We start from the raw sequence: 284215 nt of genomic DNA on the forward strand, positions 1-284215 counted from the left end.
TTCCATAACCGAAATCAAAAGTCACAAATCCTAATCAATTGTGAATCTCTCAAGTCCGGTAGGCGGTTGATCACCGCTCATCGGTATGCGGCGCACGGCGCGCACGTACGGCGCTCGGCGCTCATCAGTATGCGCCGTGCGCGCCGCTTGGCAGTCGCGAAACGTAGCAGCGCTACGTCATTGCTGTGCGGAGCGTGTCGGAGGCAGGAGCGGATTTGGACTAGTGGTGGTTTTAGTTTTGGCATAACGACTAAAGAGAGAAAAGAGGAAGAGAAAGCAGCCAAGAAGAGTTAAAAGAAAATGTCACGCCGTAGTCGTAGCCGCATAGTGATGGGCTGCGGAAACATTCCCGCTACCAGTAAGTTTCCATTTGGGAATATTACTAGTAAGTTACCAATGTTACCAGTAACATTCCCAAAAGGTGGTAACATACGAAACTGATGATAGTAATGATTTCTATGAGATAAAATAAGGTTAAAAAGTTATTATCATAGTACAACGAGTTATGTAGGTACATAAATATGTCTTTCTCTTTCACACTTGGCATCTGTTTTCTCTTTCACTCAATCTGTTTCTTATCTCAATTGTTACCTGGACCCCTAGTCAGGGGGTTAGTCTTATCTAGAACACGGGTTAGAGTGAACGTATTATTTGTGGTAAGGTGATAACTAGTGGATGGAGGACTGGATATGTTACAATGAAGCCGAAAAGTCAAGTGTATAGTCATTTTACCCAAAATACTATAAACAATAAAAAAAGTTTCACTTGCAACTTTTGCAGTGTTGTGTACAACTTTCGAAACGCAACAAAATTTGCATGTCATATTCTGAAATGTAAAAAGAGTCCCCAAGATGTAAAGGAGAGTTTTAGACAATATGACAAAAAATCAACAACATTATGTGACACTCAACTATCAAGTGACAGTGACCGTGCCTCTACATCGCAACATACAAGAGATGTAAGACCAGCATTGATGGACAAAGATGAGCAGGTATAGTACATTATTGTCGAGGTTCGGAAGTAGCTACTTGCAGGCTGAGGATTCGTTTTAAACGGACGACCTTGGGAGTCCGTTTAATTGAATCCGAAGCCAGCAAGTAGCCTTCCAGCCGAGTCATATATAGTGCTTTTCTCAAAAATGGTGCAAGAAATATAAATATCATAGAAATATTTTACAAAAGCAACGTTCTTACGTATATATTTTCACAGAAAAAAGTAGAAACAATTGAAAAAATTAGCTTTGCCGCCTTTTTATTTTTTTAATAAAAAAATAGAAGTGTATTTTTCTGCCGAAAATACGCCAACCTATTTGAGACAGCTAAATAGTCGCGGTACTAATCATCTGTTTGGCTGTTTAATGGGCCTGTGCCTTCATTTGATATGGCCATTTCAACTTTTAAAAAGTTTGGAACTCGACAAATAATGGAATTTGTATGCAACATTGCAGTCCCAAAATCGAGACTGCAATGTTTTTAACTTTTTAATTTTTGACTGACCATAAACTACGCGCTTCGCAACGTATTTTTTAAACAACAAAGTCGACTTTGCCGTCCATTTTTGAGAAAAATATATTTTTATCTTAATATGGATCGTACCATAAAAAACTGACTCTCTTTTCATAAATTCCATATCAATGGTTTTGCTAGAAACGATAGACTACTCATACTGAATAATTGCATTATATTTCTATCATTTACATTTTATTTTTTTATTTTATATAAACAAAATAAGTTAATGGCCATGTGCAAATAAATACCACGACTCTTTCACTGTTATGAAGTGGTCATTGTCTAAAGGCGTGGTGATTCTTTTTAAATATGACTAGCTACAGCGCAGACATAGCGTAACAATGGCCAGGACAGCGTGGTATTTATTTATTGCGAATATAACCACTAGTACTCTTAATGTACAGGGCGTTTATTATATTTTTGACGCTTATTGTTTCAGATGAATATACATAAAGCTGTTGCAAGAGCAATGTATGTAACTGGCACACCTTTCTCTCATTTCGAGCATCCGCTATGCAGAAGCATTTCATTTGATGAACCCTTCATACGGTCTGCCTTCGAGAAAGAGATTGGCTACATCGCTATTAGATGAAGAATATTCAGAAGTTCAGAGTGACATAGTGAGCAAAATCAATCAAGCCAGTGTTATTCACTTATCCATTGATGGATGGTCTAACCTAAGAAAAGAATCTATTTTAAATGTGATTCTTTATGCTCCGAAACCATACTTTTACAAATTTATAGAAACAAAGGAACAAAGACATACAGCCGAATATTTATGTGAAGAAGTCACAAACATAATCGAAGAGTTTCACCCGTCAAAGTTCGTTGCAGTTGTCACAGACAATGCTGCAAACATGGTCAGATTTGGGAAGCTCTTGCACGACAAATATGAACAAACTATATGGACAGGATGTTTGGCTCATACCCTACATTTATTTGTTGGAGACTTATTAAAAATCATGAAAATACGTCGGATATTTGCATTTACAGTGAGAGTTATAAAAACAGTTACACGATCTCATATTCTTGGAGCAGAATTCCGAAGACTTGCGGAAGAAAAATGTATCAATACATCTCTTCAGTTACCAGTTAGAACAAGATGGGGCAGTTATTTAGCATGCCTTCAAAGCTTTATAAAATCAAAAATTGTTTTACAAAATATCACAATAAATGAATCCACAACATCTTTAAGACCATACAAAAATAAAATATTAAACGAAGACACATGGACAGAGCTTCGCAGCCTGGAATGGTTTTTAGACCCCATAGTCCAATGGATATTCATTCTAGAAGGGGACTATTTCGCAGTACACTTAGTTTACAAAGCATTTAAAGAATTAGATGCATTGCTTAACAATTATCAAACGACAAATCTTCTTGAAAATAATTTAACAGATTTAAAAGCGAAATTTGAAGAACGAAAGGCAAATGCTCTGAAACCTATCCATTTTGCAGCGACAATACTGGACCCGAAGAATCAAGGAGGACAATTAACAGATCAAGAAAATGTTGATGGATGCGAAATCATATTTAATTTTGGGAATGAAGCAACTAATATATTAATGGAATTATCTGACTACAAGACTCACAAAAACATCTGGGCAAAGGATTTTGTGTGGAAAATGGCAGCGACTACAGAGCCAGTCACATGGTGGGAAACATTATTTTCCCATACAGCTTTAGGTAAAATTGCTGTTAAAATACTAACCATGCCTGCCACCTCTGCAGCGGTAGAGAGGTCCTTCTCTACATTTTCCAACATTCATACGAAACGAAGGAATCGGTTGAAGACAAACAGAGCGGGAAAATTGACATATATATCCCATAACTGGAAATTGTCTCATCAATCAGCATCACAAAAACCTATAGACCGAAGTATTACGACCAATGAGGATATTCCAGATGCTGATACTTCTGAATCTGAAGATGATTTTTCAGACGTTGAAGATGTGGAAGATTTAGATTCAAGTACATCTAATGACGTTTTATCTGCAGATTGAATATTAATATTTTAATAACAATATACAATATTTTAGTGATGTAAATTATACTAAATAACCTGTTGTGTAAGTTTATAGTTGTTGATTTGTGTCCCTATTTTAATATGATAGTAAAATATTTTTATTAATGTAAATTATAGTAAATAAGCTCTTTTGTAACTTTTTAGTTGTTGATTTGTGTACCTGATCATGATCTGTATTATTATAAAAAATGTACAAAGCTCATTTTATTTTAAATAATTTAATTAATATTTTACATAAAACTGTAATCATTATTATACAAAATGTTGATTGTTATATTTTAATAATTAAACTGATTTATACACATATTTTCTTTAATTTTACACAGTTAAGCATTACTTTATCGTTATTTCCAGATAGTATTATTCCCAGTAACTATGGAAAAAACCTGGTAATATTGGGAATATTACCGGTAACATTGGGAATTTACTCTCTCAGAGAATCCTTGACTGTTATATGACTGTAAATAATAGCATTGTTATTTATTTAAGTATTTAACACGAAAAAAGATATACAAATCTAATAATTTTTCCAAAGTTTCTCAATGTTACCGATCGGGGGTAATGTTACTGGTAGCATTACCGGGAATATTCCCACTTTGAGTAAGTTACTGGTAACGACCCATCACTATAGCCGCAGCATAAAGATAAATGGAAATCGCAGCACCGACAAGAGCCTTGCTCTTAAATACTTGATGACGATGAAACTTTTATTTAACTTGCAGTGGCATTGAAATAACGCGATGTAGCGCCGACAAAGTTGTAAAGATGAATATGAAAAGAAAGTCAACTGGCGTCAATTGGCAAAGACATCGAAACCAAGAACTTCTGGGCAAGCCAACGTAGGTAGATAGCGGAATGTTTTGTAGGGTTTTATTAATAAATCTACGCTACTGAAACATACGCCTATAAATACCCAAGAAAAAACATAAATAACGTTTGCTGTTTATAATAACTATTAAACCTTTAAAGAAGATTCAGCAACAGTTATATAGGTACATGTAATCGTAAAAGCACAAAAAAGGTTGTGAAAGCAAGTTTAAACACTATCCGTAGTAATTGACCAGTCATCAGTCATCACATTTCAGCAAAAACAAATTTGCAAAAGATGTTCGGCTAGTTCGCGGCGACCCGCTAAAAAGTGGCAACGCGTAACAACTGACGCAAATCGTTTCTTGGCAACATTTGCTTTGCTAATATTATAGGTAGTAAACACGGTTGCAGATCTATGCCTGAGCAAACTAGTGGCCAATTAACGTATGTGTTAAATGACAGCAGCCGATGACATGTGATTGAATGACGAATTTTCGATAGCGATTTTTAATTAACAAGTTTTTGATGGCAGAGGTGACATATCCGGACACTTTTATAGTTCAGGGAAAGTCCCGCTGAGCTGAATCAAGTCTAACTAGAATAGCAAGAATTTTGCGACTATTTGCAGGATTATTTCAAAATACAGGGCCTGTTGTAAGCGTGATATTATGGGATTGGGAACGTATTCTGGATGTTGATTAATCCGCAGACCATATTTTATATGAAACGGATATTCTAAAAATACATATACAACACAAACATTACTGTCTAATCAGCAGTGATCGTACATTTTCCAGCATTTTTGGTGAAGCAGAATGGTGTTAACGGAATTGGTATAGATAATTACAACTGAAATGGTAAAGTAAGGTTAATATTAACGTAATTAACGCTAATTAATCATTAGGGTTGAAATTATTTATACCAATTCCGTTAACACCACTCCGCTGCACCAAATCGATTCGCGTGGTGTTAACGGAATTGGTATAGATAATTTCAACTGAAATGGTAAATTAAGGTTAATATCAACGTAATAAACGCTAATTCATCATTAGGGTTGAAATTATTTATACCAATTCCGTTAACAACACTTCGTGCACCAAAAATGCTGGAAAATGTACGATCCCTGCTAATCAGTATAGCTCAAACGAAATATGTTGGATGGTGACGGGTATGAAAATATTAAACTGCAGCAACGAACCGTTGGAAAATTCTTATCATTCCTTAAAAAGATTGCCATTTCCTTAGGAAAAGTTCATAATTCATTATTTCACCCAATCTCCGGCCAATACCTCCTTCGTTTAATGTGAAATTCGCTTGTTTTCGTCTGGCACGCAATCTAAGAATCTCTTGACATATTTTATGCGTCTATTTTTAAGTTTGGGTATAATAATAGAAGTGGCAAACAGCGTCTGGCGTATTGAGATGAAATAGAATTAAAAATAAATGCTATCCAGATCGTTGCGAAATCGGCATGAAACATTTTTAAAACTTTCTTAAGTATATGATTCAAGGTTGTCTCGTAGTTGCAACTAATCTGTCTGAAATATAAATGTAATGTCTTTTATCTGTCTGTAGGGCAAATTTTACATTGTTATGATATTAATGGGCTGATGGTTTCTCAGTTAGAGTAATATCACAAAGTCATTAATTGCCATGACATGGCACAGTACACATATGGGTTTAATGGGTATAAAGGCATTCCAGAAGCACTCAGCTCGTTTATTTGTAAATTGTTTACATAGCTTGAAATCTAAAGATTGTTTTGTGTGTTACTAACCTATAAATATCCCTATATATGTGTCGTCGCAATAAACTGTCGCTGCCACTGTCTTCGTCTGTCGGAGTTTACCCGACATCTGAACACCACACCGCCGTGCTATTATCACCGGACGAACGTGGGCGCATTGTCGACGATACGGAAACCTGCGTACACGCACAACGACGTAACCGAACAAGAACAGTGAACAAAACTCCGCCATTTTGAATTGCGGTGTTTACACGACTGCTGAATGGAGCTTTTATTGGATGTTTTATGAGCTAGAAGTTCATTAAGCGGGTTACGAGAGCCACGTGAAGTAACAAAATTAAATGAATTAAACCGCGTGATTTGTTCGCGGCTGATTACAGTACAGAACAATACTTGTTATCATCCAGTATTCAATAGTACATGTACAGAATACAGATACGAATAGGTAGGTACATGCATGTGTAGATTAGTTCGTTGAAAATAAGGTCTTAGATTCAATAAATAATTGATATTCTTTTGTCTGTTACCTATTTTTTATGCCACGAATAAACTATTTCTATTCTATTCTATTCTTCTAAACGGCTATCCAGATTTTTCATAAATGATAGCTCAGATATAAACTCTACCTTATAAATCAAATCAAAATGTCGGTTTATCTGATTTAAGTAAAGGTTTCAATTGCTGGATTCAGCGCACGCTTTTAACATTAAAATATTGTCATCCTCGTCCTGGCTTATTTGCACAGTCATCACCAATATCACTATCAATATTTACCTAAGACCTATGTGGTGGAGTAATCGCCACTTCTTTATTCTTCGCCAATCTCTTGACTTCCTAGAACTTGGCTGCAACTTTATCCTTCACCTCTCTGATGTATGTTTTGTTATGTGCCCAAAAATCATGCCTCTTCTATTCTGTATTTGCACAGTAATAATTGTATATTTTGTTTCAGTCCGTCCCTGTGGCCCTTGGTACCGGTATTCCAAGCGCGTCGCCCGAAGGCCGCGCGGGCAGATGCGCCGGGGAACAAGCAGAGCCTTCACTTTAAACCACTTGCAATATACATATATAGTCTGACAAACCAATTTGGACAGTAACACTAGAATAAAAATAAATTCAGCTTAACCTCTTAACCCCTACATTTCCCCCTACAATAGGAAATACTGTTGGTGTACTACTTCAAACGGGCTCTGAAAAAAACGCGCAATTAACCGATTTGCAAAACCGAAGAGATCCCACAAGTCCTCCGTGGCTCTGTGAACAAACATTTGGGACCCAGAAAAGGGAAACTCCAATCAAAATCAGCTATACGAGTATGTAATGGTTGTCTTAGTTCAAAATAAGGAAATATTACAGTTACAGTCTTACTCGGCGCATTGCAAACTTTATACTTCCCAGTTCTCATTAGTTCTAAACTATTATTTTCTTCCGAACTTTGTTATCTTGAACATACACTGCTCTACAAACTCATATCCACCCGTACAGTTAGTGCACTTGCTGTGATATTGTGTCGCACTAGCTAGTACCCTCCCCCTCCCCCCACATTCACACGTTACTCTTCACAGGACAGCACTTACCGGGAGGAAATTATACCCCGCACTATTTTCCCGAATTCGGGATGCCAGAGTTGCCAGACACATGCGGAATGGTGCGGAGAAGGACGGTAAATAATGTTTCTGTTTGTACGCTACACACACCAGTGAGGTAAAAAATAAACATTCGTCGAGTAGTTCAGACGTACGAAAACTGGAGGTTGTATGTTCGAAATTTCGAATCTTTGCTTGCAAATACAAGTTAATCAGAACATTTGAGTCTCTTCTTTATAAAAGCCCCAGAACTATAATTTTAAGGACAGCTACTAGCTAGGTATCTGACTAACGACACAGAATAAATAATAGTACTAGGTACAGAAGACTATCAAAACGCGTCTGTTACGATCAGGACAGATATGGCCGCTAGGTGGCGACAGCGCCACGCGCGGCTTATGGCTAGCCACCAAAATTGGTGTGGAACGGACCTGTAGCAAAGCGACGAAATCGCGGACGGAGTGAGCCACGCCTGCTAACGAGCTCGAGTTTTTTGACTGGCGTTTCCTTCTAAAAATATTCACTATTGTAGTGAAATGAAACCTATTCATCTAACATTGTGGTTTCAAGAGCCAATCGGTGACTAGCCGATCTGGGACCGAGACAAAAACTCAATTCCTCGAGGCAAGGAAAGGCGCTATAAAGGCGTTTCCCCACGTCGCGCGCCAATGACTCTCGGTCAGTGGCGTGCGCGCGTCACGCTCCGTCCGAGCGACACGACGCGCTTTCTAGACACGCTCGACATACGCTCGTCTGCGTTACGCTTTATTAACAAAAGGTTTTAGAACGCTACTCAACAGTATAAAGATAGGACCTTGTGTTTCTAAAGGATGCAAACGCGCGATAATTGGTTATGTCAAGGAAACCATAGAATTGCATGTGAATTGTGTAACTATTGCTATTTTGAGAATTGCTTTGCATGTTGCAGTGAGAAACGCTAAGTGTAGTTAATTTGGAAATATTGATGGGTCACCTTTCGCACTTAGCATATACTTACATTACATATAAACTTTTTATAACTAAGGGCGAGTTCCATCTTGCGTCATCCTCAATTGACAAACTAATTAACGTTAAATATGGCGCCGGAGCTGTTGTTACATAAAGACCTGACAGACATTACATAAAAGGGGTTTTAATTAACTATTACAAATACGATTACAGACGGTTTGGTGCCACTGCTACCGGCCCTAAGGCCTCTAAACTATTCTTAAACTTATTGTAGTTCATTGCCTTTATATTTTGTATTATTATTTTCAGTCTTCACGCGAAGTATGAACACGGAATCAAAGCAAAAACTGGCATGCTTGCAGTGCAACAAAACCAGGGTATCTAGCTAATCTATCACTGTTTGGCATCACCAGTAGGTATATTTATCATAGATCATAAGCAACAACGCAGCGGAACAAAGACGTTTCGAAAGACAAACGGACCGTGGGATATAATGTATTCTATTCCTTCACACGCGGGTCACGCTCGATACCCGCCGTAATTACGTCTAATTAGCAATTTCGTATTAGAACCTTTCGTTTCGTATTCCTTATGCTAATGCGTGCAAATCATAAGTGTGAAGTTGTGAATGCAATTGAACAGCGGCAGCGTGCAATGTTGTTTAATCTCTCGTGTGCCGTGATTATTTTTTTCTAATATTTTCCTCGTACGCGGATCCGTACGAGACCTTAATGATAACTTACATTTATTTATTTATCAGAAATAAAATCATTTTATTTTATAATTCACACAACGTTTCTTAATTTATTAAATAGATAACACTATACGCTTTTCAACAAAAACGTAGTTCAGTTCAGTTGCAAGTTCAAATCAAAACCAAGATAAAAACAGAAAGCGTGGTACAATGTAGCTACATTGTGCGAAACAATGCAAAAACCGAGCTTGCGGATTTAAAAAGCGAGATGTAGGTACGACCGTAATAACGCCGGCGTAAAAAATGACCAAGAAACGAATGGGAGTCATCGTGCCGGCGAGCGGCGGCGGCCGAGCGTGACGCGCGCGTCATGGAACGTGACGCCCGCGATGCTCCGCCGCACTCGTGTGAACGGGCCTTTACATTTGCATAAGATGGATACGATTGGAATGTTTTCGTTGAAGTTATTACTTGATGATGATTAGATAACTGTAGAGCATCACATGTTACAGTCATACAATATGTTATATTAAATCGAAATTGACTGTTCCCAGTTATTAGTAAACGGCCAATATAAGTCAATTCATTACCGATAAGTGGGTACATTATCCAAACAAACAAGACATCTGGCCATGCTATGCCTAGCATGTCTTACAGTTTGTGTGATTTTGGTACGGTACGCTACATACGAAAAAATCTTATAAAACCAAAACATTAACAAACTTCAGATTTTTTATTACATTACATTAACAAATTTACAACCTGAATTTGGATATAGGATGGGCCACTTTTTATCCCAAGAAGCAACGCCTGCCTGAGGGATGTCATGGGGATAAAGTTATCCGGGAAGTATTAACACTATTAACAGAATACGAAAGGGGGGGGGGGGTCATATATACCGGAGCAGCCAAGGAGCTCACAAATATCTGACACCCCTCTATTGTCAAAGCGCTAGAGTGCGTGTTCGGATACTTTTGAGCACATATCGGCCGTTCCGACTTCCGACTGTGATGGCGACTGTACAATAATTTTTACACGGACGAAGTCGCGGGCAGAGTCTAGTTATTAATATAATAACAACCCAATGGTACTGAGTAAAACTTGATGTAGTCACTGGAATTCGCAAAGCAAATATTAGTCTTCGTCAAACATTACTACTGCTGATAAAATATAATCAAGCGTTTTTATTCGCACTTCACACTCAGTTGAATATCGTCGATTTAGTCCCTTTAAATACGGGTATTGATTGTACTCGTAAAATTGAAAGAATTCTAACAAATTTATCCGAGAATTGTTGAATATAACATTTAAGATAAGGCATACAATATTATGATATAACTTTGGCTGCCCCTAGGGTTGCCATACGTGAGGATAAAATCGTCCTGGAAACGACAAGATTTTCGGGCTGATATCCGGATTGTCAGGATATTTCATTTTTAAGGTTCTGTACCAAAAAGTTACAAATGGAGGGTTCGTTTCCGATGGTGCGACTCTGTCTGTCCGTCTGTCTGTCTGTCACATCGCTAAATATCTCGAGAACTACTAAAGCTATCGACTTGAAATTTGGAATAGTCATGAACAACGCTAACCCACACAGCATAGATTATTTTGAACACCTCGGCCGCTCAGCTAATTTTGCTGAGCACTTGAGCTGCTTCTCTGTACAGATATTTATATTTGTCTTCTCGCGTGCATCGCGGCGCGTGGCGCTGGCGTCGCATCTGGGTCGATGAACGGTGCGCCTGACTTTCATCGCCCACCTTGTTGCCAATCAGGAGGTTTGACGTTTCAGACTTAATCTGCTAACTTTTTCCTCTCAAACCAAAGCGTTTTAAAGAATAGTCATGGTTATATTACTGTTTATTATAAATAAAAACTTATACAAACAGGTAAGTCACAAAATCCACTGCTATAGGTGTTTTCTAGTCGCTACGGTTTTTGTATTAGGTACTTTGAAGGCAAAAGACCAATAGCACCAACCACAATTGATGGACTGAATGAGGAGTAAACTATCTCCACCTCTGTTTTAGCCAATGTTGTTTAAGTCAAGGTAGGAATAAGTAAATTCTAAATGCAGCTCACATTGCCATCAGGACGAGTTCTACAGTTCTACCTGAGTTCTACGGTAGGTTTTTTAAACACTGTGGTATAAAATCCCATTAGCGCACTACTTATAGTAAAATACTAACAAGCTTCCAATAGTTCCAATAGGTACCTAACGTGAAACTTCACAATTCCCTCGTCTCAATTCGTGGAACAGTTCGCCGTGAAATAGTTAGTCATTCCGTCTAAAGTTAGAACCCATTGAGACGGAACGGCGGCCTGGAACGCAGTTAAACCTAATTGAAAATGTTCCACTCGAAACGGGTAAAAATAGGCGAGGTAACAGACAGTGAGAGCGGTTTGGGCGTTTTGAGAATAAAAAATAAAACTGGAGCAGAAATACATGGAACTCATCAGTGCTTTAGGCTCAATGTCCACTATGATCACCTGAATCGATCACCCAGGTGATTATTTACATTGGAGATTGGACGAGTGTTCCCTTCCCGAGCTGATAAATTTGAGTTCCTACAGGTGATTTATTTAAAGTACTGTCTACTTCTTCACTCACATTACTGCCTATGACATTTCCTAGGTGACTCAGAGGAACGTAGTGGATATTGGACACTGATGTGGACAGATCCATTAATTTTTTTACAGAAATTAAAGTGGGTTAATGTGTTCACTAAAGTCACCCAGGGGATCACCCGAATCAGTCACCCGAAGTTCCTTATCGGACAGTTGCTAGGATGCGGATGAGAGTTAGGCGAAAAGTAAAGTAGCTAAGACCGCTCATGTCAGATTAAAACTAAGAATTGCGAGTCCATGCCCCTTGCGAGAGACAGGAGCATGTTTCACCTACTCCTCAAGAGGACATGTCACGACCTTCAGCATTAAGGGAACAACTAATGATGATGGCAGTGAAGAGTGACTAAGACCGCTCATGTCAGATAGAAACTAAGAATCGTGACGAAGTCGCATGACGCGCGTGACGTGGCTCGGTCACGTACGCGTCCTCGTTTACTAATGCGATCTACGTTTATAGAACACACTTTATATAGAACTTAACAAGGAAAAGATAAACAAGATAAAGACTGTTCTTGCATATTATATCCAATTTAATTTGAGACCTGCCTTAGAATTCTTCGATCTCAATATGGAAAATAACGTTGATCTGTAAGGCGCGAGTTGTCAACATTTTTATCCTGCCGATAAATCTGGCCCCTCAATTTCACCAACTTCTAATAGACCTTCAAATCCGTAACATAGTACCTGTGTTTTCATAGTTGCATAAACACTAACATGACATAAAGATGAAGGAAAAATGATCCCAAATCACTAGAACGTGCCGTCAAACTAAATATTTATTCTGATCCTAATGACGGTCGATTCATTTTAAGCTACTGGTCCTACATTCAAATTATATTTCCTTGAACAAATAAAACGCAATTTCCACGCTATTCCTGTAATTAATCTTCCAAAACAGAATTAATAAAAGGCTTTTAGTAGGTACTTACTTCTTACTTCAGAATCTATTTTCAATTACAAGCTATGCCGATTTCTAGGTAACATCGAAATTAGAAATAAATCATCACGCGATAGATAATAAACCACGAAATAGGTTGTAGGTGTCTAAAAATAATACATTTCGTCAGAAACGTGACGAGCAAATACGATTTCATAGTTTTTAATGCGATAAGGGCGTAGCAACAATAACCAGCGACAGACGGACGGATTGAGCAATAATAGATAAGGTTAAAATTGTACCAAAACAAACAAGTCCATCCGGGAGCAACGGCCCGCTTCGACGCAAGCCACCAGTATAGGTAAACACATGACTATATTCTTATTGCATCGGGAGAGGGTTGATAATAGTTTGGATTGCAGGTACGGTGGACGGACAGTGCGGTCTTAACCAAAATGCCGCTGCGCTGACGTTGTCGTTAGAAAGTTGCTGCTTACGTCACGGCGCATCGGGTCGATGGCCTCGCGAGTAGGGTTGTCGCTTCAAAGTTAAAGCGACCAGCGACGACAGAATGTGCTTTGATCCGGAGCTTTCACTGATGGCACGAATGTCAAATAAATAATATACCTAGGTAATGGTGTCAGCAAACATGCATGTTGGTAAAATCCGAGAATAATCATTTAATAAATGCAAAATTAAAAAGTTCTCCTACAACATTACGGACTTGCAGAGACCATCTAAAGAAGAACATTACACAGGTTTGAGAAAATAAATCATTTGTCAGAATCTCACATATTATTGGTGTTTTACGTAACCTTTAACGGCAGGTTAGCAGTCGTCACAAATTGACGATCTATGACAATTAGACGTAACATAAATATTTAAAAGTCAAAATGAAAATGCCCACGTTTGGCAGCCCTAACGCCGCGGCCCCGTTCTCGACACGTTCGCCGACGTAACCAGCTGTTTCACCTTACCTCATTGCCCGAAACAGGACGCATAATGCTTACGCTCACTTACAACGGGCGGCGACGCGAACCTTGCTGACACCTTTCTGTTTAAGGCAAGTTTAACCAGGTTGGAATAACTGAGATTAAACTTAACTCTTAGAATAAAGTTCAACAATTTCAGGCAGGACAAAGGCTTTGGTTCTATAAAATCTACCTAGTCTGTAAAAACTACATTGGTAAATCTTTACTATTCAGCATGCCAAAATAGCTTAGTTCATGTCTTGTCTAAAAGAACCGGTGAAAGTATTTCGTTTCGGCTGTAAGCTGTACCAACAGTGTCTCTCATCAAATCATCATAATTATAAATTATAATGTTTAAAAATGTCAGTGTAGGTGGTCGTATTTTTGGGGTTAGTGATGTCATGTAGGTCTTTTTTGTAATTGCTGCCTGCTACATATAAATAGCTCCATAAATAAACAAGTCCACATAAAGAAAATTATTAAAGTTGTAGTGTCTCAATCTCAAAGCAGTACAGGATGATGCAACCCAGCGTGAACAGCTAAGTGATGAATATATTCATGGCACTTAGCCGCGTCACGAAAACAAAAGGATTCACGACAGCTTCTCGGAAACCGCTAAGTGCTAGACCAGACGGCACAGCTGAAACGAATTAGATGTCCATCTTATATTTACCGGATGCAATATGAATCTTCAAACGGAGGCAGTAAAATCGGTATTTGAATGTTCGGAGTTCGGCCACCACAACTGTAGTTTCGAAAGACTGGTCAATAAAATTTGCATAAATGTGCATTCGCATAAATGGACAATATGGTTCTAACGGAGTTGTCTGCTTTAGAACATTCAATTCAAGGCTCGATGGGCTATCCCATTTGAATTTTAAAAGTTTACAACTTCTCGAATCGACACGGGATGTCGTACGCGATATGTAAGTGCTGGCACTTCCTTGTCAAAAGTTAAATTTACTCATGGACGTAAATCTTTATTTACGCCTATTTGCCTCATTTTTTTTATTTAGCGTAATCTCTTTAGACCGGACTCTGCTTCATACAGTACTTTTAGTTCATTTACAGTCAAAACGAAATACTTGTGATCTGATTATTTTATTTCGCCGTCCTAACTAAAAAGCTGGCTATTTTTCCATGTTTTCCTGTTTCATCTTTCTCCTTCGAGTGAAAAAAAAAACAGAAACTGAAGCGCTTGTTTCACAAATACTATCAAGTTAGTGGCTGGCCTGAAATTGCCAATTTCCTTAACGGAACGGAACACCCATCGATGACGCTAAGCTCCTAATTAGTTTCCAAAACAAACGTTACGATCAGCTCAACGTGTCCGACCGCTTTCCTTTCTCTTTTGCTGGTTCCTTTCACGGCACGCACTTTAAAAACACCAGTCACTCCTCGAGACCAAATTAATGAGACACGTACGGCGGTGTACGCTTAGGTGAAGTATGAGTGCTTGTGGAGTTATGTGGTGGTTTGGAGGTCTATAGTGATTGGTGGGGTTGGCCTGAGCGGTCGTCGGCCGGCCTTAGCCCACTTGAGTGACATGACGTGAAGGGGCCCAGGCTCCCCTCTAAACAACGATCAACGCCCGACGCTAGTTCAATGAAATAAGGTCACTCGTATCGTACGCGGGAAACGAATGCGTTGAGTAATCGATGACACGGTAAATGATTATCCGTAGCTATTGATTGATGAGCTGTCACGAACTTCAGCGGGCCGTATATCATAGCATCAACTAACAAGTATGTGAGAAAATACGTATGCTGTTGGTATTTTTATTTATTTAAACTTTATTGCATAAAAGACAAACTTGTGAGTGAATGAGGCATTCTTTACCAGTAAACCTTACGGCAAAGCAGAAAAGATTGTAGGCGTATTGATAGACAAGAAAACCGTAATGATCGATCTAGATCAAAATGGATTGGATTACTTCTGTATATCGAAGAAAACCCCAATACACAATCGACTAATGCAAATTAACTTTGAAATATGTACACGTAGCCGCCATATGTTTAAAATAAAAATATAAAAACAACCTATTGGTATTCAGCGCAAGTTTTACTTGGCAATTACTGGTGCCTTACAGATAAAACAGCCTTCACAAATGGCTCTTTGTTTTATTTTCCTCCTGCTTACGATGTGCTCGCACGCAATTTACATACAGAGCGCTCAGTGTACTATTTACATCGTCAATGTTAATATGTTCCAATAAATAAAGGTTGAATTCGCGTGTTTCTGGTTTTGCTGGTGGTATTCATAAATTTGCGGCGACTCTTGATATAAAAGTATGGGCCCATGAGTCACACCTGCGTGACCTTGGCCAAGACAAAGAAGCTAGCATTGTGAGACGAACAATACCGTGATGGTGATAAAAGCATAACTAAATAAGCCACGAGCATGCGTTGAGAATCACAAATAATAGTTAGAAAACACATGTGGAATACTAATATGATGAGCGATAGCTGTTCGCCGAAAACGTGAAGCCACAGACAGGACATTGTTTATTCACGTCCTCAGGAGTTAGTGTGTATGTTAATTACATGAATTCCGATAAAAACTTATACGAAGCATTCTGTTCTGGTATCTACAGCATTAATCACAGAAAACATTAAACTTGGCAGACATGATGTAACTTTCGAATAAGATAGAGATGAGTCATAATATGTTATTTGTATTGTATTGTATTACTATATGTATATATTGTATTATTATATATGTTATTTTTACACACCTCTATAAATTTACTCGAAAATACTTAAAAGATCACGAGCTCTTAGGGAAGGAGAGGCAGACAACAAGAGGTTTTATCGTTAAGAAGCGAGTGTATACTACAACAATACACATTACACACACACACACATACAAACACACATTGCAGACGATAATCGGAAACACGTAACATAACATAACAAACCCATCCCACCAATCGGTGGGATCAATCGATTCATTAGAATGTGTTATGGCAATGGTTCTTAGCCTTCCACCAATTATTTGGAAGTTACATAATACCTACTTGTTGAATAAAGTCAACAAAATGTTGCTCTGATTGCAATTTCGTGGACCACTTCAAGTGCTTCCAGGTATCACTAATGGTGGCCCGGATTCAGAACTACTATGTTATGCACAAGAAATTTCTAGCTCCGTCAAAGATACGCGTTTTAATAGCAGCTGGCACGTGGATACATGATCTATGATAACGTCGAATGGAATTTAGCTTTATAGACGGTAAAATAACACGTGGTTGTGGTGCAGCAAGTACGGATGCACTTTATTTTCAGACCAGACGGGAACACTTGATGAAATCCACTTCATATGTTGTAAATGTTATGTAAGATGATGCCAATGTATTTAATAGTGTAGGAAATTATTCAGAAATAAATTCTGTTCATTAAGTTACTGTATGGGAAGGAAGAACGTAGTCAATTTTCTCGCTCGCTAACACTATGACCATTTTAAAGTGTTCTTCTTGCTTCGGTGTTCGCCTTACTCCATATCACCTTAGGTATATGTTGTATGAAACCTTTTCCAGTGTGCAAATATTAACTTGAACACACACGCACACGCAGCAATAGGTCACACTTTTTAAATTTCTTAGAAGAGAATGTACAAGGAAAGAATTGGTTCTTTCCTTATCTAGTTATCGTCTTGATGTATTCGGTTGTCAAATAGAACAGCCAGGAGCCAGGACAGAAAATCTCTATGGTAAATGGGAGGTTTTGGGACTGGGCGGAAAATCATGGACTATGTAATAGGTATCACAGAACTTTCGATGCGTATGAACGATTCGCACTTGACCGGTATCGTTATCTAAGTGACTAATAGCATGTTTCCGTCGAGCGAGTTATGTATGCAAATAAATTCTAACATTTTACTTACCACTAAGTAATTCTACCTATTCATTTAGGTATGATTACATGAAGTAGCTCAGTTTATTATTCAGAACAAGTTTCAAGGGGAAGAGATAACCAGCAAAAAGACATGTAGTTCATGGTATGGTAAAAGTCTTTAGGCATAGTTCAATCTTAACACAAAAGATAAAGATATAATATGTAGTAGCACACCCTGAAGTTTCTTCTTCCACTGAGGCACCAGCAAACAATAACGACAGTTTGCATAAACTTTTTGGTCTTCAAAATGAATCCCCTTATTTATAAAATTGAAAATACATCTGGTAAGTCTGGTTCTGATAGTTGAATTGGGTTGTAGCTCTTTCAAACTAAGACAAATATAAAAGTGAATAGTGTTTATTAGCATGGTGATAAGCGTATGTATGAATAACAGCTTAAGACATTCCAATAAAATAACGCAAATTAGTATAGGAAATCGCGCATTGAGGAGAAGGAAAATTACCGAGAACATTAGCGACGTAAACAAATAAAAGTGTTTGCAACAGTTGTTAAACGATAATGCATATTTTATTTATTTTTTGCTACGCAATAGGCAATGGCGTCGTATTAGTCTTGTCGAGAGTTCGAGAATTAACGAAGTTAGAAATATTCCGCTTGATCATATTAGATTTGGAGCAATATTTTGACTTTGTTTTTAGACAAATCGCAAATGTTGTAACAGGGCGATGATCGACATTTCGAATGCCAGTAGTTGAGTTGAACTAGAGACTTCACAGGCTTTTTTACGAAATAGCTAAAGTCATCTCCATCAAGCCAAGAGCTATCAAATCCAACAAGTTGAGCACGTCCGTGCCTTTCCTGATGTCAATCGGATGCGATATGCCTTGCCGCTGCTGGAGAAAAGAAGACAAAGTAAAAGTTGGAACATGGGAGCCCCCAATCTAAACAAATATTGTAGCAAGGTAGAATGATTAGAACAAATATTATGCTGGGGACTGGGGATCCATCATGCAGGCCACGTCTGAGGGGCTACCGCGAAAACCGAAATTTCCAATTGCGAGGATTTTTCTCTTTTATTCCAATGAAGGCGTAATTAAAGTGACAGAGAAAGATGCCCGCAATTTGTGAACTTTGATTTTAGCGGATATAGCCCTGCTGATTCTACCAAATATGTAATGTAGAAGACATTATTTGAATCAGACGTGCCCATACCTCTATTACCGTATGTTCTGCCTGAAATCTAGGTACCCATCGAACACATTCACACACATCTATGTACATTAGACTTTGAGTTTGTTATTCCACCTGTGTCATTGTCAAGGTCGGCGATAAGACGGTCGCGCAGAAATTGTATCGCATTCCTGCGATAAGGTTACATCACCATCGCCACGTGATTGCTTGGCTGTGATGAATGCTCAGTTTATGGCCTGGCTTGAACGAATGAGATATAACGAATGGTTTGAAGTTTTCCTTGTCTGGATCTCTTTAGAATGTATGTTATACACAGATTAAATATATACATTTAGGGCCTACCGGCGAAAAACGAACGTTCGTTATCGCTCTTGCAAATTCGAGTGATAGAGTGGCAGATAACGAAATTTCAATTTTCGATTTGGTGGTACGCTCTCAGTCACTAGTCACTACCGATGATGTCAAAGATGACTAACATGCCTAAACAAATATAGAATGACTGTAAGACTAATAAGTATAGGTGCTTACTCCTTAAACATTCTGGAAAACCAATAGTAGTGGACTAATAAAAATAATATAACTGATTTATTTAACCGCAACCATGTCAAATTCTACCAGGAAACAGCTGCATATAAACATCATGCCTATCGTTTTAATAGATTAATCGCATTAAATTTATTACTTTCCTATAAACAATACGTACCTAGAAACAGAAGGAAAGTCACCTTGGGATATTATGTGACACGTTCCGATTTGGTTGGCCGCTCCTTTCTTCGACTTGATATGAAAATGAAGTCATAACTAAATTTTATTACCTTTTCAGAACCTGCCTGTAAATGAGCAAAACCTAGCTACATATTACATTTTAAAAGTGAGCATTGATCCCGAGTACATATACCTACATACATTAAGTAACCTATTCAGATTTACTTATTTCGTACACGTATAAATTAAGGGTGGTTTCTACCTAATAAATACATTATTTGTCCTCAGGTTTTACTACGACACTATGTATCTCAGTGTTAAGGGGCCCACTGATTATCAGTCCGCCGGACGATATCGGCCTGTCAGTTAATAGAAAAATTTGACAGCTCCAAACAACTGACAGGCTGATATCGTCCGGCGAACTGGTAATCTGAAACCCTTTAGAAACTTCGACAATAACAATCGAGATTATCTGACACAACACACTACCAATAGGTAAGACTCCCAATATTTAATAGGACAACATTTCTATATTCTAATCCAGTGTCCACTCGCACTGTGGGCATTTCCAGAAGCAATTACGGATCCTCGGAAGTGTGTCCCGCTCGAGCATAGCAATGGGCATCCTTTGCGCAACCTTCTGCGCCTGTGGCATCCTAATGTGGACATCGGACATGTAGATCCACCAGTTCAATCTAGCTAGGCATACTCGTATACGTATGTATATGTGTGTGATAGACTTGTTAGAACCATTTAATGTTTAGGGAATACCAGCAAGGGACTATAGATTCCGATAATACATGTTTTGACAAATTAAAATTACGAATTCGCTATGGCTGGACCTATGGCCCTTGTCAGCAAGTACATCAAGTTTTTGCCTATAGTACAATAAAAGCGACAACGCGACACGATATGGCGACAGCTACCACAAAGGCAGATTGTCTTTATACGGCAAAGTCACAAGATGTTGTTCTTCGGTTTGAATTAGAGACTTGCAATTTCGCTAAGTTTGAGTTATGAGTTGAAAAGACGTATCGTCTGCAAGGAAAGTTATGGGACTTTCACGAGACTGTAAACACTCGCAACTTGTTGTCTTGTTGACGGATGTATTTAAACATCGCAAACTTTACGATGTGGAAACTTTATTTTATGAAGCAGCTAGAATAGATTACTCCGTAACAAACTTGAACATGCATCATAACATAAGTTTAAAACGCATAAAATTGGTTACCTATACCATATAGAAAGTTAAAGTATATGTATATACAAAATACTTAGATAGCACATAGAATCAGAAATAGCGTAAAAACCCAAAGTACATTCATGTCTGCTGCAGTGTTTAAAATGTATACTTATTATAATTAAACACTAAGTATTCTCGGCGGGTACGCATGCAGGCGCCGGGACAATAGTGGCGAACCACACTATCCTTCAAGGACCGGCTTTTGGCAGCTGTGCCAAGTCCGGGCCCGATGCAGACAGGCGCAAAAAACATGCAAAAATTGCACGAAATTTATATTATGTTGGAATAATGCTATTTTCCGGACAGACCAATTACGTAGGCAACTTCGGAAGCTATCACATTAAGGAAATTGCAACAGTACGTGACAATACTTTCGATTGGTAGCTGCACATCCGCATTGAGCAATAACAACCTTCTCTACCCTGTGTGTTATCGGTACATATTACCTACTTATATAGACGAGCGTTGGAGAAACAGTTAACAAGTGATCCCGAGATATATGACAACTACATGCTATCGCAGCTTTCTTAAAATGGTTTGCCCGACGGACGACTCAGCTATTCTGAGTAGGTAAATTAGTAAAACACCCCAGCGGTCGTCCTCAGCCCTCATCGGCAGTCTAAAGACACCCAGCCTACGTGTCGTCGGTACAAACTCTCCACTTCAGTGGCCATTTGTTGAACGTATTCCTTGAATGTATAAGACATAAGACCTTGTAGGTACTGCTATGGAACCGTCCATTGGTATTCCCCCAACTACATCAGATTGTCTGCAAACATGACGCTTTCAGACTCATGATTGCGACTTCACCTCTACTTAAAGGACAATATCGTAGCTCAAGAAATATCGCAAAAACTGCGCAGAAATTCTACGTCGTATTAAAAGTACATATGTATAATGAAACGTCTTTCTTTTACACTGAAAAAGTAATTATTAACTGCGTTTTGAAAACAAAGCGGAAGGATTGCGTAACGACTTGTGATACTGTAGCATCGCTTGTAATATTTCTTACTTCAGAAATGTCAATAGTAGGTACAAACAACTGACTGACAGCATAGCAGTTGCCTGAAAGTTGAATAATGATGGTTTCTATTTAGATATTTTCATCTAGTACACTACACATAACACACCCTCAATTTTTGTATGAATGACAAGAAACGTAAGTATTATATTATTTTATTGCTATCATTTAAAGATGATAATGACACGATTTCCCCATTATATTCTGATGGAACCGCTTCTGCAAACTTACTCTAATGACATTTATTGGCTTAGACAAAAGAAGAGGCGAAAACAAATTATTTGGGATATAACTACCGTAATTTTCAATCCATTTATGTCCTATTATTATTCATATATAGTACCTACTTTCCGTTAAAAACTATAAGAAGAAATTGAATGCAGGTCGATTAACAAAGATGAACTGGCAATTTCTATGCTATTGAGTTTCGATCGGTGAACAATAGTTGACATTGAACCTCCATGGGAAGTCATTGATCACGTTTTTACCGATAAGCCCGGAATGAGAGATTGGTCACAGCGCAGGTTTGCATGCAAGTAATGCCAAAGTCAAGGTCTGGCGGGCAATAATATGTACATATAACGATACGCAATGCGCGCGTGTAAGTATTGTTCACTGAATCTGGTTATGTAATAATAATGTTCTAATGCTTATGAAGTTGCCTCGCAATTGGAAAAATCTTATAAGTATCCGTTCTAATGAAAAAGTCTATTAGGTTTCTAAAACTTCTTTAGTCTTTTTATCTTTAGCAGGTATTAAGTACTTTAGTTGTGGTACAGTTGCTGAAATGTCCATCTGTAAGGAAAAGCATCTAATTATTGTGCTAGTTTGTAAAGCAACTTCCTTTTCTTTTCCATTGAGGAGTCACCAAAAATGTAGAGTTAGACCAAGAAAAGTTTTCAGCGATTTCGATAGCCCACGCAGTGCAAGTGTTATTTATACGTCAAATTTGATAAAAGTTTGACGTTTAAAATAACACTTGTACTGCTGCGTGGGCTATCAAAATCGCTGCTGACTTTTCTTGGTCTAACTCTGCCTATATTAACAAGTAATGGAACCGAAGTTTCGACATTTGTTAAAGATGCTTTTGGGAGCAATACCAGTTCTAACTAATCCTGATGGGTTATTCCCACTAGTTACCACCAAGTTCTTACCAGTGGTAACTACTGGGAATTTGTTCCCACCTTTTACTGGGGAAAAAAAATCCCATTAGTTACCACCAACTCGGCTTGGTAAGATAAATTTAATCCGGATAATAAGTTAATTTCTACTTAACTAGAATGAGATTCTTCTATTCTAGTTTTTACACTTATACCGGTAAAACTGTTTTAATATTTTTGTTCACTTTTAAAGCAGTTTACTGAATCACTTAACTGACACATAATTATTTATTACAGCACGCTACATTTATACTATACTATTCATACTGTTTTTATTAGTATTGAATTCTAACAATATTTTGGTGGTAACTACTGGGAAAAAATATTCCCACCTTTTACCGCCGAGTAAACACAAGCCGAGTTGGTGGTAACTAGTGGGATTTTTTTTCCCAGTAGTTACCAGTGATAAAAGGTGGGAAAAAAATTCCCAGTAGTTCCTACTGGTAAGAACTTGGTGGTAACTAGTGGGAATAACCCATCCTGATTCACTGCTGTAATAATCCACTTAAAGCGCCGAGCGTTTTCCCAAAACATACATAAACTTGTCATAGCCTAATTTAATCTAATGGTTATTTTCGTGGCCCTAGCGGAATAGTTTCAGTTTATATCTTGCCAGTCCCAAATTTTCAATCACACTGGGTTGCCGGTGAAATAACTAACTGAACAGTACGTGAGGTAGAAACTGCTTTGAGTTCAGGGGCCTTACCACGATGTCCTTATTGCGATTCTGTTTAGAACCTAAACTCAATCGCTAAAGGACGGAGCTATATAACTTATATAGCTCCGTCCTTTAGCGATTCAGTTATTGCGATTTAGTTTAGGACCTCAACTGAATCGCAATAAGGACATCATGGTAAGGCCCCTGATGTAAATATTCGTCTTGGTGTAACTAACAGGGAATTTAACAAAATAATTTGATTTGTTCCCTAGATGTATTCAGTACTACTAGGTAATTACATCTAGATTTGATCTTTAAATCCAGAAAATATTACTTACAATCCTTGCACTGTCAAACTTTAGCAAACTGTCTTTGTTAAATTTGTCACAACAGCAAAAAGAGAAAGGCGCTACAGCGTATTATGCTACTTTTAAATTATAAGCTACTGGCCTGAAGATTATTGACAACGCCAACGGTAAGTTGTGATAGGTTTTTTCTGAAAACATAGGCATGGAATTTTAGAAAACGTAGGTAGCTAGTAGCTACAAATTTTGGCCTTTTAACGCAACACTCGAGCAATTATAATTGGCATCATTTCGACGGAAATTGGCCACGTACCAGAAGCGCTATCGGTTAATTATTTCCATTTTTTTACTAGTTCATTAATTAGTTCGATTTCATGTATTTCCTTCCCGTACTTAGCAGTAGTACGCCGGAAGTTGGCGAGACGGCAGCCTTGGCTTTGGCTCACATTTTAACACTTCAGAGGAAAAAGGAACTGTTCTTGTACAAAAATAGTTTCTACTTATTGCTTTTTGCTTTAAAGGCGTTTTGCTTTGATAACAATGACTGTAGCTGTGGGTGCCTCGTGTTTAAATTTGCGATAACATAACTTCCGTTAGAAACTTTAAAAAAACCTGTTTTTTTTAGGAATATAAATAGCCGGTAAATTTATCCTAGAATTAGACCAAGATAATTCCGTAACGATTTTAATAGCACCCGAAGTGCAACTGTTATTAATATGTCACAATTTTTATATATTTTCTTCTAAGGGGCCTACAGATTACCAGTTCAGCCTGTCAGTTGTTCGGAGCTGTCAAATTTTGCTTCTAACAGGCTGATATCGTCCGGCGAACTGGTAATCAGTGGGCCCCTTTACAAAAACAAATACCAAAAAGTAACTACTAACTACTTATAAACCAATACCTGTTTTATTAGAAAAACCAGGCAGTTGAGCCAAGAGAAAGGCAGCATTCCTGGTCGTGACCTCCCCATTGTAGTTATCTAACCCGCCACGATTATGATTTACGATGCATTCGGTAATGACACTGTCACGGAGCAGGGCATTCCCACCGCTCAGCTTCTGGGCCAATATAAGTGTGACTTCGAGATTTAATTTTGTATAAAACAGAAACATCTGTCAGAGTGAATTGCAAAAAATTTGGACATACGAGTAGTTAAGCACCTGTAATTAGTCTAAAGTTAATTCATCCCATTGTGTTACGACAGTTAAGCCATTTATATTTAAGTTAGATGCATGAAAGTGTGTTAGCGTATGCTATATGTGTGCGAATTAAGTACAAAAACTACAATACAATACAATTTAGGTACATAGTTAATTTTCGTAACACAAATGAATCAATTAAGTTAAGACTAATCACAGCTTTTAACTGCGGTTAGTTACGTACAATTTTTTTGCAATTCACTCGTAAGCGAGACCGGAAAAGTGAAAAAATTCAGCCTCGGGCGAGACTCGAACCCGGGATACCAGCCCGCCGCTTCACGCAGCACTGCAGGGGTATTTTACCAGAATCTCTATTATTTTCTTTTGATTTTTCTGAGAATGCTAGAAAGCAGTGTTGGTATGGATCATCATATCATCATCACCTATTATTTACTTTCTGTCCTGTCCTGACCACTTCCCCTTTTACCTGTGTATTGTGTTCATAACATTTCTCATTTGTGAAGCTCGTGATGCGTTTATTGCTTTATTCAGAGTACGAATCTAAGAGCTCAAAATATAGTAGGGGTAGGGACGAGCCCGGAGAAGTAAAAAAGATACTGTGGATGGGAATAGAGGAGATAGGCAAGGAACCGTCATGCAGGCGCGGTGGGAACTCTGATGGAAAGATAAAGTTCAGATCAAGTCCGACAACGCATATCGCACAGATCTAATTTAGTGTATTTTAGATTTGCTTCTGCATGAGTGATGGGTTCATAACATAACTGAATTGGCGGCGTGTGGAAAGCCTGGCTAAAGTCTCATTGGTTTAGAAAAATGTCGATATACTTGTATGTATTGTAAAATTTGGAATTTCATTGTCCGCATTCTTAATCTCACAGTGAATCACACAGTGATTATTTTAATTGCTAGGTGTAGGGCTGTAGGGTGCACTGCCGGTAGTGGTTTTCTATACAAAATCAGTCCCGGTACCGCGAAATTTGCGGCTCCAGTCACTGTTCCTGGAGCATTATAATTATGCTATTAGTATTACATGTAAAAGTTCTAAAAAGTCTATAAAATAAAGATTTGAGCAGACTATCGCAATTGGAGCTTTGTAAACGCGCCATCAACACATATTGCGTACAAATGCAGTCACTTTAACTCAGTCCGATCACATCCAGCGAAAGAAATTAAGGGACTAATCAAACTTCGCCCATCTTCAGTCACCGCACGCCGGAGCCGTTCACTAATCTACATAATAAAGGCGTAACCACCAACAAACTGTAAACAGATCCGACCTTTTTCTACTAAACACTGGTTGCCAGGGCAGTTTTCAGAGCACGTGGCCCTACGTGAGAGGACTTCTGGAAAGTTCGCCCGAATTGTGTTGCAGTGCAAGCCAAAAAAGTCTCATATCGCAATAAACTAGGGACTTTAAGGTCGTTTTGGCTCAAAGCAGCCACGGTACCATTCCCGAAGCTGCACCGTAAATAGAATTAGAATAACGTGACGGGATCCCGTACGGATCACTCGGATCAGGCTTTAAATAGCCCTCGTTTAACCATCTTTTCGAAGCCGTTGGATTTTTCTTCGGGAGCGAAATAATTGACTGAAAACTTTTGGCGCGGAAAACTAGATAGACGAATTTGTAGTTAGTAGATAAACACGCTCTAATGTCTGTAACACGTCCTGCGGGCTCAGCACGGTTCCATTTTTATCGACTATCACTATGCGCGTCCCTTTCGCACTTACATACTTGTTAGAACGTATGACAGGCATGGTGACAAGGGATAAAAACGCGACCGTGCTAAGCCGCCTGATATCGAAACTGCAAATTCGATGGATACGTGGAATGCTGATCAAACTGTAACAGCAATCAAATTACAGTCTAATTAGAGGAGTTACTGGAGTGAAAGTTAGATATAACTAATCAGATTCGTACTGCTTTTTGTCATTAAGAATATTCATTAAGGAAAATCGGTATATATGACGAACCCTCTGTTAATTTTAGCTTTGGTAAATCTTATTTTTCGATGTGTAACGTGCTATAATGATCTAATAAGAGGACAACGCCTTCTTCGCAAAGTATATTATATTCCAAGAAGTAGATTTTTAGACTGAAAGCCCACAAGGCCCTACAAGGTAGACACAACAAGAAAAAGCCCAGCCTGCAGAGGCCGGCGACCCGGTCAGTGACCGCGCCCTTCGCTATTGTTGCTCACGCGCACCCTGCTCCGCTGCGCCTGTATTCCCGAGGTTACTGCGTAGGTGACTCTAACGCTGCAAACCAGTGTAATTTTTGAAGTGAAAACTTCTTTAGCGGTGCTGAGCACTTTTTGTGATGGGGAAAAATTTTTAAACTCGCGAGAGCGTAAGACGTAACCCTCTCTTTCTACCGCGCGGCGAAAATGTATGTCTGAGCCTGCTGTATCGTTTAGGTGGCGCAGGGCGCTTGCGTGACGTCACGTGTGACGGACACTGTTACAATATCATTGGGTTTTTTTTTATTTAAATGCCATCTAGTGAGTTTCCCTCAAACTCACAGTGGTGTGCTTAGGGGTTTCAAGTAATGCGACGAAATAACGCTAGATGGCGTTAACCTCAATTATACATAGTGCTGCAGACATTTTGCACTAGATGGCGCTGTTATTCATATTTTGAGTTACAATGTCATTGAGTTTTCACTTCAGCCGGCACTCCCGGAGTGCAAGCCGTTGTTTTTTTTATGATATAGAAGGCAAAGAGCAGACTGAAGGTAAGCAATCACCCAATAAACTGTAGATCCGATGTCACAGGCTCGTCAATAATCTGAAGACCGCAACTAGCGGAGAAATATTTTCCAAAGCTTCAGTCGACATTGATCGTTTCTATCTAGCGAGCGACAATATACTGGTTTGCCTTCACATGTGACTAGCCTGTTAGCTGTCGGAACATCACCCATGACCGGTCCTGCGCACTATGCTTTATATTCCCATTACGTAAGGAATGCCTAAGGCTAACTAAAAGTGATCTCCGATTCTACTAGGTTTTGCGGATCTCCACGGCAAACATATGCCGGTTAGCCTCAGGCGAAGCATCTCAATATTCTCGAAACACATAGTGAATAATCCCGCGTAATATGCTGTCGGAAACTGACTCCTGCGGTTGAAGAGAGCTTAAAAAAACTAATCGAGATATGCATGTTAGGTATTACTTAGCCATTTGTCGTCTCATATATGATAGTGTCAGCCATCTGCAAGGATACTTATATGAATATATGACGGCAAATAGCCAAGTGACAGCAATTTATTCCACAATAATTCTTCCATAGTAGGCAAGGACCATTAACTCAGTGACGTTCAAGAGTACGTGAGCGCTTGTTCAAGTAATTAAGATTACACAGACTTAGACAGGTGGCCGGCGAGGAACCTGATTAACTGGTAACACTATGTTGTATATCTGGTTATAAAACGGATGCTGGTATTAAGACTGCATTTTATGCTGCTGGTATTAACAATGCAGTTTTGTTGAGAAACCTGAACAGTGAGGGGTTCACAGAACTTTATTACATTACTACCAGTACCACTTTGCATGTTAGAAGTAGTTGATCGATCTTACCCCTGCTGTAGAGGGTGCAAAAGAAAAGACATTTTAGATACCTACTATAACGATTCGGAAACTGCAGTACTTTGGTCATGTTTTACGAAATGGCAAATACCACCTCCTCCAGCTGATAATACAGGGGAAATTTTAAGGCAAACGAAAATGTGGAAGAAGACGTACCTCGTGGCTCAAAAACCTCAGGTGCTGGTTCAAGATGAGCACCAGATCACTGTTTCGAGCTGCAGCGTCAAAAATGAAAGAAAATAGCCCTAATAGCGGCGCCAGTTGTCAATCCACAGATTTTATCAGGCTTTTCATATACCCAAACAAATTATATTAATAATGAAGGCGTAAAAAATTGTTTGCTGCCGCCGGCTCTTAGTGCATAGATAAGATAGATTCAAGCCAAAGCAGTAGCAAAGAGAATAGATAGTATAGAGGGGTCCTGTCATAGTAAATTTTGTAGTCACAGTAAATTTACTGCCATCTATCGACACACGACTAAAACTCAAAATGAAAACGCCATAAAATTATGAAAAAAATGTATATACATGGATAAATGATTTTATTATTTTTATATCATTTTGACCCATGTTCATTCACTGATATCTATGTGTTAAAATTGTTAGATATGAAACGGTGTCGTCACGCCATCTAGCCGAGCATAGGCCAAAGGTGTGTGCGCCATCTATCCGAGAATGAAGTTTTCTTGATTTCCGAGGCACGTTTTTTCCTTAGACTTTATTCATCTTATGGCTCCTCTACACGATGGGCCAACGTCGGCCAATCCAAGGGACGCAGCTATGCGGTAGAATGAGATAGCAATATCACTTGCTCCCTCTAACGCATAAATGCGTCCCTTGGATTGGCCGACGTGGGTAAGTAATAGAATGTATACAAACGACAAGAACATGAATCAAAACTAGCTATGGAACAGAGAAAGATGGAACGTAGTATGCTAGGAATTAGAATATCAGACCGAGTAAGAAACGATTATATAAGAAAGAAAACTAAAGTAACTGACATCATAGAGAGAATACGAAGATTGAAATGGAAGTGGGCTGGATATATTAGTAGAATAAACGATAATAGATGGACAAGGAAAATCATAGAATGGACCCCACCAAAAGAAAAAGGAACACGAAAGCAAGGTCACCCAAAGACACGATGGGCAGACATATTCAAAAAACGTTGTGGAACAGTATGGAGAAGACTAGCTCAAGATAGAGACACATGGAGAACACTGGGGGAGGCCTACGCCAAAGAGGCGACTTCCATAATTAATGAAGGATAGTTAAATTAAGTATTTGAAATTAATGTTAAATAGGTACTGTTAATTAATAAATTTATACTAATATTAATATGATATATTTGATAGATATAATAGTAAAAATGGCTTTAAATGTAAATGACTGTGATAAAAATAGATAATGGAAATGGAATCGAAATTGAAGGTCAAATTGAATCTTTTATATTTTATGAATAATACCTATACTAGTATCTTATACAATTCTATATTTTAAATACAACAAAATAAAATAATATATGCAACTAAAAAATGTAATTATGCATGCAAAGGAAATGTAAAAAAATGTAATTATGGTGGAATAAAGGCTATTTTTATTTTATTTTATTTTATTTTTATTTATACAAACCTATAATATATTGCTCAGAATATATAAATTCAATTAGTATAATTTTGAATGGCATAACGTGCAATAAGTATAACGTGCGATACGTATAACAATGAATTCTATAATTTTATAATGTATAATGAACTTTACATATAATATCGTTTATGATAAGTATAAAAAGGTATAACGTTGAAATAATATAATATACAAAACAAATACCACGCAATAAACCTAACCTTTTAATTTTCTGGGGGGTAACAGTTCTAACCTAACCTAATACTTTTCTGGTAGCAGTTTCTTTATCTGAGGGGTCACAGTTCTAACCTAACCTAACCTACTTTTCTGGTAGCAGTTTTTTCTGTGGGGGGTCACAGTTCTAACCTAACCAAACCTATTTTTATGGTAGTAGTTTCTTTTTCTGTGGGGTAACAGTTCTAACCTAACCTAACCTACTTTTCTGGAAGTAGTTTCTTTCTCGGAGGGGTCACAGTTCTAACCTAACCTAACCTACTTTTGTGGTAGCAGTTTCGTTCTCTGAGGAGTCACAGTTCTAACCTAACCTAATCTACTTTTCTGGTAGCAGTTTCTTTCTCTTAGGGGTCACAGTTCTAACCTAACCTAACCTACTTTTCAGGTAGCAGTTTCTTTTTCTGGGGAGTCACAGTTCTAATCTAATCTAACCTACTTTTCTGGTAGCGGTTTCTTTTTCTGCGGAGTCACAGTTCTATCCTTACCTAACCTACTTTTCTGGTAGCAGTTTCTTTTTCTGGGGAGTCACAGTTCTAACCTAACCTAACCTACTTTTCTGGTAGCAGTTTCTTTCTCTGAGAGGTCACAGTTCTAACCTAACCTAACCTACTTTTCTGGTAGCGGTTTCTTTTTCTGGGGAGTCACGGTTCTAACCTAACCTAACCTCCTTTTCTGGTAGCAGTTTTTTTTTTTGGGGAGTCACAGTCCTAACCTAACCTACATTTCTGACAGTAATTAGTTTCGATGACCTATGAAATACTGAGCTATCCAAATAATTTTACTGATGTTTTGTTCAGATACTTATATGAGATGTTATTCATTATTTTAATGTATATGCATAATGAATGTTATATTAAATGTAATTAGTTTATTTGTATGTTATACCAAATAGACATATGCGCCGCGCCGCCGCGCCGCCGCCGCCGACGAATTTTCCACGCCGCCGCCGCCGACAAATTTGACCGGCGTATAATCGGCGTGGGAAATTTTGATACCTATCGTGTCTTCTTCCATGTTGCGTAGTGAGTAGATAGTGTCAGAGGTATAATTTAAAGATCCTTATGCTTTTTCGCTTATTATTTGCCAGTGAACCAAATTAGCATCATTTTTGTCTTTGCAGTGTCTAGCCGTGATAACGATTTAGCGTTAATTTAAACAAGATCTAGTTTCTGGATCTCAGGTTATTATTTGATATTTTATCGCACAGCTTTTTTGTAGAACGCATTTTGTTTTACATCAATAGTCTCTTGATTGTCAATTTAATCAGTGAACTAAAGTCAAGAAAATAACAGGTTCATATCCTAGGACATAAACATGCTATTTTCTTTTTAGAATCTCCAGCAAGCTGTCACCACGATTATAATTGCGTATTTTATGATTTCTCTTGTGATGCTGGTGACACGCATAAGGGTCATCATTTGATAGATATGATTTGATTTATTTATCACATAATATACAATTTCATTTAAAATTACACACGATCAATTCTTAGCGCCACTTGCACCATCCCACTAACCCGGGGTTAACCGGTTAAACCGTTAACCCAGTGTCTAATTGTACTGGTAAGGTTTCAGCTAGTTAATTCGCAGGAAATTGAAAAAATCATAGACCACTTAAACTGTCGGAAAGCTCCGGGGTTAGACGACATTAGAGTTTGTGACCTAAAATATGTGAAAAACAAAATAAGCCCAGTGCTAGCTAAATTTATAAACATGTGTGCCAAACAGGGTGTATACCCAGATTACTTAAAAAAGGCTATTATACGTCCGATTTTCAAACAAGGCAGTCACTGTGACTATTCTAATTATAGGCCTATCGCTATCCTATCCACAATAAATAAGATAACAGAAAAAGTAATAGTAGGCAGACTAAATACCTTCTTAGAAAATAATAACGTCTTATCAGACACACAACATGGATTTAGAAGGTCACACAGTACATCTACTGCTTTAGCGCAATTTGTGGACGATGTAAATGATAAATTGGATAAAAAAATGTATGTAGCTGTATTATATATTGACTTCAAAAAAGCTTTTGACACTTTGGACCACACATTGCTACTCAAAGCTATGCAAGAGTGCGGCATCTGTGGTCCAATTAGTCTGTGGTTTCAGAGCTACTTACATAACCGGTCGCTTCGCACGAAGATAATAGATGAAACGGGAGAAGAAGCCAATATAAAATACGGCGTACCGACTGGGTCAGTGTACGGCCCGGTCGGGTACATCATGCACGTGAACAGCATTAGCAACGTCGTGGAGCACTGCTCCACCTACATGTACGCGGACGACACGTGCCTGGTGTACGCCGACCGGGACGTCGCGCTCATGCGGGACAGGCTGCAGGCAGACTTTAACAACATTCTGAGGTGGGCACACGATAACGGTATTATACTGAATGTAGCAAAGACCAAGTGTATGTTGATAAAGTCTCCGTACCTCAAAATTCCCTGTGAACAATTCGGAATAGTAGGGCACACATATGAATGTTTGCACAATGACATGGTGTCGTGTAAGTGCAGTCGCCTTGAAATGGTCACTAACTATAAGTACTTGGGTTTAAATGTCGATAGTTGTTTTAACTGGAACCTCCATGTGGAGTTGGTGTGTAAAAAGTTAAGGTCTATATTATGCAAATTTATCAATTTAAAACCTATAGCAAATAAGGCGGTTCTATTTACACTGTACCACGCATTAGCAGATTCTGTGATAAGTTATGGATTAGTGGCATACGGTCGCACATTTAAAACTCAACTTGATAAGATCCTTAACTTACAACTTAGACTTGTTAAGATATTAGTAGATAAGAAAACTAAAGAAAAATGTAACAAGCACTATAACCAACTTTTTCAGAGCTGTAACATTTTACCTGTTCACGAAAAACTTAAATATCTGTTAGCTGTCGAACAGTATATGTGTCCTAAATTTAAGATAGTAAAAATATACAACAGAAGTCTAAGAGAATCTACACGAAAACGATATGTCGAGCCACAAGCCTCCAATTATTACGGCCGAAGAACAAGGCAGTACCTAATACCGCGTATTTTTAATGTCATACCCCCCGAGCAAAATTTTTCAACAAAAACAATATTTAAGAAAAAAATTAGAAGTCTGTTATTAAATAGTTACGCTAATGCAAGTTAGTCATATTTAGTTTAGTAATTAGCATAGTATTAAGCATGAAGGTATAAACATTTAGGTATAATTGGGTGTATTTCATTCGCCAACAAACTGTTTCGCAGTTTGGCGAAGTTTTGTAATAGTTTTAAGTGTTTTTTGTTTATTAGCAATAAATTAAAAAAAAAAAAAAAAAAAAAAAACCATGGTAACTTCGGGTTTAAACGGTTAACGCCGGGTTAGTGGGTTGGTGCAAGTGGCGCTTTGTCATTTTATGGTGATTATCAGCTTCTTTTATTTAACAATATGTATTTCAATCAAAATTATAAAAGTCAGGCTAAAGCTACGTATTGAGCTATACCTAAACATTTAAACAATTATACTTACCTACTTATAGGAACTTAAATCACCAAGTATCATCACTAAGCTAGCAGTAAAGAAAACAAAGTTGACCTTAATATTCCATAAAACGGGACACTTCAAAGACATTCTGTTGAGCGAATCAACCTGCCAGAGACGTTTACTTTCGAAAACGATGACATCTTTATTCTAACATACATTTCTGTTAAACTGCAGTTGAGACAAATGTAAAGTATGTAGTTCATCATTATTTCGTAACAAATCCTAGGTGAGGCGACAGCGGCTGGGAAAAGTCAATATCGATTTAAGACTTAACATATAAAGATTTTTTGTGTGTTTTATTTGTATTCCGCTTACAAAGTAAGTAAAAATACTGCCTAAAATGTAGTGTTTTAAAGTATCCTTCTTATTTTAATATTTAAACATACCGTTGGTAACCGTTCGGTTGGTATTGGTAATAAATAGGTAGTTGCCAAGTGACATGATGGGTAATTATTTTCGGCAATAATTTAGAAAACACACATAATATGTTTTGGATAGCCTAGTAAATACTCACAAGGCTTTAATGTAGAGTTTCTACAGCCACGTTCTCATCCAGTATCAAAAATTATGCCACGCCGATTTCACGCCGATCACGCCGCCGCTGCCGGTCATAAAATCATCGGACGCCGCCGCCGATGATTTTGCCATCGGCGCACATCTCTAATACCAAACAGCGGTATGTATATTGTATGTTATATTATTTTTATGTTATACTAATTGAAAATATAGATTTAGTGCATTATACATAAGATTAGTATACGTTTTGAACGTTTGTAAACTGAAATTATACCAAAAGTTCGTATTCATTATGATACGCACCCGGCCGACGTTGGCCCATCGTGTAGAGGAGCCATTATACGGAGTTACATATGTCTTTGCTCATACTATTGTCGCTGTGACAAGGAACAAAATGGGTCATAAATTAAAACTTAAGCGCTTCACTATTTCTTTATTCAGTCTCGATATTTAAGTATATATTTAGAAGGGATACTAATAAGCAGAATATATGTATCCACATTATACTAGCGTCATACATAATTCATAGGTAAGCTGGATTGCCTCAGCCTTACCTAACACATCCAACATTACCTCCCATTCTATTTCACAAACAACTCATGTCCTGCAAAACTACCTATTTCTCAGGTCCTTTTAAAACCAAAACACAGAATAATGTGGACATTTATGTTCATTTTCTATGACGTGGTAAGTGGTCTATTATGCGTTTATAAATAGACTGGTTTATATGGCGTACGTATGAGTGATATAGAGGGTAAACGTTCATGAGATGTACATGGATATGTCAATTCGTCATTAGCATTGCTTAACGAGTAAAATTCTAAGAATCCTAAGGCTTATTAATTGCGTACATGATATCTTTTTAATCTTTTTTATATCAGATGAAGCCACATTTTATTGCTGTGAGTTTAGGTGCTCTATCTAAAACTGTCGTTACATAAATTATAGTAGAGTTTTACATATTTACTAACAGCTTCTGCCCGCAAATTCGTCTGCGAGAGATGATGATGATGGATAAAAACTCTCCTATGTCCTTCAAACAAACTCAAACTATTTCCATACCAAATTTTATCTAAATCGGTACAGAGAGGTTTAAGCGTGAAGAGGTAACAGACAGACACACTTTACCTAAGCCTCTACCATCAGTTTTAACATTGACATAACGCTCACGTCTACGTAATTTACTTTCTGTACATCTCGCTTGCACTATTGCTCGCATATGCGAGTACGAGCGAGATGCATAGAAAGTAAGTTACGTAAACGTGAGCGTTATGTCAATGTCAAAACTGGTGGTAGCCGTACTAGGCTCTCCGAAACAAGTCGCGCGAGTGACTAAAAACAAGTGAGTCTAAACCGTAAAAATTATTCAATGTTAGTACCTATGTCTCACAACAGTTTAAACTCGAACATTATATTTTTTTTGCATCTATGTGTTTCAAAAAGCCGAATTCATTACATTGATTCACAATATAGGTAACAACAAAATATGTAACTAGTAAACATATGTATTATGTAACTACTAAACACCGACATAGGTTTCTTTTTATATTCTCAAGAATCTACGCCGCGGACATGGAATCGTATTTCCAAACAAAAATTCAATAATAATACTATTCGAGATATCAGTGCATTGCGCTCCCACATATATGAAAGTGCTTTAGAGCAAGCGAGATCACGTGACCAATACCGATATCGTTTTGAGATGCACATTCGCAAATAGACCGACTGAGTCATCATCCAAATATATAGCGGCATTTCCTCGCCAAATTCCCTCTTTCTCTAACACGAATACTAGACAGAGATAGAGCACAAATAGTTAATATTTACGCTCAGAATGACGTCAAGCTCATCAATGAATGTTCTAATATGGTAAGTAGTAAGAGTTGGCAATGGGACGCTAGTAAAGGGCGCCATGGGTCTACTACGCATACAGGGTATTATAAAGGAAGAATATAGGGCCCGATTTTATAAAGCTACACGTTACAGAAAAACAGAAAACTGAAACATTTTGCCCTGAACAGTTTTCTGTACTGGAATATTCGCGATAAAATTGTACTTATGTACCCATGTGATAAAATACACATGCAATACGACTAAATAAAATGACAATGTGTTTCGAAAAAAGCACTTGACAAATCGACGTCATTGGAAAAAATCACGAGCACATGCCATGTGGCGAGTTGTAATTAAAGAAGTCGAATTTGGCAGGCTGGACGCGCGCCAGCGGGAAACGGAAATGACGCCAGACGCCATTAATCTCGCTACTGTTGTTTTGTGCAATCGCAGTGTAAGTATTTTAGCTAACAGTACAATAAGTTGAAGCAAGGGGTGATAGGCCCTGGGTTGTCAGGATATTCATTTTTTATGGCTACTTTAGCCGCGGGGGCAGCTCCGGTTTAGCTCTCAAGGTAGTCAGCTTTGTATTAAAATAGTTTCACTACTACAGTGCCTTAGGGTTTGATTGATTTAGCTCCGGCAAAGAGAATTTAGAACAGAGGAATATTGTCAAAGTAAATTATGTAGTCAGTACATTTACTGCCATCTTTCGACACAAATGATTAACACTTTTAGAACACCATTTGACTTTGATCCTTATTTTTTCACTGATATGTGTTAAATTTGTTAAGGGGCCGGTATATGACGTTTTCGATTTAGACCTCACTTTGTAACCATAATTTGTTCAATAAATGTTTGATAATTGCATTAAATTACACGTAAATTTATTCACGAAGAAACCGTGTACCGACTCTTTATGCCATTATATTTTTAATTTGCTGTTATTCTCTACAAACCGACACTAAAAGTATCAAAAAATCAAAATATGGAGTTCCGTTTGAGACAGAAGCAAAACAATTTTGTCTTTGACAGTAATTGAATTATTGTATGATTTTGGAAGCTAGATAATTCAGCTACCAATTTATTATCGATTTATATTTTTACTCACAAAGACAACACAGAAATTCAATCTCAAATGTAAACTTTCGAACAATTTCCATACATTGACGACATCACTCAAAATTCTTCTTCAAGTCAGATGCCCGTTGGGGCTACACCGGAGCACACGTGTACTTCTTCAAATGAAAATGACAGCTTGATTTTCTTGCTTTTGACAATTATATTGACATTAAATCATATACGCACACGAGAAAGCATACCAGTAGATAAAATGTATTTCAAAAAATAGGGTACATAAATATCAGCTCGCGTCTCATTTAAATTTCATTTGCTGTTATTTACGGGTCATTATTGTTGAAAACCGCAGTAAACTATCTTAAAATAATACGATTACAGCCGAATTTAAGTATTATCTTCCTTCAAAACTCGCTTAAAATGAAAAAAGTTTAAAGACTCATCTTTACTGATTGGGATCAATTTTTATTATGCTGGTATCATTTTGCGTCATTTTAAAAACGTATTTGACTTCTGTATGTCAATGAATTTTGATGACAACTGTAATCTTGTATTATATTATAGAACTTTTATATTAAAATATTGCCTATTAACAGGAAGAGTTATGTAATTCGTATAAGTAATACCTGAAAGTCTTGTAACTAAATCTGTAATACCATGGATTGCGACGAATAAATTATTATGATTATGCCGTTCGTTCCGTCTATATGTATAATGCGTGTACGTGCTGTTCTCTGAAAATCTTCAAGAAAAAATAAAGGCTAGACCAGCACTAAGTACTAGCAAGTTTTTGCGGCTTTGGAGACCGAGATGAAGCTTACAGGCCAATAGCGTTGTGGCCTGGTTATTGTTATGTATACCTATGTATCGAATGTTTTATAAATTTACTATAAAAAGCAATGTTTTATTTCGATTAGGTCTACATTTTGTGCATATTGCATATCTGAAGTATTTTCGTACTAAACTAGAAACTTTCGTTGAAACTAAATAAAATAATTATTCCAAATGTACAGTCACCTGCAATTTATGTTACACAACGAAGGCCGCAAAAATATCTGACACGATCTTATTTGTAGAACCATAAGAGCATGTCACATATTTTTGCGACCTTCGAAGAGTAGGTACCGTCATTACTCATTATCATCAACTTTGCCCGCTTTTTTTTTTAAACACGAATTTCTCAAAAAAAATCACATCATATGACTTTTTTTTGCTCAGCACGTCCATTGTGATCAAACGCATCAGTTTATGTGAAGAAAACATTTTTTTTATCGTGTTTTTACCCATTTTTTTGCGTTTTAGAGGGCGGGCAAATAAAAAAATATCCGGGGTTTTCGCCAACATTGCCCACGTCAATTTGGTATTCAAATACAGCTCGTATATATGATGATGATGTCTAAGGATCACTTAAAGGTTTTGGGCAATCCTACCATTCCCTGTTAATAATTTAGCGATAAGTGTAAAAACTTTTAAATAAATTTGCTGGGCAATGTTGCCTACCCGTTTTTGCCCATTTCCAAATAAGGCTCGCCTAAGCATTTTACAAAGGCTAGGGTTGTCACTTTTGAGAAAATCTGTTACAATAGTTTAATGACCAAAAATATGATTTTTGTTGTATTTTCATTCGTTAACGGGATAAAACATCTAAATAAAGGATAATAAGACAAATTTAATACAGTATATATTTATAAACTTATTTTAGTGTACAAACAGAACCTTCTTTTACTTGCGAAGTTGGGTAAATTAGATGAAAGTGACAACCCTAATCCGTTTTTGGTGGTGGGCAATGTTGGTATGGATGCCAAATTACCGGATTACTTTGCCCACCGCTAAAACTTTTGTGTATTTAGGCCTTATTAGTTTAAATCTCAATAGACATAATCTATGCTTCATGTGTTATAACTGAAACCCGGAAATATTTGTCAAAGGGTTCTCAATTTTTTCTACTTGCATTCATTATTTATCAATTTTTTGCCCGCCGAAATATACCCTATATTAGACAACTCGCTCAAACTCAAAATTCCCAAGTCAAGTTATGCACAAGTTTGGCATATACTTTGTCAGAAATATAACCAATTTTCTACTAAAAACAGCAGGGTGGCCATAACTATTATCAATTTTTCTACATTAACGAATTTGTTTAAAATTGTCGTTTTGGGCAAAGTTTCCCTGGAGGCAAAGTTGGCGCTAATGACGTAACATATTATTGCAGGTGACTGTACATAAATGTTTCGGTGATTTTGAGATTATTTTCCAGGTTAGTTTACTAACAATCAAGTTATGCAGATACCGATTTCGTGAACGTATAAGTAGTAAGGTACCGCTATTGTTTAGCGATACCGATTATTTTTGAAGGTAAAACTATACCGGTTGAAATATAAAGATATTAAAATTACAGCAGGGACAATCATTTTTTATAGGTGTACCTAAACCATCATTGGCCGAGCGTTAGCAAAGGTCTCCGTTTCAGCTTGGGCAAAAATGCTTTTGTATGTTCTCCTTTGCAGATCACATTTCTCAACTGATTCTCGTGAAAATTTGTAAGCAGGTTCGATAGAACTATTCTGTTTCGCTTTATCCGCCAAAATGGAATTGCCACCCTGCTGAAACTTTATTTATTTAAATTCCTATTGAATGGATTTTGCACCTTATGAAAAACCGTATAGAGTAGTAAATAACATTTTACATCTGACTTAATGACATCTTGTTTTATTCGCTTTAATTGTACAAAACGCGTATCTCGACAAAGCAATAGTAGGTAGTAAAACAGTCAACAATCAAATGAATTAAATAGGTACGTCACGTGTGACATGAACAGACAAGGAAAGCAAGATTAAATGCATTGTTTCTCTTTCATCTTTAAATGGAATGCTTTTACCCTCAAAGGAGGCTAGTGGTCAATACTAAACTAAAAGTCCAATCTTAAAAAAACATGATGGGTCACTGACCTGTCCCAGTAAAGTGAGGTAGTGTGCGTGAAGTGCGCTTGTGTGTGAAATGGGGTAAATTGACAGAATCTGATATTTTACCCACCGCTACCGTCGCCTTAAATGTCAAAAAGTATCGCCACCTACTCGAAAATAAGGATCAAAGTCAAATGGTGTTCGTTCCTATATTTCAAATACTCTTTGGCTCGGTTGGTTTAGCTTTCAACGTCCGTATTAAAATACTGCTTATATTTAAAATAGTATTTATATTGTGTCAGCGCCGTTTTTGGCCCGACTCTGACCGTTGATGTGATGTTGAGTTTGACTACTACAGGGCCTTGGGGCTTGATTGATTTAGCTCCGGTTTAGCTTTCAACATTCGTATCTACATACTTAAACGAAAAATATCTAGAGATTTTAGATATTCTTCCACAGTCATTCAACATTTTAGAAATAGTTTAGTTTTTCTTTAGTTCATGAACATACCCGTATTACAGGATAAAACTGCGGAAATTCATAATACTTAATTGAAACAAACTTATTACATTCCTAACTTTAAAAAAAAAATGCGCCTGCATGTTATACTCGCACAACGGAAAACCAACCGTTTGGGGTAACCATTGAATAAATATGAGCGATAATTGTGGCTCCTGCCGAAACTAACGGTCGCGTTCAGGTAAAGTAACGGGAGTACCTGTACATGTACAGTTACCCTTGTGGGGGCCGGTTCCAAAACGGGTAAACAAACAACTAAACAGTGAGATAAGTGTACAAGTTATGAAATAATAATAAAAAACCGGATAAGTGCGAGTCGGGCTTGCCCACCGAGAGTTCCGTACTTTTTAGTAATTGTTGTTATAGCGACAACGGAATTACATCATCTGTGAAAATTTCAACTGTCTAGCTATCACGGTTCATGAGATACAGCCTGGAGACAGAGGGACAGTGGAGTCTTAGTAATAGGGTCCCGTTTTTACCCTTTGGGTACGGAACCCTAAAAAGGCAGGCTAGATGTAAACGCGCGTTTTGTGAGTTACAATTTATTTTTAAAATCAATAATTTATAACACCGATTCATTCAGTAACGACACCAAGTTTGACATTTTTATCCGTTTTAAATGACACTTTTTTTAACTTGGTGCATTTTGTAAAGAGTGGCGGGAGTGTGCATCGGATAGGACCAAATGGCGGGAAAGAGAGGAGGCCTTTGCCCAGCAGTGGGACCCTCCTATAGGCTAATAAAATAAAAAAACATTAAATAAAAATCGTGCAAGTGTTAATCGAACATAAGAAAAAATCGGAATGTTATCAAAAAGTGTAATTGTTTGATACAGAACCCTTCGTACGCTTGTCCGACCCGTACTAATAACCGATTTTTTAAATACAATTTTATATCTCTCTATTCATTAAATAATTAACAAATAATGAATTCAAGCATCAAGTGCATCGCACCTTTAAAAAAAATGGCTACACGGTACTACTAAAAATGTAAACATTTATAAATAAACTACTACTACTAAGTATTTAAAATATTTCTAGCTTATGAGAACTAATAAAAAAAGCAAAAAGAATATAACTCACGATGCCTCCTGTGAGGATTGAACTCACGACCCCTGGTTTACGAGACCAGTGCTCTACCACTGAGCTAAAGAGGCGATGATTAGCGCCGCCAAATACACGGTCCCATTCTATAAGCTCATCCGATAACGTAGAACGACAAATATTACGAAGTTCATTCTTATTTCACAAAAAATAAAAACAAAGTAGCGAGTGAATTAATTGGAAAAACCGCAAGAGTGAAAGAGCGCGCGATAGTGCGCCTTGCCAGTTGCCCAGTTGATATATACGTATAGAATATAAATATTTATTTTTATTATTTGAGACTTTTGAGGGACGTCGGATATTTAAGAAGATTGGGCCCGCGAAAATTTCATTTCCGTGAAATTTTCACTTCGAGCGCAATTTGTTTCTTCCTGTAAACACTTCGCTCATACGTGAGAGATACAGACGTGAGAAAAAAAACTTACCTTGATGATGTAATTTCCTTTTCTGAAACAAAAAATAATAAATAAATATTCAGGAAGAAGTTAAACAAACAAAAACTACAAAAATATGCAAAAAAGATTGCCGAAACCAGGGATCGAACCAGGGACCTTTAGATCTTCAGTCTAACGCTCTCCCAACTGAGCTATTTCGGCCAGTTGATGGACGGCCGGAAATTACGATCAGAATCCACAGCCCCACACTTACCAATACGGTTCTTTAGTTTTTTAATTAAACTAGGTGTATTACAAGTTCTAACACCAACTAGAACTAGAATAAAGCATTCTTTAACAGTTAACTGTAATATACGTAACAAAATCAGTGTTGTTCAAATCACTGAAAAGTTGACAATGATACTAGAGGCGCCATCTACCTGTTAGCAGTGGAACCGCCAGTACAAGCAGTGAGCTACTAACAATGGTTTTTGAAAGATTTCATTTTTTTTACATTGGACTGATGAAAAAAGGGTTGTTTATTGAATGAAAAAATTCTACAATGTATTTTAATTTAAATAATTTGATAAAGTTACAGTTACAGTTCATAATTATACAGTTTATAATTGTACAATGCATGTAAACAAGTTTTTTGTTAAAAAAATATATGTTGGTACCTTATTCCTACATCTATTGTACCTGCACGCAAAATAGAGTTAGACCAAGAAAAGTCTGCAGCGATTTTGATACCATACGCAGTGCAACTGTCATTTATACGTCATAATTTCATAGAAGTTTGATGTTTAAAATAACACTTGCACTGCGTGTGCTATCAAAGTCGCTGCAGACTTCTCTTGGTCTAACTCTAAATATCTTTATCATTATTGCTGATGTTGACTGTTTTTTTTTCAACAGTCAACATTTCTAACAAACAATCACAATGAGGTTGCATTGTTTTATCACAGAAATCCTGTGTTCACCTACAGTTTCATTGCATTTAACAATTAGTTATCAATATCATACATACTTCTAGGAGGGCAACTACACCCAAATGTCGCAACATACATTACATGTGGACATGTGGTCCTACTGCCCTTGTCCTACCGAGCGGACCACATGAACTTTTTTTTTCAAGTGGGCAGGAGGACAAGTTTTTACCAGGGGGCCAAATCAAACATGACCATGACCCCATGGGCACAACAGGGTAATATGGGGGTTATGCATGGAAACAAAACATATTCGCCTAGTCCAGGGGTCACCAATTAGTTTCTTCAGGGGTGTGGTTCTTAAAATAAAATGACCATCGCGGTCCATGTGTACTTGAGTTTATTAAAAAAGGCACCACTTTTCGAGTGACGAAATTGAGCGCTCGAAATTCATAAATAGCCCCCAGCATAACTAACTAGGGATTTACCTGGTTCGGGGTCAGCCTGGACCGCCTTGTTTTGAGCGACGTTCCCAACATCATCGAGCACCACTCCGCAGCTCTTATAAAGGTGACTGCGTATCTTCAACAGCTTATCTGTCTCACGGAAAGCTTTTATTTCATCCTGCAATACAAAATTGTCCTATAAACAGTACTGAAGGTTTACTAGTGGTATGCTAATCTTTATAATTGTAAATAGATATAATATTGTTAGGTAAAATTATAAATAACTAGTTAATTTATTGAACCTTTAGCTGGCATATAAAATTCTAAAGATGTCCTGTTCTGCAGGAGAACAAGGTAATTTGAGGAGAATACTATGAGAATGCAGTCGGGACAGTAACCTGCAACTCCTACAGGGAATTGGGCTGAATGAAGGCAATAACTAGTTGAAACTACATCAACATCTAGCTGGCATACAATACATCATTTTATTATTGTTATTGGAATTTTAATATCAATTTCGCATTTCCGCTGCAGGAGTTTGAAATTAGATTGGTTTAAATGTTTTTAATTATGCAGTTGCAAATAACGCTGGAATAAATCTACTCAAAATAAACCCTGTTTTGGTACCACAATTGAATTTATGGAAGCCAGCATACACCCAATGACATATCCTCACCTTCAATTCCTTCAGTCTGGTATGAGACCTGCTACTATAGCATTGTCGAACGTGAGACTCTGACCACTGCTCTTCGTTATTACTCAACACCGTAGGCACCGAGCTACGAGCCCTAATATTACTAACATTGCCACTTCCGCGCGCTCGAGACGGCCTCGAAGGAGACTTAGCTTTACCAGGGTCCAGAGACTTTAAAGTCCTTCTAGGCCTTACTAACGGCCTTTTAACTACTTTTTCTACACGCACTTCGGGCACATAGTCATTTAACACCGTCGGAAGTTCACTAAAAACACTAGAACTCACGGCCGAAACAGACGGTTTCGCGCCAACGCGCACTGATGATGGTACTTCGTGTCGTGTCACATTTGAAGTGGATCTTAGACTAGCATGTGACCGGTTAAACACGCGAGACATCACTCTGTCGTAGTTAGCTTTGGTTTTCTTTTGAAAATCCATAAAAAGAGCGTCTAGTACCACTGTTTTATGGATTTCAAAATAGAAGTTGTTGTGACAGCCGACAGCCGTGATTGTGGAATAGGTGCTGTCAAGCGTGAAATACAGATAACAAAAAGCAGAAACTAAACGTTTATTTAACTAAAAACTAGAAATTATAGCTTGTCAAGCCATTTGTCTGTAGAAAAAAGCGCCAAATTTAAAAAATGTAGGGGGAAGGGTAATTCAGGGTAATTGTCCCATAGCAAATTATAATTTCGCGTTGTTACTGCTGACAAAGTTGTTTGACCGGCTAATATACAACAGCAATACCACAGGATTAAATTAAAACATGAAATAAATAATAATATAATTTGTAATAAAATCAATACAGTTATTCAAGTTTTGTTCAAGTTTCTTTGTGATATAAAATCAGTTATCTGTATAAATTTGTCGAGGTAGGTAAATAAAGTTGGTCAAGCAGATTTCGTCAGTAGAAAAAGGCGGCAAATTTGAAAAATATAGGTGCGAAGGGATATTGTCTCATAGAAAATTTGAATTTCGCGCCTTTTTCTACTGATATGATTTGCTTGACCATCTATATTTTAATTTTTCATTTTCATTCGCCATGGACAATTCCGTCCGAAAGTCCGTTACGTTACGACTTGCCATTTTGGGAGATCTTGGGTGGACGAAAGGGATAAAGCGTACTTCTATGAAATGATGACGTTTAAAATAACACTTGCACAGTGTTTTCTATCAAAATCGTTGCCGAATTAGATTATTGGTCTGACTTTAACAACAAAGTAACTTATTTTAAACTTGTGCTCATCTGACTTCTCTGACATCTCATTAGCTTATTAATCGCTTACTCAGTACCTATGAATGCTTCATGAGAATTGCATTAAGAAAGTTTTCCTCCGATTCTGATTCATACAACTTAGCCGAAATCCTGAAGTGATTTTTTATATTTTTCCCTAGTTCAGGAAATACAAGAACAGAGCAATTTGAACTGTGATTAAAAACATCCTGCACGCATATAGACGTGTCTATTTTAAGCGGCTCACACAATTTAAATCTCAGATTGCCTTCATACGTTGCAAAATGTTTCGGAATACTAGAAACTTTTCTAAAACGTTTCTGTGGAATGGAACACCCTACAAAAGGAGAAATTACGTTATCTTCAAAGTTGTAATAGCTGAAGAACTTAAAGAAGCCCCCCAATAAATGTTTGAGGGACGACTGATTGTTATTTGGATATTTGAGCTCTTGAAACGCTACATTCCAGACTCGCCAGGAAACATAAGGAACATTTCTTTGCAGGACATGTATGGTTGGTAACATCCTTAATTGCTGTAGGTAAAAAACTACCATCAGCAGCAATGCATAAGTTCTCAGCATGTACGGCCCAATGAAGTTGTGAATTTTTGCCCAGTATTTAACAAGAATTGCTAGATCCATCGCTCTTTGGTCTAAGTGGAATAAATACCACAATTATTTACTATTACTGCCTCCAGGCGGGCAATCAAAGGTCAAATCACATTCTCTGCTAGTTGGCATATGGAAAAATTTCACAATGGGCACTGGTACATTTGTTGCGGCGTATATTTGTGCAAATAAATCAGAACGGCGGCTTAGAATATCCCTGGCTGTGAGCATGACTGTGTCTTCGGCGGTCTTGTGCAGCATCGGGATTTGGATGAAGCAGTCCACATCGCTGGTCTTGAATACCGTGCCTTGTTATAGAGCACATCCTGGAATGAATATGATAACATGGACTTAAAATAATATTCCAGATATGTCTGTATGTTTTTCAGCAGGATTGTAGGTATGTCATGACTGGCAAGTTTGATGTCCCTACTAGGCTTGGTTAATATCGGCGTGTATAGTTACTGTTGCTGGGTTTTGACATAGGTACAAATTGCATTAGGTAATTGAGAGTTTATTGGGTAGGTATAATAGAGTCGGACCTAGAAAAGTCTGCAGCAATATTGATAGCCCACGCGGTGCAAGTGTTATTTATACGTCATAATTTCATAGAAGTTTTACGTTTAAAATGACACTTGCACTGAGTGGGTTAACAAAATCGCTGCAGGCTTTTCTTCGTCTAACTTTATCTGACCTAGCTGCCACCCATAACAACTGTAACAACCATTGAAAAACGTATTTAACCACCTAATTATACTGAAACACACCCAACATGTCAGTAGAAAAAGGCGCGAAATTCAAATTTTCTATGGGACATCAACTCTTCGTGCTTACATTTTTTTAAATTTGCCGCCCTTTTCTACTGAAAAGGTCACTGTGCCAGAGTCATCGACGGCCAGAGTACATTTAGACTATTTAGAGCATTATATTGTTTCGTTAGTTATATCTGGAGCCACGGATTTTGACTTAACTAATAACTTGCTAGTTGCTACCTATATAATTGTGCTAAAAAGTAAGTAAACATTACCTACCTGGCCAATAGGTCCTCAACATGTTTTTCACATCCCAGAACAGCCGAAGCAGTTCTTCCTCTAATTCATCCCTGGTCACACTGGTCAGTGTTACATGGTAAAACAACTTCACGACTTGCTCGTCAAAATAAATGTTCCCTCCAGTTGCATCCACGACGGATCCAGTATGTCATGTGTTGTGCTCATTTTGTAAGAGTCATGGTCTAATAAAACATGGTCTTCTATTCCCAGAGTGACACAGGCCTACGTCACAATAACATTGCCACTTTATTTCAACATAACATGTTACATGGGTACGTTATACCTATGGTTAATAAGTTAAAATATTTCTTTATAATTTTATTATTTTCATTTATATGTATTTTATCTTAAATTTTACAATAACACGTCATTTTTAATTATTCGTTAGCAATATCTTCCGATTCACGAAAGAAATTTCAGACGTTCGGGTAATTCTGTTTACACTACTGGCAACACAGGATAGCGCTGTCACATTTGACAATTTGGATCTAGATAACTTCATGCCCTGACCGTCATCCTTGTCGAATGCGTGTTAATTGTTATTTCCTTCTCGCTCAGTGTCAGCAGTCGCAGTGTTTTCCAAACTTTTCACGTCGTAAGCTTGGTAATTAATGTGTAACGGTGAATTAGTTTTTCAAACGTTTGTCTTGTATAGATAAATAAAGTTTAATTTAATACATTAGATTTGTTTTATTTTACTATGTTTCTCCATGAATAACTTAAAATTAATGCCGTTAAAATAATTTTCACCGTTGGTTAAACTTCTCCCACATTTTAAAGTTTGAGAACCTGTAAACAGCATGATGACGTAGGCCTGTGTCAGTTAGGTCATTCGCGAACATAGAGGTACAATAATTTCGACGACCGGTCTGGCCTAGTGGGTAGTGACCCTGCCTATGAAGCCGATGGTCCCGGGTTCGAATCCTGGTAAGGGCATTTATTTGTATGATGATACAGATATTTGTTCCTGAGTCATGGTTGTTTTCTCTATGTATTTAAGTATTTATATATTATATATATCGTTGTCTGCGTACCCACAACACAAGCCTTCTTGAGCTTACCGTGGGGCTTAGTCAATTTGTGTAAGAATGTCTCTATAATATTTATTTATTTATTTATTTATTTATAATAATATAGAGAAGACACGGGGGAGGGGCCAAATGACCGAACGAGATACACTTATAGAACTTTCAGTAGGAGTAGCAGAGAAAGCGGTACTATTGCTTGTCCTTGTCACAGTCTCACTTTTTGTTTGTTCCCCACCTTTTTGATAGTATGGGCTATGGTGGGCAACAAATAACCCGACCGAATTACGTAGATTGTTTTTGGTATATTGTCAGGAATGTTAAAACGTGTTTTTAATATTGTCGCATTGCGTATGTTTTGTCCCTCACGGAGGCACGCGCACACCACTTCTATGGGATGCTACTTCTAGTATATTATTATACCATGGTAAGAGTATTCTTCTGGGGTTATTGAAACTGGCTAGTAGTTGAAACAAAAAAAAAATAAAGACAACTCGTTTGTGTCTTTACACTCATTTTTGATTTTATTTATTTTGTCAATACAAAGTGAATGAGGAGTATAGATTAGTAATTAATAGATAACATTCAAACCAAGGCCTATTGACTTCCTTGAAACGATGTGACCCTTCAAAATTGTACATGTGTTGTCCGTTCCCAGACGAGATTGCCAGTAATTAACATCAAAATATTTTACTACAGCAACATTGCTAGAACTGGCTTTGTCTATAGATACGATTTCTAGGAACAAATCAAATTATTTTATCAAATATATTTTGATTTGTATTTTATGAAGTAGTCATATGTAAATTATTATTTATTTTTTATATATGTATATTATTATCTATTATATTTCAGTTTGTCTTTGTCTATGTTCATAAAATCTACGAAGGGTAGACGTGCCTCTACCCTCCTTGATAAAATAAAAAAAAATCTTTGTCAATTGGCCTCTTTGATAGGCCTTGATTTGGGTCTGGCCGGTAAGAACATAGACAAGATAAAAGTCTGTAATGTCAATGCTGTCATTTAAGTCATTTAATGCAAAAATATCAATTTTCATATAAAACGATTTATTCACTTGAAATATATTTATTTACCTATTAATTTTAAAAATAAAAACTATTCATATGTGACATGGAACGCATCTTTAAGGGATCTATATCTGAATCCCTAAAGTCTTTTCTCCTATCTTTGCATTCCCTAATATTGTTTGTCATAATGATCAGTTGTCCTAACACTCGTATACTCTAATTTTGGTTTCCCTATTATCGAATGGCCGATTTTTTTTTGTCCTAATATGTTTTTACCTAATGGCACTTTCCATATTGAGTATTTATCCTAATGTTATGTAGCATAATTCTTTTTTTGCCTAATTATTGTTAGGCCTAACAATTATATATCCTAACCATCATGTTACCTAATTTTACTTAGCCTATCGTTGCTTGACCTAACACTCGTATGCCCTAATTTTGATTTCCCTATTTCGTTTCGTTTTTACAATGGTCGCAGTTCTAACCTAACCTAACCCACTTTTGTGGCAGCAGTTCGTTTTTGCGAAGATCACAAGTTCTAACTTAACCTAACCCACTTTTGTGGCAACAGTTCGTTTTTGCAAGGATCGCAGTTCTAACCTAACCTAACCCACTTTTGTGGCAGCAGTTCGTTTTTGCGAGGATCACAGTTCTAACCTAACCTAACCCACTTTTGTGGCAACAGTTCGTTTTTGCAAGGATCGCAGTTCTAACCTAACCTAACCCACTTTTGTGGCAGCAGTTCGTTTTTGCGAGGGTCACAGTTCTAACCTAACCTAACCCATTTTTGTGGCAACAGTTCGTTACCATTCATTATGGAAAGTAATTTTTATGATAATTGATCAATAGGAAAAGTAACTGTTATGACAATTGATCATTAGGGCAATAGCCATTAGGTCAAAACAGTTAGAGCATGTTATTTTATGCCAAACATTGTTAGGGATTTCGAAGAATATGGTAAAAAACATTAGGGATCTTGATAGTTATGGTACAAATGCTTAGGACAAATGAGTCTTAGGTTAACCATTACATTATGGAAAATAATCGTTATGACAATTGATCGTTAGAGCATGTGCCCATTAGGACAAACCAGTTAGGGCAAGTGACTTTAGGACAAACGTTGTTAGGGATTCAGAATGACACCCATCTTTAAGTGGCTCCCGCTGCCGCCGCCGGCTGGAGGCCTCCCGCGCTGCAGCTGTCACTGTCATTACACATTATATATAAACTTAGCGTCGTGCAAGTAAAAAGTATGAAGCAGGCTCCTACTGTAGATGCGGTTACCTGGAACAATAAAAACACAAATATTAAGAAAAAAGAAGACAATATCAATATGAATAATAAGAAAAAAGAAGATAAAAGTGAAGAGACATTTCATTGTGGTAGATGTGACACTATACATGCCCGAAGAAACTGTCCTGCTTTTAAGAAAATATGCCTGAGATGTAACCGAAGAAACCATCTTACCAAATGTTGTAAAATAAAAACGGTGGACTCACTTCTCCAGAATGATGAATATGATAGTGAAGATGGATTCATGGTGTCATCTATAGATACTGATGATGATGATGTTGGTAAAGAAGACTGGTATGAGCCATTAACCTTACCTAATAGAGTCACAGTGATGTTCAAACTTGATTCAGGCAGTCGGTGCAATATTATTAGCCGAGAAATAATGGATAGAACAAAATCACATCTCAGTCCATCAACAACCAGATACCTGACATCCTTTTCAAAGCATAAGATGCAAGTCATAGGTGAAGCAAAACTGATGACTATTAGTAAAGGACAGCAAAACCTGATTAAATACTATGTTGTTGATGAAAAAGTGACACCAATTCTTGGAAAGAAAACATGTGAAAAGTTAAATTTAGTAAAGAGAATTGATGCTATTACAATAAATGATGACTTGTTTGAAGGAATTGGTTGCCTGAAACAATACAAATATGATATTGATTTAGTAGACAATCCAAAGTTACCTATATGCCCGGCACGTAAAATTCCCCACACCATAAGAAAAAAAGTAAAAGATGAGTTGGATAGCATGGTCAAACAGAAAATAATTAAACCTGTGACAAAGCCTACACCAGCCGTTTCACCTATGGTTGTGGTGAAGAAAAATGACAAAATAAGACTGTGCTTAGATCCCTCAGACATAAACAAAAATTTAAAAAGAAGACATTACCCACTTAATACTCTTGAAGAAATTGCTGCCAGAATTCATGGCTCGAAATGGTTCACACTGCTAGACTGCAGAAAAGGATTTTGGCAACTGCAAGTGACTCACCGCACATCAGAATATCTCACGTTTAGTACACCCTTTGGAAGATATTCTTGCTTAAGAATGCCCTTCGGCTTAGCATCAGCTCCAGAAGTCTTCCAGCAAGTTATGAGCTCACTCTTAGCGGACCTGGAAAATACAGAAGTGTCAATGGATGATGTACTTCTACATGCTGCCAGTAAAGACGAATTAGAGAAGACTACACAAAAAGTACTGGAAAAGTTTAGAAATGCAGGTCTTAAACTTAATAAAGAAAAGTGTGTATTCAGTACACAAGAAGTCAAATTTCTGGGCCACATAGTAACTAGTGAAGGCTTAAAGCCCGACCCAGTAAAAATAGAAACCATCACAAAAATTAAGAGACCAGAAAATATAAAAGAACTGCAACGGTTTCTAGGGTTAATTACCTACTTGTCAAAATTCATAAAAAATATGGCAGATATTACTAGCCCCCTGAGACTATTATTACACAAAGATGTAGAATGGGTTTGGGATCAACCACAAGAAGAAGCGTTCACCAAATTAAAAGAGCTGCTAAAAAACCCACCTGTTCTGGGATTTTATGATCCTCAAGCACCAATTTTGCTCTCAGTTGATGCTAGTAGTTATGCCTGTGGTGGTGTAATGATCCAAAAAGAAAAACCTATTGCTTACTGTGCTAAATCTTTCACTAAAACTGAGCAGGGCTACAGTCAATTGGAAAAAGAGGCCAATGCAATCTTAGTGGCTTGTAAAAAATTTCATAACTATATCTGGGGTTGCAAGGACTTAACAATAGAATCTGATCATAAACCTTTAGAAACAATTTTCAAAAAACCACTTACCAGTGCACCACCAAGACTGCAAAGAATGTTATACCAGATTTTGCCATATAATCCCAAAGTGACATATAAAAAAGGTTCAGAGATGTATGTAGCTGATACTTTGAGTCGAGATTGTGAGAAGCTAAACTGCGAAGATGTTAACTCTGAAAACTTGCAAATATGTGCTATTGTGCCATTTTCAAAAAACCGCAGAGAAGAAATCAAACAAGAAATTGAGAATAGCAGTGAGTTGAGAAACTTGAACCAAATTATACAAGATGGCTGGCCTGAAAAAATGGGGCAATTACCAGATAACTTAAAAAAATACTGGCACTATAGAGAAACGCTCAGTGTATATAACGACCTCATTTTCAAAAACGACAGGGTACTAGTACCCATATCAATGGTATCACTAGTGATGAAACAATGCCACCTGGGTCATAAAGGTATTCAAGGCACAATACGGCTCGCCCGCGACAACGTATTTTGGCCAGGTATGACTACGGATTTAGTCAATTACACGAAATCTTGTACAACATGTGCAAAAGTACAAAAAGATAATCCAATGGAGCCTATTGTTGTACAAACAGCACCAGAACGCCCTTGGAGTCTCGTGGCAACGGATTTATTTCATTTGAAAGGCAAAGACTATATAGTGATAGCAGATGGCTACTCAGGTTTCTTTGACCTTAAGGAACTGAAAAGAGTTACCAGCCTTGACATAATTGACAATCTGAAATCTTGGTTTGCGACATTTGGAATTCCAGATATACTATTGACTGATGGTGGTAAACAATATGACTGCCAAGAGTTTAGACAATTCAGAAAGGAATGGAACTTTGAACACAGAATATCAAGTCCACACTTTCCTCGCTCCAACGGATTAGCGGAACGCTATGTCCAAGAAGCTAAAAATTTAATGAAAAAATGTATGGAAGACAATACAGATTTACAATTAGCGTTACTGCATCACAGGAACACACCCCGACTAGATCTTGGGTCACCAGCACAAAGGATGTTTAATAGAAGGACTAAAACCTTACTTCCTACAAACAGTAAACTCTTTATACCAAAAATAATTAGAAATGTCACTAAACAATTACAAAAAATTAAAGAAGAAGAAAAGACATATGCAGACAGAGGAAAAAAGGTAAATAAAAAGTTTGTTAGTAATGAAAACGTGATGCTACGAAAAGGTCATCAAAACTGGGTTCCAGCAAAAATAGTGACAGAAGAAGGTCACCGAACCTACAAAGTAGAGACTGATGATGGTGCAATTTATAAAAGAAACTCCTGGCACCTTAAACCAACAGCTAATTACACAGAACTGGCCACAGAAGCTCCAGAGCCAGGAACAGAAGATCCAGACACTGTTGGACAGCCATTACCTACAGACCAGTCACCAGTCCCTGTAGTGCAGCCGTCACCTATATCACCAGCAAAACCCACACTAACTGTGCAGAGTCCAGAACCACAGCCGCTGGTGACAGCTCCTCAACCTAGAAGTACCCGCAGTGGGCGGATAGTGATCCAGCCTGCTAGGTATCACTGAAAAGGAAGGATGACATGGAACGCATCTTTAAGTGGCTCCCGCTGCCGCCGCCGGCTGGAGGCCTCCCGCGCTGCAGCTGTCACTGTCATTACACATTATATATAAACTTAGCGTCGTGCATGTAAAATGTTAATCATTACAATAAAGTAATACCTAGTTATTCAGTTAGCATTATTATTTAATGTTACAATATGTACGAGCAACATATCTAAATGCGTCTTCGCACAGACTTAGTTAAATTTAAACCGTTGTCTCTCTTCCTTCCTTGCTGTATGTATCCGGCAATGGCGACTTTATCAACAATTCTTATCCGGATTATGGAAAGCCCTAATGTGTGTGTGGAAACCGTTGTAGTAAATCAGAAACAGCGATAATTTCAAGGTAAGATATATATTAATCTTTAAATAAAAATGAGCGTGCTAATTACCAAATTCAAATATAATAATTTAATCTTACTATCCCCGTAAGTCCCGCGGACGCTATATCGCGTCCGAAATTATAATCAAAATTCAACATAGATGTAAAACCCCGCATTGTTTAAGCTGGTAACCCTAGGAATTAGCGACGTTAGTAATTAGGAAGATAGATTATATTGTTTAATTTTTTGACTATTTTGTTTTAGAAAGTGAATCAGCAGATGGCTTGAGCGTGAGATAATAATATAATCCTGGGCCGTCATATGATTTCTTGGAAAAAGCTCAGAAGGGCACGTATCTGCCGCATATCCAAACTAGTTTCCCGGTGACCAAGAACGCTGCGCGGAGCTGTGAAGCAGAAAATGTCCGATAACCGGATAGATGTAATAACAACTTGTAACCATTTGCCATATCAGTGTATGTATTCATATGTATTATGAAAATATTTATATCTTAATAATACGTAACTTTTTGTTACCTTTTATATTTCACGAATTTCTGAATATAGTACCTAATCATTATCTTTTAACGTATTTTTTTACTTATTTGTGAAATGCTAATTTAAGAGCCCAACAACGTGCACACTAGCGCCACTGCTAAATAATCGTGATTATTTAAATTTAACGACATGTATTTAAAAAAGGGGCCGCTACGGACTGTATTGTGTATTTAGGTACCTTTTGAATACATCAAACTAGATTTTATGTTGCTGGATTCGTCGATCTATGAGCTCAAAACAAAAACGGCCGTTTTAACTTTGGACGGGTAGATTGACGAATCCAATAACATAAAAACTAGTTTAATGTATTCAGCAGTGGCGCTAGTGTGCACGTTGATGGGCTCTTAAAAACCTGATCCCAACAAAAAAGAAAAAAATACAAAAAGAAATTCCCTCTCTGGGATTCGAACCCAGGACCATTAGCTTCCTGAACTGGATTACTGCCAATACCCGCTAGGCTAAACGGGTTGTCAATTCTAATTACAATGGTATCCTACCAGAGCGCTAGTAGTATAAACGAACTTTTGAAAGGGACATTTTTTTGTATGGAGTTATCGTTCTTCTCCTAGTGAGTATTATATTCTTTGATTCAAACTCTACTTAATAAGTATCTTCTTGTGTAATATGGTAACTCCGGATACACCGTAGCGGGAAATTACCAGCATTTGTTGCGGACATTTTTTTTTATTTAGACAGCCATATCAAGGGTTTCCCCAAGATTTTTTTTTAGTTTGAACCTCATTTCAATAGAATAAAATTATCACACTATGCTTACTGACTACTGACTTTGTCTTAGTGAACGGTTTTTAAATTGGTCCTACTTTTAATCGTTGTTTGTGATGTGATGGCTCCTCTACACGATGGGCCAACGCCGGCACTCCAAGGGACGCAGCCATGCGGTAGAATGAGATAGCAATATCACTTGCTCCCTCTAACGCATAAATGTGTGCCTTGGAGTGGCCGGCATTGGCCCATCGTGTAGAGGAGCAATGAACTTATTTTGTTGGTGGCTTTCTATCCGTGGCTAACACATTTCTAAAAGCCGTAACAGACTACCGCACCGAACCGCGACCTTGGTGCGGTGAAAATATCTCTTTCTCGCTCTAACTTGCGGTGCGGTAGTCTGTTACGGCACCGATCTCAGAACTGTAAAGAAACTTATATGGAATAAATTGGTGTTAGACATAAGAATTAAATATTATGATAAATTAATACATAGTGATATGGCGCAGGTATATTCGTAAAACGTAACTTTTATATCAATTATAAGTGACTTATTTCATAGTACAGTGGATTGTACCTCTCAACTGGTTGAAGGCTTAAATTTCCCCATTAAATTTCAACCCTAAATGACTTGACAGAGAGCTGTTATTTCAACAACAACATGAAATATGGATATGGCAGCTGAAGAGTGGAGTGGGTAAACAACATGTAGCCCATTCTAAGATGTTATATATTAGATCTATCCTGTCCCCAGAGGCCCAGACATATTGTGCTATATTGTGCTTAAGAGTGACAGGGAAATAACATAATACCTATCTCTGTCCCTCTCAGCAGAAAGGTCCCAGTAACCAAATAGATGTAATAACCCTGTATACCCTTATATGTAACCCTTTTACATAAGGGTTTGCAACCACAAAAATCTGTTCAAATTCAACTAACAAATAACCATTCATCTACAAATCAACAACTGATTAAACTGATGAATTTATATAAACAACAGCTTATTTTTTTTTTATATAAATAAAATAAGGTAAGTATTGTTAACCTCTTTATTTATTTTTCATCTCAAGTTAGGTTATTTATAATATGAATATAAAAGTAAAATATAAAAACACTTACAAAACGATAAAAAATACATATAAACACATTATAAAAAACCTAACCTAGGGTGCCGCCAGCAGCGGGGCAAGGCCCAAGCCACCGGTGGTCAGGGCCGCAGAGAGAGGAACCGGCGGACTATCCGCGCCGTGTCCAAGATCACCGCCTTCTGCATCTGACCCTTGATCCAACCACCTAGCGAGAGTCTCTCAAGATGTTGGTCGAGACTCTTCGCTATTAGACCGTTCACTGAAACGACTATCGGGACAATGATCGTCAAATCAACATCCCACATGGCGGTTATCTCGTGAGCCAAGTCTAGGTACTTACTGGACTTGTCCTTCTCGGCCTTCACGAGATTCTCACCTAAGTATTGTTATTGTTAATGTGTATTGCAAACTAATAAAACAAATTTAAATTAACATAAATTTATTTATTTACAAGGACAAATGTTTCTCTTTAAACTACGAAATATATGCTATAAATTTTTTTTGCACCACTTCACTTTTCACCAAGTAGCTCTTTTACCTTGACATCATAGATACCCTTAGCTTCCATATGAAAAGTCTCACACAACGCCGTTATTTGTTTAGTCACACTAAAAACCAGATCTTCAGAGACTCCGGTTTGCTTCTTGGCCTTTTTAATAAAGTCATTTTGAACATCTTTGATGGCATCTCTACATTCTATGAACAGAGCTTTGGCATTCTTGGCTAGCTGTTCCCGATGCTCTTTAGTCACCTTCGGCACTGGCACAAACAACGTTGTACCATCTTGCTGAGGATTCAAATTCAAACCGGATGATTGTATGGCTTTTAAAGCATCTGGGATTGCTTGGGGAAATGAAGCAAAGTTTATTACTATAGTTTTAGGATTTTTTCTCACTATCTGCGCCAATTCCTGAAGCTCATATTCTTTGCCATCGAACTTCACAGGCAGAGAATCTATGGAGCCGGTCGTAGAGCGAAGTGATAGGTTTTTCGTAAAGTCCTCTTTCATATTTTCAATAGCTGATTTACATCTGTCTTTAAGCTTGTCCACTGCAACCAATTCTGACATCATAAGTGGGTTGATGTCCACTTTGCCTCCTTTACCTTTCTTATCCTTTCCTTTATCTTTTCCTTTGGCATAATTTCGAATTGGCGTAAAATTATAAGTGTTCGCCGTGATAACTCTTTCATTTAGGTTAGGGAAATATTTAAATGAATTTACATAAACGGGTATGATCAATCGTTGTAAAATCCGCGCGTTCATTATATATGCAATCTTCAGCACCTCCCGTTACTTATTTAGTCAGATTTTTATTTTTATTTATATTACAACCGACTAGTTAACCTCTAAATCGTATTTTGGAATAACAAGCGAACAAAACGCCGTGACGTTTTGTAGAAATAATATTTTGGAAAAAATATACTTACTTTTTCTGATGTGATACCCGTGATTTACAATCGATTATTTTATAAATTAAAGAGTTTTAATGAAGTAAAGCCCTTCATTTTATAAACATTCATTAGTCAGTTATATTTAACATTTTTTCATGAAACCAGAGGATTGATCAAACTAATTAACAAAACGCATTTGACAGTAACGCTCGGAAACCAAGTTCATTTAATTATTTTCTCTGCTTCAGATATCTTAAATGGAATGATTGTATTTTTATCAGAACAAGTCAACTTTTTAAAACAATGACATATTAAATTAACCGTAATTATTTGTTTATTTATCACGAGAACGTGCTAACAGTAACACTTTAAAGTCCAGTCTGAGGTTTATCTGATTTGACATTTCGCCAACTAACGTTCGGAACGAACGATCTTACGAGTAGTTCAAATGGCCAATTAGATTTTTTTTCCAAAAATGTCTGTGTTATTTCAAACAGTTATAAATACAGGAAGACTGTGTTCATACAGAAATTTGAAAAAATCTGTGTCCTTGTGCAGATGTTTAGCCATAAGAAAACTATCAGGTATCTCCTGCGGCGGGAAGTGTAAATATTTTGTTATGAATGTTGCGTTAAGGTTATGTGTACTTTTTAGATGTTCCGCGAAAGTTTATTAACTTTGAGGAGGTTGTGGCGTCCCGTCGAGCAGAGGCACGGCGTAGTGTAGTAGTGCAAGTCAACTCAGAGGCATCCTTTAGTGAACTACACACCTATTGTTCGAAATATGCAGACGTCAAGGGAATTCATCACTATCGGAACTCAAGTGGAGAGGTATTTAACCTAATTAACATCGTTTTGGCACTGAAATATATCTTATTTCAGCTAGAGCTTTGCATAAAATTTTAAAGGAATATACACTCATGTTTTAAATTGTTTTTGTTTCAGCACTTTATGCTTATTGAATTTAGCACAGAAGATAATCTCAAAGATGTATTAGGGAGTTGTAGCTCACACCAAAAAGACATTGATGTCATGTCCCTTCGGTCCCCATTCCTTTGGTTCCGTGCTGCTTCTGGGAAAAAGGAGAAGACTGAGCCATGTCTTAGTTCTCTTAATACAAAGGATGGCAGCTCGGACCTCAGCGAAGACATTTTGTTTCAAGAGCTGATGAGTGCCCAAACAGTGTCTGATCAGATACAGCTTTTGTATGATAGGACTATATTGAATGACCTTGGTGTTCGGTTACGATTTATAGTAGCCAGAGAGGTATGTATGTACTTGTTCATGTAAATAAAGTTATATAGTTTTTATTAATTCTTCAATTTCATTGTATGAGTTCAGTTAACCCCACAAATCAATATTTTCTTTTGGGGTTTCATACAGTTTTGAATTACTGGTTCAGCTGTTGATGTATTTTGGCTGCTATGCTGATGAACATTATCTATATATTCCATGCTTAAATATATTATAAACAAAATTTTGTTTAAGGTTTCATTCCTGCATTCAAATTTTTATTTCTGTATATACAGAAATATAAATGCCAGAAATGCTCAATCAAATTCTGGATCACCTTTTTATTTGAATTATATCTAACATATGAATGTTGAATTTTCAGCTAGAAGTGATGTTAGAAAGCTTGTATGCAAATATTGAGGTTCATCCCTTCGGGTCTTCAGTGAATGGGTTTGGCCGGATGGGTTGTGACCTGGACTTAGTACTTACTAATACACTTACTAATGATATGGTAAGCAAAAATGATTAAAGCATATTACAGAAATAGGCAGAAGTTTGTTATTATTTCAGAGAGAAAGCATTTTATATAAAATGAAACTCAGTAGAGTTTTATTGTTCAAAAAATTTAATTTCTTAGAACAAAAGCCTAGACCCTGTTTTATACATAAAAAAATACTTTTAAGTTGTTTGTCTTTAAGGAAAGCAAAGCAAAGCATTGTTATAGCAAAGAATTGAAAGAATAAAATACTTCATGAAAAATTGGGCAACCCAATTTATTGTAGGATTTTAATTAGGAGTTGTCTGTATAAGAACATTTTTCAGATGGATCCATCAAAGCGTCTAGTATACCAAGAGAAGCGTAGCGAGTCCCGACCAGCGCGGCAGCTGGAGCTGCTAGCAGAGCTACTGGACATGCGCGCGGTCGGCGTGGCGCGCGTGCAGCGCATCCTGCACGCGCGCGTGCCCATCGTCAAGTTCGCGCACCACATCACCGACGTAGACTGCGACCTGTGCTACAGCAACATGTGAGTGCAATTCTCAAAATTATAAGGAAATCTGGTAACAAAAAAGGAATGTTTCCAAATGTGTAAGGAAATCTGGTACCAAAAAAGGAATGTTTCTTAGAAAGTATTTGGGACATTTTGGGAAATATGGTGGAAGTTGTTCAGCTTCATGTACTTTACCAGCATACCAATTTTTATAGAAATCTAAGATGTGATCGAAATGTACAAACTTTTTGAGAATTGCTCAAGTGTGCAGCAGTGAAGGTTCCGTCACACAAGCGCGTTTTCCGGGCGGGGCGTGAGCGTTTTATATGTAAAAGCGGCGCGCCCCGCTCATGCGCCGCCCGCAAAACGCGCCTGTGTGACGGAGCCTTGACGGATTTGCAGTCTTTGCCGCCCTAGGCCCCAGGTCCTGAAGCCGCCCCTTTCTCAGCACCTATATTGACTACGTTTTGAGTTATTTCTTGTTATCATCATTGAATTTTTTGTCACAATGTGCCGCCCCTAATATCTTGCCGCCCTAGGCCCGGGCCTACTTGGCCTTAGGGCAAATCTGCCACTGGGGTGCAGTAAGAGTCTACCAGCTCCGCTAATTGCTATTGTAATGACCAGTGATCGTTAATTTTCCAGCAATTTTGGTGCAGCATTGTTGGTTAAAAGCATCTGTATGCCCTACTCTAGGTGGAATAGATAATTAGGGTTAATAACAGTAATATTAACCTTAACCAATCCTCTCCCTAGAAAAAAAATTAAGAAAGGCCACAAACACCTGCGATCTGGAGCATTTACGAATTTACCTCCCTAGGTATGTAATGTACTATTATTGACTTGTGCAAGAGGACTCTTGTATTTTGTTGAATGTTTTATTATCATAGAGATTTTTTGATTTTTACAAAACAATTTAATTAATCTATTTTTTTCACCACCAGGTCCGGGGTATACATGTCAGAACTCCTGCACCTGCTAGGCTCCCTGGACCCCCGCGTCAGGCCGCTGACTCTAGCAGTCCGCCGCTGGGCCGCAGCAGCCCAGCTGACGGCAACAGCACCTGGGCGCTGGATCACCAACTTCCCGCTGACGCTGCTCGTGCTGCACTTTCTGCAGCAGGCCAAGGTGCTGCCAAGCGTAAAGCTCCTTGTCAGCAAGGCTGGTGAGTTGGAACTCCTTTCTAAACTGGGTCGGGGGTATACATATCCGAACCCCATCTTCTATGCCAGGGGTCTCCAAACTTTTTTACCTGAGGCCGGGCCATATTGCGCCTCAGAATTTTCGCGCGGGCCACCGTCGGCGCCGAGGGGAGGTGGGTGTATCTGGGGTTGCTGCTGTTAGGGCTGAATACCTGGAGCCTGGCTCCCGCGGGCCGGATTGGACCGCTGTCGGCGGGCCGGATTGGAACGCTTCGCGGGCCGGATTTGGCCCGCGGGCCGGGGTTTGGAGAGCCCTGTTCTATGCTACTATGCCTGATTTAAATTGGCTGACAACAACCAAACTGGAGGTTTTTATAGAATAGGATTTTGATTATCTTTCCTGACCCGATATCGCGTTCGATAAGCGATCGATAATAAAATCGATAGAGTAGTAATTGGCAATTTTAATCCTTTCTTTTTCGGATTCCGTACCCAAAGGGTAAAAACGGGACCCTATTACTAAGACTCCACTGTCTGTCTGCTCGTCTGTTGAAATTTTCACAGATGATGTATTTCTGTTGCCGCTATAACAACAAATACTAAAAAGTACGGGACCCTCGGTGGGAGAGTCCGACTCACACTTGTCCGGTTTGTTTTTTTGTTTAAAGCTATAAAAGCAATATGTATGCCATGTTTCATAGTATATTTTTTGCACTTTCAGAAAGAGAAGACATCCGTATAGCAGAAGACAACCTCAACTGCACGTTCCTCCGCGACGCGAACAAGCTCCCACCCACCAGCTACTCGCAAAATGACTCCTCGCTCGAGACGCTACTGCTGCACTTCTTCGAGTTCTACGCGCAGTTCGACTTTGCTGACAAAGCTATTTCTTTAAACGAGGGCGTTGCCGTGAGAAAACCAAATGCGCTGCCGCTGTACATCGTCAATCCTTTGGAGCAGGTTGGTTACTCGTCACTTTATACAAGCTTTTATTTACTTTCACCTCTACTGTCTACTGTGTGTCGGTATGTAATCAAATGTTGCAAGTTAAATTTGACCCACTTTCCGGTTTCTGATGATGCTGAAAATTTGTATACATATATAAGTCGGGTGACAATGCAATATTATGGTACCATCAAGCTGATCTGATGATGGAATCAGGAGGTGGCCATAGGAACTCTGTGATAAAACAACGCAACCAAATTTTGTTTGGGGTTGTTAGAATTGTTTCAATGAGTATTAGTTGCATGTGGAAAGAAAAGTACAGTCAGCGATAAGAGTTTGTATCAAAAATGAAAATTTTGACAAAAAACTTATTACGTTTGTAAATTAAATTCTTTCGTTCCAGGCGTTGAACGTCAGCAGAAACGTGAGCTACGAGGAATGCGAACGTCTGAAAATGGAAGTCCGCAACGCCGCGTGGCAGCTCGAAGCCGGCCTCGAAGGGGACAAAACAGACGACTGGGGCCTACTAGGCCTCATCGAGAAGAAGTCCACTAGAGGCCTAAAGAAACTGCTCAGAGTTGGCAACTCACAGCGACTAGTGTCAGTTAAAGATTTATTCACTAGTGAAGAAGACAATCAGCCTGTTAGTAATGATATTAAAGATAAGTTGGACAGACTGGCAAGGAAGGGGACGAATGAGAAGGATAAGAGTAAAGTGAAGTTTAAGAATAGTCAGGTCGCTAGCGAAGTGTACAGGATACGGCGGGATAAGTTGTTATGAGAGTTTGATGAGTAGTGGCATAGAGAGAAGTACATAGAGTGCTCACTCCATACATCAGTTTTGGTACCAAAACGACTATTATTTTCGTAGTCGACACTAGCATCGAGTAGCGGAATTGTCAGTACTGCTACTTGACAATAGATGTTGCAGCGACCGAAAAGTCTAATGCTCAACTATTTTCAGCTAATATTATAACCGGATTAATCGGAACACTATTTTCAACTCCTGCTTCTAATATTAGTTGTAAATTGTTGTTCAATACAATTTTCGAGAGTCGCCATACGAGAGACATCTAGTATCGAGTAGCGTTACTGATAATTCCGCTAGTTACTCGATGCTAGATGTCGACTACGAAAATAATAGTCGTTTGGGTACCAAAACTGATGTATGGAGTGAGCATTCTATTCTAACTTCTTACTATATTTCTCTATGGTAGTGGATAGTTTTAAAGTGTTGGCTTCGTATTGGCTTATGAGAACGTCAAATCACATTAAGGCGGTCCTCACATTGGATGCGGATCCACACGCCGCCCCTGTGTACAGTTTGACATTAGATACATCGGAGCGGCCGAGGTGCCCAAAAATATCTGAACACGCCTCTATTGTCAAGACGTTAGAGTGCGTGTTTAAATATTTGTGAGCGGTTTTTTTATTTTACACATCGGGGTCATTACAAACAAATTAATTCATTCGTGCGTTCTATTAAGGTTTCCTTTTGGTATCATTTGGCGTACGAAAGCTTAAAACAGAAGTCAACGCTTTTATAACTGCAAAGTGTGACGTGTGATCGTTGAAATTATGTATTAACATAAATTGGTTAAGTTTAGTAGTTGTTCCTTAATGAGTGGTAACATTTGATTTGAACATTGTATACAGGATGACATTTGAGTCGTGATCAGTAATATATTTTTCTAACTCCATAAACAACGAGTAATTTAATGCCCCTACTCTTAATAAAATCAGACAAGATTTTTTTTTATTTTTTGTCATCTAATTTATTTTTACAAGTGAAAATGTGGTATTTAAACAGCTTTGTAAGATATTTCAAATGAAAAATTAAGTAAATTTTATTTCTAACTGGGAGAAATGACAAAATAGTTGTCAATGACAGTTCCGATTCAAAGAGGCGATTCAATTTACTAATTTAAATATCTTAATAAGCCGTTGTAATATCCTAAATCCACTTATAAAAGTAAAATAAATGACAAAATATAAACAAAAAAATAAAAAAAATCTTGTCTGATTTTAGTAAGAGTAGGGGCATTTAATTGCTCGTTGTTGATGGAGTTAGAAAAACATATTACTGATCACGACTCAAATGTCACCCTGTATGAGAAGTGAATTCGAATATTATAAATGAGAAGTGATTGTTCAAAGGAGTTATAGCACAGAATAAGTAATTGTACTACCGTACAGAAAGGACACTTCCTATAAAACCGAACTTTGACAGCGATTCAGGGTCGAATCATGCTATGCCTTTCTAACTTATGGCACTATCCCTTTCTGCTATTTAGGGTTGTCAAAATTCAAGTCATTATCTTATCTGTGGTCGTGCACGCAAAAGGACGTCAAGTGGTGCCAACCCTAATAATTGCTCGGAGCAATGCTGAGCCGAACGGAGTCGAGTTTGCCCGAAGGGAGGAGTGTCTCCCCACTGGTTATAGTTAAAAGTGTTATAACATGATTCAACTTATGTTTTGATTCAATACATTTCTAGGCTGTCATATCCTTTTTGCCATTTCTACTGAATATAATAAGTTGAATCTTACAACCATTACAACTATAACTTTTGGTTAACCAATAATTGTTTTGACATGACTGTAAATAAAACTGAATGTTACCGTTTCTTATGTTTTATTCATATAAAATCTTTAGAAATAAATTAATTTTAGGATTATTCGTCTTCATTCGGCCTGTCAAATATTCAGCTACATTATCTATACAGAGTTTCCTTATAGTTTCCTTGTAGTCTGGATTTGTTAGAAGATTTTGTAGGTATTCTTCTATTGTGGCGTTGGTGTCTGTTTGTCTGTATATCCGCTTTAGCTCGAGAGCGCAGTCTCTGGTCCATATAAACTCCTCGAGATACACGTTGTGAGTTTCGTTTTGATCGAAGACTCGACACTGAAATTGTAGAAAATAAATTATAGTTAAAGTATATAGTTTAGGACAAAGTGATTGCTACTGGTAGTAATAAAATGTACTCTTCTTCTTCGCGTTGTCCCGGTGGGGTCCGCTTGGCAACTAATACCAGGAATTGGCGTAGGCACTAGTTTTTACGAAAGCGACTGCTATCTGACCTTCCAACCTAGAGTGTAAATTAGGGCTTATTGGGATTAGCCCGGTTTCCTCACGATGTTTTCCTTCACCGAAAAGCGACTGGTAAATATTTTGATATTTCGTACATAAGTTCCGAAAAACTCATTGGTACGAGCCGGGTTTGAACCCGCGACCTCCGGATTACAAGTCGCACGCTCTTACCGCTAGGCCACCCGCGTTTCAGTAATAACATGTACTATTAAATGCTAACACCGTGTCCTGAAAAGTGATACATTTTAGCGAAGCTACATTGGTTGTCGCCTTTGTATTGCAGGCTTAGGCTAGTATTAGATATGACATACCTCGATGTCATTTCATTTAAAGTTCTACACAGAACACATCACTTTTATTTAACTTCCAATGTAAGAGCTCGTGAAGAGAGTAGAAAAACATAATATAAACATTTTGAAGTTAAATAAAAGTGATGTGTTCTGTGGTAGAACTTTAAATGAAATGACAACGATAATCATTTCAAACCAGTCCCGGAACCGGGAATTCCAGGTTTTCGCCATGCCATACAAATAGGGGATATTACTGCAATGTTCTGCCTGGCGGCAGAACAGTGCAGCACTACCGACTCTAGTAAATTCATAGACTAACTTATACATACTGTGCCTTAAACTGTTTTTTGACAAGTTTTCACAGACAATAAAATATGACATTGATGCATCAAGGCGGTTTGTTAACCCATTCAGGGCCAGCGACTCAGCGTATGGGTCATGCTCAAACAGTTCCGCAGGGCCAGTGACTCACATGTGAGTCCTGAATAAATTCTGATTTAAACTTAAACGAAACGTAATTTGATGTAATAACGTAAGTAACATATAAGCTAACAATCATTTCTATAAGGCATATTAGGATAAAAAAATATAAACACGTTTTTTTTAATGAAAACAGGGTCTCGAATATTCAAGTTTGGTTTACTATCAGTGCAATATAGTAAATATTCTGAAATTCTAGATACATAATGCGATGGAACAGAAAAATCTATATTGAAAAAATACAAAAAATATATACAATATTTCAGAAGTTATTGACAGGGCTCAAGGTATGGGTCACCGTGGCCTGGCGCTACTTGTAAAAATTGCTAATGTTTCCGTAGCAGGCTAAAATAAACTTTATTGGCTGGTTTTAAAGCTTATTTCATGTTGAAGCTGTTTGATATTGTACCATTTTACAACTGATTACTGTTTGGATGATGGTAAGCAACAATTTGTAGGAACCAAGCGGTAGTATAATAATATTTTGTTTTGTATGAGGGGTAAGGCAACGAGGATTTTTTCCCACTGTACTTTTATGTCATAATATTTGGTGATCGTTGTATTGTATCTTAGGCAATTACCTACTAACAATGATGTTAAAGTTAATTTTTTTTCGTTTCAATATAGAACAAGGCGGTTGAAACAGTCACCACTAACTAATATGTATTGTATAACAAATCGTTTGTGACAAATATTTACAAGTTTTTTCAAACATCGTGGTTTCTACGGCAGATTAGAAAGTAAGTACTATAATACATTTTAAGTTCTCTATTGTTACTAATATAATGGCGTTTACCAAAACAAAGATAATGACCGACCAGGTGTAAGCTTATCGGACACACTTGGACAATAAACAAGGAATGCATCCGAACGGCGGCGGCGGTATTATCTTTCATGTGGTATTTGTCACAAGAGTTCAAGATGTGATTCATCCCATCCCCCTATTAGAGATGTATTTTGGAGTAACGACGGTGAGTGGCAAGATTACACGACCAGGCAAAATACTGTAAAATCTAAGCCTAACGTGGTTTTGCAATATAATAAATATATGGGGGGAGTCGACAGATATGACCAAATGATGTCATATTACAGTCCTGAGCATAAGACTGTTAGATGGTACAAAAAGTTGGGCATCCATATTTTTAGCACAATGTTGTGTAATGCACACAATTTATACAATAGATTTGGCGAGAAACCTATGTGCCTATATGATTTCAGGCAAACTATTATAGGTGTACTGGTTAAAAGCGGCACAGCCAATAGTTTGCCAAGGCCTGTAATTTCGCCCAGCCTCCGTCACGCCTCTTTTAAATTACCGCGTGACGGCAAAAATAGAGTTAAGAGAAAAAGATGCGTCATGTGCTACATGAATAATAAAAAAAGGGTTAATACTACACAGTATTGCCCTAAATGCCCAAATGAACCAGGTCTACGCCCAGGAAAATGTTTTGTCGATTACCACGATAAACTCGAGGGAAAAGTAGTTTAAGTCAGTATTTAAGACTTACAATAAGTCACAAGTACCTACTTTATTAACTAAGACGAAAGTGGACGACCGCCCCGAATCGCCTTTACATACCTACCTACTAATAGAAACGTAATTCCCAATTCCGTTTCTGGAATTACAATGCAATGGGAGCGGTCGTCTCCTTTCATAATAAATTTGTAAATATTGTACTATGTAAATTATTGTACTCTAATTTTACTGTTTATAATAAATGTTATCATTTCACAATATGTTTGTAAATTTATACCTATTATGTAAATGATTGTACAATATTTCTTTAAACTGTTTCTAATAAATGTTACCATTTCAAACAACTTGTTTCATTTCATGTTTTATCGCTGACTGTAGGTACTTTGTTTTCCACATGCAACTTGTACTTATCGTAACAATTGTAACAACCCACACAACACAATTAGTTTGCGTTGTTTTATCACAGAGTTCCCATAGCCATCTCCTGTTTTCATCATCAGATCAGCTCCATGTCATCATAATATTGCATTGTTATTCGATTTACATACGTATGCAAAATTTCATCTAAATCGGGAAACGGTTCTAATTTAACTTCCAAGATTTGCCCCAAAAAACAACAACAAAAAACACGGCAAGTTAAATAGAATCAGACTAAGCTAAGTTGGCAGCGATTTTGATAGCACAGGCTGAGTACCTAAGTGTAATTTAAATGTCATACTTATATGAAATTATGACGTTTAAATTAACACTTGCACAGGCTGGGCTATAAAATTTGCTACCAACTTAGCTTGGTCAGACATTAAACGCTTGTAGAAAGTAAAAATATTCACTCCTACAAACTGCAATAATTAGTTTCTTTTTTGATAGGCACAGAAAATCGGTGGTTAGTAAAAATGTTGCATAATGCTGTCCAACTGGCCGGCTTCATAAGCGGCGATTTATTTACCGTTCGCGCCAGGCTCGAGACCCATAAGCTGAGTCATGCGTTTTAGCTAAAAACGATTTGTATGGTGGCCTGGCGTATTGTGTACGCTCGGCGGTTCGTGGCCATGAATGGGTTAACAAGGGCCTACCGGTAATTAACGCGAAAATAGAAATTTAGTTATCTGCCTCTTTATCGCTCGAATATGCAAGAGTGACAGAGAGGCAGAAACCGAACTTTCGATTGTCGTGTTTCACGGTAGGCCATGTGATTGACGTAGTGACGATGTGCTAGTAGTGCCACCTACGCAGAGCTTTGCCTAATATTCCCTATTGAGTCCCGCGAACATTCGCTAATTTTGACACAAATGTCAAAAATATCTGTTAAAAAGATATAACATTCAAATTTTCACATTAGGGTCTGTTAAAAAGATATAAAATTCGTCAGAGATTTGCTAAGTTTTATTAAGGGGATCATACGGTACCTCTTCCCCTAGTTCGTCGCCGGTGTCCACGTCAGCGCAGAAGTCCAGAGCGGCCAGCACCAGCAGCAGCGCCGGCCCGTCGCCGTCGGCCGCCGCACAGCGCCGCCACTGTTGCGATGCGAACGTGGATATCGAGTGTTGGGACGCTTCTGTGGACGAAACAGGCAGGAGTTTTAAAGTCAGTGAGGGCAGCTACCAGATGCCAAATACAGAGACGCATAATAGTTATTTGTACAACAAGAGATCAAAGTTTGATATTTCTTCGAGTGCTTATTTTGAGTCCCGTGCAAGCGAAAGATTCTATAATAGATTCACGAGCGTAGCGAGTGAATCTAATTTAGAATCTTGAGCGTAGTAAGGGATTCAAAAGCGCACGAGATGTAAATAACTTTGATCTCGTGTAGTACACAAAATTTTTCACCCTAAGCAGTGAGAACATACCTAGAGGGACAGAGATAATAGAACCCAAGTATATCGAACTTGTATTAGACCCCGCATGTTGAAATGACTATAAAGGTCACTTGAATGTCATTTTGTCTCACTCAGTGAGTAAAATCGCATTTTGCTCACTGAGTGAGACACTATCAGTGAGCAAAATGCGATTTTGCTCACTGAGTGAGACAAAATGACTCAGTGAGCAAAATCGCATTTTGCTCACTGTTTTTAAGAAGCAAAGTACCCTTGTTCATGCTGCTGAGGTGAAAAATGTATTACTACTGCTTATTTTAATTAACTAGTATTTCGCCCCGAACTGAGAACTCGCGGTTTGCCAATAATTATATAGAGCGATTGACTTTGTTGCACCTACTTACTCGTATAGTTCGACATAAAATAGTAGAAAATAATTTTCAAGAAAAAAAAACCGACTTCTATGATGCACTATTTAGAAAAGGAGGTAAAACCACCCACTTTTCTAGTAGGTAGCATTTCGTTTCTGTAAGGATCGCAGTTTTAGCCTCACGAACCCACTTCTCTCATAGCAGTTCGGTTCTGTGAGGATTGCAGTTCGAACCTAACCAAAACCACTTTTCTAGTAGCATTTCGTTTCTGTAATGCTCGCAGTTCTAAACTAACCTAACCCACTTTTTTTCGGTTCTGTGAGGATCGCAGTTCCAACCTAACCTAACCCACTTAACGGCGCGTGCGGTGCGGTGTACGGGGGTTTGAGCGGGAGGGGCTAGTAAGTTTGGCATCACTATACTTTATACCTACACTTTATGGTAGGTAATCATAGTGGTTTATTTAGCTTAGGTATCAGTAGTTTTCCAGGTCACCAGGTCCAGGACCAGGTCCAGGTCTTGGTCCAGGTCCAAGTCCGGGTTCAGGTCCAGATAAGAGCCCGGATCCGGGTCAGCTCTGGCAGGCGCGAAGGGTTATCGTCCCATAGAAAATTTGAATATCGCGCCCTTTTCTACTGACAAACGTGTTTGACCGACTATAGTATGGAAATTGTAGAGTTCCATTTTATTTTATTTCTACTATTTTATGTCCCACTATAGGCGGCAATGGATCAAAAATCGCGTGGATATATTACAAGGTCTGTGGAGCCCTTAACTGATACTGTATCTGTGGTAAGCCGAAATATTTCATGTCAAATGTCAAATACCTATATTATGTTTATTTTTATCTTGCTAATTATTTCAAAATGGTAAATTTAAAAACGATATTATAAAAGTGCAAGCCGAGCACTTTCATTTGATACCAAACTCGACCATACTTTCTTGCAAAAAGATGACCAGAATAGCAAGACCCCTCACAAATAGCTTTTTAGCCTTCTAAGCTCTTCTAGCTCAATAACCCCTTGACCGAGCCTGCTCATAATTTAATGACTAAAATATAATGCCCTCGACTACACGTTTACCCAATTTCATTTAAATTAGAACAAATATACTTAAATTCTTGAGTATCAAACTATCCTCTGATAGTTCAGCTTAAAAACATCGAAATGCCGGGACGTGTCCCTAGCCAGCCGCGTGTCCCAAGTCGAATGTAAGAACTTCGTTCGCTTCGCTCGCTCGTTCGATTACATATTACTGCTGAATATACAATATGGAGTATTACTGCAAAGTTCTGCCGACAGAGTGCAGCAATAATGTGTTTAGTAATCCATAGAGTAACTTATACATACTAGGCCTACATACTGCAGTTTTTTGACAAGTTTTCACTATGACATTGATGCACCAAGGCGGTTTGTTTACAGGTGGCTTACCGCGAAACGCGAAAATCTAAATTTCTTTATCTGCCTCTCTATCGATCGAATAAGCAAGAGTGATAGAGAGGCAGAAACCGAACTTTCGATTGTCGTGTTTCACGGTAGGTCATGTGATTGACCTAGTGACGCATGATGTGTCATTGATGATGTCAATTAGGTTTAATTGTTTACTGTATGTGCTATTGGTGCCACCTACGCAGAGCCTAATATTCCCTATTGTACATACTTCAAGTGGGCTAAGATGGTCGCCTCCAGTCGCTTCTTTATCGTCTGTCACGTTTTAACAAGTCTGTTAGTGCGAAAGTGACGCATGACACGACGGGAGACAAAAACGCGACCACGCTAACGCCGCAGGTCTGAGGTTTTAGAAAGCTCATTAGCACCCGCGGACCCAGAATGGCGCCCGTTTAAAAATATTCCAATAACAAATCAAATTACCAAAGCTAATATGTTCAAGTCCTAGTATTAGAATAACACACGATTGTGACCTGTATGGTGTAGAGATGTGAGCACGGCGTCGGCGGCGCGTTGCCGCACGACGGGGGAATCGTCTTCCAACAAGATTGCAGCCGTCGCAAGTAGTATGGCCGACCACTCGACTGTAGGAATAAATAAAATTATATATCGATTAAATAATGATCAACGTTAAATATATGCATATACATGTCTTGTATTAGCACGGGATCTACATCTACGAATACATTTATTGCGCATGAAAATAGTCTATAGATATGTAGACGCTTTCTCGCTGCCGGTTAGCTGACATAGATTCAACAAGAATTACAATTACACCAGATAGTAATTTTATCTAAAGTTATTAGCTGTGTGCACGATCCGTGCAGAAATATGACAAACAGTAAGTATAAACGAAAAGGTTGACTGGGAACTTCGGTATATATAGTTTCTTGAATAATCCTTTATTAAAAATTAAATACTTACACATTTCCGCTTTTTTCGCACTCGTTTTTGCCTTCATCAGCGTCACCAAATGCTTTTCCAAATATCCCACCACTATTTCTCTAGTATTCTCCTCGTTGCCTGCCGAGCTACACTCATATAATACTCTCACTACCTCCAAAACTGGCTTTGATACGAAACTCAACAAACTAAGCAAGTAAATAGAGCTCAAACTCGCATGGCCATTTCTAATTGAATCTATCAACTCCAATATCACAGTTTCATCAGTTAACTCTACGGTATTCCCTAGCTTTAACTTTACTATTTCTCTTTGCGTGTCTTTAGTTAACGCTAAAACTTTTAATGCTTTCTGTTTACACTCTAAATACCCATTTTTCGTGACTTCACACAGAATTCTAACGTAATTTGTATCATATTCTAACTCCTTTAGAGTTTCTCTATTTAAGATTATAGATAAGTGGTCTAGAAATGGGCAGGAATCTTCTTTATAACCATGTAGGATGAGTAAATAGTTGAGTGCAGCTAAGTTGACTTCGTAGGCGGTATGTTGGAGGCACCGTTTTGTCAGTAAGGCGGGTGCAGTGTTGATGATAAGGGACAGGTGTGTGGCGTTGGTGAGGAAAGCTTCTCGGCCGCTGGTGACGGCGGGGGCGGGGCGGAACATGATGGATTCGAGAAGAGATGACATTGATAGAAGGTCGTCGTCTAGAAGGTTTGGGAACCTGGAAAAAAATGTATTGTATAGTAAAACTTTTGTAGTAAATTAATAAATGACTGGGCTTTTGCTTTTGCTTAAATGAGTTAGAAAGAACCCAAAAACACACAATTTTAATTGTTTTAAGGATAAGGGCGGAACCGAAGTGTAACTATGTTACATTTGGTTGACTTGTCTTAACATTTGGTAGCTTGCTTAAGAATCATCGCTGGTGTATCACTAACACTTTTTCTTTTAAAGAAAATTCAATTACATATCTGTTCTTCAAATACTTAAGTAACGTTCCATGAACGGCTGTCAGGAGCGCTTCTGGAGTCTTCCTCGATTTTAAACCTTACTGCATTGCATTATAGTCAACCAATACTCAGGTACCAAGAGTACAAGTTGAAAAGTTTGAGACACTCTTCGGCGATAAGGAAGAACGGTGCGTCGCGCGCATTCAGTTAAGATTGGACCTTAACTCAATGCGGTACGGTTCAAAATGGTCAGTCCAGTGTTAGTATTAAATAGTACCTTAGTAGGACCAAGTTGATAAACTTGAGCCACTCGTCAGCCACTAAAAAGCATGGCGCATCGCCCGCCAAGTGTGCGGGGATCCAGAACGTTCCACGAACAACTGTTAGGAGCGTGAGGCTGGAACCTTCGTCGATCGTCACATCGGGTTTAAGCTCCATTAGGACAGTCAACTAAAACATATTAGACAAGTTAACTTTTTGACGGTTACAGTATTGACCACTTAAGAGGGGGCAAAAATTATTTTGAATTTTCACACGTTGTAATGAAGAGCAAATGCAATGAAAAAAATCATATAGAAACTAGACTATATTTTCGAGAGCAGACTGCATGCAAAATCTTAAAAGGTTAAAGTTGGCTCGATAGAAAAAAATCAGAAATACATGTCTAATTATTTTCATTTATTTTAATTGTATATAATTACCCTGCATTCCATAGCAGTACCTATAATATTAGTATAACATAGTAGGTAGTGATATAGCCGAGGGATTTGTGCAGCGAAATTTTAATCAGAAGTATAATTTCAGAGTTATTGAGGAAAAACGTTAAAACCCGCGCCATCGGCAAATCTTCCGTTGCAAGTTTCGCACGGCTCGCCGTATTTTTTGTTCCTTTCTAATTTGCTGGGTTTATGCGCCCTCTGCAGGTCGGATGATAGATACATACCTGACACAGAAGTCCGTGGCAGAGATTCCTTTTGATCTTAGGATCGGCGAGTGTCGTGAGCAATGACTGCATGTGAGCTACACATCTGTAATTAAATATTTTATTGTAACGTAACTGGCAATAGTCCGTTCTACCCTGGACACCCAACTGCACGTCGCGTTCACGATGTCAAAAACAGGCACAGATGGCGGGACACCGTCATAGGTTATTTATTCCATGGGGATTTCACGACCCTCAGCAATGAGGAACACGACGCGAGGACTACACATCTATGAAGATCCATATGTGAAGTCCCCAATCCGCATTGGGCTAGCGTGGGGACTATAGTCCAAGCCCTCTCGCGTCGTATTATTTCATAAACGATAGTTTTATTATTTTATAACAGTTTATTATCGCAAATAATGAATCTCAAGCAGTTTTATCTCTTACGATACCGACGTTCTTTGAGGGGTGAGTCTTCGTACTAAATGTATGGGAGGGTTTGAAGTTAATATTTGGGATATTTCTGATTTTATTTAAAATTACATTAAAGTTATTAATGTAATTTTACTTATTGGGTAACGCACTTTCGATATCAATTTGAAGTTTTCTGATATCTGTTATATTTACGGAATTATCGCCTGGCTACACTTAACGATTACACCCTGTATAGCTGGTTTGTTACTGCACACCGTTGTATGGGGACCTTGCACTTTGAGACTATGCGCTGAAACTTGGCACAGTTGATTCTTAGCTGGTCTTGAGCAGATACAGACCGGGAGCCGTCGAGAGCCACCTCTCATTTAGTGGGGGGGGGGGGGGGGGGGAAGTTCGACGCTGCCGCGCTTCACTTGGAGCAACATTTCTCTTGCTCCAAGTGAATACTTACTATGGCATGTAATATATCATTTTCGGATAAATTAAGGATGAGGAATCTAGTTTTGGAACAAAAACAATGCACTTTCTAACAAAAAAAAAGCATAAAGTAGAAAAGACTAAAAAACGTATTTTTGATTTTTTCATAATTACCAATTTTTTTTAAAGTGTAGCAGGAATCTGAAAACAAAAAATACAGTCGTAAAGCTACACTTATTACGTTTAAGAAAATATATAGGTTAACATACAAAACTGTTGATAAATGGGAGATAAAAAATAATATTAAGCGTGGGTCAGAGTGATCTCAATACAAAATACGCTTAATATTATTTTTTATCTCCCATGTAACAACAGTTTTGTATAATAAACTATATATTTTCTTAAACGTAAGAAGTGTAGCTTTACAACTATATTTTTTGTTTTCAGATTCCTACTACACTTTAAAAAAAAATTGGTAATTATGAAAAAATCCAAGATACGTTTTTTTGTCTTTTCTACTTTATGTTTTTTTTTGTTAGAAAGTGCATTGTTTTGGTTCCAAAAAAAAATTCCTCATCCTTAATTTATCCGAAAATGATATATCACATGCCCTAATAGGTACAGTTTTAGAGAAATGTTGCTCCAAGTGAAGCGCGGCGGCGTCGAATTTCCCCCCTCCCCCCACTAAATGAGACGTGGCTCTCGAGGTCTCCCGGTCTGTATCTGCTCATGACCAGCTAAGAATCAACTGTGCCAAGTTTCAGCGCATAGTCACAAAGTGCAAGGTGTCGTGCACTAACAAACTAGCTAGTATACTAAATTTTCTTTGACATTAGTACATACACGAAAAGTGAAACGAGTAGTTTTGATGTACGGCATCGGCACTGAAGTAATGGTCGGTGTACACTACAGCATACACATATGGCGTTATTCATAAACGCGATACTGGCCTCGAATTATCTATGAATCGTTTGTGTTTATCTGTCGTTTATTTGTAAGAAAGGGATAAAACATAATTGAACTAAATGATGCCCGTAAAGTATTCTGAATAAGGGAGATAGTACATACTTGTGTGGAGGCACTTGCGGCGCGGCGGCGCGCGCGGCCAGGCGGCGCGTGCCGGCGTCGCGCGCGCCGCCCAGCGCCACCAGGTGCGGCAGGAAGCGCTCCAGCTGCAATACCAGTACAGTCAGCAGCAATAGTTGCTAAGCGGGCGAGGTGTTCAAAATTACCTCGACGCGCTCTTATTCTCTTAACAATAAAGTCGCGTCAAGATCATTCTGAACACCTGGCCCGCTTAGCAATCTGCAGCTGACTGTACAATGTCACCATCTGCCCTACACGTATTACCTATAACTTGTCTAAAATCAACGATTATTTAAGGTGCGTTGGTATAAAATGAAATGGTTTGCTGATAAAATGAAGTGTTGCATTGGCACTACCATTAAAACAAAATACAAAGCTAAAAATATACAAAGCACAAAAGCTACAAATATGAAAATTGGTCACAAAATGCGCAATTTACCCGTGATTCCGGGCACGCACAGCAATCTCCCTCATGCTTACGCTCAGCGAGAATGAGAGAAGAATTTCCCACGGAGCTTTATTAAATAAAAATAACCTTCAAATTGGACACAGTTCCCTCGAGCGCGGAGGGATAGAGACGGGCCAGCAGTAATAATGTAGGAAACAAGGACGGCCGCAGTGTCGACTCCGGAGACACCGATTTTAACTGATCCTGAAACAAAATAGTAGATTCTTAACCAAGGGTTGAAAGGCACCCATTCCTGTCGAAGTAGTTTGGCGCTCGAACGCAGTGAGAGCGCCAATAGTCTGAGACGGAAATGGTGCCTTTCACCCGAGTTAAACACTCTACTTTTCATATAGAATGCGAGGAAACCAAACAAGACAAGGCAATTCCGCAAATCAGTAATTGAAGTACCTAATAGACCTACGGCCATGATTTTTTTCCTTAGGACTTACTTGCAATCGGAGACTTTACATGTGTGAAGATTAATAACCCCTAGCGAAAATCATTTAGATTGCAATATTTACGAAAACACACATTTTTTAACAAACTGCAGTAATTTTAAAATTATTTGTTCATTATAGTATGAAAATCAGCGGGATTGCCTCTTACTTTTTAATTTTATACTTTTTCGTTCTAAAAGCCGCAACAGACTACCGGACCGCACCGCGACCTTGGTGCGCCACACCACGTAATAACATAATAAAAGTATTTTAAATATGAAATAACAATTTAATTAATAATATCAGAAATTTTTATCTTGTATTTTATTTTATTTTCATGAATATAGTGCTAACCGCTCGTATTGCTACTATTGATACCCGAGCAAGCGAAAGATTCCAAAATTGAACCACGAGCGTAGAGAGTGGTTCAAAAAATGGAATCTTGAGCGTTGCGAGGGGTTCAAAGCACGAGGATTAAATAAATTATGCCCTCAAGAGAAACACAAAATTTTTCACCACACCCAAGGAAAATACTAACTGTAAAATATCAAATAAAATCAAAGCAAATCGATTCAAAATGAATGTTATTAAATATTTATTAATTAAAAACATCATTTAAAAGTCAATTCTACCAGCAAACATAACAAAACAATTCAAAATTTGTATTTGTAAATAAGAAAATTCGTACTAAAGTGTCCCGTTTTTAATTGCACTTTAGTGTATTTAGGGTATTGTAGAGAGCATTATCATCTACTTCCGCGGAAATCTCTAACAAATTCCTAAGAACTTTCCGCATAATGCAAAAGAACTTAAGGAACCCAATCCACCGATAGTATCTGTCAGATAAGGGCCCCATCCATCACCGCGGATCCCTAAAACAGACAGATCGAGCCTCTGATGACGCTTATTAACTGAAGGAACAGGATTCGACGTGTTTGGATTACAGCTCGTGACATTACTAATATGATCTGAGTAATATATCACGTCGGGTCGGTGGCAAACAAGCATACTGTCTGATGTTAAGCGGTCACCGTAGCATATGGACGCCTGCAACTCCAGGGGGTTTACGTGCGCGTTTCCGATCATTTAACAACAATAAGTGACATTGGCAAATCAGTTTGAATTTGGACTTTATTGCCAGAGCTTAAAGTACAAAATTGAGTGTGGTTTCGAATGTCACTTAAGCGATGTAATATATGACATTTACATAAAGCTTACTTACATAAGAACTGGATTACATTAACTGTAAATTTGTGTGTTCTTTATGTAATAAAATAAACAAAACAGCCAAATAAGTTAAAACCAATTTAATATCTTACAAACGTTTAGGCTGAATAAGATTCTGCCTTTGCTTATTTACGCAAGTGTAAGGTATAAAAAATATTTTTGGTGTATTCCTTTTGGTTCCCGCCTTATGAAATCGAGTAAATAGAATTCAACGAAAGAAATCAAGAATAATTTATTTTTAACAATTTTCTTACATCATTTTTTATAAAAAAAGGATCAACGTGGGATTAGTAAAATTAAACAATTACCAATTGTTCCAGGCGAGGAAATAAAGACACTATTTTTCCATTTTGTTTCCACCCAGTTGTACGTACCTCATGACATGAACCGTGATAGCTAGACTGTTGAAATTTTTACAGATGATGTATTTCTGTTGCCGGTATAACAACAAATACTAAAAACAGAATAACATAAATATTTAAGTGGGGTTCCATACAACAATCGTGATTTTTTTGCTGTTTTTTGCGTAATGGTATGGAACCCTTCCTGCGCGAGTCCGACTCGCACTTGGCCGGTTTTTATAGCTTGTGCCCGTTCGAACAGGCTAGAGGAAAGTCACTATGAACAATTTTGTCATAAATCATCATAGACTTTACTATTCTTACCAGTAGAAAATCGTAGAGCTGCGGGTAACGCAGGAAGAATATCCGGCCCGTCATAGTGTTACGCGCGGATAGCTTGTGCCCGCTCGAACGTGCTACGCCAAACACGCGCACAGTCAGTGCGCTGAACAGGAGAGTCGATGAGTTTCGCTCCTAGAAATAAAGTCAATTACGTTAATTGTGTAAAATTTCTTGTCTACTTACTTACAAGTAATATTCCGCTGGCCTAATATTCCGGGGTTCTATGTTTCACTTTTATCGAACTGAAATTTGAACATTGTCATAGTGACATTAAGTCATAGAAGGTAGCATCCTATAGAAGCGGTATATGCGTGCCTCCGTGAGGGACAAAACATACGCAATGCGACACTATGATTGGTCGAATTTATTTGTTGCCCACCATCATCCATACTAAATTTAAGGTGGGGAACAAAAAATATGTGAGATTGTGACAAGGACAAACAATAATAGCGCTTTAGCTGCTACTCCTACTGAAATATACATAAGACTATCCCGTTCTGTCAGTTATCCCCACCACTCATGCCCAATCCAGTTTAATACTAGATTCATACATTAAGTCTAATTTCAACTATCTTGAAAATGTTACAGAATTTTGTAATATTGAGCCAGCGAAGTCTTAACCTTCTTTCTCGTCGTTAACTCCAGAGATGTCATATGCGCATTGTCGGCCCAATAAAGTCTTGATCACTCCTTTTTTTGAAGAATGTCATAGTATAATTATTCGAGAGAACCTAGGCAGGGAGTTCATTCCATCGCCAAAGAGTTGGCGAAAATAAAATATTTCGAAACCGCACAGCCCGCTACTATGTAAGCTCAAAGCTGTGTAAGGAAGCCACGCTTATCGTGTGACAAGTTTGACAACGGGCTGTGGCCGCGAGCGTCAGATGACGGCTTTGGAGCTCAGAGTTTAATCGTGTAGTTACTCACTGACAGTTTCGAATGATTCACGTTCGGTTAGTTTCACCGGGATATGAACCGTGATTACCTTTTGTATTGTTTTCGAGTTCCCGATATTTCGACGCAGTTACATGCATCTTGTTCACGGGTAACAAAAGCAATAATACAAAAGGTAATCACGGTTCATATCCCGGCCGATATAAGTCTAGTAGTTACTCACTGTCCACGTGTCGGCCTCGAACCCTCGCACCGCCACCATGATGGCCTCGGCCGTGTGTGCCGCCGGCGGTGTGGTGTGCCTGTATAGAGCCCGCAGCACCAGGTGTGCGCGCGCCGCGGCGGCGGGGCCGGGCGGGGCGCGCGCCGCGGCGAGGCAGAGCTCGAGGCAGCGGTGCAGCAGGCGGCCAAGGGGCAAGGTGGACTCCGCCGCTAGCTCCGTTGTTACTAACGCCTGAATAATAAAACACACGGGTATTGGAATGCCTCCAGATCTGACGACTATGCTCTTCCGCGTCTATATTCACAAATCACTCACGCCCTGGACGTTGCTTTCCAGTTAGCGAGACTTTTGTGAATAGGCGCATTTCTGACACATCCGATATATATGGATGTACCTTTACAGAAATGTATAATCATATAAAAAATGCTTTTATTTCTGACCAAGTTTTGTTTAATATATTTTTTTTGTATATACAGAGATTTATTATTTAAAAAACTCGATAAATGTAGTCATCCCTATAACGTAGCGCTTGATATTTTTAAATGGTCTAAGGATTCAACTAGTGATAGAAGTAAAATCATCAGCATAGAATACGAAACAGGTGATGCAAGGCGCTCTTACATTTTTATCATAAAACGTAATCTACACCTATGATATCTATCTATTGGTGACCTGAATCATGAAGGGCAGAATCTGGCCGGCTCCACGTCGGGTCGCGCAGTATTCGGTAGAACCATCGGCGGGTATCACATGGGATTATTTGTGAGGTCTAGCAAACTTCTAAAGTTATTCTAGTTTGTTATTTAGGAGCAAAAACCTACACCAGAGAGAATGCTTCCTTCCCACCTGAATCATGAAGGGCAGACCGGCCCCGCGTCGAGTAGCGCAGTACTCGGTAGAACCGTCGGCGGGTATCACGAAGCCTCGCTCTATAGATGAGAACCACTGTAAAGGTAGCTGATGCAGGGCGCTCTTGCATTTCCATAATCTGGAAAATTATTAAAAAATAACTATGTGAACATGAAAGTTTTACCAGAAGCCTTATTAGACACTCTCGCCACAGAATAAATAATAGTACTAGCAGAGATATATATAACTCCGTATAAGATAAATAAAGTCTAAGAAAAAAACGTGCCTCGAACGGCCAAGGAAAAGTCATTCTCGAATAGATGGCGCCATTACCTTTGGCCTATTCTCGGCTAGATGGCGTTAGCGACACCGTTTGGTATTTAACAATTTTAACACATATCAGTGAAAGAACATGGGTCACTATGGAACAATAAAAATTAAGAATCATTTATCCGTAAACATATTTTGATTATTTTATACATTTTCAATTTTATTTTAAGTTTTAATCGTGTGTCGATAGATGGCAGTAAATGTACCGTGACTACAAAATTGTCAATGACAGGACCCCTCTATACTATCTATTCTTTTTGGTACTAGGTACTAGACGTGCGCGCCGACCTAAAATTTGCCGGCGGCGGCGCGCCGGCATTTTTGATCGGCGCGGCGCGGTGGCGCCGGCGCACATAGGGGTATTTCACTAAAAAAGCTGGCCATTAGTAGAATGTATCAAAACGTAGAATACCGGGAAAAGGGTAGCCGAATTCCTTAGTCATATAATTCATAGATACTAGAACAATATTTATTTTTCGCTGCGTGTGGTGGGTATTTGTCAAATCGGTGTCATTTAACCGCTCTTACTAAAAGACATCTACGAAAGCGGAAATTCGATAATAAATATTACAATTGTTATGCGTTGTTTAGACAACAAATAAGGTGATATTATAAAATGTCTGTTCGGGAAATGGATTCACCAGGTATGCTTAATTTAATTTGTTTATTATTATTTTCTTACTAAGGGTTATATACATTTAATATCAAATTTCAGTAAGTACTCTCTTGCACTATGAATTTACGAATTTGACTTGAACTCAAAAGGCCGAAAGTTGTTCTATTGGGCTATATTGGGCTAAATTTGTAGTTCTATTCGACAGGACATTTAATTCTCTAGCAATTTTATTTAAAATAAGGGTGCCCAGAAGTGCCCATTAACGAATTACGAGAATTTTTACACTGAGGGATATTACCAAACAAAGTTTCTTTTTGCGGTCGGGAAAAATAATTTTCTGATTTATCATGGCAGGTCCTTCTGGCGTGAGAGTAGTGACCAGAGAATACATTTTTCGTATGATGAAAAACTGTAACGAACCCCAATTTCTACAAAAACTTGATGCAGTCATGAATAAAATTACTAGTTCTGCCACATTCCCACAAAACCAGAAAGATAAGTTTCTCCTCAAGTTTGCGAATGTTCATACATGTTACCAATCAAAAAATATCAACAGACGTTAACAAAAGCAGAAAAAGATATTATGAATACCAGGAAACTAAAAATACAGAAAGAATTTAGAGAACAATTGGGACTCGTAGTTGATATTCCTAAACAGGGCTTTGGAACCAGCAACGACGGGAACACCAGCAGACGATTTTTTTTAAATGCAGAGATTTCTTCCAACATCACGGAGATCGATTTAAACTTGATACAGAAGTTTGCTACAATTCTCGAAGTAATATCGAGTCGCCAAAAAATAGATTTAAATAAATTTTTACTATGACGAGGATCGCCATATGTAATGGGGTTTTCTTGGAAAACCGTGTATTGTTTTTACATATTTTTTGCTCATTTCATTGAAAGTTTTTGTTTTTTTATTATACTAGTTGATTGATAAACAAGCATGCGGGGCTGCGTGATGGTAAACAGTCACCGCAGCCTATAGACGGATGTAACAACTCATGGTTATCACGTAATACGCGTTACCGACCATGTGACGTAAAGATCTTATGCCACAATACCCAGTAATTGCACTGCCATGTCTCACCCTTCAAACCGGAACACCGCCATGAAAACATAACTGCTTAGGGACAGAAAAAAACCCCATACATAGGGCGATTCTCGTCATATTAAAAAATCATCAGTTTGCCAAGATCTATTAAATGAGACATGTTTCATTTCTGTTGGTGGGTGGGGACAGTGCCCATACAAATTTGCCCATGGTCCAAATGAGACATATTGCGACGACACGGCCAAGCTCTATGTCCAATTGTATCCTTGGAAGCCAATGACCCCAACCGTGCACAAAATTTTAAGTTGCATGGTCCTGTTGTAATGAAACATGCCCTTCTCCCTATAGGAAATTTGTCCGAAGAGGCAGCCGAGGCCAGAAATAAGCACTTCCGAGAATTTAGGAAGAGCTTTTCAAGGAAGTTCTCGAGAGAGCAGTGCAATTTGGACGTCTTAAATCGGCTGCTACTTACGTCAGATCCGTTTTTGAGCAGCATTAGGCCTAAGCCTCTAAAATCAGCGAAACCATTTAGCCTTGCTGCTAGGGACATGATGCTTGGCCCAAACATAGACGCAAACGCGATGTCAGATGACTTATCATCAGATTCAACAGGTGAAAGTGATGAAGGGTCGTCTGATTGATCAGATAGTAGCTGTTTATCAAATAATTAAAACTTGAAGAATGTTTTATTCTGCTATTGACCGGTATATAAACGATACAACACTACACCAACCGGCAAATGTATAAAAGTTGTATAAAATAAATTAAAATAGCATATTTGGATTCACACAATAGAACTCCTGATACAAATGTACATAAATCATTTTGGCCAGCTTTTCTAGTGAAATACCCCTATGTGCGGCGTGTAGCAAATTTTTTCATTTAGGTATTACCTACTAAAAACTGCAAAAATTAACTATTTATAATTTATAGTTTTTCACTAGCATTATGCTCACGCACACGCTGTTCTTGTTCATATCCCCGATTCGAACATAATTTTTTTTTAAAACAAAAGGGGGTGGCTGTCTTCACGCTAGCCACCCCAAACCACTTTTTGTAAGTTTTTTTGGTCTAGATAGCAAGATATTCGTTAGTTCATGATTGTTCAGGCATTAAAATCGTTAGGACCCGATTCCTTCATTGAGTCTTAGTCGTCAATGAGATCGGACGTGTTTATTTAAATAATTAATTATTCGCGTGCACAATTCGCGATTGTCTGCATTTCGAATCGTGCATTATCTAGGTCATTAGTCATCTATCGCGACCTACGGCTATAGTATAATGTATAAGTGGAGTAAACAACTGTAATCGAAAAATGTCGGGGAATAGTCCATTTAACCGGAGTGGACGTCCACGCCGCAGCCCGCCCTCAACGCCCACGCCGCAGCCCGGCCGCCCGGCCGCCCGGCCCGCCCGGGCCCGCACCAGCAAACATGCAGCAGGAAGAAGAGCCCCCGAAAGTAATTCCCACAAGTGACATCCAAACATGGCTCAAAAAGATTGAACTAAACCTGCAAGACGTCTGCTCTACATCTGCTGAAGGTAAACTTAACACTGACCAGAAGATCAAGATTAACAACATGTGTCGCAGCGTGGGCCACTTAGCCTCACAAATGGCTATCGAATACCAATCCCTAAAAAAATCACGCAATCCAAGCATATCAGGCCAAGCTCACCAAGAAAAAATGGACCTCGTACAACGTATCCAAGACCTAAAGCAGTCGATTGAGGAATCCCGCCGACAAGTTACCGGACCTGCTTCGTTTGCCGACGCCCTTAGGAATAATGGAACGAGGTACGTCCAGCCCTCTAACGTTAGCTCAGTCGCAATCTACCCGGTCGACAAGTTGAAATCGAGTGAGGAAACCAAATCTCTCGTTCAAAAGATTATCCGGCCCGACGAAATGAAGCTACACGTGAGAGGGTTACGCAAGATCAAAAATGGCGGTGTAGTGATAAGCACTGACTCAAAAGAAGACGTAATAAAACTCAAGCAATCAGAGCAGCTTACGACCTCTGGACTCACCGTTGACGAGCCACAAAAACGCAAGCCCAGAATTGTAGTCATCGGAGTTCCCGCGGATATGCAGGAACCTGAAGTCCTGAAGTGCATATACCATCAAAACTTAGCCGATAAATTACAAGATTGGTCGCTCGAAAAATTTATGGCTTCCACTAAGCTAAGTCACAAATCCGGAAAAAAGGACGCCGAGACCTGTAATGATATAATTGAAGTTTCTGGAGTAATACGCAAGGCCCTAATTACGAACGACAGAGTTTTTGTGAATTGGTCATCGTGTCCTGTTAGGGATTTCTCCTTGGTTACGCGCTGTTTCAAATGTCAGCTATACAATCATGCAGCGAAGACCTGCAAAATGGATATTAACATCTGCGGCCACTGCGGCGAAGCGGGTCACTCATTCAAGGAATGCACAAAAAAGGACGAAGCCCCAAAATGTGCAACATGCTCGCACTACAAAAAACAATGCAACCACCAAACCGGCGACGCCGCATGCCCAGCTAGACAAATGGCCGAAAAAAGGTATCTAAACTCCATAGATTACGAAGGCGCCTAGGAGCGCCAACTTTTCACATATTTTTTATAGCACTTCTTGTTTGATTAGTTTAACTATACTTATGAATAATAGCATATTCTCTGGCCTAGATAGTTTCTCTGTATCAGAGTCTAAAGCATACCACAGAGCTGCCCTACTAACCCTCTATCGTAAATCACGTAATACATGCACGCACGCGTAATTTGTCAATAAATTAAATATAAACAAACTTGGAGATAATTTACGCAATATTGACTTTGGCCCCGTTTATAATTCTGCTGATGCAGAAAATATATGCTGTACTTGATTAAAAATGCCCAACAAGAAATCTTACTTAACACCAATAAGACACGTCTAAATAGTAAGAATTACATGTATTCAAACAGTACAAAAAAAAATTTTTTTTCATCTAGATTATTTGTCCTTTTGGGCCCATTTTTGTACATCAGGTTAAATGCAATACTAGACTTATACCCACTTAGCTATCTTTGTTGTAAGAACACTCTTCGACGCGCCCGTCAAAGAATGACGTACGATAATACAGAGAACCTACTAATAGTCGTAAAATGATTACCTACTGCACTGTGATATTTAATACTTAAGAACCTACTTCTTTGTTACGGTGATTACAGTTATATTGTGTAACACATGTAGTTTATAAGTGAATAATTAAAAATTGATTAATATTGTCCTTCACTGCCTGAAACACAGGGAATCCTAGTTTAGGCATTTGTAAACCACTTGTCTCTATATAAATTCTTAGTCTTTAAGAACAACCACTGTACTATACTTTTCTCAATAAATTATTTGTATTTGTATTATTTTTTATTTTTTCAAAGCGGGGTGGCTGTTTTCATGCTAACCACCCCACCCCGAAATCAGCCAAACTAACTATGTAAAGTCATCAGGCGACGTTAGTTCATGTTTGTTCAGGCATTAAAATCGTTAGGATCTCATTAGATTTGCCATAAAAAGAAAATCGAAAAATTCATATAATATGGCCTTGCACTTGCACCGGCGCGCCGAGTGGACAAGCCGGCGGCGGCGCCGGCGCGGCGCGCAAGTCTACTAGGTACAGAAGACTCACTCTCTAACAAAACGCGTCTGTTACTATCAGCACAGATATGGCCGCTAGGTGGCGACAGCGCCACGCGCGGCTCATGGCAAACCCCAAAATTGGGGCCGAACGGATGTACTTTTAGCTACCTGAAGCAAAGCGACGAAATCACGGAGTGAGCCACGCCTGCTCTCGCCCAAAAAGTAATTGTTATTGATTGTAAAATAATTGTATAGATAAAATCTAAGAAAATATAGTCACAAGGGGGCTTCGTCCCCCATACAGGGGACACTAACCTGCCCAGGAGTAGTGTGAAGCCAACATAAGCTTGTTCAAAAGCCCCTCGATGCTTCACTGTGGACAGAAGCATGATGAGATGTTCGCCGATATCTTCAACTTGCTTCGCACTCAGCGTCCACGAGGGGGCTTCGCCATCGAGACACAAGCGAGACACGATGGAGCCAAGGAGGAGAGACGTCTGTGAATGCACAGAAATCGTAAGGTTCTTCGCCTGCTACAAACCTGCTACTTTCAAACGTGCAGATTGACATATAAAATTAGAATTCATTTTTAGGGTTCCGTACCCAAAGGGTAAAACGGGACCCTATTACTAAGACTTCGCTGTCCGTATATCCTATCTGTATGGCGATTTTGGGGCCTTAGTGGTTTTGTATGAAATTCGTGGAGTAGCCAACGGAATTGAAGTTTTTTTACATATATATATATATATATAAAAGATTTTTTTACTGTTGTCATATGAATATTTAGGAATGTCGAAATCTGCCGATATGCAACTTTTTTGGCAGTCTTTTTAATTAACAGCACAAATGCGATTTTAATTTTTGACGTCGCTTTGGAATGACATGCTTCTTTAAGATCACCCATGGGATAAAATGAAAGTGACTTTCATATTTAATTTTAACTGCAAACGAGCGTACGATGAACTCTAGTTCATAAAAAAATAACAGAAGCCCATTGTAACTTTTATTTGTTCGCTGAGGGCATATTGAAAACCGTTTAAAAATATGATCCGAAAAATCACTTGGCCAAAAATTCAAATAATGTTCGACATACAATTTTCAAATTGCCAGTAATTCTTAAATACAAATGACAACCAAATGGAATATACCTTAAAAGTTTTATAAAGAGTTACATTTTTATAAATTATATGCCTGTTTCTATTATGTTATTTCTAAGTGTCCCATTCCCGAATATTTCAGTGCGACCCTCGTAAAGATAGCTCCGATGTTGGGGTTGAGAGGTACTTAGCAGGTGAGTGGTTTGTCGTCCTTGGCGGCACGACGACTGGTACAAGACGAGGGATCGTGCGTCCAAGGATAACTCCCCTAAACTCTAAAACCATACTAATTCCTATATCCCAATATCGCTCTGAGACTGAGCACAGCTTCGATCGCACCGCACATACATCACGCACTAACAGACTCAAACATTCATCGCCCATGCAAAAAATAATAACGAAACAGTTTTTACTGTTCGCCACATTCCGAACAAAATTCGTGAATTAAATATTTACCGAATATTTAACACTACTAACGATCTCAACTGTTTTTTTGTTATGTTATGAGAGGTAGGTGATAGTGGTTGTCAACTCTGGCGGCAAGACGACAAGCCAAAGTGACTCGGGGTCTTGCGTCCAGAGATAACTTCCACCTCGAAACCTAACTTCCATTTCCTACTTAAAATCTTTAATATGCCACGACCCAATTGGGTGACCATCCAGCCTTTCAAGCTCATAAACCAAAGGAGATAAAACCTTTTTAACCCTGCACGGTTCATACTTAGGTGCGAGTTTTGACATAACAAACTTAGAGGCGTCACTTTGCGTGTAAGTACGCTTGTGAACAATATCCCCTACTGAAACCTTCGCCTCTCGGCGTCTCAAATTATAATATTTGGCATTTGTTGCATGTGCTTGCAGCATACGTAACCTAACCTGCTCAAAAATCTCTCTCATACAACCAAACTCGCCTGCATACTCCTCTCTAGGCATACCCACAGCATACTGCTTATCAGTATCTTTATAAAACGAGCCGTTAATGACGGGTTCCCTAGCGTGCACTAAAAAGAAAGGAGAATACCCGGTGGTCTCACTTACTGCACTGTTTATCGCAAACCTGATTTGGTGCAGCTTTTCGTCCCATGTACGGTGATTGTCCTTTACGTAAGACGCTACGGCGGTCATTACTACTTTATTATAACGCTCGACTAAATTTACCTGCGGAGTATAGCGCGGGCCATAAAAAATGTTAGGTACGTTGTAGCGTTTCAATAACTGCTTAAACTCTGATCCCGTGAATTGCGTTCCATTGTCTGCAATCACGGTTTCAGGAACGCCATGTTCCAAAATGACATGGTTTTCAAAATGCTTCGCCACCAAAGCGCTAGTAGCGCGGCGAAGTGGAAATAGCAGTGTGTGTTTCGAAAAGCAACATGTAACAACAAATAAAAATGTATAACCTGCGCGAGAGCGCGGCAGTGGACCGACAAGATCTATGCTAACTACCAACCATGGTCGTCGACATACTTTTGGCTGTCCCATGAGGCCTGCAGTCGGTTTTTGCGAATGCTTGTACGCTGCACAGACATCGCACGCTTTTACGAACTCGACTACATCCTTGTACATACCAGGCCAAAAGTAGGTCAACGCCAACCGGCGATGAGTTTTAAAAACACCTAAATGCGCAGCGGTTGCTTCGCAATGATTTTGCTGCAAAACTCTCTTACGATCACACTTCTTCACCACTTCCTTCCAATCGAACTCTCGCAACAGATTGTACTTTGATTTAGAAAGTCTAAAAAGTTTCCCGTCCTTTAAACAAAAATTTGGAAAATTCGCGGGAAAAGATCTACAACCATTGAAGATCTTATCATACCACTCATCTGGCTCAGCGTTATCATTCGTCACGTTTATTGCGTCTACTTGCATAAGTCTTGATAGTGCGTCAGGCACAACGTTAAGCGATCCCTTTCTGTGCTCAATCTCAAAGTCGAATTGAGACAGTCTGCAACCCCAACGAGCTAACCTCCCTGACGGGTTTTCAAGATTCATGAACCATTTGAGTGACGCGTGATCCGTGATCACTTTAAACTTACGTGAGCCTAAATACGCCTGAAATTTCTCCACTGAAAATATAACCGCAAGAGCCTCCCTTTCCGTGGCGCTGTAATTGCGCTCACTTTTGTTTAGGGCGCGGCTAACGTATGCGATCGGATGCTCAACACCCTCGATGGTCTGAGAAAGCATTCCACCAATTCCGTACGAAGAGGCATCACAATGTACAGAAAATTCTTTTTTAAAATCCGGTACCGCCAAAATGGGTGCCGTTACTAGAGCGTTCTTCAAAATTTTAAATGCTTCCTCTGCTTCTGCAGACCATTCGAAAGGTGGCGCCTTCTTGCCCTGTGACGTAAGTTTATTCAAAGGAGCGGCTATAGATGCGAAATTTCGGATAAACCGTCGATACCAAGAACACGTTCCTAAGAATGCCCTTACGTCACGTGCGTTCGTCGGTGTGGGGAAGTTTAGAACGGCAGAAACCTTATCAGGATCAGTACGCAACCCGAACTCGTCCACGACGTAACCGAGGTATTTAATGGACTGCCTGAAAAACTTAGATTTCTCGAAATTAATTGTTAAATTCGCCTTTTCTAACTTCGCCAACACACGATTTAACAAAAGCAAGTGCGTCTGAAAATCTGATGAGCAAATAACGATGTCATCGATGTAACAAAATGCTAAACCGGTTTCGATGTCACCTGTCAAATTGTGATCAATAAGGCTGTCCATCAGCCTCTGCTGACGCGCTGACGCGCCGCAGAGACCAAAAGGCATGACCTTGAACTTAAACATTCCACGACCGGGCACGCAAAAACTTGTTTTCTCCTGTGAGGTTTCAGCTAACGGGATTTGCCAGAATGAGGAACTTAAATCGATCGATGTCAGGTATTTCGCTTCCTTCAAACTATCCAAAATCTGGGGTATATACGGAATGGAATACGAATCTCCCTTTGTGACCGCATTTAACTTCCTACAATCCAAACAAAATCGCCAATCACCGTTAGGCTTCCTAACTAACAGAGCCGGGTTATTCCACGGACTCTCACAGGGTGTAACTACGTCCAATTTTAACATGCGGTCTAACTCGGAGGCTAAAGCAGCGCGCTTTTCCGGCGACAACGGGTACTGTTTCGTTTTGATGGGCGTGGCATCGCCAGTCTCGATGACATGCTCGGTTAAGCTGGTTCTGCCAAGCCCCTTCTCCTCGAACGAAATGTTTTTAAATTTCCCTACGACGGTATCCGCGAGTTCCCTCTCGGCCGCAGTTAAATGCTCGTAAGACCGAATCGTGTGTACCTGTTCTGCACTTAAACCGTTGCAACTAAAATATTTTTCAGGTGGAGTCATGTGTTCCGCATTTCTTAAACATTTAGGCAATAAATTAAAAGCTTTCCAAAAATCATACCCTAAAATCACGTAATTTACGATCGAGGGTACTACTACAAACTTTATGACTTTCGTAGTATTTTCAAACGTAACCGGGACAAAAATGTACCCAATCGACTCGCAATTTACTCCATTTGCGACCCTACACGAACTAGAGTACGCTTCCTGAAATGTAAAACCAAATTTGACAAAATCTAAATGTGCATTGTTCCCTAAAACTGACAATGCTGAACCGCTATCGGCCAATCCATAAATCTCGAAATCATTCGCCTTAAATTTCAAATACGGTCTAATATCGTCTTTATTTGGAGCAAACAGAATCGTAGCAATCGAACTAGCATTTTTATTTTGTTCAATCGATTTAAAGTTTAATCGATTCGATTGACACTTGCTACGATTCAACCTTAGGCGTTTTTTGACTGTGGTTGCATTGGTTTCTGAACGCTACCCTTTTGACAGATTTCACATTCCGATCGAATTGTATTTGCTTTTCCACAACCAAAACAGCTATACGAATTTAATTTAGGCTTTTCCTTACACAATTTAAAGTTATGATCCGGTTTTCCGCATTTGTAACACACTCCACGATGTGGTTTCGAAAATTTCGCGTCCGAAAACCTTGGTTGCTGTTTCCGCTGTGAAAAGGAACTATCCGACTTGGTCGCGAAGCCTGAGCTTTGTTTTACAGCGATGGCATTCACATGAGGTTGCTTGGCACTGGAGCCTTTATAAACGTGATCACGACAAAGTGTATGCTCGCTGACCTTGGGCGGTTCTACAAATAACTTCGCCCTTTGCTGTGAAAACTCAACCTTGCGACAATAAGCCTTCAGTTCGGCGACCGACTTAATATCCACCAATGCCAACTGCTGAGTAAAATGTGGGCGAATGTTGTGCAACAAGATGTCCAGCTTCGCCTCCTCCGGTAAGTCTGATTTTAATCTTGCAAACATTCCTGACATTACCGCAAAATATAAATGGATGGGTTCGTTTTCCCCCTGTGTTCTAGCTTGAATTTCCTGTCTCAGCCTAAAATCATAGTCTCCGGGGACAAACTCATCTAATAAAAGTGACTTTAAATCCTGCCAACTTGAAACCGAACCCTTGACACCTCTGAACCACAACAATGCCGAGTCTCCAAATAAATGTGGTGCCGCCCTAAATAGTTTGGCATCTGAAACCCCATTTGCTTCCTTTAACTCCTCCACGCGCTCCAAAAATGAGCGCGGGTCTGTCATACCATTAAATTTAACCTGCCATTTTGAAATATTCAAATCACTTGAGCACTGAACCTGCATTTCCCTAATACCGCTTGTTAACATTTCAGAACTACTTCCTGAGACCAAAGGATTTGGATTTAAAACCTCCGCGCTGCCACTGGGTGCTGCTGGACCTGAACCTGGACCCTCAATCTTCGCCAATAAAGTCTCAAGCTTGGATTGCAAACTAGTCTTCAGTTCTAACAATGTCTGGTTGCGTTCCGGCTGAACCCTGGCCAGACGGTGATAAATATGGTACCCAAGGGCTTTAGCGCGACTTAAAGAATATCTCTCCTTTGTCTCACAATATTTGTCAACAATGGAAGCCAAATCAATCACTTTCTCCGAGACAATGCCTAGCTCCGACTCCGCTGACAGTTCAGTTTCCACTATGTCCTCGCTAGGAGCTTCTAAAATAAGAGACCTAAGTTGCTTTCTCAAAGCGTCAACTGTGGTTGCAGGAGTTTCTGACCGAATTTGAACCTCATAAATCAACTCATCCTTCAAAAGACTGTGAAATTGAATGCTGCGCTCCATTTTTAACTATTTTATCAACTGTTGTATTGAAAATTCTGGTATTAACAATGTGTTTTGTATGTATGATTGTATCACTTATGTTGTTTTTATAAAGAATAAATACTACTAAATAGTGTACTATTTTCTTTAAACCAATCTTAATCTACAAATAATGTAACTGTAATCCTTAATGAGTAAAGTATTTTTACTACCGAAAATGATTTCTAACTGACAGGTGTGCACTTTCAAACGTCAACTTTCTTTTTAAATTTGCAAAGTGAAAGCTACTATCAAATTGGTTCCAAACAATACCACAAAAATCCAAGAATGTAATATTTCCAACAAAATCCAATGCTTTTCACTTTAAATATGTAATAATGAGCTGACAGTATAAATGTAAGCAAATACTCTTAAAATAATTGTGTGTACTGAAATTGGAATATCTTTGTAATAAGTCCGTACCGACAAAAGAATGCACAAAAACCTTTTAAATTGCAATTTTATGCTTAAAAACGACACAAATTCACATCAAATGTTGAAATCAAAACTTAGTATATAAAATCAGTGAAATTTCAAAACATATACTTGGTGCAAAGTGCAAAACCACGTTATTTTTTACGGTTGGCAATATAACCTCAAAAAGTCAAAAAGTGTGTGTCACTTTCTCTTCCAAAAAACAACAAATAAATGTGTAGCAAAACAGCAGAATTGCAATCAAATCTTCAAATTATGATATCTAAAAACTATTCAATGTATAAAGAGCAACCAACACTAAACAAAAGGTGAGTAACACAGTAAATATTTCACAACTTTCCTGGTACATGAAATTTCCCCTATTTCCTACAGCAAGCTTACTCCCAGGGCGCCAGTGAAACGTTCTTTTTTAAAAGGTAAGTAAGATTACAAAGCTCCGGCTTGTTCAATAAAGCATAGCACGTTAGCACAGAAAATAAAATTAACTTAATTAGTAAAAATGTGGTGTCAAAAATTGCTTGCTGGAGGAACCTATTTTGGGAGATAAAAAGCGAACAAATTTATATTTAAGGAACTTTATTTATTACTAAAATCTTGCCTATGCAATGTTAGTGGCTTAACCTAAACTTATGACCTCTGTGTGAACCTCTAACTTGATTTGACGACACCTAATGGTAGAACTTAGCTCAGTGGACGGCGGGGCCGCTTAATAGGTCCAGAATAAAGCTTCACACAGAATTCTACTTATTTAAGAACTAAATTATCGTAACTCTAAATTCGATGTACCAGGATTTTCAAATGTCTTTATGCTACTTTAATGGTTGCTCATAGTTTTAAATTTACTCTACACTTTACAGCTGGTGCTGATGCCCTACAAAATTAAGACATGGAAAGGACCGACCTCAGGATGAAAACCTTCCTCAGACGCTGCGGAGTGTCAGGCTGGTTTCCCCGAGAAGGCTAGAAGCTGAGCGGAGATGTAGAGCTCAGGGGCCGCGCACGTGGTACCAAGACGACGTGGCAGAGGCAGATGGGATGTTTAATTCCTCAATCCAGGAGGTCTCCCAGGCAATATTCATAAATTGACTTCCAAGCTTTTGAAATGATGAAATAAATTTAATTTAAATTTAATTTAAATTCACTTTAAATTCCCGGCTCCTGTAAACCGAGAAAAGGTTATATTAGCCGATGCCCTTTATGGCCGCTAGAGAAGAAACGAAACAATTGTAAATTTAGCTCACCGCACTGAAAGCTGCTAAGACTTCTGGCGGAGCGCTCCCTTCCCTCGAGCAGGAGTCACTCTGCAAAGAACCAAAACCTGGTTAAGAACAAACCCACAACGTTTCGCGCCATTGTGGAGTTGATCACCACGAAATTTAATTTGTACTCACTCAGTGGAGCTTCCGAAGGACTCAAGCCGTTTCCATCTTTCAGACCACCATGTCGAAAGTGTGGTCTTCCCATAAATTGTGCTCTTGCGAGCGAGTGTCCCCAGAGGGGTTCCCAAATCAAATGTGCAAATCATTCTCGAATGAACTCCTCCAATAAGGAGGTCCCTGAGGGCCTAACAAAAGTAGGGTGGCAGTCCCTTGAAGACACAAATCCTTCGAAAATTCTATCTGAATTGTTTAGACAATTTCACTCCTGAGCCTAAGAAATATATTTTTATCATTAAATCTAATATTGTTTCATTCCAGAGCCACTTTGTAAGTCTGTAATTTCTATGTTTTGTTTTATATCAAAATTATTTTTTACCTGAAAAAACATACCTAAATCATACAAAGTTTTCCTGGAGTGACAATATAAATATCTCAAGTTTTATTTATTTTTACTCGTATGACAACCCCGACAACAGATAAGCATCTAGAGGTGCATCTGAATGCAACAGATTATGCAAAGAAGTGCAATTAATACAGTTCGTTTCGGACACTGTTAAAAACGTTGAAATAAGAAAAAGTATTTTTCTTTTGATTATGAATCATCTCAATAATACTTAATATAAATTTAGAAAAATGTACTACGTTACACGTCCTTCCGTCCGTCCGTCCTTCCGTCCGTCCGTCCGTCCGTCCGTCCGTCCGTCCGTCCGTCCGTCCGTCCGTCCGTCTGTCTGTCACCAGGCTGTATCTCACGAACCGTGATAGCTAGACAGTTGAAATTTTCACAGATGATGTATTTCTGTTACCGCTATAACAACAAATACTAAAAACAGAATAAAATAAAGATTTAAGTGGGGCTCCCATACAACAAACGTGATTTTTGACCGAAGTTAAGCAACGTCGGGCGGGGTCAGTACTTGGATGGGTGACCGTTTTTTTTTTTGCCGTTTTTTGCATTATGGTACGGAACCCTTCGTGCGCGAGTCCGACTCGCACTTGCCCGGTTTTTTATTTAAAATATTAGTGATACCTCTTTGACGGACCGCCAGGCGCACAGCAGCAGCATTTGCGCGGTCACCGCGCGCCCGTCCGCCAGCCGCGCGCCACTGACCATAAAAAAAAAATGATCAAGCTGATTTAAATATTGTGAGATGGTGTCGAACGTTAGGGTAGGTATAGTCTGACAAAAAAGAGTAGAAATTAAAAAATGGCAATACTGTAGTGTTGTCTCTTTCAAATCAATTTATATAAAAAACGGGACGATCCTACAGTATTGCCACTTTTTAATTTCTACTCTTTTTTGTCTGACTGTATTCCATTCACATTTTGCTTAATAAGAGAGTGAGACGCAATGCACATTGGACCAAGAAATTGAACAGGTGGAATACCAACCTTAGAAGCGCGAGTCCTACTCAAACTTGACTGCTGGAGCTTTTATATTCTAATAATGGCAATTGTTTAATTTCGGAAATCCGCTCCTCTAAGTATATTTGTAAGCTTTACCCGCTGCTGTCGGAGCTGGTGTCTTCGGGCAGCAGACCCTCGGGGCTGGCGGCCGTCACCACGGCTGAGACACGGCTGTTGACGCTTTCACATGTAGTGATGATGTCTGCAATCAAGGCAGACCACCGGCCGTTGTTGGCTATGGCACTGGGAAGGACGAATGTAGTTGTTGTAGCTCCTATAAGTATATTTGTAAGCTTTACCCGCTGCTGTCGGAGCTGGTATCTTCGGGCAGCAGACCCTCGGGGCTGGCGGCCGTCACCACGGCTGAGACCCGGCTGTTGACCACCTCGCATGTCGCGATGATGTCAGCGATCAGGGCAGACCACCGGTAGTTGTTGGCTATGGCACTGGGAAGAACGAATGTAGTTGTTGTAGCTCCTCTAAGTATATTTGTAAGCTGTACCCGCTGCTGTCGGAGCTGGTGTCTTCGGGCAGAAGATCCTCGGGGCTGGCGGACGTCACCACGGCTGAGACACGGCTGTTGACGCTTTCACATGTAGTGATGATGTCTGCGATCAAGGCAGACCACCGATCGTTGTTGGCTATGGCACTGGGAAGGACGAATGTAGTTGTTGTAGCTCCTATAAGTATATTTGTAAGCTTTACCCGCTGCTGTCGGAGCTGGTATCTTCGGGCAGCAGACCCTCGGGGCTGGCGGCCGTCACCACGGCTGAGACCCGGCTGTTGACCACCTCGCATGTCGCGATGATGTCAGCGATCAGGGCAGACCACCGGTAGTTGTTGGCTATGGCACTGGGAAGAAGGAATGTAGTTGTTGAACATTTTTCTCATTACAATTTTACTTACGACTATAGTTTCAGACAACGCACAAGTGAAGTCGAATGTATGACGTACATTCAGCGTCATGAAGTTAGGTAGCATCGAAAGTATTCAACTAGTTCGATACGCGGGAAAAGGGAAGGCGACACGCGGGCCACAACTGGTTCCAGAATAGGGTTACCAGATACGAATTCGGGATTTCCTGACAAAATTCCTGATTTGCGAATATTTTTCCTGACGCTCATATCAGCGACTCGGGGGAGGGGGTTTAGCCGTGAGCGATATCTATGCTTGATACATTGTTTACATTAATTTAATTTGGTTTGGATTTATCTAAGTAAATTTGAATAATGTACCTTTTTAGGTACATAATAGAAAACTCTGCTAATTCACTAAAATTCCTGATATTTTCGGATTCCGGCCGCATTCCTGACAAACGGCCAAAATTTCTGACATGTCATGAAAATTCCTGACATCTGGTAACCCGATTCCAGGAGGGATAGAAAGTATTGCGCGTGTCCAGAAACGGGCAAACTAAATGCTGCAATAAATAGATTTAGGAACTAGAGCTCACCTAGCGTCGAGGCCACCTATAAGCCTAGCGAGGCAGTGTACGAGTCCGTACATAGGCGCGTCGCGGGCCGCGCGGAGTATGTCCAGCGCACGGGTCGTTTGTTCTTTGAGCGAGCTTAGAATCTTGTGTAGGAGGCCGAAATATGCCGGCGAGGGCACGTCACTGAAATCACAACAATACGGCTATTTCTCTCTAAATAATAAAAGTGGTATTACACCAGTGTAAAGTAACATAATGTAAGACTTACTGAGCTTTATAATAAGGTTGAAATTCCGCTGGCAAAGACAGCATTAGCAGCTGTTTGTAAGAAGCGGCCACACAGTCCGTCGACCGCACCGATGAAGCTTGGGCTATCAACTTCCTTTAACCCTTTACCAGGCTAAGGGATATATATTTCCCACATACGGCACTTCAAACATGTGTTATATTTTCGATGAGTAAGACTGACATTCGATTGTCATTTTTGAACTGTCCGACTGGTAAAGAGCTAACTACACTCGTAAGAAGTCACATAAGACTTACTGTTCATTATGATAAGGTTGAAACTCCGCTGGCAGAGACAGCATTAGCAGCAGTTTGTAAGAGGCGGCCACACAGTCCGTCGGCCGCACCGATGAAGCTTCAGCTATCTAGTTTCTTTAACTTTACTCGTAAGAACCCACATAAGACTTACTGTTCATTATGATAAGGTTGAAACTTCGCTGGCAGAGACAGCAGTAGCAGCAGTTTGTAAGAGGCGGCCACGCAGTCCGTCGGCCGCACCGATGAAGCTTCAGCTATCAAGTTTCTTTAACTATACTCGTAAGAAGTCACATAAGACTTACTGTTCATTATGATAAGGTTGAAACTCCGCTGGCAGAGACAGCAGTAGCAGCAGTTTGTAAGAGGCGGCCACACAGTCCGTCGGCCGCACCGATGAAGCTTGAGCTATCGCGTCCGCGACGTAGTCTGGTGACCGTACAGGCTGAAAACAAGTATTTGTCAAAAATAGGGAAAATATTAGTTAAACGACTAAGGGTGAGTTGAGAATAATGTTCGTGATTGGTAAAATTATGTTTTTTTTTTTAAGTGATGAGTGAAGTGATGTAATCAGTGATGACTACTTGGATATATTGATCAACCCTGTACGAAAGCAATATTCAAAAATATCAGTTGATCTATTTAATATTACATACTGATACGACATGACGAATTTATCAAAAACATCATAGAAGGGAAAGTTGAAGCAAACAGGAAGAAGGGAAGACCAAGGAGTGCGTACATGGATCAAATAAAGGAAAAGATCAACGTCGTGTCGTATCAGGTTGTCAAAGAGAAGGCCGAGGACCGCCAAATATGGAAATTGCTCCACCGACAAGAGTCACTCTTAAATATATGATGATGACAGATAGACAGACAGACGCGGCGGGGGACTTTGTTTTATAATATGTAGTGTTATATTAATCTTCAATGCAACATTACCTTTATCAACTCCGCTGGGCAATTCTTTAGCACCTCTAGGGCGAGAACTTTGTTGTTCTCATAGCTATCTTCTAGAAGATTGTACAATATTTCAGCCTGCTCCTCCGTGCATCGCCTAAAAGAAAAACAAAATCATCACACCTTAGACTTTAGAGTTTCCATTCAATATTGACTTTTCGAACACTTCCACCACCATTCACTAACCCTGTGTTAACCGGTTAAAGATGGAGTTACCATGGTTACTACTACAATTTGACACTCGGTTACCGGTTTAACCGGTTGACCCCGAGTTAGTGGGATGGTACAAGTGGCCCTTATTGGATCGCTTTAGTAGACATTTGAGTCCTGTGAGGTAGCATTCTGTCCGTCAGAGGCTGTCAAGAAAGAATACGCTTTTTGTGTCTGTGGCTTATACTGGTACGAAGCTCGGAGGCGACATACAAACTTCATGTAGTAGGCTATATTTATACTCTGCTGATTTCCTACGCTATGAATAATGTACCATATTATTATATACTTTTACTGTCTATGTCTAAAGCTCGAAGTCAGAATACTTTTAGTCTGTCTCGGAGACCACATACAAGGTTTAAGTAGTAGACTATATTTATACTCTGCTGGTTTGCTATGACTAATATTTGTATACTTTTCCTGTCTGTGCCTGAACATACCTATCTTCTGCAAGATGTAGATGTCCCAGCCAGCTAAGGAGCTGGAGCGCGATATAACGCCGTCCGTAGCTAGCGCCACCTGCCGATAGACTGGCGAAGCAGGAAGGAGGCCACATGCATAGTTTAAGTAGTAGGCTATATTTATACTCTGCTGTTTTCCCATGACTAATAAAGAATACTCTTACAGTCTGTGTCTCGGAGTCCACATACAAAGTTTAAGTAGTAGACTATATTTATACTCTGCTGGTTTTCTATGACTAATATTTGTATACTTTTCCTGTCTGTGCCTGAACATACCTATCTTCTGCAAGATGTAGATGTCCCAGCCAGCTAAGTAACTGGAGCGCGATATAACGCCGTCCGTAGCTAGCGCCCCCTGCCGAGAGACTGGCGAAGCTTGAAGCTCGGAGTTCCGATATAAATTTTAGGTAGTAGGCTATTTCTTTTGAGTGTTCAGTCGGTTTTCTCTTTAGCACTTTGTAGCTGTCCTCGAGACGTTTTAATATCTGGAATTTGAATAAAAAAAAATATTTTATTTAGGAAACAAACAGTCACATACAAATATGTTTAAACTTGTAGATATTACAATAAGACCTATAGTTCCATTAAATATAAAATAATGATATTGGTAATAATAATAAGTACAAACAGGGCTAGTTCGGTTCTGCCTATAAATAGGAAGATACACAGAAGTAACAATTAAATACAAAACTTATAAAGTACCTAACATGCTTACAAACATACCTACATTGCATAAGACTGTAAAACAATGACTTTTTTTTTACAAAATAAGTAAGTAGTAACTTTACACTGCTATGGAAATATTTGGCTCCGCTTGGCATATGGAAATATGACATTAAATAAAGAAAACTGGCGAAAAAATTAGCTCATGAGATGAGATTTGGCTTGACTTCTTTATACCTTTCTACCTACTACCTTTAAACCTTTACCAGGCTGACAGTTCAAAAATGACAATCGAATGCCAGTGCAATCGAAAATATAACACATGTTTGAAGTGCCGTTATGTGGGAAATACGAGTATATATCCCGTCCCGTTAGCCTGGTAAAGGATTAACAATATATTGATATTGTGGATAGCGATGGGCGAGTCGAGTTATCTGATTCGAATAATCCGAATCAACCTACAGATGAGTTGATTCGAATCAAGACTATTGGCAATTCGAATCAACTCGGCCACTAAACTAACTGGTAACTTGGTATCCGATGCGCTAACTCGGCGAATGAATCGCCAACTCTCCGAGCCGAGTCAACGCTATCACACATCACACTGCTACTAAGGCCATTCAAAAATAAACCTTAATTCGGTAGCCCGAAGGTTCTTTTTACAACAACTGCCGCTTGATTAGCCGTCTCAATTCGAGTTGACTGGTACTATGACCATTCAAAAATAAACCTTCATTCCATGGCCCGAAGGTTCTTTTTACAACAACTGCCGCTTGATTCGCCATCTCAATTCGAGTTGACTGGTACTATGACCATTCAAAAATAAACCTTAATTCCATGGCCCGAAGGTTCTTTTTACAACAACTGCCGCTTGACTCGCCGTCTCAACTCAAGTTTGCGGCTTCGCGGCCCGTGACCTTGTTGCGAACCGTCGAGTCGAGTCAACTCGAATCAGAGGCCGAATCAATTCGAATGATTCGAATTAAAAAAAGTGGACTCGTCACATCGCTAATTGTGGAGAGCAAAAATATGCACTCCACGTACAAAAATTAATATATAAATAAATTTAATAAACACGATAACTAAACGAAAGAAACTTCAGTATGCTGCGGGATCATACCGTTAGCTAGTTTGCGGTAAGCAGGGCGACATCTAGCGGGGCATTTGAGAAATACGCAAAAGGTTAGGTATATTGCATTCTTCGGTTATTTGTTAGTGACCCATTTCAATAAAAAAACAGGGGGTTAAATATGTGTGTAAGTATCCTTTTTTAAGATGACTGTATCTTCCTTAATTGTACATGCTTGCACTGAGTGAATGAATACCTTCTTCAAGTTTGCTATCACATAGTATTTTTCAAACTCGATGGGTCCTAAACCTAGTCCCACAGTAAACTCAATAAGGCTTATGTTGTGGGTACTAGTGGTACTGGACTACGATATAGTTACAACACACAGTGTGGAAAGAAAGTCGGGCCCTGGAGGGAAACTACCTCAAATCCTTAAGCTGGCTCATTTTACTTAAAGGAGACATTCCTTTAGATTCTGCTGGCTCATAAGCTGGCTCATTTTACTTAAAGGAGACATTCCTGTTATCATTAACATTAACTGTATCGACTAGTAGAGTAAAATTGCGAGTGATAATTTTTTGGAATTTTTAGTCGGTTCGAGTCCCGGGCGAGGCAAGCGAGTTTAAAAAAATCTTTAAATGCAGTTTTGTTTCTTTAAAAAAAAAAGGAATGTCTCCTTTAAGTAAAATGAGCCAGCTTAAGGATTTAAGGTAGTTTCCCTCCAGGGTCCGACTTATCTTTCCACACTGTATATAAACACTTATATAGATAGAAATCATCCCTAACTCAGGTACAAATATTTGTGATAAACACACAAATAAATGCCCTTACCAGGATTCGAACCCGGGACCTCCTGCTTCGTAGGCAGGGTCACTACCGACACAATAAATAATAGTACTACCGTACAGATAGGACACTTCCTACAAAACCGAAGTTTGAGACCGATTCAGGGACGAATCATGCTATACCTTTCCGCTATATAGGGTTGTCAAAATTCAAGTGATTATCTTATCTGTGGTCGTGCACGCAAAAGGACGTCAAGTGGTGCTAACCCTAATAATTGCTCGGAGCAATGCTGAACCGAACGGAGCCGAGTTTGCCCGATGTCAGGAGTGTCTCCCCACTGCTACCGACTAGGCTAGGAAACCGTTAAGGGGCCAACTGATTAACAATCCGCCGGACGGTATCGGCTTGTCAGTTAGAACAAAATTTTGACAGTTCCGAACAACTGACAGGCCGATACCGTCCGGCGGACTGTTAGAGCGGTTTCGCACTACGTCCGATCCGAATCCGATCCGAACCCGTGAAAATATGTTCCGTAGTAGCCGTAGAACTATTTCTATGGTAAGTTACGCACTAGATCCGATCTCCGTCATCCGATTTCTTTCCGTCATTCAACGTGTGCGGTGCGTAACTTACCATATAAATAGTTCTACGGCTACAACGGACCATATTTTCACGTGTTCGGATCGGATTCGGACCGGACGTAGTGCGAAACCGCTCTTAATCAGTGGGCCCCTTTAAGAATGAAAGTATGAGATACCTACCTTCTTCATGTTAGCCAGCACCAGTTGCCTGAAGCTTGGAGACTGCGCGTTGATATTATACTGGAGGAAATGCAGTACGAAGGTGAGCTCGTCCTCCGTTAAAGGCTGTGTTGAGCGAGGAGACTCCGATACTAGCGAGAGACTTAACACACGGGTCTGTGGACAGTCAAAATAAGTTTTTATACAAGCTTTTATCGCTGACTGTACTTTTCTTTTAACCTGTTGGACGCCAATGACCGATATATCCGCACCGCAGGTTCAACGCCAAAGACTGATTAATCGGTCATAGACCACAGAGCAAAATAGACCTACGTGCATATGATAGATAGATTAGATTAGATAGATTCATTTATTTCTTGTTGTAAATATACATTAAATTTCACACGTCAAAATAGAATGCATTTCACAAAAAGATCGTCACAACAAAAAATATCAATAATAATAATCTAAAAACAATAAAATAACAGTAATACAATATAAAACGACTTTCTATAAAATAGAAAAGAGTAGATAAAATGTAAAAATCAGTCAAATTATAAAGAATATAAAAAATAAAAATGTCCAAAAATAATAATAAAAATATTTAAAATATACGACTAGCCTAGGTAATGTCTAAAGGTCAAAATTAATATATTACAATAATAGGAAATGTATGTCAATTGTTACTAATTTATAAAAATTAAAATATACTTATTAAAAAAAATGCATAAAGTTCAATTTCAGTTTTGACACTTTGGTGACGTGGCGTCCGGGTGACTGCTTTTGTGTTTGACACGGCGTCGAAAAGGTTAACAGGTAACTAATACTATAGGGTATTTGACTGTATTTAAAATAAATTATTTTACACCATGCATGAAATAGAGAAAGATAGGCAGCAGTTATTTTTAGACAAAATTTCTATTTTAAAACCCGTAAAAATTATAAAGAGTAGGTAATTTAATTGTGACGTCACATGCTAGTGTTTCATATAAATTCCATGGTAGCAAAATCGTTTTGACAGTGCAAAAAAAGAAACTGATTTGACTAGTAGTCCTAATAACCCCAAACACAATCACAGAGTTCCTATGGCCACCTCCTGTGTCCATCATCAGATCAGCTCGATGGTAACATAATATTGCACCCAACTATGTGAAGTCTCGGCTCAATCAAATACTGGGAAGTGGGTCTAATTTAGCTCGTAAGATTTGACCGGACATACATTACATACATTAGAAGTTAAATAAAGCTTGTAATAACAGGGATGATATTGTAGGTAAGGGGCTATTCATAAATTACGTCATTTCAAATTAGGGGGGGGGGTCTGGACATCGGATGACGGTAGCATGAAGTAGGAGGAAATGGGGTCATTTGAAGCATGATTTTTGGATGATTATAGGGGGGGGGGGGTCAAAAATCGTCAAAAATCGATGACGTAATTTATGGACAGCCCCTAAGTAACAAATTTAATTTTACAACAATGGGATTATTGGTAATAATACTTATGTATTTATTACTAGGCTAAATTGAAATGAATAATTGTGTCGCTTAACTTCGAACTCGGGTAAATCCATTCGACCCTCTCAGCAAATATCTACCCTATTTCCTTTTCTTAGTACCAAAATCGCATAATCTGACAGATGGATTTACCCGAGTTTGAAGTTAAGCGACTCAATTATTCGATACTATATATTTTTATAAAAAATAAATTGTATGTCAAGTTAACATAAATGTACCTATTATTACAAAATGTACTTTATCAAAATAGCAATAAGTGATACATTACCTCATCATCAGCATCATAGGCGCAGTGCCTGAGATCGTCGAACGTAACTCCCTTGTAAGCAACACCGGATTTTCGAACTACGCCCAGTACTAATAAGATGCATTTTAGATCGCTCCCCTGGTATGAGCTTAGTGCGCGCTGCTCGGGCAAGCTGAAAAAAAAAGTTTTTTTTTTAATCTTTATTGCTAAACCTTACATTACGAAAGACATTTCAAAATCGAAACAGGATAAAAAGGATCCCTAACAACAAGGACAAATATTACCGCTCATCAGACAAACAAAGATTCCAACCTTAGGAACTCCAGCTCCGTAAATAGATTCACTACCTACTAAGTTCTATCATAATCATAATATCTTCTACTAGCGACCCGCCCCGACTTCGTACGGGGTTATGCTCGTAAATGACGTAACTGCGGCATCCCGTGAATTAGAATACGTAATTTATGCTGATGATACTTGCATAATAGTAGTAGCTGAAAATTATAATTGCCTTGAATCTAAAGTTAATATAGCAATGGTTGAAATCAACAAACTTTTAAATTTAGAAAAAACTAACATTATTCACTTTCAGTTACGTAACATCAAAAAAACCCCCCTAAATATTAAAGTAAATAATATTCTAGTTCCACAAGTGGATCAAACTAAGTACTTGGGATATGTCATTGACTCAGGGTTAACGTGGTCCTCACACATAGACCATGTTTGTGACTCACTCTCGTCAGCATGTTTCGCCCTGTCAAGACTCGCTCCAAGCCTATCTACAAGTAACCTGAAAAAGGCCTATTACGGATACTTCCACTCCATCCTTATCCGAGGCGTTGATATGTGGGGTCTGGCTGCAAACCGCGACAAGGTTTTCAAAATACAGAAACGAGCTCTGCGCATAATTTCCAACAAACCGTTTGATCACCCTGCCAAAGAACTATTTAAGACCCATAAAATACTAACACTACCAGCCGTTTATATATTAGAAGCATGTAGATACGTTAGGGCAAACCTTGAAACATACACAAAAACCTGTACCCGCGACGCAAACAGCCGCAGATTGCCCATGCTAGTCGCTCCTACGCAACGACTCGCGAAGGCCCGAAAGTCTCTCAGTATTATCGGGCCTAAAATATATAACAAAATTCCTAATGACATACTAATATTTACAGATAGCGACTCAATATTCAATAAAAAACTCAAATGTTTACTTCTAGACCAAGCATGTTATTCTGTTGATGACTTTATGAAATAAATTATTATAAAATTTACTATATTAACAATTATTGCACGATCATTATTATCATATTTAGAGATTTGTAAACTTTGACTGATGTAGTATTTTTTATCTAGAATAAAATATTTTTACCAATAAAGTAACTGAACTGAACACAAAACCTTAACAAATTTAAACCTTCCTCAAGAATCACTCTATTGAAAAGTCAAACCGCATGAAAATCCGTTCAGTAGTTTTTGAGTTTATCGCGATACACATACATACACAACACACAAACAGACAAACGATACACACACACAGACAGACGCGGCGGGGGACTTCGTTTTATAAGGTGTAGTGGGGCCATTTTATTTAAAGTTGTCCCCTACACTTTTATTTCAAAATTGGAATTTTTTTATGTTATTTCTACTCAGAATCATGAGCTCTTTTGATCCTAATAGGAGAAAAAAAGTGTCCCAAGATTTCCATACATTTTTCGATCTTTCCATTCCGAAACCGCCAAACAAAGTCTATGAAAAAATGGTAACGGAATGGGAAAAAAGCCTTGGGACACTTTTTTTCTCCTATTAGGATAGAATTTAATAATATTAACATCAATAAATTGCTCTGATAATTAGATTAAGATTAATTACGATTCATAAGAGCTTGTTGCTAGGCCTACATGAATAAAGTATATTTTGATTGATTGATTGATTGATTGAAAGAGCTCGTGATTCTGAGTAGAAATAACATAATAAATCCCAATTTTGAAAAAAAAGTGTAGGGGACAACTTTAAATAAAATGGCCCAGTGATACTAAATCATCATGCTTGTGTACCTACAGTCGCCATTACATATATCGGAGCGGCTAAGGTGCTTACAAATATCTGAACACGCCTCTATTGTTAAGGCTTTAGAGTCGTGTTCAGATATTTTTGAGCACCTCGGCTGCTCCGATATATCTGATGGCGACTGTACCAGTTTTGTAAAAAGACAAATCGGTTTGACGATTAAGCCGCGGACTCACATATATCGTAGTACCCCGCTATCCCACTGCACCGCTTTAGTCAGGATTCTCTCCAGTATACCAAGCACCGCCGGGTCCGACTCGCACTTGACCGTTTCCAGGATCACGATGATCCACTGTTGGTAGATGGTCTCCGGGTCTGCTTGTTGCATGTGCTTCTTTAGAAGGGTTTCTAGGAATGTTGTGGCCTGAAAAACATATATAATAAAAAAAGTTCTTAAAGTAAAACTGAAAAATGAAAACGTTCTTCAAAAACTATACTTATACAAGAAAATCTTCCGATTGTGTTTTTTTGCCCTTAATCCATACTAATATTATAGATGCGAAAATATGTCTGTCTGTCTGTCTGTTACCTCTTCACGCTTAACCCGCTGAACCGATTTAGTTGAAATTTGGTATAGAGATAGTTCGAGTCACGGGGAAGGACATAGGATAGTTTTTATGTCGGGAATCATCCCTAAAGAGAGTGAAAAGGGGGATAGAATTGAGAGAGTTAATGAATTGCCTATCATTAATGTAAGCAATTAAACGAATGCTTAAATTGAATGATTGCAATTACACATTATTCAGACGCTATACTTACACTAGCTGCTGTTACTGATTCCACGCAGACGAAGTTGCGGGCAAAAGCTAGTACCTTCATAAAGGGCTCATAATTACAAGTGAAGAATGAAGAGATAAGGCCAATGACAAATACAGCCAATATCAATAAACAATCCCAATAAAAACTTCGTTAGCGCGATGTAGAAATCGCCGCACTCGGTACAGGGCTATCTAGTGTGATATTGGGATAAGCTTTTTATATGAAAGTACTGTACATACTCAAACAGAGTGCGAGGCCCGGTAATGGACAATTTGGCTTGAAGGCGTGCTCCGAACGTCGGGCCGATTTTTATACTGTTAGGGCGCCGCACAGGGCCAATATTTAGCACTGGAGCGAGCAGCAATACGGTGGCCAAGTACAAAGAGCAATAAGGTGGTCTAGTACTCACGCAAGCCTGCACCGCCTGCGTACTCAGCGCGTGTATGACGTCACGGATGACGCCCGGTCGCCGGGCCAGCACCGCAGCCCCCATGGCCTCCGCCAGTGCCGTTAGAACCACATAGAAGGTTTTGCGGGAACTGTCCACTGTAGAGAGCGATGCGAAGAGGTGTTCTAGGGTTGAAGGATCGCCTGCAACAGAAAGTTATAACTTATTCGGCATCCCTTATGAGTTAACACCTTAACACATTCACTGCCAAGAACATGCTAATTGTGTTCATTCTGTATTGGAATTAGGGCGCTTGCCACTGAAAGTGTTAAGTGTGAAATATGGCAGCGGAGGATTCGGAAATCAAACTTAGGCTCCTAAGAGTTTGATTCTAATCTTCCCAGTCACCACTCGCGCTGTCAAGTGCGCAGCCAGATGCCACACACTCACATGTGGTGCTCCGCGTGCGCCCAGCACCACCGCGCAAGCAGCGCCGCGACCGCGCTTAGACTCTGGCTGACTGAGCCAGATATAGGATTCCTAAGAGTTTAATTCTAACCTTCCTTCTGCAACTGTACAGCAGCGGCCACCACCCGGGCCGTGAGCTGCGCGGCCAGATGCCGCACGCTGTCCATGTGGTGCTCCGCGTGCGCCCAGCACCAGCGCGCCAGCAGCGCCGCCAGCGCCGCGTCCGCGCCTAGACTCCGGCCGATTGAGCTCGATATAGGACTCCTAGGAGTTTGATGCTAACCTTCCTTCTGCAACTGTACAGCAGCGGCCACAACCCGGGCCGTGAGCTGCGCGGCCAGATGCCGCACGCTGTCCATGTGGTGCTCCGCGTGCGCCCAGCACCAGCGCGCCAGCAGCGCCGCCAGCGCCGCGCCCGCGCCTAGACTCCGGCTGATTGAGAGTAGGGTGCGCGCTACGGCTAGGGTGTGGCTGGGGTCTGATGAGTACCTGCGGAGTTTAATGTCAGACTTTGGTCCTATCTGATAGGCTTTAGAAATGGGAATAAGGGTAATTCCCTACGTCGTTAACGCATCCGGTAATACCAAACCTTTAAGAGCTACCTTTATAAACTGTGAATATTTAACCCTATATCTTGATCAAGCAGTATCGAGTGGAATTTCATAAAATTGTTGCGTAGATGTTACAATTACCCAGACTTCGCTCCAGGCAACGATGCAGATGGCCTAAGATCGAGAGGCCTGGAGAGCAGTGATAGGAAGAATACTCCATAGGAGTCACGTCCCTCAGACATGAGGTCACGACCAAGAACAAGAATTACAATTCTTGAGTGCCATAGACATAGGTAATAATATCTTACCCCTTAGCTGATATTGTGTTATGACGTTTTATATGTATGTATCACCTGTCTCCTAGGGTCAGGATCTTTTCAGTCAGATCTAGCACAGCTAGCTGACCTTTGACCTTTACGACTGCCAGCTCAGACGGAGGCACAACTGTTGCCACGGCGGAGTAGATTGATAGATTGACTGTACCGTTTTCTGCACTACGATCTTCTTCTAATACCTGTGCAAAGGGAACTACAATTAAAAGGAAATTAGACACGAATAAAGTTGAAAAGATATAAGTTGAGTACCTATTCAAATTGTACACCTCAGATAAGTAAGTGGCTGGTAGGGGTATGATGGTTGCCCTTTCGCTATTGTCTTTCATAATTATTGGATGACAGACGACAAAAGCCTTATGCAGGTGATATATTTGTGAGAAAATTGAAATCTCTACCTAACGAGTTTCTACAAAAAAAGTGTGCAAGATAATATCAAAAATACCGTTACAATATTTCATATAGGTACGTATGACCGTATGTTGTACCTACGACGGTAACGCAATTGGAGGTACGAAAATTATACCCATACATATGTAAAGTGTCATTCTATGGAACTTGCTAACTATGTAAACAAACCGCGGATTAGCCGCCATATTGAAATTGTCTCTATATGGTGAATTTACTAGTGACTTTTGTTTACATAGTTAGCAAGTTCTATAGAATGACACTTTACCTATATCGATTTTAGGATTCTTTTGAAAAGAGCTCCCGATTTATGTGTGAATGTGATACATGTTTTATGTTCAATAATAAGAAGTACTTCATAGAACTTACCGTAATCCAAGAGTCAGGTCCATTCTCAAATAAATGCAATGTCAAATATATTATCCCACTCACAGACTTCGTATCCATGGGCACTTCTTTGCCCAACATGAGTGCAAAAATAATGGACCTTATCCTCTGGAACATAGAGCTCAGTTTGCTTCTGTTCTCGTCTGTCACTTTCTGTATCATGTAGAGGAGAAGTCTTAGAGTCAGGTGGACCAGGTCATATATTTTGTTTATTTCTGTAGGAGCGAGAGGCTCAGATTTTACTTCGGCGCTGGAAAAATATTACTATAAAAATACCCTTTCAATAGAAATTGATTTTATTAATTAATAAAGACTAATCAGTAAAGGCCATAGTCGGTTTTCCATAGTAAGTTGGCCCTTAAATCAATTTGATTCAGGTTTTTTTTTGTGAGTACCTCTTATGGTGAAGGATATTTTTGCTGAGTATCAACATCCTACTATAGTAACAGTTTTTGACTTATGATTTTATAATTGTTTTTCGGGATGTATTCAAGCGATTTGCTTAATTTTTTTTAATAGTGTTCTTTATTTAGGTATGCATCGATACTCAAAAAACAAATACCAGTTGTCATATAAAAAAAAGAAAAATGAAGTAAAAAATAAATAAAACATTTTTTTAATGTCGTTGCGAAGTAGTGACACCTCTAATTTTTTTTCTAGTTGTAGGCCAGACATTGGCCTACTACTTGCCTAAATATCAAAATTTTCCAAACGGTACTTCCTGTCAAAAATTAGCAATATGTATGGTCAAGTCCTGTACTCAATCGGTGTTTTTCAATGTAGTATACAAACATTAAGTTGTCATTGGCATTTTACTCTTAAATACGACAACCTGATAAGAAAAGGCAAACATAATCGAATAGTTTATATACTACATTGAAAAACACCGATTGAGTACAGGACTTGACCACACACATTGGTAATTTTTGACAGGAAGTACCGTTTGGAAAATTTTGATATTTAGGCAAGTAGTAGGCCAATGTCTGGCCTACAACTAGAAAAAAAATTAGAGGTGTCACTACTTCACAACAAAATGTTTTATTTATTTTTTACTTCATTTTTCTTTTTTTTATATGACAACTGGTATTCGTTTTTTGAGTATCGATGCATACCTAAATAAAGAACACTATTTAAAAAAATTAAGCTAATTGCTTGAATACATCCCAAAAAACAATACATTAAAGAAAAAAAATAATAAAATCATAAGTCAAAAACTGTCACTAGTAGGATGATGATACTCAGCAAAAATATCCTTCACCATAAGAGGTACTCATAAAAAAAACCCGAATCAAATTGATTTATGGGCCAACTTACTATGGAAAACTGACTATGGCCTTTGAGCAAAGAGCTTGAGCACTTTTATTCATGTTACTTGTATTTATTTTCAGAAACAATAAAGTAATCTGAGAGTTTAAATAGCAATTTTAATCATTAATTTAATTATAACATTTAAAACATTCGCGTTTTGAATACATATGAACTTAAATTTACAACCAGCTCTATCGCGAACTTATTTTATTACCTTTATTTACAACCACTAATTTATTTTTTATTTTTCTTTCCCACCACGACCATACCTAAGCCGGACTAGCACATGGTTGGTGCTACAGTATCTCGCCCGCGAGATAGAGTACCCGTCTTTATTTAACCGTATTAATTAAAAAGGGACAGGTCTATTTCACTGGCGAGATACTGTAGCACCAATCATGTGCTAGCCCGGCTGGTCTACACGAAAGTGTTTTCAGTATATGATAAACTTACCCAACATTTTCTCCTGCAGTATTCTGTAACTTGAGTGTTTCCACACAGGTCTCCAAACACCTTACATAGTAAGCAGTAACAGCAATCTCTAATCGACTCACAGCCTCAGCACCAGGTGGAAACTTATCTATAGTGGCATCCAGCCGAGTTACGGTGTCTATATAACCCCCATACGGGAGGGTAGTTAAGTTGTCAGTCTCTGAGATAATTATTGAGGTTAAGGTTTCAGTGAACGGTTGGCGGAGTGTTCTGGAGTCAGTTATGTGCCTGGAATAATCACACTCAAGTCAATGATCTTTACCTTTTTTTTTTATTGAAATCAAAAGATGCTTTGTCAAGCTGTGGCAATAGCAGTGAGTTGGTGAGATCATTTATATTGTTTATCTTAGGCTATGTAGTTATATTTACTATGTTGATTCAATATAGTTTGTGAATACAACTAGCTTCATCAAACAATGGCAATACTTGGGTGTTAATACAAACATAATAGCTCTTAAATAAAAAAACTTAGTATGAGATTTAATTCAAAATTACTCTAGTTTCCAACATTCTTTTTGATTTAAAGTTTTTATTTGGGATCTGGGCTGTATATAACTGTAAACTTGGCCCCATGAATAATTTGGCTTTGCCAACCATATCAGAGCTCACACTCGTAATTAGCTAGTGTTGCCATTCTCCAAATTGAATTTAGTTCCACCAGATGTTTCCATACTTACTTTTTTAAGAACCCCTTAACAGGATGTTTTGCATCTGCATGCCAGAAAAGCAAAACTAGAAATTTGACTGTTTCCTGGTCAAACTTATCTCCGTGGCTGTTTAGATACTGCTTTAGTAACTTTAGCTGGTTATCGGCACTGTTGCAATTTAAGAAGTTATTGAAAAATTCACTAGGAACACCTAAAACAACAATAGTAATCAATTAGTCATTAATGTACAATTTCTAAGAAATGGTTTTAAATTTATTATAATTACAATATGTACAACCTAGTGTACCTAATTACTGAGTGTATATCATAGTTTCGGACACGTACTCTCGGAGTATCCTGCTGTCGAATGTTCGTTGATTCGACTGTCGCTGGATCGAATGTTCGCTGGGTCGAAAAGCGTAGAATTTTTTTTTTTAATTTATCTGACAAAAAATAAGCTGTCAAACACATGTTGGGCCATGCCAGACGAGATGATGAGCTTTACAACAATACATACATACAATTCTAGATTACGATTTTTCGATTATGCATAATTCGGCCACAAGTATTTCGACCCAGCGAACATTCGATCCAGCAACATTCGAATCAACGAACATTCGATACACAACAAATCGAACCCATAAAATACTAGATTACGATTTTTCGATTACGCATAATTCGGCCACAAGTATTTCGACCCAGCGAGCGAACATTCGATCCAGCAACATTCGAATCAACGAACATTCGACAGCAGGATACTCCGAGAGTACGTGTCCGAAACTATGATATACACTCCTAATTACTACCTATGTATATTTACTGCACACCACACAGGTGAAATAGCAGGTCCTTACAAAAAATAAAACAAAGAAAAAAACAGGAAGAGGTGTTAGCTAAAGAGTGATTACTGGGTCATATTTAATTGTATTATTGAATAAAATATTACAAAATCAGAAATTAATTACAGTTTAAAACTAGAAGTACATAAGCTTTACAAACCAGTATTCCAATAAGGAATAGATAACGGCGCAGCGGGTTTTTTGACCTTTTCGCCTATCCCTCCGCTAACTCTCAAGTTTAGATCATTCATAATAAATATAATTTCAGTTCATAAACTGTTTATTTAAAGAGAAAACGTGAACGTTTCAACAATAACATAACCTCAATGTTTAGACAACAAATTTTTTTTTTTTTTTTTTTAACAATTATGGCCTGGATGCTAGACAACAAAACATCAAAACGACCGCAGACAATATTGATTGACAGTGACAGACAGATAATAAAATTATGGTGTGTGTTATATTATGAAAATATTTTTTGATATTGTTTCTAAAAAACTTACTTATTAAAACAAAAAACAAGCCGAAAGCCGAAAATTTTATTTATTTACTTATTTTTTTATTTTATTACAACTAGAAATTAAAATAAAATGTAACCGTATCATAGATAAAGTATTAAAAGTTTATCGATTTCCGGCTTTCATTTTAAAGAATTTTCAAAAGTGTCTTACTATTTAAACGATAAATTAATAGATTAAATTATTCGTTACTAATCAGCGCTTAAATAATTAGAAATGAAATATATTCTCAGTCTCAATGCACTGAAACGAGAAGTAATTTTCTCTGTTGCAAGTTTAAAAAATGTTTATTTCCGGTGTGATTCAGTTCTAGAAACATAAGAAAGTGTACATTTTCATTTATTTTCTGTCGTCAATTTTAGCCACGGTAACGTGTAAGCGATTGTTGAAAATTAATTTTACTTTATGTTCGTTCGGAGCCGGTCGTAAACCGCGTTCTAATTGCGTACGATCTCCTTTTGGAGAGGTTTCACGAGGTGCTTCGTCATAGATAGTGGAAGGTACGTAAAATCGAATTCGCACACCATGTTGCTATGGTAGATTATTTATGTAGGTATTCTAGATCCGTAGACCACGTTTTTGCCAGCTGGTGCGTACGTTGCGGGAGTAGAAATTGGTTAGAATAATAGTTTATAGTGTTAAGAATGCTAAAATTGAGTCATTGAGTGTTATAAAGTGTTTACTGTGGCTGTTATAGTGATTTTGTGTGCACTGCGGCAGGTTTGCGCGGCCGGCGACTGCGGAGCCGTGTTTTCCTGGTGCCAGCTTCAGTGAAGCCAGGATCAACGATTCATCCAGTCTGTCAGCTCTCGTCCAGTGGGGCGTTACCGTTTTATATGACTTTAGCAAGATATATAGGTGAGTACAACCTTTATTAATTAGTATTCGCTTATTGGAAATCGTATACGAATTGTTGTTGCCAATTTTATCAGTCGCGAGTCGTGCAGTAATGATACTGCAGTTTCACCATTGTTTTGTTTATGGGTGTTTATTAATCATAGATATCTATGCTCTAATCCAAGAACAAAAACATAGGTAAATTTTAAATTATGGAAATGTTAAGCTCAACTATGGAAAACTATGAAAAACTTAAGACAGTTTCAAAAGGCATTAATTTTCCATCATATAATTTTTCTATTCAATTACATATTTGTATTAAATTAAAATCATGGTGAATACCTTTAAAATTTAAATCTTTAATTTTACTCAAGTTAAAATAACTTGATGAATTGAATATAAGTATGGGTACTAGGGAGTGCTCCCAGTACTGGTTTTCTATACAAATACAGTACCGGGACCGGGAATTCCCAGTTCTCGCTATACAAACTCAGTACCGGGAGCATTCCCTAATTGGTACCTATTGTGCATAAATATTAGAACTATAATTTTCAGTGTGTTAAAATAGTGTAAGCATTATCAAACATTTTGAGTGAACCGGAGTGGATACTTCTATAATGTGAGGTGCAACTAGAAAGTAACAGGGTCTTTTCAAAATATTATTTCATAACAAAATGACCACCCATGATTTTTTTTTTATTATAATGGTTTCCATGAAAAGAATTAATTTTTCATATAGGGTAATTCACCAGTAACTGGCCACTGTCAGTAATTGGCCACCCTAAACTAAAAATGAATTCTATTCACCTATAAACAGAATTCATTTTACTATAAGGTGGCTAGTTATTAAAGGCTGGCCAGTTATTGAAACCTTATACTAAAATTAATTCTGTTTATAGGTGAATAGAATTCATTTTAGTTTAAGGTGGCCAATTACTAACAGTGGCCGGTTACTGGCGAAATTACCCTACTTATTATGAATAAATAACTTTGATTGTAAGTTAGCACACTTATCACAACCAATATGAGGTTCCAGTATGTTACAAACTTTACACACATTTCAATGGTGTGTTCTGTGCAAATTGGTATTTATTCCATGAAAAGTATTATCATCAGTCGTTTTTCGTTTATTTCTCATTTCATATCATTCTGTATTCATCACTCATTCTTTATTTGTCTTGTTTGTTTTTTGTTACTATCTTCTTTGGTCAAAGTCTGTAACTTGTCTCTCTTAATGTCTTATTAGATTTTGGTCATGGTCTTCCATGGTTTAGTATTTATATATTTAAACTTTATTGCACAAACAAAGAAAAATGTACAAAAGGCGGACTTAATGCCAAAAGTCATTCTCTACTAGTCAACCATTGGGTCAAACAGAGCCAATTGGGTCAGAGAGAGCAGAGAACCGAAAAGTCACATCAAGTCATTTATATACATAATTAATTACAATAAAACATTAATATCCATTTTGGTAAAGCTGGTGGATTGCCTCATTACATATTCCATACATGTTCATTAGCATACCCCGCGGGAACACGGGCTTGGAAAATGTATATTTATGGGATCATGCTAATTTCCCTCTCACCAGTCACTGAGATATCTAATTTAATTTTATAAAAAAATTAAAAAAGCCTAAAATGCCTACATTCTATTCTGAGTCGTGTACAGGGGCGTATTTTGAAATTTGGCGCCCCGGACCAATACGTTTTGCCGCCCCAGAAGTCAAGGAAGAAAAACAAAATGCAATCCGGCATGCCGCCCCTGGGGGTTGGCATATGCCGCCCCTGGGGGTTGGCATATGCCGCCCCTGGAGGTTGGCGCCCCGGGCCATGGCCCGGATGGCCCTAGGGTAAATACGCCCCTGGTCGTGTAATATTACATAGCTGTGTTAATATATCTGGTGTATATGAATTAGGTAATTCCAAACGCTTCAGAATGTCAGGTAATCAAAATTTAAACAAAAACTGGACAAGTGCGAGTCAGACTCGCCTGTCAAATGTTGATAATTGTTTGTCCCTATCCATCATTTTGACATTTCTGTTAAGACAAAATGTAACAGGTTTGTAAGATTGCAAAGTTTTATACATAAGGGTATGAGTAGTACTTTGTATGGAGACGGCCGCTAAATGACGGCACCGCTATCCTAAGAAACCATCTAGAGCTTAACATTGTGGATTTGTTGGCAGACTTCTTAAAAAAATAGTTATTTGTACAACAAGAGATCAAAGTTTGATATTTCTTCGAGTGCTTATTTTGAGTCCCGTGCAAGCGAAAGATTCTATAATAGATTCACGAGCGTAGCGAGTGAATCTAATTTAGAATCTTGAGCGTAGTAAGGGATTCAAAAGCGCACGAGATGTAAATAACTTTGATCTCGTGTAGTACACAAAATTTTTCACCCTAAGCAGTGAGAACATACCTAGAGGGACAGAGATAATAGAACCCAAGTATATCGAACTTGTATTAGACCCCGCATGTTGAAATGACATTTGACTATAAAGGTCACTTGAATGTCATTTTGTCAGACAAAATGCGATTTTGCTCACTGTTTTTAAGAAGCAAAGTACCCTTGTTCGAGCTGCTGAGGTGAAAAATCTTTTTGTATGGTGGTATTTGCTCCTTTTTGTAACCAAGGCCATTGATAATTAATTAATACCTAATGAGTTAACGGGCGATAAGGCAGAGATGTTAATTGAATCTCGTGATCATTCTAGGTGTCATTCTAGATTCTAGATCATTGTTGATATAAAAGTACATTCTAGTAGGTTATTATTTGTTTCTCCATTTTGGAATTCACGGGTCTACAAATCCCGGTCTTTTGATAGGCTCAGGACCGCTTCGGCCTCAGTTTCATTTCGGCAACTTCTTAAGTAGTTCTCATTCGCATTTGGTCTACTGTTCCGATTCGCCAGCATTCCTATATCGTCACTTTCTTATCTCGCCCGCTTTCTTACGTGGGCCACTGTAGTAACTTGGTTATATTCCTAATTAGACTACAGTGCCGATTCGTCAACACTCCTAATTCGTCCATAGTGCTTACTCGTCAACATTCCTATTTAGACCACAGTGCCAACTCGTCAACTACATAGCAGCCCTAATAGTACATCATCATTATCATCAAAGTTATCTTTATGGTTAAGGACAAGTGTGACAACAGCAAATACTAATTGTAACTGCCGCATACTAGCTGGAAAATAGCACTTAAGAAGATATGAAGTGCACATTGAGCTAGAAAAAATATTTTATTTGAATAAAATGTGTGCTGCTTCTGACAGTTTAAGTGACAATCAGTATTAAGGCGCGGTGTGTAGTAAAATGCACTTTTTTGTCACCATATTTACAGACTTTTACAAGGATTTCATGCATTATTTTCTAGTATGTATAACTTCAGTCCTTGAACTACGTTATTGCTTGTCAGAAACACGACGGCTCATTATTTTCTCGATAGAATCTTAAGTTGAAAACATGCCTAACACTGTCTTTATTACCTTATGTTAGAAGTACTAGGACGAAAATGTATATGAAACTTACTGCAGTCGATAGCTTTTAAGTAAATCTTCATCATTGCTTGTCCTTTTATCGATACGTTAATTTTTTCATTCATCATTTGATGAATTCAACATTTTGCCTACTAAATTACACCCTACGCGGCAATACCTTGCGCCTATTCCTCACGCCAGTACGCCCGTGACCACTGTCAGCGTCGGACCTGTGCTAGTTTAGCGGACGTTTCATAAAATGGGTAATCACAGTATAAATATGCAAATATGTTATACACACAATGTTTTTCAACATACTTGCGAAGAAAAGCAAAATAATTCTTAAATACGGTGACATTTCAGACATTCGTCCGTCATATTGTCATTTTATAACAAGTTAGGCAGCAAAGGCACACACCCATCTAACCAATCCGGAATTCAGTCACGATTGATAAATTGTGTAAACATATTTTAAAAGGCTATAAAATTAATCAAATTGAATAATTTAGACTGGTCACATTTTTGTAAAAATCGATTTCTTTTGGCAAAACATATTACTTTTTGGCAACCAGGTTTTTTAACCTAATTAGACCCCGCTGAATCCGAATTTGCCGGTTGCTTGATCGAATTCTTGACTGGAAGTGAGATATTTGATATTAAAGGTCCCTTTTTTAGTTTTTCGTAAATAACTCGTAAACGGTGGCCAATATAAAAAAAATGTTGTAAACATTAATAATATACACAAAATTTTCAATAAAAAAGATTCAGTACATTTTTAGCAAGGATCAATATTTAAAAAGATAATAAAGAGGGAAAGTTAATTATAATAAATTCTAAGGTTCCTTGTTTTTATTTTTCCGTTAATAATTTGAAAAGTATGACTCATAGCAAAAACAAATCTTACACATAAATGATAAACATAAAATTTCCTACAAAAAACATGTAGAACAGTTTTCGCTAGGATCAATATTTAAAAAGACAAAGCAGCCGGTAAGTTAATTACAATCAATTTTAAAGTCCCTTATTAGTTTTTTGTAAATAACTCGTAAACGGTGTCCCATAGCAAAATAGGTTTTTATTAATAAATAATCTACATAAAATTTCCTGCAAAAAACATCTGAACACTTTTCTCTAGGATCAATATTTAAAACGATATTAAAGGAAAAAAGTTCATTACAATCAACTCACATGTCACTTTTTTTAGTTTTTAGGGTCCCGTACCTTAAAAGGAAAAAACGAAACCCTTATAGGATCACTCGTGCGACTGTCTGTCTGTCTGTCCGTCTGTCACAGCCCATTTTCTTCAAAAGTACTGGACCAATTAAGTTGAAATTTGGTACACACATGTAAATTCGTGACCCAAAGACGGACATCTTACGTAAACAAATGAATTTTAAACATGGAGGCCACTTTTTAGCCAAGGGGGGTTAATTAACATTAAGAACCTATTTTGCTATGGGCCACCGTTTACGAGTCATTTACGAAAAACTTAAAATAGGGACCTGGAAATTGATTATAATTAACTTACCCCCTTATAACCTCATTAAATATTGATCGTAGCGAAAAAGTGTACAAAACCTTTTTTGTGGACAATTTTATGTTCAATATTTATGTATAATATTTTTTACGAGTTATTTACGAAAAAAAAGCGACCTGTGACTGTGGATTGTGATTAACTTCCTTCCTTTAATATCGTTTTAAATATTGATCCTAGAGAAAAGTGTTCAGATGTTTTTTGCAGAAAATTTTATGGAGATTATTTATTCATAAAAACCTATTTTGCTATGGGACACCGTTTACGAGTTATTTACAAAAAACTAAAAAGGGACTTTAAAATTGATTATAATTGACTTACCGGATGCTTTGTCTTTTTAAATATTAATCCTAGCGAAAAGTGTTCTACATGTTTCTTGTAGGAAATTTTATGTTTATTATTTGTGTAAAATTTGTTTTTGCTATGAGTCATACTTTTCAAATTATTAACGTAAAAATAAAAACAAGGAACCTTAGAATTTATTATAATTAACTTTCCCTCTTTATTATCTTTTTAAATATTGATCCCTGCTAAAAATGTACTAAATCTTTTTTTATTGAAAATGTTGTGTAGATTATTAACGTTTAACAATTTTTTTTTTAATTGGCCACCGTTTACGAGTTATTTACGAAAAACTAAAAAAAGAGACCTTAGAAGTGACTATAATTAACTTTCCCGCCTTAATATCTCTTTGAATATTGATCCTAGCGAAAAATTTTACGGAATCTTTCTTGTAGCCAATTTTATGCAGATTACTTATGTTTAAGAATTTCTTTGCCATGCGCCACCGTTATTTACGAAAAACTAAAAAAAGGGACCTTTAATATCAACTATCTCACTTCCAGTCAAGAATTCGATCAAGCAACCGGCAATGTCGGATTCAGCGGGGTCTAATTAGGTTAAAAAACCCGGTTGCCAAAAAATAATATGTTTCGCCAGTCGAAATCGATTTTTACAAAAACATGATCAGTCAAGTATAAGTACACTCATATTGTATATAATTAATAATTATTTAGGTACACTCACCGTCTTACCTACCATTTTTAGGGTTCCCTACCCAAAGGGTAAAACGGAACCCTATTAGTAAGACTCCGCTGTCCGTCCGTCCGTCCGTACGTCCGTCTGTCACCAGGCTGTATCTCACGAACCGTGATAGCTAATAGACAGTTGAAATTTTCACAGATGATGTATTTCTGTTGCCGCTATAACAACAAATACTAAAAGGTACGGAACCCTCGGCGGGCTCGGTGGGCGAGTCCGACTCGCACTTGTCCGGTTTTTAATTTCATTAAGTACTCATCAAAATTTGAATTTACTAATAAATCTTATTCAATATTAATTGCCGAACTAAAAATCCCGGAACTGACAATTCAGAATACCGATGTCGTCAGAATAAGGACGTAGACGTGTTGCGCGGGAATGGTGCGGTGCGCCGCGCGGGGCGCCCGCCTGCCCGCTCTACCACGCGTCTGCTTCACCCCCTTGAAAACGTAAAACTCGAGTATAAGAGCGCCTTAATTCTACATTCTCAATTCAAATAAAAGAACGCGGACGAGTTGGCACTTTGGTCGAAATAGGAACGTAGACAAAAATGGTATATTGACGATATCAGATATTGGACGAGTTGGCACTATGGTCAAAATAGGAATTTAGACAAAATGGGGTATTGACGATATCAGAAAGTAGGCAAGTTAGGAAGGTGACGATTTAGGAATTGTAGGCTGACGACATGGCACTGTGGACGATTTATGGAGATGACGAAATGAAACTGAGGCCGAAGCGGTCCTGAGCCTTTTGATAGGCTTGCGTGGGGATATAGATCCAACACGTAGAGGCCCCTTGGTTATTATTATTAAGCTTCCTACCGTTATTTGAAGCCTATTTAATTTTGAGGGAGCAATGCTGTTTGACAGATGACATATTCAGATGAAGTATTTTATCTAAAAATATGGATTTACCTCTTCACAATTCTGCTGGACTGGAACAGAAACAAATATTATTTGCATACATCGGATTCTAGGGGGCAAATTGTATGACGGGATCCCTATCCGTCATACAATTTGCCCCCTAGAATCCGATGTATGAATTTATTAGCTATTATGTATGTATATAGAAATAAATATTTAGTTTTAGTTCTCTCCACCTGACATCACGTTTCTCAAAGTAACCCTTTATTTCTGAGAACCTAATTCTTTTTCCCCCCAACGATGCCTTTTATCGGGCATTTGTGTCAAAGGCACTCACTGAGCCGTGTATAATAAAATCATGCCACTTGGGATGCCACTGCGTATTTGCGAGAAAAATACGATATTGAATTACTGTTGCCAATCGGTGATAACATTTCCCGTACCGTCGAGAATTTATTACATGTGATATTATATGCATTGTATAATCCTATCAGAAGATGTGACAACTTGAGGGTGGTATTCCACCTGTCCAATGTCATTACGTCTCACTCTCTCATTAAAGCAAAATGAGAGACGCAATACACATTGGAATACCACAGTAAGGTACGTTTGTTCTCCGTTGATTTCGAATTAAGAGTTATACGAACCCGCTGCCAAAAAGTATGACGGCGGCTAAGTTCTTTTAATTCTTAAATCGAAAACTAAATGTGACATTGACACTTCGTGGCAATATACACGAAGCCTTAGGGCTGATTTAGAAGGCGCGCGGACTCGCATGCGATTTTAGTTACATTGCGGACTGATGGTTACGTTCAATTCCACCGACCGATCAAAAACCGCAATGTAATGAAACTCGCATCGTCTAAATGAGCCCTTATGCCCCCTACAGTGCCACGCACGGTATGTTGGCTGGGCCTAGACAGGCCTGGATGTCACGTATGCGTCGCGTATCGATCGGCGCAAGGATGCACCCTCCGCTTGACACTGCTATGTTTCATTTAGCTTTGGTCCCCAACGCACTACGCAATATTTTAGCTTTTCATGAACATTGGAGGTTTTGGTCACAGAGAAAGTTGCATTTGCTGAATGGTCCTTCCATATTACAACTTAATGTATTAAATACAAAACGTAGGTGGGTAGGTATTTACATTGTACAGAATATTATGACATGTAACAAAGAAACGCATCCAATGAAACTTGAACGTTAGGTATCCTGTTAAAAAGTCTCTTCCTCGTTTTCACTCTTGATGGAGTGACAAACATTGTATCAGATACCTAGTTGTATCAACTTTCTGATATTGAACAAAGGGACATTTCTTTCCTACAAAACTGAATACAGTTGACGGCAGGGGTAATTTTGTAAACTTATTAAAACAATGCTAACTAAACTGCATTATGTGATGTCTAAAGCTGCCCCTTATCCTATATTCATTACTGCAAAAAATATCCTGCTTCTCTCAATTTCTTAGTTAGGGACTTCCGTAGCTCAGTATTTTTTCCCTAGCCCGCATGTTATGACACTTATGACTAACATTTCGTAGAATTTGTCTAAATTAGTACAAACAGCGACACTCTTAACTGTCCATTGGTGGACCTTATTACAAAAGGCATAAAGGGGCCCACTGATTAACAGTCCGCCGGATGGTATCGGCCTGTCAGTTAGAAAAAAATTTGACAGTTCCGAACAACTGACAGGCCGATACCGTCCGGTGGACTGTTAATCAGTGGGCCCCTTAAGATCCACCGATGGACAGTTAAGAGTGTGGACGATGATACGCTTGATAAACTAATAGCCACAACCGAATACCGAACCTCCTTCTTCGAATTGAAGTCGGTTAAAAATGCAGATGCTGGGTGCTACTTGTGCAAGGCGTACCTGAGTCTAACTAAAAAATCTAGCTTTTCGCTGACTTTCCCAAAATTCGTACAATGTTAATCGATCATTTCCACTTCAAGCACACGTAACGAGGCATGTGTGTCACTTGTTATGTAACTTGCAAGGCGGCAGACATCCCTGAACCACAAAAAAAATCTTCGCCGCGACAAAAAAAAATTCGCTGTGTTAATGTTAATTGATCATGTTCTCTTGAAGCAGACGCAATGAGGCCTGTGTGCCACTTGCTAGGACGCTAGACGAGAAAGGCAGGTCGTTGACCGCCGTGACATAACAGCGATTCGGCGACTGTAACATTTTGTAGGTCCATCTAGTTCATGCCGAATTTGAACCTTATTGATTGCTGTTTAAGGTTCATAGTCCGGCGTTGAACTCGCTGAACTGATTCTAGGAGGCATTCGGCAAACTTACTTGATTTGTTTTAACCGAATGGCGAGAACAAGTAGAGTTAAACCAAGAAAAGTCTGCAGCGCTTTTGATAGCCCGCGCAGTGCAAGTGTTATTTATACGTCATCATTTCATAGAAGTTTGACGTTTAAAATAACCCTTGCACTGCGTGGGCTATCAAAATCGCTGCAGACTTTTCTTAGTCTAACTTTATCACTTTCGTTCCTACACTGCACTGCACGGGTGTCTTTGTAAAGTTCATGACGATTTTATGTATACAGACCTATTTATATTGAGTATGGTAAATAAAGTATAGGTAAACTGTTTCCCCGCCCTTTATTATATTGGGTACAGTCAGCATCAAATGCAACTGCTCATGAAGACCAGAATGGAACTCCTCGACGGCAAGCATTTTACGCCTGGGAGCTACTTGTAATAAAATTGTTATGAGATGCAATATGGTTGTAAAAATGTAATTCAAATGGCATTTCAAACTGTTATGTGATGTCAGTTTTTTTCTATTAAAGATCTTTAACATATTTAAAAAGCTAATATTATTATTATTACTCTGGACGTCTGGGGGGTGTGATACGTTACATTACAGCATATCTGTGTCATTGACAGAGTGAAAAGTGTATGTATGTTTATGACCGTGACTGTAGCCACTGCCGTGCCATTGTCGCCATTGTTGTTTGTGACAATAGTCTTTGGTAATATTTGGTTTCCAGTGTCAGTTTTGCTTGGTGCTGTGGTAAGGGATATATGCTTTCAATTCTATTTTGTTGCCAGAAAGAAGACCCGCAGCGGCTTCGCACGGGTAAACCTTAACAAATTATGTACTTAAACCTTCCTCAAGAATCATCATATTGATAGGTGAAAACCACATGAAAATCTGTTCTGTAAGTAGTTTTTGAGGTTATCGCGAACATACAAACAGACACGCGGCGGGGGACTTTGTTTTATAAGATGTAGTGATACCTATTTCGTATAATACTTACATACTCGTCTCCGTCAATTGACAGGTTTAAGATTGCGTCACACAGGTGCGTTTTCCGGGCGGGGCGTGAGCGCGGCGTGAGCGTTTTATATGTAAAAGCGGCGCCCCCCGTTCACGCGCCGCCCGCAAACGAGCCTTTAGATAAACGTGCCACAATAAAGGTGTAACGTAATTGTCCCCTACGTGTTAGGTTGCATGTTTCGCTTCATTGACAATCGCGGTGATTAGCTAATAGGTAAAGAATATGGTATCGTCTTGGGTCGTCCCATTCGTTTTTCGTCAAGTTCTTAAATTAGTCCTATTCTGCTTTCGTCACTCATTCTACATTTAAAGCCACCGACGATTGTGACGAATGTAGAATGAGTGACGAAAGCAGAATAGGAGTAATTTAAGAACTTGACGAAAAACGAATGGGACGACCCAAGACGATACCAAGAATATACATTAGTAGGTAGGATAGTGTAGTGCAGTTCAGTCACATACAGAGGCTCCAGATACATTTTATCTCTATCTGGAGTAGCCCGACCAGGCTTCCTCTTCTAGAAGACCACTAGTATATGTAAGCGGTGAGGGACCTGCATTATTCCCTTAACACTTTGAATCCTCGACATCATCGTATAACTAACGTTTAGAGCCGATACAGACGGACTGCAACCTGACTGCAATTTCTTTGGGAACTACACGCTGACTGCACGCCAACTGCAACGTTCCCATACAAGTTGCAGTTGGGTTGCATTTCGTCTATACCGGCCCGTAGTTGGCTACACGCTTGGTTGTCACCGTAGTTGCAAAAAAACGTGTAATCATCAACAAAACTTTATCATAAACTAGAGATAATTATTATGTGATGCTAACGTAACCTAAAGATAACAGTTGAGATTATGAAATCGAATTATAAGTTGACTTGATTGATTAGTTGACAGGTGACTCTTGAAAAAATATCCGGTTAAACAAAGTCATTAACTAGACACTTAAATGTCAGTTATGCAAGTGGATGCTTGGCTGATTCAGCCTCGATGGAGCACCAGAGTGTCATTTACGAACGATACTCTTTAAAGTTTTTTTTCTGTAAATGCTAGCTTTATTATAATAGGTAAAGGACATACAATTACAGAAGCTATTTAATATCTTCACCCCAAAAATTGGCTTAGTAGCCAAAACATTTAATTAGGGTCAGACCAAAGTTTTAGCTGCGGCTTCTGCATAAAAATCATGTTTCGGCCGGACACTACATTTAATATTATGGTCTCAAAAATTGCAGTTATATCTTGTCTTGAATCAGTCTTGAACGGGAGTTCAAATCAATTCGATCTCTCGGAAGACTGCATAAGACATACACGCCATCGGAATTCTGGTAAAAAACTTAAATAGTCCACGGAATTTCAAACAAGTTTAAGCTCCTGAAAAACGGCCGTAATGTTTGGTAAATTGCAGACCTTGATACGCTAGTTTTGCGAATTGTCCCATTACAATTCCTTTGGACAATGACAATGACCCAATCGCCGAAATAAATTGCAACCAGGCCCCAATTTCACCACGGTGACAGGTGCGACAATTGTAAAATCACTGTTGCTGACGTCACAGGCATCCATGGGCTACGGTTACCACTTACCATCGGGCGGGCCGTATTCCTGTTTGCCACCATCATTGTATTATTAAAAAAAACTTTATTATATCGGAAAAAAAACAGATATTTCTTTTGCAAAGTTTCTGACAATTGTCAAGATTTAGAAGAATTGTAGGTAATTCTTGACAGGTAATGAGTTATATGTCGGAATTTCGTGACAATTGTAGTGTTTCTTGTGACAATTGTCATAAACTTAGGAAGAGAAATATCTGTTTTTTTTCCTGCCAACCTGTCACCGTGGTGAAATTGGAGCCAGTTCCCAACCCGAGAACTTTTCGGATTATATCTGATTGAAACTGACGAATTCCAGTTTTTGTATGGTGAGATTTGTGAGATTCTTACTCTGTCGTCATACAGATACAGTCCTGCCTAGTACTGAAAACGCGAGTATTGGAGAATGTTTTTGTTTTGAATTTAATTAAGTCAATAAATAAACATTAAATTGTACAAAACAAGAATAAGTAATAGCAGATATACATTAGGAAGTACAAAGGCGACCTTATGAGGGATCTCTTCCGGCTAACCTCATACCTAATTTCATCATAATATATGTAATTTACCTTATGCAGTACGGAGTGCATTCCGATTTCCGTAGCTGCAGTTTCCTAGAGTACCTACACTGTTTTTAGTTTTTGGCTCACATTTGACTCTTTCAAAAAATACTACGAAATGTTACCCAAATTTTGCAGTTCTGCAACATATCAAGAATGTTTTAAATGTCAAGGTCTTGCCTTCAAGGGTTTAGGCTGTCTGTATCTGAGCAACGCAATTGTTTTATAGCGGAGGATATAACGTCGCTATCGTCTTATTTCGTCATGCCTACATTTAAAGGTCTCGTTCGCTCCAACTTCTATATAGCGGTTTTGAGTTTGACCTAATGATTCGAGTGCAACGCAATATGCCTAACTAAAGGCATACTACGTTTGTTTTGTTAAGAAATTGAAATATGAGCCATAGAAACAGTATGTAGTAATCTTCCACCTGTTATTAACATGGTGGATTTAAGTACGAATGTACGGAACGGTATTAACAAAATTCATTTGTTGCCCACCAAAATCCATACTAAAAAAACGGGGGGGAACAAATACAATGTGAGACTGTGACAAGGACAAACAATAATAGCTCTTTCGCTGCTACTCCTACTGAAAGATACATAAGACTATCCTGTTCGGTCACTTCTCCCCACCCTCATGCCAGATCCAGTTTTAATTTCATGACCTTTTAATTTTTTTTAGCCTGTTCGGTCACTTCTCCCCACCCTCATGCCAGATCCAGTTTTAATTTCATGACCTTTTAATTTTTTTTAGTAATTGAAGAATTTTAAGTCCATTATAGTCGGAAACATGAGTGTTATCGATTGCGATAGGAGAAAAAAAGTGTCCAAAATAAACGAAACTGAGAATCATCAGTTTCGTTACGTTTGTATTGAAAACGTAACGAAACTGAGGTATAAAAATGGCTACAAATATAATGACCACCAAAAAATACTTTGGTACCCTAAATAAAAAAATCATGCTTACCAAAAAAAATTACTGAACACCAAAAAAATAAGGCCTAAAAATACAAAAGTACCACCATTTTAATTACGACTGCACTTCAAATTGTATTCAAATACCAAATATATTGAATGATCACCAAAAATCATTAATGATCACCAAATCTTGAAGACCAAATTAATGCGATATTTTCACCTAAATAAACCACTATGATTACCAAAAAAATTATACATATTACCAAATAAAGTAAACTGATGCCAAAATTACTAGCCCCTCCCGCTCAACCCCCCGTACCCCGCACCGCATACCTACCTTACCTAATCTACTTTTCTAGTAGCATTTCGTTATGCTACTAGAAAAGTAAGTCAAACTGCTATCAGTTAAGTGGGTTAGGTTAGCACTGCGACCCTTACAGAAACGAAATGGTACTAGAAAAGTAGGTTAGGTTAGGTTTGAACTGCGACCTTTACAGAAACGAAATGCTACTATAAAAGTGGGTTAGGTTAGGTTAGAACTGCGATCCTCACAGAACCGAAATGCTACTAAAAAGTGGGCTAGGTTAAGTTTCACCTGCTACCCATACATATACGAAATGCTACTAGAAAAGTGGGTTAGGTTAGGTTTGAACTGCGACCCATACAGAAACGAAATGCTATCAGAAAAGTGGGTTAGGTTAGGTTTGAACTGCGACCCTTACAGAAACCAAATGCTACTAGAAAAATGGGTTAGGTTAGGTTTGAACTGCGACCCTTACAGAAAAGAAAAGTGGGTTAGGTTAGGTTTGAACTGCGACCCTTACAGAAAAGAAAAGTGGGTTAGGTTAGGTTTGAACTGCGACCCTTACAGAAAATAAATGCTACTAGAGAAGTGGGTTAGGTTAGGTTTGAACTGTGACCCTTGCAGAAAAGAAATGCTACTAGAAAAGTGGGTTAGGTTAGGTTTGAACTGCAACCCTTACAAAAAAGAAATGCTACTAGAAAAGTGGGTTAGGTTAGGTCTGAACTGCGACCCTTACAGAAAAAAAATGCTACTAGAGAAGTGGGTTAGGTTAGGTTTGAACTGCGACCCATACAGAAACGAAATGCTACTAGAATAGTGGGTTAGGTTAGGTTTGAACTGCGAACCTTGCAGAAAAGAAATGCTACTAGAAAAGTGGGTTAGGTTAGGTTTGAACTGCGACCCTTGCAGAAAAGAAATGCTACTAGAAAAGTGAGTTCGGTTAGGTTAGGTTTGAACTGCGACCCTTACAGAAACGAAATGCTACTAGAAAAGTGGGTTAGGTTAGGTTAGAACTGCGACTGTTACAGAAATAAAATGCTACTAGAAAAAGGTGACGAAGTGGATTAATTAATTTAATAGGATAACGGTAATTATATTAAATATTTGCACATTTTTAATTAAAATGTGGTTACAATTTTGGTGGTCATTTACAATTTTTGGGTTTACAATGATTATTTTGGAGTCATTTGCTTTAATATGATATCAAGATTTAAACATTTGGTTATAATTTTACATTAAAATGGAGTTCCAATTTTGGTGGTCATTTACTATTTTTGGGTTTACAATGATTATTTTAGTGTCATTTTCTTTAATAGGATAGCAAGATGTAAAAATTTGGTTATCATTTCACATTAAAATGGGGTTTGAAATTTGGTAATCATTTAGTATTTTTGGGTTAATAATGATTAGTTTGGTGTCATTTCCTTTAAAAGGATAGTAAAGTGTAATAAAATTGGTAATCATTTCACATTAAAATGGTGTTATAATTTTGGTGATCATTCATTATTTTAGGGTGGTAAAATAGTTTTTTTTGGTATTAAATTTTACTAAATCTGGTGATCAGTTAAATAGCAGCCTATAAAAATTAGGACATTTAGGACACTTTTTTTTTTCTCCTATCGCAATCGATAACGCTCATGTTTCTGATTATAATGGACTTAAAATTGTTCAATTACCAAAAAAATTTAAAAGGTAAATTTTTTCTTAAAACAACCCAACAACAATAAGATTAAGATTTTGTTCCAATTGCCGACGTTACGCTCATGGAAATACGAACCGTTGAAAAAACCAAATCTATCCATCCATCCAGTAAGTCGAATGTTGATCTGACTTATACGATATATCTATCGTGGTGTCCAAAAGTCAGATCAACATTCGACTTACTACTAGCATTACGTAAGCAATACCTGTGGAATATTTCTGGGGCGGTTAGAAATCAAGACTAGGCTTACATCTCCAAAATGTACAAAATTTGTGAGCCCACAATGTGATCGATATGGGTTCCTCTCTTCTGGCATAATATTGTTTGTCAGAAATACACTTCGCATAACATGTATCGCAGAAACACTTGTAGTAGAATGTTAATTAGGCATAAATATTACTTTGCATTATTATTACTAAGCATACAATACATTTTGCAGCATATTATTTAGCAGAAGATTACTTTTGCAGACTTTGGTTTAGTATAATTTTATGTACCATAATCATCCTGCAGCATACTTTCATTATGGCATAATGTTTTTCTACTTGCAGAAGAGTGGATTACGTTAAATAAGAACTGTGACCCCAAAACAAAATTGAACCTGTGCCAGATAAGAAGATTATGTTAGGTTGTAACTGCGGCCTCCTGTATAAAACGAACGGCTCCCAGAAAAGTGGGTTAGGTTAGGTTAGAACTGCGACCTCATACAAAACGAACGGCCACCAGAAAAGTGGTTTATGTTAGGTTGTAACTGCGGCCTCCTGTATAAGACGAACGGCTTCCAGAAAAGTGGGTTAGGTTAGGTTAGAACTGCGACCTCATACAAAACGAACGGCCACCAGACAAGTGGGTTAGATTAGGTTAGAACTGCGACCTCATACAAAACGAACGGCCACCAGAAAAGTGGGTTAGGTTAGGTTATCTGATTAACTTTAATGCATCTTATTATATAACTTTATGCTACCTAAATATTATGCAATACATTTATCTGCGAAATTAATACTCGTTTAATAGACTATTATGATCATCAACAGTATGCCAAAATATGTGACGTCCCACGGGTAAAGGTACCTTATGGCGTTTGGCGCTTACGCTATTATTAACGCCACTCCAATATTATTGCGGCGCTATGCGACGTAAGCGCCAGCCGCCATAAGGTACCTTTTACCGTAGAACGTCACATATGGTTCTGGATTTTAAAACTCTGCGAAATGATTGTATGCTAAATTATATATGGGAAAGGTAATTCTGCCAAACGACATTTCTGCCAAGTAACATTATGCAATACAAAAATATGTCAAAAATCTTTCTGCAACACATTAGTAAACCGATCGATATTGGGCATATTAATCCGTGTTTCCAACCCATTTGTAATTGGATTTAGAGTAACGCGTCCAATTTCACGCACCGCTTGCTGGCAGAATGGATTCAGTATAAAGGTCACCCTGCACAAGGATGGTATTCCAATCGCTGCTATAACTCATCGCCCCCAAGTCCGTACCTCTAGACCAGGGGGTCCCAACCAGAGTTGGGCAAAAGTTAACTTGAATAAGAATAAGAATAAAAACAGAAATTTTATTTTTATTCAAATCAATTTGAATTAGAATAATTCTTGCACTAGTTATTTTAGAATAAAATTAAGGTGAATAAATCATGTGACTTTTATTTTAAATGCGGAATAAAAAACAGAATAATTATTCTAGAAGTGAGGCTATTCTAACTAAGGTTTTATTCAATTTAAATGTTATTTAGAATTAAGTTAATTTTTGTAGTACAATTGGTTAAATTTTGTAAGTTGATTTTCACCCTTCTATTTAAAAGTCGGATTGATTTGATATTTGTTACTTTAGTTTAGGTATAGGTACTCATTGAAGAGTTCCGCTATACGCTATCTAGTTCTATCATCCGATCAGGGTGCTTAGCCAACATGCCAAACGTTGACGCTCCGTAGAGTTGCGCATAGTCTCTCTCTATCACTCTTACATATTAGTGCGATACAGAGACAGATAGCATTTCGTTGTCGTAGCACTCGTAGCGCAAACGATTGGGTGCCTAGCTAAGATGCCAATTTTTGTTTTTAATTTAATAACCAAATCATAAGGTACAATTTAGCTGTTTTTAGCGCTTTCTGTCTCTATCGCTCTTACATATTAGTGCAATAGAGAGACAGAGATAGCGTTTCGTTGTCGTAGCGCAAACGATTGGCATGTTGGCTACGCACCCAAGGTGCTAAGCAAAGATGACAATTTTTGTTTTTAATTTCATAACCAAATCATTAAGTAAGTTTAGCTTTTCTGGGGGCCTAGCCAAGATGCCAATCGCTTGTGCTCCGACAACGAAGCACTTTCTGTCTCTATCACTCTTACATATTAGTGCGATAGAGGGACAGAGATACCGTTTCGTTCTCGTAGCGCAAACGATTGGCATATTGGCTACGCACCCAAGGTGCCAAGCCAAGATGTCAATTTTTGTTTTTAATTTAATAACCAAATCTTTGGGTACAATTTAGCTGTTCAGGGGGCCTAGCCAATATGCCAATCGCTTGCGCTCCGCCAACGAAGCGCTTTCTGTCTCTATCACTCTTACATATTAGTGCGATAGATAGATATATAGCGTTTTGTTGTCGTGGCGCAAACGTTTGGCATGTTGGCTACGCTTCCATGTGCCTTGCCAAGATGCCAATTTTTGTTTTTAATTTAATAACCAAATTAGGTAAATTTAGCTGTTCTGGGGGCCTAGCCAACATGCCAATCGCTTGCGCTCCAACAACGAAGCGCTTTCTGTCTCTATCACTCTTATATATAAGTGCGATAGAGAGACAGAGAGAGCGCTTCGTTCTCGGAGTGCAAACTATTGGCATAATGGCTAGGCCCCCAGAACAGCTAAATTGTATCCAAAGATTTGGTTATTAAATTAAAAACAAAAATTGTCATCTTGGCTAGGCACTTTGGGTTCGTAGCCAGTATGCCAATCGTTTGCGCTACGACAACTAAACGCTATCTCTGTCTCTCTATCGCACTAATATGTAGGAGTGATAGACAGAAAGCGCTTCGTTGTTGGAGCGCAAGCGATTGGCATGTTGACTAGGCCCCCAGAACGGTTAAATTTACCTGATGATTTGATTATTAAATTAAAAACAAAAATTGACATCTTGGCTAGGCATCTTGGGTGCATAGCCAACATGCCAATCGTTTGCGCTACGACAACGAAACGCTATCTCTGTCTCTCTATCGCACTAATATGTAAGAGTGATAGAGACAGAAAGCGCTTCGTTGTTGGAGCGCAAGCGATTGGCATGTTGGCTAGGCCCCCAGAACAGCTATACCTAATGTATGGTTATTAAAATAAAAACAAAAAATTGGCATCTTAGCTAGGCACATTGGGAGCGTAGCCAATATGCCAATCGTTTGCGCTACGACAACAAAACTCTATCTCTGTCTCTCTATCGCACTAATATGTAAGAGTGATAGAGACAGAAAGCGCTTCGTTGTTGGAGCGCAAGCGATTGGCATGTTGGCTAGGTCTCCAGTACAGCTAAATTTACGTAATGATTTGGTTATTAAATTAAAAACAAAAATTGTCATCTTGGCTAGGTTCCTTGGGTTCGTAGCCAATATGCCAATCGTTTGCGCTACGACAACAAAACTCTATCTCTGTCTCTCTATCGCACTAATATGTAAGAGTGATAGAAACAGAAAGCGCTTTGTTGTTGGAGCACAAGCGATTGGCATGTTGACTAGGCCCCCAGAACGGTTAAATTTACCTAATGATTTGATTATTAAATTAAAAACAAAAATTGGCATCTTGGTTAGGCACCTTGAGTGCGTAGCCAACATGCCAATGGGTTGCGCTACTTCAACGAAAGTAACGAAACGCTACCTCCGTCTCTCTATCGCACTAATATGTAAGAGTGATAGAGACAAAGCGCTTCGTTGTCGGAGCGCAAACGATTGGCATCTTGGCTAGGCCCCTAGACCAGTTAAATTGAACCTAATGATTTGATTAGTAAATTAAAAATAATACGGTTACTGAAACTATGCGTTATGCGACAGTCAATTTGTAAGATTTTATTCCATAAAATAGGTATAAATTAGACAAGAGACTAACTACTATTACATCTACCTAACTATACGTAATTAGTACCTATACGGTACCCGAACTACATTTTTATTCGTGGAATATTATTTCAATTAAAAATCATGATTATATTTATTTGATTAAGAATAAGTTATTCTCATTCGATTTTCTCTCATACGAATTATTCCCGACCAAAATTATTTGAATATTTTTGACGGGAATAAAATCGAGATGATTTTATTCCTACGAATTCTTATTCAAATAATGATTTTATTCTTGAATGCCCAACACTGGTCCCAACTAGATGCCTCTACAGCACACTCGCTAGTCTTCTACAACGGACTCTTAACTACGGCCCGAGAGCACTTTCAAGGCCTTGCCGAAAGGAAGCAGAAGAAACTAAAGAGTGATTGTAACAGCAGCAGAGAAAACCTATTTTTGACTCGCACGAATTTATCTAAGTACAGGACAGTTCCTACGGCCAAAAAGTTTGCAGTCAAAAACTGTGCAAGATGGCACGAATAAAGATAAATGTCTTGTCATCAACAAACGTTAAAAACTTTTCCTGACTCCCGCATATTTTGGTATCGAACTTACTGGCATAAACACTAGTAAAATTTAAAGCCAAAAAACCAATTGACCAAAATCGGCTCAGTAGTTTTGAGGCTTTGGCGAAGAACAATACACATATAGGCCTACAATCATCAGGCTTTTAGACTGTGAAACTGATAAATGTGAATTGAAATCCTAATCTCCCATTTTCTCTTTAGATCAGCGGTTCTCAATCTTTTTTTTTGACGGAACCCTTTTGGAAAGCGAAATACTCGATGGAACCCTACAATGGCGGCATCGGCATAGTAAAATTTTTCGAGGCGACTAAAGCATAGTGTTCTAAATTCTTGCGGAACCCTGCAGGGGTGTCGCGGAACACACTTAGAGTATGGCTGCTTTAGATATTTGACATAAAATCATGTTAAAATAAGTGAGTGAAGATATGACATATCATGGGCAAAAAAGGAAGAGAAACTTTGAGTTGAATCGTGTACTGCTTTATTTAAGTATCCTTGCGTGCTACTGACACTTTAACAGTGTAAATAGCGCTCCCAAATAAACGCGACCTACGTTAGTCTTATGCGGAACAAATTCAAGCGTAGCACATACTCGTAAAACTAGCACCTAGTGGCACATGGCACTAACACGGTTATTTCCACTATTTCTACCTGCTCCCAGAGACTTCGTTACCAGTTGTAAAAATTTCCAGCTACTGTAACTAAAATGAATTTAGGCTTAATGATAAATACTAACTAGGTCGAAGACTAACTGACATGGGGGATTAACCTAACATGGCGCATTCGATATTCGATTCGAGCGCAGTAGCAACTTGATGGAGATTGAAAACGGCAGAAATATCCTATAACTGTCGACCGTAATAATCTCAGGGGCTGTCCCGGGACGTAAATCCCAGATTTTACTGACTTCGACCCCCTGACAACGCACATGCCAGTGCGAACTCACCCTACATATTATGGGAGGCATCGATTATAATGTGGGAATTGCTTGCATTTATCCCTCGAGAGAAATAGAGCAGAACACTAAAGAATGATCCGCACACTGCTCGGCTGTTCCTTATGCTTTATAAGTTTTTACTGTTGCGCCAGCTTACCGACTACTATATAGTAGAATTACGTGGCTCGAGTTTTTGGAGTCTAACCCCCTATTCATAAACGCGCTATTTATCGTTATCTGTCATTTTGACTTATGTATTTGTAAGAAAGGGATAAAACATAGGTAATTTTGTAATTTAACTAAATCAGGCCCGTAAAGTTTTATGAATAAGGAGGTACATCTTTAAGTCGCCACTCAGTTTTTGACACAGTTATTAAGTCAAAGCTTGTGTCCTTTACTTGTCAGAGACAGAAAAGTTGTCTGTATAGACTTCGTCTTGTCAGGAGTCCCAAAATTTTTACAACAATTGTCTTGTCAAGGCCCTAAAGAAAATTTTCTCGACTTGAGGCTCGAATTTCTTATTTAAGCTCGGAAAACTCAGCCGAGTTCTTCAAATTCACTCTTAAAAGATTAGAGTTATTAACCATCTTCAGTGACTTATTAGTCTGCTGTTTTCTAATCTTGGGGGTTTTGAGGTCTGACAAAAACGCCGAAAATTTTGTAAGCAATGGAGCGGAATATCTCTTGTCTTTCCCTATTGTGAGCCGTTCGGGCTCAGCCATAAGGATATCCGGGCTTATGCGATTAATCTTATAGCTCCATTATTTTGAGGCTTGCATTTTGGTAATCGCATAAACGTTGTAGAGCTTATCATTTAGAAATTCATTCTTTAAGGCTCGGTTACTCTGTCGGCCATTGCTAATGCTTTTTATCCATTCGAGCTCTGGTTTATGTCGACGTTTCGATTAGCCAACCTAACCACTCGATCTTCCGGCTTTTGTACCAATTTTTACACGACTGCCCAAACAAAAAGAGTGTATTGTTTTCAGCGTTCATGTTTTTATGTAAATATTTATGTACTGCTTTGAATGAATGTCAAACAATTTGGAGCAATCGAACTGTCATCATCAGGGATATAACAACAAGCTTTAGCCTAAGGGCAACGCACCAGCAATGGATAAGGATACAATGATGGACATAAATTGTTTATTTGATCATGCTATTTATAGCTGTATGATATTTAAATTAAGAATGGAGCGTCCATCATTATTGAATCTCAACTTAAAGTTTCCAAAACTCGCGCCATCAGTTAACAGTCCAAAGGCAGTCGAGTGTAAATGCGCCCTCTGTATTTTCAGGGCTTGGAACTTGTTACGTTTTATTCCGTTTCGGTGAATTTTAATTAAAATTTTTCTAGTATTATGTGAGGTTTGTTTCTCTTGAATCCGTGTTGGAATGGAGGCACTGACCTGGTTTTACCCCTGACTTAATTAAATCTAATTTTAAAGTCTATTTCTGGCAACATGGCCCATATTACATATACCTAATAGACTAACATGCATATAAATTTCATAAATATTAAACTAAACCCTATTTTCATGACAGAACAGCGATTTGAACATACCATTTTTCTTTGGTATTCTTGAGAAGGGTTTTTGCTGCTCTTATATTAGTATTTGTGGTCACAAACAGTCGTATGAATTGACAGATTAATATTGTATATAAATGAAACAACTTAGTCATTATTTCAGAATGTTTAGCACATCTTACTGCGTTAAGCACAACTTGGTCATAGCCAATAAAGGTCATAGTCGGGTGTGCTAGACGTGCTAAATTATTATTATATTTTACTTGCTATAAACAACGGTCTTGCAAAACTTGTGAAATAGTTTTATCGCACTCGCAACAATTTTGACTGAACTTTGCCCCCTTTGTTAATTTACATTAACTTTTTCCACGTGAATCCCGTAATTTCTTCATTCAATTAAGTTTTCCTGTTGTAACTAGATATAGGTCAAGTCAGTGCCGTTTACGAGGACGTTATTTTTTTTAAAGTCTGCGACGGAGTAGCGTGCAGCGTCAATCGATAGTTCCCACCGCGCATGCTCCCCGCTCTGGGCCTAAGGCGTCCTAGCGTTGCGATCCGTTTACAGGCTTTCTACTGCATACTCGATCAAGCCAATGTAACTGGGACCTAGGGCTCATTTTATAAACCTCAAATTTACAAGTATACTAGAGTTAGACCAAGAAAAGTCTGTAACGTTTTTGATAGCACACGCAGTGCAAGTGTTATTTATACGTCATAATCAAGTCACCTGCTTTGTCCGAAGGTTGACTGGTAGAGAATGCCTTGTAGCATTAAGTCCGCCTTTTTACGTTTGTATTTTCCTTGTGCAACTGTCACTGAATGATGATTTCAATATGGCGGTTTATTTACATAGTTAGCAAGTTCAATAGAATGACACTTTACATAGCCAATGTGACTGTCACCACGCTGACAATTGACATGGACAATTTTCTGTTATCTCCGGGTCGATAAGTAAGGACAGTACGTAGCGTCAATACATATTTACTGGAAACTTTATTTGATTTGGAAAAGTATAATTGGTGAAGGAAATGTCTCCTCTCTGTTACAGATGTAGTGCCTCCCTAATTATTTTCCATCGTATTTTCACGGAAACGCACCAAAGTGTTTTTCACCTCAGCAGCTCGAACAAGGGTACTTTGCTTCGTAAAAGCAGTGAGCAAAATGCGATTTTGCTCACTGAGTGAGACAAAATGACATTCAAGTGACCTTTATAGTCAAATGTCATTTCAACATGCGGGGTCTAATACAAGATTGAAATACTTGGGTTCTATTATCTCTATCCCTTTCACACTGTTAGCAAAAAGAAACAGACAAAAAAAAGTTAAAACGACATTCAACGCTATATTGACGGTTTATAATAGAACCCCGAAAAACTTCAGACCGCATCGTTCCAAACCACGTACGACTTACGAGTATGAATTCTTAGTATATATATATAAAATTAATAAAAATAAAGTTGTAGATTTGATAAAAACTAATACAATACTATATTTTAGGTATTTTATTGTACAGTTAAAATAATTAACTCAAAAAATACACAGACTATCATGCAAAATTAATTATTTTACTTTTAAGAATTTCTACCATAGTTGACAAATAGTACGTATCCGCAATTCGGACCGTATCATACAAAGTTTTTTTTTTACAAAAAAAAGTTGTCGATTGAAGTGTCAGTTGGTGTCCGTTATTTCCATATTATTTTACTGAAATTTATTATTAAGTTTTGTTTTTGTGTTCGATTGCGGTAATTAAACTTAATTGTTTATATATCTTGAGAAAACATGAGTGCAGGTATTAAGTGATGAAGAAGGATTACATTTTTCAAGTTGCCTAATAGGTATGTTCTCTCTGCTTAGATGAAAAATTTTGTGTACTACACGAGATCAAAGTTATTTACATCTCGTGCGCTTTTGAGTCCCTTACTACGCTCAAGATTCTAAATTAGATTCACTCGCTACGCTCGTGAATCTACTATAGAATCTTTCGCTTGCACGGGACTCGAAATAAGCACTCGAAGAAATATCAAACTTTGATCTCTTGTTGTACAAATAACTATTGCTATAATACGAACGATTCCGAGAAAATAGAAAATACGACGGAAAACAATTATGCACACTGTTGTGCGTATTTAGAGATCATAAATATTAAATAAATTGGTTTGCTCTAAGCGAAAACTCTGTTACCTTTTGGAATGCCTAGCCTGAGTCCTTCCAGGCCCCAGAGGCTTCAAGAATCATTTCAAGTGTCCATTGTTCGCTTATGAATATCCCCTTTTCCAGTAAAAGGATTGCGGTTTTGCTTACTGGGCTTTACAAACGTTTTCTATTGTACAAAAGCAACACTCCTAACTGTACATCGGTGGACCTTATTACAACAGGCATAAGGTCCAACGATGTACAGTTAACAGTGTGGGCGATGGTTGTTACTTGACCGTATTTCTTCAAGACAGTTGAATGGTTTCGTCTGTCCTAATGCTTTCGGTTTTGTTGTCGTCATTACTTTTATGAAAACTTTTAGTGCATGTACCTAGTGAAATATCAAATAAGTGATCGGTTATTTTTTACAAAAAAGTCAAGCACTTTTTGAATTGACATAATCTTTTAACATGCTAAAGTTAACATCATACAGACAGAAAATTAGGTATCTCGAATAAATAAAGGCGAAAAATTACGGCCTAACCTAAAAGCGAGGTTTATGTAGACTAGCAAGAACTTGCGTGCAATTTTCATTAAATTGCGTTATCTGATAAACATTTGAACGCAGTTCCTTATTAGTTAGTAGTCGGCAGTGTAACGTAAATCGCATTCTTGCAGTTCTTGCTAGTCTAAACGTCGCTTAGCCCCAATGCTTTTCGTCCTATTCTTAAGATTTAAAAGTTTTATGTAAAAATGTGAATTAGTTTCCTCCGTGACATAGCAACGGCAACGGTGATAATCAACTACTAATGCAACCGGCCTTGACTGGAAGAGTCATACATAGCGATGTTGACCGACTTGTTAATTTGATTGACCGATCGTTGACACGTTCTCTCATCGACATCACCGGTACTGTAAGGTATGTTGGGGTAATATCGGATGCGGGGGAAGAACGTAGGAAATTCATTTCCGCCAAAATAGGCTTTATTTCTTAATTTTGACAACAATGTGCAAGACGCTATTTCATTGCGCTTCGGACACCAGTGTCCCTTCGCCGCTCAGTGATATCGGATGTGTTCTACGCGCCTTTAAAGGGAGCAAGGTAATTTTGGTCATTTTTCTGGCCATCCGATCTTCGCCCTGTAATTTATGTCGAGTATTGTGATAAAACTGTGGTTGTTATTGTGATTCAGTTGATGTCAAATTTCGTTTTGAAGGTTTATCTTTAAATTAATCCAATCAAAACAGACCTAGGACTGCTGTAGACCGATTTCCGATCTTTACCCTTGCAGGTAAAGATCGGATAGCAACAATCCGACCTTTACCCATTTCAAATTCAGCAGTGATTGTCAAACTTTGTTTTTTTATGACTGCAATAACTCTGTTTTTATCGTAATTATTTCGTTCCTTTATTTTTATTCGAGGACGGTAATTCAAAAGGAAGATATATTAGCAGTGTACGTTGCTATATATGTATGAATGTATTACTTAGGAAATTGTTTCTATTGACATATCACACTTTGAGAGCCACAGATTTACCAAATTTTCGTATATGGGTCAAGATCGGATGCAAAAATGCAAAGTTTTAAACATTTGAGGAGAACTTTTAAGTTTCCAGCTATTCGTGGCTGAAATTCATATACGTTGGAGGAGGTTAAACATCGGATATACTCTTTTAGATACGTTATTATCTGAGCATTAGAACCGGTTTTTTTTCGCCATCCGATGTTCCCCCGGGATGACAAATTCATCGTTACCCTCGAATAAAAATATGTCTCATCTTTACACTCGTATAAAACTGAAACCGTTGAACATTGAAGGTTGGCAATATTCAGGCTTAAAGTTCGGTTATTATTTAACGATTTGCACCATATTTCTAGAAGCTGACACGTACTGAGCTCGAGAAAAAAAAATATTTCGCGAGGTCTCCCAATTAGTCCCAAATCCGTCCGATATTACCCCAACATACCTGTATACATGCCACTGCAGGGCAGCGACCTAGTCAAAGGTTTGCTCTGTAAGCCTCCATTGACGATGTTCTAATCCTATCAAAATATGTTTTCTAATATTCTTAATATACCTAATAATATTTATATATTTTATGATAGATAGACTAGAAGTTTCATAATAACCTGCTTAGTCAAACAACTCAAACGGCTCAAAGTTAAATTTACCTAAAACCCTGACTAAGTTAGAACGATTTGTCAACTTGTCAACCGATAAAATTGTCTTGTTGTTAAACTTGTTAGATACACTTTCATCCTTGTAACCTTATTGCTGAAGCGCCAGCTACTCGAAAACTTCAACAAACCGGTATATGAAGTCTTTCTCATTAGTCTCATTACATATACAACCAAAGTGTAATATGCAATTATGCAGTGTATTATGCACTTTTTACCGTATTTAAATAAATTATCTGGACTTTGGCTTTACAAATAATGTTTGTTAATCACAATGGTTTGGCTATGTTTTCGTCTCATGCGATACAATACCGGGCATTAACCGGATTTGTCCACCACTTAAGCGCAAGCCTCGGCTAAGTGCTCCCGCCCGCCCTGTCAATATTAATACGACCGGCAAGATGCTTACGATATTATTATACCTAAGAAGAGATGCTCTAACATATACTACCTATCGTCTACACACTGTTAAGAGGGAGCAAAGCCAAGAACAAACAAAGAAACAAAAGAAGAAGAAGAAGGGGAGAAAGAAATGGCCATGGCGCGGGATTTTACTTTTTATCTCAAATACTCTGAAAAATCTACTTCAGTTTATATTTTGTATCAATATATACTGCTGTGCTGTGGTATGAAGTAGGTAACGAACGATATACCTACAACTGAAAATAAAGAAAAATTAGGCATGTTTTCAATCAAGGCAAGCATCAAAATTCGAACATTGATCTGCCTCTTTTTTCTAAATGGAGAATGAAGGTAGACAGACGGTCTCTGATTTCCCATTACGTTCCTCTGGGTCCCATTACGCCGGTCCACCCGCGCTCGACTCGATGTGCATTGACAATAGCAGCCCTGATGAGTTTCATGTCGTCAACGCGGTATCAGTATCCGGCGGGTGTCAAAACATCGATATTACCTGTCAAGTTGTCAACAGCCTATTCCTGCACCTTATTCCACCGACTTAAGGCTTACCAATGATCAGTAGTGTGTGTGTTGTTAGTGTTAGCTTCCGGACGGCACACCAAGCGACCATCTTCAGTCCGCTCGATTACTGATCATGTGTCGAATTGGCAGGAAATATCAGAAACATGATGCGTGGAAACGCTACCAATGTATTGTGATAAAAAAAACATGACATGTTTTAAGACCAAGGGCTGATTTAGACGAACTTGTATGCGATTTTAGTTACATTGAGGACTATTGGTTTCATCTAATTCAGCCGACCAATCAAATACCGCAATGTAATGAAACTCACATGCGAGTTCTCGCACCGTCTAAATGAGCCTTAAGTCTTACTGACAAATAGGGGGTTGCACTTTCAACTTTTTATGTTCAACAAGGCTGGATTGCATTTTGGTCCGTTAAAGGATTGAAGCTTCTTGGGCAATCTATATTGTGCGATCCGATTTGTAAAATGAGACGCTTAGTTATTCTCTTCACATGTAAAACATAAAAATCTTATCAAAGTTATTTATCACGTTTGTTACGTGACTTTTTTTACTAAGTATTATCTGATTTATGCTCAAAGAGACGAGTCATATCGAGCAGCGAGCTTACGCGGGGCGAATACTTGCTACATGTTTTATTTAAGGGGCATGTCCCAGTGGGACGTCTTGTCGAGCTTTGACATGGGCAGAACATGCCAGTAATATTACAAATGAAAATAAATACATATGTATTACTTTATGATGTCACATCAGGCAGATATCAGTCAAATACGTCAGAAAACAGTAATATTACTTATTTAAGTTCCTCAATTCTTTTTATAAACATACACGAAATGTTCTTCAGGACCTTTATAATATATAAATATTCAACCTAATTGACCAGAAATCTCTCACAATGCACAATGTAAACTACCTACATCTATTCCTGACCGATGGAAACCTAAGACGGGATTTGCAAATGGATTATCGATTATGTCAATCCATTACGCCTTAATGGAGAGGAGAGTCCATTAGGTTCTGTTGTGAACAAGTTTATTATTTGCTTGTGACTGGCAACGTCAGTATTACACTAATCGGGTGGGGTTGGATCTATTTATTGTTGCTTATAAGTATGTAAGTTATGTATAGTTGCCAACACATTGTTTTTTTACAAGCTTTTATTTACTTTCACCTGTCCGTTGTCTGTCTGTCTGTCGGTCTGTAATCAAATCTTGCAAGTTAAATTTGATCCACTTCCCGGTTTCAGATTGAGCTGAAATTTTGCATGCATGTATAAATCGGATGACAATGCAATATTATGGTACCATCGAGCTGATCTGATTATGGAGACAGGAGGTGGCCATAGGAACTCGGTGATGAAACAACGCAACCTAATTGTGTTAGGGGTTTTTAGAATTGTCTCGATGAGTATTAGTTGTCTGTCGTAAGAAAAGTACAGTCAGTGATAAAAGCTTGTACCAAAAATGAAATTTTTGCCAAAAACTTATGATGAACTTATGATTTATGATACAATCTTAGTCCATAACGTTTTTAAACTGGGCATCCTTCCTTCCTTTAGTTCCTGTGAGGTGTAATTAAGAAGTATTTTTCCATAGAAACCGTGAATACTCTTCATTAGACGGTTCTCCACGTCCATTGAGCGGTGTTCCACTTTGTTCCATCTTGGGATGTCCTTCTAATCGCTAACCGAGCTCGGGCGAATCAAAGGCTCACGAGCCTGTATAAAAAGGTTTAACTTTACGTACCTATACTTGTCCAATTGTTGTCTTGTTGCTGTCGGGCGTCCTAGGTATCGCTGGGGCGATGAGGTTGAAGCGGACTTGCGCGATCTTCAAGCCGATAACTGATTGCGCAGGATCGAGACAGCTTGCGTTTACTCGTGTCGGAGGCCAATACTCATTTTGGGTCGCTGCGACATTAAGTATGTATGTATACTTGTTACGGATCTCAAAGAAAAGGTATAAGGTCAAGACGGGTAAGAGAGAAGCCACTAAACGCAAGTAGCAAATGTGCGAACTCGCAACTCGCAATAAGCACGGATCAATGTGTAAACAGGCCCCAATGTGCAGCCCAGCCACACTTAACCGTATTGACCTTACTGGATTTGGTGGTAATTCTTAAAGCCTTATTTAAAATTACAAGGAGAACTCATTCCAGCTCTACAAGACTCAACACCAATGCCCTGTTTATCAAAAGCTTGTAACTTGTAATACAAGTGGAAGTCCCTTTTTGACAGCTTTTAGGGACTTCCACTTGTATTACAAGTTACAAGATTTTGATAAACAGGGCACAGGGGCCTATTGCATAATAAAATACAAGCTAAATTCTATTAGTGATTTTGTATGTACAATCACTAATAATATTAGCGTGTATTTTATTGTGCAATAGGCCCCTGTAGGACGGTCTTTTCAGGCTTCGGACAAGTCCTTTTAGACTGTGTGACTCAATTCAATTGTGATTAAAATTTGATGCAAACATTTGGAGTATTGTTGAGAATTTATCGAATTTCATCGGGAGACCAAGTTTCTAGCAAGTTTGAACTCGAGTTTCAAAACTGAGTCTATTCCTAAATATGGACTCCATAGGCCTTTTCAAAATATCACTGGTTTGCCCAACAGTCGTCTCGTGCATCCAACAAGAATCTACATACTGCCTGTGCGCCGCAGTGCGGCTGCTTAGTTGCTCCAGCTAATTGGACTGCGCTCGGCTCTTTGCTTTGCTCCGTCCAAAATAGAGCCGTTGAAAGATGATATTGACAAACATGCCTAATAAGAGTTGTGGTTTCTCGTGTCCCTTTATTGTTGCGTTAAATAGAAAAAAAAAGACGGTCAACAATCAAGTGTCAGTCAAATGGACGTTGGAGAAATTGGACATTCGAGGAAAATGCACATTCGAGGCCATAATCGTCTACCGTATAATCACGAGGGGAAATTAGTAACCTGAATATCTATTATGAATGCCCTTTACTCCTGAAACCCCTCAAAAGTAGGGGAAACTAGGAACCTGAATATCTATTATGAATGCCCTTTACTCCTGAAACCCCTCAAAAGAAAGTTAAACTTGATTAGGTACATTAGATGCTCGTAATCTTTGGCCTTGACTGTAAAGCCAATATTCGTACGAATAATTTACTTTAAAACTGTTCGGCTCCGATATTTTCAAACCATACACTTCAAAAATTATTTTAAAGCAGCAGAAGCTTAAATAAGAAATGTAGCTGAATTATCTACGCAAACACACATTGCAAATACCTAGTCTTTTCTTTTCATGTTCACCACGTGACCCATGCATGACGTCACATATTCACGTATCTCTCCTGTGTCTGTTTTGTCATCTGCAATTAACTTTCCGTGTGACGTACCACCTACAATGGCATACATTATAATTTCTCTGCTGTAGTATTTGTTCAGCTGACACGCGTGATGTGTAAACACCGTAACGTAGATTCATAACATAACAATGATACAGGGTTTATTCTCTGTATGTAATATGTATCTAAACACGACTTTGGCAAGGCTATAGAGTGCTTGTAAAGATGTTTTTAAACACCATTAATATACAACACTATGTTATAGAAAGTTGTCCACACCGCTTTTCATTTTAATTCGGGTTTTTTTGTTATTTATTTATATTCGGAATCAAGAGCTTTGAAAATCCTTATAAACGTCACAGGTTCCGTTAGCATTTTTCATAGGCGGTAATGGAATGGACGGTACGAACATTTTATGGAAATCTTAGGACATTTTTCCTTCTGTAAAGATCGAAACACCAACGGCTCGTGATTAATTATAAACTTTCCTAATGAATTTTATTATTACCTATCAATTAATTGTCAAGTTATTTTATATTTTACCAGTTATCAAATGCTCAGTTAAATTTAATTGTAATGTCTAGTCATGAATCTTTATGTTATACCTATACCTAATTTTATTTATTTTGAATTTTTATCGTAAATGTATAGGTACCTATGGATCGATGTTGTCTGGAATAAATGATTTTTTCTTTATTTATTTTAATTCTTAGGTTAGGTGATTTATAATATGAATATAAAAGTAAAATAAAAAAACACTTTAAAACAATAATGAGCCCACATTTTTGATGGATACTATAAGTACCTACTATACTAACAGCAAGATACTAGTTGCGCCACAGTTAAACAATTATCGCATCGCCATAAAACGCGTGAATTTCCTGCGTATCAAAACGCATGCACTTTAAACAGCGCGCCGCCCAATCACGAGCCTCCCACCAAGGCCGCCGCGCGATAGCGACGTTTGACAACACTTTTTAATTTAAACAACCACTTGCTACTCACAAGTACGGCTATACCACCTTTGTGTTGTTTTTAAACTGCTTTTTTAATCCTTCCTGGATTTCAACTTGTGAAATCTGGCCGTTAATGGTCTACATATTCTACATGAAGGTTATATAGCCGGTACTGTATAGCCTCCAGTAGCTAATTAATCAATACTTACACTTTTATTTATAATATACTTACTTTAATAGTAAATGACTTGTTAGCTACTGGAGACTAGTTTTTGGTTGTAATCCGAACCTTGATACCTTTCGCCGAGTTGACGTCAGTAGTGACATTATCAGATTATATGGAAGCTCTATTCATTATCAGGTCTGTCAACATTTGCTTACACCTACTTACTGGCTTGTGCAGATTTTTACTTGCCTCAACGTTTACGTAGTTGCTACCGAAATGTTTATCTGGATTAACCATGTTTTTAGTATCACTCGTTGCCATGGTTACGGTTAGTTGTCTAGGGGAACAAGAACTCTTTAAATTCTGATTTTATGGTATATGGTACAGCATTTTTGTGGTACTTATAAGCTCTTTCCACGATGGGCTACGTTAGTTAAACAGTTAGCGACTTCGTACGCACAAAACGATAATAACTGTGATAAAATGTATTCTATCTCCTTTCCCGGGACTCAAATTTCATACAATATTCCGTCTAAATCGGTTCAGCGGCTTAAATGATAATAAGAGTTAACTGACAAAAATGCAGACTGAGATACTTTAGCATTTAGGTTTAATATTATGTCAGTAGCGATATATCACACAACCAATGTTACTTATATATTATTTTGAAGAAATTGTACATATACATATTTGTTGCTTATCAGTGGTTTGCAATGAATAGTCATGATACTCATGATATATGTTATACATATTTATAAGTTATAACTCGTTCGATGAAATTGAACTAGAACGTAGATAGATAACGTAATCTCGTAACAAGTACAAAGGATGGATGCAGTGACCCAATGACTGTCCAGTGTCAAGTCATTAAAATAATTGTTTATAGATTATACTATGTATCGTTTGTCTTTGTACTTTGTAAGTAGAATAAAAAACATTCTACACTATTTTGTTCGACTTATTCGGCCAACAAGTTTTCTACTGAATTTATCTATTTCTGCAATCACCGTAAATGTCAACTGTTTTCACCTGGGTAGTAGGGTACAGTCAGCATTAACAGCAAAAAAAAGTAACGGATCTACCATTCTATAAAAACTTAACAATGAGATATGTCTCATAAATTTAATTACTGTCAAATATGTGATTTTAGAAATCGAGTAGTACATCGTTTACACTTTGCGGCAACATTTCGGACAGTGTGTAAATGACACGTATACGAATGGTGATATTTCTGGCCATTTCTTTCATCAGAAATATGTATAGGACTCTTAGCAGGGACATACAGCACCACTACCTTTTTTTTTTAGCTATTTTGAAGGGAACAGAAATTTACAAGTTCCGATTCATTATTTGAGAGTTATCTGAAGTTTTGCTTAATGTTCGTCTTGCATTTGTTACAGAGACATCAGTACAGTGCGAGGAGAGCGGTCGGTGCGGCGCGACGAGGAGAGCGGCCGGCTGCCGTCGAGCGTGCATGACTCACACAACACTTAGCACTACTGCTCGCAGGTACAGTTACTGTCCGACCCGCGTCTGGGACTATAGCGCGACAGAGACATCAGTACAGTGCGAGGAGAGCGGTCGGTGCGGCGCGACGAGGAGAGCGGCCGGCTGCCGTCGAGCGTGCATGACTCACACAATACTTAGCACTACTGCTCGCAGGTACAGTTACTGTCCGACCCGCGTCTGGGACTATAGCGCGACAGAGACATCAGTACAGTGCGAGGAGAGCGGTCGGTGCGGCGCGACGAGGAGAGCGGCCGGCTGCCGTCGAGCGTGCATGACTCACACAACACTTAGCACTACTGCTCGCAGGTACAGTTACTGTCCGACCCGCGTCTGGGACTATAGCGCGACAGAGACATCAGTACAGTGCGAGGAGAGCGGTCGGTGCGGCGCGACGAGGAGAGCGGCCGGCTGCCGTCGAGCGTGCATGACTCACACAACACTTAGCACTACTGCTCGCAGGTACAGTTACTGTCCGACCCTCGCCTGTTACTGTAGCGCGACAGAGACATCAGTACAGTGCGAGGAGAGCGGTCGGTGCGGCGCGACGAGGAGAGCGACCGGCTGCCGTCGAGCGTGCATGACTCACACAACACTTAGCACTACTGCTCGCAGGTACAGTTACTGTCCGACCCGCGTCTGGGACTATAGCGCGACAGAGACATCAGTACAGTGCGAGGAGAGCGGTCGGTGCGGCGCGACGAGGAGAGCGGCCGGCTGCCGTCGAGCGTGCATGACTCACACAACACTTAGCACTACTGCTCGCAGGCACTGTTACTGACCGACCCGCGCCTGGGACTATAGCGCGACAGAGACAGCAGTACCTCCACTATCCATCGAACTAAAAATTGCCAGAAATTTGTTGCGACAAAACACAAAACAGTCTCTATGCGCAGCCCCCAGTATCGGGTCGCATAGCCGTCGAAGGGGTTGGTATAGATCGGTGTTGGAGATCCGAATAACTCACTGTTTCTCTTTGTTGCATAAGCCACTATGGATGCGTTTTGGCGAAAGTTGAACAACGTCCAATAATGCTTAACCCTCATTCGGCCTGACATTTCAAAAATGACAATCAATTCTCAGTCTTACTTATTAATAGGTATAGAATACAATAAATGTTAGTTTAATCGCTAAATCGCCTCTGCTATGATAAGGGCTAAAGTACCTACCTTAAGCTCCTGCCTCGATTTGGAAAAATCAACAAAAGGCCATTCTCGTCCGCCTCATATAGATGTTGAATTACGTTTCGCGCTTAGAGAATTCATTGCACAGAATCCAATCCAGCCCGCAATACTTTTACCGGCTAGGTTTCATTGCGAGCGCTTCAGCCGCAAGCTTCAATTTTAGAAAAGGGGTAATTTAATGAGTCGACTACAGCGCTGTGGATAGGCATTCTAAATAACGACCCAGGCAAATGATAATATCCCAAGTTCTACAGAATACAATTTATTTTCTCTGCTGAACTGAGGTTTGCGTGCATAAATAAAATAATGAAATAAGGTCATTGATATGGTGTGATGATGAGAAAGGAAGGTATATAACCTTCCTTCTTTGAGCATGTTAAAAGTACCAAATTATGTTTTTATTTGTTTGTATGTAATAATCATAGCTGATGCTTATCCAAGTATACGTAACACAATGGGGTTATGATTGGGGTAATGACCCCAATAACTAAAAGGATAAGTTAAATGTCGAAACAAAAGCTTGTCAAGACTCGTTTGTCATTGATGTAATATCATATCAGACGCCACACCCCGACCTTGGCCCGGTCGCCGTGCGTCCAGTAGCCGTTGGAAGCACCGTTGGTGCGTGTTCTGTTTCAGAAGATCAAAATTTTGCAGTAACCGCCATCGGAAGCTGCTGCCGCTGCGGCAGACGTGACTGCAGCCCGCTGTCGCGCGTCGCGCCACATGCCCCGCTAGCACTCCCAGCCCGGAACAAGGTATCTCACATACCTACTTATGGCGTTATTCTTAAACGCGTAAAGATCGGTTTTCCTAGGATAGCGGTGCCGTCATATAGCGGCCGTCTCCATACTAAATAATACGGCTAAATATGGATGTCGTAGTATTTGTATGGAGACGGCCGCTTTATGACGGCACCGCTATCCTAGGAAACCAGAGCATTACTGGCCTGAATTAGCTATGAATCGTTTGTCTTTATTTATCTGTTATTTTGACTTATGTATTTCTAAGAAAGGGATAAAACATAATTTAACTAAATCAGGCCCGTAAAGTTTTATGAATAAGGGGGTTACTGTACACAATCCATTTTTAAACTTACTTTTAGGTCAGAGGTCGGCAAATCGCAGTTCGCCACTCGCATGCTGCTTCTTTGTAGGAACAATTACGGCTCTTCAAGCCACCCGGAATACAGCATTTACGGCTCTTTGAGATACCTACCAAAAGCTGATACCTATTGCGATTGGCTCTACTCAAAAGTTTTCGGACCCTTGTTTTTGGTAACTACTACAATGTCAAAGGAATAAGCCAAGATATACGTTATAAATCCGATTTACATTATAAATCCGAAATAATGACATCAGCACAGCATAGAAATTACATGATTTGTTGGATTCCAAACTTTGATTAGGGTACTGAATATAAATAAAGATTAATTGACACTGATTTGCACTGTTGTCCATTTCAGAAGCAGTGGGTAGCCCGGTTTAGTTAGTTAGTTGTATTCATAAGCATCAACCATGGGTTCGCTCAACGTGAACCGCAATGTCGCCGACGCCTTCTACCGCTACAAGATGCCGCGCATCTGCGCCAAGGTCGAGGGCAAGGGCAACGGGATCAAGACCGTCATCGTCAACATGCCCGAGGTCGCCAAGGCTCTTGGCCGGCCAGCTACATGTGAGTTTCACTGCCCTTGTTGTACTATAATACCTATGCTAAGTTCTAGGGCATAGCATCTAGGTCATCATCAACATGCCCTTGATTGTTCAGGCTCTTGGCCGTCCAGCTACATGTGAGTTTCACTGCCCTCGTTGTACTATAATACCTATGTTAAGTTCAAGGGCATGGCATCAAGGGGTCATCCATTAATTACGTCACACGAATTTCTAGGATTTTTTACCCCCCCCCCCCCCCCCCCCCCTCCTTGTCACACTTGGTCACATTTGGCAAACCCCGCCCCCCCGGTGTGACGTCACATTTCTTCAACGAAATCGGCAAATATTTATTTAATATTTTATCAAAATATTTTTGACAAGAGTAATATTAGTAATTTTATAACCCAAAACTGATTAAGAAATAAAATTAAACGAATAAAAACGATTATCGTTTCAAAACCTTATTATTTAAATGATAATTAGCGTATAAAATAATTTAAATACATTTTAGGTTACTGATGAAGTTAAAGTGACGTCACAAAGTTTATGACTCCCCCCTCCCCCTTGTCACAACATGTCACATTTTCTTGACCCCTCCCTCCCCCTAAACGTGTGATGTAATTAATGGATGACCCCCAAGGTCATCATCAACATGCCCTTGATTGTTAAGGCTCTTGGCCGGCCAGCTACATGAGTTTCACTGCCCTGTTTGTACATATGCCAAGGTCAAAGGCACGCCATTAAGGTCATCATCAATATGCCCGAGGTCGCTAAGGCTCTTGGCCGGCCAGCTACATGTGAGTTTCACTGCCTTCGTTGTACATATGCCAAGGTCAAGGGCACGGCATCGGCATCAAGGTCATTATCAATATGCCCGAGGTCGCGCAGGCTCTTGGCCGGCCAGCTACATGTGAGTTTATTTTCTTTGCGCCCGTTGTACTACAAGATGCCAAGGTCAAGAGCATGGTCAGCATGCCCGATGTCACCAAAGCATTCTGTCGCCATGCTACATCTTTTACAAAATTCTCGTCAGTGGACGGTATAAATGACGCGTGAATCTTCCATTAGGCTGTAGATTTAAATTTTCATAGGAAATAAGATTTTTTTTTGAACTCCAGACCCGACGAAATACTTCGGGTGCGAGCTGGGCGCGCAGACGCAGTTCGACTACAAGAACGAGCGCTTCATCGTCAACGGTTCCCACGACTCGGCCAAGCTGCAGGACCTGCTGGACGGGTACGTGTCACAAATATTACTTTTCTTGTCCTTGCCCATATTCCCAGTTCATCTGTGGCCGGGCCTCCTTGTGCAGCGGCGCCTGGACCTTCTGTCCCGGGTTGTCATTGGCGAAATGTCTTGGACCTTTAGATCCCTCTCGACAGTTGACCAACCACGTGGCAGGTGGCCTGCCTCTTCCCCTGGGCTGTGTTTTGATGTTGAGCACAGTCTTTACAGTGATGTTGAGCACAGTCTCAAATATTACTAACAACAGCATTTTCATGTGCAGTGGGTTCAGCCATCAGCAGTTTTTGAAAAATCGTAGCGCTATTTTATAACAATCTTGTGGCCTTTCTCTAGTAACTTCATCGATTCGAAACCTGACTAAGCAACTTTCGCTCGACGGAAAAAAACCGGACAAGTGCGAGTCGTACTCGCCCACCGAGGGTTCCGTACTTTTTAGTATTTGTTGTTATAGCGGCAACAGAAATACATCGTCTGTGAAAATTTCAACTGTCTAGCTATCACGGTTCACGAGATACAGCCTGGTGATAGACAGACGGACAGTAGAGTCTTAGTAATAGGGTCCCGTTTTTACCCTTTGGGTACGGAACCCTAAAAACGAAGAAGTGAAACATGTTGTTTGTATCAGGTTCATCCGCAAGTTCGTCCTCTGCCCCGAGTGCGACAACCCGGAGACTGAGCTGATCGTGTCCACCAAGCGGAACACCATCTCGCAGGGCTGCAAGGCTTGCGGCTACCACGGAACCCTCGACTTCTCCCACAAGCTCAACACCTTCATACTCAAGAACCCGCCCACCAAGGACCCCAGCACTGAGGTATTGTAACTTGGGGTTGCGGAACACCATCTCGCAGGGCTGCAAGGCTTGCGGCTACCACGGAACCCTCGACTTCTCCCACAAGCTCAACACCTTCATACTCAAGAACCCGCCCACCAAGGACCCCAGCACTGAGGTATTGTAACTTGGGGTTGCGGAACACCATCTCGCAGGGCTGCAAGGCTTGCGGCTACCACGGCACCCTCGACTTCTCCCACAAGCTCAACACCTTCATACTCAAGAACCCGCCCACCAAGGACCCCAGCACTGAGGAATTGTAACTTGGGGTTGCGGAACACCATCTCGCAGGGCTGCAAGGCTTGCGGCTACCACGGCACCCTCGACTTCTCCCACAAGCTCAACACCTTCATACTCAAGAACCCGCCCACCAAGGACCCCAGCACTGAGGTATTGTAACTTGGGGTTGCGGAACACCATCTCGCAGGGCTGCAAGGCTTGCGGCTACCACGGAACCCTCGACTTCTCCCACAAGCTCAACACCTTCATACTCAAGAACCCGCCCACCAAGGACCCCAGCACTGAGGTATTGTAACTTGGGGTTGCGGAACACCATCTCGCAGGGCTGCAAGGCTTGCGGCTACCACGGCACCCTCGACTTCTCCCACAAGCTCAACACCTTCATACTCAAGAACCCGCCCACCAAGGACCCCAGCACTGAGGTATTGTAACTTGGGGTTGCGGAACACCATCTCGCAGGGCTGCAAGGCTTGCGGCTACCACGGAACCTTTGACTTCTCCCACAAGCTCAACACCTTCATACTCAAGAACCCGCCCACCAAGGACCCCAGCACTGAGGTATTGTAACTTGGGGTTGCGGAACACCATCTCGCAGGGCTGCAAGGCTTGCGGCTACCACGGAACCTTTGACTTCTCCCACAAGCTCAACACCTTCATACTCAAGAACCCGCCCACCAAGGACCCCAGCACTGAGGTATTTAATCAATCAATCAATACTTGGTACAGATACGACTTGACGACCGGTCTGGCCTAAGTGGGTGGGACCTTGCCTGTGAAGCCGATTTCTTATATTAATAGTTGATTGACGCTTGTAGCGCGTTTGTGAATGCCATTAAGGCCTGTGCACACCGGCTGCGTGTGCGTGACGTACACGTGCGCGTGCGGCGTTGTAGTATACAGATCCTTATGAGAGACGGCACATCGCTTGCGTGATGTGTGCGTGTGCGGCTCCAACATTTTAGTGCACGCAAGCCGGTGCGCACAGGCCTTTAGGCTTTCTGTGTGACGTTGAATAATGTGTGTATGTGTGTGTTTGTGCAGGGCTCGTCGCTGACGGAGGGCAACCGCGGCAAGCGCTCCAAGCGCTCCGGGCCCGGCGCCGCCAACGGCAACCACGACGCCGACAACAACGACGCCAAGCCTGTGAGTGTAACAACAAACTGTAAACTGGGGTTACTTTGAATCGCGAATAAAATCTGGCGTCTCGTCATCATCATAGGCCTTTTTGTCTATTGCACACGATTTATGGTGTAACACCCGAGAAACACCGTTTTTGGTGGCTGAATAGACCGATGCGAGACCGACATGGTCTAGCAAGAGAAGTTTGCGGAAACCGGTACTGAGACACCTTGTCGTCGTTTTTGCCTCTTGTCAGCGAGTGCGGCGAACCAGGTCTCATCACAAAACTTGCGACCCTCCACAACACGTTTGTGCCATTTCGTCCGCTGTTCTGCGAGCCTCTCCCAGTCTCGGTGGTCGATATGGAAGGCAATCATACATGTAGGGAAATCAGAGTCCACGTTTTCTATAGAACAGCAGAATTTTCGCGATTGCGGGGTTGGCCCCATAGTAAAAGTTATTCAGTATGACCTACATATCCACCCCTCAGTGTATGGTCAGAGAACAATTTCACCCTGTAAATCACGTAAAATAAATGTAAATGTTACGTAAATCACGTAAATGTTCATGCCAAGTGTACACGTACAGCGCCTACTGTTAATAACGACGCTCCAATACGATGCGATGTAAACGCCATCCGCTATAAGGTACCTTTACCTGTGGAACAGCACATTTGGATAAACAACAGGATTTTATAAGTTGCCATGTGAGGATGTACCACGAAACTAAGGAGTGTAATGTCGCTGGCCCAATATTACAGGGTTCTATGTTTCACTTTTATCGAACTGAAATTTGAACATTGTCATACATTGACATTAAGTCGAATTTCAACTGTCTTGAAAATGTAACATAGAACCCTGTAATATTGGGCCAGCGATGTATGATATTAATATAATTGATATTGATATTACAGGAAAGCGATACGCCAGCCACCCCCGTGGCGCCGACGCCGAAGAGCAAGAGGGAGCACAAGCATAAGCACGATGACGATGATGACGACGGCACCTGGACCGTCGACGTCAGCGACGCGGCCGTGCGGGCCCGCATGCAAGGTACGTCCGTCCCACTCACACTACACCTGTTACCATGATTCACTAGCCAGCATGAGCAGGATAGACGGCAACAATGAAACTTAACGGTGTAACGGGTGTACGAGCCCGCATGCAAGGTACACCTGTCTCACTCCCACACTATACCCGTCTCACTCGCACATTACTCGACACACTCTATCTCGCGCGCGTATGCAAGACCATTTATAAATGTACTAATATGTGTTTTCAGATCTAACGGAGGGCGCCAAGTCGATGACCCTGAGCGAGGACAGCGAGAAGAACGAGAAGCAGCGCATGGACCTGTTCTACGCGTACCTCAAGCAGAAGGCCGCGGCCGGAGACGTGACCTCCACCAAGGCCTGCACCGACTTGCTGCATGAGGCCGAAAGGTCAGTATTGTGTGTGCTCTGATCCGATAGTCACAGGAACGAGAAGCAGCGCATGGACCTGTTCTACGCGTACCTCAAGCAGAAGGCCGCGGCCGGAGACGTGACCTCCACCAAGGCCTGCACCGACTTGCTGCACGAGGCCGAACGGTCAGTATTGTGTGTGCTCTGATCCGATAGTCACAGGAACGAGAAGCAGCGCATGGACCTGTTCTACGCGTACCTCAAGCAGAAGGCCCCGGCCGGAGACGTGACCTCCACCAAGGCCTGCACCGACTTGCTGCACGAGGCCGAAAGGTCAGTATTGTGTGTGCTCTGATCCGATAGTCACAGGAACGAGAAGCAGCGCATGGACCTGTTCTACGCGTACCTCAAGCAGAAGGCCGCGGCCGGAGACGTGACCTCCGCCAAGGCCTGCACCGACTTGCTGCACGAGGCCGAACGGTCAGTATTGTGTGTGCTCTGATCCGATAGTCACAGGAACGAGAAGCAGCAGTGGGACACCAACGTAGGCTAATAAAAAAATAAAAAATAATAGTAGATTGTACAACAAGGGCATAAAGTGACCCATTTTTTTTAAGACTAAAATAGTAGATGAGGGTAAAAATGGACATTTATGCCCTTGTTGTACATTCTGCTTTTCACTTCGATTGCGAGGAAAATATACAAAAAATCAAATGTTTTAGGTTATTTTAACGTATTTATTCAAGACTAAGGGCCAGTTGCACCAACCACATTTGACAGACTGATCAACGTCAGCCGGCGCGCCCCGGCACCTTACTATGAAACTTTCCATACATAAAAATTTAGCGGACTCTTTAACGATACGAACAGTTTGGTGCAACCGACCCTAAAGAAAATTGTTCTTGGGCCGGTCGGGGGCGCGGGGCACGCCGATCGGGAGAGCGCCGGTCGGGGGCGCGCCGGCAGGGCTGGCAGTTTGTATGGCAGAATTTGGACTTTATTGCTAAGTCAATAAGGGTCGTAATAGATGATTTTACTTTATGCTCTAGAGCATAAAATGCGATTTTATTGCACACATAAAATTTTTGAGCATGAGAAGTTAAAAGACATTTTCACCACACCAGCTCGGAAAGCCTTACTTTGCACTTCAAAAACTGATAGTAAAGTTGCATTTTATTCACATGTGAGGCAAAGTAATCAAATGCAAATTTTGAGTTGTTTTCTTATGTTTGCTGGTAGAATTGACTTTTAAATGATGATTTTGGATGATAAATATTTAATAACATTAATTTGGATTTGATTTGGTTTGATTTTGTTTGATATTTTACATTTAATATTTGCTTCGGGTTGGTGTGGTGAAAAATTTTGTGTTTCACTCGGGGGCAAATTTTGTTTAACCCTCGTGCTTTGAAACCCTCGCAACGCTCAAGATTCCAATTCCGAACCACTCGCTACGCTCGTGGTTTAATTTTGGAATCTTTCGCTTGCTTGGGTATCAATATTAGCACGAGCGGTTAAACAACAACTTTGCCCCCTTGTAAAACAAATAACTATTTAAGTACCTATATATGGTAAGTTAAATCATTATCGGTGTAAAATTGCTCATTTCGTTTACTCATTCGACCCATAAATGAATGAAATCGTTTTTGCATGTTTTATAAAACTTGGTGTTTGTATTGCAGGTTGGAGGTGAAGTCTAAGGCGCCGCTGGTGCTGTTCGAGGTGCTGGTCCGCCCCGCCGCGCTGGCGGGCGACGTGCGCAAGCACCGCGCCTTGCTGCTGCGCTTCACGCACGGCGACGCGCGCGCGCAGCGGGCAGCGCTGTCCGCCGTGGACGTGCTGTGCGCGCTGCATCCCGGCCTCGTGCCCAAGGTGGCCGGCGCGCTCAAGGTACACCGTCCACCCTACACTCTACACGATATGCCACACGACAACCCACACCGCGATGCACGACTTTCGCGTTCACATTTCAAGTGTTCACGAACCGACTTAATAAAATGTTCATGCATGCGGCATGGGGTGGCGCATCGGGTGGAATACCACCTATCCAATTTATTTGTCCAATGTCATTGCATCTCACTCTCTCGTTAAGCAAAATGTGAGACGCAAATACACATTGGACCGAGAAATTGGACAGGTGGAATACCACCCTAACGTAGATGATACCATCGTCTTGCTCGCGTTATCCCGGCATTTTGCCACGGCTCATGAGAGCCTGGGGTCCGCTTGGCAACTGATCCCGAGAATAGACGTAGGCCCTAGTTTTTACGAATGCGACTGCCATCTGACTTATCAACCCGGAGGGTAAACTAGGCCTTATTTTATTTATTGGGATTAGTCCGGTTTCCTCACGATGTTTTCCTTCACCGAAAAGCGACTAGTAAATATCAAATGACATTTCGTACATAAGTTCCGAAAAACTCATTGGTACGAGCCAGGGGTCGAACCCGCAACCTCCGGATTGAAAGTCGCACGATCTTACCACCAGTAGACGTGGCTCACTCCGCGATTTCGTCGCTTTGCTACAGATAGCTAAAAGTACATCCTGTCCACACCAATTTTGGTGGCTAGCCATAGGCCGCGCGTGGCGCTGTCGCCACCTAGCGGCCATATCTGTCCTGTACGTATCGTTAGAGAGTGAGTCTTCTATACCTAGTACTATTATTTATTCTGTGCCACCAGGCCACCAGCGCTTCCCTAACGTCGATGATATATTGCCAACAAATGGTGAACACGGGTATATTTGAACAGTTGCTGTACGACCTGGACATCGTGGAGGAGAAGGCGATCGTGGAGTGGTTCAACAAGCCGTCGCGCAAGGCGCTGAGCAAGGAGGTGGCGGCGGAGGTGCGGCGCCGCGCGCAGCCCTTCCTCGACTGGCTGCAGCAGGCCGAGGAGGACTCCGACGAGGACGACGACGAGGAGGGCGAGCTCGAGGTGAGCCCAACGTGCTTGGCCGCGATCATGCTCGAAAGCCTCTAGTCTAGAGATCGCATATACGGTCCCGCCACCACAGTCCTCGGTCACTTTTTCTTTCGTATGTGATATCTTTTTAAATTTCTCTACGAGATGATCGCCCCCGGTTGACAAAACTTCAAAAAAACTTCAACATTTATTCAGCATAGGCCACAAGGGGGGTACTTATACACGTCAACATTGAATTTACATACAAGCAATAGTACATTATTGTCGAGGCTCGGAAGTAGCTACTTGCAGGCTGAGGATTCGTTTTAAACGGACGACCTTGGGAGTCCGTTTAATTGAATCCGAAGCCAGCAAGTAGCCTTCCAGCCGAGTCATATATAGTGCTTTTCTCAAAAATGGTGCAAGAAATATAAATATCATAGAAATATTTTACAAAAGCAACTTTCTTAAGTATATATTTTCACAGAAAAAAGTAGAAACAATTGAAAAAATTAGCTTTGCCGCCTTTTTATTAAATAGAAGTGTATTTTTCTGCCAAAAATACGCCAACCTATTTGAGACAGCTAAATAGTCGCGGTACTAATCATCTGTTTGGCTGTTTAATGGGCCTGTGCCTTCATTTGATATGGCCATTTCAACTTTTAAAAAGTTGGGAACTCGACAAATAATGGAATTTGTATGCAACATTGCAGTCCCAAAATCGAGACTGCAATGTTTTTAACTTTTTAATTTTTGACTGACCATAAACTACGCGCTTCGCAACCTATTTTTTAAACGGCAACGTCGACTTTGCCGTCCATTTTTGAGAAAAAATAATAACAATACATCAACAATTTTATAAAATACAACTAACTGCAACTACCAATTCAAACTAACGTATTACAATTACTTAGAGATGTATATACATCTCTATCTCGGTCTCTTAATGTCGAATTACATAAAAAAAACTATAATAATATAAAAAAATACAAATACAAAAACACAAAAAAAGAAATCTAATATTTATAGGTGTAAATGTCTCTAGGTGTCAGAACTATAAGATTATATAGTTTATACACATATGTATCCTATAATCAATATCGATCCCTTCATCAATAATGCTCTGCGCGACCCTCGTTAATACCGTCGTGTATGTTTTCAGATCGAGTACAATGACCGCGCCGCGGCGACGCCGATGAAGGCGCAGGCCGCCGCCGCCGCCAAGCCGGCGCCGCGCGACGACGACGACAACGACCTCGACATCGACGCCATCTAACCTGCACCCTCCACCCCCACCACCACCACCACCACACACACAAGCGAGCCCGCCGTCGGTCGGCAAACAACTGCTGTCTCTAGGGTTGCCAGTTTCACGGCATTCGAAAGGCGAGATTCAAAAATGCAACCTTATGTCGACATCAATAACGGTAGCGTTCTCAAATATATTATATGCGGCGCCTGGTAATTTGGATGAATGAATGGATCCTATTTGACTCCATTTGGTTTACTGACCGGTGGGACGCTCTGAAACGTCGCAATAGAAATACGAGTATATCGCTTTTATAAAATATTGAGCATTTTACTCCGTCTTAATCGAGTTATTAGCAGATTTTTAATTTCTCGTAATGTGCAGCTGCCGTTTCGTTTGGTTTGATTGTTCCAATAAAAACGTAAACCTCGTTAAAATATCACAATAATCAAATAACTTTAGATAGTTCGTCACGCGAATCCCGTGCATTTACTTATCTGGGATTTCCGTTGTATGACATATTTCCAATTTCAAAAACATTCATGTGATATAAAGTTTTCGACCCAAATTACACATTTGGTAAGGAAAAATAAATACTATTTTATTATATATTTTTAAATAATATTTTATTGAAGCGATATACAAGTACCCATGTGAATAAATGTTCACACACAAGAACTGTTTAATTTTGACTTATTTTTAAAATTTATTGACAAATACCTAACGAAAATATAATAGGATAAAAGACCCGGGACTATACGTGAATCAGACTAAATAAGCCCCAACTTTCCAGGTTAAATAATGTACACGAGGCTAACATGGATATTTAGCTCGGTTATGTATAGATCGGGTCTTTTGAACGCTCGAATCATCAATTCATTCAGTTTTCGTTGAGTACGACCATACAATCATCTACTACACCCGTAACTATAATACCAAGTCGAACCAAGTAGTTCGACTACAGATTGCCCCACCTGTGGCTGATTGTTTGATCTCGTCACATTTAAAACAAGATCGTTTAGAAATTATTTATTCGCTTGGATTGCCGAACTGTATTCAAATCCATATTTTTTACCTACAATTTATTTCTATGCAATGAATCGTTTCATTTTTGATGATATTCTTGTAAAAATATAATTATGAGAGTCGAATTATGTTATTAAACCGTCGATATGGATGTACGTGTGCGTCTCGTGGAGCATTTTGAGGAGTGCGCGCACTCGCGCAGGCGCGACGCTAGGCTAGTCTGTAGGTAGAACCTAGTACCCGGCTTGTACCTAGCTAGGCTTAGATCGCTACCATTTTCTATTACCGAAACCTCGTTCCTGTATCTATGTAGATAATTTTATTTGATATATTTAATATTATATTCTGATTTATACACGCGGATTGTCACAAAATTAATGCAAATAAAATGGGATCGAGCCTTTTTATGGAATATGTAGAATTGATAGACATTTGTTTAGAGTTATTGTACAGGGAATGGCGCGCGGGGTTCGGCGAGGAAACTAACGGAATTGTCATTGTTTGGAAAATGGACTTAGTTTACTGTACAATAAGGTGCATTACAGTTTCTTTTCCTAATAATCAAATACATAAATTACATAATATATAGTCGCTGGCAGCTAAGAAGTTAATCGTAACATCTGTAATTTTAAAACATTTTACCACCTAAACGGACGTAACTGTGTCGAAATGATATTTCAGCGTCTGCGACATGTCATGAAAAACATTTATAAATTTCAACAAATTTTAAGCAGAAGCGTTTAAGATCTGATGTTATACTTCAAGTAAATGTAACTCTAATGTTGGTATCGCAATATAGTTTCCTGGACACCGCTCGCGCTTTAGCACATGTAACTTAGGTTAGTTTATTTCCTATCAAGCCTCAAGTACTGCGTTATTCGGTAAAATATCAACCTTATTATCTAAGTAATAAGACCCGAATTGTAATGAAAGTGATGTTCATCTCATGTAATTAGAAATATACCGAGTAACGCAGCATTGTAAGTTTCGTGAAGCGGCCGTGCGTAGCCTGCCTCTACTATCTAAATTGCCACCTGACAACTAAGCGTTTGTTTTGTATTCAATACATTTTTGGATTCTGAATATTGGAGTTTTATTTGTTATTATTAAATCCCAAATTATCCCTGTCTCCATATAGACATAATAAACCTCGGGCCGGGCGCATGTTACGTTGATCATCGCATCCCGGGCGATAACTCTGGCGCGTATGTGGTCGATAAATCGTGCTATGCCTGGAAAAGGGTTAAGTGGTTATGTGTAACCCTCGCGGACGTCAGCTGCCGCTCCGTTGGTGTGTAGAGGAACGGTAGCCAGAGCCACACATACGTGTAAAAAAAATGTCATCGCATTCCGATTGATATTCTACTGTCGCCGAAAAAAAAAATATCGGCCGGTTTGTATCGTGGTGGAAAAACCGTCAGCTGATGCTTAGACATGTTTTTTATACTTAGAGAATATAAAGTTTTTATACGTTTAATTTTCACAAGCACAAACTAACTTTGAAATAACTACTAAAGTAATCTTTTTTTGACACTTGATGTTCAGCAATAGTGTGTTGGAGCGGCCGTAATCTGTTATGATAATTCAAAATCATGTTTAGGTGACTGTATTTGAATTATCTCAGAAAGTATGCTCACCACAGCTCGCCCGCTAATAGCCTACCTAACCCTAAAGTCCGTCGTAGCTACAACTAATACTTACCATCATACTTAAAACAAAAACGCATCTCTACTATAAGAATTACGGTTCGAAATCGATTGACTAGAAAGGAATGTCAAATGGATTTTAGTACCGTGAACTGGTACAACGTTAGAAAGAATCATAGTCTAATAAAACATGGTCTCCTCTTCCCAGAGTGACACAGGCCTACGTCACACTAACATGGCCGCTATATATCATATATCGCATATTATCATATAGCGCTGTCGCATGATGACGTAGGCTTGTGTCAGTCAGGTGACCTAGAAAAGACGGGAAGAGAGTACCAGGCGGAGTATAATTATTATTATACCATGGAAAGAATATGGTAATTACTATGGTTGAGTAAAGCACCCATAAAAGCTGCAATCAGTCTAATTGTTTTAAGTTTAAATACTATAATGAACAAATGCAAATTCTGAAACGCTGATAAGCGGCATGCTAGGTTACTATTTTTAGTACAGTCGACGTCAAGATATATGTTTACACTTTTGCACCATACTCCTTTTTTAATAAGGCGAAAAATGAAAACATATCTTTGACGTCGTCTGTTTTCAACCTTGCGATTTTTTATATTAACAAATATGTCGCGCACACGCCATCATGATCGGTATTGAAGTTAACATCGCTATAAAAGCTCGCTCACACACCGGAGCGGCGTGAGTTGACTAACGACGTAACAACAATAAAATTGGCCCTTCGAGCCGTATTCCAATTATAACGATAATTCGTACCTACTTATATTATTAATAACACAGATTCCACTATGTTATATTTACTCGTATCTACCTATTTTAACTAATCGTTTAAAATATGTATTAGTCGTCAACTAACTATGCGTTAATATGCACAATTACTCGCATACTTAATGAGTTAGTACGCATATTATACTCAGTACTCGAATTAATCAAGAATCATTAAATGATATAACACGCGTGAGTTATTTTTAGCGATCATCTCACTAAATCAATGGAATTAAATTATCTTGTCTGTCATCTTAGCTCAAAGTCAACGCCCTTACAGTGTGGGAGTAAAGCTCATTATCGCTTAAAGTGTTTCTTAACAGTAACCCGTCCATACGCAGTGGCGGATTTCCCATAAGGCACAGTAGGCCCGGGCCTAGGGCGGCAAGATATTAGGGGCGGCAAATTGTGACAAAAATTCGCTGATGATAACAAAAAATAACTCAAAATTAGGCCAGGCAACGAATTCTCAAAAAAAGGTACCTATAGATGGAAATGCTTGAAACACAACTTTTGACTTCGTACCTAACTTTATTTGGACTATCTAGGAGGTGAACATATCAAAAGTGTCTTATCTTAAGACGGGGGAAGTGAGGGGTTTGTAGGTCACATTTTTCGGTTTTTCGCTTATATCTCGGAAACTATGCGTTCTAACGACATGATCATTATCATTATACAAAATGAAAGGTGGTTAAATTTGCTACAAGTTTTTCGATATCTTGAGGGCCCTCCATACTTGTGCGCGAATCGCGGCGCGAAGCCGCGAACGCGAGTGTGGCGTCGATTTCGCAGATTGTTGACGCCTTCGCGCCTTGTTCCCCGTTTTTAGGGTTCCGTACCTCAAAAGGAAAAAAACGGAACCCTTATAGGATCACTCGTGCGTCTGGCTGTCCGTCTGTCACAGCCTATTTTCTCCGAAACTACTGGACCAATTAAGTTGAAATTTGCCACACATATGTAAGTTTGTGACCCAAAGATGGACGTGTAACGTAAATAAATGAATTTTAAATATGGAGGCCATTTTTTGGGGGAAATAAGAAAATAATTTTTTTTTTTTTTTATAATTTTAGGATAAATAGTTCAAGAAAATAGGCAAAAAAATTACCATTCCCCCCCTTATTTCCGAAACTATCGGTGTAAAATTTTGAAAAAAAAATACACAAAATAGTTCTTTACCCATAGATAGTAGGAAAACCTATTAGAAATGTGCATGTGTTCGCTCCGCGAAGTCGCGCAGCGAATGCAATGCGATTCATGCACATAGTCTGGAGGTGGGCTTGTAAAGTTTTCGAGATATCCGCTCTTGAAAAACTGTAATTTTGCATTAAATTTCCTTCAATAATATTTTCACGGTGCTCACGAGGAAAGGAGCCCGAAAGATTTTAACAGTTGATCATATTTAAATACCTACTAATTTGTCCTTTAAACTTCTCTGGAATTCGCTGGAGGCCAAAATAAGGAAAAAAAATGCTATATGAGTGTTTATAGGTATAGCAAAAAAAATGTTTTTGTTATATTTCTTTTTTAGATTTTTTGAATGTTTTACAAATACATGGTACATAAAAAGTCAATGTTATTGGTAAAACTGTCACTTAAAATGAATAAGTATTTGCGGACTTTTGATATGTTCACCTCCTAGGTAACGAGTCCAAATAAAGTTACTAAGTTAAAAATGTGTCCCAAGCATTTCCCTCTATACCTTTTCGTTGCCTGACCTAAATGTAGTCAATATGATGGGTGCTGATGCTGAGAAAGGGGCGGCTACAAGGCCTGGGGCCTAGGGCGGCAAAGACTGCAAATCCGCCACTGTCCATACGTTATGTTATGTAGGTATCTTAATCGTTTTAAACTGAAAACTGGATAATCAACAACAGTTTGAACCAGTACCTAATGAGTTCGTGTTTTTATTACGCTTATTATCTATAAAGGGTCATTATTACACAAATACACAGATAATTTCTGGTTGTGACTTTATATCGGTCAGAACTTAGAACCAGAAACCAGTCCCGTCGTCGTATTTTGGGCCTGTGACAAAATTAAGACATGCTTCACTATTGAATCAATCTTTTGGCAATAGAAAAGTAACAGCAATAAAATAAAATTAGAGCCTTGTCTCTAAGTCTGCGGCCCGCCGTTTCGCTAACCTAAGACACTTTTGTTACTGTATAACTATGACTCATATTTTGTTCCGAATCTCGAAGTCACCGATACACTGGTTGCATTGAGCGTAGGTACGACTCTGTAAGCGATGAGAACCCGCAACGGTCAGCATCCAACGTTGCGGTGGTCATCAAATTAAAAACAAAACTTAAAAGTTAACTGCAGTGTTGCTACAACATCCGTGCGAAGCGCACGCCTCGCGCTCCAAAATTCACGCGATCTAAACTGTAAATAAATAAAAACTTATTGACATACATTATTGGTGTTAGTGAATAATATGGCTACGGAAACCAAGTTGGATATAATTTCGGAGTCTCCGAAGCGGTCGCCGAAGTTAGTGAGCCCGTTGGACCATGAGGCCGTGGAGATGGTTTTTGGGAAGCCGACCTCGCCGAAAGTAGAGCCGGAGTTGCATGCTAAGGGTGAAAAAGATAAGGATCCGGTAAGTTGTCCGGTAATTATTATATTTATTACTAACTTTTATTTAAGTTGCAATTTTCGCATGTAAGTTGTCTTCAAATATTGCAAACCAACATTCGACCACTTGGTATTTAATTAAGTTGATATTTGGCATTGTAAACCCAGTGTCAATGCAATACGGTGGAACCTCGATAATAGAAATAATCCTCGTTAACACGAGATAAAATAGGTACTATTATGCTGCCTAATTAAAGCTTTAATACGTAACTATCTAATTTAATTTATCCATAGTTTTTATATGCTATAGATACCTACCTAGCTAAAGTACCTGCTAACGATAAACCACCACAATATTTTAAACGTTGGAAATAAAGCAAAATGGGAAAATTTGCAGTTTCGTGGGAGTCGAGAGTTCGAGTGTCGCCCGAGACAGTGTTTTTTTTCTATTTTCCTTTATTTCAAATATTGAGGTAGTTAGTTCACTAGTGGCTCGAATAAAAGAAATACTTTGAATAATTGAATATATAGGTATTCACCTAAACTTTGTCTGATTTGGCTCAAAACCGCAAAATTTGATTTTCTCTATCTGCAGGTCCATGTAAAGTTCTTTCTGAGTTAGGTACATACGCTATTAACTGTACTTACCTAATAATAAAAACTTAGCTTTTAAAATGAAACGTCATTCCTCTCAGTCTTGAGAGAACGGATGTAGAGCCGAAAATACTCAGTGTGTTAATTTTTATACATTGCGGGAGAGTTTGACCTAGGTATACTTTTGGCAATAGGTAAATTTCATGTGTCTGTCAGATATATAAGTCATCATAATCTTTACCGACCTTAACCTTTACCGATTCGCTGAAATCTGACCAGTAAAAATATCCTCTATGATTCCACAAAGTTAAAGAACTTCTTGACTTTAACGAATCTCGAGAATCTTTAATGGCTCTATGCGAGGAAAACTGAAAAAAAGGGACTGAAATAGCACAGTTTCAAAGGTAGAGTGCATAAACTTACTCAATATTACGTCTGTTTGTCATTAATGTGAATTGCGAAACCAAAATAATAATACAATTGCAAAGGTAAACAGTCTGAATTAAATGAGGTACATTTGGATTACATTTAAACAAAATGCGGGGCCTAAGCCAAATGGCTTAATTAGGTATATTATATTATTGGGAGCCTATAATGTCCCACTGCTGGGCACAGGCCTCCCCTTACTTTTTCCAGTCTTCCCGATCCGTGCCCGATCTGGCCATTCCCTTAAAAATGAGGCCTTTTAAAGGTATATTTATGTAAACATATAAATAAGTAGATACATATAATTTCTACAGATTTCAGTATCTATTAGTACTTAAACTAATAACATCCTACAAAACATCTTCATTCGTCTGTGTAGCAACATAATTATATCAGATCAGCTCCAATTCCAGATATAGGTATCTGTGCCTGTGGTTTCTCAGGTTAAATTTATGTGTAGGTATACCAGTTAATGGTTCAGGCACTTGAGAATCGATGTGAATCGTAAATGATTTGTATTCATTCAAATTACTATAACCACAGAATAACTAATTCTTTGCTGCCAAACAGAAAAAATAGCAATAGTTAGTAGTGCAAGAACTAAATTAATGAGTAAACTATGTATGTCTTTTTTATGCAAGTAGTTAAGTGGAGCGTTCTTCGTTGTCTAAAATTTTGGTTCTGTAACATTTTGGTTTGGCACCGCCTTCAAAAACTAAGTTATTACCCGGATGGTTATTAATTTGCTTATTATTAGGTATTAATTACTTTTTGGCAGAATTTTGCTTTAGGACGGGATAAGGAATGGATAAGGATAGGGGTGGGGTATATTAAAATTATTTAATACTTTTCAGTGGGTTGGTTTTTGAAGGCGGTTACCTTTTTTTAAAAAAGAAATAAAATTAAGCTATTTTGGTTTTGTTTTTGTTTTTTATTCGTTTTTTTATTTTATTTTTTACTTTTTTGGTGGGTGCTAATGCTAGATTTAAAGCTAGTTATTAATTTCGTTTAGTAGTACGCCACGGTATAAATATTGTATGTAAATAAATGATTAAAAAAAAATGCTATTGTTGACTGTACCAAAATACTTAAGCCCACTTGCACCATCCCACTACTGACCCGGGGTTAAGCGGTTAAACCGTTAACCCAGTGTCAAATTGTACTGGTAACCATGGTAACACCAGGTTTAACCGGTTAACCCCGGGTTAGTGGAATGGAGCAAGTGGCGTTTAAGTAAGGTGTTAGTCAAAAATCCTCATGCTTTCTTCTGCGAAGTTCTTTCTAGTACCAAAAACATTTAACTGATTTGCAAGACCGAAGTGATCCCATAAGTGTATCGCGAACAAAGTTTTGTGCGGACATGAATGATGAATGAATGAATGAATTTTCTCAGGTGATTTTTTCGGGCTCGGACCCTAATCTGTTAAACAAAAGGTATTGTTTCCTTTATGCAGTGGTTACACTACTTACTGCTAATAGCCCCGACATAAGTAACGGGAACAAGCCCGTTTAAAAAGCAAACTTACCATTCTATTTATATGGTTCAAATTCATAAAACAGCCCATAACGGAGATAACACGTTTTGTTATCTCCAAAAACAAGACCACCCTGATTGTTCTCCGAACGAGCAGTCCCATGAATTGCTATTTAAACGAAATGGTTGCTTTGGCGCGTGCTGTAGAGCGCTCTTAAAAAAACAAAGGCTTTTCTTTAACGGATTAGCACCCGGACCCGAAAAATTCATCTGAGATAATTTATACTATACACTAAATATGTGCGGTACGCGGTATAACGCCATACTAATAAGCTTCATCATAACGGTCGAGTAAGTTTTGGATATATGTACATTAATTAGGATAATAATTGAAGTCATGATTCACCGACCGCTATCCTTGGACCCTCGAGTTCATGACTAACCATGTTGTCCCTTCAAGCTCGTATTTAAGGCGGTGCTGAAATGAATTGTTTGACATGCTGGTTTAATGAGGTTTATGACTCTGGTGGGAGTGTTATAGCTTGCGTCTCTGTACTTTTTGACCGTTGCAAGTTTAGCAACTTTTGTATAGCCTGGCCGAAATGAGATACGCATATGAGGGTGCGTGCAGTAATTCGCGCGTCGTGTGTGCGTGCCCATACTGGCCATTTCTCCGCGCATATGCACGATATCGAGAGAGTGGTAAATTGCAACCGAGAAATCGGCGCTCGATGAGTCGAGGAAGATTTATTCCACCACGGTAAAATGAGAATGCACAACATTACAGTTACTTTAAGTCACGGTTCGGCAAAGTTTTGAGGAGAAATGTAGCTAAAATCAGCAGTTTCAGCAATCTCAAAGAGTCATTATTTTTTACTAGTGACTTGAAGAACAGGAAACTTTTTTTTACCTATCTATTGTTTTAAAAAATATGGTTGTCTGTAAAGTCGGTTTACGGACGATAATTTTGCGTGATAACGTCATAACTGTCATAAGATAACATTTACCATTACATTACGTAACGTTACCATGCAGATCTGTCCACAACGTTACCATGGAGATCCGTCCACAACCCACAACGCGACACTTTTTTTTTCGTGCATGCTATCGGTGTTCATCGATTTATAAGACGTCGTTATCACGTCAAAAACAATGTAATAAAAACAATTTCTATAGAAGATGTACGGTCAAGGAATTTAATTTCAGTACCATTTCGTACCTTTTCACAGTCACAATAGTACGAGGTCCCTAGCGACTTTCATATTGATTGTCACTGTGACAAGATACATTGGTACCATTTCGTAAAATGATGATAATTTTGATATTTTCGGAAAATCTTCTAGATTGGCACTACTTGGAAAAGCGGCAAAGTTCCTCTATAAAGGCCAGGTCATCTGGAAACTAATTAAATTATATTGAAAATTGAACAGTAACTAATATTTTCCATAGCCACTTCTCAGACCACTACCTTGAGCCTTGGAGGCTTCCAAGAGATCCACGACCACTAACCAGTCATCTTACAGGACACAATGACTCAACATCGCGAAGCCAAGGATATGCACTTTGCTAGTCTACTTGTATTACAACTTTAATTATTCAGAAATAAGGGCTAGTCCTTTGGTAGCAAACAGACTATGACGTACATCAATATTAATTAGAAATACCTACGTTATTGTAATAAAATTGTAGTTCGTCCTAATTAGATAACTTGAGGTAAACTTTTTACACGTCATAATTATCCTTAATTAAGCGTTTTACATATAAAACGCTCACGTCCCGCCCGGAAAACGCGACTGTCGTGTGACGGAACCTTTAAATAGGTTGGTAATTAAAACATTTAAAACGAATTAGGTATGTAATAATTAATAAAATGTACGATTAGGTACATCATAATACTTACTGTACAGAGCTTTTGGCACAGCACGAACGGAACTATAGTCGCACTTGTGGTAGGCAATCTTTTATATTGTAGATTTGTGGTCCAGATTGGTCTGAAACTAGAAGAATTTAAGTAAGTAGGTAACTATATAAGTTCTTTAGTAATTCTCACGTCATAACGCCTTCAATGTTATCAGTTCCCAATAACAAGAAGCTTCCAGTAAGGAAGTATATCCCCCATTGGATGAGTTGGCAACTCGTTGATATGATTCATTAAGTTGAATGGAACAATAAACATTGTGTTGGTTTGGTTGATGGAAGCCGACTGATAGGTGAGGTGACCTGCGGTCAATATCTTTATTTTTCTTTATTGAAGTAACTACTAACTAGAGTTACCTCGTTTACCTCGATTTGAATTTGACTCCATAGTCATAAAAGTGGCTCGTGGTGGTATATTGATATCCAGGGGGCCTATTTGACTAGAGAATGTAATGGAAAGTGGACAACTACTTTCGTGATAAAAAGCGATGGCTGAAATGTATCCCAGTACCTGTTTAGCCACTTTCTGTCACTGTCGAGGTAAATTTAATAATAATAATTTGAGTTTAACCTCAATGTCAACTTACTTGTTAGTTAATTAAAACCGAGATATTTCGCAAAACCGCGATAAAAGTTATATATATGTTCCAACTTCCAAGCACACAAATAAATAACGACACAGCGTCCTAAGAATCCTGTTGTTAAATACCACGTTGTTAAGTATGTGTGCGTGATGTAGTGTCCCGAACCGGACCAATGCCAACCGGTTGCCAATAATTGTATCATTGCCCTCGCGTCATCTCTCGTTCGCAGCCTTTTGCGGTGACTTTAGATCCCTGTGACGCGGGGGTCGGGTGAAACCTCGTCAATAATTCAATCAAACATCAAATAAGTATTTGCTATGGTGACTCGGCGACTATTCCTACGATACCCAAATATTTAAAAATGATAATCTAATAACTACAGCTGGTCAAACCAATTTTTCAGTCAGTAAGAACCAGGAAAACTATATACTCATCCTTTTCTTTTGGGTGCTAGTACTAGTGTAAGACAAAGATAGTATGATTCTCTCTGTCTGTGATTGAAATGAGACAGTCCTTTGACAAACTATATTTGGGTTTTTTAAGGCCGTTCCCTAAGCCAGAAATGTAAAAATACCCCAATAATTATCCTATTTTTCTAAGAAACGGTGATATTTGTAGACGTGGGAAAAATAAATATAATTCTTGATTATATTATCTTTAATAACACAGCTTTCGATACACGATTCATAACACTTCGCTCGATACAATTTATTCCCAAAGTAACCTCCAATTCGAATTTTTACTCCAACTTTACTCGTTTCTTTACTATGTGGCACTATGAAACAAAAAAAGGAGAAAAATCAATCATAAGTATAACAGTAATTTGACAGCTTTAGAAAAACGATAATTAGAGGCAATATTTTTAAAATAAATAAACATCAACTAATTCTATCGTAACAAAATATCGACTCCGGCCTGCATGCTCTATCTCCGTCCGTCTTTCGAAATGAGACAGTGATGGCTGAGCGCTCGTGCCAGACGGACCTGTACTAGGTGTCCCCAAAACAAATATAAGATTTACTTATAAAAACTGTGCTGTGTTGTGTGTCCTAGTGATATACCGTGTGCACCAAAACCTTTAAGTTATAATGGGTAACAAGCAATTGAATAAAAAGAAGACATCTCGAAAAAGACAACTCGGAAGATTCCAACAAACAATGGAACTAACGTAAGTAAAAATGTATATTTATTACACAGTGAAATACGTAATTATTACTTAATTTAATATATACTTGATCGTACTAATTAGTAATCCATATAACTTGAAACATTCTAAAAATTAATAATCGCTCCATCTACCGGTAAACATTGTCATCATCTAAATAGCTTAAAAGGATATCGCGATTCGCGACGAAGTTTACACCACGCGGCACTAGCGCCGTTGCCTTGCACGGCAAAGACAGAAAACATTGCCGTCTATGTGTGCGTCTCCGTGAGTCGTAGTTGGTCGTAGTTACGCGGTTGCGGTGTAGTGGGCCTTCCTATAAATACGAGCACACAGTGATACATGTAACGCACACAATTAGACGCATAAAGCGTTCTTTTAGCAATCCATCCACCTATCGAGGGTTCGAACCTCAGCTCGTGATTTGTCATGCGTCTAAACTTTTTACTTTTTTGTCTTTCTAGGAAAAGAAGAAAATTGGATAATTTCACAGCCGAACATGATACTATATCTTTAGACTACATCGAGTGAGTATAATTATTTGACTTGTGCTTTTTAGCCCTACCTACGTAACACAATACACTACTACAATTTATCTTTATTTACAGACTGCAAAATATGGAAATGGAATCTCCGATTTCATCAACCACTGACATTCAAAGTAACGAGTAAGTTCTAATTCTAATTGTGGCATTATCTATGAAAAGGGACCTTATTGTCTATGGCGCTTACGACGCACTGCGTCGCACGGCGTGGTATTTATATCAGAGCATCGTTAATAATGGCGGAAGCGCCATCGACAATAAGGTCCCTTTTCATAGATAACGTCACAAATACCTACCTACTCAAGTACTCACAGCGGCGGCGTACGAAAAGACCTTAGTTAGATTTAGATACCTACTGTTTTCCTATCAGTGCAGATGCTTATATCTTTTTATGAATTGAATTGATATTCTCAATTATTTGGACATATTTTGTACTTATTTTCCTAGATGGCTATTAGTAGTATTAGTATTACCTACTTAGCAAATGTTCGCCGAAAACTAAATAAAATGTCGCCAATCAATAATATCGTACGAGATACATTGCCCTCATCAGTTATTTGATATTCTCCAAGAGGTACTTAATTTAAAAAAAACCGGCCAAGTGCAAGTTGGATTCGCACACGCAGGGTTCCGTACCATTATGCAAAAAACGGCAAAAATCACGTTTGTTGCATAACTATTTATTTTATTCTGTTTTTAGTATTTGTTGTTATAGCGGCGATAGAAATTCAATCATCTGTGAAATTTTAAACTGTCTAGCTACCACGGTTCATGAGATACAGCCTGATGACAGACGGACAGACGGACGGACGGACAGCGAAGTCTTAGTAATAGGGTCCCGTTTTTACCCTTTGGGTACGGAACCCTAAAAATGTACACTGATAGAATGTAATAGGGTTGCCTGAGTAAGTCCCGGAAATTAAAATCCCGGGATTTACCGATTGTCCGTACTTTCGTTATTCTTTTACGTATTTTTTAATGAACTGGTAGTTATTTTATATTATACCTACCCTACACAATAGTAAATGATTTCCTTTTCTTGAGCGTGTTGACCGATTTTTTATTTTAATAAAACTAATAATCTTGGGCAATTATTTCCATTTTCAATTTCTCATTTACCTGTGATAGAGCATTTTTAGGGTTCTGTAGCCAAATGGCAAAAAACGGAACCCTTAAGGATTCGTCATGTCTGTCTGTCTGTCCGTCCGTATATACAGCCACTTTTTTCTGAAACTATAAGAACTATAGGTACTGTTGAAACTTGGATTTTCCAACAAAAATAGAAAAAAACAATACATTTTGGGGGTTCCCCATACTTAGAACTGAAACTCAAAATTTTTTTTTGCATCAAGGCATACGTGTGGGGTATTTATGGATAGGTCTTCAAAAAATATATTGAGGTTTTTGATATCATTTTTTTCTAAACTCAATAGTTTGCGCGAGAGACCACCTCCAAAGTGGTAAAATGTGTGTCCTTTAACTTCTAAAATAAGAGAATGAACGAGATCTAGTAAGCAGTTTTTTTAATACTTACGTCATAAACCGCAATTTTATTATGTTACTTGCTAGATGTTACTATTTGGCTACTTTGTTGCTACAAAGTATTTGACGCCGACTGTACCTGTAACCAGCACAATGGTTTATTTACTTTCAAGTAGTTTTCTCCATTGTCATCACTTGTTATAATATAGGTACCTACATAAAAATTTTGAAATTAGTCTGTCTCACTTTTCGACATAACTGCATTTCTGGAATGCTGCGTTTCGCGGGTCCATGATCAATTTATGAAATAGTAATGGACTAATTTATAAATTGAGTGATGTTGTAAAGAAATGACTGGCTGCTACAATTCTTCGACCGACAGATTTGTCCGGATGCTTAATGAGAGGCAAAATGTGGCTGTTATTGTTCATCATCACTTGATGATAAAAAATAGTGCGAAAAATAGTTGACATGAGTTGCGTATTACCTATTCTCACATGTATCGTACAACGTTTTACAGTACATATAGCCCTATAGGTTAACTGGAAGAGATCCCTCAAAGGGATAAGTTCGCCTTTGTACTTCTTGCTAATTGTATGTTATTTTTAATATGTCTTTTTGTACAATAAAGAGTTTACTACTACTACTAGCCCTTTAAATATTTGACATAGTTACGTAATGTGTGTGTGCATTATCGCACTAGTGCGGTAAAGTCCATATGTGCTGTAAAACATCATACATTTATTTAATTTTGGTTTTGACAGTGAGGCGACCGGCTCAAACATTTTGAACCCACGCATTGCACAGGTGGATGACACTTATCGGGTTCCTAGTATATTAGAGGAAGAAGATACCCATGAGGTAGGTGATTCATGCTAATTATGCTTATTGATTGTAGAGCAGAAAACAATTTTACCTTTTGTACTAACTACCTAGCTAGAATAACATTGTTTCAACTTCGTGTGCCAGAATTCCATCGTAAATTGATTTATCACACGATTCGTAGTCATTATACAGGGCCTTACTTATATTTCTCTCGTTGGTTCTTTACCACCGGTGCTTTATATGTACAGTCGACGTCAAATATATGTATACATTTTTCACCTTATTACAAAGGAGTATGCTGCAATAGGTACATATCTTTGACGTCGACTGTACATGATGTGACAAATTGTAAATGCTAACACATACAATATATTTTATTTTCAGTTACAAATATCGTTCAATGTGGAAGAAGAGCTTCCTGACAAAACCGTCGGTCGAAGAATTGTCGCAGTTAGTTACCATTCGATTCGATTCCTCGCATTTTATCCAATAAAAGATTGTATGGAAACTATATACATAAACGCAATATTTCACCGACAAAATCGCAATTTTCTTGTTTTGTTCATACTTCAAGATGGACTCTTTGTGACCTTGACGTCACGGTCACATATCGTTTTGTTCGGGGCGTTTCGCGAGTGAAGTACGACTGTCGGACTTTGACTATCATTTCTGACTTTTGTATTCCTTTAATGCAATGGATCCCATATAGACTTTTGATCCTAAAGACAAACCTGATCGATTGATACCATAAATGAAAATTAGTCATCTATTATCGATAAGTATATATGTTTTTCTTCATCAAATTATCAATAATTTTCATTTTTTAGATTGTTCCCTCTATAAACTCCTAATAGTCTACCTTGGTGCCAAATAGGGAATGCAAATCGGTTATTTTTTGTATGGTATTCATTTTAAAATGTCATTCAGATTATCAATAAGAGTTTCTTATACCGTATTCGAATTAAAAGAAATATTTTATTAATAACACAATTCTCTCTAGTTTTTGCTCGTATTTAGTATACAACTAACTAATTATTCGTATAAAATTATTTATCGTAGAAACACTCGTATAGTTTCAAAATAAGCTATTTTATTTTGTTGGCATTGTCAAACCCATTGACTATTTTTGTTTTGCTTTAATATATGGTCAGTCGTAAAAGTATTAGCGTCAGCAATGGATTTATATAATGTATTTCTTTAAAAAACATGATATTTCATGCTAAGTAACAGAAAACAGTCAAATATTGTACCGGAAATATTAGTCCCGAAAATCCCGAAAGTACCGGGAATTTAATTTTGAAATCCCGGTTCTTTGCTTGGCTCTAAATCCCGGGAATTCCCGGTACTTTCGGTACCGGTATTTCCCGGGAGCAAACCCTAGTATGTAGGACTGTAGGTACTGTAAAACGTTGTACGATACATGTGCCAATAGGTAATTCGCAACTCGTGTCGATTCAAAACACTCCCTTCGGTCGTGTTCGAATTTATCGCCACTCGTTTCGATTTTCCTATTTGCCGCACTTGTAAACGTAATGTAGGTAAGTACTATTACAATATGGTGCTACTTTACCGCATTAGTGCGATAATTAGCACATTACGTAACTATGTCGAAAATTTAAAGGGCCATATTATGTACTGTAAAACGTTGTATGATACATGTGCGAATTACCTATTTTTCGCACTTGTACCGGTATGCCCTAATTAGGGTTCCGTACCCGAAGAGTAAAACAGGACCCTATTACTAAGACTTCGCTGTCCGTCCGTCCGTCCGTCCGTCTGTCACCAGGCTGTATCTCACGAACCGTGATAGCTAGACAGTTGAAATTTTCACAGATGATGTATTTCTGTTGCCGCTATAACAACAAACACTAAAAACAGAATAAAATAAAGATTTAAATGGGGCTCCCATACAACAAACGTGATTTTTGACCAAAGTTAAGCAACGTCGGGAGTGGTCAGTATTTGGATGGGTGGCCGTTTTTTTTTTGCTTTTTTTTTGTTTTTTTTTTTTTTTGCATTATGGTACGGAACCCTTCGTGCGCGAGTCCGACTCGCACTTGCCCGGTTTTTTTTAATAAATATCGATGATATACCTGCACAGTATACCTAATAAATAATGATATTATAGAAAACTTGCAGTCATTAATTTGTTTAAATATAAACTGTATTTACCCTTATAATTAAATATTATTGAAATAAGAGTTGACTTCATTAAAATGAATATTTAATTTGCACTATGTTTCATTTATTTTTCCAATTTAACTTTAACGCCATCTATGAGATGCGTCATGCTTTTTTTCAGTATATAGTAATACGTTTTACAAATCAGTGTCCTGTTAGTTCATTTAAGTCGCTACTTCTTGCGTGGCGCTGTTGTATCGTCATTGTATCTAGGGGCGGGATGGGTGGCGTGAGGGGAGGCTCGATTGTAGATTTCATTTGGGTACGGGAACGGCCTTAACTACTAAACTATGATTACGTAGTGGGTATTAGGTACTTATTCAAACTAGTTTTGAATAAATTACTGATTAATAAGGTATGTCTGATGTATTTAAATTATAGTCTTTAAATTAGGTATCATAACATTGCAATTAGGATTATAAAAATTACCTTACTCGTATAAAATTAGCTTTTCAGAAAATCCAATCGTAATTATTAGGTATCATTATATAATATGGGTTTCGCCACAACAACATTTTTTACAGTGTGTATTAAACACAGGTAAAATGGGTTGAAATATGTTAAGTATTTCTCTACTTCTTTAGGTACCTAAATACTTAGATACGTAATCGAAACGTAAGGGCAGAAAAATGCAATTGCTTTGCATGCTTCAAGTCATTACACATTTACTCAGCTAGGTGTATTACACTATTTAGGTAGGTATCAGGTACTTATATCTAGAATTAGGTATATTTATTTTATGCTAGGTTTGAGTTTAAAGTTTAAACCAAGCCACTACCTAATCCTGATGGAAAACCTAAGAAGGAAGACATCCTTATCCAGAAGACGCCTAGCTGTTATATTGCATAAAGGATGTAATTATTGTTTGATCGTCATTTCATCATTTCGGTACTTATTTATCTACCAGCCTTAATCGAGGAGGTATCTCTAACATACAGCTTGGCAATTCTAAATACATATAAAGACAATAATGGACCATTTGCTGGCATTTTTATTTTTTTACATTTTAATATCGTGATTTGTTACAATATATTTTATTTTATTGTTTATCGTTATATTTCAACAGTGCATCAATCAAGGATGAAATTACTTATTGTTCGATCGTCATCATCGTCATTTATTTACCTACCAGCCTTAAGATCGTCAGATCGAGGAGTTAACTCAACTGCTTAGCAATTCTATAAAAACAATCGACCATTTCCTGGCATAGGTACCTAGGTACTTGCATTTTGCAAAACTGTCGTGATTCGTGACAATATTATTTTTGATCGTTAGCTTTAAACTGATTCAATGCCCACGGTGCCACCCACACCACTCAAGAGTAAATCTCAGTACCTTGTATACCAATGTGATTAAAATATTTTATTTCATCTTTAATAATCGGCACCTAATGCAACGTCCAGAAAGGCTAAAAAAAGTATCTAATCGCTTGAATCTTCAGGACGCTCGAATATAGGTACTATTAGGTACTACCTAATTGAGTTGAGTAGGTATATTCTAGAAATAAGTTTTAGCGACTATTTCCAAATCATGTGAAACGCTGACGCAACAAATCTAAGCCTACTTACAATAGTCTCATACAGTTTTTGTTAACCGAAGGCCGCCATACAATATGATAAACAGTTGAGTCAATATGTGTAGGCGGGGTCGATGTACCGCGGATCACCTCCCAAAATATTAGAAATAGATCTGATCTAGGTAAACTAATCTTTGGTTACTATAAATATCATCATATATTAATTAGCTCTACTTTATGTAAATAACAAATCAAATGATTTTATATTGTCAAATTTAGTTAGGTAATAACAAATCTGTTTACAATATTAATAACAAACTTAGAATAAAAAGTAAAGTAAGTAAGCTCTACTTTATAAGATTTCACAATAAGAGATTTAGAGATGACTAATTGACCACCTGGTCCATGGTTTTTAGCGTAACCGTTGTTTTTTTTTAATTACATCTTTTAACACTAAATTTAGGAGACAAAATATAAAGATTTCAGTTAACACGGATTCTAAACCGGTAAAGGCGGACCTGCGACCCGCTGACCACTTGGTCATTATAGAAGCTCTTGATGTGATCCGCGAATTTATAAACATAATTTATTCTCATAGGGTACCTTAGGTATTAAGTTATTAACTTCAAAACTGTTACCTAGTGGTGCCCAACAAAAAAATAATTGTGTCGAAGGACCCCTTAGGTACTTATCACTGAAAGATTTAAGAACTAAGATAGGTACCTATTACCTATTATTGAAAATAAATGTTAGCCACAAAACTTTGTCTCTGTTTCTGGTCAATATGCAGATGTGAGCTGTGACAATGTGGCCATGAAAACTACCGGCCGTGACCTCTGTCGTTTGTGACTTTTTTACATTAAGTCTAAGAAACTAAGAAACAATCGAAAAATAACTCTTAATGGCTTTACAATAAGGTCATTATGTCATTATCATTACTTTTGCCGTCTCCGTGTCTAGCAGATGCTAATTAAAATAGTTGAATACAGATTTTATATTCTGTTTTTATTGGAAGGTAAGGAAGCTGTAGTTTTCGCTACAATACTTTTTTTTGACTTTGGTTTGTTTATTTTTATTAAAAGGAATACTTTATTCATAAGTACCTACCTACACAACGAAATCCAAAACCTACACAACGAAATCCAAAAACGTTTCTAGTTAGGTACCTAATATTGGGCGCTGAATTTAAACCAAATTGTAAGGTTCAATAAGGTATCAGGCACATATATACCATACCTAAGATAAATACCTAAGTTCTATTTAAAATCGATGGAACTTTTCCGGTTAAATAATGCATTGAATCGCTTCCTACCGTGTCATGGCCGGACTGGCGATAGCAAACTATGTCAAATCAGTGTACTTTAAAGACTTTAATGAGGTATTTAGCCCAATTTATAGGTATTAACAAACGCGTGGTAGAGAGGATAATTCCCGGGGCCTAGCCAAAGTGACTATCGTTTATAGAAAACACATATAACGACCCTTAAAATAATGTGCGCCTCACGTCACTATTCGTTGCTTCTGTCATCCAATTTTCACTTTTCGATTAGCGTTTTTGGATACGATTTTCATCTTGATGGCTACGGCCCTTGAAGTTAGCTCGATGTGTATAACTAGTTTTGGAGCTTTGTTGCAATCTTATCATTCATATTTGTACCTACATAGTGTACAACCATGGTTTGCAATAAAGATTTACTTACTTGCACTTGGATTTTACCAAATCATTATGATACCTGTTACCAACGCGTTGATTCCACGAACAATTTGGCAAAAGTAAAAGTCAACAGAGTCAGTGGACTGGGTGCGTTGACGTACGAAAATAAACAGGAATTCTTTGAACGGGGGAAACCCCGCTTTCATGTGATACGTCACAACGTAAATTTTGAAACTGTACAGTCACATACACTCAGCGTCAAAAAAATCGCAAATCTCAACTTTTTTATTTCAAGCCGTTTTAAACCTTATATTTTAAATTTACCTTATATTTACCTTATATTTATAAGGCAAGATAAGACTATGGGGCCTTATTTGAAAGGTTATAAAACCCTCTATTGGAAAATGTCGTAAAATTGACGATCTACCCCATAAAAAATATTTTTTAAGGAAAAAGGACTCAACGTGTATTCAGGTTAAAATGACAAAGAATACAAAACACTACAAAATCAACAAATACAGAAAAAATAAACTTAAAACTAAACTTAAAACCTAGTGCCACCTCCTCTTGCCCCCCGAGTAGCTTCCATCATCATTCGAGTAGTTTGCATCAGTCATGACTGTCACGAGTGCCATGCGTTTTTGAGGAAAGTTGTTCCACTCCTCAATAATGGCGTCTTGAGGCTAGTGGAGAGTGACAGAAACAGGATCATGCGACCGCACCCACAGTTTTAGCTGATCCTAGAGATGTTCGATTGGGTTCAGATCAGGGCTCCTTGCTGGCCACTCCATTACGGTGATCCCAACCTCACGCAGGTAGTCTCGCACAATCAACGCAGTGTGGCAGCGGGCGTTGTCATGCATAAACTGGAAGTTGGGTCCAACAAAACCAGCATATGGGACCACATGCTCCTCCAAGATCTCCGTTATGTAACGCCGAGCAGTCAGGGATCCCTGGCTGTGACCACATTATTCAGTGCGGGAAATGCACAAGAGATCAGTTTTCCCGTCGGTCGAAATGCCGTCCCAGAACATGCGAGATTCGCGCCCTTAGCAGACGGTCTCTTCGGTGCAGGCTTCCGTGAATTGCTTTCCCTGCGTCCTATACACCCTCCTGCACCTGTTGTGGTGCAAAGGCACACCCTCGTCTCGTCGGAAATGAGGACATTCCTCTATTGTTCAAATGTCTAATCTTCGTGCAAAATTGCCTCCAGGCTATTCGATGCTCTGGCTTCAATTGAGGGGCTACTATAGCAGCTCTACGGGGCAACATTCTCTTCTCTTCCAGCCTTCTTCCGATCGTAGAGATGCTTACTGCTGTTATTCGAGCTGCTTGAAGCTGCTGCTGCAGCTTAACAGCGTCGGAGAAACGGTTCTGCAAAGAGTTCGATACAATGTACCGGTTGTCTCTAGCAGAAGAACAGCGTTATCTTCCAGATCCAGACTTCCTGATGTAATCACCAGTCTCCTGGAACCGCTGCGAGACTCGACGCATTCGGAAACCGCTTATGTTAAATCTTTCAGCATCTTGATACTGCCTGCCTCTTGAGCTGCTTCTTCTGGCCTGGTATCCATGTCCAAGGATTTTTTCTTCCTGTAACTGTTCAGTAGTGACCTCAGTGACCTCTGGAGAGCGAATAACCCATAACTAACTTTTACCCCCCATTTTATACCCGTCCATTTTTGCACAAAAAGAGACCGATTAAAATTGAATCTCGGCCCTTTTTTAAACAAACCGCCGATGTTTGGCGGTGGTTGGGTTTACGGAAAATGACGATGCATCTTTTTAAAGTTCATTAATTGCGCTTTCAAATGATACCAATATTGACAGGTTACGATGTATAAGATAAGAGCTATATTTACTTGAAACTAATTTTTGGTGAGGTGCGATTTTTTTGACGCCGAGTGTATAATACATTACTCTTCGGTAGCCGAAAAATAGGTGACACGCTCTATTAATGGCTCTACAATTGTTTTACATAATTGTAGGTGTTTTAATGTACTAATGTAGGTATTTTCATGGCGTTGGTGTGGTGTAAATGTTTGTGTTTCACCCGGGAGCAAAGTTTGTTTTAACCCTCTTCTTGAAACAAGGGATCCAGGAAGATATATTACTGGTTATTATTAGTCCAATATTAACCGTTGTCATTTACGATTCCAGCACGTGACGCACAAGGACAAGGACTCGGAGCCTTCGCAGCCCCTGCTGGAGCCACATCGAGAGAAGCAGCAACCGCCGCTAGCTGGTAAGGCAGCTTAACTCTTAACAATGCCAAAGTACTGGACATTAAGTTTGACACTCTAGCTCTAGGTGACATTTAGATGACAACTGTGCGACCGCGCTAGCTAGCGGGCGCCCTTAACCAAAAATTATGAAACTGCATAAACTCTTTTATCCTTAAATTCGATTTAAGTAATTAATTAATTACATTATAACAATTATATAAAGCCTGATGAGTGCACTTGGTAGTGCGCTGCATTCTCCTGGATTCTCAAGTATGCGGTTATGGCCGACCTAGTATTACTATTAACAAAGAGCAAATGAATCATAAGTAGTTATAGTCGTCACGACATAGCAATAAAAGCCTTGCACGCATATCCTGTCTACGAACTATAATCTATGTCTATAGGTCTATGTCTATAGGTAAGTATCTACTATATAACTACTTTCAACAACTTATTGCTTAAAGTCGGACTACGCCAAGTTTTCCAGCCAAGAGCTACATCAAGCATGGCACTTCTATTATATATGGTAAGCATTGTGACTGCCAAGTCAGTGCAAAGTATTGTGGTGGGAGTCTAGCTTCTTTGTAAATTTAAAAACTTATTTTTTCGGATGCCCTTGCATGTTCAATTAGCGATGTATTCCCATGTATCCCCGGCGGGCACAGGTGGGAATAGGTGTTTATAATATAAATCAATCCCATTGTGTCCCCGCCTCTTGTATGGCGGCGGTCTCGTGGGGCGGGGACAAACACTACTTACCTACTTAAAAACCTTATCGCTAAAAGGTAGGTTGTAGTTAGATATGGGGTCAAATTCGACATGTACAATTCGCATCCACGTCAAATCAACAGTTGATTTTATCGCATGTTGATTCCATCAACAGTGGATAATATCATTTGGTAGAACCAAAACTCAACTCTAAACTGGGGGTGGTTCGGTTTGTTTTGGTTGTTACCTACGTGTGAATTGCTAATGTCAAATTTTGACATTGTACGTATTCGAGAACTTATAATTTTTCCCACATCAACGGGAGGTCAACATGATACGTCAACATCGCTTGTCGAATAGGGGTCATGAAATAAAATCTCTGCTGCCTGAACGCAAATTTATATTTAAAGTGTTAAGAGAGTCGGTACATAAGTATAAGTAATTTTTCACCACACCAGCTCGGAAAGGCTTACTTTGCACTTCAAAAACTGATAGCAAAGTTGCATTTTATTCACATGTGAGGCAAAGTAATCAAATGCAAATTTTGGGTTGTTTTCTTATGTTTGCTGGTAGAATTTACTTTTAAATGATGATTTTGGATGATAAATATTGAATAACATTCATTTGGATTTGATTTGGTTTGATTTTGTTTGATATTTTACATTTAATAGGTATTTGCTTCGGGTTGGTGTGGTGAAAAATTTTGTGTTTCACTCGGGGGCAAATTTTGTTTCACCCTCGTGCTTTGAAAGATTCTCGCTACGCTCGTGGTTCAATTTTGGAATCTTTCACTTGCTCGGGTATCAATATTAGCACGAGCGGTTAAACAACAACTTTGCCCCCTTGCAAAACAAATAAAGTATTGATCACCTCGACCTATGTATTTAAGTGTTGGTGATTGTACCTACTAGAATATCATCTCTTTTTTCCTATGGAACATGGAACTTTCGTTAGTTATAGAATTTGACATTCCAAACCGTTGACATACTTTTGTCCCTGTCAGTTATTTTGACATTTCTGTTTGTTAGAAAGAGACAAAATTTAAAAGAAGTTTATAAGAGGTTGCAAAATTTTGAAATTGTGAATATGGGGGTTAATTTGCTTAAAACAACATTTCTTTTTTAGTATTAGGGATAGCAACTTATTTTTTTAGTTTTCTCAATTTTATTTGCTTTCACGCACGCTTCTTATGCCTTCGTGCAGGTCCCGAGGTGGATGACCTGGACGAGACCCCAGCAGCCCCCGCACCGTACCCTGGCATTGATGACGGGCTACTGGAACCCAGCGACAAGAAGCCAGACCTTGATGCAGGTTGGTTCTACAGGATATTGTTTTAACCCTTTATGCTCTAAGGCAGCGGTCGGCAATAGGCGGCCCGGGATACCCCCTGGTCACTTTGTGTGTAATTGTAATATGTACTGTCAAACGAAAATGTCTGATAAAGTCACACATATTAACAAAGTGCGGCCAGCGTCAACTTCGTTAACTACTATGTGGCCCTTGGCTAATAAAAGGTCGCCGACCGCTGCTCTAAAGGTTCTGTCACACAGGCGCGTTTTCCGGGCGGGGCGTGAGCGCAGCGGCGCGTGAGCGTTTTGTGTAAAAGTGTGTAAAAGCGACGCGCCCCGCTCACGCGCCGCCCGCAAAACGCGCCTGTGTGACGGAGCCTTAAGGGGTGAATACGATGACATAGGTACGATAAGAACACGACAATTTTAGGCCCGCAACACGCAGCGCTAGATTTGATAGTGCACCATTTCTTGTTTATAAATTGCGCTATTTTTGTGACAGTCATAAATTTGTCGACTCCGCTCTCATGGCAAAGACCTTTAAGGAGATACAATTACATATATTTAACACACAAACAATGCTGTTATCTATTTGCCGCAAACCGCAGCGATAACGTTGTTGGGTTGAATTGAGCTCACCTACTTTTATATACCTAAGTTCAATAATTACGGCACTGTGATACTGATAAGTGCACCAATTGTTGCTTACATTTAAAATCGGACTAGTTTACCTACCTAACTTCCTTTTATTTGCCCGAGGGATGTTAAATAGTCCTTCTTGTCTTCAAACGTTTTAAGTTGTCGACTACATACTTAGATGGGATTTCTCCCGACGTATATAATGTATTTGTGTATGTATTGATGGGATGGACCTTCCCGCATTAGTCCCATCTTAGGTAAGTTGTTAACAAATAGAAAAAATGTGACAAACGAGGAGTTCTAAGCAAGCGAGAGGACCTCAGAGAAATGACTAGAACCGTTGTCTCTTTTCACATAGTTCAAGCATCACTCCCGTCTTGCTTCAAGACGCTATACTTCCTACTAATTTTATCATTATATGAAGTGAACGCCATTACCCCTGTTTCCCATATACTATTTTTAACACCATATAGGTATAGCCCTTAACATATTTGAGATGAGAGTGTTGTTGGCTTGGCAACCTTGGTGTCAGGAAGTGGTGGCCCTTCGCCCGTCTATCCTTTGGATAACGGTGTCCTTAACCAACATAATGTGACAATGCAATTGCTAATGTCGCTGCTGATAATATTACATTCAATTATTATGCAAACTGAATGTCGGGCTGTATATGGTAATTTTATTACACATCTTTAATAAGTTCTTCGAATTCCAGAGGAACTCCTATATAGACATGACGCTAACATGACTTGATAGCCGTGGCTAAGGCATGACACGATGGTCATGTACCCCTTAGACAAGATGAATATATATATTGTATGAAGATAACGTTGTTCTCTCGGTGTGCGTAGACGTGCCTCTGCACAATACCTCGGGCGAGGCACGTCTTCACAGACCGAGCTGCTACGCGCGGCAATTTTCTCGCGGGGCGGCTCGTTCTATGTGGAACCGCCTATAAATGTATCTATTCTTTTCTAACTACATATAAGTAATTGTATGTTTGCTTGGTGTTCCAGACAGCGAGGAGTCGCACAAGGAGCCGCCGGACTCGGAGCACGACGAGGGTAAATGGCTGTGGCCGTCCGGGGACGACGTGCCCGACTATCCTGGTGACTGGACGCACTGTCAACAATGTAGTTGAACGACCACTCTGGAACGTTACGCCAATGGCGATAGAGATTGAACGAACTTTGGTAATAGCCCCTTCGGCACCAATCATAAGACGTTTAAGGAAAAAAAATAAGTTCGCCTTTGTACTGCCTATCCTGTGCCATAAATTTGTGTTTTGTACAATAAAGAGTTTATACATACATACATATATACTTTTTCGAATACGTTTCATTATTAGTGACACGTTCATTATAAGTAGAAGTGTTTACCGAAGGTTTAGCAGAAACGCACGCTGACCTTACGCTTCTTACGAACTTTTACTGTAATCGAATATATTACAAGTTCCTGATGTGATCGCTCCGAACGGCTTGGCACAAAAATAGTACTTAGAAACTTATGTTTACCGATTCTTGAGTTTCTTATATTAGTTCGAATCATTCGGTCGGTATTTGCTGGTACCTGTTTAATTAAGTAGTTATTTTCCAGAGTGGTCTTTCAGTTAGTGATAAATTCTTACGTGACAACGATTGTTGCCTTCCTTCCTGGCTCGGTCAGATAGCCAGGAAAGAAGGCCATAATCCTGAACAACTCATAATAGTTACTGGCAAGATTGATGGCAAACGACCTAGAGGCCGTAGCCAACAAGGTGGGCAGATCAAGTCCGTTCTAACCTGGACACCCAACTGCATGTCTTCACGATGCCAAAAACAGGCACAGATGCCGGGACACCGTCAAAGAGATTCCTTCCACGGGGATTTCACGACCCTCAGCAATGAGGAATACGACGCGAGGAGGAGGACAATCAAGATTAAGTTGCAAAATTAAAAAGTCCATTTACTATTCCTTATACGAATTATGATCGTTGTCACGTAGGTTGATGTAATTTGCATGTTGTTATTTGTCTATGTTGTTGACTACAAATTTACTATGCGCCACTATACAATAATTACGTTACACGATGGAACAATTGAAATTAAAACTAGCTTCGTTTACTTAGCTTGGATCAAAAAAAATATTTTCCAAAAGACACCGTACCTACTAGAAATATATAGGTACTTACTGTAAACAGACAAACTGTTTGAAATCGATAGAATTATAAACTATTTTAAGAAAGGCCGATTTAGATTGTTCCTCGCATCACATTACTAGCATGGCATGTCGCATGTTACAAAGAATCTAGAATGAAGAATTAAATGTACGTATATTTTGCATACAAGTTTAGATATACTTAACTAACTTTATGAATGAATTCCATTCATAATGCGTCCATGCAATTTTGCAGCTTGCTGATGTACCTACGTACCCTTTCCATCTCAAATTTAAATATATTTATTTTACTGTTTAAACGGGACAGTATATTCTTTAAATATTTTGGATTTAAAAGTTACGCATGATATCAATTTTCTTGCATGATAAAGCTTATAGTACAGTTAGCATCAAAAGTAACGGACCAAACTACGCGTCAAAAGTATATCTACTATTCCCTAATAGCTTCAAAAAAAATATGGGTTTCTGTCCCTGTATGTGGAACAGATTGGTGTTAGAAACTTTAGAACGTGAACTGTAGACGTATAACTCTATTTGGAAAATAATTCCAGGACGGCAGCTGGAGCGTTGTTCCATCTGCTACTATTGATGCTCACTGCACATTGCATTAAATTTTATCTGGTAGAGTCAACAGCCGAAGTGCCTTAGCTACGTGATCGTAGTGCTCAAAATTAAGCGGATCAAGATTTTTTTAAGTACTCTGCACATGGGGGCTTTATCTCTAATTTTTTTCGCTGTAAATCAGCGATCGGCAACGTTTTAGCAACCAAGGGCCACATAGTAGTTAACGAAGTTGACGCGGGCCGCACTTTGTTAATATGTATGACTTTATCAGACATTGTCGTTTGTCAATATTACATACAAAATAGCCAGGGAGGCTCGCGGGCCTCTAGTGAGAGGTTCGCGGGCCGCCTGTTGCCGACCGCTGCTGGTAATACTTATTTAGCGGAGCTATAATTATAATCAGGGCCGGATTAACCCTAAGTCAAAGTAGGCAACTGCCTAGGGGCCCCGCCTCGGCTAGGGGGCCCCGGCGGCTCAGCGGACACCAAATAAAAAAAAATTGTTCCATAGGGTCAAAATTCATGAGTAAATTTTTTATTCTTATAATAATGAGTATGCTTTGTTATTGTTTTTTTCGATCCATTCTTTAAATTAATGAAATACTGTAATAAAATTGAAACAATACGTTACAGTTTACGGGGCGTATTCTGCATACCTGTTGTAAAGTTGCAATAATAGGGGTTTTCAGGAAAAATGGTTCACTTTTTTCGAACAACCAACAACTTTTGGGTTATTTCGACTCAGAATCACGAGGACTATTGATTAAAACAAAGAAAAAGAAAGAAGACGAACGTGTCCCCAGTTTTTCATAGGAATGCTCGACCTTCAGTCTCACTTTTCCACATCTCCTCTACTTCAGCTTAGCCTTTGGCCTCGCTGCGCCAAGCTCGGCCTGCGGTCTCGCTTTTTAATACAATGGACATTGGTTCATGTTTGTGGTCAACTATTTATCCTGAAGCCTGATGAAGCACGGCTTTGACTTCGCATGAAAGCCTCACTGGGGCACTTCGGACTTTTAGGCCCAGATGAAGATCGATACCCGGCCTTTTAACACGCTTTCACAATTTGCGATATTGTTAACAAAAAATTTCGCGCTCGCTGCGCTCGCGTTTTATTTTTGTTTCTTTAGTTGACCCTGTATCATCTACATGTTAGCTTGACTGATGGTGAATGAATAAAGTTAGACCAAGAAAAGTCTGCAATTATTTTGATAGCATACGCAGTGCAAGTGTTATTTATACGTCATGTCATAATTTCATAAATATTTTGACAACACAAAATAACACTTGCACTGCGAGTGCTATCAAAACTGTTGCAGGCTTATCTTGGTCTAACTCTAGTAATTAAGTAATTTTAACATATGGAAATTCTTTATTATTAGGTTGATTCTAATCATGTGGCTCGGCGTTTGGTCTTATGGTCGGAAAATCGCTGTTCAACCTCGCAAAATATTAACTATTGAGAAAATCAACTTTGCGGCACTAGTTGAGCTTAGCCTTTAGCCTCGCTTAAAATTTGCCATTAGAGGTAGATAGAAAAGTGACGCTGAAGCTCATATCTTTGGTATTCTTCTGGGAATTGGCCTTAAGCCTACAGGGCTCTCCCCACACTTGACGCGACGCGGAATCGGCAAAAACCGATAGAATAAAGCTTTATGTCCACGCAATAAGAGCGAAAAAGACATCGTTCGATTTGGATCGGCTCGCCCGACGCCTGAAGATTGAAATTAAAAACGCATATACTGAATATGATATATGTGCACTGTGTGTGTGCAGAATTGACTGTAGGGGGCCCCGAGCCTCGCACTGCCTAGGGGCCCCGACATGCTTAATCCGGCCCTGATTATAATCCTAGTCCGTATTATGACTTACATACCTAGAGCATGTAAAGGGTGGGTTCGTGTAAAAGTATTCAATACTAATTCATGTCACTGTGTGATTTCAGATGGCGTTCACGGTTTCAGCAACGGTCTGGACACGCGGTTTGGCGTTGACCGTCCTGGGTCTCCATTTCCACCAGGGGTAAGAATATAGCTTATCAATTACAGTTTACTTAAACATTTGAGCGCTAATGACGTCAACTGACGCCAGTGGCTACCTATAGGTATTCCGACACGCGACAAGATGACGCGCCGCACGGATCAGCCGTCATAGAACATAACATGTCAACGCGCGCCTCGGCCCGGTCTAGCGTGAGTCATCGTTTAGATAGGTAGTCTTGTTTTAGATTTTTGTAGGTACATTAGCCATCTTGAATAGACCATTTCTTACATTCACTGATTTCAATTTAAGTAATGTTGTACCAATCGTTACCTAATCGTGTTCCAGTCGATACCCGACGTGAACACCTACCAGCAGAAGAAGAATTTGGCCCAAGGCATGATGGACTTGGCTCTCCTGTCAGCCAACGCGAACCAGCTCCGATACGTCCTCGAGTCTTCCACCTCGCACCCATATTTCTACCCGAGCCTGGCGTTTATATCCATCAGCATCCTACTGCAGGTTGGTTATTAATACTACATATTATGTATAAGCCTACAAGTACAAGGACTGAGTTGTTCTGTCAGCTAACGCGAACCAGCTCCGATACGTCCTCGAGTCTTCCACCTCGCACCCATATTTCTACCCGAGCCTGGCGTTTATATCCATCAGCATCCTACTGCAGGTTGGTTATTAAACACATTCACTGCCAAGAACACGTAAGCTATGTGTGTTGATTTTGTACTTGAAACAGGGCGCCATGCCCCGAAAGTGTTAAACTACAAGCCGTGGTGCAATCCTACAAGTACAAGGACTGGGTTCTTTTGTCAGCCAACGCGAACCAGCTCCGATACGTCCTCGAGTCTTCCACCGCGCACCCATACTTCTACCCGAGCTTGGCGTTTATATCCATCAGCATCCTACTGCAGGTTGGTTATTTATACTACAAGTACAAGGACTGGGTGGTTCTCTCAGTCTCAGCCAACGAGTACCAACTACGATAAATGTCCTCGAGTCTACCCTTCTATCAGCCTACCAACGTCAACCAGCTACGATAACTATTCAATACTTTTCTACGAGAATGAAAATGTCCCGCCAAAACGAAGTGCAAGCCTCTATGGCTAAAGACTCGTTGATGTCTTTCGTGCTATTGTTTTTCGTTGTCTTGTGCCCACAGTGGTACGTGACTGTTTTATTATATTTCACAGTGTTGTATAATGTATTTATAGCCCAGTCGAAGATACAGAAAAGTATGCGAAAATAATTTTTCGATATTCAAATATCTACTAAATAAAGTCAATGAGTAGAAACAATAGTGTTAACGTTATTCTTTCACGTTTTCAGATAGCAGTAGGCATAGGGCTGATAATGAACAGCCGTTACGACGTGAACGACAAGAAGGACATCTGCAAGGCGGACAAGATCAACAACATGACGGTGCTAGGCGTGTTCCTCGTCACCATCGTCAATGTGTTCATCACCTCGTTCAGTGTGGCCACGCCGCAGGTCACTACGGCTATCAATGGCGGTTAAAGGTTTAGGACGGCCGCTAGCGTGAGCGCACGGCGCGGGACCCATTGCAGATAAGTAGTCTGTCGATTTGTAACAGGCCCCGACGGCTAATCCTTTGTCTGTTGTTAAGTAAACCCGCTCGTGCTACCACCTGCATAAAAAATCGTTCGTTCACTTTAACCGGTTATTGAATTATAACTCCTATGGAAACTGCAATAAGATACAAAATGAACTAATGGAAAAATATTTTTCTAGGCTGTGTGTGGTCCCTTTGACTCGCCGGCACTCAGTACTACGGTTACTGAGTGCCGGCGAGTCGAACGCTACAGAACCAGTCTAAAATGTGTCATCGAGATACGTAAAAAGGCGCGTTATCGGAGAGCGCACCTACACTGGTTTTTTGAGCGTTGGACTAGCCCTCGCCCTCGCTCAGGTGCCAAATAGAATAATTAAGACCCTTTTTTGCAGGTAAGCAGCACGTGCGGTTTTACTTAACAATAGACATAGGATTAGCCGTCGGGGCCTGTTACAAATCGGCAGACTATAACATCCGTCGTACGCGTCCGCGCCAGTTAGCAACGCTCATACTAGTCATACTAGTTTTCGTTAACCCGCTCACCCGTTCCGTGCAACCGCCCCAGCTAGCGGTTGCCCTTGTAACTACAAATTTCAGCATCTGTACCATAGGGGTACCTACCTAGATCTATTACTAAGGTTCATAAGTTTGGAACCCCTGTGTACCACTACCAATGTACAGTTAGCATAGCTGTAAAAAGTAAACCAATAAGTAAAGCATACAAATATGTATGCAGAGGTGCTAAAGCTAATAGTTTTACTTGATTGAACGTAGAACGTTGCACATAAGATCTACTATATGTAAGTAACTAAAATAATGAATTAATGATATATTTCATGCAACTATAACATCAAAACGTATTCTTATGACCTAGATCTAAATTAGTGTAATTACCTGGTACTTAACGTACATGTAGGTATGCAATTTAACTTATGATATTCACTTAAGTAGGCTTGTGCCTGCTCGGTCACTTCAGAGAGCGCTCCGCTCTCGGTCAATCGGTCAAACGAACTAGTTCGGTCTTTTAGTTCCTTTAGTTCAGTTCGGTCGTTGAGAGCCGGGAATGAATAGGAGTCGATTTTTCATTGGTTTCTTTCCAATCTTTGGTAACTGAATACAATTTAACTTGTACGATACGATGTGTCGATATTAAAAATTAAAACACTTTAACATAATTAAAAAATATCAAATATGTCGAAATATATTTGTTTTTCCTTCATATTTTCGGGCTTAGGAGTGTCACGTCGTTCTTTCATCTCGTTCACACTCGTGCCAGCGACATTGACAACCGTTTCGTTCCGTCCATTTTACGTTTCACTCAGTCAAGCGCTCTCGAATCCCACTGAACTAAAGGACCTAAAGACCGATTAAGAGCGTGCAAAAAGATTTAGTTCCTTTCGGTCATTGATGGGATTTCATTCTTAATAGTTCTTAGTTCAGGACCGACTCAAGCCTACACTTAAGTGCCTGACAAAAATAGTTTATGTACCTACTGTAACGCTAGACGGAATATTATTTTTAGCTAATTATTTTACCGCCATACCTTGCTTAACAAGGCACAAGCGTTGATTTCTGTGCTACCGTATACCTTATGGCGCATAATGATTTCGTGTTTTGTATTCCCGACCGAGACATTATTGTAAAAGGGTAGGTACTTACCTACATTATGTACTATGTAGCGTATATTACACGACACGATCTCTCAAGCCAGACATAAGACCCGGTCTTTCTCTCCCCTATATTCTATAGCTCTTTTTACACTGATTTAAGTGAGGGTAAGTAAGGATCCCTTGAAATTGAATAGTTTAATACGCATTTAACCATTCATTGAATCTCAGTTATGATATTTAAACCCTTGTTATAAATAATTTCAAATAAGCTCATAATAATTTTGCATTTAAATACTTTTTTAAGGCAACATAGTACCTTTATATTTAAATAAGGATTCCATTTTCTTTTTTTTAATAAAGAAATGTGGGACTAGGAAAAACTAAGTCATACTTTGATCTGTATTTTGTCATATTTAGTATAAAGTTTTGTTACTTAAGTATAGGTTATAATATAAATTGTATGTATAACGAGATTAACGAGTAAGATCTATGTAAATACCTAGTTATGTATTATATTTAAAGGATGAAGTTGTAAAATTTATTTATAATCATAGTCTTCAATACGCTGGTCTTCAGTGTAGAGTCATAATAAATGGAATTTTTATTCTGTTGTCGATTTAATTTTTGTCAAATTTCGATAAAATTTGGTGGAAAGATAATAGAGATCCCTATTCTGTACGCAACATAGTAAGCGCAATTTCACCTAGTCCTAAAAAAACTTCCACTGAGTTACAAAAACGTATGGTTTGTTTTTGTAACTCCACGGAAAATTACCGTGCCATATGGGAGCAGCCAAGGTGCTCACAAATATCTGAACACGCCTCTATGGCCAAGACGTTAGAGTGCGTGTGCAGATATTTTTGAGCACGTCGGCCGCTCTAATATATCTGATGGCGACTGAACATTATTTTTTTGTCCCAAATCGGGATTTCGTATTTATTCCACCCAGAATAAGGAGCTTTTCGGACCAGCCATGTTTTATCCAAATCATACAAAAATAAATCAACAATTAAATAAAAATCGGCCCACATACTCGGACCACGCTAACTCTGCATAATATAGCTATGACAAAGTATGGAAATCTCATCATATAAACCAAACATATTTTCGTGTAGAAAAAAAAAACATTGTAATTTATATGACTTGAAAGTGCATTAAAAAATGTTTTTTTATCAATGTACGTGTTTCAAATGAAATGACCCTCTATCTCTACTCCACAATATTCTATTTTCAATAGGTAGGTACATTATTTATATTTTTAATGTATCTATCTATACATATAATAAAGCTGAAGACGGTCGAAAGTCTGTACATGGAAGATATTTGAAAAAAAGTTGGCTGGGGATACTTAGAATCGATAACAGAACACGTTCCAAAAGTTTTTAGAATTTTTGTCTGTTTGTCTGTTTATCTGTTTATCTGTTTGTCTGTTTATTTGAACGCGCATCACGTGAAAACGGCTGAACGGATTTTGATGAAAACTTTACTAATCTGTCGAGAAAATCCCCGGCCAGGTTATAGGCTATAAAAATTCAACCCCTAAAAGGGGGGGTAGCCACAACAATCGATTGACTTAAGTTTGCCCCTGAATCTTATGGCGCTACTTAGGAAGGAGGGGCAAACTTTTTTCAAATATGTGCTACCACTATTGAGTACCCTGGTAAACTAACAGATGGAGCTGAATTTAATACGTTGTGACATGAATAAGCCACCGAGGAAAGATTTTGCCAAATTAACTCTAAGTTTAGAAGACACGGATATCAACAAAAATAATTTAATAATTATGTTGATTTAATAAATTAATAATATATCGAAAAATGTTCGCGCTCGCTTCGCTCGCGTTTTCAATAACTTTCTAAGATATGGCGACTGCAGCAGCATTACTCTGTTGCAACGTTGCTGCTGCAGCACTGTCAATTTTCGTGATAAAATGATGTGACTGACTTCCATACTAAAAGTAAAAATGTACAACTGTCTAACTGTCTATCAAATTGGGTTTTTATATCGCAAAATTTTCGCGCTCGATTCGCTCGCATTTTCTATTACTTTCTAAGATATGGCGACTGCAGCAGCATTACGCTGTTGCAACGTTACTGCTGTAGCACTGTCAATTTTCGTGATAAAATGATGTGACTGATTTCCATACTAAAAGTAAAAATGTACAACTGTCTATCATATTGCGTTTTTATATCGAAAAATTTTCGCGCTCGCTTCGCTCGCGTTTTTAATCACTTTCTAATATATGGCGACTGCAGCAGCATTACTCTGTTGCAACGTTACTGCTGCAGCACTGTCAATTTCCGGAGAAAATGATGTGACTGATTTCCATACTAAAAGTAAAAATGTATAACTGTCTATCAAATTGCATTTTTATATCGAAAAATTTTCGCTCTCGCTTCGCTCGCATTTTCAATAACTTTCTAAGATATGGCGACTGCAGCAGCATTACTCTGTTGCAACGTTATTGCTGCAGCACTGTCAATTTTCGTGATAAAGTGATGTGACTGATTTCCATACTAAAAGTAAAAATGTACAACTGTCTATCAAATTGCGTTTTTATATCGAAAAAATTTCGCGCTCGCTTCGCTCGCGTTTCAATAACTTTCTAAGATATGGCGACTGCAGCAGCATTACTCTGTTGCAACGTTGCTGCTGCAGCACTGTCAATTTTCGTGATAAAATGATGTGACTGATTTCCATACTAAAAGTAAAAATGTACAACTGTCTATCAAATTGCCTATTTATACCGAAAAAATTTCGCGCTCGCTTCGCTCGCGTTTTCGATCACTTACTAAGATATGGCGACTGCAGCAGCATTACTCTGTTGCAACGTTACTGCTGTAGCACTGTCAATTTTCGTGATAAAATGATGTGACTGATTTCCATACTAAAAGTAAAAATGTACAACTGTCTATAAAATTGCGTTTTATATCGAAAAATTTTCGCGCTCGCTTCGCTCGCGTTTTCAATGACTTTCTAAGATGTGATGAAGGTGACATTCGGGTGGCGTCTGCAGCAGCATTAGGTACTCTGTTGCAACGTTACTGCTGCGGCACTGTCAATTTTCGTGATAAAATGATGTGACTAATTTCCATTCTCAGCTGTAATGCGACAATGAAGGTCACTCAACTTACCAAAAAAATTCAATGTAATCTCGATGACCCTAGGGAGAGTGGGCACCATGGTCTAGAAATGCTTAGGGCATCAAAATATCTTTATCCGGCACTGGTCGTTTGCGGAGTCAAATGATTTGGGACTCGCATTTTATACGCATTACCATGCATTCCCGAAAACAATCGAATCATTCCCGAAAGTCTCGCAACGCATTGAGGTTACAAGGGGCACGTGTCTTCCTCAGGAGTCTGAAGAAGACCACGGTGAGTGGCGGTCTAACCACAGGCAGGCCGCTTCGCTTTCGCTCGCGCGCGTATACCTTACGGCTTACTGTATCGTCCGATATACACCTACTACCTACTCTGTCGTTTAAATCACGTGTAAAATTTGAATAAGGGTGAAAAAACTATTGACTTTGGAGTGTAATTTTATTTAGTGGTACCTAATTGTAAAATATTTTATCTGGACTACAGTCCTCTAGCATATCCATCTGTCAACTTTACCTACTTGAAGTTCCGCCTCCAGGGGAGAGGGAGAGAAATTAGGATTAGAAATTAGCCGCTTACTGACACAGACCGAATTCCACGCGGGCGGAGCCGCGGGCACAGCTAGTATGAAATAATGTTATATGTTACCGTAAAAACACGCTTTTAGTGAAAACGCGTTTTCTCTAGTTAAAACTAGTTTTCCGTATCGCCTCAGTGAAAACGCGTTTTCACTAGTTAAAACTAGTTTTCACTAAATACTGTTTTTTTTTCGGTAACCATTAGGTACACAAAATCCCGAGACCGAACGCCGAACTCCAGTTTTCGTGAAACCTTACGCTGCACTAGCGGAGCGCCCCTAGTGGCAAATTCAGACGACTCAGACAAGACAACTCTTATCTTATGCGCTCTACGCCGTCAATAGGCTATCCCACGAATCTAAAATAATCTAAGACGAGTATATAGCTATTAGAACAGTGGTGGGCAAACTTTCTTCATGGGGGGCCAGAAAGTTTAGGAAATTTAAGTGGAGGGCCAGAATTGTAGCCAATTTTTTTTTGATTTGTGATAATCGTGAGCCAATGCCATATAGCCCATATACTAATTATTTCATAGGACCGGCGGCGGGCCGGAAAAAATCCATTCGCCGTACTTTGCCCACCACTGTATTAGAACATTATCTTCAGGATACTAAAATCAAAACCACCTTTAATACAGGCAATATATTGAAAAAATAAGCGTTTAACAATTACATAATCAATATAATCATAAGTACAACTTAACGTTATCATGTAATGTGCAAAGTCACATCAAATATAGATTGTTTAAGTCTTTCATAAGTTTGTTTTTATGTAAATGGGGTTATGAGGGACACGCGGGGTTATTTTAAACAAATGTTTCGACTATAAATAAGAGTAATAGATAGAATGGCCCTGAGGCTGGTATTATACATGTACCAAAATTAAAATCGAGTTTTCAGAAGCATTTCTAAAACTCGTCAATATTTCGATTGTCTACAGTAGCCCCACATGTTTCTCATTTCCCCATTTGACTGTAATTTTCTAGTTCTGAGTGTCAATTTTAAAACGTTTGATGGATTTACCAACAATATCACCAAATACGTAGTTACTCAAATAAATTTACAAATTTTGGTCGCATAACTCGCATCGCAAATATTAATAAAAAGCTGTTTACATTAATACTTAATTAATTATACACTTATAAATGCAATAAGGGCTTCTCGTAAATGTACATAAGAAGATACATGTAGAATAAGTAAATTGTATAACTAATAGAGATAATTATATATTTGTATCCCTTTTCATAAATTGTAATATTTTACAAAAGGCGCACAGATTGGACGCAACGACTTTGATCGGTGAATTATCATTTAGTTTTAAAATGTTTGTTCAGTTTTGGGTAGATGACATTTTAAGTACAATATATTATTTAGGGTAGATTTACATGAAACTATAAGCAATGGGCTACGTTTTTGAAACTTATGGAATTCTGTGTAAAATTCTTAGGGGTAGGAAAACTCTAGAATCTTCACAACTCCTTCGCAATCTCAACCGATCCGTAAGAAAACGTTTTTGTAAATATTTATTTAATAAACTTTAAGTGTTATTTAAATATTTCAATAGACAAAATTATTATTAAAATTCAAATATAAGAACATTACAAATTGTATGGCAGTATAGATATATCACCGTCAGATAGTGTAAAATTGGCAAATAGATTCTGGTTCGCCAGATTCATAGTAGGTACTTTTCCTATGAAGGCGCCTTTTTGACTAGGTCATATTCATATCAAATAAAAATACGTAAGTACGTTAGCATAATAATATACGAATATGCACCTATACGTATTAGGTTATAATTTATAAAATGAAATACTTTAAATATAATCTTTTAAGTCTTTTTTGACCATTATTTCTCTATCTCTCTTATTTTCTTGCACATGTGTGCAAAGTTGAACTAAAAATAAGACATTGTATTGTATTATAAAATGGATATTATTATCATAGCATAGAATTAACGTACCTCATATTGGCTGAAATAATATTGACGTACAATAGGTATTATATATTATTGAAGTTTACAATTTTGAACTTAAACATTAATATTAAAAACCTTATATCGCCAACAGACAACTATCCATATATTTATTAAGACTTAAACTAAGTACTATATTAATAAAAGCAATTATTTATTAAGTGTTATCTTGCATCCAGTCTTTCAAACACGCATTCAGTGCTTAATGTTTATTATCATTATATTATATCATTTTATTTTTCTTACTAACTAATATAATTCCCACATTTAGTGTGATCCAGGTGTGATCCCATCAGAGAAATACACTTTATACATATAATCGTAATTATTTGCCCCAAAAATAACTACTCCTCGAAATAGCTGTCTATAAAATTAAGTAAATAATTTTATTGATTCATCTATCATAAGCGTTTATCATTTTTTTATTATCAGTACTTAGTTACTTAATCATATCTCTTATTATGGTTTTATTTTCAAAAAAATTACAGATTGGCTCAAGATGAGACCAATCTAGATGGTATCATTTCCTTACAAATATGCCATTCAGAAGTAAACCTCTATTGAAGCACTGCTACCTGCTACGGCTAAGATACAGTTACCGAATGTAACACGAATGTAATTTATTATATTTTACTATTGCTCATGCCCTTACATCTAAGTATTATGAGATTTATGAGGGCTATTAAAAATAGCTAAGAAAATATGTTAAAATCATTTTGTAAAAGGGGTATTTTACGAGCTTATGAAATGCCATTCTTCTAATACTTTGAGAAAGCGATATCTGGTCTGGTAATATTTAATTACTTGTCTAACAAATTTTTAGTACATTTCGAGCTTTATTATCAAACTTTACTCATTCGATTGAGGTAGCCGCCATACAAGGCGAAAGCATTTCGTAAGTATATAAGGAAAATGCTCAGAGTTGAATAATGCAAGTCGATGGGAAGTTCTACGTACGCCCCGCCACCAAGTTGGGTGTAGGCAGAGATGGGCATCATTCGAATAAAGTTTTTTATCGGAATAATCATTCGAATAAAAAATAAATCATGATTTTTTTATTCACGGATGATTTATTCGTTAATAATTTATCCGCGGATAAATCATTCGAACACTTTTCAAATGACGGATGATTTATTTGCTATTTCATTCGAATAAATCCACGAAAAATATTTAAGTTTTTTGGCTTATTCCATTCAAATAAGCAACACGAATAATAACACGTTTAATATGACTTTTTTATACTGTATATTTGTTCTGACAAGTTAAAGATTGTTAAGGGTTAAAGGATAAGCCCAGGTAGTTTAATAAATAAAGGATTAGCGTGAACAATGAATTACTCGCACACAAAGTTCTAATAGCAACTTTCTAGCCTGACCTAGAAAGAGATAGCTATATAATAAAAGAGTGAGAAAACCAGATTTTGTATTTATACTCGTATTTACAGTAACTATTTAGGTAGTTGCAGGTTGTATTGCACTTTCACAGTTGCCAAATCTTTCTAAACCAAGAAAAGTTTATTAGGTATTCCAATAAACAAATTATTCGTGGCAATTCATCCGACGAATAAATTATTCGCGGATAAATTATTCGACGAATAATTTATTCAAATAAGAATAATCATCCGACATTTTTATTCGTCATTCGCGATAAATTTTGTTATTCGTCATTCGAATAAATTTTGCCCATCTCTGGGTGTAGGTATGTGTGTACCTTCACATGTGTGTGATCTAATAAACCTTGTTAGGTCCTTCCATGTCGTCCGCGCTGCGCAGCATCAGGTAGTAGCTGTGCACGCACAGGATGCAGTACCCCAGGAAACCTGCGAATAAAATAGGATATCAGATATGATATTAGTATAAGGTTGACGAAATATAAAGTGAGCCGATCCGTCGAATAAGTTTGAACAAGTTCGGCTCACTTTATATTTCGTCAACTTTACCTAAGTAGACAATTCCGAGCGGGTGTCGAAATTGTTAAGCACCGAGCGAGTGCGACTTTTCTACAGTGACACGAGTTGGATAAAAATATAAAAGAACGCTTATCAAGAGGAATTTCGTATATTGACCCGCGTGTTCCGTATGAAACTACTGCTCAAAAGTAAAAATTATATTTGAAACCTTATTTCTACCGGAGACAGGGTAATTCCTAAAAATAGCAAAAGTAATTTGTATGTTCTAAGAGTTAAGGAACACAGGACGCAGCCACACAATAGGACCAATAGAACCAAACAGCAGTTGTCTCTTAAATTTGGCCACGCCTTACAAACACCAAATGCTAGCGAAGGGAGTTAAAGATTCTGATCTGTTAAAGAGCTTGAAATGTAGGATAAAACTTGTAAATTGGTTAAGTATGTACTATAGTGAACGCTATTAGACACTCACCAAAGACTAGCACAGCCTCCAAAAAGGCGAGGAACACGTCGGAGCCCGAGCCGCTCAGGCCGCGCATCGCCGCCGTTATGATGATGTAAAGCAGAGCGCACACGTACAGTATACACATGATGTACACGTATGCGCGGAGGACCGTCATGTGACGCTGGAAAAGATACATAACAAATAAGTTTTTGTTAAACATTTCGATCTGATCAAGCATTTATCGCTGACTGTAGGTACTTTTTAGGGTTCCGTACCCAAAGGGTAAACACGGGACCCTATTACTAAGACTCCGCTGTCCGTCCGTCCGTCCGTCCGTCTGTCACCAGGCTGTATCTCATGAACCGTGATAGCTAGGCAGTTAAAATTTTCACAGATGATGTATTTCTGTTGCCGCTATAACAACAAATACCTACTAATAAGTACGGAACCCTCGGTGGGCGAGTCCGACTCGCACTTGTCCGGTTTTTTCAACAGGTTCTTTTAATCGGTATTAGAATATTGAACGAACATGTTAAACCTTATATATTTACTGCGATCTTGTACCAGATGGTAGACGCTATTAACGATATTCATAAACGTGTGTCAAATCTAACAAACCGTTGATACATAATCGTTTGTCGCTATCCGTCTATTTCACATTTCCGTTTGTTAGAAAGAGACTAAATTTAACAAAGGTTTGTAAAAGGTTGCTAAGAGTTTTATAAAAAAGGGGGTACATATATACTATAAGGCACCTTCGTCACATCATACCTAATATAACAGAGAAAGCGCTTAACAGAACAAGCACTGTGGCCAACATCTATAGCGACCCGGTACCAGATGCAGTAGAGATGGTCGCCTTTCTTACCTTACACACAGCGTACAAACAGCAACACTCCTAACTGTACATCGGTGGACCTTATTACAAAAGGCATAAGGTGTCACTGATGTACACTTAACAGTGGTGGCGATGGTATAACAAGGCCAGCGCCAGTAGCACGTGCACTGTGGGGTAAGTAATATAAGACATAATAACTTATACTCTAATATTCATATTATATACGCTCATATTGTATAAGTTTGTTTTTTATACCGTTCAAGGTGTATAACGAACGTTAGATATAACATCAAAATATCTATTTTTGTTAAGTATAACGTTATTAAAGTATAATATCATTGTATATAACGATCATTATGTATAACGTTCATAATATCTCAGATTTATAATGTATATTACTCAATACATCTAACACCAAAATGCATAATGCTCGTATAGAATAGAATAGAATAGAATAGAAATAGTTTATTCGTGGCATAAAAAATTGGTAACAGACAAAAGAGAAAAAAAGAAGAACGAAAATTAAAATTTACACTTAACATTACAACACATATCATTACATAACAGAACAAGCTTAGAATAACCTAACCTAACCTACTTTTCTAGCAGCAGTTTGTTTTCTGTAGGGGTCGCAGTTCTAACCTAACCTAACCTACTTTTCTAGCAACAGTTTGTTTTCTGTAGGGGTCGCAGTTCTAACCTCACCTAACCTACTTTTCTGGCAGCAGTTTGTTTCCTGTAGGGGTCGCAGTTCTAACCTAACCTAACCGACTTTTCTGGCAGCAGTTTGTTTTCTGTAGGGGTCGCAGTTCTAACCTAACCTAACCTACTTTTCTGGCAGCAGTTTGTTTTCTGTAGAGGTCGCAGTTCTAACCTAACCTAACCTACTTTTCTGGCAACAGCATGTTTTGTATAGGGGTAGGAGTTATAACCTATTTAGTATATCATACGCTATTATATTTTATAATCATTATACTAAAAGATAGTATATACTATGATCGATATACGTTATGTATGTTATATAAACTGAATTTATAGTATTTGAGTGTTATATAAAAAAACATTATACAAAATGAGTATTATGTTAAATGACCGTTATTACTAATAAAAATATTGATTTTGATGTTATAGCAAACGTTCATTATATCTTGTGAACGTTATTAATATGAAATTATATATTATGTAGTTATATCTCGTGGGACGTACCCTGCACTGTGTGGTCAACATCTATAATGACCCCTGCAGTACCAGATGCAGTAGTGAGTAGAGATCACGGTAGAGATGGTCGCCTTCCTTAACTTACACACAGCGTATAACAAAGCCAAAGCCAGTAGGCGTGCACTGTGGTCAACATCTATTATAGCGACCCGGTATCAGAAGGAGTAGAGATGGTCACCTTCCTTACCTTATACACAGCGTATAACTAGGCCAAAGCAAGTAGCACGTGCACCGTGGTCAGCACCGCCGCGCCAGCAATCCGGTACCAGATGGAGTAGAAGTGGTCGCCTTCCTTACCTTATATACGGCGTATAACAAGGCCAACGCCAGTAATACGTGCACCGTGGTCAGCACGGCCGCGCCTATAGCGATCCGGTACCAGATGGAGTAGATGTGGTCTCCCTCGTCCTCGATGGTGCCCACGTACGAGCCAGCATCGTGCGCCATTAGCGAGGTCACTATTAAGAGACAGCCTGAGGCGATCTGAAAAATAAATAAATCGTTGGTAAAATTAAATATGTTTTTTGTCAAAAATTACATTTTTGATACAAGTTTTTATCGCTGACTGTACTTTCTCTCAACCGACAACTACAATCATCACACCATCTCATCATGCCCATCATCATCATCACAAGCTCATTGAGACAATTCTAACAAACCCAAATACGATTAGGTTGTGTTGTTTTATCCTCTAGCCGCCCAGAGATCTATAAAAAGGCCATCGTTCAATTGCATTTTGAATCTTTCTTATGACAAAACAAAATTGCTTCTGTCTTGGCAAGTTGTGATTCGTGGGCGGCTATAGGTTATCATTATCACAGTCAAATAATGAAGTCTCGATAAAGTTTTCGCCTCTTTCTAGGTACCTATACAAGCGTCGACAGAAACAGAATATATTGCGTGGCAAACGCAACTTAAATTGGCACACAGAAAGCTGAAATCCTTCACATTATTATAATTACACATCGGTAACTCGTGGCATTTAGGTAGCACTTAAAAGATTAGTTTAATTAATTTCCTTTTTTTTTGTGGTTTCTTTTTCTCGACTCGTATAGGAAAAACATTGTCACATCACTAGTCTGTGCCTGCTACCTAAATGCCACGAGTTACCGATGTGTGCTCATCACTAATATTTTAAGTGCTACCTAAATGCCACGAGTTACCGATGTGTAATTATAATACATCAGCGAATCGGAATAATGAAAAAACAACCATTAGTAGCAACAACGAATATGCTCTGGTTTAACTGATGCCCATAATACTGGTATCTAAATCATGTTTGCATGAGATGTCTTATTATGTCCGTGGAGACCTAATAAAAGCCTCTACCACAGAAAACTTGCAGTTCCAAGTAAGCGCGGTTGCATAAATATAGTTATAAAACCTGTTGCTTTACACATGATCTTGACAATAAGCAGTTTTTATTGAAGGATATCGCAAGGTCTTGCAAGAACGGTGCTATTTACTCTTTATTATAAAATGTTTATACACTTTATTTGCGATTTTTACAATCTCGCAATTCGGACATCACCGGGTCAAACAACTACATACTAAAACTTCATTGAATATGCATAACTTCCAATAACTGTGCTTAGAAATAAACGAAATCGTTTGCGAACGTTTTCATTAATTCCTTCAACTGTGTATTTATCATCCTTATATTTTGCGTACTTTTTAGTTGTCCGTAGCAAACTTACTTCTCGGAACACTTATGACATCACTTCACTGTCTGACCTCCCAGACATCACTTCACTGTCTGACCTTTTTTTCATGCATCTTGCATGAATGTTACTATATAGGTATACTCCGTATACTTACTATAAAATGGTTTGAGCATATTGGTAAAAGAGTCAAATACAGAAGATGGTATTTGATTCAGTAAGCTTAACACGAGAGCACCGCGACAGTATCTCGCGAGCGATACAGGATTTTTTATTTTTCTAACTACATATATTAATCAGAAACAGACGGGTAGTCTAGTACGTCTACCACCAGTTTTGACATTGACAGATTAACTCGCGTTTACGTAAATTACTTTCTATACATCTCGCTTGCACTAATATGCGAGTACGAGCGAGATGCATAGAAAGTAAGTTACTTAAACGTGAGTGAATATGTCAATGTTAAAACTGGTGGTAGTGCTTTAGGTATTTCGCGCGAGATACTATCGTGCCAAGCCTACTAACACATTCTGAGCAAAGTTAACAGATTTCTTCCCATCGGATCCTAAGTAGCAGCCTGTATATGACTGTATGTATTATACTAAACACATTCTGAGCCAAATTAAAAGATTTCTTCCCCTCCGATCTTAGCAGCCTTATTGTATCTATGTATGTACATATATATGTATAGGCAATAATAGGCATTAGACAACCTAAACTAATGGAGTACAATAATTACATACCTTAATATAAGTAGGTATCCGAATTGAAAAGATAGATGACTGACTGTTGTTACAAAACTGTTATTCTGTCTGTGTATCTAGTATAGGGTTGCCAGATGGTCGGGATTTGGCGGGATTCTCCCGATTTTTAGCATGTGTTCCCGATTCCCAACGAAGCGAAAATTGTCCCGAAAAACAGCTTCACGTTATAAAACAATAATTTCAAGTTCCGAACTGTCGAGCGAGCGAGCGACCCGCGTCGAGGCGCCCGCCGCAGATAATTTTTGTTTGTTTGTTCAAGATCAGACGAGCAGCTGACGTAGTGCCAATAATGTAACATATCGTTGTTTTTAGGGTTCCGTACCCAAAGGGTAAAACGGGACCCTATTACTAAGACTTCGCTGTCCGTCCGTCCGTCCGTCCGTCCGTCCGTCCGTCTGTCACCAGGCTGTATCTCACGAACCGTGATAGCTAGACAGTTGAAATTTTCACAGATGATGTATTTCTGTTGCCGCTATAACAACAAATACTAAAAACAGAATAAAATAAAGATTTAAATGGGGCTCCCATACAACAAACGTGATTTTTGACCAAAGTTAAGCAACGTCGGGAGTGGTCAGTATTTGGATGGGTGACCGTTTTTTTTGCTTTTTTTTTTGTTTTATTTTTATGAATTATGGTACGGAACCCTTCGTGCGCGAGTCCGACTCGCACTTGCCCGGTTTTTTTAATAAAATTACTTTAATTTGAATGTATTTTTTTTCCCGACTTAAGTCCCAAAATCCAGAAAAAAATATATTTTTTCCCGATAATAGCGCCTTTAGATCTGGCAACCCTAATCCAGTATGTCGTTGCCCAGTGGTTGCTGTTTAAATATTTATGCCTGACTGGTATCAAATATGAAATAAATTGTTACGCTACGAGTATATTCATTGATTGATTGTTAGTAGGGATGTACCGACCTACCGACTAGTCGGGAAAGCCGACTATCCGGCCACATTTGTAGTCGGCGATTAGTCGGCAGAAAAAAAAGAAATCAACAGTGTCAATATTTACCATATGTTTTATGTTTATTTTACTAAAATACCTATTCAGGGTGCATACGAAAACTTTCGTTCATATAATTGACCGTTTGATCGTTATCGTATGTTGGTGGGCTGGTGTTTTCCTCTACAGGTCGATCTCAACTGATTCTCGTGTAATTTCATGTGCAAGTTCTATAGTTATTTTTTTATTATTATTCAGTTTTTGTTTTTTAGGGTTCCGTACCTCAAAAGGAAAAAACGGAACCCTTATAGGATCACTCGTGCGTCTGTCTGTCTGTCTGTCTGTCTGTCTGTCTGTCCGTCTGTCACAGCCGATTTTCTCCGGAACTACTGGACCAATCAAGTTGAAATTTGGTACACATATGTAAGTTTGTGACCCAAATAAGGACATGTAACGTAAACAAATGAATTTTAAACATGGGGGCCACTTTTGGGGGGTAAATGAAAAAATGAAAAAATTTAATTTTTCAAACTATATCATGTTACATATCAAATGAAAGAGCTTATTGTAAGGATCTCAAATATATTTTTTTTATAATTTTCGAATAAACAGTTTAGAAGTTATTCAAGAAAATAGGCAAAAAATGACCATTCCCCCCCCCTTATCTCCGAAACTACTAAGTCTTAAATTTAAAAAAAAATACATAAAATAGGTCTATACCTATAGATGACAGGAAAACCTATTAGAAATGTACAGTCAAGCGTGAGTCGGACTTAATTACAGTTTTTGATCCGACCCCTACGGATTTTTTAAAGAGATTTCACTCACGTTTCACATAAAAAATACATTGTTAACAGTGCCGGATTACTTAGAGTAGTAGTTTTCTTAGAGTAATTGGTGATAATTTTCTGATAAGATAATCATTTTAAATATTTAACGGTCTTACCTACTTACGAGTAATTGTATGGTCAAATTAAAAATAATGTTTAAAAAAAATGTTAAATTGAGAGCTAGCTCAAAGTTTTTTGTACTCGTCGACTTTAGTGGTTGAATTAATAAAGACTTTGTAACCAATAAGCAAAACAAGCACGTGCTTACGGCACCACGTTCAGGGGGGGCACCAAAATGCCAGGTTGAAAAAGGTGAACAAATTTTAAAATTAGGGACAGACACATCGTTTTTACCACACGATTTTTTTAGCTGTCCAAAAGCTAATTTACAAAAATAATGGTGCGTAATTCTTTGGGAAACAATCGGTAGCAGTAGAAGAGTCGTGATTACATGCATAGATTCGATTTCAACCCACTCTTTTGCGGTTCGGCGTTAGGTCTTATGCGAGGCCTTCTGCCTTACGGCAAAGTTGATCTTCTGCCTTAATTACACTTGGGCGTGGATCCAAATCCAAGCTTTCCTCTTTCGCAGCTGGGCCTACTGCCTTTCTCACACTTCGCCAATTCAATTCCAAGCTCTGCTTTCTTGCATATTTTATGCATGAAAACAACCTCGCTGAGACCCTTAAATATCGAGCCCTATGCGAAGCTAGGCTGATAGAAAACTGTCCCATCCCTTCTCTGTATGAAATCCTGGATTCGCGCCTGGTTGGGACTAAAACTAAAATTGCGTTTTTATATCGAAAAATTTTCGCGCTCGCTTCGCTCGTGTTTTCAATAACTTTATAAGGTATGATAAAGGTGACATTCGGGTGGCGACTGCAGCAACATTACTCTGTTGCAACGTTACTGCTGCAGTACTGTCAACTTCCGTGATAAAATGATGTGACTGATTTCCATACTAAAAGTAAAAATGTACAACTGTCTATCATATTGCGTTTTTATATCGAAAAATTTCCGCGCTCGCTTCGCTCGCGTTTCTATTACTTTCTAAGCTATGATAAAGGTGACATTCGGATGGCGACTGCAACAGCATTAGGTGCTCTGTTGCAACATTACTGCTGCGGCACTGTCAATTTTCGTGATAAAATGATGTGACTGATTTCCATTCTCAGCTGTAATGCGGCAATGAACTTCTCTCAATTTACCAAAAAATCAATGTAATCTTGATGACCCTAGGGAGAGGGGGCACCTAGAAATGCTTAGGGCATCAAAATATCTAAATCCGGCACTGATTATTAAAAATTGTGTAATATACGGAACCCTTGGAACGCGAGTCCGACTCGCACTTGGCCGGTTTTTTTTTAATGGTGGAGCCATGCGGAACTATTAATGTTATTGCAAAATTTAGAGACTTTAGTCAGGGCACGTTGCTCGTAAAGATGCTGACCACAGGGGATAGGTTCTTAACTGGCGACTAAGTACGGGAAATAGAGCCTTGGAAATACCTCCTACAAGCTGTACTGACGGTCTGCTCAGGATCGCAAAATAAAAGAACTAAAGACAGAAATTAAACGAGGATTCTTGTGATAGGTTTTTGAACCTGTAGAGAACACCTGTTAGCCAAGCTAAATTATGATGAATAGCGCATCCAAAGGAGCAAAACTATTGTTTTTCACCTGAACTTATACAAAACTAATGATCTGGCCGACTAGCCGACTAGTCGGCCGACTAATCGGCCATTCGAGCGCCGATTAGTCGGCTACTCGGCCAAATCAATAGTCGGTACATCACTAATTGTTAGTGTTACTCGACATAATTGAACAGAATACTTAAAAAGGATGACTCATTCCCTATTTTATTGACGAGTTGAAGGCAAAGGGCGGTTCCAGACTTTCCTTATTATGACTCATGATATGGTAGACAAAGTTTTACCCCCGTCTTGCAATGAACAGCTTTCTGAAACAAACTGTTGACGCGTAGGCGGTAAATACGGCTTTATAGTCTGACACACATCATATAAAGATTCTGCACTTTGAAGTAGAATAATACGTACCTAACTCCAGGGCACATAACCGCCGATATCATACCATACGCAAAGATGGGTTGATGATGGTTGGGAATGGAATGAATAGAATCGCACACAAAAATAAAATGGAGATAAGAATTCTAAATTTAAATTTGATGCTGTAGGAGGGATTTAAATCTTCTCGCTCTCTAGTTTGTGCCTTACGGACTGCTCGAAGCATTCGTGAGTTAAACACTTGAGTGAAACATCACGGCCTGTATGAATATGTATGTTGTACTTACCAAATGCATGACGCCGACGACTCTAGCGCCGCTCTCCAGGCCCATACACCAGCAGAACGACGTGATGTGCGGGAGACCCATGCTCTCTTCCTTATGGTTCCTGGAATACAACAACACCATTATCAGGAGGATATTTTTGTTGCGGGCATTAGGTACTTATAGGATATTTATATTTATAGCACAACATTCGAGGTTTGCTACGAATAATCCTAGAAAACCCGGGAAATCTGCCGATCCTAAATAATCATTCCCTACAGTTCTTTGTAAATTATTCCCTCATTTATTGTATAAATTTTATTTTACTTTTAAAGAGAAACAATGTTATACGAGGGTTGCACTGAAAATGTCGGGAATAGAGAAAACTGTCGCATCTAGACAGTCAATCTTTATTTTAATGCATACTTAAACTCAAACTGACCACGCATATAAATTTTCTTTTGAAAGTAATCACTCTGTAATGCACACGGCTCATAATCCCAAAGTCCTTTTTGTATGGCGATTTTGGGGCCTTAGTGGTTTTGTATGAAATTCGTGGAGTAGCCAACGGAATTGAAGTTTTTTTTACATATATATATATATATAAAAGATTTTTTTACTGTTGTCATATGAATCTTTAGGAATGTTGAAATCTGCCGATATGCAACTTTTTTGGCAGTCTTTTTAATTAACAGCACAAATGCGATTTAAATTTTTGACGTCGCTTTGGAATGACATGCTTCTTTAAGATCACCCATGGTATAAAATGAAAGTGACTTTCATATTTAATTTTAACTGCAAACGAGCGTACGATGAACTCTAGTTCATAAAAAAATAACAGAAGCCCATTGTAACTTTTATTTGTTCGCTGAGGGCATATTGAAAACCGTTTAAAAATATGATCCGAAAAATCACTTGGCCAAAAATTCAAATAATGTTCGACATACAATTTTCAAATTGCCAGTAATTCTTAAATACAAATGACAACCAAATGGAATATACCTTAAAAGTTTTATAAAGAGTTACATTTTTATAAATTATATGCCTGTTTCTATTATGTTATTTCTAAGTGTCCCATTCCCGAAACTTTCAGTGCGACCCTCGTACACTCATGGACAAATTTAGAGGTACGCAAAAAAAAACCCAGTAATTAAACCTTTTTTTTTCATTCCTCTAAATTTGTCCATGAGTATTAATTCCCTGATAAAATGATGGGACAAATTAGGGTAATCGAACTGACATTATAGTCATTTTAGTGTTTGGGATATAAAAACAATGATTAATTATTGTTTTGAGAAACTAAACTCACTGCCTAGCGTCCGCGGCCATTGTCGAAGATGCACTGAAATGGACCTGCATCTGGGCAATTATCTGACATATTGTTACCTACATACAAATTGTAAATGGCTGTACAAAAAGACGCCCTTCGCTCGATCTATCTTGTCTTGACTAGGGTTTAAGTTACGAGCGGATTGCTTATTAAGTTTCTACTCTAACGAGGGAAAATGGGGTATTTTTTATACAGTGACCTTTTTAAAAATAAGTAGGTACCCGTTTTCATTGCACTTCTGACTGCACTCGTACAGTGTTTAAGTACATAATAAGTAATAGTATTATCATGTTTAAGTGTTTGTCTTGCGACAACTCAGATACCATAGGAAATACATTGTAAAAAAAAAATCTAAGTTTGTTAAATGCGTTATTTATTATTATTATACCGTATTAGGTAAGCCGTTCAATCACCTATCAGAATACCCAAGAGGTAAAAAAATAACCTTATAAAGTGGTTTTTGTTTTTTCCACCCTAACGATTTTTATTCCCGATTTCGGAGCTGGTTCTATAGTAAAAGTTACCTAGCATGACCTATGCATACTTGTATATTTACCTCGCAAAATATGGCTTAAGGTTGAGAAAAAGCCCCGTATACATACAAAAAGCTCTATGAGGAGAATACCTAACTGTATGTTGGTGAATCTGGATCCATTGCACGCGTAATTGTGCAAACGCATGTACGTCATCGAACAGGTAAAAATAGAATAATCACCTTGCTGCAAAATATTTGTTCCTTGGGGAAATTTTGGGGAAAACATCATCTTAGTCAAACTGTACAAAATGTACCTATGGCACAAAGTGGTTCGGGAGTCGAAAAAGTGGCTCGAAAGGGTTCATGTTAAATTTGGGACACGTTGCAGTGCAGTGTCGCACGGCTTTGTCTTCGAACTTGACTAGCCGTATGTCTCGATATAGCCCTTCTAGCGAAAGCTGCGATCTGTAGACTTGGACCACACTTGCAACAATTAAGTACCGTTATACAGGAGCCGCGTAGCCCAAGGTCACACGTCTCGTTAATTGAGAACAGGACAGTCTACCGCGAACACCGAAGTTCGCAAATTGCGGGCATCTTTCTCTCTTATTCCAATTAAGGTGTATAATTGTATAACTTCGGTGTTCGCGGTAGGCCCTCAGGACAGATCCCATCAGGATCATATTCTCCGGTAACCACAACGGTAATCTATGTACAGTATCTCCAGTCTCCACCATTGTTTTTCAATATTTTTCACACGACGCTGTTGGCATGTATTTTTTTTTGCGAGCCCTACATAATAACTAGGTAATAATATTTCATACAGAATGGTCACGAACCCCGCCCCGAAGAGTCAACACCCTGCTCTGACACGTCTGACACTGACTGTCTAACCTTGGTGAAGTGTACGACAGTTTGTCGTGTTGAGGACTCAAAAACAAAGAAAAAAACATTGCACTAATATCCCCATTATCCGCTCTTGCAACGATGATAAGATAAAACCAGTTTACTTTATACAAAGTGTAGGTAAACAACTGAGACATATTTCTTCTGTTGAAGACGTTGCAGTATTGTTTTTTTATTAATTTAAAATTAAGTCTATGTATGGATTGTATGGGGATTATGAGTGTAGGTAACTTCAATTGTATGGGAGCGGCTTTTTGGCGGCGGGTTATAATACACTTACATAGTATCACACAGCTATAAACATTATGAAGAGATTGAATTAAGTATCTGAGAACATTTAATTAAAACTCATAAAAGTCATAAACACACATACTTTGCATTTGCATATTCCATTATAGTTTAGGCAATAAGGCATTAACCTATGTGACCTACAAGAATCCAACTCCAAACTTAGACAATGCACTCTGTTACAAAGCCGTAAGGTCAAAATTCGTTTGTCAATTGGTATCCTTTGGACAATGTGTTTGTCTGCAATTATAATTCAACCTTGAGACAATGCTAGACTTATGGTGATGTGTGTATAGCCTAAATTACAATTATTTAGGAACACATTCAATTTTAAACTACAGTTCATTTTCATTATTAGAAAATACAAAGGCATTTAAATAAAAAAAATAGTTTAATTTTCATTTTCATTTTAGTTTTTAAATATTTAGGACGCAAATAGTAGGCAGGTATTTGAGCTGGCAAAAGTAGGTAACAAACTACCTAACCCAACTTTTTGTTGTCGTCGTCCTACATTATCCAAACATAAGATTTCGAATGAGCTGTTATTTGAATTTGAGCCATATAAGTAGAATGGTGAAATTGCTTTATCCTCCTGAGTCTAAATGTACATTAGAATGTACATATTCATTGCAATCTAATTTGAACTTTTCATGAACCAAATAAAGTAGCATTTCTTTTGTTTCATTGCTTTTTAAAACAAACGAAATCCGTTCCAATTTCCTTATAGAACAAGGTTCAAATTAAAATTTGAAGAACTTTATATGGTACCCACCATGTACCCACCATATAAAGTTACTTACGAGGTTATAGTCCAATTTATTTTTAGGACATTTGATATAATAACCCAGTGTCCTAATAAAAGGCACATACTAGTAGCCCAGACTTTCCAATTGCTATAAAATCTGAAAATGGCATATTTTAAGCTGAAATCTTGTTTATTATTGTATAGGCGAGAATTATAAACAATGTCAATATAATTATTTTTTTAATCATAAAAACTCGTCTAACCCTTGTGTAACCCTGCAATCCCTGCATACCAAAGCAATATTTTAATATAAAATAGCTAGTGATGTAGCCGAGGGATATGACTAGCAAAATTTTAAATTATTAACAGAAGTATACTTTCAGAGTTACTCAGGAAAAACGTCAAAACCCATCAAATCACCAAATAATAAATATAAATAATAAATAAATATTATAGGGACATTCTTACACAAATTGACTAAGCCCCACGGTAAGCTCAAGAAGGCTTGTGTTGTGGGTACTCAGACAACGATATATATAATATATAAATACTTAAATACATAGAGAAAACAACCATGACTCAGGAACAAATATCTGTATCATCATACAAATAAATGCCCTTACCAGGATTCGAACCCGGGACCATCGGCTTCATAGGCAGGGTCACTACCCACTAGGCCAGACCGGTTGTCAAAATCTTCCGCAAGTTTCCTGGCTGTACGCCCCCTTTACCTTGTTATCAGTAGAAAGATACAATGAAGTAAGTAAACAAGTATTAATAAGAGGAAAATAAGCGACTAAACATTATAAGTATTACCTACTTACTTCATATATTCTGATATTTTTCACTGTAGCTATAATATGGTGTTAATTAGTTTGTAATATTTCCGCTCAATTGTAAAACATGCTGTGTACACTTGTTTTGGATCTCGTGCTAGATTTAAGCCATAATGTGCAAATGTATTACCCATGATATTGTACAATGTCTGTTTAGTGTACCTAATAATTAAAGTAAAATAAAATAAAACAAAATGAGGATATTCAATATTCAGAGCAACTGGGATTTTTAATTAAGAATTTTAATCTCCCATTTATTATTTTTTCTGTTTGACTCTTATTAAAATATGTTAATATGAGTTTTGAACACTAACCACCTTATTCATAAACATGCTACAAGCCTCAATTGGCTTATAATTGTTTGGCTTTGTCTGCCATTTCGACTTATGTATTTGTATGAAAGGGATAAAACATAATTTAACTAAATCAGGCCTGTAAAGTATTAAGAATAAACTGCAAAATAAAAGTAAATAATGTAAGTAAGTATACCTTTTCAGTCAAGAAAAATATTGTAAGGAAACCGGACTAAGGTGTATTCGGGTATTACCGAATGTCGGATAATTTCGAAATTCAGATGAAAATCACCCTTAATTCCATCATAATAAAAGTCTCTTTCGGAATTATCCGACAGTTTTCGACATTCGGAATTACCCGAGTAAACCTTACTCTCACTAAGGACTAGGTACACCTCTGGGTTGGAAAGTCAGATGGCAGTCACTTCCAGAAAAACCAGTGCCTGTGCCAATTCTTGGAACTAGGTTGCCCAGCTGATGGCAAAAATAGTGGGACAATGCTAGGAACTAGGAAGATGATAATGATCAAATAAATCTTATTATGTAATATGTTTAAATTAAAGTAGTCTTCAAAGGAGTACTCTAATAGCATTGGTAATTAGCGATTTGTTTATGCTAAATTAAATAGTTTGTGAGCTCACATTTTTGCTTATGTATTATCTCAACATGATATCATTTAAAACTTACCCATTTTTTGAAAGTATTCTGGCCAGGGGCGTATTTACCCTAGGGCCATCCGGGCCATGGCCCGGGGCGCCCATCCGCTAGGGGCGGCGAATGGGCCGTATGGCGTCCCTGGCGAATTGCATTTTGTTTTTCTACCTTGACTTCTGGGGCGGCAAAACGTATTGGCCCGGGGCGCGAAATTTCAAAATACGCCCCTGATTCTGGCAAACAGCATTTATTTATAAATAGCATTAAGTACTTAATTTTATTATTATTAGGTATCTATTTGTTTACGATAAACAGCGTATGACCTCGTATTTATGCTTATCTCAGCATAAACCAGAGTTCAAAAACAAAGAATGTCTGTATGATATCTGTTGTTTATTATTATATCAGTGAGATAACAACTCCCAGCCACGGCCAAGTCTTAATAAAAAGACTAAATTTACACAATCGATTCAATGCAAATGTAAATAAAATATTTAATATTACTTACTTTTTCAAAAAATTAGAACGCAGCTCGTTCTAATCCAATTGTTTTATGTAAATAGCACTTGGACAGTTCACGTAAGCTTTATTAGTTTATAATTTCACTGTTTTTGTTCACGCAAAATTCACCTAAACACAAAAACATACACAGAACACGAGCGTTTGAGTTCGACTGCACCGCCAGTTTTCTTTCATCGAACACCTTCCCGCCCCGATATTTTGGTACAGAGTGAAATGAAAGATAGTCGTACGCCGTGGGGTGAAAGAGGAACAAGAAACAAATCGTGAAATCCCAATGACGTCAGGGGCCCTACCGTGAAAATCGAACGATAGAGCGCCATCCGCACGTAAATTAGTTCGAACGAACCAACTGAAGCCTACCGGGAAACACTTTCGTTTTGGCTTACGTCTTTCGAATCCATAGAATTGACCGACGTGAATGGAATGAACGAACCTAACGTTAAGTGTGCATCACACTTCACATCCTACGCTGGGACATAAAACCGGTAAATTAATAATTTACTTAAAACTGAGTTAGATATACTTAAATAATTAGTTTTACGTACTTATAACGTACAATGATACTAAAAACCTTCGTAGAATAAGTTTTAATACCAATTTAACATTTTTTGCTGGTTGTCGAATATAATTTTAATAGATTAAGCAGTAGTGTCAAGACTGTCAATGTCAAATTCATTGTTTACTGTCTCATGGCTGTCTTGATGTCACCGATGTTTGTCTGTTGTACCACATATTTTAATATTATAAAATTTGTATTTACATTGAAAAGGTAAGAAAATCTTTATCTTGTCTTTAAAAAAAACTTTCTAAGCAGAAGAAATTACCGTTATAATTGAAGTACTTGACGACTTTTTGAAACTATGTATCACAATGTACCTACTTTTGATTATTTTAGTTGCTTTTAAACATATAAATTACTTCCTAGTACCCGATGACTTTCGAAACTACATAGTTTCGTTGCATACTTTTGGTTACTCTCGCTCGACTTATGAAACAAATAAGAATAAGATACTTGTTAAACAGTGTACAGTTGTAGTTTTTACATAAAATGATTATTTTAGCAGTTTAAAGGATAATTTTCAATCTACCTATTATTAATATTTTCTCAAAAGTAATTTATTTTATTACTTTGTAAGTTCTTAAGGTCAAATAGTCTATTGATTGTCCGAAGCTCCTGATTTTAGAAAAATATGCTCTAATTCATGTGTTTTTTTAGTTCCAGACTAGTGGGAATCACAATGGACCTACAGTGAGCACCCTGGCAAGGAATATGTTCAAGCTTATAGCTTCCAGCTATTGCTGGAAAATGGAAATTTCTATAATGATATGGAGGCCAACAAAGGTAGGCATTTTTACTGATTTGGATCACAGTAACGTTTCGTACTCATGAAACTATCCTGATTGTGTATGAGATAATCTACGATTTTCTTTCACTTTCATACCTTCTTTGAAATAAAAGTGTCTGCCCAAGGCCAACTAGGTACATGGGTACCTACTTACCTAGATGCCAAGTAGGCTGGCTACATACTTATATATCCTATACGTCATGCTTTAAAGGTCTACAAATGTCTAAATTATAATAAATAAGAATAATTAGATTTGACATATAAACTTAATTTCAATTTCACACCATTCACTGGAGTATGGTTTAATACAATAATTTGTATATATCTAAATATAATTCTTGTTTTTATTAACATTTCCACAGACTCCAGAGGATGTCTGGCAGCGCCTCATAGGGCTATCCTGCCCTCGACTCCCAGTCTACCAGCCGCGCCGGTCCGTCGCCTAATCACAACTCCAACCCGGTCAACCGCAACAGGAGCCACAAGAATGTGAGGTGGTGCTGGAGATGAAGGTGATCGAAGCCAACTTATACACCCGCGAACTGATGCGGTGGAAAAAACTTTGGTCTTTTTTTAACATTAATTTTATAACTTTATTTGCTTAGACTGATTTGAAATATTCTTTATTGAAAGTGTATAATGTATATAGAGATTTGTCCGATTTTTGTTAAAATAAAAATAGTAAAATTATACGCAAAGTATATTTTATTGAATTTAGCTATTTTTATCAGTACACGGAAGCGTCGCGACTATATCTCGCAGATCGTCGGGCAGTGGTCGAACACGTAGTTGGGAGATTTTCAATAAAAAGTTTGTCTTCACATTAACATTGTTTTATTTATTAATTTGTGTAAAAAATTTAACAATTTTACCAGGCTAAGGGTTAAGGGTTATATTTCCCACGTATGGCACTTCAAACATCTGTTCTATTTTTGATGAGCAAAACATTCAATTGTCATTTTCGAAATGTCAGCCTGGTAAAGGGTTAAAATTGTATAATTATATTTTAAATATTAATATAATAAAATTCGGGACTAACACATTCAGCACATGCACAAACAGGCGGCAAATGGGCAGAAGCTTCCTCCTCCTCCCTTATTGTCCACATTCGAAAAGAGTTAGTCAGACCAGGATATTAAGCGATTTTTATAGCACAGACGCGCAAATGTTATTTAAATACATAATTTCATAGAAATTTGGAATTTAAAATACACTTGCACGTTTGTGCTATAAAAATCGCTGCATACTTATCTTGGTCTCACTCTAATGTCATTTACATATTATTGACTAATCATTGACTATGTTTATTTGCACATACAAGAGTAAGAAATAAAATAGACTACCTAACCTTATAAAATTATTTATCATAGGTACATTTATAACCGTTTCGGTGCGGTTGGCACGACAGGCGTGTCATCAATGATTTCAACGTGTGGCGCATGACACGACAGGCGTGCGATCATATTCTATGGCGTAAGGCACGCCTGCCGTGTCATGAAATAATTGTTCGCCGCCACAGCCAAAAGTTTTCGAAGTTTACACAACTCAGATATAATATAACATTTAGATTTTTACATTACAAGTCTTATATATTTCGTTCGTGTGTTCCTTTACGAGTAACATGTTTGCTTATCGTTATATACTATACTACTACACTGATTGTTTTGTAACAAAATTCTGCCATGGAAATTTGAAAAATAAACACACGCATTATACATCTTTACATTTTAAAGTATTCTATCTATCTATCTTTGTATATCTACATCATTTATATCGATGGTCAAATATTCAGAACTATACTAGACAAAGTTATGCAATCATAGTTAATAACACAATCGGCACAATCTGTGTCTGGTCATCAGTGATCAAATGTAATTTATTGTACCTGCTAGGTATATTACTCCGTAGTCAACTTGGCCAATACAACTCTTAGTGCTGCTAATCGTGTAATAGTTTAACTAGCAGGTACAATAAATTACACAATTTATTCCTGTAAAGGAGGCGATTCAAATATATGTGCCTTATTATCCTTATGCCTAACATTAGCTTTCTAAGGTGAAATTAATAATTACCACAGCATGGCCTCATAGGAAATAAGACTAGTTTGCTAGCCTCTGCTTATATAGTAGATAAGTCTTAGTCTTCTTCTATACTACGTAGGTACGGGGCATTGGGTAATAGTTGCATTATCAGCTGGTAATGTAGCTCCTTGAAAAGCCGGCAGTGTTATTTTCATCGCCGTCGTCGGGAGTACGGTCTTCGCGTGTAGGCACAGCACGGATCACAGATCAGACAGTAGTGGCCATGGTGGTGGTGTAACTGAAACATCATAAGAACTGGTATTAGAATTATTACTATACTTACTATGTACTAATATTACTGTTTGACATCTTCATTACATTACTAGGAATTTCATTATTATTTAGAACAGCGGTAGGCAACAGGCGGCCCGTGAACCTCTCACTTGCGACCCGCGAGCCCCCTTGGCTATTTTGTATGTAATATTGATAAACGACAATGTTTGATAAAGTAACACATATTAACAAAGTGCGGCCCGCTTCAAATTTTTTGGCTGCTAAAATGATGCCGACCGCTGATTTAGAATACTAATTTTATGATTCTTATTTTCTTTAGACGCTAGTTTACAATGACTTCGCCATTTTGAAAGTTTTCGACGTGTAATAGTTACATGTCGTTGAAGTGTCGCCGGGAAACAGACACACACCAAGAATGCGCGTGCTATCCCTGGGGAAAGCGTATCTAAGTATAATCCTATAGTAGGACCTATGCCGATGGTTGTTGGATCTGTCGGCGAATGAAACAGCTTTCTCGTCACCCCCCAATGCAAATCTACACAATGGATGGTTAACTTCATAGCTACAGTCCAAAACGCAGACATATTCGCAGACAAGTGGCCGTCCCTACAACGTAGTATCAGGATTTTTTTTAACTCTGCCTATGTTACTTAATATCAGTTTTTTTTTAAATGTCTAGGTAACTTAGTAATACATAATATGTATGTTAGAGATAGTTCGAAAAGTGTATACATATTTATGAATTTTATGATACTGACTATGTATTATTAACAGTATAAGTGTCTTGGCATCTTGCAGCTGTAAACTTATACTTAGTGTTTGCCTGAATAAATAAAAAATAATAAAGAACTGCAAATCAGTGTCCATAACACTAAGTTACCTTTTAATATCCCAAATGTTAGCTCTATAGTGGAGCGCGCCTTATTTTGTATGGCGTTATAGCCTCGGGGATTCTTCTGCGGCGCCGGTTGCAGAAATCATAAGGTGTCCCGTGTTCCCGCAGTGGATACCCGGAGTCTTCTAAAATTATAATAAGCACATTATATTAATAGTGGGTTAATATCTGCCTAAAAACCATCGCTGGTGTTACGGAACCTTTCCTGAAGGCCGCAATGGAAACATTTATTTGTAACTAAGGGGCTGTCCATAAATTCCATAAATTACGTCATCGATTTTTGACGATTTTTGACCCCCCCCCCCCTATAATCATCCAAAAATCATGCTTCAAATGACCCCATTTCCTCCTACTTCATGCTACCGTCATCCGATGTCCAGACCCCCCCCCCCCCCCCCCTAATTTGAAATGACGTAATTTATGAATAGCCCCTAACACAAACAAACGAAGAGTCTCTCACCCTAAATGCATATACAATAAGCGGCAATTATTGCCGTTCTGTCAGGGATAATAATATAAAATAAGACAATTATATTCCTATTATTTCCGTCCTCCACATTTTGCAACTAGAATTAGACCAAGATAAGGCTGCAACGATATTGATAGCATGCACAGTGTAGGTAAGTGTTATTTATGCGTCATAATTTCAGAAGTTTGACGTTTAAAATAACAGTTGCACTGCGTGTGCTATCAGAATTATTGCAGTCTTCTCTTGGTCTAACTCTAGGGTCATTCGAAATATTTCGTAAATAGTTTCCGTGATGAGCTAAACCTTTTAGCAGCCAAGGGCCACATAAGTACATAGTTGTTAACAATGTTGAAGTGGGCCGCACTTTATTAATATTTGTGAATTTATCAGATATTGTCGTTTGTCAATATTACATACAAAATAGCCAGCAAGGCTCGCGGGCCGGGCTGCAAGCGAAAGATTAGCAGGCCGCATGCAGCCCGCGGGCGGCCTGTTGCCGACCGCTGCGTTAAACCATTAATGAACCCCTGACGTAACATGTGCATCTATGTCTGTCTGTAGTACGTAGCCCCCAACACACACATACACTCACACAGGCTCATTGATCTTACTGTAGGATCGTTTAGTGTATGATTAAGAACACAATATATATTTATATAAATTATTAAGTTATAACATACCTACCTACCTAATGTGCGCTATTTCGCTGGTACCACATGCCCGCTGCTCGAAGTAGTCTTGACTAATGCTAATGCTACATATGAAGGCGTCGTGGGTTGCCCTGCCGTACGACGCGTCCATGTTAATGATGTAGTTGACTTGTTCCCATATCTGAAAACCGAACGTTACATAATGTTAATTTATATTTCACCATAGTACGAAATTCGTTAGCTTAGCTCCCTTTTGCTTGTATTGTACAATTCTAATTTATTCCTATTTTTTCAGTCATCCACATTTTACATCTAGCGTCATTCGACAATTTTGTAAATCATTTTTTCCATGATGCGCTAACTAAACGATTAATTGATTGTGTGTGTGTGTGTGTGTGTGTGTGTGTGTGTGTGTGTGTGTGTGTGTGTGTGAATTAATAAAAATGAACACACACACACACACATACACACACATGCTTATTAATATTACTGTGGTATCGTAGTGCGTGATTAGAAACACCAAATATATTTATATAAATTATAACACATACCTACCTAATGTACACTATTTCGCTGGTGCCACACATGCCAGCTGCTCGAAGTAATCTCGACTAACGCTGTTGCTCCATATAAAGGTGTCGTAGGTTGTCCCACCATACGACTTGTCCACGTAATTGATATGATCCCGTATCTGAAAACCAAACGTCAGTTGTTGTTAATTTCTTTTTCACTTTAGTACGAAGTTACAAATAAAGGAAGTCAAATTCAAATCATGAATATTTTAGAGTAGGTATACAGTAGTATACACATCTTCTATAAAGTCTGAAAATAAGTAATGTAAGGCTTAGTAAATTAAATAAATTAACAATCCATACTTTCATACTAATATTATAAATGCGCGTAAAAGTGTGTCTGTCTGTTACCTCTTGACGCTTAAACCCCTGAACCGATTTGGACTAAATTTGGTATGGATATAGTTTGGGCCCCGAGAAAGGGTTACTTTTTTTCAATCATCGTCATCATCCCACGCAGACAATGTCGCGGGCAGAAGCTAGTAATTAATAAATATCTTGGACACGGCGCGTATAGTACCTACGTCGATTCCTCTCACTGCGGCCTTGACCACCGGCAGCTTGGGCCTTGCCCCGCTGCTGGCGGCATTCTAGGTTAGTTTTTTTAATAATATGTTTATATATTTTTTATTGTTTTGTGATTTTTTTATATTCTACTTATATATTCAAATCGTAAAAACCTAAAAGCTAAGACACAAATCGACCTAGTCCAATAGAAAGCTAAATAAAGCTTGTATTGTGAGTACTAAATGAAGATATAATTATACAATAGATAGAATAATATAAAACATTCATAACTCCGGATCATATATCTGTGATAAACACAGAAATAAATACCTTTACCAGGATTCGAGCTCGAAAATTCCTGTTTTATTGACGGGGTCACTACCGACTGGGCTAAGAGCCAGTTTAAAATTAAAATATTTTGGGATTAGAATAAACTGGTTAAGATTATTATTTCACAAAATTATTTTAACACACATGGAAAACATGAAATATACTGATCAATATATCAACCTCCTAACAGGATAAAGAGGCAATCTTTTTTTATAAGGTACACTAAAGAGACAACTTTCAAAACATTATTACAATAGTAAACAGTAGTATACATAAGAGGTAGGTTTTTTTATAAAATTGCCCTTCAAAACAAGCACAGAAATAGACAAGCTGTTTTAGCTGCTTCTATTAGACTAATAATAATAATATATCTGCCGGAAATAAAATTGCGTATCATTTTATTAGGCAGTCGTCCGTTTTATACCATTTATATCCCTTAGCTCAGTACTTATCATCACCATCGCTTGCACGCATTAGCCTAGTTAATTTTAGATACCATCAACTCTCAATAGTCCTTACACCCTGGCGGATGCTGCCTCTGCGTGTGTTCCATGACGCGGGCAAGGGCAGCATCCGCTCGGTTTACCCCTTACATTTCATTAAGTGTCAAAAGGGACTCACGTGTTGCCTACGGCTCCGCGCACGCCTACCAAAGGTCCGGAACACCATTGTTCCGTGATGGAAAAGATATACAAGAAGCGGTCTTCATATTCCTATGGCCCATGAAGGGTCACATGTGTGCATCGAAAACCCCTGGAATGCAGAATGAAATTATTAGTACTTAATTTATGAAATATGATATAAGATTAATGTGCATTACTTCTAATGTACAATGTATGTATAACTATTTTTTTGAGAAGAGCCCTACTTAAGTACTACTTAGCATCAATTATGTATATATGTAAACTTCTTTTAGAATTGGGTAGATACGTAATTATTGTATGTAGGTAAGATTACCTACATATAAGGAACACTGTGTATAGATAGAGTGGGGGCTAGAACAACCTTAACTGTAAATGTTTTATGTATTTATTTATTTTAACATTTCAATCAGGTAAGAAGACCCATATATTACAAATACAATTTGACTGGACAATTCTTCTTTTTAAACCCAAGATTTTTTTTTAACAATATCTATCAGTATATTTTATAAATTCATATTCATTCATGGTATATTAAGTAGTGTGTGCCAGGTACTCACAGTATTATTTTATCTGATATGAGGTTATTATAAATAATGTAAACAAATTTCACTTACCCGGCTTTAATGATAGCCCATACTGATAAGACCGGGGTAATTTAGCAGTTGGACACCGCTTGCTGAGAAACAGGCATCCATTTGGTCCCGGCCCACTTCATGTTGATAATCTGCCTGCCATAAAAGTTTAAATGGAAAAATAACGTAGAAGTACACTACTTTGCGAACAACTCAGTTTGAATCTTGGCATTATGTATTTATTTATGTGATGAGCACAGATATCTGTTCCTGAGTCATTTGGTGTGTGTTTTCCATGTGTGTATTTATTATATATCACAACATAAGCCTTCTTGAGCTTATTGTGGGGCTTTGTCAATTTGGGTAAGATTGTCCCATAACATTTATATACATATATTATTAAATTAATATCTTCTGTATAATACAAAAATACATTCTATCAAATGGTATATTATTTTAATTAGATACTGACAGACACTACATAGCTTCCCATGAAGGTAGAACTTTGAATACTTGAAACATACATCTTGCAATGCTCTAGACCTTTTATTGTGAATGTTCAATGTTTTGACTATTTGATTAATGACTTACGAAATAATCTAAAACGTATACCTTATTGAACAGGGTCCTACAGCTATTTCGTCGTGGATGTGGAAATATGCAGCGTGGTATTTACAAACTCCGCGTCCAGAACTTTCACTTAGCGGAATTTTTATCGCATTAGGCATCTATAGAAGCGGCTTGTTGCCGGATTTCTTCAGCCAGGTTCTCTTGCGACAGAAACATCTTTGTAATAGTTCACAAACAAACAGTACAATTTCACGCAGCACGACACAATCAACTATAATAATAAGATACACGAAGGGCATGATACCCTATTATGACAGAATAAAATTGCCAGGTCATGAAATTGAAAAAACAGGAGCACTGCTTTGAAACTGCGAGTTGATCGAGCATAATCCCCAACTATCTATTTATTCATCCCGCTGCAGTGCTCAAAAACCGAGGACATTCAAAATATTTGCAAAACAATGCGCGGATTCACTGCCACAAAAACGGGATAAAAAGCTGAAAGGTGAGTTATCTGGCAGCACTGTGATAAACGAAAGAACAACGTTAGCTCTTGAGGTAACGTGTGTTTTGACAGTTCTTTACGAATTTCGTGCTGTCAAAAACTCCGAAAATTGCGTTTCGCGGTAGGTCTATGGAACGATATTCGATCCATAATCGTCTTTCGAACGGGCCGCTCGATGACGGCTGTCTTCGCGGTAGCAAACCGTGTTTTATCTGTCAGAATTGCCCGCAATTGACGATTTTCGGTATTCGCGGTAGCGCTGCAGCTTGATAACGCGTGACGTGCGATGCGTTTTGTTCACTGAATGCGTTTCGTTTGCCCTTTATGAATGACGTATTTTATGGACCAACTTGCAACTTGGAAATTTCAGTTTAATCGTAGCCCGGCTATTATAAACTGTTGCTTGAGGTTGGAGAACCTTGATTTTATAACGAAGCATTACGTGTGGCTTTTTGTCCTGTTTTTGTTTGTGGTGTTTTGTGGCGGGAGGAGGAGAGAATAAATAATAACCAAGGGATAAGATAAGGGGAAGGGAAATGATGCCTTTCAATCGAGTTAAACACTCTACTTTTCATTTCGAATACGAGGAAAGTAAAATGCATGTTTTTTTTTAAAACATGACTAAGTATTACTTTATATAGTATTTTTTGAGGGTACTTTCAATTAACAATTTAGGCAAAAGTATCGTTATTTATGGAATGGGGAGTCAAATATCAGAATGGAAATTGTATAACAAATCCATTTATACCCAAATTTCAATTGCTTATCGTAAAAAAAATCGTACTTGAAACCTAAAATGCTCTAGTGCAGAAACGTATCATTTTCTGCACACCTTTTATTAGAATAACAATGACCCTCTTTCAGAGCATAAGAAATGAAAAACCCTTTTTATTTCTCCTGCCTGTCCGCTAATTTGTGCATGCTTCGTGCAACTGGCCTTAGGGCTTAGGGCCACTTTCATCATTCACTAACCCGGGGTTAACTGGTTAAAACCTGGAGTTACCATGGTTACCACTACCAGTACAATTAAACCATTGACATAGATATCTAGGGACTGGCTTTACGGGCAATAATAATGAAGCATGACACGGGCCAGTACAGCGGTGTGACACCGCTACAACGCGATTGGTTGATGAGTTCGCATCACGCGCGCGATTGGTTGATGAGTTCGCATTACGCGCGCTATTGGTCGCAACTAGTTGCGTTAGACTGCACGATTGGCTGGAATTCGTGAGTAACACCGCTGAACTAGTACCATTTTTAGTGCCCGTAAGGCCCGTCCTTAGATATTATACGTCAATGAATTTAACACGGTTTAACCGGACAACCCCGGGTTAGTGGGATGGTGCAAGTGGCGCTGCAGTCTGGGCTATAACCGCGAAAATCGAAGTTCGCAAATTGCGGGCATTTTTCTCCGTCACTCTAATTACGCCTTCATTGGAGTAAAAGAGAAAGATCCCCGCAATTTGCGAATTTCGGTTTTCGCGGTAGCCCCTCTGCTCCAGATAAAAAAACAATAAGCTTAGATAAATAAAGGTATTTATTTCTTAACTTTAACATTAAATGTAAAACAGCATGCCTGGGACTCGTTGTCTGCATTCCAGAGCTTGAACTTCACCGGGAATTTGGCCTGGAACAGAGTTTAATATTTATTTGCTTCTTTGGATTGTACCGGTTGAACCGCTTGAACCCAATGAGGGTAGGTTTAGGCAGGGACGTTACGTGTTACATTGTGTGAAATTAGTAAAAGGTTGCAGAGGTCGTCAACATATTTGTCCTAGGGTTTAGAATCTAGATGATCGAGTATACTTACAGTGCCATATATGATCCTATCATGCAGCGTACAGATTGAAGACATACCGCGGATGTCTCTATCGTCGGACCACCGGCATCAACTCGCAGAGGCAGACATCAGTTTTGACAGTCTCGACATTACTTACAGTGCCATATGAGTCTTGTGATCTTGTCCAACGTAAAGTGCAGGTTGAAGAACCTCGGTCGGTATGACTTTGTCGACTGGACAAGTCATCAGGTCGCAGGGATCGGCAACAGTTTTGACAGTGTTGTTTTTTTAAATACTTACAGTGCCATGTGTCTTGTCCAGCTTAAAGTGAAAGTTGAAGAACCTCGGTATTATGTCTTTGTCGACCGGATTCACCGGATACGTCATCAGGTCGCAGGGGTCGGCAACACTCGTCAGTGTGGTCTTTAATACTTACAGTGTCATGAGTCTTGTCCAGCGTAAAGTGAAGGTTGAAGAACCTCGGTATGTCTTTGTCGACCGGACACGTCATCAGGTCGCACGGGTCGGCAACCGTTTTGACAGTGATGCCTTTAATACTTACAGTGCCATATGAGTCTTGTCCAGCGTAAAGTGAAGGTTGAAGAACCTCGGTATGTCTTTGTCGACCGGACACGTCATCAGGTCGCAGGGGTCGGCAACCGTTTTGACAGTGATGCCTTTAATACTTACAGTGCCATATGAGTCTTGTCCAGCGTAAAGTGCAGGTTGAAGAACCTCGGTATTATGTCTTTGTCGACCGGACACGTCATCAGGTCGCATCAGTGGTCGGCAACACTCGTCAGAGTGGTCTTTAAACCTTTACAGCGCTATGCTAGGTCGCAGGGGTCGGCAGCAGTTTTGACAGTGATGCCTTTAATACTTACAGTGCCATGAGTCTTGTCCAGCGTAAAGTGAAGGTTGAAGAACCTCGGTATATCTTTATCGACCGGACACGTCATCAGGTCGCAGGGGTCGGCAACAGTTTTGACAGTCTTGTCGAAGCTTCCGTCGTTGTTGTCGTCGCCGTACATCGATAGACGCAGGTTTTTGGCTGAGAACCCTGGAATCAGATGTAAATCACGGTAAGAGGTAGGTATAGTAGGTAGTAGTCATTTGCGGCGATAGGGCGGAGTAGAGAGAGAGGGGTGCAACTGCCCCCTGGAGATTAAACATTAGGTACATGCAATGTATCCCCTATAGGTATTGGTAGTACCAGAAATAGGTAGTAGATAATAGTAGGTTAACGCTAAGGGCGAGCAGTACGTGCTTGCACCTCCTATAAGAATCCCTTACGGGATTACGATATAGCGAGAGAGATTAAATCCCGTAAGGGATTTGTCATAGAGGAGTTTCAAGCACGTCAGGTACAGTGTTGGCCGTAATGGTTAATTCTAATTAACAATTAATCAATTGCATTAACCATTAATTCCGCAATTAATCAATTGCATTACGCATCAATATAATTAAAATTAGTTGGAATTGAATTTTGAGACGTTTAATTACACTGATTGTCAATCTGCATTAACGTTTAATGGAATTAAATATTTTTCATAAACTAATAATTAATGTTAATTTTGCTTGGAACTATTAAAATTATAAATAAAAATAACCATTAATACAAGCTTCATCAGATCGTGATACATATTTTAACATCAGGCTCTACACTATATGTTTCTATACACTCATTATAGGTGTATTCCTATTTGTCCCTGCCATATGTGAGTTGGAGACAAATGGGAAACGGGGACAAATGGGATTTATATGCAGAGCCTATTCCATCTGTTCCAGGTGGGAACAAATGGGAAAACATCAGAAAATGATGTGTTCCCATTTGTCCCCACTTTATTGGTGTGGAGACAAATGGGAAACGGGGACAAATGGGATTTATATGCAGCGTCTATTCCATCTGTTCCAGGTGGGAAAAAATGGGAAAACATGGGAAAATGATGTGTTCACATTTGTCTCCACACCAATAAGGTGGGGACAAATGGAAATGTTTTATATGAATGAATATGAACGGCGGGGAACAAAAGGGATACACCCGATATTAGTATTCCCATTTGTCTCCGCTCCAATGAGATGGGGAAAAATGGAAATATTTCTATGCAGCGTCTTTTCCCATGTTTCTATACACTCATTATAGGTGTATTCCTATTTGTCCCTGCCATATGTGAGTTGGAGACAAATGGGAAACGGGGACAAATGGGATTTATATGCAGAGCCTATTCCATCTGTTCCAGGTGGGAACAAATGGGCAAACATCAGAAAATGATGTGTTCCCATTTGTCCCCACCTTATTGGTGTCGAGACAAATTGGAAACGGTAACAAATGGGATTTATATGCAGCGTCTATTCCATCTGTTCTAGGTGGGAAGAAATGGGAAAACATCGGAAAATTATTTGTTCCCATTTGTCTCCACACCAATAAGGTGGGGACAAATGGGAATACATCATTTTCCGATGTTTTCCCATTTGTTCCCGATTCGCGTGACCTACGCCATGCATGAAGCTGGGACAAATGGGAATGTTTTATATGAATGAATATGAACGGCGGGGAACAAAAGGGATACACCCGATATTAGTGTTCCCATTTGTCTCCGCTCCAATGAGATGGGGAAAAATGGAAATATTTCTGTGCAGCTTCTTTTCCCATATGTTTCTATACACTCATTATAGGTGTATTCCTATTTGTCCCTGCCATATGTGAGTTGGAGATAAATGGGAAACGGGGACAAATGGGATTTATATGCAGAGCCTATTTCATCTGTTCCAGGTGGGAACAAATGAGAAAACATCGGAAAATGAAGTGTTCCCATTTCTCCCCACCTTATTGGTGTGGAGACAAATGGGAACGGGGACAAATGGGAAATAATTGCAGCGTCTATTCCATCTATTCCAGGTGGGAAAAAATGGGAAAATATGGGAAAATGATGTGTTCCCATTTGTCCCTTCTCATGTATGGCGCAGGACACGTGGATAGGGGACAAGTGGGAACACACCAATAATGCGCCCATTATAACCAATAATGAGTGTATTCCCATTTGTCCCCTCGGGGAACATATAGGAAAAGGCTGCATATAAATATTTCCCATTTGTCCCCGCCTTATTGGTGTGGAGACAAATGGGAACACATCATTTTCTGATGTTTTCCCATTTGTTCCCACCTGGAACAGATGGAATAGACGCTGCATATAAATCCCATTTGTCCCCGTTTCCCATTTGTCTCCACACCAATAAGGTGGGGACAAATGGGAACACATAATTTTCTGATGTTTTCCCATTTGTTCCCACCTGGAACAGATGGAATAGGCTCTGCATATAAATTCCATTTGCCCCCGTTTCCCATTTGTCTCCAACTCACATATGGCAGGGACAAATAGGAATGCACCTATAATGAGTGTATAGAAACATATGGGAAAAGACGCTGCATAGAAATATTTCCATTTTTCCCCATCTCATTGGAGCGGAGACAAATGGGAACACTAATATCGGGTGTATCCCTTTTGTTCCCCGCCGTTCATATTCATTCACATAAAACATTCCCATTTGTCCCAGTTTCATGCATGGCGTAGGTCACGCGAATCGGGGACAAATGGGAATACACCAATAAGCACCCATTATTACCAATAATTACCAATAATGGGTGAATTCCCATTTGTCTTCGCGGGGAACATATGGGAAAACCCTGCATAAAAATACAGAGACAAAAATTACGATGTTTATTCTTGTTAATTGTTAATTATCAATCACATTTTTAATTTTCATTCAAAATTGATTTAATTTTTAATGGTTTGTAAAGCAATAACCATTAATTCTTTTCAATTGTTAGTGGTTCGAAATAAATTAATATTAATGCAAATTGATGATCAATGCAATTGATACACTGATTTAAACTTTCACGATTATTAAACATTATCAAACTGCTGATTATTAAGTCCCGTTGTGCAGTTTGATAATGCAATTGATAATTAATTTTCCTTCAATGGCTAATGGTTAATGGCAATTAACCTTTTCAATGGTTAATTTTTAATGGTCAATTGCATTAACGTTCGGCCAACACTGTCAGGTACTGCTCGCTTAAGGTTCCGCCACACAGGCGCGTTTTGCGGGCGGGGCATGAGCGTTTCATATGTAAAAACGGCGCGCCCCGCTCACGCGCTGCCCGAAAACGCGCCTGTGTAGAGTTGGTCAAAGACGCCTAGACTTACTAAGATGGCAGTAGGTAAACCCTCTTGTATAGTAAATTATATAAGAAGTATAGTTTATTAGCTATAGAATATCTCGATTCATTGTTTGTTACAAGCATAGGAGAAAATTAACACTCCAAAACAACCATTAGGTAATTAGGCAATTATACTCTGTATCTTTAGGTATTTAAATAAAAGTAAACAAACAATTTGTACATTTTCGGGTACTTAGTTATAACATTTATTGATCAACCAACCAATTACAAAATCTATTTGAGGGTAGATTTTGTTTACTCTTTTTTAAATACCTAAAGATACAGAGTATAGTAACCAGCAGACACCAGCCAGACTTGAAACATGCATTATAAAAAATCTGTTCCCGACTACAAAGTTACACAAGTATAATTAGAACATTTAGAACACGAGGCTGGTTCATTAAACTTTAATGCTATGTTATAATTTATTTAGATAAGGTAATGTACTTAATTAACATAATAATTCATATAAAACACATCTAAATTGCTTGCAATTGAACCTTATCGCAATTCAATGAAATAAGGTCACAAGCTAGACTTAAAGTTAGGTAGGTTAGGTATAATGACAATGTTTTGAACATCTGCTTTCAAAGTCCGGCAAATATAATGGCATGTGTATCCGGGAACGCAACCTGTGACCTCTTTAAGAGCGCTATTACATTTCGGCGTTGAGCGAGTTTAGGTATTTTACGCGCTGCGGCAGGCCGTGCGAGCTCAGTACGCCGATCCCTTCTACCACACTCGCACTACAATGATGGATTAAACATTCTTGATCCTTCGCGAAGCATATTGAAATCAACCATAACAACACTAACTGTACTTAACTTTTAAAGTTCTAAAACTGTTATTTGGTAAGTACGAAAATACTAAATGCAGTGCAAATGTACATAGGGGCTGTTCATAAATTACGTCATCTATTTTTGACGATTTTTGACCCCCCCCACCCCTCAAATCATCCAAAAATCAAGCTTCGGATGAATCTGTTTCCTCCTACGTCATGTTACCATCATCCGATGTCCAGACCCCCCCCCACTCCTCCCATTTGAAACGACGTAATTTATGAATAGCCCCATACTTGTACTTATGAAGGTATATTACTCGAAAGAAATTATAGGTACCTACTCGCTTATTTACATGTTTCGTCATTGCATTTGGTACCTATAGGTTGTAAAGTTTGTATCAACGAGGGTTTAAAAACGAACTGGTACTGAGGATCTGATGATGATTAAGGTGGTCACGGATACCAATCAACCATGTAGTAACATGATTAGGCTCGTTTGATTCGTCTCAACAAGATCTTTGACACTGAAGATACACAGGGTCTGATGATGGAGCTGGAAGGTGGCCACGGGTACCAGTCTATCATGTAACTAAACAACTTCGTGTTTGGGCTCGTTTGATTCGTCTCAACAAGATCTTTGACACAAGACAGTACTCAGGGTCTGATGATGGAGCTGGAAGGTACCATTACCAATCAACCATGCAACTAAACCACATCGTGTTTAGGATCGTTTGATTCGTCTCAACAAGATCTTTGACACTAGGTGATACTCAGAGTCTGATGATGGAGCTGGAAGGTGGTCACCGGTACCAATCAACCATGCAACTAAACCATTTCGTGTTTAGGCTCGTTTTATTCGTTTCAACAAGACCTTGGACACAAGATAGTACTCAGGATCTGATGATGGAGCTGGAAGGTGGCCACCGGTAGAGTTATTATTACATTCTAATACTCGGTAATAGATATAAATTTAATTCATCATATAATTTTATTAGATTTAGATAGATAATCAACATACTTATACCTATCATTAACATACGGTCTCGCACACAAACGCACACACACACACACACACACGCGCGCGCGCGTAAACACACGAACAAACACCAAATACCCACACCCACACACACTCATACACATTATTAATATAGGTAATTTAACATAACACATAACATAGCACAGCCTATTGTTTTCCTAATGTTAAAACAAAACTTTCATGTTTTATACTAAAATTATTATTTCCCCTATTTCCCCTATAAGTACTCCAGATTATTACATTACATTGAATTGTTAACTTAACAACTGTTGTTACTTTAGTAACTTTAGTCTAATTTTATATTTTAAAGTATTACTTTCTGTACCTACATAATTAACGAGTATTGTATTGGTTTGTATACCCTTAACTTGCTGCTGGAAGAGCGGGGTCTCCTGTCACAAGTATTGATATACTTACTAGGAGGTCCCAACCCTTTCTCAATTTGTAACACAATGATTGTGACCAATAAACGATTTTTCATTTTTCATTTTTCATTTTCATTTCATTTTCATTTTCATTCATTTCATTTTCATTTTCATTTCATTTCATCAAATGAGCCTAAACACGAAGTGGTTTAGTTGCATGGTTGATTGGTACCGGTGACCACCTTCCGGCTCCAACATCAGACCCTGAGTACTATCTTGTGTCAAAGATCTTATAGAAACGAATAAAACGAGCCTAAACACGAAGTGGTTTAGTGGCATGGTTGATTGGTACTGGTGACCACCTGCCGGCTCCATCATCAGACCCTGAGTACTATCTTGTGTCAAAGATCTTGTTGAGACGAATCAAACGAGCCTAAACACGAAGTGGTTTAGTTGCATGGTTGATTGGTACCGGTGACCACCTTCCGGCTCCATCATCAGACCCTGAGTATTATCTTGTGCCAAAGATCTTGTTGAGACGAATCAAACGAGCCCAAACACGAAGTGGTTTAGTTGCATGGTTGATTGGTACCGGTGACCACCTTCCGGCTCCATCATCAGACCCTGAGTACTATCTTAAGTCAAAGATCTTGTTGAGACGAATAAAACGAGCCTAAACACGAAGTGGTTTAGTTGCATTGTTGATTGGTACTGGTGACCACCTTCCGGCTCCATCATCAGACCCTGAGTACTATCTTAAGTCAAAGATCTTGTTGAGCCGAATCAAACGAGCCCAAACACGAAGTGGTTTAGTTGCATGGTTGATTGGTACCGGTGACCACCTTCCGGCTCCATCATCAGACCCTGAGTACTATCTTGTGTCAAAGATCTTGTTGAGATGAATAAAACGAGCCTAAACACGAAGTGGTTTAGTTGCATGGTTGATTGGTACCGGTGACCACCTTCCGGCTCCATCATCAGACCCTGAGTACTATCTTGAGTCAAATAAATACATATAGAATGTCAGGTCGTTTCAAATATTTTTAATCCTGTCCGGTAGTTTATTAAACTGTACCATTATAAATTATAACACTATAAAAACGGTGCTAGGATCAAAGTCTCTCGTTGCGGTTTACACGCACACAGTATAGCGTTTTACACGGCGCCCGCCGCACACAATGATAAAAAACCTCGTCGTCGCCGTTGAAAATGTGCGGAGCCGACCGACACACGTCCTGCCTCTACAAGCTCTGCCGCGGCACTGAGCTGGCGCAGCGCGCGTCATCGGTAATATAGAGTAGTTTTCAAAAAATTGCCAAAAAATTATAGTAGAATTTCATAAACACTAATGTATACCAACAGTATAAGCAAACGTTGCAGATTGCTTGAGTATGAAAATGACTTCGATATTAAGTAGATTTTCGTAGGAATTGACACTTGTTTCGGAGAGAAAATCGAGTTCGTTTTACTTTGATTTTCTCTTTCTCAAAGGTATGTAGGAGAAATATAGTTTGATATGCCTAAAGTACAGGGTATTAGTAATACAAAATAGCCAGGTTTAGCAGAGTAAAATTCTCAACATTTCCAAATAAGAGCTCGCCATTCAGTGCTTCACGGGGTTTTTCGGAAACGACCATCAGAAAAAAAATCATTACTAATTTAATAAGTCTTTTTTCTAATATTTACAACGATATTTATAAAGATAAGAAGACGCTTTTACTGGAACAAGTACTCATTGTTTCTAATAATGAGCGCAAAGTCCTGAATTTCGTCGACTAGTATCATCAATTTTGCATTATTTCGACTTTTCTTGTAAGAGCGCTCTTAAGGATGACTCGCGTTAGAATGGCCCGGGCCCGGGCCGAGGCATCAGACACTTCGTTTTCTATAGAAAGCATCACCTGATCACCGCGGTCACCTGTTTTACGGCCTGATTCGAACTGTAAGATACGTCAAAAATTTGCTAAAGATACGATATGGATCGGATATGGTTCGAATCAAGTCGATAGAAAATGAAGTGTTGGTTGCCTCGGCCCGGATCAGGGTCGTTCTAGCGTCAGTTATCCAGTTCTAAATCGATGTCAGGTCAGCGGCCCCTGCTCCAATTGCCGTGTACAAATTGGTCGATTTCAAGAAAATTACGTTTTTCCGGCGATAATATGTCAAGGTAAACAACTCGACCTACTTACATAAAAGATCCTAAAAGGGAGATTTTGCATGTTTTTAAACAAAATCTCAATTTTTAAATTCACGCCTTTTAGGTACTGTACTGACAAAAGGTCGCTGTGCCAGAGTAACCTACCTGTCTTTGGTTTTGTTCTATAAGATTTGGCATTTAGGATTTAGGGCATCAGGGCTAGCCATAAAAAAAAACAGAAGTATTTGACACTATTCGTAAGATTTACAGGTAAAACCTATGCTGGCGCCATCTGCAAAATACTTTGACCGGCCAACCTCATTGATATTTGGATTCTAAAATGGACTAGATTATTGTGAAACAAAAATGACTACTTACTTGGAGTGAAGTCGACGGAGAGCGTATAGGGCTTGTTCCTGTAGAGACTGCAGAAGTTGATGCCCTTAGGGCACGGATCCACGTCCACACTGTGCACGGTGCAAACACCCGGATTTACTGAAAGTATGTTTAATGTGACTTTTAAATATTATTCTATTAGCATAAACAAACATTATTTGTATTTGTATAAACACAGGAAATCACTTAAAAAATCATTCTAGTCGAACTCCTAAATTTAAAAAAATAACTGAACTTAAGTAATACATTTTGCTCAATATTCTACAGCCGATTTTGTAACCGACAACGCAATTGTCCCATATTTTGTGCAAGTTTTAAGTAAGTACCTATGTACCTAATATTAGTAGAAATTGTTAACCAAGGGATGAAAGGCACTCATTTCTGCCGAGGTAGTTTGGCGCTAGAACGCAGTGAGAGCGCCAATAGTCCGAGGCTGAAATGATACCTTTCATCCGAGTTAAACACTACTTTTCATATCAAATACGAGGAAAGTAAATTCAAATCAAATCAAAGCATTTATTTTCAGGCTACTAAGGCCCATAGATACATACCTTACAAACTAACATATATGTATATACAATAATAAAAATCTTAAATAATAAACAATCATTTTCGTGACGCAGTTTTCTGTTGCGGCTAGGGTTGCCAACCGTACTATATTATATAGTATTGTACTATATTTTGGCTCTCTGTACTATATACTTTTGGAAAAATACTATATAATATATAGTACGCTAAAATACTATATTTCCGATTAAACGTATATTACACTCATGTTTAGTATTCTATCTAAAAGTACTATATTTTTTTGAAATGTTCTATATTTTTGATGCCTTATTCTGGAAAATACTATATTCCACCAAAAAAAAGTTGGCAACCCTAGTTGCGGCGTCACTTGCTCTGGTGTAGGTAAAATGCATGTGTTTTTTTTAAACTTCACTAAGTATAAGTATAAATTTATATAAGTAGTATTTTTTTAGGGTACGTTCAATTAACATTTTAGGTAAAAGTATCGTTATTTATGGAATGGGAAGTCAATATCAGAATGGAAATTTTATAACAAATCCGTTTATACGCAAATTTCAATTGCTTTCGTAAAAAAAAAATCGTACCTACTTGGAACCTAAGATGCTCTAGTGCAGAAACGTATCATTTTCTGCACACCTTTTAGAACAACAATGGCCCTCTTTCAGAGCATGAGAAATGAAAAATATTGTTACACCTTAATTAGACCGCCTTCGACCTCTCGACGCAGCTATTAGCCTTTAAAATAAAATAAAAAGATCATTTTTAAACATAAGTTGTACCTTTAGAATATTTAACATACCTACATATTGGTATTTTTCAGGGTCCCTTTGTATATAAACTCAATGTTGACTGACCTTGTTGATACAGCTGTACCTATTAGTTTATTTACCTACGTCGTCTGCCCTCTCCCCTCTATCTCCTGATATTCCAATTATTTTTTCATCAGTATATATATACTGACTGTATTATTAATTTTGCAAGTTTTGCACGACAGTGTTAGTGTTACTCACCATCATCACAGAACTTCTTAGTAACAGCTTCGCAGACGACTGCAGTCGCACAGACGAGCACACACACGGCGCGGGCCCACATTTCGACGAACCGCTGTGAACTAACCGAGTACGCACCTTTAGCATTCATGCCGATTTTATGTCGTGTTCATTGGTTACCTACTGAAACGAGCATACTCCAGTATAAAGTGCGCTCTATGAGTTATAAAAGTCTAGCTAGCGAACTAAATAATCCCAAAAAAAATTGCGAGTAGGTAGGCATAGAAACTGGGATAAGCTTGAATCTTGATACTTTATTTAAAATGCCAATACGGTAATGGTAGTTGTCTTTGGTGTCATGCTCCACTGTCGAACTTACATCGTTCTTAGAAAGTGGTACGATGAGATGATAAAAGAGCGGAGGATCAAGGACAATAAATTTTTAGGCCCGCTGATCAATATCATGATTCTGGTCACAGTATTCACATTACGTACAATCCGGTCGGAAGCCTCGATTTCTAATTCTCTATCAATGATTGTCATCTTGGCTAGACCCCCTATTCTATTCTATTCTATTCTATTCTACATTCCACGACAGACTCTAGACGGTTGAGATCGAGGCTCCCGACCAATGTGACTTTGTTTCTCTCCGACCGTATATCTAGTAGATGGTTTGACCAATTTTTCCGCTCCAGCCAAGGCAGGGCATATTGGACCGTCGGAAGCTTAGTTCTGTTGGTCACCGTGCAATACTCCTATGGACTTTATATTTTTTAATAATATAGGAGGTAAACGACGAATCACCTGATGGTAAGCAATCACCGTCGGCTTCGCCCATGGACAGTTGGACACGCGCAACATCAGAGGGGTTGTAAGTGCGTTGCCGGTGTTTAATAAGGGAGTACGCTCTTTTATTGAAAGTTTGGAGGTCGTAAGTCGTAAAGGTCCGGAAATACCGCAGGCGACAGTTCATTCCACAGTTTAGCTGTGCGGGGAAGGAAGTTTCTATAAAAACACGCAGATCAGGACTGCCAACAATCTAATACTAGGGCCACTTGCACCATTCCCTAACCCGGGGTTAACCGGTTAAACCTGGCGTTACCATGGTTACCATAAAATTTGACATTGGGTTAACGGTTTAACCGGTTAACCTCGGGTTAGTGGAAAGGTGCCAGTAACGCTAAAAGTGGTGAGGATGGAAATGTTGTTATTTATACTTACGTTGATTCTGGTTTTTCTGAGCGCTCGACTCTACCTGCGTTTGGGAAGCAATAAGAACGCACAGCCTGGCCAATTCATCATTCCCATATTCAACCGTCGTAGTATCGTCCAAGCTCCTTAACCACGTCCACAAAAAGCCTATAATCGCTTGTACCGTGTTCAAGTTAACTTGGTCGTATGTGTAAACAATCCGTGCCAATAATTACTCTGTTTCACGGGCAATTTAATAATTATTTTACGAAATGTGGGAAGTTTCTTGAAGGGCTTATGCGCTTAAGTAGTATGTTTTTTCTAGAATAAAACTAACCACGAAACATTATTAGGAAAATAGAAACGTTGTTTGACAGGTTATGCGCTGTGATTGACTGAATATATGATATACCTAAGTACATATATGAAGTTCTTAGTTGGATATTTGCTTTTTCGTTTTAAAGATGGACTTGACCAAGAAGAATGTCCAGGTGTTGATTTTTTAGGTATTTTATTTAATGGTAATAATATTGCCGCTTCTCTTTTTAGCGCTTGCAGCTTGCAGTCAGACGCAGTTGTGGCGGCTTATTGTGTCGGGTTTTTAATTTTTATGTTTTCGCTTCATTAAACTAAGTGTTGATGAAATTGTTACTGCCTACATGGTCACAGGTTATTTTATAAACTCCTTTGTTCTCGAACACGGATGCTATCAGTAAACACGATGGACTGGGATGCTCTTGTTGACCCGCTGTTATCATTCAGGTTACATGTTATTACCAGTAGGTATTTATCACATTATCCCGTTCAGAACAGGCGGCGGAACATTGTATGGGAAAAATTGATGTCCTGTCCTAGGGTTACCAGACGTCAGGATTCCTGACGTCTGGTAACTGGAAAATTCCTGACTCAGGAATTTTCCTGACATGTTACGAAAATGTCAGGAATTTTAGTGAATTAACATATTTTTTTTATTATGTACCTAAGGTACATTATTCAAATTTACTTACATAAATCCAATACAAATCAAATTTAAACAATGTATCAAGCATACATAGATATCGCTTACGGCTAACTCCTCCCGTCGCCGATATGAGCGTCAGGAAAAAAATTCGCAAATCAGGAATTTTGTCAGGAAATTCCAAATTTGGATCTGGTAACCCTATCCTGTCCTGTCCTGAGGGCCTACCGGCAACATCGAAAAATCGAAAAACGTTATCTGCCTTTATAATATGTCGCTCGATCGAATACCTATGCAAGAGCGGTAAAGTCTTACCCCTGCTTACCCCCTATTCATAAACGTGCTACAAACCTCAATTAGCTAATAATCGTTTGTCTTTATCTGTGATTTTGACTGATGTATTTGTAAGAAGGGGATGGATAAATAGTTATTTGTACAACAAGAGATCAAAGTTTGATATTTCTTCGAGTGCTTATTTTGAGTCCCGTGCAAGCGAAAGATTCTATAATAGATTCACGAGCGTAGCGAGTGAATCTAATTTAGAATCTTGAGCGTAGTAAGGGATTCAAAAGCGCACGAGATGTAAATAACTTTGATCTCGTGTAGTACACAAAAATTTTCACCCTAAGCAGTGAGAACATTATCAAACTGCACAACGGGACTTAATCGCGTATTTAAGTTTTAAGAGTTACCTCCGACGTTTCGAGGACGGCGTTGTCCCCGTGGTCTCGGAGAAGACTGGCTCAAGTTGACATCAACATCTTCTAGCCGCGCGAGTTTTCCGAACTACCCGCACTTGGTCTTGTTTATCAGTTTGAACGTTTTGCGCACTAGGGATGTCACTCTGTCGACACACAACACTAACGATATTCGATTTATCGACTGTCGATATTCGTTTCCGCTTACATTTACTAATGACTGGATTCCATGTGGATGAGATCTTAAAACCCTCGTCCCGATTAAAATTGCAATGTTTTTTGATTTCAATGGCTTCCCGCACTTTTCTACTGTAGAAATGGCGATCCGTGGAGAGGATTTTAGGGTTATGCAGCTCAATCCAGTGGTTTGGTCCTGACTCCAGCAAATGCTCAGCCACCGCAGACTTGTTGACCTGACGATTTTTGACAGCTGCGATATGTTCCTTAAACGTCGTCGTGTTCCTGTTACGTCGGAGGTAAATCTTAAAACTTAAATACGCGATTAAGTCCCGTTGTGCAGTTTGATAATGTTTAATAATCGTGAAAGTTTAAATCAGTGAGAACATACCTAGAGGGACAGAGATAATAGAACCCAAGTATATCGAACTTGTATTAGACCCCGCATGTTGAAATGACAATAAAGGTCACTTGAATGTCATTTTGTCTCACTCAGTGAGCAAAATCGCATTTTGAATTGAGATTTTTTAATATCATATCTTCACAACTTTCCGAGATATAAGGGGATCGCACTTTTTCGTGAAATCGGACCCTATACTGGAGCGAACGAAAAGACATTTCCAATGTCAAAAGATAAACATAAGGCCATTTGATGGAACTATATTGCATAGCCTTAGAAATTAGAATATAGAAGAAGGATACGGAGTAAACTACTGTAAATTTATTATTGTATCTCGACTCCGACCACTTTAGTTGTTGTTTGCATTTCCGTCTTGAGTGACAATGGTCTCCTGGGGCCGAGCGAGGCCGCGCCGATAACTCCGGGGAACCAGGAATTATTCAATTAATACATATAGGTACAGTCACCTGCAATAATATGTTACTCTTCTAAGGCAGCAAAAATACGTGACACGCTCTTATGACACTACAAATAAGATCGTGTGAGATATTTTTGCGGCCTTCATTGCAGGTGACTGTACTTTGACATCCTACTCTTCCGTGTCCTTAGCACCACACGGGATGCTATGCCATTAAGCGCCACTTGCACCATCCCACTAACCCGGAGTTAAACGGTTAAACCGTAAACCCAGTGTCAAATTGTACTGGTAACCATGGTAACTCCAGGCTTAACCGGTTAACCCCGGGTTAGTGGAATGGTGCAAGTGGCCCTTAGGGTTCTTGGTAAATTGGAAATTCCATAGCGGAAGTATTGACAACCAATTTAGCTAGGACCCTAAATGGCGCAACAATCGCGGAGCGTGATGGTATATATGTCGTAGTCAGATCGTATAATCCGCCGTATTACATTACGGCTAGCCGTTTTCAAAAACAGGGGCGTTTTGAAATGCGGCGGCTCGACGATTAGCCGGATTGTCACTGCGATACGTTCTTCAATAAGGCGGCCTACGTTTAGCCGCATCGTACTACTATTTTAGATTGTAGAGTGACCATTGCTTTCGGTCGCCTACGTAACCGGAGTTTGACAATGTTTGCAATTTAATTTATTTTTACCATGGTCCCACCGCACAACATGTGTTTCTTTTCCAAAACAGTTCCTTCACAACTTAAATAGACGGAGCCCCGCAACCGGGGCTCCTATTTCTGGGCGGTTTGCCCTTCGGGCATCTGAAGCTACCTAACGAACCTAACCTACTTACCTACCTACGCTTTTTTCCCCAAAGTGTCTTTCACGGACGTCTCACTAATCAATAGGTAGGTAGGTTAGGTTCGTTAGGTAGCTTCAGATGCCCGAAGGGCAAACCGCTCAGAAATAGGAGCCCCGCGAAGCGGGGCTCCGTCTAGTTAAGTTGCGATGGAAATGTTTTTTGAAAAGAAACAGTCCGACGAACTCCAGATTTGATGGACACCCCAGCGTTTGTCAGGAAGCGCCACGGGTGTTAAAAATGGGAACTATAAACTGTCAAAGCGGCGGCTAATGACTCGCTGTATTACATTACGGCTAGCCGTGTTGAAGAACGTATGGCGCCGAATACATTCCGGCGGATTCTCATTCAGCCGCATTCAATCCGGCTAATCGTTAAACCGCCGCATTTCAAAACGCCCCTGTTTTTGAAAACGGCTAGCCGTAATGTAATACGGCGGATTATACGATCCGACTGCGACATATACATTTAATTCATAGCTGAATTCTAGAAGGAATTGTAAGGTTTAGTTTGGGCCTGGTATATTTTTCTTCCTTGTCCTTAGTACGGTCAAGGACTTTAAAATCAGTACCATTTCTAGTACGGGAAGTAGTGTCATAAGGTGCAAATTTCGGTATCGGATGAATTCACTTAGCACAGATGTAATATACGTAAAGCTAAGCTAATTGAGCCCGGTAGACTTCCACCACCCCCTGGCAGGTAGGCAGTCAAAGTAATTTGTAATGGATTCAAGCTTTCAACTACTTTTTAACCCCGTTAGAGGATGAATTTTTAAAAACGCTGAAATCACTTTTCTTGTATTCTAATAATATGCGCATATAAAAAGTTTCAAGCCCCACACTCGAAAAAAATTTTGATCTCCATACAAATTTTCAACCCCTATTTCGTCACCTTAGGGGATGAATTTTCAAAAACGCTGAAATTAGTTTTCTTGTATTTCAATAATATATCTTTTAACGAAGTTTAAAATTCCTAGCTTAAAATAAAACATGAACCCCATACAAACTTTCATCCCCTTTTTAACCCCCTTAGGGGATTAATTTTTCAAAATCGCTTCTTATCTCTTGTACACACTATAAATGTAACCTGGTGTGCAAATTTCAACTTTCTAGCATTTGTAATTTCGGCTGATAATAGTAATAGTTGAATAAAAAAAATAGCAAGCCGATTTTGATTTGAGCATCAATATTTTTATTTTTTTCTATTAAACTATACATTAAATGTCTCAAAAATGAATTCCTCATGCCCGATTTATCTGGAAATGATACCAAACTCGATGTGGTAGGTTAAATAGAAGCCGATAGAAGGCGTGTAACTTTGGATGCCCCCCTGCCTACCCACCAGGGGGTGGCGGATGGCTACCGGGCTGGATTGGCTTAGCTTTACGTATACTACATCTGTGCCAAGTGAATTCATCCGATACCAAAATTTGCACGTCCCATACATTGGGTGACACTACTTCCCTCACTATTCGTATCTTGCCACACAGTGACAATAGTATGAGCCAGTATGAGGTCCCTAGCTAGCGACTTTCGTATATTAATTGTCACTATGATAAGGTACGAAAGTCAGTCAGCATCAAAAGTAGCGGATCAGACTACGAGTCAAAAGTATGTCTTTTTATGTAAACAGTATTAACAAAACAAATAAACTTTTGAAAATACTTTTGAACGCGAACTACTTATAGAGGTACCTATATCTCAAATAATTACAGGCATGTAAAAAAAATAACACAATGTAGTAAATTAGTAGGTTTATTAAAATTATTGAAGCCTGATTCTGGTGATGAAGCAGCACATCTGCTCACGCTGGGCCTTGTTCCACAGCTCCCATTTGATGTCATAAGAACCCTGGAAAAGAAGAGGAGATTATGAACTGAAATATATGTCGTATACGATAAGTAAGAGTGACCCAGGGCGCGTAGCCAACGTGCCAATTCGATTTTTTGGCGCGAGTCAAAGGGCCGGCAATATGACGCGCGATTAATCGCGCGACTAGGCAGTGTATGGCCGGAGCGGGCAACATCACGGCAGCGCCAGGGGCATAGTGTGGCCTTAATTAGGTCCCGTGTATGAACTATTAGGGGGCAGCATAGGAGTCGTCAGATTTTTGGCACGAGGCGTAAATGTGTCGTTTATGCTTCCGATGTAGCGCACAAGATGGCAGAACCTACTATGCACAAGGAAACGTACCGACGAGAATGGTAGATGGTAGCACTTGCTTTGGCAATGTATATGTGTACATATGTTTCCAATTCAGGCCACAAGATGGCAGACCCTCCAACGCGCACGGTCCCTTCATCTCCCTCTAGGTATCAGTACTCTTCCCCACTAGTGGCACTAGTGCGACATTAATCTTTATCTGGTTTTAAATTACACGAAGTTTTAAAACTAATTCTCGCTAGGATCATTGCGCGGCTTATAAAACGGCGTAATCACTGCGGTTACTACAGGACATATGACCTTTTAAAATGAGTATTTCGCAAACACTAACTAACGGAATATTAGGTATAATTTAAGATTTAGATTTCCTTTTATTTCACTCCGCTGATAAGTAGGTATATATTTATTTATCATTAATTTCTAAGCGGCAGCAACCCTAGCGTTGTGCCGGTGCGCGCGGTGCGGGGAGCGGCGCGCTGAAGGTCACTCCATTGTATTTTTGTGTAGGTATCAAACCGGTAGGTATTTGCGTTTTCTTTGAGAGATAAGTATCTGTTCGTAACTTCGTAAGAACTATTATATAATCTGTGGTTGCGGTTCGTTCGGGATCGTTAACAATTGGTTGACGGCCGACACCAGGGTCGTTACTTCGGAGCTTCGGATCAAAGAAGAGTATTACCTTAGCTACTTCGGCCCTTCTTAGCTGCAGGTTATGGCTGAAGTTCTGCTTCTTGCCAGCTGAGACGGGGCACGCGGTGGACTTGCAGCCGTCCCTGTCTAGCCCGGGGAAGTTTTGTTTGACGCCCGACACCAGGGTCGATACTTCCGTCTCCAACTCTGTGGCGTCGAATGCTGGAATATTAAGATATTTTTATAGTATTAAATATATTAAAATAAAACTTAAAAAATATATAGAACAAATATTTATTCTTTAGTTCAGACATAGAGTAGGTAAGTATATTAAATTTTTAATATCCTATTCGTCTTTTATGTTTTCGACGTGTTTAATGAAAGATACCTACTGCAAGTGGTCCGTAAGTATTAATTGAATTGTTTTTATTGAAATCCTTATTAAGTTCGGCTTATATAGTTAAGTATCTACATTTAACGAAACTATATACCTAGCATTTATCGTTTTGTAAATCCGGATTACTGGTCATTCAGTCTTAAACAGAAGGAACATGATGTCACGATCCTAGCATTGAGGGGCGGCTGAAGAAGACAAGATGACTATCAATCTTCCTCGCGTTATACCGGCATTCTGCCACAGCTCATGGGAGCCTGGGGTCCGCTCGGCAACTAATCCTGAGAATTGGCATATGCACTAGGTACGAAAGCGACTGCCATCTGACCTTCCAACCCAGAGGGTAAACTAGACCTTATTGGGATTAGCCCAGTTTCCTCACGATATTTTCCTTCATCGAAAAGCGACTGGTAAATATGAAATGATATTTCGTACATAAGTTCCGAAAAACGCATTGGTACGAGCCAGGGTTTAAAGGGTTGTTAATTCAAACATCAACATTTATTCAGCAAATAGGCCACAAGGGCACTTTTACACGTCAACATTGAATTTACATACAAGCAAAAATAATAACATCAACAATTTTATAAAATAAAACTAAGAATTCAATCTAACGTATTACAATTACTAAGAGATGTATATGGTCTCTTAATGTCGAATTACATACAAAATACAGATACAAAACACAAAAAAAATCTATAATATTTAGAGGTGTAACTGTCTCTAGGTGTCAGAACTATAAGATTATATAGTTTATCAAGTTATCCTTAGAGATGTATAGGGTCTCCAAGAGTCAATATCCTGTATAATTAATACATTCATTAAGAGAAAAGAAACATAAGAGAGCAGAATGAGGCGTCTCACTGTAATTAATTAATAAAAATAAAGTTACTAAGTATAATAGCTTGTGTTAGCTTAAACAGACCAGTCTCCACAAACAGCACCCGTTCACGAGTATGACGCGTATCTCAGCCATCGCCTCCCTCAACCTTCATTCGGGAAAGTGGCGACCCGATCAACGACGCCACCGTAAGCAAAGACTTTTAAGCGAGCATGACATGTTCAAGCTACCGGCCTATTTGAACGACGACCTCCGGATTTTACTCCGGATTGAAAGTCGCATCGCACGCTCTTACCGCTAAGCCAACAGCGCTTCTATCTTTTATTTATTTAATTTATTGATACACAGTACAGAGCTTGACTGAGCGGAAGAGAAGATGACTAAAGGGGTATTGGTACCTGGGGTAAAATCAAAGCTGATGGAGGCGTTTTTCCCAATCTTAAAAAGGCATCGTTCCTGTTTAGTGCACGGGGTGATCTGCACGTTGCTCACTTCGCACTGGGTCACCTCGCCTGTAATTAGTAAATATACAATTAATAAATCAGGAACTTCGCTGTACTGGAACAGAGGTGTGTATTTGGGTGTACGGCAGTGCCCTCGCCAAGTCGAGCTAAACAAAGAAAGCAGGCACAGCCGTACCCTGTTTTCTTGAAGCCAGTCAGGTTATTTTCGAGCCCTTTCGATCCCCCTCTAACTTTTATGGATAAAGCTATAAGTCTGACTTTTCAGTGACCAAGAGGTAATAGCAATGTACAAATTGCAGAACATTCCCAAAAAGCGGAAACGTTCTCGAGAATGTTCTCAGAACATTCCTGCAACATGGAAATTATTGTTTAAACTTTGTCGTAGTACCTTATTTATATAACAATGTCAATTACTATAATTACTTCAATAGACATGCATTGTACTGTCCGTTGATAAGATGATAATTGATAACTGGAGTAAACTGCAGGAGTGCAGCTGAGAAAATAATTATATTATAAGGACTACACCTAAACTATCGTGAATATTCATGGTATAAACTAATACGTAAATAAATTCTCGTTCTCGAGAACATTCTCAGAAGTTACCGAGAAATTCTCATGTGAAAAGTTTCGCAACTTTGGAAAGTTCTCGTGAGTGCATTGCTACCAAGAGGGCATTAATGATAAGTAATGTAGATATATAGATGGTCAAGCAAATCTTGTCAGTAGAAAAGGGCGCGAAATTCAAATTTTCTATGGGAAGATATCCCTTCGCGCCTACATTTTTCAAATTTGCCGCCTTTTTCTACTGACAAGATCTGCTTGACCAGCTTTAGTAGGTAAGTAGATACGAATCGGTTCGAGTAAACTAGATTACCTAATTTATCTGTGCCTGTGATGTAAATTGTTACGTTTTTTTCTTAAAACATGGCAGAAATGTAACAACCGGATACCAACAAGTCGTTAAAGTACGAATACGATATATATGTACCTAGTGGACGTCAGTTTATCGCGCTTGACCCCTCTGATACGACTTAAGAACACATTTTGAATACGGCATGACATGTTAGTTAGACAGACCAATCCGCTTGTACGTGCTTGTACCTAATTATTTAGGTGGATTTTCTGGACGGCCGCTTCTCTGTACTTAACGTAGTCCCCATATTCCTCTCTGGATATAGTGGATATTGACATTATGGAAAATATTTTTGCACAATTTCATAATAGGTATCATAGCTAAATAATTAAGAGTTAGGACTGTTAGGAGCGAATAACTAAGTAATTCCATACAATTTTTAAAAGCTCCTAACTCTTAAATTACAAATAAAAATAATACACACCCAGACAAGGCAGTTGTGAAGCTGGGTTCGCGAGGTTTCCCGCGATAACGCACACGAACACGAAGAGACACACCGTACGAGACATGGTGACCGTCACACCAGCAACACCCCGACTGCCGGACCAACTCTGCTTATCAACTTTAAATAGAACTCCGTATCGGACTGAGATGTTCTTCCTATAGCTTCGTATTGCTTAATAAAACTATATAACCTTAAAATCTATAACAACTGTGTGCAATCCGAGATCTCGCTTATGTTGGTTCAGTAGAAGCAGTAAGTAAGCAATGTTTATAGCATCGTTGATATTCGCAACCTTATTGAACTTTATACAGTTGGTATTGCCGTATTTAACCAGCATATCTTAAAAGAAAGAGATCGAATTATACTGCGAATGTTACTGGTAATTAATGTAATTATGGTCCCATTATGTCTATTTTGATTTACTAAATGTACGATATGGCAAATGAGTTTATTTGCTTGATGATATGTCAACACTTCCTAGTATTGACTGTGAATTTATTTACTTAGGCAAGGAGAACAAAAGTGGCATAAACAAGTAAAAATACATTATGTACCTACACTAGAAATCTCATATAATCGTCACTGCGACAACTCGACAAGGTACAACATGAAATGGTACAGAAACCAAATTCCATTTCCTACAGTATTCCCGTAGATTTCAAGGCCGCTATGAAACAATTAAAATAATCTAGGTACAGTCAGCAGCAGAAGTTGCTAAGCGGGCGAGGTGTTAAAAATTACCTTGACGCGCTCAGTAGCGTCAAGATCATTTTGAACACCTCGCCCGCTTAGCAACTATTGCTGACTGTACCTATGGTAAACAACCTTATTGATTTCCCCTAATTATCCGGAAGCAAAATACTCAACTTTATCTATGTGTAGTCATTAAAGTACGTCATCACCCGTTAAATACTGGATACTCAATGAAGAGTTTTAGATCACGTAATATTCCTGGCTCAGTCGAAAATAGCCCGCGGGATAGCAGCGTCGCGCGCGCAACTAAAACAATATGGGTTGCGGCACTTGTGTTAAAGTTATAGTTTTCATCACCAATATATTACTTGCTGTGAGTACCACTTGTTTCTTGTTCTTATACTTATACTTGTGCACGGTGTATAAAATACTGTACTTAGCATCAATAGCAGCGGATAGAACGCGCTAAATGTATTCTGATTTCTGACACTCTCTAATAGTTTTACAAATAGAGATAATATTTATATCTCTACTGTTGACATATCTTTTTTTGTGAATCTATTAGAGAATTGTTGAATGTTGCACCAGCATTCTTTGATTGTGGGAACAGAAAATTAAAAAAAAAACCGGACAAATGCGAGTCGGAGTCGCCCACCGAGGGTTCCGTACTTTTTAGTATTTGTTGTTATAGCGGCAACAGAAATACATCACCAGTGAAAATGTAGAGAGAAATAAATGCATCAACTGTCTAACTAATCACGGTTCATGAGATACAGCCTGGTGACAGACAGACGGAATGACAGTGGAGTCTTAGTAATAGGGTCCCGTTTTTACCCTTTGGGTACAGAACCCTAAAAACTAAATTTACAAAAAAAAGTAGGTATAAGCGCGTTTATGAATAACGCCATTAAAACGTTTATTAAGCATGTAGTGTGTTTGGGTTCAGTGTGTTGTTTGTTGTTGTTTTTAATGGATGATCTCAGTAGGTAAATTAGGGCAAGGTCGGGAGAGCAGCTTGGCTAAATCAAGTGCGTAGGTATTTCTGAGTTTCTACTATAGGTTTATATAGTCAATATGAAATATTCCAAAATCATCATTTAAAAGTCGTTTCTACCAGCAAACATAAGAAAACCACTCAACAGTCATTTGGATTTGATTTGGTTTGATTTTGATAGACATTTTACATTTAATATTTGCTTCGGGTTGGTGTGGTGCAAAAATTTTGTGTTTCACTCGGGGGCAAATTTTGTTTAACCCTCGTGCTTTGAAATCCTCGCAACGCTCAAGATTCCATTTTTCGAACCACTCGCTACGCTCGTGGTTCAATATTGGAATCTTTCGCTTGTTCGGGTATCAATATTACCACGAGCGGTTAAACAACAACTTTGCCCCCTTGTAAAACAAATAACTATTTTGACCGCATGTAACATGGCACATTCGAATCGTAGCCCAAGTAGCATGGAAGTGTCGGCAACATCAATATAGCAGCCAATTAAGAACTTAGAGTGATTTAAGGGACGTATAAGAGTGTCAGAAAAGATTTAAGCTGTATAAAAGGTACTTTACAGACATTATACAGCTCAAGCTGTATAAAATCATTATAAAGGATTCTGCGGAAGCATGGGGTGCTTTATCAGAATATAAAAAATCTACTATAAAACTAAAAGTGTTGTGAGAGACTACAAGCTAATTCTATCGTAAAAGCTGTATACAGGCTGTATTGTAGTAACACATGGCACTTTTAGCTGTACAAAAGTATCTGTCAACTCCGTTTTAAAACATTAAGTGTTGTAAAACACTACAAGCTAATTTTATCGTAAAAGCTGTATTGTAGTATCACTTGGCACTTGTAGCTGTACAAATGTATCTGTCAACCCCGTTTTAAAGCTATTTCTTATGGCGTAATCTTACTCTCCTATAAGAATAGTAGTTGTATAACTTCTGTCTGTAAGGGTATTATAAAACCAAATGAATAAATGGCAGCTATAGTACAGCTTTTTTCTGTATTACTGATAGAGTCGCTTATAACAATCTTTTGGCGTAATTTTACACTCGTATAAGTATAGTAGTGTAATGATTTCTGAAAATAAGTGTATTATAAAACTAAAGGAATATATGACAGTTACAGTACCTACAGGTTTTTTATTTGTTATACGGATCTCTAAAAAGAATTATAACTTATGTACGGAGAACCTAAATACAGCCAAACGAATACAAATATTCTATTATAAAGCTGTTTTAATTACAAAAGCTGTAAAAGACACTCCATTTATTACACAGCACAGCTACTAAGATTATAATGCTCTCCAACTATCCTGTAGGCTGTTTAAAAATTGTCGCCATTTTACAATAAAAATAAAAACGAATTTGTAAATATAATTAAAGAAATACTTGCAAATATTTAGCAGACTAACGCCGTGTTATGATTACCAGCTAAAATAAATTGTTTAGCCTTAGAATTAATATTTATAAATATTTTTGATACTCTAACCTTAAAAACAAACAGTAACTTTACCGATTTATGATATTTTCCTTATGGTTTCTCTTTGTTATTTTGCAGGCGCGTAAATATTTTGCCAGAAAAGATACACAGGTTCACAATAAATAATAATCCGCACTTACCAATAATTTAATATTCCATTCAAGTCCTGTATAATATTTACTTTTACTTTTACCATCCACTATAACACTTCATTGTCTCCATTATTATACTACGAATGGACAAGATTAAGACATTTTAGTTTCTTAAATGATTATTATTCTCTTGTAATTCTTTCTTATAACTCATTTAAAACGTATATTCTTATATCGTACTTATAAGAGATTATCTGTAGTGTTAAGGTTTCCTGTTACACCGAAATATAGCTGTAATGTAGCTATTATGCAGCTTATGTATTGCTTATACAGCTACTCTACAGCTCTAATAACGCCAAAGGCTGTATAATTTGGGCCCTTTTTTTACTTATAAGGGCTGTATAAGCGCTTATACAGCCTTTATACAGCCTAACTGTACAGCTTATAGTATACAAATAAACTTTAATACAGCTTATATACACCCATATAACCATTCCAGTCGCAGAATCACAAAGTGGTAACTAAATGTCAGATGTGTCGTAACAGAGTCCACACAATGTGTCTAGAATTGTTTCGAAACAAAGTGTCGTCGCCGTGTCTACACTTTTCCGTAACAAGGTGTCGACACATTTGTGTGCACTTTGCGTGCGGTTTGCGACTAAATCTGACAGCAAATTTGTGACAGCAAATGTCAATATAAAATACCTCTTGAAAACCAAGGTTTGTCAAACTACTATTAGTGTCTCGTGTGCTCGTAATTCTAGTAAGTCATCATGGGCAATGCAAATGATAATAATCGACCGAAACCATATAAACACCCAACACCCGTCAACCTTTTACAGAAAAGTTTTTAAAGAAATTCAATAAGCTACTTAGGTCAGGCAACGAATGCTCCAAAAGTTGTAGAGGGAAATGCTCGGAACACAATTTTTGACTCCGTAACTCGGTTTGACAAGTTAGGAGGTGAACATATCAAAAGTCCCCGGTCGTAGCCCTTGAGCGGGGGGGAGAGAGGGGGCTTTGAAGGTCCCATTTGCCCGTTTTTCGATTATATCTCGGAAACTATGCATCTCAGCGACATGGCCACTTATACAAAATGAAAGTTAATTTAATTTGTTACAAGTTTATTCAGTCAATTTTTTCGATATGTTGAATAGTTTTTGAGATATCCGCTCTTGAAAGTTTATTTAGGGCTCTCAATTTTATCTTGATATATCTATATCAGTGAAGGTGCTAGGCCGTGTTTGGTATCGTTTTCGTATAAATCTGGGGTGCTGAATCCATTTAAGATATCACATTGACACCATTCCACAAAATAAAAATAAATCTTTTTAGGGTTCCGTACCTCAAAAGGAAAAAACGGAACCCTTACAGGATCACTCGTGCGTCTGTATGTATGTCCGTCTGAATACACAAAATAGTTCTTTACCTATAGATGACAGGAAAACCTATTAGAAATGTGCAGTCAAGCGCGAGTCGGACTTAATGTACGGAACCCTTAATACGCGAGTCCGACTCGCACTTGGCCGGTTTTTTTGAAACTCCTCTTAACCGCTTAACCGCTGAACCGATTTCGTTGAAATTTGGTATAGAAATAGTTTGCGTCCCGGAACAGGACATAGGATAGATGTTATAACCAAAATCATCTTTTGAAGGTGTGAAAAGTGGCGTGGAAATTTGTACGGGAAATCAATAACCGCTGAACCGATTTATATGAAATTTGGGATGGTCTACATCTTTGATTTAGTTAAAAATGATGAAAAAACATGACTTCAAACCTAAACTTAAACAGTATTAACTTCAAGAAGTCAATTCTGAATTCCCCCCTACACCTCATTTCACACCTTTAAAGGATGATTTTTGAGATAACTTATTATATCCTGTCTCGGGACTCAAAATATATGTGTACCAAATTTAAATTAAAACTGTTCAGCAGTTTAAGCGTGAAGAGGAGTTTAAAAGAAAGTATTTTAATAAGTTTATATGTTTTTACTTCGGAATGGTGTCAATGTGATACCTTAACTAAATTTGGTACTGCGAATTTATACGAAAACGATACCAAACATGGCCTCGTAGCTTTACTGTTGTAGAAGTCAAAATAAAATTGAGAGCCCTAAATTCTTATTACTTGGCCAAACTTGTGTAGAAGGAAAAGGTAAAATAAAAGTCTTCGGCAGGAATATAAGACACAAATATATTTTTTTTTTGCGTTACTATTTCATTCATCAAATATAAACATACCTTGATTATACTATTCTAGTGAGATCCTCATAGATAAACAAAAACATTTACTTAAAAAATTACAAGGTCGAAATGTCACGGAACTTGTGAGACTAATATGTGAAAAATAAAACATCAAACATCAACATTTATTCAGCAAATAAGCCACAAGGGCACTTTTACACGTCATCATTGAATTTACATACAAGCAAAAATAATAACATCAACAATTTTATAAAATAAAACTAACAATTCAATCTAACTTATTACAATTACTAAGAGATGTATATGGTCTCTTAATGTCGAATTACATAAAAAATACAGATACAAAACACAAAAAAAAATTTAAAACTTTTATGACAAAAAAAATCTGGACACAATTTAAGAATCACCCAATTGCGTCGAGGAATCATCTGTATTTTTGCTTGTTTCATTACCTCCTCGCTTCTTTTTTGTCCTTTGTATTCTGTAGCAATTTATTAGATCTGAAAATAAAGATAACTTGCGTCGTCACGGATGTCGATTTATAGGTTTTAGGGAGTGCAGAATTCGAAAACGATGATCATTTTATAATCCAAGATGGCGGCTACGTATTTTATCATAACAGTAGAATCCAAAATAGTCATCATTTTCGAAATCTGCGCCCCCTAAAACCTATAAAACGATATCCATGACGACTTTTATGACATAGTGCATTGCCGCCATTTTGAAATTGAAAATGTTATCATTTTCGAAATCTGCGCCCCTAAAACCTATAAAACGACATCCATGACGACTTTTATGACATAGTGCATGGCCGCCATCTTGGAATCCAAAATAGTCATCATTTTCGAAATCTGCGCCCCCTAAAACCTATAAAACGATATCCATGACGACTTTTACGACATAGTGCATTGCCGCCATTTTTAAATTGAAAATATTATCATTTTCGAAATCTGCGCCCCCCAAAACCTATAAAACGACACCCATGACGACTTTTATGACATAGTGCATGGCCGCCATTTTGGATTTCAAAATGGTCATCATTTTCTAAATCGGGGCCCCCTAAAACCTATAAAACGACATCCATGACGACTTTTATGACACAGTGCATGGCCGCCATTTCGGATTCCAAAATGGTCATTATTTTCGAAATCGGCACTCCCTAAAACCTATATATCGACACCCATCTCGACTTTTATGACAAAGTGTTTTGCTACCATCTGCATGCAAGACATTTCTATTATTTATACGTACAAAAATGGCCCCCTGTCAACTTTCAATCGAGATTTAATCGATAATTTATTTGATTAATATTCAGATTCATTCAATTTCAATCTATGTTAGGTCGACTAAACTAATCGCGATTAAAATTTGAGAATTAACTTTTTTTATTCCATTAATTAGTCGAATAAACAGTTAATCGATTAATGCCCATCTCTGACCACGGCATTTTTACACTTTGAGAATATCTGAAAACAAATCAACACAAGGAGCCATTTTGCAAATCCAGTAACATACCAGTAACTTTATTACTTTTGACAGCGCGTGTCATGTGTCAACACAGAGTCGACACAAAGTCGAAACATTGCAACTACTTTGTGACTGCAATATTTCTCAGCCTTAAACCATATTTATACATCATAATTAACAAGTTTCGTAGTATGTAAAGCGTTATTTCTGTTATTTAAGTATAGTATACGCATCGAAGTACTAAAAATGCTTCAAATAATATAGTTATGAACACAGGCACTGAGAAGTAAACAATTTCATTTCCGGCTAAACTAAAACAATGTGGTGGCGCGTTGATTATATTACACTTAGTTTATCAAATCACTCGAGCAGTTTAATTCCCCATAATAATTTAAGTCCTATTGTAATATAAATGCAAACAATATATAATTACGTCTTGTAATCCGTTTTAGAGATGGCGTATTAATGTCACTTATTTTTATTTAAGTATTTTTCCATCTGACAGTTTCCATTTGACAGGAACAAAATGAACGAATGAACGAATGATTTTGGCATAAAGTAGTCGCAAACCCGAAACAATGTGTGCACACGGCGACCACACTTTATGTCACTTTGTGTCATGTGTCGACCCTTCCCCATTTCTGGTAACTGTGTCGACACGGCGACGACTCTGCGACTGGAATTGTGACCGAAACAGACGGTGTCGACACAAGATGTGTCAACACCGCGTCGTAACGGCGACTGGAAATGGTTGTATGGGCAGCTTGCAATGCTACTTGGGAGGTATCTGTTATAGTGACATGATTATAGTGTACGGACAAGTGGTGGCATTTTGAACAGAGCGGGAAATGGAGTCGTTATTATCTACTAACTTTTTATGATTGAATGAATAAATTCAAATTTTATATGATATTTACTTTACTTATAATAGTAGTTTGTGTTACAAGGGATCAAAATGATATATTTCCGTCAAGGGCGTACATTGAATCCTGAATGAAGCGATGGATTCTACAATAGAATCCCGAACGTAGTGAGGGATTCTAAAGTAGAATCCTGAGCGTAATGAGGGATTCAAGTGTTAACGCCCAAGTCGAAATAATTTTGATACCGTGTGACACATACTGCTTTTCACATCAACTATGAGGAAAATAAGAAAATGTTAGTGTTGACACAATCTGATGCTTAAACAGATTATTTAAGCTAAAAAAATAATGTGCTAAAAAATGTAAAAATAGTGTGTTAGAACAGAAAAGTGTTACTTTGATCCCTCCTAGCAGGGAGGAAAAGTGCCACTTTGATCCCTGCTAGCAGGGAAGAAAAAGCTCTTTTCCGAATAGGTGGTGTGAAAAATCTATTTCTCTTGCTCTCTCACATTCAATCAATATACGTTTTAACCATATACAACAACCTTAATTAATAACTGGCCAAAAACTTTATAAGCTGTAGATACGACAAAATAATTTGATGTTGTCGATTTAGACAACTGTTTGCTATATTTGTTGTTGTAATACGCTAGGCTAATAATTGAAAACAGCACGACAGCAGAAATGTAAATGAAACAATATGAATGACCCACCAGAATCGTCAATTTTGAAGTGGATTGAACCATACGATAATCTTGTATATAACGATAACAATAGCGTGTACTGTTATATCATGTGAAATAATTGTGTTAGCACAATTAGGTAAACATCGCAGCAGATACTTGAATAAATAAATAAATAAACTTTGGCACTACTTGAATAAGAATTAAAAAGTGTAATAAATATGTTTTCGAAAAATCATTTAATCGTTATTCATCAATCATAAAATGCACCTAGGCGACTCCATTTCCCGCTCTGTTCAAAATGCCACCACTTGTCCGTACACTACTCACATGATATTATGTAGGTATAGAGGTAAGAATTTATTAATATAAATTACTAAAAGACATAAACACGAATATAAAACTAAAACTAACTACAATTAAATTAACTAAAACTAAAAATTAAAAATACCTATCAAAATTTGGTGCCCTCGGGAGGGTGCCCAACACGCAGGCAGCGTTCCCGCGCTGGATTGCGATGGCAATTCTCTGCGCGAGAAAGCTGCCCGCGCGGGGGTCGCCCGCCCGTATTTATAATTTTTAGTTTTAGTTAATTTAATTGTAGTTAGTTTTAGTTTTATGTAGGTATGATAATATTGATAATGCATTTTTTTCAGATTCGGGCGTTAGTAGAGATTTTATATAGCGCTCCTAAATAAAATTAAAAGGACTTTACTATCGGTTATTACGGAGGCACCTTATTAATGTATACATGCATAGCAATTACATGTATCCGGACAATTTGAGAGGGACCGAGAAAGGCATAAGGTAAACGTACTAGTGCTCGACATGCTAATGCCCAACAGATGACACCTTGCTGTCACCTCTATTGACAATGACTTAAGTTTCAAGATGACATGCACTGGGACCGCGTCGAGCACCAGTACGTTTACCTTACCTATATCATTTCCCTATTGCTCAGCAGAAAGTGTTTAGCGACTGGATAGATGTAATTACTCATTATCAAAACTACACAACGGGTCTTAATCGCGTATTTAAGTTTTAAGATTTACCTCCGACGTTAAGTCCCGTTGTGTAGTTTTGATAATGTTTAATAATCGTGAAAGTTTAAATCAGTGAGATGTAATTACTGTAAATAAGCCCTTAGGCCCTGGTCTCCTATTTTATGCTGTACGCGGCGTCTGGCGTCAGCGTCAACGTTTTTGAACAAAAAAGACGCTGACGTCGACGTCTAAAACAGACCACAACAGTACATCTCTATAGTAAGCATCGTGACGCAGACGCTGTAAGCGGCCGATGGCGTTTATAGGAGACCAAGGCCTAAACAAGGTCTTCAAGTGACTTATTTTGTGCATTGTTTTTCTTAGTTGGCGAGCTTGGCGCTGATCGGCGTCGGCGTTGCGGCGTTATTGATCGTGGGCGGCGATGGCCCCATCGTTGTCATCGTTGTCGGCGCCATTGCCTTCGTGATCTCATTCTTGGGCTGCTGCGGCGCCTTAATGGACAGCCAGTGCATGTTGTTCTCCGTGAGTATGGTTCTTAACTATTGGCGATGTGAGCAGGAGCTGTAGATCTCACGAACCCCCATGGCTTCGACAATTTCAAAAAAATTCAAAAAGAGAATTGACGAAAAAGTCCATCTATCGAACCTTACCAAATTTCACCAAATTCTGTCGAGAAAAGCTGTTCGTTGGAAAAGCACAGCCGGAGACAGTAGAAGCATTTTTGCCAAGCTGAAAAGGAAACGCTACGCGCTCGCCCAGTCACTGCAAGCTGCAATAGCAGATCCAGGAGGGTCGTGAGGATCGAGACCGGGCCTAATAACAATTAGAATTTGAACATACGAGGACTTTATTTAATTTAGGTTGCTTTTTAGGGTTCCGTACCCAAAGGGTAAAACGGGACCCTATTACTAAGACTTCGCTGTCCGTCCGTCCGTCCGTCCGTCCGTCCGTCCGTCCGTCCGTCCGTCCGTCCGTCTGTCACCAGGCTGTATCTCACGAACCGTGATAGCTAGACAGTTGAAATTTTCACAGATGATGTATTTCTGTTGCCGCTATAACAACAAATACTAAAAACAGAATAAAGTAAAGATTTAAATGGGGCTCCCATACAACAAACGTGATTTTTGACCAAAGTTAAGCAACGTCGGGAGTGGTCAGTACTTTGGATGGGTGACCGTTTTTTTTTTGCTTTTTTTTCGTTTTTTTTTTTGCATTATGGTACGGAACCCTTCGTGCGCGAGTCCGACTCGCACTTGCCCGGTTTTTTTTACACAGTTGTTGACTAATATCTCTCCATTGCCTACAGTACTCAATCCTGCTCATCATCCTGATGAATCTGAAGACCGCATTAGCGACGGCAATCTTGGTGGCTCAGGACTCCATAAAGACCACAGCTACTACTCTGCTGCAGCAGCAGTTCGATGCTGACAACCAGTCCATCTCCTGGCTTGAGGACGCGGTGAGTTGTTATTGATATCTACCACTTTGAACTATGTCAGCGACTGCTACCTCCTTTATTTCCTGATTCTAAATGCAATAGCATCCTGCTTTATCCCGCCTATCATCCGAAAAGTCCGAATTTCTTTAATTTCTTCTTTTCCATCGGATCTTCAACCCTTACAGAAGGATAGCCCCGGGGTTCAACAATCAACCCGGTCAGTCATTTGTTGAGTGACCAGGGCTGTCAAGCAGTGGATACATGCGTTACTTTGCGAAAATCCATATTAATTGACACAATAATATTACTTTGCCAAAGCAATATTATTGTTTTAATTGACAGCGATTTAACAATGAATCTAGTATTAAAACTGGATCTGGCATGAGGGTGGGGAGAAGTGACCGAACAGGATAGTCTTATGTATCTTTCAGTAGGAGTAGCAGCGAAAGAGCTATTATTGTTTGTCCTTGTCACAGTCCCACATTTTATTTGTTCCCCACTCTTTTATTCGTATGGATTATGGTGGGCAACAAATGAATTCGACCAATCACAGTGTCGCATTTGCGTATGTTTTGTACCTCACGAAGGCACGCGTATACCGCTTCTATACGATCCTACCTTCTATGGATTTAACCCAATCCTTTTTTCTTTCAGTTGAAGTGTTGCGGCACGCACGGCGCCCGCTCGTACCCGTACCTGAAGCTGCCAGCGTCTTGCTGCGACGGAGACAACTGCACCATCGTCAACGCCTACCCTGGCTGCAACGGAGCTCTGAATGAGTTCGTCGAGGATTTCGGGCTGGGCATCGCTGGCTGCTGCATACTGCTGGTCGCCATTGAGGTGAGTTGCACACACCGTGAATGCATTTAAGTGGTATCCAGACCGGCCTGATCAAATCGGTTGATTTGATCAGGAAAATAATTGGCGCCAATCTAATCTAGCGTCCACACGTACACAATTTAATCACCAATTTTAGAACTATAAACAAACGCACGTACAGATCCTAGCATTCCATATATATAGATACTAGCTTCGAAAATTGGCATTTTTGTGTCCGCACCTCCTGATTTGATCGGGCAATCGAATCAGCGATCCAAATTGCCATTTGCGTCCGCACCTCCTGATTCGATCGGGCAATTTAATCAGATTGGCGAAAAATTTACTAATCTGGATACGCCTTTACTGTACTTTAGAATGGATGGGTCATTAGCATTTCCCCTAATTTCTGTGAACACATTATTTCATTTCATTTCATTTATTCTATTCTTAAACAATACAATCATTGTGTCAGAAATCACATTAAATACATTTTATAAATAACAACAATAAACCATTAATACTAATACTAAATAACAATTATAAATACCTTATGTTAGGACCTATCATATATTTCCTCAATACTATAGGAGCATCTAGTCAATAAGAACGACTTCAACTTACGCTTAAATAAGAACCAGTCCGTAATTACTTTTAGGTCAGTAGGGAGCTTATTAAATAGAGTGACCGCCTGATATCTTGCACAATGTTTAGCTACCTGAAGCTTTGGAATGAAACTGTGCTTTATGTTTTTTGTCCTTGTGGCTAGGCGAGACTCCTGTTCTTCAACTGTACAAACTTTAGCAACGTCTTTCACAAACTGGGTAAGAAGAATGAGGACGTACAAGCTGGGACCCGTGAGAATACCTAGTTTTTGAAAAAACTCTCTACATGAACCCAGAGTAGGAATGCGTACCATTGCTCGAATTGCTCTTTTCTGGGCAATCAAGGCTCCGTTTATATTATATAAAAAACTATTTCCCCAAAACCTTATACTGTACCGCAATCTTGACTCTACTAGGGCATAATAAACAATTTTGAGTTGATCTAGATCTAACACATCTCTGAGGCTTCTAAGGGCATAACAAGCGGAATGGATCGAATTTACTATAGCCTCCAGCTCTCGCTTCCAATTTAGATTAGCGTCAATGTAAACTCCTAGAAATTTAACGTGATCAGCAGTATTCAAACTGACTTGGTCCATAGTAACATCAAGTTTGTCAGTTTTCTTGGCGTTTAGTTTGAATAGTAAAGCTTGGGTCTTGTCTGAATTCAGGCGTAAGTTATTAGACGTGAACCAATGGGTGAAGGCTGAAATAGCACTATTGGTAATACTATTGAGCTCGGCCATGCTATTCGCAGATATCACTGCGTTTGTGTCATCAGCAAAGACAATCAAGGAGCAGCTCGGCACGACACTAGGCACATAATTGACTAGGTCATTAGCAAATAGGAGGAAAAGTATAGGGCCCAATATGGAGCCCTGTGGTACCCCTCTGTTTACTCTAACTAACTTTGATTTAACAGGAATATCAACTCTACATTCACCACTAACTTCAAAATTATTTATTTCGACATATTGGTTCCTGTTTTGAAGATAGCTAGCTAAAAGATGATACGCATTACCCCTGATTCCATAAAATTTAAGCTTTTCCATTAGAATCACATGGTCGACCGTGTCAAATGCGGAACTCAGGTCAAGGAATAGTCCTACAACTCTTTTACGATCATGTAGTTTAGTGATCACATCATCGATTAGGGCATCTACGGCATCTGCTGTTCCCTTATTCTTCTGGAAACCGAATTGTCGCGGGTTAATTATATCATTCTCCTGGAGGTGTTTTAAAAGTCGCGTTTTAATCAGCTTTTCAAAGATTTTTGAGACCACGGGCAGAAGCGCTATAGGCCGGTAGTTTTTCGGGTCACTTTTTACACCTTTCTTGTAAACCGGGAGAACTCTAGCCACCTTTAGTTGGTCAGGGAAGACAGCACGATCGAAGCAATTGTTAAAGAAACATGCAAGTGGCTTAGCTATTATGTCTATGCAATTTTTAATTACTAAAATTGGCATTTCATCATGCCCGCAAGATTTTTTGTTTTTCATGTGCTGTACTGTCTTTGTTATCTCTGATGGCGTAAATGGTTTCCACGAAATATCTTTATAGTACCTACTATTGTTATTATTTCCTAGATGCAGACAATGAACTGCGGCGTTCAAATCACCAGAGCTTGGAGATTTAGCATGGTCAAACTGCGTTGAAAAAGCGTCAGCGACCTCTCTAGGATCTATTATGGTTCTGTTATCTATGTTCAAAGACAGTTGTTTTTGATTATTCTTACACAATTTATTTCTATACTTGTTTACGATACCCCATATGCCTTTAGAACAATTTTTGGTCTTAGAAATTTCAGTTTGGACCGCGGTCCTTTTAGAATACCTTATGACTTTCCTAAATATGTTAATGTACTTAGCCCTATATTCCAAAACAGTAATATCACACGTAGCCTTATTAACATTAGTAAGAACTCGCTTCATTCTACTTGATGTCCTTATACCTCTGGTCACCCATTTAAAAGAATGCTGGTTGTCCAGTCTAATCCTCATTCTCTTTTTCCTAAATGACTGACGAAACTGTTTAGTGAAAGTCTTAATGAAAACATTTATACCCATATTACGCCAGTTTATATTCTGTAGATTTTGCCTAAACGTTTGGAGATTTTTCGCGGTAAATTTCCTTTTTTCTGTCACCAGGACTGTAATATCTCGCTTTTTATGTTTATTTACAGCCTCCACATTAAGGTCACAAAAAATTGCAGCGTGTCCATCTGCTAAACCATTGTGATCTATTTCAGTACCAGCAACTAAGTCTGGGGGTATATTTGTCAGATAATTATCAAGGCAAGACTGAGAATCGTTCCGTTTGTACGTGACGTCGTCAATAAGATGTCGAAAATTGTAACATTTTAGTAAATTCAAAAAGTCATTACGATGCCTGGTATCAGATAGAATGTCTATGTTGAAATCGCCACATATTATAGCATTCTTATTAAATAGGTGCTCTAGAAGTAGTTCACAGTGTTTCATAAATAGTTCGAAGTTGTTATCATACGGACTTCTATAACAACAAAATATGTTAATATTAGTTACTATGTCTCTTACACCACACAACTCAAAACTCTCCGACAGATATAATTTCTTACAAATTTCTAGTTCCTCCGTTTCTCTACCGGTTATACTCATGATAAGAGTGCCCCCCCTTTTTTTTGTTGGTCTTGAGTTGTAGGAGGCTAAATTATATTTATTGAGGTTGAAAGAGGAGATTGAGTTTCTGTTCAAGAAATGTTCGCTTAAACATACATATTGCACAGTATTACGTTGCTCTTCGAGGTAGAGTTCGAGATCAATTTTCTTATTTGATATTCCACACACATTTTGATGTAACAAAATTAACTTATCTTTAGCCATCTGATCAACAATTACATTATTATTTGACCCCCTATTTCCCGTGTTGAGACCTAACTGGCCTGGTCTAAAAAAGTGTTCCCTTCACTTTTCTTTGTGACTTTAAAATAGTTAGTGATTTTATTGGTACAGTTGTTCGGTTTAACATTATTGCTATTTCGATCTGAATATTGATCTATCTGAGTTAGGGTGTTGTCTGCGTCTATAAAGGAATCGCTCAAATTATATAGATAAACAGTAATGTCCTGGAAAATTTGATTTAAACCACGGTTGTTAATTTGACCGGATCGCCGATAAAACATAGTATAGTCGTACGAAAGGTTTCTGTTAGAATCTAATATGTATGCATATTCATGTGTTTTTATGTCTAGATAAAGTAACCTGTTGAATGATTCTACTCTCCAATTAAACATATTTACTCTGTCCCCGCAGTTAAAGATAGGAGCACATAGAATTACATTTGTATGGTTTACTATTTGAATGCTCTTTCTAATATCTGTAATTAACTCAGCATAGTTTTGCGACTCTTTAAAGTCTTCCTCGCCAATGAATACAATACAATAGTCATCTTTTGTGAACCCTGCGAGCTTTGTCGGTAAGTCTTGCAGCAAATGTCTTACTCCTGCATGTGGATACAAGAAATGACAGAGATCATAATGCACACTTAGGTGATGTTGTGCAATACGTAGAAGTTGATTAGTATTATTTGCACTCAGAATGCAGATTTTCTTTCTCGTACTATTATATTTGCTGTCATTTTTCTGGTTGATGCTTGCATTGCTAGTCTCGTAATCTTTTTTTATTATATTTGTGAAGTCCTCTTCGATATTCGTATTAGTATCTGTAGGTGATCCTTGATTCACGTGAGATGGTGATTTTACTATCAAATCCTTCATTGTTTTCTGTAATGTTATTACTAATCGTCTTATGCTCAAGAGTGTTGTATTCGTTTCCTTATCTGGTCGTTGTTTAATTTGCTTATTTTCATTCAGAACGTTACAAATTTTTCTTTTAAGAAGTTGTATTTTCTTCTTTAATTGAGAAATTTCATCCTCTAGAAGGCTAATTTTGTTTATTCCAGCTTCATCGGTAGCTAAAGCTCTAATTGTCCAAGCGTTTCCACAATTTGATGATATTTTTGTCTTTTGATTGTTTGATGAAGGTCCTAAGAAAACAGAAATATTAACTCGAGCAATTGTGGCCTTTAGGATGCAACCGTAAAGCACTATAGTTTGGCAAGCCATTTCCATCAGTAGAAAAAGGCGTATATAAAATGTCGACGTGAAGGGTGGTCCTCCCGTGAAAAATTTGAATTTCGCGCCTTTTTCTACTAACAAAGTAAGTTTGCCAAAGTATAATAACAACACTTCTCTGTTTCAGTTGATCGCAGTGATCTTCGCTCTTTACCTGGCCAACCACGTGGCAAACAAGTACAAAAGCCGCTACTGATTTGATTGGTAAAGTGCGTGGTGGGGGAACTAGAAGCGGTGATCACACTCGTGGCAGAAATGTGAACTTTAGCGGGCTAACATTCTCATACTGTTGAGTACCACTCACAACTACTCGCAACTAGGTAAGGCTAGTTTAGTTAGCTAGCTGGTTACCTAGGTAATAGGTAATTGGGTAGAGTACGGGTAGGTAATATCAATTTTAACCACTTGTTACTATGACGGGTTGTCTTTTTCACGAGTCTAGCGTTTCATTTTATTTTGTAAATAAGTTTGTACTTACATTAATGCTTTTAAATAGTTATTTATGGTACAAGTTTGTAAGTAATTGTACTTTATTGTGCGAGCTAAGTTTTCGATTGTATAATTTACCTAGGTACGCCTAGGGTTATACGTGTTGGGACTTGGGACAATACTGTCCTATTGTAATAGTTATTTGTTTAACAAGGGGGCAAAGATGTTGTTTAACCACTCGTACTTCGAAAAGTGAAATCTTGAGCGTTGCGAGGATTTCAAACCGCGAGTGTTAAACAAACGTTGCTACTGATTGAAACACAAAGTTTTTCACCACACCAACAACGCGAGGAAAATTATACAATCTGTAAAACATTACAAATCAAACCCAAATAAAAGTTATGAAATATATTCAGTAAGTATGAATATATTTATTACGAGTGTTTTATTTTTTCATTGTTAATGTTAAAATATTATTTTTGTAAAATAAGTCATTTGCAAATATAAAAGTATTTTTATAAAGTTATGTGTTTTATTCAAGTCCAAGTAGGTATCGCTAGGGCGATTCATCCATAGAACCACCGTATTCCTAATATCCCGTATCATTTTCTTTGCCCTTCATCAAACAGCTTCCTTCCAATTTGTTCCTTTACTTACTTTGTAAAAACAATTTACAGTTTGAACAGCCTTCCTCTAGCTTTATCTGAAGACAGGATCACAGATCGGGATAGGGCAAGGATAGGGAGCTACACTCAAACACACACAAAAAGGAGCGAAATTTCAATTTATATGGGTGAACAACCCTTCGTATGTAGGCACATTTTATAAATTTGCCGCCTTTTCTGCTGACTAAGTGGCTGTGCCAGAGTATACCTGTTGGAAGATATAAAGGCACGTCCCGACTGGATGATCAAATTGACAATTAGATCAGAAAAAAAAAAAAGCGTTATCCAGCGTCCACACGTACACAATATCATAGTGGAATCGGCGAGCCAATTGATCATTGTCCTTCAATTTAATTAGATTGGGTAAAAAATTGTCCCGTCTGGATTGGATTTTTATCCGACATTTGTCTATGAAAAGTGAAATTTAATGAAAAGTGTTATTGTCGATGGAAATTTGACAGTGACAGCTGATACAAGTTCATTGACATGAGTGACAAGACAAAACAAAATGTCTTTCGTGTTTTCATTTAGGAATATATAAAATATTACAATGATTCCTAGCTTCCAATAGCTATATGAGTATTTCTGCATTTCCATACAGTACAGGTTTTTTGGTTAATTGTTTTGAGGTTATCCCGGCCGCCATGGATTCTTGTATCGGAGTTGAACAAGATTTGGACAAAGCATTAACTAAATTCAATGGTTTACACGAACACGCAAACAAGTGCCTCGAGGATGTTATTAAACAGGTTGAAGAGCTGAAGAAAGAAATAGCTAATCGTAAGTTTTTTCCACGCAATAACGTTTTCTTTGTTCTCCTTGATGTGACCTATTTGTGTACTTGGATGTTTGTGTAATAATAGCCTAAACTCTAAAGTGAATTGATACTACACGGTGGTTTATTACTGTGTGCATCTTTCTATAGTATTCTGGCGCTGTTTTGTTACATCGGTTGTACAGGGTTGATGTCATATACATGCATCTTTGCATAATGTCTACATCAATACATCTTGAAAACGGATAAAACAACAATCACAATGTCAAAAAATAACGACGCCACCTCGTCAACAAGCAAAATCGTGGAAACAACAGCCACAAAAAAACAGTTCGTTCAACAGGTTTTCCACAGTGCACTTTTCAATACAACACCAAGAGAACGAAGTAATTCAACCGGAGAAAACCAAAAAACGTTACCAACGCCTAATTTAGACGAAAATAATAAAAACAACAAACCTCGTTCACATGAAAATGAAAGTGATCAAGACAAAAGCAATAAAATACCGTGGCAGAAAGTTCCAGAATACGGTCAAAAGAGATACCGCTCACCAGAGCAAGCCAAAACAACACACAAAATCCAGAAAAGAAATGAAGCAAGACAGCAAAGGTTCAATATGAACCGTCCAGACTGTGGAAATACAGATTCCCTTGAAATAAGAAACCGTTTCGCACCCTTGCCTACCAATGAACAAGAAAGTAACATCCAAAACCAGGCTGCAGATGCAGAAAAGCCTAAACGATCATCAAAACCTCCACCAATTGTACTATTTGGTATTATGGATGTACAAAAACTCACGGACTGTCTGCATGAAGTAGTCAGTGACAATGAATATACATACAAGATAGTGAACAGCACAAAGCTCATAATATACACACACACAATGGAAATATATCAGAAAATGATGGATCACATTAGACGTAAAGGATTAATTGGGCATACATTCACAAGAAAAGAAGACAGGTGTATAAAAATAGTAATTAAAAATCTTCACTACACAACACCCACAGAGGAAATAATAAAAGCCATAGAAGAAACTGGGAACAAAGTACGAGGAGAGATTATAAATGTCAAACGTAAGGACAACAAGGAACCATTCAATGTCTTCTTTGTCAACCTGGAACCAAATGAAAAAAACAATGATGCCAAAAAAATCAAATATATCTATCATCAGTGTGTTAAAATAGAAGACCCACATAAAAGTACAACAATCGTGCAGTGTACCCGATGTCAACAATATGGACACACTAAAAACAACTGTCTAAGGCCCTATAGGTGTGTCAAATGTGCGGGGGCCCATGACAGTAAGACATGCACTAAGGACAGAAAGACACCTGCCACATGTGCACTCTGTGGAGGTAAGCACCCTGGGAGTTACAAAGGCTGCCAAGTATACCGGGAAATAGCAGCCCGAAGAAGGAACAAAACACCCAAAACAAACAAGGCCAGCCAGGATGAGACTAACACCCAAATAGTGAAACCAGTTGAACCTTCATACGAACCAGTTGAACCCTCATACCAACCAGTTGAACCTTCATACGTATCAGTTGAACCTTCATACCAACCTGTTAAAATGAAGTTGGTACAGGGAACATCAGACAATACATCATACAGTAATGTGATAAATCAAAACATCAATAGACCTTACAGGGTAAGAAGGCAAGAATGCCAACCCACATATCATGAATCTACTTCGAACAAAAATGAAATTAATAGTGACTGGCAATATACACTTATACAAACTATTAACAAACAAACCAAGCAAATAGAGCTACTAATACAACAAATGGGTACACTAATGTCCCTCATCACCGCCCTTATAAGCCGCAAGTGACACAATTAAGAATTGCAACATGGAACATAAACGGTTTGGCCCCAAGCCAACACGATCTTAAAATGTTACTACAAACAAACAAAATTGACATTATCTTAATATCAGAAACACACCTAAATGATAAAAAAGACTTTAAACTAGAAAACTATGAAGTATACAACACCAATCATCCTGATGGTACATCACATGGTGGTACTGCAGTGTTAATAAAAAAAAATATAAAGCACTTCACACACAGTCAATTTAAGGAAAATTACCTTCAAGCCACTACAATCACTGTTCAGGATATATCCGGGGAGTATAATGTAAGCGCTGTATATTGTCCTCCTAAACACAATATCAATGAAGCAATGTTCTACAACTACTTTAAATCACTTGGCTCAAGATATATATGCGGCGGGGACTGGAATAGCAAGCACACACACTGGGGATCAAGATTAGTGACAACCCGCGGCAGAGAACTAAAAAAGTGCATAGACAGACTCAAATTGACCACATTATCATCAGGTGAACCAACATACTGGCCTACAGATTCTAAGAAGTGCCCTGATCTCCTTGACTTTTTCATTGTGAAGGGTTTTTCAAACATATATTTTGAAATGGAGAGCTGCCTCGACTCTACTTCAGACCACACACCAGTGATAGGGACTTTTAGTTCCACGGCACTTTACAAGGAACAAAACATGGCATTATGCAATCACAAAACTGACTGGACTACATTTACAGACATCCTTAACACAGAGTTAAACCTCAGAATAAGATTAAAATCAGCGGAAGACATAGATGATGCAACATTCTATATTACCAACAAAATTCAAGAAGCTGCATGGTGTTCAACCCCATACAACAAAACATCCAGTAAGGTTAAAAATATTCCATCGCAAATCCGAGACAAGATACAGGAAAAAAGAAGACTTCGAAGAAAATGGCACCAAAGTAGGCATGTAGAAGATAAAAAAGCACTCAATAGGTCAGCCAGAGAACTAAGAGCATTGATCAAGGAAAACGAAAACTACACACTGCAACAGAAGCTTTCATCTCTAACAGCGACTAAAAGCAATGACTATTCACTATGGAAAATAACAAAACAGTTTAAAAGACCACAAAAACCAATCCCTCCTATAAAAACACAGTCGGGAACGTGGGCCAGAAAAGAAGCAGAAAAAGCAGAAACCTTTGCTTTGCACTTAAGTCATATTTTCACACCTAACACTTCTATGTCCCCAGACACTGATAAATTAGTGGAAGAATGCATAACAAGTGATCAACAGCTGTCATTACCACTAAAACTAGTGACACCAAATGAAGTATATAACACCATCAGACATTTGGGCAATAAAAAGGCACCTGGCTTTGACCTCATCACTGCAGAAATACTGAAACGCATACCAAGAAAACCAGTTGTATTTTTATGCATGCTCTTCAATGCTATCCTTAGACTGCACTATTACCCTAAACTGTGGAAAGTATCTCAAATTTGTATGCTGCCAAAGCCTGGGAAACCACCTACAGAGCCTACTTCATACAGACCAATAAGTCTCCTCCCAACGATATCCAAGGTATTTGAAAAAATCTTCCTAAGAAGATTAAAACCCATACTAGAAGTGGAAAATATCATCCCTAATCACCAATTTGGCTTCAGGGAACAACACTCTACAGTCGAACAGGTTCACAGAGTTGTAACAAAGATAAGAAACACACTGGAATGCAAGGAATATTGTGCTGCCGTCTTCCTTGATATCCAGCAAGCCTTCGATAAAGTATGGCATGAAGGACTGTTATACAAGTTAAAAACAAGGCTGCCCAACTCATACTACATGGTCCTTAAGTCATACCTACTAGAAAGAAAATTCCAAGTCAAATTTGGCGAAGAGACATCAAACCTATATGACATTAAAGCATCAGTCCCACAAGGATCTGTCCTCGGCCCAGTATTATATTCAATCTACACTGCTGACCTGCCGGTCTCCGATGAAGTGATCACAGCAACATATGCAGATGACACAGCTTGTCTTGCAAGTGACAAAAAACCTGAAATCGCATCACAAAAACTACAAACACATTTGAAAAATATTGAACACTGGCTCGAGATCTGGAGGCTCATACCCAGTGTAACAAAATCTGTCCAAATAACCTTCACACTACGCAAGGGAGACTGCCCACCAGTGACTATGCGAGGCGAACCCCTTCCTAGCCAAAGCTGCGTCAAATATCTAGGACTCCACCTCGACAGAAGACTTACCTGGGCCAACCACATCAAGACGAAAAGAAAAGAAGCAGATATCAAATGCAGGCACTTATACTGGCTAATTGGAAGACAATCAACTCTAACACTTAACAACAAACTACTCATATACAAATGTATAATAAAACCGATATGGACTTATGGAATACAGCTATGGGGATCAGCCAGCAACTCAAACTTAGAAATACTTCAAAGATTCCAGAACAAAACCCTAAGAATGATCACGTGTGCACCATTATTGGTCAGAAATAGTGAAATACATGAATACACAGAAATACCAACTATAAAACAAGAGGTAAACGAATACTGCAAAAAGTACAAAGAAAGACTTCAAAACCACTGCAACGAATTAGCCAGAAACCTGTTAAACGAACAAGACTACACACCGAGGCTAAAAAGATGGCACATCCTAGGGCTAGACCAGAGACAATAAGCCCCCACGTAAACTGGTGATGGTGCTCAGTGGAACACCACCCTAAATAACAACTTAAAAAAAAAAAAAAAGAAACAAACCATCTGATTATGGCTAGAACAGCCGATTGCAGATTTACGTAAAAAAAAAAAAAAATATATATACATGCAAAAGCAAAAGTGAGAGGCCTATTTAGTATTCTAGACCAAGATTTCAATGCATTAAATAACTGTGTTTGAACTACAGATTTTTTTAACTTAATACTTTTTGGGAGATCGTTTAAAATGTAGCAAGTCACTCAAGCCAACAAAAGAATTGACACCTCATTCGTGGTTATACCCCGGGATGTTGGGTGCAGGAATGAAAGCCAAAAAATAGTTTTTTTTTTAATCCTTTTTTTTTTTAAGGGGTTTTGTCACGCAGTGACAATGTCACCCCCGTAATGAGATCTAATAGTAATAATGATGTAGTAGTGAAGTATTACCTACACCACTACATCACATATAAGTAAAGTTTGCACATCAACCTGGCCTCGTCTGATAGTGGCGATGCCAGGACGATGTTGCAACTACCTATGTTGGTAGATTTAATAAATGTCATGTCATTCCTCAGCGCCTCATTACGGACACATTCCATCAACACATGGTGAACATCTTCTATTTTATCGCACTCTTGGCAATTTGGTGAAGCCGCTAGTTTCATCAGGTGCTTGAATTTGTTTGACGGAATGTGCCCGGAACGAAGTCTGAGGAGTGATACTACCTGTTTCCTGCTAAGCTTTTTGTCAAACCAGGGGACCTGAGGGGGCTGACATTGAACTGTTCGGTACCAGATTCCCTTAGTGAGAGACCGCTTATCAAAGTATTCCCTCCACATCTGCCTGCAACTAATCCTAACTTTACCTAGTACTTCGCTGTGTACTGGTATACAACGGTATGGAATACCGTCGGTTATTGCAAGTTTTGCTGCTCGGTCAGCCTCCTCGTTACCCATGATGCCAACATGAGAAGGTATCCACTGTACAATCACTTCCCTATTTAGTGTACGAAGTTTGTTGATGGATTCAAGGATGGTGTAGGCTATCGGATGCCCTCGACTGCTCGAGGGTAACCGAGCCAAATGTGAAAGGGCACTCCTTGCGTCTGACAAAATTACACATTTGTTATGGTCTATAGACTCTACATATGACAACGCTTCGGCTATGGCAATAAGTTCACAGTGCATAATAGATATATCAGCTTGTATGTTAAACTTTCCCCGGAAATCCACCTGAGGGTCAAAAAAAGCCAAAAAAAAAAAAAAAAAATTGTTAGAAACTGTAAACACAGATGCTATTTTGACAATTCTAATCACATTTGTAGCTTAATACCTATTTTAAATTCATAGTTTCATAACAATTTTACAATAAACATAGTTATAAATACACAAAATCATTCCTGCACCCAAAACCCCAGGGTGTGTTCATGAACGAATCAGAATGCATTTATTCATTATAACATAACATTGGTACAATTACATTGTATCATCAATATGATGCATATCATAGGTATACCCACATAGGTGTTTATAGTACCATCACAATCCGCGATTGTTGCGCCATTTAGGGTCCTAGCTAATTTGGTTGTTCTATACTTACGCTATCCTCGTGCCGCCCAATGTGCAATACATTGTACAAAGTGACACTCAGCATAACTGCCCAGACTTTAGAAATTAAATTCAGAGCTAAATGCCCAGTGTACAATACATTGTACATAAAAGTTTATCAGATGTCAGTTTTTAAACCCAATTTGCATTTAAATTAACAAAAGATACGAAGGTGAAATTCAGTTGAATGTATTCATTTTTATTCACATATAGCCAGGAAAAAAATTCCTGCTTGAGTTTTTTATTTAAAAAAAATGTTTGATGTGCGCGGGCAGTTACTACTTCGAAATATTATGGCTATTATATTGCACACTGGGCGTTTATCTGATCTTGCGTTTATTTTCTTGGGCGGCACGAGGCTATAGAATTTCCAATTTAGCAAAAACCCTAAATGGCATAACAATCCCATGTGGTGACTGTACATAACACAAAATGATGTTCATAGATAAATAGATGCTAAAACGTAATATATTTTTGGCAAAAAGCTTTTATGTTGTATTTGGTTCCAGAGCCTGCAAACTCACCACTATCACAAGAGCAGTCCGCAGCCGTGAGTGAGCTGGTGGCCTCCATCAAGCAAAATGTTTCTAATCTCTCTACAGGTACAAACAGCAATACTCCTAACTGTACATGGGTGGACCTTTTTACAAAATGCATAAGGTCCACCGATGTACGGTTAACAGTGTGGGTGATGGTCCCTAAACATTTTCTCATAAGATTAATATGCATTAACAATATTGTTCATTTTGGTGACAATATAAATATTATTATTATTAAATATAAATGTAAAAGTGTACATCACTCAATTCATTTTACAATTAAAACCAAACTGTATGAATAGCTAACATTTGGATACCAATATATTCCTGCTATACCAATGCCTATATGAAAGTTCTAAGTTAATGGTGTTTGTTTGATTTCAAAGTTACTTAATTAATGTCCTAGTAATTACATAACCCAACATTTGTAAACTCGTATAAAATGGTATTTAGACTTTGACCCTTTCATATTGATGTAAATTTGGCATACTTGCAAAATAAATGGTTCCACTTCTAATTTTCCAAATCTAGACTGTAGACTCATAAATTCCAGATCTTAACACACCCCGTGTGTTAAAAACAGTTGTTCCTTTTCCATCTTGTGGATTGTTGAACTACCATGTTTGTGGAACTACCATATTGTTATAGATACATATATCATGAAATGTTTTTCGCGTTTGTTATGTAAACTGTGAGCTTTATGGCCCAGCACTGTTAAACTTGCACATGGTTTAAAATAAATAAAATTGAAAAAAATTAACCAGATCACAGAGAGCTGCACGCGACGGTATCCCGGGTGGGCAAGTCCATCGACCGTCACTTCATCGCGGACTACGCGTCCGTGGCCCCCAAGGCCGAGAGTTTCTGCAATGATGCCAATCGGCCTATCATGGAGCAGGCCATAGCGCAACATCTATACCGACAGGTAGGCTTTAGGTCTAGCAGTACGTAGCTCCCAAAACCGAGAGATTTTGCAATGATGCCAATAGGCATCATGGAACAGGCCATAGCGCAACATCTATACCGACAGGTAGGCTTTAGGTCTAGCAGTACGTAGCTCCCAAAACCGAGAGATTTTGCAATGATGCCAATAGGCATCATGGAACAGGCCATAGCGCAACATCTATACCGACAGGTAGGTTTTACCGAGGTCTAACAGTCCGTAGCCCTCAAAATCGAGAGATTTTGCAATGATGCCAAAAGGCATCATGGAGCAGGCCATAGCGCAACATCTATCTATACTGACAGGTAGGCTTTACCGAGGTCTAAAAGTCCGTAGGCCTCAAAATCGAGAGATTTTGCAATGATGCCAAAAGGCATCATGGAGCAGGCCATAGCGCAACATCTATACCGACAGGTAGGCTTTACCGAAGTCTAAAAGTCTAACAGTCCGTAACTCCCAAAATCGAGAGATTCTGCAATGATGCCAAAAGGCATTTTCATGGAGTCGCAAGTATGTTCAGATATTATTAAGCACTTTGGCCGCTTCTATATATTTTATGGTGACTGTACGTGGATTAAACGTCAGTTTTTAATTGTGTTTTGTTAATTTTATTATTTATATTATGTACAGGGTCTTGAAGAGGCCGGCGACGCATTCGTGGCCGCCTCCGGCTGCGGGCCAGTAGCCCGAGCGTGCACGTTCGCGCTGCTGCAACGCTGCGCTGCTGCCTTAGCTGAGGGCGACCCCTCTGCTGCATTAGAGTGGGCGGAGCGCCATGCGGCGGACTTACAGCATAGCCCGTTGCCGTTTACTCTACATCGTATGCAAGCCTTAAAGGTTAGTCTAGCGTGTAGTTCTCACTTTTGCTGGTGGTGGTTTTACGGTTCCGTATCCAAAGGGTTTCTATTACTAAGACTCCACTGTCCGTCTGTCTGTTTATCACCAGGCTGCATCTCATGAACCGTGATAGCTAGATAGTTGAAATTTTCACAGATGATTTATTTCTATTGCCGCTATTACAAAAAATACAAAAAGTACGGAACCCTCAGTGGGCGAGTCCGACTCGCACTTGTCCGGTTTATGTGTAAAATAGTGTCATGATTGTTGTCTCGTCAGCTGGGGCGCGAGCAGGGCGTGGGCGCGGCCATAGAGTACGTGCGCCTGGTGTTCCCGGCGCACGCGGCGCGCCACGAGCGCGCGCTGCAGGCCGCCGTGTGCGCGCTGGCCTGGTGCGCGCCCGGCGCGCCGCCGCCGCCCGCCCACTACCGCCACCTGCTCGACCCCAAGGCGCTCGGTGAGTGTTCAAACATTAGGTACCCCACGTGTATCGAGCGACTCCATGTACAGCACGCAGTTTCACGACCTCAAACATTGTAATATCATGCAAGAGGTTTGACATATAAAATGTTATTTAAAACATACAATTTCTTTATTGACCTATCACTACTTTTTTTAATATTCCGGTAAGGCGGATTGACATTAGATGTGAATTCGCACGTCGCTCCGGTGTGCGAGCGAGACATCGCTTAATGGCTCTTCTACACTATCGGCGATGATAGACGATAGCGTAGAGGGCATACTCGGCAGTTCCCGCCAGTCGTCGTCTATCATCGCCTGCGATCCGTGAGTTGTCGATTTTGTCGGCACGCATCAAAGGGAATCAAGGGAATCGCCAATGGATGCTTGCACGATGATCTCGCCGATGATACTATCAACGATCATCACCGATAGTGTAGAAGGCGTCACAGTTATGCACCGGAGCGATGTGCATATGCATCAGCGTGATAACTGCGTAATATTGAAAGCTGCGGACGGGATAATTTTCAGTGATATTTGTGTATGTCAGATAAGTGTCAGTTATATGGACCGTTTATCGCAGTCATTAGTATATTTTTCAGCTTTGTCTATATACATACAACGTGTCCCAAAATTCAACGATAAGCTGACACCAGAAGATGGACCTGCTCCTGACTACTCCAGGAAAAATAATAAAAATTGAAAAAAATAATAATTGAAAAATTGTAGACATGGTCGTTGAAAATACCACTAGGGGTGTCGACTTTATTTTTTTTTGTAATTCCATGATAAATTGAGATATATTTTTTTCTTTTTTTTCCTCGAGTAATCATGAGCAGGTCCATCTTCTGGTGCTAGCTTATCGTTGAATTTTGGGACACGTGGTATATTCGATAAAGCTATAACGGAGGCGTGGGTCCGGCAGGCGCGGAGGCGGGCGAGCTGTTCGTGCGCGAGGCGTGCACGCTGCTGCGCCTGGCGCCGCTGTCCCCCCTCGCCGGCGCCGTGCTGGCGGGCGCGCGCGTGCTGCCCGCGCTGCACGACCTGCGCGCCAAGATGACGCACCCGCACGTCGTGGCCGCCTGGGCCGACGAGGAGCTGCCTCTCGAGGTGACTTTCGCATACAGTATGTAACTGAACGAAAAGCAATTACTCAAACCCGTTAATGTTTAGGTCATACTAAGCAACTTTTACTATGGGACCAACACCGAAATCGCGGAAAAAAAATTGAGTCTCCCACAAGTAATACATACAATTATTTTTCCGCGATTTCGGGGTTGGTCCCATAGTATAAGTTGCTCAGTATGACCTAAACATTAACGGGTTTGAGTAATTGCTTTTCGTTCAGATACATACTGTATTTAGTGCCAGTTGCACTATCCGCATCTAACAGATTTTTTTTTGTTGGAGTGGGAATGCGTTTACGCACGGTGTGTGGGACTCGCCGCTCCTTTCCCCTCTTGGCAAGAGAGGGGGAGAATTTGGCCCTACCCACTAAACCCACCCTCTTTGCCGTTCATGAGGGCGCACTGGGATCGATGACATTCCACCACGGCGCCCTCCGCCGCCCGCATTTGACAGACTGAAGACTGATTAACGGCACCCGGCGCGCCGCGGCGGTTTACTTTGAAACTTTCCATACAACAAAATTTAGCGAAGTCTTTAACGATGACAAACAGTTTGGTGCAACCGACACCCTTAAATAGTTATCATACAGGGTGGCTAAAAAATAACTGCATTCCCCTTGGCAGGGAGACTTTGGGATTATACTGAACAACTTTTACTATGGTACCAACCCCGAAATCGCGAAATAAAATGTTGACTTATTCATACATTTTTTTTCGCGATTTCTGGATTGGTCCCATAGTCAAAGTTAGAAGTCAGAATACCTACCAGAAAATACTCTATCCAAACCAATATGAGATGTCAGCGTATAATGGACGCGGTTATGGAGCGATAATGACACAAAACTGCGATGTTTTCTCTATCACATCGGTACCTCGCTTAACCGCGTCCATCATACGCCCTTACGAAGCAAAATTAAACCGTGTCGAAGTTCATAAACCTACAGGTGGATCTCGGCGAGGACGGCGGCGGCTACCACTCGGTCTTCGCCTGCCCCATACTTCGCCAGCAGGCTTCGGAACACAACCCTCCCATGAGGCTGTTATGCGGACATGTCATCTCCAGAGATGCGCTGAATAAGCTCGCCATGGGCGTGAAGTGAGTAACTTGACAATGACAGCTATTACTCTGTCTTCGCCTGCCCCATACTTCGCCAACAGACTTCGGAACACAACCCTCCCATGATACTCTTGTGCGGACATGTCATCTCGAGAGACGCGTTCAATAAGCTCGCGATGGTCGTCAAGTAAGTAGGTATCACTTAGTTATCTACTGTGGGAGTCATATATTAGTTTATTTAAGATTCACACGAACTCGCCTCTAAAAATCGTTCCCATACAATCGAAGTCATCATTTTAAAACATGACGTGAACATTTACGCAACATGTATTTATATCTAATACTAGTTTTCGTTGCTAAAAATTACTAGAAGAGATATTTTGCGAGTAGGTTAAAAATCACTATCCAAGTATCCACCCTAACCAATCAAACGTGACACTGTCTACATTTTCCTTTCAGGTTGAAATGTCCATATTGCCCGATGGAGCAGTCACCGTCGGAAGCCCGCCAGATCTACTTCTCCTGAACGCGCGTTATCTCCACAATAGTTATAATAATAAAATATGCAAACTACTCTTCAAGCACCACTGTCTGCCAGTTTTACCAACCTGACAATTGGATGGAATTTATTTCGAATTGTCAATGTCAAGTGACAAATGTCAGCATGGCGAAATAGGGGCCTGGTCACTATTCATTAGAAGTAAAACCAAGTCCATCAAGTGTCGTTGGTGCAACTGGCCCTAAAACTACCTGATTTGACTTGTCAGTAAAATATAGATAGTCGTTTTTGTAGGATTCACGACGGACGCCCTATACGAGCTAACCTTTGGCTGCCATTTATATTTTAAAACGCGCTGTAGCTATATATGGAATCTAGGAAAATAGTGAAAAATGAGACTGGAAATTATGGAAAGATTGGCATACGAACGGAGAAAGTTATATAAAAAAATATATGGCTTAAATATTTTTGTAATAACATTAAAATTTGTAATTTAGCAGCGTACATGTTTGTACCATTTTAAGATTTTCATAAAAGAAGCAATGGAGTCTAGGCTCCATTTGGCTAGAAAACTAAATTTATATTTTGGCACTGTCGTCTAGGGAGCCTTACTCATGAAATTATATTATTGGCCAAATTACGCTTGATATAGTTCCCTTATTAATAACTCTATTAATTTTATTTGACGCGAAAAACCGGATAACTCGGCCATCCCTCCATACAAAGGCCAAAAATTTTTCTTCTACTTTTTCCTTTTCAAAACACGATACCGAATATGCCCTTAAACGGATCCCCACTATTTTTGTTACATCCTGTAAATCTAAATGACAGCGCTAATGGCCTAGCGGTAAGAGCGTGCGACTTTCAATCCGGAGATCGCGGGTTCAAACCCCGGCTCGTACCAATGAGTTTTTCGGAACTTATGTACGGAATATCATTTGTTATTTACCAGTTGCTTTTCGGTGAACGAAAACATCGCGAAGAAACCGGACTAATCCCAATAAGGCCTAGTTTCACCTCTGGATTGGAAGGTCAGATGGCAGTCGCTTTCGTAAAAACTAGTGCCTACGTCAATTCTTGGGATTACTGGACCCCAGGCCCATGAACCGTGGCAAAATGTCGGGATAACGCGAGGAAGAAGAAGTCTTTTAGACAGATTAATACAAACGGTTCTTGTACCGCGTTTATGAATAACGTCGTTATTAGTCAATGAATAAAACAAGACCGAAACTTACGAATTATTACTGAATATATATTCTCAGATTAAATAGCCGAAAGAATAAGTCATGGCTGAAAGACAAAGTTTGATGATGACATTCTGTTAACGTTGTTTTAATGTAAAATAACAAACATATATAATAGAGACTGTCTATGATATCATGATATGTGTATTATATTTTAATTCACCAGAGACCTTTTAACCGTTGACCGTAAGTCGATTATATTTCATCATAATCATAACTTTCCGTGGGCGATTTTTTAATAATTTAACTATGAATCGCGCCGAAACTTAATATGTATAGAGAAGATAAAGTATGAAGCCAATTATAATCATTAATAACTTGAGCCTAGTTTAACTGTAAGATATTATACTATGTGGTAGTTATAGCTATTTGTTTTTTATATGAAAGTGGTGGTAGCAATCAAAGCGAACAGTTAAAAAAAGGTATATGCAAGTGTGCACTGTGTTTCATTTAAGTCAAAATAAGGCCGAGTTTTCACTTAGCGTATAAACAATTTATGATTTTTTAAACAGACAGATTACAAGTTTGATATAAGGTGCAGGGGGTCAATTTCGACCGCGGGAAAATTTCAACTAATCAATAGAGCCACACACAACACATCTTATTCGCTATCTGGACATATATGGCACTCTAGTTAATAATGTAAAACATGGAAGATAACTCGATAAGTTGAAATTTTCCTGCAGTCGAAATGGCCCCCCTGCACCTTACAGTAAGGTTGTGGAATTATATCTAGACATTTTATTGTAATGCAGCAAATCTACGTAGAGAAGCGAAAATAAAATAAAGATACCTACTCAAACGATGGTTTTTTTTCTTATTTTCTTTTCTAAAATTTGACAACTTTTATATGAAGAGTAGACGAAAAAATAAAACAATAAAAATATGTACAGAATCGAACACATTATAATATTGTAAATATCTACATTGAGGGTAGTTTTGTGCTGTTCAGACAGCTCAAGATTTATAATCAAATATATATAAATAAGGGGTACATTAATATTGTAAATAAAATAACAGATACATCTAAAAGGAAATATATCTACACATTCCTAGAAATAAAATTGTGTAGATTTTTTGAGCTCTGTCCTTTTAGATATAAATGTTACATCTGAGATTAAACAATGTTTCAGTTAACTCTAAACTTTATCCACTTTTATTTGTAGGTACTTCGACACCAAAGTTACGTATTTTGGACAAGTGTTTATAAAACGGTTATTTTAACATCTAGCCGCCCAGACGTCAAAACTTGCCAAGAAAAATGCAATTTTGATTTGTCAAAACAAAGTTTCAAATTAGAATGGAACAGGAGACCTTTCTATAGGTATCTGGGCAGCTAGAGGATATAACTTTATAAACCCATTATTTTGAGGGATATCTCCAAATCAAAGATTTAATGTGTAAGAATGTATGTAACAGCCCCTTGGCGTGAAATAACAACAAGAAAAAGGGGACTAATTTTATATTAGGTCCTTACCTATGAAATTGGCGTTTTTGTTCATAGATATAAGTCTGATCCTAGTTTTTTTTTTTTACAAAAGTACATACACAATTACAATAAAACTACAGTGCACTCAATAAACAACGATTTTACATACAATTAATTGTTATTTTTTATTGTTAAGTGTTCAGAATTAAGCCTTGAAAATAGGTCTTTTCATGTGCTGTCGGTTCGAGTATTAAAATTACTTATATTTTTCTAATGGTACCAATTTTCAAGAAATGGAGATATTGAAAACATACCTTAAAGGTGTCAAAAATTACTGGAAAAATTTTGTTTGGTTTGAATTAGCCATCAAAAAAATATCCGCAAAATTAATTGTATGGAAATTCGTGTTTCGTTGAAATTCTCCGGACAAAACGCCAATTTCATAGGTAATGACCTAATATAAACAAGATTACTTTTTAAGTATTTCAACCCATTTGTGCGGCATACTCAAAACAAACGCAGTGTACCTATTTCAAATTGACAACAAGTAATTTATGAGTTTATCGCATTTAATTTATCCTATTTGAAAAGACAAATTTAAATCTTAAAGCTATAAAAAGATGATAGATGAATGACATTAACTACACGAATATCTTGACGTAATTTTATGATATCACAGTGCCGTCTACCTTCGGACCGACAATTTCACTGTACGCATTTGAAAATTATTTTTTAATACAGTTGCTCACAAAGTGCTACTTTACGTAGCTGTTTAGCGTGCGGAAAGTTGGTTATGTCGAACTAGTGCTTTTTACTTTTCCAATTTTTTTAAATTTATACTTGTTCCAATTCACGACTACTTATTGATGAGTGTTAATATTAGTTTCCTTTAAACGTCGTAATCAGCATAAAAACCTACTGTTAATGTAAGAATATGAAAAATATACATATTTCATATTTTAATACTTACCTCTTCATCATTATAACACGTTTATTTTTTAATATTGAATATTGAAAATTCCGTTCTTAATAAGGTGTCTGAATGGAACGGAATAGCTGCCAAACGCCCATAGATATAATATACTTAAAGACGACGTCTAAGCGAGCTGTCACTGTTACCACTTTTGTTTAGTGTACGATTAACAATGTTTTACTTATTTTTTCGCAACTGTATTAAAAAACGTCGTTCGATACACGTGCGGAAATGTCATTCTTCACTCGTCCCGAGTCTTCCCACTCGCCTGCGGCTCGTGGCAAGATATCTCGGTACTCGTGAAGTAATGACATACCTTCCGCACTAGCATCGAAATGTACTATTTCCATATTCTTTTTCAGTAAAAATAAAACTCACTGTAAGATAAAAGCGCTAGTGCTCGACATGCTATTTCCCAATAGCATAAAACTGCAGTGCACGTATATTGACTGACTAGACTCATTTTTTAATTATTTGTTTATTGTGCAGAAATGTGACCCTCCGTCTGGTTTTATCGGATCCTTATAGTGCGATCAGATTCACATAAAAAATAACCAATAGATTTCCTTCCATAAAAGTAAGTTATTTATAAGTTATAAGAAGTATATATTCAGTGAAATTATCAGTCGATTCAAACACTTATGTACTCAGTCATTGCGAGATTTTGATCTTAAATGATCACAAACCTCACCAGTCTATCCTAGGAAAGGTAGAACTAAACATGAAGAAACGTAACTGCATGGCAAAAAAACAATGCTCTAAGTGTGTTTTATCCCAACCAAAACATGACAGAAATATTCCACGTTTGGTGAAAAATATCAACCAAATATTTATACTATTTTATATCAACTTACGTATTTAGAGGCAACTGATTATGATTCGTTTATTAAGTACGTAAAATATTGAGAAAAACGAGGTTTCTTAACAGCAAAACAATACCTTATGTCTTAGGTTGGTATTCCATCTGTCCAATTTCTTATTGCGTCTTACTCTCTCACTAAGCAAAATGTGAGACGCAAATACACATTGGACAAAGAAATTGGACAGGTGGAATACCACCCTTAGCAAGGTGTACAAATTTTCCGTTAATTATATGGACTCGGAATAACTGTTTACAAATACCCGGCATACAATAAGAGGGGGCTAGCAGTTTTTACACGACTGCCCTATAAAAGGAGGGATTTAGGATCGCGACTGTACCTGTATGTATATTTCATCTCGATTGAAATACATCAATCGTCACCCAACTGAAATCGAAATGAAATATAGCCACACATATAGAATAATTTATCTTTTCAGTTGGCTTTTAAACTGCAGTCGTGTTTTTTGACAGCCATACGAAAAGAAAAGATATTTTTCACATCACCTATTCGGAAAAGAGCTTTTTCTTCCCTGCTAGGAGGGATCAAAGTGGCACTTTTTCTCCCTGCTAGGAAGGATCAAAGTAACACTTTTCTGTTCTAGCACACTATTTTTACATTTTTTTGCACATAATTTTTTTAGCTTAAATAATCTGTTTAAGCATCAGATTGTGTCAACACTAAGTTTTTTTTATTTCCTCATAGTTGATGTGAAAAGCAGTATGTGTCACACGGTATCAAAATTATTTCGTCTTGGGCGTCACTTGAATCCCTCATTACGCTCAGGATTCTACAATAGAATCCCTTACTACGTTCGGGATTCAATGTACGCCCTTGACGGAAATATATCATTTTGATCCCTTGTAACAAAAACTACTATTGTCTCCTAATTTCCTGGCTTTACGCCCCCTCTCTTAAGTAAAGTTGACGAAGTATAAAGTGAGCCGATCTTATTCAAACTTGTTCGAGAGATCGGCCAACCTTACAATAATCTGATGAAAACCCATACCAAATAGTTGAATTCCGTTTGATTTACCTCCAGTATCATAAAGTCTAATACTAACCACTATATCATGGATAGTTAGTAAAAATAACTTTATTTGAATGGCGTTAAGATAAATAATCAATTGAAATAAAATAATACCCAGGTGTCATATTGTAACCTACACCCCACAGCACGTTTCGTGCCTACAATCTCACTATAAGTGATATAATTTGACTAGAAATATCTACATTCATTAATTTGGCTATAATTATTAAATCGTATTCTTAATATTAACCATTGAGACTAGTGGCGATATCGGAAAATTGTCATTTTCACTCGACATTTTACAATACTTTCAGACCCCTTAATTTTATTTGGTAACACCAAAGAGGATTTGAAGAAGAGAGTTACTGTCATGGTAAATTATGTAGCTACAGTTCATTTACTGCCATCTTTCGACAGAAGATTAAACCTGTTTGAACGCCATTTGACTTTGATCCTTATTCTTTAACTGATATGTGTTAACTTTTTAAATATTAATATTCACGCCATCTACTCGAGCATAGGCTGAAGGTTGTGGCGCCATCGCTCGAAAACATGGAACCATACCTTTAGCCTATAGTCGAGTAGATGGCGTGAATATTAATATTTAATAAGTTAACACATATCACTTAAAGGATAAGGATCAAAGTCAAATGGCGTTCTAACAGTTTTATGTTCTGTCGAAAGATGGCAGTAAATTTACAGTGGCTACATAATTTACTTCGACAATCCGTCTCTATAGACTTTATTCTCTTTGGTAACACAA

The 284215-nt window shown here is 38.6% G+C and overlaps 12 protein-coding genes, 5 long non-coding RNA genes and 2 other non-coding genes across 21 annotated transcripts; 10 read left to right on the plus strand and 9 right to left on the minus strand.

The window, feature by feature from the left end:
• Positions 1-41986: 41986 nt before the first annotated feature.
• On the minus strand, positions 41987-42058 carry Trnat-cgu (transfer RNA threonine (anticodon CGU)). The gene has a single exon. It is a non-coding gene; the product is annotated as a tRNA-Thr (tRNA).
• A 371-nt stretch (positions 42059-42429) lies between these two features.
• LOC134796915 (uncharacterized) lies at positions 42430-44927 on the minus strand. Its single transcript, XR_010145023.1, has 3 exons — positions 44428-44927; positions 43794-43929; positions 42430-42452 (listed from the first exon to the last, which is right to left on the minus strand). It is a non-coding gene; the product is annotated as an uncharacterized LOC134796915 (long non-coding RNA).
• Trnaf-gaa (transfer RNA phenylalanine (anticodon GAA)) lies at positions 42529-42601 on the minus strand. Its single transcript has one exon. It is a non-coding gene; the product is annotated as a tRNA-Phe (tRNA).
• A 12305-nt stretch (positions 44928-57232) lies between the features above and the next one.
• On the minus strand, positions 57233-58109 carry LOC134796767 (ribosome-recycling factor, mitochondrial). Its single transcript, XM_063768984.1, has one exon. It carries the CDS (start codon positions 58016-58018, stop codon positions 57266-57268), a length of 753 nt encoding a protein of 250 aa, XP_063625054.1. The 5' UTR covers positions 58019-58109; the 3' UTR covers positions 57233-57265.
• Positions 58110-58592: 483 nt separating this feature from the next.
• Positions 58593-63386, plus strand: LOC134796707 (poly(A) RNA polymerase, mitochondrial-like). The gene is made up of 8 exons (XM_063768884.1): positions 58593-58730; positions 58801-58976; positions 59091-59411; positions 59761-59889; positions 60201-60403; positions 61312-61532; positions 62231-62469; positions 62858-63386. The coding sequence occupies exons 1-8, from the start codon at positions 58622-58624 to the stop codon at positions 63233-63235; spliced, it is 1776 nt and encodes a 591-aa protein (XP_063624954.1). The 5' UTR covers positions 58593-58621; the 3' UTR covers positions 63236-63386.
• Positions 63387-65071: 1685 nt separating this feature from the next.
• On the minus strand, positions 65072-113628 carry LOC134796957 (tRNA (32-2'-O)-methyltransferase regulator THADA). The gene is given in 31 exon segments (XM_063769152.1): positions 65072-65358; positions 69198-69346; positions 71898-72008; positions 72349-73049; positions 73556-73728; positions 74222-74306; positions 76124-76227; positions 76677-76793; positions 78919-79068; positions 80054-80284; positions 80900-81041; positions 86811-86992; positions 95638-95713; positions 96314-96460; positions 96517-96663; positions 96720-96866; positions 97468-97629; positions 98141-98286; positions 98929-99043; positions 99894-100102; positions 102897-103052; positions 104659-104809; positions 106887-107074; positions 107879-108060; positions 108417-108574; positions 108605-108814; positions 109230-109390; positions 109986-110253; positions 111765-112031; positions 112481-112661; positions 113450-113628. Coding segments are annotated over 31 exon segments (5577 nt in total). The 5' UTR covers positions 113541-113628; the 3' UTR covers positions 65072-65088.
• On the plus strand, positions 84316-86252 carry LOC134796664 (uncharacterized). The gene has a single exon (XM_063768815.1). It carries the CDS (start codon positions 84336-84338, stop codon positions 85476-85478), a length of 1143 nt encoding a protein of 380 aa, XP_063624885.1. The 5' UTR covers positions 84316-84335; the 3' UTR covers positions 85479-86252.
• LOC134796916 (uncharacterized) lies at positions 91060-94190 on the plus strand. The gene is made up of 3 exons (XR_010145024.1): positions 91060-91904; positions 92307-93536; positions 94086-94190. It is a non-coding gene; the product is annotated as an uncharacterized LOC134796916 (long non-coding RNA).
• Positions 113629-114076: 448 nt separating the features above from the next.
• Positions 114077-148291, plus strand: LOC134796666 (uncharacterized). Its single transcript, XR_010144984.1, has 3 exons — positions 114077-114307; positions 114528-114665; positions 148149-148291. It is a non-coding gene; the product is annotated as an uncharacterized LOC134796666 (long non-coding RNA).
• Positions 148292-148611: 320 nt separating this feature from the next.
• On the plus strand, positions 148612-162188 carry LOC134796665 (eukaryotic translation initiation factor 5). Its single transcript, XM_063768816.1, has 12 exons — positions 148612-148716; positions 150078-150196; positions 150904-151112; positions 152209-152326; positions 152961-153152; positions 153277-153283; positions 154447-154548; positions 155438-155576; positions 155806-155965; positions 157609-157816; positions 158678-158863; positions 159993-162188. Exons 3-12 carry the CDS (start codon positions 150956-150958, stop codon positions 160104-160106), a joined length of 1383 nt encoding a protein of 460 aa, XP_063624886.1. The 5' UTR covers positions 148612-148716; positions 150078-150196; positions 150904-150955; the 3' UTR covers positions 160107-162188.
• A 3669-nt stretch (positions 162189-165857) lies between these two features.
• On the plus strand, positions 165858-191592 carry LOC134796668 (ninjurin-A). Its single transcript, XM_063768818.1, has 7 exons — positions 165858-166148; positions 182647-182731; positions 184623-184730; positions 186361-186453; positions 190010-190086; positions 190393-190566; positions 191389-191592. The coding sequence occupies exons 1-7, from the start codon at positions 165984-165986 to the stop codon at positions 191575-191577; spliced, it is 891 nt and encodes a 296-aa protein (XP_063624888.1). The 5' UTR covers positions 165858-165983; the 3' UTR covers positions 191578-191592.
• Positions 171903-176827, plus strand: LOC134796667 (uncharacterized). Its single transcript, XM_063768817.1, has 5 exons — positions 171903-172286; positions 172748-172810; positions 172892-172951; positions 175075-175171; positions 175520-176827. The coding sequence occupies exons 1-5, from the start codon at positions 172207-172209 to the stop codon at positions 175772-175774; spliced, it is 555 nt and encodes a 184-aa protein (XP_063624887.1). The 5' UTR covers positions 171903-172206; the 3' UTR covers positions 175775-176827.
• A 6026-nt stretch (positions 191593-197618) lies between the features above and the next one.
• Positions 197619-216066, minus strand: LOC134796777 (uncharacterized). Its single transcript, XM_063768997.1, has 6 exons — positions 215827-216066; positions 209816-209915; positions 203603-203788; positions 201277-201430; positions 198430-200714; positions 197619-198395 (listed from the first exon to the last, which is right to left on the minus strand). The coding sequence occupies exons 2-5, from the start codon at positions 209894-209896 to the stop codon at positions 200623-200625; spliced, it is 513 nt and encodes a 170-aa protein (XP_063625067.1). The 5' UTR covers positions 209897-209915; positions 215827-216066; the 3' UTR covers positions 197619-198395; positions 198430-200622.
• A 481-nt stretch (positions 216067-216547) lies between these two features.
• Positions 216548-217839, plus strand: LOC134796918 (uncharacterized). The gene is made up of 3 exons (XR_010145025.1): positions 216548-216609; positions 217057-217182; positions 217549-217839. It is a non-coding gene; the product is annotated as an uncharacterized LOC134796918 (long non-coding RNA).
• Positions 217840-219272: 1433 nt separating this feature from the next.
• LOC134796919 (uncharacterized) lies at positions 219273-224318 on the minus strand. 2 transcript variants are annotated; one of them, XR_010145027.1, is made up of 6 exons: positions 224183-224318; positions 223546-223677; positions 222071-222206; positions 221554-221696; positions 220382-220521; positions 219273-219505 (listed from the first exon to the last, which is right to left on the minus strand). It is a non-coding gene; the product is annotated as an uncharacterized LOC134796919 (long non-coding RNA). The 2 variants fall into 2 exon arrangements; XR_010145026.1 differs by having other exon boundaries at positions 221550-221696.
• Positions 224319-226737: 2419 nt separating this feature from the next.
• LOC134796669 (MD-2-related lipid-recognition protein-like) lies at positions 226738-237588 on the minus strand. The gene is made up of 4 exons (XM_063768819.1): positions 237474-237588; positions 235918-236034; positions 227883-228058; positions 226738-226845 (listed from the first exon to the last, which is right to left on the minus strand). The coding sequence occupies exons 1-4, from the start codon at positions 237553-237555 to the stop codon at positions 226756-226758; spliced, it is 465 nt and encodes a 154-aa protein (XP_063624889.1). The 5' UTR covers positions 237556-237588; the 3' UTR covers positions 226738-226755.
• Positions 237589-243878: 6290 nt separating this feature from the next.
• On the minus strand, positions 243879-248130 carry LOC134796781 (MD-2-related lipid-recognition protein-like). Its single transcript, XM_063769002.1, has 4 exons — positions 247972-248130; positions 246566-246679; positions 244982-245154; positions 243879-243990 (listed from the first exon to the last, which is right to left on the minus strand). The coding sequence occupies exons 1-4, from the start codon at positions 248054-248056 to the stop codon at positions 243904-243906; spliced, it is 459 nt and encodes a 152-aa protein (XP_063625072.1). The 5' UTR covers positions 248057-248130; the 3' UTR covers positions 243879-243903.
• An 802-nt stretch (positions 248131-248932) lies between these two features.
• LOC134796920 (23 kDa integral membrane protein-like) lies at positions 248933-264770 on the plus strand. The gene is made up of 5 exons (XM_063769116.1): positions 248933-249058; positions 257845-258003; positions 258788-258940; positions 259574-259759; positions 264579-264770. Exons 1-5 carry the CDS (start codon positions 249002-249004, stop codon positions 264645-264647), a joined length of 624 nt encoding a protein of 207 aa, XP_063625186.1. The 5' UTR covers positions 248933-249001; the 3' UTR covers positions 264648-264770.
• Positions 264771-265984: 1214 nt separating this feature from the next.
• On the plus strand, positions 265985-279962 carry LOC134796670 (E3 ubiquitin-protein transferase RMND5B). Of its 2 annotated transcripts, none has more exons than XM_063768820.1 (8): positions 265985-266325; positions 272965-273057; positions 273759-273919; positions 274568-274774; positions 275054-275231; positions 276159-276343; positions 277290-277456; positions 277877-279962. In XM_063768820.1, exons 1-8 carry the CDS (start codon positions 266121-266123, stop codon positions 277941-277943), a joined length of 1263 nt encoding a protein of 420 aa, XP_063624890.1. In that variant the 5' UTR covers positions 265985-266120; the 3' UTR covers positions 277944-279962. The 2 variants fall into 2 exon arrangements, with proteins under 2 accessions (XP_063624890.1, XP_063624891.1); XM_063768821.1 differs by having other exon boundaries at positions 277305-277456.
• The last annotated feature ends 4253 nt before the right edge of the window (positions 279963-284215 follow it).

This window comes from Cydia splendana, chromosome 14 (genome assembly GCF_910591565.1).
Source record: "Cydia splendana chromosome 14, ilCydSple1.2, whole genome shotgun sequence".
Lineage (NCBI taxonomy): Eukaryota > Metazoa > Arthropoda > Insecta > Lepidoptera > Tortricidae > Cydia > Cydia splendana.

What these genes read in the sequence shown, in the direction of transcription:
- LOC134796767 (XM_063768984.1), bottom strand. Translation starts at nt 58,018, where the DNA reads ATGAACGCGCGGATTTTACAACGATTGATCATACCCGTTTATGTAAAT.
- LOC134796707 (XM_063768884.1), top strand. Translation starts at nt 58,622, where the DNA reads ATGTCTGTGTTATTTCAAACAGTTATAAATACAGGAAGACTGTGTTCA. An exon ending in AGCCATAAGAAAACTATCAG is followed by an intron (nt 58,731 to 58,800) that starts GTATCTCCTGCG and finishes TGTACTTTTTAG; the next exon opens with ATGTTCCGCGAAAGTTTATT. An exon ending in ATACACTTACTAATGATATG is followed by an intron (nt 59,890 to 60,200) that starts GTAAGCAAAAAT and finishes AACATTTTTCAG; the next exon opens with ATGGATCCATCAAAGCGTCT.
- LOC134796664 (XM_063768815.1), top strand. Translation starts at nt 84,336, where the DNA reads ATGCAGCAGGAAGAAGAGCCCCCGAAAGTAATTCCCACAAGTGACATC.
- LOC134796665 (XM_063768816.1), top strand. Translation starts at nt 150,956, where the DNA reads ATGGGTTCGCTCAACGTGAACCGCAATGTCGCCGACGCCTTCTACCGC. An exon ending in TCTTGGCCGGCCAGCTACAT is followed by an intron (nt 151,113 to 152,208) that starts GTGAGTTTCACT and finishes TTTGAACTCCAG; the next exon opens with ACCCGACGAAATACTTCGGG. An exon ending in AGGTGGCCGGCGCGCTCAAG is followed by an intron (nt 157,817 to 158,677) that starts GTACACCGTCCA and finishes ATATTTGAACAG; the next exon opens with TTGCTGTACGACCTGGACAT.
- LOC134796668 (XM_063768818.1), top strand. Translation starts at nt 165,984, where the DNA reads ATGGCTACGGAAACCAAGTTGGATATAATTTCGGAGTCTCCGAAGCGG. An exon ending in GCAGCAACCGCCGCTAGCTG is followed by an intron (nt 182,732 to 184,622) that starts GTAAGGCAGCTT and finishes GCCTTCGTGCAG; the next exon opens with GTCCCGAGGTGGATGACCTG. An exon ending in CGACGTGCCCGACTATCCTG is followed by an intron (nt 186,454 to 190,009) that starts GTGACTGGACGC and finishes GTGTGATTTCAG; the next exon opens with ATGGCGTTCACGGTTTCAGC.
- LOC134796667 (XM_063768817.1), top strand. Translation starts at nt 172,207, where the DNA reads ATGGGTAACAAGCAATTGAATAAAAAGAAGACATCTCGAAAAAGACAA. An exon ending in CAACAAACAATGGAACTAAC is followed by an intron (nt 172,287 to 172,747) that starts GTAAGTAAAAAT and finishes TTGTCTTTCTAG; the next exon opens with GAAAAGAAGAAAATTGGATA. An exon ending in ACTGACATTCAAAGTAACGA is followed by an intron (nt 172,952 to 175,074) that starts GTAAGTTCTAAT and finishes TGGTTTTGACAG; the next exon opens with TGAGGCGACCGGCTCAAACA.
- LOC134796777 (XM_063768997.1), bottom strand. Translation starts at nt 209,896, where the DNA reads ATGGGTCTCCCGCACATCACGTCGTTCTGCTGGTGTATGGGCCTGGAG. An exon ending in TCGTCGGCGTCATGCATTTG is followed by an intron (nt 203,789 to 209,815) that starts GTAAGTACAACA and finishes TTTATTTTTCAG; the next exon opens with ATCGCCTCAGGCTGTCTCTT. An exon ending in GGAGGCTGTGCTAGTCTTTG is followed by an intron (nt 200,715 to 201,276) that starts GTGAGTGTCTAA and finishes TTTTATTCGCAG; the next exon opens with GTTTCCTGGGGTACTGCATC.
- LOC134796669 (XM_063768819.1), bottom strand. Translation starts at nt 237,555, where the DNA reads ATGTGGGCCCGCGCCGTGTGTGTGCTCGTCTGTGCGACTGCAGTCGTC. An exon ending in CTCCGTCGACTTCACTCCAA is followed by an intron (nt 228,059 to 235,917) that starts GTAAGTAGTCAT and finishes ATCTGATTCCAG; the next exon opens with GGTTCTCAGCCAAAAACCTG. An exon ending in TGGACAAGACTCATGGCACT is followed by an intron (nt 226,846 to 227,882) that starts GTAAGTATTAAA and finishes ACTCTGTTCCAG; the next exon opens with GCCAAATTCCCGGTGAAGTT.
- LOC134796781 (XM_063769002.1), bottom strand. Translation starts at nt 248,056, where the DNA reads ATGTCTCGTACGGTGTGTCTCTTCGTGTTCGTGTGCGTTATCGCGGGA. An exon ending in TTCACAACTGCCTTGTCTGG is followed by an intron (nt 246,680 to 247,971) that starts GTGTGTATTATT and finishes TACTAATTACAG; the next exon opens with GCGAGGTGACCCAGTGCGAA. An exon ending in GAAGGGCCGAAGTAGCTAAG is followed by an intron (nt 243,991 to 244,981) that starts GTAATACTCTTC and finishes CTTCTTTTCCAG; the next exon opens with GGTTCTTATGACATCAAATG.
- LOC134796920 (XM_063769116.1), top strand. Translation starts at nt 249,002, where the DNA reads ATGGGTTGCGGCACTTGTGTTAAAGTTATAGTTTTCATCACCAATATA. An exon ending in TCTCCTGGCTTGAGGACGCG is followed by an intron (nt 258,941 to 259,573) that starts GTGAGTTGTTAT and finishes TTTTTCTTTCAG; the next exon opens with TTGAAGTGTTGCGGCACGCA. An exon ending in TACTGCTGGTCGCCATTGAG is followed by an intron (nt 259,760 to 264,578) that starts GTGAGTTGCACA and finishes TCTCTGTTTCAG; the next exon opens with TTGATCGCAGTGATCTTCGC.
- LOC134796670 (XM_063768820.1), top strand. Translation starts at nt 266,121, where the DNA reads ATGAGTATTTCTGCATTTCCATACAGTACAGGTTTTTTGGTTAATTGT. An exon ending in GAAGAAAGAAATAGCTAATC is followed by an intron (nt 266,326 to 272,964) that starts GTAAGTTTTTTC and finishes ATTTGGTTCCAG; the next exon opens with AGCCTGCAAACTCACCACTA. An exon ending in TGTTTCTAATCTCTCTACAG is followed by an intron (nt 273,058 to 273,758) that starts GTACAAACAGCA and finishes AAAATTAACCAG; the next exon opens with ATCACAGAGAGCTGCACGCG.